The following is a 288358-nucleotide window of genomic DNA, read 5'->3' on the forward strand; positions in this document are numbered from 1 at the left end:
TTTGTCTTCTTTGAATTAGCCCTGATGTGTTTACTGGGGCCTTGATCCTCTTTCATGTCCTTAAAACCTTGAATTCTCCCCTACTCCAGTTTGTCCAACAGAGTTTTAATGTTATCTGCTATAGCTGTCAAGATAAAGCAACTCTGGTTTGCAAGTTTTTAAACCTCATTCTCCATGTTGTCAACTTTATTTCCCATGACATCCATCTTTTTTTGCATATCCTTCATCATTTGTTCCATAGCTCTATTCTTTGCTTCCAAAGGTGGGACTCTCTTCATTAAATTCTTGACTTCTTAAGCATTTCCAATAACATCAAAGAGTCTATCCAGATGCTGAACAAGAGTCCTCTCACCTCTGGTAGTCTTGTTTAGTTGATCAAAATCCCTCCTAATATCCTGCATCTGTTCCTTCATACTATTGGTATCCCTTTTCATCACACCTGAGTTTCTAATGATTCCCTTCATATACACCTGTTCATCATAGTCCTTACTCTGATTCAGGTTTTCCTCGTCCATATCCATAGTGTCTCTTTTAATATTCACCTCCTTGATGCCTATGTCATCAACCTTCCCTTAAGATAGCACTTTCTTACCTCTTAGATCCTTCTTTTTTATTAGAGGCTCATCATCAAAGGGAATGTTCATAACTCTATCAGTCTTTTTCACCTTGGTTATGGTAACAATACCAATTTTTCCTTTGGTTTTCTTCCCTATAACCTCCTCAAGTTCCTCATCAGATTTCATCTCCATCTCATAATCCACCTCCTTACTCTTCCTTTTCTTAGTAGGCAAGCTCCCAGGTGAAAGTTTTTTCCTCTTCTTGTCAACCATCTCATCTTCTTCCTCCTCTGTTTCCTCTTCATAAACCTCATCTTGATCACTCCCCTCTATATCACACTCTAGGGTTTTCTTACTAATATAGGGTCTATCCATTTTTTTCGCTTTAAGAAGATTCATGATCAACACCATCAAGCCCTCGTGGAAAGCATGACCCCCCTCAAGGTCATTCTAGATAGCTAAAATGGTATTATCTAGTGATTGCCTTAGGTAGAAAGGGAAATCAAGTTTAACCTTATGCCTAAAATGATTTAGGATAAAAGGAGTTTTGAAGTAGAGGAATTTACAGATTATATGAAGGCTTTACATAAGGAAGTTAAACATAATTTTGGAGGTCATAAATTAGGAGTATAAAGAGAAGGCTAATAGAACTAGGAAATGTAAGGATTTCATAGTAGGAGATGAAGTTATAGTCCACTTAAAGAAAAGAAGATTTCCAATGGGAACTTGTAACAAATTGAATATAAGTAAGTTTGGACATTATAAGATTCTAGGGAAGTTTGATTTTGGGAATGCTAATGAAGTTGCGTTATCAGAGGATAGATCGATATTTTATTTATATTCAACATTATAGATTTATATGAGTATCATTAGGATGAAGGTAGTTTAGATGTAGATATACATGTGAAGAAACATTATCCTAAGAAGCATTCATAAAAAATAGAAAAAGGTATTAAGGAACATAGTAGGAACAAGCATAAGAGGAAAGGGATATATGGAGTATCTAATCAAGTGGAAACATAGATCAATAAAATACTCTTCATGGCTTTCTCAAGATGAGTTAGATCTTCTAGATTTTTATTCAGCATAAAAGTGAGAGAAGTTACTTTATTATCAATTTGAGGTGTTTGATTTAGGAGCATCTTGGATTTTGAGAAATCTTACATCAACCAAAAATAGTTTGTGCTCATCAATTTTCTAGTTTGTTGATTGTTTCAGTGATCCTTTTTTTGATCGAGTCAACACTTGCAAAGTTCAAAGTATAATCAAGACCAACTTTAGTTATTATTTCTAGGGTTTCAACTCTTTTGGTTCATTATTTCTTGATTTATGATTCATTTTCTCTTGGGTAGCGTGTTCTTGCCAATTTCTTGACTGTTGGTGGATATTGATCTTGGGATGAAAATTTGCAAATATAGATCTTCGGTGGCACATTCAACAATTTTCTTGGGTAATGTAATGGCCTAATTTTGGGACCATAATGTTTCAAACATGTTATGTTATTTGTTCCTTATGATTTGGGATCAAACCTATTTCATGTAATATGTTTCTTAGTCTTGGGGAATGGTCTTAATCTTGAGGCCAACTTGCATGGTGTGATGCCTATATATCTTAATTGATGTATCTCTAGAGGAAATAATAGTGACGTATAGTTTAAATAGTTTGTAATTCGATCTAAGGTATCTACTAGAGGATTGTAAGCAAACAAGCATATATGTTGTTGACATGTAAGGGCGCCAACTCTTGAACTTATGCACATCTATTTATCTATTAATAAGTGTCAATATCACTTGGTTCTGTGTGAATTCTTTATGCTATTTTTACTCTTGTTCCATGATTATTTTTATCTCCTTGAGCTCTCTCTAATCAAGTACTATATTACATATAATGACACCTTTATAAGAAAATACTTCTTTCAAACCTTTCATAACATCTCTATAGATTTTAGTAGGCTTAATTCTAGGGAATACAAATTATTTATTAGAAAACCTATTGTAATAATCCATATCATAATTGGTGGATACAATATCTAAAGCATTTGATTTATATTCATTCAAAGTAAATTTGTATTTATTTTGAGAAAATAAATTTGTAAAACTTTCCCCCACATTCTTAAAGTTGTCTAATCCTAAATTTATCGCTCAAATATGTGCTCGAACCCCCACTCAAATTATAATTCTTACCACTTGAACCTTCCCAACCAAACCTTTCTACAACTTCAAATAAAACTTACACAATCAAGACTTACAACAATTTTTATCAATATTTATGAGGGTTATAGGGAGATCTTTACAAGGATCTATAAGTTTTAATAAACATCATAAATAGTGCAATTGATGAAGACTCAAGACCACATATTTCTTTCATTCAAAGTAATCGATGATCAAAGTCTTTAGACATGTAATATTTGGTACCAAAATTTGACAAACTATGAGAGAGGAAGGGACCAACTTCCATGACTTAAATCACACACTTACAAGTTATAGACTCTATATCCAATATAGTTAGACTATTGATCAAAGATAGGTCTAAGTTTATGATCCCTTATGTAGGGAGACCATAATTCTCTAATCTCTTGATCTCTCCTAAATACTCTATATAATTCTAAGACTCTTTAAGAAATGATTCAAAGATAATCTAAAACTTAAGTTTGAGTCAAGCAAGTGGCTCAATATATATAAGAGCTCACATTTCCTTTGTGTACATCAAACATAAAAGAGGTTTTGAATTCACCACAAGCAAATTGACACTAATTAGAAACTTTCCAAATGAGATGCCCATTATGCAATGTATATTTCACTCGGTGGACCCCAAATCTCAAGAAAAATAAAAACACAAAATACGCAAACAAACATGTGGGATCACAACATGTGGTGCACCACTTCATAGTCAAAAGTGCATATGGGGTAATCTTTTGATCATGGGATATTTAACCTTTTGTTACATTAAGGTGGCAACCTTACCTCTTTTTTACCATGGTGTGGTTCATACTAACCTTTATATATAACATGAATGAGTGACAAACCCACTCACTGGTCATTGGATCAAATTCATGCCATATTATCTTCAATGTCTTACTTTTACAACTTTCATAGAGTCCTCCTACATGAGCACTTGGATTGCCAAGATCTCGGCGATACATTATAGTGTTTATCCAAATAGGTCCTTGGGAATCATGGAGATTCTTGATTCAACCCTAAATAGTCCAATATTGATATATTGAGTTTTCTCCTTGAAGGTCATAATTATCACACATATACTAATAGATCAAATTATCATGGTATGAACCAAACGTAAGATTCTAGAGAACACCTCTATACCCTTTAAATGACACTGGTAAATCAACTAGATATTGTCCTTGGAACAAGTTTTTAATTACTTCATCCCCTTTTCTTGAAGAAGTGGTTGTTTTGGTCTTTGAATATGTGGATTAAAAAACTGAATAGGTATTTGATATTTGATTTCTATAGAAAGGATAAAAAAAGATTATTTGCTCTTTAATTGGTTCATCTTGTCCAAACATGTTGAATAAACTTTTTGATGCTAAACACTTAGTGTTGTAAGAATATTTTAGGTTTGAAACATCCTAAGTGTAAAAAAAAAAAAATCATTTTCCAAGTCAAATTTCTTTCATCCCTTTAGTCAAATGGATTAATGAATTACAGAAAAAAAAATCTTCAAATCATCTTTCTTCTTACTCTATGAACCAAAAATAAACTAGCTACAATAGGGAATAAAACTATACATTATAATTGCTCTACGTTTGGCATGTAAGTATAGTTATTAGCTCCTCGGTAATCTTCAATACTTTATTAACTTTTTTGGGTTGTGCTACTCTGGTGTTCTACAGAGATTTTCAGGTTTTTCAGATGGGTAGGGAACCTAGAAAGCAAGAGCCAAGCAATTGTAGGGTATGGAAGGCTAAGGCCTCTATCTGGCAAATTTTGCAAAAAGGTAATGTAATGACCTACTTGGAGTGACTCTATTGGTATAAACCTCACATTACAGAAGTGTTCTTCAAAAATTGGTTTGAAGATAGGGTTACTTTGCATGAGTTCGCGATGAAATTGACTGAAGAATTTATTGCTAACCTATCACCCACAACATAGATATAAGATTAGGAAGAGGAAGGATGATCTTTCCTTCTTCTACAACTTTGAGATCGTTGAATAAATTAAATACTCGATCTCTAATCAAAGTACACAAATACATTTTAACAATTTATGTTCAAAATTTATTTAAACAATTAAAAAAAATTATATTCAAATAACTAAATTTAGATATCGACATTAAAAATAATAAAATAAATAGACAAACTAAGAGACATTTATATCTTATTTTAATCATAAGATTAAAAGATTCTTATTGAACCTACCAAGAACAAATTTAGTTGAGATTGAACTCCACATAAATTTGGCACAATGATTACTCCTAAATCTTTAAATCTTCTATCTTTTATCCATAAGTGAAAATTCAAAGAAGAAAAAAAAGGAAGAAAAAATGATTACTCCTCAATCTTTAAATCTTCTATTCTTTATTCATAAGTGAGAATTTCAAAGAAAGAGAAAAAATGGTAAGAAAAAAAAAACTTTCTGATCATTCGATAACCCACTAAATTTGTCCGAGAACGGACACCTCTCATAAATCAATGGCCAATTTCTCCCAAACTCAAGATGGCAACCATATCATCATCTCCGTGCTAAATCGGGAGATCCCATACGTGCGGTAACGTCCTCTCGCCTTCTCCTGGGCAATGATAATGCCAACATGGCAGCTGATTAAGCTCTTCTCGTAGCCTTACGCATTGGTGTCCTTGCCAGCTGTGCTTGACACTTTGGAAGGCAACGGATAAAATCGTGTCTCACCGGAAGGCAAAATTTTTCCAGAAGGCGGTGAATATCTCGTGCCCGCTCCTAGTTTGCTACTTACAGAGAAATCAATTTTAGACTGCAGAGGAGAATTCCATCATCATTTTTTCTTGTTAGTGCGTTTGATATTTTTAATGGGGGGTGGCGCTTCAAAAAACTCTGGGACTTCAGGAGGAAATGAGGAAAACCTTGAGAATGCGGGAGGGCAATTATATGTGTCTCTGCAAATGGACTGCATTAATCACAACAGAGAGCTCGTCCCACACGTCTACGGATCAGTTCCCCTGATTGGCCTGTGGGATCCCTCTAAAGCTGTAAGCACGCTTGTTAATGTACCCTGCATTTTGCCTTAAATTTACTCAAGTTCATGTGCTGCTCAATCACCCTGAGCAGAACCGTTTTGGACATCAACATAATTTAAACTAGCCTTTAAATAAGTTTTGTCTGTATTCTTGCTAAATTGTTAATTATCTCTGGCAAACCTAGGCGTAGATGTTGTTTGAAGGGGGTTTTCATAAACAAGGTCGTGTGCCGCTTGGTTACCTTATAATAAAACAGTTATGGACCTCAACAAGTTCTTTATAATTTTACATTTATTTTTCTAAATTTTGAATTTCCCCTGGGCATTTTCGTTTAGAGGTCACTTTGATTGGTGGTTTCTTTTTCAAGCAAATAATCATGGGCTTACAAGCTCACAGCCAGCAAGTTGTATTCCGTATTTTATACAATGTTAATTATGTTTTGGATGCTTTTCTGCATGAACTGCGTAACGCTACTAAGCTTTTTTTGTCATGTGAAAATCTTCCATTAGAAATTTTGCTATGTTTATCTGGAGATTTGAACCTTGAGCTTTGATGCCATAAAACTTGAGAGCATCCGTTTAACAGATAGTTTTGCTGTGCATTCCTACAAAAGAACAGTCATGGACCTTCTAGGCGAGTTTTCACGTAACTGTAGTCTTAATTTTTGTAAAATGTGAATTTCCTTGCGTACTTCTCTTGAATGTCATCTAGGGGGCTATTTTCTTACAACAAAGTATCACGGGACATGCATTGCGCGTCTAGTGAGTTGGACTCTCTGTTGTACATGTTTTTAATAATGTTTTGGAAATAAACTGGGTACAAGCTGTTAAAGGCTATTTTGTCATGCAAATATATTCATCGAAATTTTATGTTGTGTCCTGCATATTTGAAGCTTGAGCTGTGATGCTATACAACTAGAGTATCAATATACTAAATAATTCTGCTATTTATTTATATATTTGAATTTTAATTCTTGCAGTCTTTCTATGTTGTAACAGCTTTGTACAATCTTCAGAGTCTTTAATTTGAAATGGAAGTTTCGTAAGTTTGTCTCCAATTTATTTTTTAACTAGTTTAACCCAACTTCAGGTGCAACTGACATCAATTATATAATATTGTTTATGGCCAAATAGATTATGCTTTCTTATTTTAATTTGATTTCTTCTTGGTTGTTTGTTGGTATGTACTGGATGGGTAATTATAGCACACGTTATTATAGCACATTTTTCACACTCTTGGCTTTTGTGCTGTGAGTAATACTGCTTGAAAGTTGAGAGCAATATTTGGTTTTTGCTTAATGGCCTAGGCAGTTGTAGTGGAGTTGATCTCTTACACTTGTGTCTTTTATGTAGGTAGAATGGTTGGCAGTATTTGCCATAAATAAAACCCTACACATGAACAGGAGAATATCACAGTCGCAAACCTTCTCAGGCATAGATTTCTGATGGCTCCATGTAGTTACCGAAATGCCATGTAATAAGTTAGCCTTAGAGTGGAACCTTTGGTTCAAATGTTGAGCAGGAATTTGGCTGTGCAAAATCCCAATGATCCGAGAGGAATTTTTTAGAAAGGGTAGATCCAGGAGTCTTCATGATTCTTTCTGGATATATAAAAGGCTCGTCCTATAGATGCCCCTGGGAGTGGCCTAACTCAACACAATTAAGATGAGAAGCATCTAATTATGAATAGAGTAAATTTGTGCAATTTTTTTAATCGTCTTATGAGCTTTTCGTAGTAATGTACTATTCAGAATTAAATATGAGTGATATAGACTGTTTCACAAATTTGTTGACTGTCTGGACAATAATAGTAAGTATTTTAATATTTATTATCTCTGTAGATCTCTGTTCCTTGGATTAGTTTCATAATTCAATTAAAGTGTTTTTTAGGTATGGATGTTGGATGTCATCGTAATTTTTTTGGAGAGTAACAAAGGCTTTTGATTGCAGTGTGTCTTGATTTGCAGTATTTTGGTTATGTTTTTGCTTATCACCATGGTGTTAAATTTATTTCTCTGCCAAGGCTTAGACAAAAATCAAGCCTAACTTTTTTATGTTGCTTACAAAATTACAACACCTGAGTTGTGAGAGTTGAGGATAGAAATATAGAAGTTGATAGGAAAGGGCTGAGTAGATTGTCTGTTTCACCTTTGGATTCTTTGACTAAATAAGGAACTCCTAAGTTTTTGAAGAGAGATCTCAGTTCTGGGTATCATTTATTGGGAATCAAGGGGAAGGTTGTTCCAAAGACAATTTTTAATGCTTGGTATGGGCACTGTTGGTTTGCACTTGTAATATTTGGGAAAATAAATTCCCTGTTGCATGCATGTGGCTGACAGACATTTTGTCCAGTAAGAACTCACATTAGTTTGTGTAGGTGTTCTGGATGAGAGTATGGTATATTTTAGAGGTGGGGAAGGACACCAAGAGCATTCGAGACTAGTTTGCATCTTCTGATTGAACATCAAGATTTTGCTAAGCTTTCTCAGTGCACATCCTGTCACGTCAGATCATGTTTCTTAATGGCCTTGTGGTTGATCCTACAATGGTTGGAAGTTAATATCACTTGCTTTGAAAATGCAGAAGACATTTGAAGTTTTGTGGGTGTAGCTGGCTATTTTTGGTGTTCTATTTATGGATCGCTTTGCAAATCCTATCACTGCTCTTTTCACACAAATTTATATGGGCTGAAAGTTTTGATGCAGCTTTTTCAAAGATAAAAGTAAAATGACATGGCTAGTTATGTTTTTGCACATGTTTATGTATTGTTAAAGGGATGTGATAGAGTGTTTATATATGAAAGCAATATGATTGCCTATGATATCCATAATATAAAATACCATGACACAATTACAAAAGTCATGGTGTGGAGCTGGAAGAAATAGTTCATGCTTAATTAGCGATGGGCACTTGTATTTTTTGGGCCAAAAGATTAACCTAACATTAGATCATCATGTTTTTTATTATTTCCACATTTAGCCAGCGTTAATTAAAGGCAAGTTGGTGGATAGAATTTTCGATTAATATGGCATTGAAATTGCATCAATTAACAGCAGAGGAGATTGAAGTATTGATATTTTACAAGTTTTCTTGCTGTTGCACCAAAAGATTGATCTTTCAATGCCCGATATGACCACTAGACTTATGGAGTCCACAGGTAGCACTTAATCCCTTGTCATGAATCCTGCGGGGAGCACCAACCATTTTGCGAACAATCTCCCCCTTAGCCTTACTCGAGGTGATTTGAACTTGTGAGCAAGCTCTGATACCACTTGTTACAAGTGTGGCTGTCGTTGCACCAAAGGATCGACCTTTCAATGCCAGATGCAACCACTAGACTTATAGAATGCATTGGAGGCGGTTAGTCCCTTGTCTCGAATTTCGAGGGGAGTGCTTTTTGAAGATTGTAGCTGCGATAGAAATCTTTATCTCTAGAAATATGGACATTATTACCGTTAATGTCACTTTCATCTGAAAAGGACACTAATGTTTAAATGTAATGACATGTGTTGAGTCATGGAAATTAGAAGGGTTGTATTTGTAATTAATATTGAGTTATGTTTTGGGAAATTGGAGAGACCTTCAGTTGGAATGTGAAGAGTCTCTCCTTAAGTTACATAAATTGCATAAAGTGACAGGCATTGTACACTTGAATATTTGTCATCAATAAAGAAGAACTTTTATTGTGTTGCTGGGTTTTTCCCTTCATTCTAGAAGGGTTTTCCCAGGGTATTTCTGATGTTTATTGTTTCAATTTTGGCTCTTTCTTATTGGTGTTTATCTTCATTGATTTCTCGGCTCTAGTTTCAATACGGTATCAAAACCTAGTTGGATAACAACAATAAAGAAAGTTTTTTTTAAGACCCCATGTTTTGCTGGCATCATGATTTATTTGCTGTGTTACCCGATCATTCTCTTGGACTTATGGTTATTGTATCATGGGTAGCTCTTTTAGTCTTGGTCATATTTTATATTGGTTTGAAACTCTTTGTTTAGGAGATGATATTTGAGATATTTTTTTCCATGTTGGAAGGGAGATGATATTTGAGATATTTGGACTTCTCATCTCTATTATATGTTGTGTTGTATTTTCTTTTACCTTTTGATCTCTTCGGGATATTGTGCTCAGGGACAAAGACTAATTGGCATATTGATGGATTTGAGAGGCTTTGCAATGATCATTTCAGAAATAGCTTTTGAAAAGGCTACCATTGCATTGGACGAATCTTCTTACTTTAGTGCTACACTCTCTGTTCTTGGTGTTCAACAGGATGTTGTCGAGTGGGACTTGGAGGATGAGTTCAAAGTCTTTGGTTGTTGTATGACAGTTCTGGTTCTATTGTTGTCAAATTCATCAGGCAGTTCTATCAACTGATCGAAGTACTTCCATTGGCATTAATGAAGGAATTCTTGTATGTCAAGTAACATGGCACAAATATAAGGAAATGTGTATGTTTGTTGGGTTTTGAAGAACGACGTCAATGTAACGCTAGTTTCATCATGGTCAATTTCAGTACCTATTTTGAAGATAAGATTGCCACATCATCTTGGGCTATTGGACTTTTTGTTCCCTTTGAAAACTTGGTTTTGCCATTTTGTACCTTGGTATATATCGCATTCTCTCTAGTTTTTTTTGGTAACGGTTCTTTTCTCTCACCATCGGGGTATCTTTCATCTTTGTCGATAACTGTTATTTTCATATTGAGCATCTGAGCATCATGGATTAAGAGGCTTAGGACAAAGAGACTTGTATTGCTCTATTTGAAATGGATGTTGACTCTCATTTTTGTGCATTTGACTCCAATATCAATACTTGGTACTAGATCCTGTGAAGTCAAAGGACTCACTTCTTTGCATTTCCAATATTCAAGAAGTTGTTCGTAGATAAGATATTTTGCAACCGGAGCACCTTAAAAATGATCGCTAACTTGAACTAGAGGCCTCGCATCTTTTATTGTGTTGGTTCATATGTTTTGTGCTATAATTATTGCTTCAACTGTTGTTTATGCTTCGTATCGATATTGGGAGGTATGCGTTTGTATTTTCTTTTGGACTAATCTCATTTTGTTTGCTTTCAATTTTATTGTGGAGCAATAATTCCTCTAGGTCGGGCATCTCATAATAGTAGGAGCATATTTCATCTGGTAAAAGAAAAGATTGTAGGTGTGGACCAAACTAAAGGATATTATTTTTGTCGAAAACTGGACTTTTATTTGTAGACTTTTGTCATTCTTGGCCTGTGTTTGTTTATCTTTAGACTTTATTCTTGTATATTTCGCTATGTCCTCTACTACAACTTGAGTCAAGATTATTGGTTTTTTTAATGTTAGAGGTTTAGATTAAATATTGAATTAGTGATGGAATGTGTGCGTTGGTAGTCGGTCTTTTCCCGTGCTCTAGTTTTGTCTTGTGTTCAAGCTCTAGTTTTGTCTTGTGTTCAAGCTCTCAAGTGTATTGAGAGTCAAAGAAAAGACGAAGCGTTGTTCTTCCCCTCATCTTCTAACAACTTTTATTTTGGAGCATATAATTATCTATTGAGGAAGTTCTTGCGATGAAACACTAAAGGAAATAGGTTACTAATTGCAAGAAATATCTGTGTGCATGGCTCTATCTCTAGACAAGGATAAAAGAAGAACTGCATTCGAAGAACTTGCAGGACTATAAGAAATTGGTTTCAACACTATCTTTTTAGAGAAATGAGAAAATGCAAGTAGTGCTGCAGATGTTGCTAGTGCTTTGAGTTTGAGAGAACATTCTGGGTGGAATAATTTTGAGATAAATATTTTATTTTGGGTATTGATCGTTGTTTTAACTTTAGAATATATATGCTATCATTCAGCTGAGACTGTGGATATCATAAGAAAGTCTGTCATGCTGCATGAGATTCATTAGATTATATATTATGGAGATAACTGTAAAGGAAAGGATAGGCAATTGCAACTTTATGATGGTAAAAAAGATAGGATTGCATGAGTCCAGTGCATGTCTGAAAGTACATTCAGATTTATCTCTAGTTTGGTTTTTATTGGTTATTTGGTTGTAGGAAGCAATGAGGTGATTGTGTTAACACCATGAAGATGTTGCTTACTGAATTGAAAAAAATTGCACATGTGATTTAGAGGGAGCTTGTGTTTCAGAGGGAGATGTTCAGCCTTAGAGGGAGGTTACATTCTCTTCTTATTGTTGGGATTAAAATAATTCTTAATTAAGAGGGAGTGCTTATGTAATCCCTTTTGTTCTCATATATGCTTTTGATGTTTGTGGTTTTTGTAAAATCTAAGACTTAATGGAACTAAGTCTTGTTTTGTTATGTCTATTTCTATTCTTTTGTGAATAAATGAGATTGTAAGATCAGCTATGATAGCTCTTTCACTATATGATAGTGAACATCATGTTGAGAGAGTCCATGATGTCATTATATTGAGAGATTCCATAATGGGAGTTGGATGTCATGTTGAGAGATTCCATGACACTTCATGTTGAGAGAGCCTGTGATTGAAGGTTAAGTTGCAAGTCTTACAAATCTGTCATAGTGAATGATTCCATAATTATTAACAATAAGTAATTTTTCCAGGTTTTCATTTTGAAGTGATTCCATGAATATGAACAATTGTTATAGGTTTTTATGTTGAGTGATTCCATGAATATGAGTAATTATTACAAGTTTTCATGTGGAGTGATTCCATGAATTTTATAGGATTTATGTGATGAGATTTTATCATTGACATTTTGGTTGCAGCCTTCTGTGATTGTTCAACTAAAGATCTCTCTTTCGCTTAGGGGGTGTTGAAGATTGTAGCTGTGATAGAGATTTTTATCTCTCGAAATATGGACGTTATTACTGTTATTGTCACCTTCAGCTGAAAAGGATACTTATGTTTAAATTATAATATTAAATGTAATGACATGTGTCATCGACATGTGTTGAGGCATTTAAATTCGAAGAGTTGTATTTGTAATTGTAATAAAGTCACGTTTCGGGAAATTGGAGAGACCTCTAGTTGGAATGTGAAGAGTCTCTCCTTAAGTTATATATATCGCATCAAGCGACAGGCAATGGACACTTAAATATTTATCATCAACGAAGAAGATCTTTTGTTGTGTTGTTGGGTTTTTCCCTTCATTCTAGAAGGGTTTTCATAAGGTAATTCTTGTATTTATTGTTTCAATTTTGGCTCTTTCTTATTGCTGTTTATTTTCATTGATTTCTGGGCTCTAGTTTCAATATTGGCGACCATTTTGCCAACATGAAATGCCATTAGTAGAAGATAGGGCCTCGAGCATGTGTGATTGATGCTTTGTAGTTGAGTCTAAGAGGAAACTTATGGTATAATCAATTGACAGAGTGGTGTGAATGAGAAAAGTGTGACGATACACATTTTAAGAAATTGACCATATATGTTTTCAATGAAATATGTTTCAGAGGATGGAGTTTATGAATTGCTTTGGGTGGAAGCTTCTATAACACCCTATGCTGGATATCCTATCATAAAGTAAGATGAATGTATTTGATTAATTAAGCAGCGCAATGCCCTGAACCTATTGCATAAAGCTAACCAATGACAAAAGAAGAGAAACAAAAACAACTCATCAAAAGCTGTCTGCTAGACCAGACCAAACAAAGAAACAACTTATGAATAGCAAAACAAAGCATGTTTTTCTTCCTTTTCTTGAGCTTTGATTGAACAGTAACCATACCAATAACAAAATTCTTCATAATACCATCTGTCATTTTAGCAAGATCATTAATAGTTTTCTCCATTTTAACCAATTTGTTTGATACAATTTCATAGTATTATACATGTTCTCCCATTTTACCTCAGCTTTTACATTTCCCAAGATCAGCTTGAGGCATCTCAATGTTATTCATTCTCTTGTGAAGTCTGCTATCTCAGCATAACAGATACCCAGGGGATCATCTTTCAGATCTTTCTGCTCCTTCAGATTCTCCTTCCTAGCAATAAATTTTTCCTATCGGTTGTGGACCACTGGTCAAAAAGTTGGCTACAAGTGTTGGCACCCAATTCAAATTCACATGGACAAAAAACAGACAACATAGAATCCTCTATGTTGGCTCAGCTATTATAGCAAGCTAAAAAATTTGTTTTTCCCTCTGCAGATTAATTACAATCATACATTTTCTCATGTATTTAATGGCAAGTTGTGTATTCTTAAAGGTGCATTGGGCTTGTAATATGCCTATACCTTGCTCTATACCAGACATAAACATGAGAACCATAAGAAACAAAAGGCTTCAAGGAGAATACCTTTCAAATTGAAACAAATCTAAAAACATTGTAACTTGACATTGATACCTGACTGTGGCATCAACAATTAACTGCAACTATTTTAAGTATTTGCTTCTTTCCAAAATGATGTGACAGCGAAATTTTCAGTCAAGATGATCCACTTCAAATACAAGATCAAGAACTCATAAGGTGCTTTTAATGACGAGGAGGTATATTGCAGTCAATGCTCTAATCATTCTAGGGCATTCTCTCTCCTGTGTTTGCTGTCACTCTGCTCGGGTGATAACTCCACATGTCATTTTCCACAATGGCACTCAAGGAAATATGGATTTCGTTTGACCCTGATGGAAAGCTCTACCTATTTTGCTTATGTTAGTGTACAAGCCTATCTGACTGAGATTATAATTAGCTGACGCTTTCAACATAAAATCGGCAAATTAAGAAGAATTTAATATCCCTTGCCCAAACTGATTGATTTTAGCTCAAGGAATATTGTCAAACACTTGTATGCTGCCTTTCTCTTTTCTGATTTTTTAGTGTTTTAGATTGTTTGATATAGTTTGAATGATGCGAAGAAATTTAGAATGTTCACAAATGATATTACAATGCCTCTTACAATGAACTAATATGCAAGTGCAGTTATTTTTGGTATTTTTTTAATGCATATACATGGAAAGTATATATGGAATGCATACCTACAGCCTGTGTCACAAGGTCTCCAAGTTTGAAATTTGGCGAACCTAAAAAAAAATAAATAATTTGTATAAATTCGGCTCAAATTTGCCTTAGGTCATAGGTCATTGATTCTATTGTAGGTCGTAGGTTGTTGCGTGAGAGTAGGTCGCAGGTTGTGGTCGTGGGTTACAAATCTTTGCTTTGCCATTACTTTTAGGAAATTAGTGTCTGCTTCACGTCTGCTTTCAGCATCTCTCCACTGCCTGCAACGAATGAAATCTGTGTAGACTTGGCTTCTTTCATTCCTCTCCATCGACAATGGCGTCTGAAGAAAACTCGCATTCGCATCCTTTCCTCTCCCTCGACAGTTTGGGCATGATTATATTGTTTTAGAATGTTCAACGATTATTTAATTTTAGGTTTTTGTTCATAGTTTTGAATTTTTATAATAGTATGTTTAATGTTTTGAAAATATTTAACTTTAGATTTACTTAATAATTATAATTTTTTATTATCAAATGTTATTGTTATTGTTATTATTAATTTATTTCTGTTATTAATTTTATACTATTTATTAAATATTAAAACATGTCAATATTATTTTATACTATATAATCATAAATATCATATATTTATAATTAGATATTTCAATGCTTATATTATTTTATCGATTATTAAAATATATAATAATAAAAATAATATATATTTTTTTGAAAATTACATTAGGCAAATTTAATGTCAAATTTTTTAAATTTTTTTTGACTTGTCGAACTTCATCTGAATTTCATAGTCGTTGATCTCGAACTTGAACTCGAACCTTGTGACTTAGCCTACAACCAATTGACATTTTTACAAACAATTGGCATACAACTATTATGCTGATCATATATGCTATTAGATGGACATTGCGTCAAGCAAATGGTATGCAACATATATCTCCTTTGTTGAATTCATTCCCATGTACAATGTTGCTATGAGTTTGCCAAGACAAATGGGCTTACAGTAATGACTACAACAATGCCAAATCTGATTCTGAATTATCACTTACAATAGTAGAATTATACGCCTAAAATTACAATGCTTGTTGACTACTAATAGTTGCAAGAGGAACCTGATAATAGTGATGCCCAAGGATGGAGATGAAAGTTGCAATTAGAATCAAGCATAAACACTGTAGCATGACATTGCTCATGCGTACCGTAGCAGCGAACAATAAATGTATTCTCCAATTTAAGCACAAATAGAACTCCAAAATGAAGCTCTCTTGAATGCCAAATTCAATGGATATTTGACCACCTCAAATGGTTGCAACACTGAAGAATTGACGCTCTCCAATGGCTAACTGAAATTAGAAACCCTTAGTTTCTTCTCTCAAGTTTATATCAAATGCAATTGACAATAATCGGACGCTTCACAATGAAGCTCTTGCCTCTATTTATTCTTTTCCTTCACCCTTTTGGAAGGAAATAAAATATTATTTAATTGCACTCTCTAGAAGCTTCCCCCTTTCCAAGGCAATAATTAGTTGTACTTCTAGAAAATGCACTCTCTAGAAGCTTCCCCCTTTCCAATACAATAATTAGTTGTGCTTCTAGAAAATTAAATTAATTAAATATAAAATCACTTTTTAATTTTAATTTATTTAATTTAATCAATTTCTCCTTAGTTCTCCACTTAGCCTTCAGAGAATGTAAAGGCTAAGAACTCCACTGAGATGCTGTAAAGATGGGGACATTACAAAGAAGGGCTCTGACAACCTTCAACTACTAAAAGTGTTAAGAGAAAATATTGAATGGTTGAGGCTATCATTTGATGTTGCAAATTAGCATTACAAAGTAAATTTTAGGTGGAGGATGAAAGTTGTTGAAGCTATCTGAAGAAGTCTATAAATATACCAATACGGATTTGTAATTGCAAGTGCTTGTATTCGAAGTAACAACACATAACCCATTAGTTTGAACTAAACATTTTGACGCTTGAAAATAAAGCTCTTGCATAGCTCCACAAACCTCCAGATGGTCCCCTATCCATATTGCTAACTTATGGTAACTTGGTTAGAAGGCCAACCTCTACTGAGAAATGAGCTATCTAAGGAGGGGACATCACAATCCTCCCCTATTGGAGATTGTTTGCCTTGAGGTAATCTGCACGTGCGCATTGAACATCAATTCTTGGATCCCATACCAATCTGAGGCACAATGATCCATTAATCCATCACACTACTTTGATATAAGAGTACATGTTCTTTTTCCTCAGTCCTCTTTGGAATTGTCCATTTGTATCTCACACCTTCGAGGATTAGATCCGTTTCTTAGTTGTGCCAATGGCAATCCAGCCTTAACCTTAATTGTCACCCATAAGTAGTCTTTATGATCATGACAAATGGGATCAAACTCTTTCACATAATAGACCTAATAGATCGTTTTTTATCCCCATTTGCTTTGTCCACATGTCTTGAGTTTTTCCAACACACTTTTTCTAAAAAATCTCGACTAGCATTATGATTTCCCTTCACAAAAGAAGTGACATAAATAACCCATCAAATTAATCCACTATTATGGTTAAGCTTGTCCAAGGGAAACTCTTTGGTGGTATGATACAACATGAAATCAACAAATGGATAGAAATAGTTTAGGTAAAAGAGTTAAGGGACAAGTTGGTTTTAGACCAAAACATTCTGCTATTGATAACAATGTTACCCTTAGATTTTTGTTCAAAAATTATGGTATATTGAAGATGATGAGGCCTTTTTAAATTTTTGTAGACTTTAAAAAAGGCTATTGACACAATACCATGTGAAAAAGTTTGGGATATAATGGAGAAACTAGAAATTCCTAATGAGCACAGGGTGACAGTACATAGGTTTTATGAGCAAGTTAAATCCAGAATCAAAATGCCTCATGGGATGTCAAAATGTTTTGATAGGTGTCAAACAAGGGTGCCTACTCTTTCCAACTTTATTTGTGCTATATATTGATAAGTTAAAAGAATGGCTTAAAAAGTGTAATGGAGGAGGAGTTCAACTAGCTAAATATGTGATAAAATTACTTCTTTATGCAAATGACCTCATCCTGATTGCTAACACAACTAATAGATTACATGAATGCTTGAAGATGCTTGAAACCTTTTGCCATGAGGTTGGGATGCAAGTGAATACTAGTGAGGCCAAAGTGATGATCTTCTACTTGAAAAGAAACAAAAAGACACAAAACACTCTTCTTTTTAAAGGGAACCCTTTTATTTTTTTAATGCATGATAAACCTTTTAATAGGATCACTGACGCAAGCACGTTACACCCTCCAGCTCCACATGAAACACTTTTGACCTAGAACTATGAACTAGTTTGATGCTCTATTATAGTTGTAACGCATGATATTTTGACAACATTTGTGCAGTTGACTTAATAATACAGAGACTTTGGAGACCTATTTTGGAGTTTGCTCTTTGTATCCTCATGTTCCAATTTGATATTTCATGTTGTGATTTATAATAGTCCTACATATCATGTCTTGAGTCTGCATCTTTGAGTGAAATTGTTGCAGTTTGATAGGTTATAGGTTTTGAAGATAGAGTCTTCAGTGAAATGTGAAAAATTCTTTTTTCCTATTAGTTTAAGGTTAAAGCTGGTCTATTTTCTTTCCTGTGGAATAATTATATCAAGCTGCTTATATGCTAAAGTTGTGTTCTTCTGCACTCAGTATTGTTATTGGATACTGTTATGTTTTGTTCTTTGCTGAGTATCGCCATCATTTTGGTGTATCACCTGTTAGTTCTAAGTATTCTAGTTTATTTCTGCTAAGTGTTTTCCTTTTTGGTTCACCCCTATTTTTTTTCCTTAAAAAGTTTTAGGGTAGATTGAGTGCATTCAGGTGATTATTCAAATAGGTGCCGGCCTAGAATCCAAAGGTTTTACTTCATTTTCAGTGTCCCACATAGAAGTGATTCCAATGTTATACCAAGGTTCTAAACTTGTGCTGTTTGGTATAGGGTGCAAATTTTGGTATCTAACAATAATAATATAATTAGATCTGGTAAAGGACAATTCCATTGTCATACCTGATGATGTATAGAACTCCAATGGGGTCGATTTGATCTGCACCGTAGGCTTGTCACTGTTTGAAGCTTTTACACTTCACCATCTTCATAAGAACTGAGATTTTAATCATGCACAGCAAAATATATACACAGCACCTGATGTTTTGATAATGGACAACCTCAATGATACATAGCACCTAAGTCTTAGAATACCAATGTCCTTTCTAAGCTTCTGCTCCAACTCCTAACCAAATTTGGGCATTTGTAAATCCACGATCATCTGAAAATATGGTTCTTGGTATTCACGACCAAAGGGTACTTCAACAAAGGATGCTTGGCAACGAATGACCCACACTACCATACAAATGTGGCGTTCCTTAAATGCTTCGACCTATGCTGATAATGCATATCAAATGTCACCACTATTTTTCCGTAGGATAAATCTGGAATCTGCCATGGCATCCACTCGAACCCTACAAGAGAACCCTTATGTAAATAGACAAATATGTAATCACCAATCCTGCAGTCTGCTTTCCATATTGAATCAAAATTTTTACATATAAGCTCTAGTGGCAAATCCTGAATGAATCCACCTCATTAAGAAGATTGGGTTTTCATCCAACATTTGCGTTTCCAAGGGGTTTTGTCCCCAGAAATAGATGTCATTGTCACACTAGCACTGCGGGAGAAACAGTATGAGATAATCACATAACATCTAATCACATAACATTTTAATAGTTCTATGAGGCTCGTTATAAAGTCTTCTTAACTCATTGGTGAACCTCTGCTTCTCAACGTGATAAAAAACTCACTTTACTTTTATAATGTCAGTTTACTTTATAGTGATATGTTATAATGTAAAGTAACTTTAATAATATAAACCCCATTGATTACCATTTCATTCTCTTTATTTCTCCACCAATATGAATGCTGTGACCTGAATATCATTCCTTATTTTCTTCTAGTTAGCCTCCCGGGATGTGGGCAAATAGGCTAAATCATATGCTTGCATAAACAAGAAGAAGTTTAATATTAACGTATTTCGAAACATTTCTATCAGACTATCCACAATAGAGCTGCTGCTGAATAGAAAATTGTGAACGCTGGTTGATAGAAAGTGAAAATATCTATCAGCAATAACACCAATGACAACATAGTTTAGGGTATTCCATCTCTAAGTTAGTTTCAGTATTCACTGGTTAATGGAACACGATTCATGGCAGCTGTGGGAACATCCCACTTGCGTAGATGCAGAATAAGGAGAGCTATTTGTCTGGTACTTAAGCTATTGGTAAAACACATTGCAGCAATTCTTGAAATGCTAACGCTAGCTCAGGACTCTTCACCAAAGTCTTTTTGCTTATGATTATGGAGAAGTCTATCATTGATATAATAATCTTTTGCTTATGGACATAAGAGTAAAATAGCTTGAACTTTATAGTATGCACTTATTTTGGTGGTCTTTTGTCATCTTGGTTGCCTCATTTTGGGTTATCTGCCCCCACGTCTTGCTACTTGGGCAGGGTTTGTGTGCTTGTACCTGTAACAATCTCTTAATTAATATAATATTTTCTTGTTATAGAAAAAGTGTGTTTGGGGAATCACTTTTTCATGATTATTTATATTTATATAGTTTTTTTCTTCTTTTTTTGTTCTCTTATAAGTTATTCCTTGTATAGTACTGACCTGTTCGATTTGTGGCAACTTATGAATTTTCATGTCTATATTTTACTAAATTTATTACTACTCAATATGCATGTTTCTACCTTCTGAGCAATGCTTCTAACGAGGGAATTGATTGATTTGGTCTTTGGTGTTTTGCCTAATAGCTAGCTATGGAGAGGGAAGCAACATCTAAATGGGAAATCAGTTTTGTGGTTCCTCCAAATCATGGTAATAAAATTGCAGTTGGTATTTTGCAATATATTATATAACAAAGATGAGAGTAAATTCTACACTTAAATTTGAGGAAACTCACATAAAAAAGTGCATCTGACATGTCTGTCTGTGAGCATAGTAGTGGTGCTAAAACTTTCTTGGTATTATTTATTTATTTAGTGTAATTAAAATACTGTGTTTGGTGCAATGAATTTTATTGTGTGCTAGAGAATATTGAAAGCCACAAGGTACTGGTTAGTTTTATATTGAATCTAAAAGATTGTGAAAATAATTCCATTCAAAAGAAGTAAATAAAAGTTAAAGGTTTTGAACCGGCGTTGTTTTATCTTTGAGTAAGAGAATGCTAGCTTCATTTCTTTTACATTATATTCTTCACGTGATAGCCATTTATTACTGTTGAAATAATAGCATTTCTTAAAGAGTGCTTTGATAATATTTGTATGAACATAACAGTTCACAATAATTCTATGTATCTAGTTGTAATGTTGTAGATCATGATCTGTTTTGCACTTCTTTTTACTTATACATTAGTTATGGAAAATAAAGTGAGAATATTGTAATGTATCTTCATTTCTTTTAGCCAGCGTTGTTTTATCTTTGAGTAAGAGAATGCTAGCTTCATTTCTTTTATATTATATTCTTCACGTGATAGCCGTTTATTACTGTTGAAATAATAGCATTTCTTAAAGAGTGCTTTGATAATATTTCTATGAACATAACAGTTCACAATAATTCTATGTATCTAGTTGTAATGTTGTAGATCATGATCTGTTTTGCACTTCTTTTTACTTATACATTAGTTATGGAAAATAAAGTGAGAATATTGTAATGTTTTAATCCTACAGATACTGATTATCTGTTTAGTGTTTATTTTGTAGAAACCTTAGAATTTAAGTTTCTACTCAAGCCAAAACATACTGGCATTCCATGCATCATTGAAGAGGGTTCAAATCGTCTCCTTACTGGAGGAGCACTTCAAGGTGATGCTCGATCGGCATCATTCCGATTCACAGAAAGAGATGAGACGTTAGAGTACCGTGTGTACATCAATGCAGACCGAGTTTCTCCAGTTGATCTTGCGGCTAGTTGGAGAGCTTACCAGGAAAACCGACAACCTTCTATTGTGCGTGGTATACCAGATGTGAGCATAAATCCCATTGATACGACATGCTTGGAGGTACAGTTTGTCTATTACTTGCATTTAGAAGGATGGAAGTCATTAAATGGAATTCCTATTTTTTTAAAACTTTAGGAAGGGTACGATATTGTTGGCATCATGTGCATCATTATCTTAGCCATTAGTTTCAAAGCAGACTTGAGGGGGTTGAGTGGTGTGCATGACTGTCTTAATACTTTTAGCTGCTGGTCATAGGTTTGAGTATTTTTTTTTTTTCAGAAATAGCACTTCATTTTTGGACAGGGACATGGCCAGAGGCTATCCCAGAATATATATGTGTTGTTGATTGCTTTAAATTTGCTTGTTATAGCATGATTTTGGTTGCCCAAAATAATGTTGTTTGAGGGTGGTAATAATGCAAAGCGTGAGTCTTCTTTTGCTAAATTGCATGTGTCTGGATCTTGATTTGACTTGATGAGCCTCAGGATTTTAAAACATTTCCAAAACTTCATCAGTGATTATTTTGTCTCTATACAGTCCTCTATATTTCTCTTTCAATTTCAATTACTGTTATGGAGTTTATTATTAATGCTATTCTGTCTAGCTGGCTAGATATTAAATGGATATGTTTAAGAAATGTTATAACGCACACATTTTATGATAGTACTATTGAGAAGTTATTCCTTGGAATCCACTTCCAATATTTAAATTTCATATTCTCTCTGTTCTTATTTTTACATGATATCTATGCTTACATTAGATTTTCAATGTTGTTTCACAAACTATAATTTACATTCATCCACTCTATTGAGCACTGTTGTGAATCTCACCTACAGAGATAGTGACCGACTAATATGTGTATTAATATATGCTGAGAATAAGCACTTGATAGTAAAGAATATTGAAGAATCATAAATCAAATTGTTATAAATGTTCTCTTTTGCTGGTTTGAAAATAATCATTACCAGAAAATATTTCTAGGACCCTTAATGTTAATTAGAAGTTACATTATAAGAGAGAATTAGTTATCACAAATCAATGGTTGGCGATTTGAAAAAACAATTGTTAGTATGATTTAGTTATTGGACATGATCAAAACCATATAGCACTGTTTTCACCCAATTAATGTTGGCTTTGGTGTACAACGTGAAGTCAGAATTGTGCCATCAGACAAGATGTAGGGAATTTAAAAAATGAAAGAAGTGATAGCATGTTGTAGGGCGCAATAAAACAATAATGTAATTAAAGATGGTTAGTAATGGGTTTGGGTAGTTAGGTAGTGAAGGGATGTGGCCGTTGGTCTCCCTAACCAACCGACCACTATTTAAAAACATTGAAACATGAATGATGTACTTGTTTTTTGATAATAAATAAAAGAATACCATTTTCCCTTGCAATTATTTGGTATGCTTATGATTGGTAATGGTTTCTTGTGTTTGTGTTGAAATCATTGGATTCATAATGAATGCATTGTAACCATTCTACATTTTGGCGCCCTTGTTGGGGAACAAACCTGGGTCACCTGCGTGAGAAATGGGAATACTAAACACTACTACAACGATTGTGAAAAGGAAAGACACACAAAAAATGGCTTCCCAAGAATGGTCTTCTGTGACGTATGTCAAGTATTGCGACATTCAATTAAGGACTGCCCCTATAATTTGAAGGCATAGAATGTTCAGGCTTTCTTTGCCCAAGGAGAACAATCTACACCACCCTCCACTCTCCCACGGAACACAGACATGGATGCATTTCCCAGAGGATACCGAAACAACTAGAGGGGAAGAGCCACAAAAGAAGAAACTAAGGCACATGGTGGCGTAGGAGTCTATTCAAACATAGAGTACATGCCAAGAAGACGAAAGCTTAGATGGAAAAGGGGCAAGTAGAGGAGTATCATTGTCTTCTTCAGACTCCAATAAAGAAGAATTTTGGCTAAGTCACATTAAGGACACACCCAAATACGTCACATTTGTGCCAACAAAAGATGGACCATTACCCAAAGTCATACCCTAGTATGCTGAGATTACATACAGAGAGGCGCAGGAGTGAGAGAAGATGACACTACGCTGATTGGTCGTACAGAGTGTAAGAGAGAAGACGATTGTACACAAAAGGCATGGAAGAGAAAGACTATATGGAGGTGGAAGTCTGTATGTAACTAGTGGAAAGCAGTACATTGGATAAGGAAGAGGGAATGCAAGGCACCAAAGATAGCACAAGAGACAGGAGTAGACAACTAATTCCTCAGTGGAGTGCAAAACGAATTTCCCTTCCAATAGTAGTAAACTTGGTTCTACCATATCAATTGGCTCACATAGATGATAGATCTTCGATGCCACAAGAAGGCTGCACATAGTGTGGGACCATAGATGATAGATCTTCGATGCCACAAGAAGGCTGCACATAGTGTGGGACTAGAAACACCAAAAGGTGGAGAAGTGGCTCAACCTATTGCATTGTTGGTGCAATCTATAGGAAAGAAAGAAGTACAGAGTGGGAAGCACATGGCAGGAATTGGAACCGAAGTAGAGGCAACACAAGTCGAGGACACAGTGTTGGAGGATGCAGATAGATTACTGGGAAAGTTTGAAATGATATCCCCACCTTCACCAACCCCCTTGGAGATGGTAATTGAAGACAAAATGGAAGCACAAAGTGAGCACTTGGAGCCAGTGGAAACGGGAATGAAGACACTCTCATTAGAGCAAAAAGCTGAAGGACTCCTCAAGGACTTGCAGGGGATGGAACAAACCACTAAGTAGATCATAAAATAGGCTAAGGGGCAAACTCTGGACGCCATAGTCGGAGTAGCAGAGTTCCTTATGACATTTATGAAGAAATATTGCCATATATTGGAGCTCACTCATGTAGAGTGAAGTTAGGAAAGGAGAGGCAGTTGAAATATGGAAGGCCAGACATACCATACCTGTAATGATGGAGCAACCACCCCTCATATAGTCACTTGCTCAGATGGAGGAGGCATTTAGGGGGATATTTCTAGAACTTCAATAGGAAAGGGAGTTGACAAGAAGAATAGGATATGGAGAAAGCAGCTCAAAGAAAGAAATTGACATTAGAAGAAAAGGACAGGATGGAAGCCTTGTGACTGCTACAAGAAGTTCGACCTAAGCAGATGGTGGTGGAATGCGATCTATGACTCTTCTAGCAATGTGCATCTAGTTCAGGGATATCCTCCCACCCTACATCTTGAAGTCTAGTTTTATGTACTTGTTTTTTGATAATAAATAAATGTATATTATTTTCCCTTGCAATTATTTGGTATGCTTATAATTGGTAATGGTTTCTTGTGTTTGTATTGAGATCATTGGATTTATATTAAACACATGTTATGCCTATGCCTTTGCCATGTTAAGAACAATCACAACTCTAAATATTATTCAGGCGGTTGGATAAAAGATTATAACATTGTGTTGTGGCTTTTAACTCTGGTGGAGGAAACAAATATATTAAGAGATCAGTGGAGATACATTAAAGATTATTACTCGACAGTGACCAAGATGTAGTTAAAATAAAATTAAAACAAACATAACGAGGCAGCACATTTTTGCAAAGGCAGCTGAGGTATAAGAGATATAAGAGAGTAGAATTCATTTGTACTTGATATCAATTAGCCATTAATTCAAGATATCAATTTAGAATATAAATTCAAAGTAGAGATTCAGAATTACACTTTGCAATAAATTTAGTTCAGGAAATCAGTCCAAGTAGCAACCATTTGTAAAACATTTAAATTATTATTCACCATTTGTAAAACATTTAAATTATTATTCACAATTGACATCAGCAATCAATCAAGAAATTCTAATCAACAATAGTTTAGCAAATACATCAAGTTATTGGTTTTGGATTGTTGGTAGTATTTGCATATTTGAAGGATGAAATTCCTTTAGGGATTCATGAGAATTGGAAGGTTGGCAAACTTCATGGTCGTACCTAGTTTGGATCCAAATCTTGGTTGAGGAAGATGAAAACCCTTTGAAGTGGGTTTAGGGTTGGAATATGATCCTTTTATGCTCTTGACATGCTAGGGACAAGTTCCTTGGTATTGTCACTAATGAGTTAGGGATGAAAACCTCTAATTGGAAGGGTTTCAAAGTATTTTCAAATAATTTATGATTTGATTGACTTCTATCATTGTGCTGTGATTTATTGCCTAGAGTATATGTCATAATTTGTAATCTTTGATAAAACTATCATCATAGTTTGAGTAATTACTATTGTTTAAAAGAATATTAAAAAAGGGGACATTACATAGCAAGGGAAACAAATCGATTTATTGAGCATTTATGATATTCTTCTTGATCTACTCTTGAAGTTTTTTTTTAAAGAATGCAAGTTTTAGAAAGGAACCAATGTTGTCAAAACTTGTTGATTTGTGAAGATTTAGCCCATTGTTCCATGGAGTTTTGATGACTTAGGATGGATGGATGTTAGATATGATTTTGAGGGATAAAAGAACTATGGCAATTTGTGGTGTAAATATAATTGAGGGCAGGGATTTGGGATGCAAGCCCCTAGGGATTTGAGTGGAAATGCAATTTCCATGGGTCTAAGAGCACCAACCCTTGTAGTCTTTGGTGGTAGTTCCTGTACTACATTGCCTGTCACAATACAAGATGAGGTTGAAGGGCGAAGCCTTTTCCACAAAGACCAAATCAAGGCATTCAATACTACAAACTTTCATGGCACATGGGATTTTTGATAAATTTTGACTATGTTTTCGTCGGTACCAAATCATCATTATTTTAATCAAATCTTCATTCTTTAGAGAACCACCGGTGAAGGTAGCTAATTTGACCATTCTAAATGATGAGAGCCGTGTAGCTAAAGACACGATATTGTCATTCGCAAACATTTTCATTCATTTTTGTTTCTATTTTTAGAAACTAGCAATTCACAAGAAATAAAAACAATAACAACTACTATAAACTTAATATTCTATTGACAAATGAAATTACTATCACGACTTAGGTTGTATGGGAGCCAATGTTGGCCCAATTTGCACAATTCATTCTCTATTAAGGTCTTCTAAAGGAAAGATGACTAATTCAATTGATATTTTTTTCTTTTAATGTTTTTTTTTTTGACATCTAGAGAGCCCCAAGTACCACTTTTTTATTTCCCTTGGGCTCAAGGAGCCTGTTGGAATTCGACCCTTGGTATCTCCAAACTATTTCCTCCTTATTTGCTTTAGTGGCATGTTGTAATCTCATTTTTGACAAGATTAAAAACTAAAATATTATTCAATTCTAGAAGTTAATAGTCAAAAGGGGGATTAAATAATCTAGTCTCTGGCAAGATTCCTAGTAGTCCCCAACTTCCATATTGATATAGAACGTAGTATAAACTTCACGCAAGTATATGGATTATTTTCCTCAAATTAAAATCTAGGAACTTATATTACTAGGATTGAAGTTAAACTTTCATATCTTATCTTTATCTTATCATATAGCCATTAACAATGTATTAGCTAAGTGCGGGAACTTAAATGATAATAGTTGTCTTTATTTAATGCACTTGCAAAATTATTATCACTTTTAAGAGCCTTGTCTTCATTAAATAATATAGTCTCCAACAAGATCCTTACTATAGTCTCCAACTTCTGTGTCGATATAGAAAATATTACACTTCTGCGCAAGTATATGAATTATTTGCCTTAAATTAAATTTCATGTACTTAATAAAAGAGCTTGTAATGTTCTCGACGACACACCTGAGAGTAAGTATCTGATGGAAACCACTCGAGGGAAAAGTGCCTGACGGAAACCACCTAAGGGAAACCACTCGAGGGAAATTACCCAAGGGAGACCGCCCGATGGAAAGTGCCTGAGGGAAACCACTTGAGGGAAACTACCCAAGGGAAACCACTTGAGGGAAAAGTGCCCGAGGGAAACCACTCGAGGGAAAGTGCCTGAGGGAGACCACCCGATGGAAAGTGCTTGAGGGAAACCACCTAAGGGAGCCACGCTGGAGGTAGCTGAGGCCGCATCGGAGGGAGTTGAGGCCGTGTTGAAAGGAGCTAAGGCTGTATCTAAGGGAGCCTGATGCCGTGCCAGAGGGAACTTGAGGCCTTGCAAGAGGAATCCGAAGGCTACGAAAAGGGAGGTGAAGGCCATGAGGAAGGAAGATATTAATGTGATATTGAACTAACTGAAGACAACTATGAATCACTTAATGGAAGATATTCACCAGATACCAAAAGTGAGCCACATACAGAGATGTGAGAAATTGTAGACGAATCTCAATATTATATTGCAGACAAAGATGACACTCAGACTTGTTAGATCCAAACAAGTAGTATAGAGGACGGAATAGGGTGCGGTTGAATCCCACTGAAACCGAAATAGCCAAGTAGGGAAGATCTTCCACTTTTGAAATGGTGAACAATCCAGAACTCCAATAGGAATTCGCATATAAAAATAAATAATCCAAATCACATACTAACAACTTCCTACATGCCACACATAAATACTGCTTTGGACAAAACTTCCGAGGGTTTACAAAGTATGCCGACACGCCAAACACCTACTGGTAATTAATAAAAATTGGACCCCATTATTAATTTATCCAATTAATTAAATAAGTGCTTGTGATATTATTTAGTTTTGAGGACCATATAATTAATTGACCTAATTAAAATATTTTATAAAAATTTGGGGACATTACAAATCCTCGCCGCCCAAAGATTGTTTGCCTTCAAGCAATTCATCATCAAACGATTTTTCCACTGCAGCTCTAGATTTCCAAACCAAGCGTGGATAATTGCATTTACTGAAGCCTTCATGTTGCATCATGATCACGTACACACACTTGGATGTAGGCGAGAAAAGTAAATGTCCCTCAAGCTTTTGTTGCGCTACTTTGATATAAACATGGCCATGCTCAGAGTCATTAAGGGTACCATTGTGATGTCTCGATGATCAAATCCATAGCCTTCATATGATCATGCTCATAAATTTCTTTAGGAATCTCATAACTCAAGTACAACTTGTAGTTTCCATAAGGATTTCCCTCACACAAAAAAGTGGCAATCATGCATGCCTTATGCCCAACAAAAGGGTAAACTCCATATTCAACCAACTATAAAGATTGCTCTTGCAATAATCCTTGATCAAGTCTGTATCACCAGGAAGTTGAACAACTATTGGTAGACCCTGCTCATTCAGAGGGCCATTGACAGAACCCACATTTCTATTAGGATGATCATCGGGTGTTGGTTTGATGATATTTGTGCAAGTATCTTCCTCCAGAATCCATTCATTCATCTTCGCCTTGGGTACCAAATAGATTTTGTCTTTGTAGTAGATGATGTCATTGACTACCTAGTATCAATCATCGTGAATGTCAACATCCATCAGTTTGCATGCAAAAGTGTTCTTGGAGTATTTGACCAACAAATGTGCCTTCCAATCAATTGAAAACTGAGATAGAGACCATATGGCATCGTTGGGTGCCATATTGTGTTCTCCCAACAGGCTGATAGAAGCACCAACTTTGATACCACTGTAATGTTCCCGATGACACACCTGAGAGTAAGTACCTGATGGAAACCACCCGAGGGAAAGCACCTGAGGGAAATTACCTGAGGGAGATTACTCAATTGAAAGTGCTCGAGGGGAATCACCTAAGGGAGCCATGTTGGAGGTAGCCAAGGCTGTTTCGGAGGGAGCTTGATGCCGTACCAGAGGGAACCTGAGGTCATGTGAAAGGAATCTGAAGGCTGCGGAAAGGGAGGCAAAGGCCATGGGGAAGGAAGATATTAATGTGAGATTCAATTAATTGAAGACAACTATGAATCACTTAATGACAAATATTCACTAGATACCAAAAGTAAGCCACATATAGAGATGTGAGAAATTGTAGACGAATCTCAATATTATATTGTAGACAAAGCTGGCACTCAGACTTGTTAGATCCAAACAAATAGTATAGGGGACGAAATAGGGTGGGCTTGAATCCCACCAAAACCAAAATAGCCAAGTAGGGAAGATCTTCTAGTTTCAAAATGGCGAACAATCCAAAACTCCAATAGGCATTCGCAAATACAAATAAATAATCCAAATCACATACTAGCAACTTAGTACATGCCGCACATAAATACCCCTTAGGAAAAAAATTTTGAGGGTTTACAATGTATGTCGACATGCCAAACACCTACGGGTAATTAATAAAAAATGGGCCCCATTATTAATCAAACCATTTAATTAAATAAGTGTTTGTGATATTATTTAATTTTTAGTACCATTTAATTAATTAACCTAATTAAAATATTTTATTAAAAATTGGGGACATTACGGAGCTTGATATTTGAAGGATTAAGTCAAAATTTCATATTGTTGTCAATTATGTATACACTTCCTATGGGAAATTAAATGATAATAATTGTCTTCATTTAATGAACTTGTAATTATATTTATCACCCGTGAAAGTCTTGTTATGAGAAACCCCTCCAAAATATTTCATTGCCTCAAAATACATGTGTGAAAATGTTTAAATGAATATTGGCGCCTTTTAATCTCCTCTATTAGGACCTAACTCTAAGTTTACCTAAAATTTTCTATTAAGATATAGATTATGTTTAAGCATGCAGATTGTTAGCTTGTATATGCAATTAAAGCTTGCAACTAGGTTAGTTATCATTATGAAAGATAAATAAATATATGTAATTCTAAAATGTTATAAACAAAATCCTTAACATCATTGTAATTAATATGATATACGAGTGAGTTTATCTTAATATATTTCCCAATTATCCATCCATATTATGAAGTACGGGGGATTATACAAGGTGTCTCTAGCCTATCCATCAAGCCCGAGAGCATAGAATGACATTTTCTATTTGATTCCAACCCCACTTGGGGTTACTCTAATAGATCCGTATGCTACTTACATTCCTTATATGTATGATGCAGGAGCATTGAGCTTGGATTTTGGTGGAGTTATGCTTTTCATGGTTAGGGATGTGTTGGAGACACATTGGGGAACCGTTCCTCATGATTGCATAGAGATTGGATGGATTGAGTTGAAGTTTGAGCTGTTTGTACGTTGCTACTGGAACTGTATTTTTCTAGTTTTTGGGGGCTTGTTGCAGGCTGTATAACTAATTTTGCGCAATGAATAAGAGGCTGCACACTTTAGGGATTGAAGAGGGCCTAGAGAACTATCTGTAGTTAAAGGCGCAAGTTCTAATTCTTCATAAGTTGGGAGATATGGCAATTCTCTCGGAGTATTGATTTTTGACAGTGTGCTCGACAGTTTTCTGTGCTTGACCTTCGGGATGGATGCGCAGATATCCTTGATGATTCAGCCTTTCCGCATTAAAGAGGTTGTAGAGGACCTAATGTTCTACCCTCAGTTTGAAGCGCGAGTTCTAATTCAATCGGAGCTAGGAGATATTGTGATTTTTCTCAAGTATTGATTTCTAGACAGTTAATTTCTGTTGGAGGCCGACTTGTGGCTCTTCAAGTATTTAATGTTAGTTTTTAGCATTTTGGGCTGACTTGTGGCTTAGATTGGTATAAGTAGGGATTGTGGTGAAGTCTTTAGTCATTTCAAGGAGGGAGTAATTCATTCACTCATTCGGAGCGCGAAGTGTGGAGAGTAGCTGAAGAGCGAGTTTTCCTGAGTCTGTGGACAGAGTGCCGAATGTGAGGTAGTTTACAGCAGGATTGTGATGAAGTTATGAGTGTGTGGACAGAGCGGTGAATGTGAGGCAGTTTACACTTGGATCTTGGATAAAGTTGGAGCAAAGCTAGGGCTGCAGCCTGAAAACAAGGAGATTGCTTGGTGGGCTTGCGAGCACAAGTTGAGATTTCCTTGGTGGTTTCTTCTAGATTGTTGTTATAGATCTAGGCTAGCTGAGATAGGTTTGGATTGGATCTTGAGGGATCTTGTAGAACTGATTTTGTAATTGCTTTGTATTTGGCTGTAACTGGGAAGGCCTTACAACCCGACACATTGCATGTAATTAGTTATATCTATGAATAAATTATTGTAATTTGGCAAATCTTGCACTGTTATTGTGTTTCCGCTGTGTGGTTATTTACTAGGGGCTAGGACATCTCCTTTGGGGATTCTCCTACCCTGCACTGCGTTAGATGGTATCAAAGCGAAGGTTGTTCCTGAGTGTGTAGACAGATCACTGGAGTTGTGACAGTTTGCACCAGGACTTGGGTTGGAGAAGTAGATCTGAGAAGATCTTGATTTGGGGGTGTATTGTTCTTTCTGGAGTCGTAGATCTCTTGGTTTCAAGGTGGCAGATCGTGGTTTTGACTTGCAATTGCAGAGGGCTTGCAAATGGATCTATGGTTGCGAAGATGGAAGACTGATCTTATTGATGCATGATCGTAGAGTGTTTGTGGATTGCAAATCCGTGGTCTTGGACTTGTGATTTGGTTCCTAATTGTTCATGCCAGGTGGTAGGTTGCGATTTGACTTGCAAACAATTTAGTTTTGTCACAAGGAGTGTGGGAAGGATTTGTTGCAAAGGGTTTGCAAAGATCTTGGAAGCTGGCTCTGAGAGGATTGGACCTTGAGATGATTACAAATCTCCATGATGTGCTGGAAAGGAAGTTTTCTAAGATGTCTACTCGGGTTGAAGCTAGTTTGGCTGATCGAGCTAAGAAGGTGGTTGCTCAGTTTGAAACTAGTTCGGCTGATCGAGATAAGGACAAGATGAGGAAGGAATTTCGTAGATGTTTGTGGAGCTGGAGTATACCTATCCGGAAGAGAGTTGTTTGGCCAGTTAAGAGACTTGTTTGTGAGAGAAGATGGCATGACAAGGTTGAGATGGAAGAGGTTGGTTTTGTTGATCGGCTTGTGAAGTCTGATATAGAACCTGCAAAGCAGCTGAAGGTTGTTGCTGAAGATATTCCTAACCTTGTTGATGTTGGGATAGGGATTGGTTTTCATGATCATTCAGTTGGATTTGACATGGAAATTGTAGAGCACTTTGTCATGGATGATCCGATTGCTATTGGTGATGAGTTGTGTATTGCAAAGCATCTTGTTGTGAACAATGAGATGGTTGGTGTTGTGAGTTTGGCATGTGTTGATGGAGATCTACATATTGCTACTGATGTGAAGTTTGTTGCTGCTGGTGTGGATTCACCAGTTGCTGATGTGGATGAGGGTTTTCTGATGAAGCATTATGTTCAGTTTGTTCTTGGGTGTGAGCATGCTAGTTCGGTTGCTGATATATATTTGATTCTGATGTTTCAGTGGATAAAGCATAGATGGTTGATATTCAGATTTTTCTATTGACTTTGATGAAGTGGAAGCCTTTGGTAAAGATGAAGTTGGTTGCAAATCTTTCTTTGGCCATTAAAGTATGGGATATACTTTTCTATTTACCTGGGGAGTCTGATGTAGGAGCATCGAGCTTGGATTTTGGTGGAGTTATGCTTTTCATGGTTAGGGATGTGTTGGAGACACATTGGGGAACCTTTCCTCATGATTGCATAGAGATTGGATGGATTGAGTTGAAGTTTGAGCTATTTGTACCTTGCTGCTAGAACTGTATTTTTCTAGTTTCTGGGTGCTTGTTGCAGGCTGAATAACTAATTTTGCACAATGAATGAGAGGTTGTGCACTTTAGGGATTGAAGAGGGCCTAGAGTACTATCTGTGGTTAAAGGCACAAGTTCTAATTCTTCATAAGTTGGGAGATATGGCAATTCTCTCGGAGTATCGATTTTTGGCAGTTTGCGCGACAGTTTTTTGTGCTTGACTTTCGAGATGGATGCGCAGATATCCTTGATGATTCAGCCTTTGTGCATTAAAGGGGTTGTAGAAGACCTAAAGTTCTACCCTCAGTTCGAAGTATGAGTTCTAATTCAATCGAAGCTAGGAGATATCGCGATTTTTCTCGGGTATTGATCGTTTACCGCATAGATTAATGGATTAATGCACACAGACAATGAACAAGAACAGCAACAGCAATACTTCGTTTATTATTCGCATATGCCAAGAGATTACATACAGAGCATAAGATGCTTTACAATGATCCCAAACGGGGTATAAATACTTCCTGCCGAACCTTCCCGAAGGGGTCTATTGGTTACATAACAATACTAATCTACCCGTCGGCTACAAAATCTTTACCGACAAGATGAACCCGTCGGCTACACAGTCTCTACCGACAACATCATCCCCCCCAAAAGAAAAGTCGTCTCCTGGTGACTTCAAAACTAACAAAAACAGGACACCACAAAATACAATAGAGAAAGAATATACACTAGAGAGAAGTCTGTGATCCTGAAGAATGATGCTGCTGACGCAATTCATAGATTTGCTCTGTCTGGATGCTCAAATCCTTCTGAATCCGTGTGTTAGCCTCTACGGCTTCCTTCAGGAGAAGCGCTGCATCCATAGCCTGAGTCTTTGCTAACTGTAATTCCTGCTCAGCCGCTTCCTTATCCCGTAACAATGCTGAATGCTTAGCTGCCCACACTGCTTGTTGGCTGGCCAAATCTGCATTTACCTTTTCTCTAGCCTCCTTCTTTGCTGCCAGAGACCTCTCTGCTGCAACTCTGTTTGCTGCCCTGTCCGCCTTGGCATGCCTACGAGCATAGTAGACTTCTTTGTATAATCCTACTATCTCGTGCACCAGCTTCTCCATGGAAGTGTTGCACGGTGCTAATTTCGGCTCGGTGGCCTAATCTGCCAACATCTTTGGTGTCTCAACTGCTAGCCATCCCCTGTCCTCAAAACATGAACGGAATCGTTGCAGACAAATCCCCCTGATATAAGCCTGAACCAAATGCCACTCTCTTCGTCGAGTCATAGCCTACAATGCCACATTGTGTCCCTTCTGCAACGCAACCTGCATAGCCCTGAGGTAATCTCTGCATCTGTCCTCATCTGACCCATAATCCTCCTTCGGCACATCGTCCATGGTCCACTCCCCATCACTATTTGTCTCTGCTACCGCTGCGGTAACCATGTCCATGATTGGTGCCGCCGCCGCCTCCTTCCTGGGCACACCCTCCGATTGTGGAACTGCCACCTCTTGTGGCTCTGATATAGCTGCTGGTCTTGGAGGGACTCCTCCATGACTCGAGGACTGAATGGACAGTCCGACCTCTGCAGGAATGAGCCGGAACTGCTACCTCAGAAATTCGCTCGCTCTATCTATCACTTCCATTCTCTCGAGCTGCTCTGACTGTGCTTTCGTCAACAAGGAAGATGAAATAGTAACCACAGCATCTGAACCAACGACATCCAAATGAACTTGGGGTTCAGGCAACTCTATCAACTTTGGCTCTGCTGGTGCAACAGGGTCTAGTGTACAATTTTGGGAAGGTATGCCCTCGGGTGAAACATTTGCTGCGGCCGTCGGAAAAGCAATCTTTGTGGTGGCCGCTGATGCAACAGCGCCAAATGTTTACCGCATAGATTAATGGATTATTGCACACAGACAATGAACAAGAATAGCAACAACAGTACTTCGTTTATTATTCGCATATGCCAAGAGATTACATACAGAGCATAAGATGCTTTACAATGATCCTAGACAGGGTATAAATACTTCTCGCTGAACCTTCTCGAAGGGGTCCGTCGGCTATATAACAATACTAATCTACTTGTCGGCTACAAAATCTTTACCAACAACATGAACCCATCGGCTACATAGTCTCTACCGACAACATCGATTTTTGGACAGTTCATTTCTGTTGGTGGCCGACTTGTGGCTCTTCAAGTTTTTAACGTTAGTTTATAGAATTTTGGGCCGACTTGTGGCTTAGATTGGTATAAGTAGGGGTTGTGGTGAAGTCTTTAGTCATTTCAAGGAGGGAGTAATTCATTCATTCATTCGGAGGAGGGAGTGTGGAGAGTAGCTGAAGAGCGAGTTTTCTTGAGTTTGTGGATGGAGCGTTGAATGTGAGGCAGTTTATAGCAGGATTGTGATGAAGTTGTGAGTGTGTGGACAGAGCGGTGAATGTGAGGTAGTTTACACTTGGATCTTGGATAAAGCTGGAGTAGAGCTAGGGGTGCGGCTGGAAAACAAGGAGATTGCTTGGTGGGCTTGCGAGCACAAGTTGAGATTTCCTTGGTGGTTTCTTCCAGATTGTTGTTATAGATCCGGGCTAGCTGGGATAGGTTTGGATTAGATCTTGAGGGATCTTGTAGAACTGATTTTGTAATTGCTTTGTATTTGGCCATAACTGGGAAGGCCTTACAGCTTGGCACATTGCATGTAATCAGTTATATCTATGAATAAATTATTGTAATTTGGTATTAGATCTTGCATTGTTATTGTGTTTCCACTATGTGGTCATTTGCTGGGGGCTAGGACATCTCCTTTGGGGATTCTTCTGCCCTGCGTTGGGTCAATATACCACTTCCTCCTATCATAATGGTAAGGTATAATGGTTGTAGGTCTTAAAGAAATCTTCATCATTATGCATGCCTACTCCATTACTAACTATGCATAAGAGGCAATGGAATATCTGTATATATTAATAGTCTTGAGACTTGTCGAGACTCACCTTGGCCCAAACTTGGAGACAGGCTTAGATTCGATTGGGTCTTGAGTGAGACTTGTTGAGTCTTAAGGCCTGCCAAACTTGTAGAGTATGATTAAGTCTGGATGCTCAAACTTGGTGAAAACAGATTTTTTCTGTTTGAGTTTCAAGATTTTAATTTTGTTTGGGTTTATGATTCTAGAATATACTTGAAATGTAAAATTTAACTTCTTGTCTTTGCCTTCGAGCTAGTGTCATTCTCTTCAATCTAGTAGAATATACATATGGAATATAACATTTAAGTATAGGTCACATTTCAATATGTTTTTTTCCCTTTGTAATACTTTTGAGTTATATTTCATGTGCATATTGTTAGGATTTTTGAGAGTTGTTTCAGACCTATAGGAGTCACAATCCAAATTCTAGGTTTTAGAAGATCTCATAACTTTTCAAACTTTTCAAAATTGAATAATCAACAAACTCGTATCAGTATTCTCTTGCTCTCTCTATCTGACTCTCTTTGTTTGCCTTGAACTCTAGACCTCTCTCCCTATTACTCTTCCTCTATCCCCTCTCGTTTACCCCCCTTTATCATTCTCTCTCCTCTCTCCTCTAGCAGCTAAACTTATCCTTCCAGACATCTTTCTCACCCTCAATCTTGTTTTGGTATTCCTTAAAACCCTCGTCAAACTATGTCTAATCAATTGAAAGGTCAGAAACATATCATGATCATAAAATTCTACATAATACATATTCATTGTTGCAAATCTTTGCATATTTATAGTTAAGAACTTATTCTTGATGCCATATCATCCAAGACCTAAATAGATGCCTTCATAGGAAGGGTTTGTGCTCCTTTGAGTGGTTGAGCCGTGGACTTGTAGTTTTTGTTTTGATATTTGTTTGAACCATTTGATGCCATTGATTCCATATTCCATGAGTTTTGTATATATTTCAGAATATTTATCTACAAGGACTGCTATTTTGAGCTATAATTCTTGTTTTTATTTCACACTTATGTGACTAATCTAAACTTGTGTATGTGATCATTTAGCTTCTATTTGATGATGTTGTTGTGTGTTTAAGGTTTACTTAATCAAGGGTGTATGAAACAAGTTTTAAATCCTTAAAAACCTCTACATTTTTTTTTGTGTTTTTGTACTTTTCCATTTCTTGCTGAGTTTTTCCCATGTCTCAAGTTCCGAGTTGGGCAGCTGTGTCCAGGTTGTGGAACTATGTCAAATGAAGAAATAACAAATTACCAATTCATCAATGTAATAAATTATACTTCATACCACAATATTAGACCAATGAATAAATTGCCTTTTTCTTATGAGTTTCTAAGTTCTGGTAATCCCAAGTCTGATCAAATGCTCACTGTTTTTCTTCATTGCCCCAACTTGGATTAATATAGACTGATTGGATTGAAGGAAGAATTGATTACTGGTCTGTTTTCTTGATTCCTATTTGATGTTTGATGAATGATTGCATGATTTCCTCTAATTTGATGATTTGATATATTAGTGAACGATGATTGAATAAATGGGAATTCATATACTTAATATTTCCAAGTGATGATATAAGTCCCTTGAATTGTTGGACTGATACTTCATAGGCGAAAGGATCACCATCTTTCAGGAGAGTTCAGTCACCACTTTTCATTTTTACCTTTAAGAATAATATATTATTCCCCCAAAGTGATCTCCCTTCCATACTCCTCACATGAAACCTTCCCTCTTTTATGTCTTCCAGTGTGAGGGAGAAGTCACACCTCTTCATCACATCTACCAATTGGCTAGAGTGACAACCTTTTACAATTAAAACCCTTAGAAAGAGACAACCTTCCATCATTTCTGCCCTTTGAGAGGGTCAAAATCCTTCATAATTACAACCCTTTAGAAGCGTCAGAGCCCTTCATAGCTACTCATTCTTGTCCTTTGAGGGAGTCGTATTTTTTCATAATTACAACCCTTTGAAAGAGTCACAACTCTTCAAATGAGTCATAACCTTTCATCATTGCTGCCCTTTGGATGAGTCACAACCTTTCATAATTATATCCTTTTGAAAAGAGCCATAACCCTTCATAATTGCTACCCTTTGAAAGAGTCACAACCTTTAACAATTACAACCTTTTGAAAGAGTCACATTCCTTTGAAAGAGTCCCAACTCTTCATAACTTTTGTCTTTTGAAGTAGTCACTTCCTTATTTTCTTCACTATTTATTCTTTCTCGATTCACATTTTTACTGTTTTCTTCCATCCTATTCTCCTTTCAAATGAACTTCTCTTTCTCCTTTTATATGTTATATTTGAGGGAGTGTAATGTCCCTCACTTGGCTCAACTATTGAACTGGCAATATGCATGAATCTTATCTTCCTTTCTGCTAATTCTTTGTCTATGTTATGAATATTCAGATATATATGTGCCCCTTCCGTTCTTGTTGCCAGTAATTTGAATATACAATTTAACACCAATTCCTTGCAAAGATAGTTATTTTGAAAATATATATGATGAACCAAAGAAATACTGAATTTAACATTTATTTGATGAAATGTGAAGATACGATTGAAGGAAGTATCAAATTGGACAATTGACACTGAAATTCCACCATGTAATTTTATTAAACTTCTAGAAAAACTGAAATTTACAAATGCAACTAATGGCACCTGATTTTTATAGCATATGCACTCTTCTCTTGAACTGATTGCTGCTCAATTCAATGGTAATGGCAGCCTTTGGCAAATCACTGGCTCCAAAACACCAAATCGCAGACTTATAATGTATACCAAGACCCTCAAACAGAAAACACAGACCTGCCATAACAGTTCACAATGCCAAGAGATATGGAATGCAGGCATTGTCCTGTGCATTTCCAACCCTTAATAATTCACAGCCTTCTGAATATGAATCACAGGCACTAGAGAAATAACATCCCTCCTCCAAGATTGATATCACAACTTTGGCAATGACTGTAGACGTTAGCAATACCCAAATGTGGCCTCCAGATGAAAAACAACAATCTGAAATATGCCCAGAACGATCCTCCAATATGCAGATGCAGGCTGGTGTAGAAGACTCTAATGGATCTTCTCACAAATGCAAGCAATAACCTTCAACATCACAAATCTCCTTAGACACAATTAGAAAAGTAGGAGAAATTAGCAAATAGTTTTACCTCAGCAACTATTTGCAAAGAAAATTCAGAATTAAATCTCAGTTTTGAATCTAAAATACTTCAGCTGTAGATCCATTGGAACAACTCAGAATTCAGACCCTTATACTTCAGCAAAGGCATAAAAATCAGAACCTCAGGAAAAGCCACAAAGGAAACAAAAACAAATAAATATCCAAGCGTGCTTTTCTCAACAAATGGGCTTGTATTAATAACCTCCATATGCCCTTTTTGTTGCCAAAATGTAACTTCACTCAAGAAGCTTCACCACACAACATTCATTAGAAGCTTCCATTAGATTCTTTCACTTGATTTGGCTTAACTAATTAATAAATGACTCTTTCCAATGATAACTTAACCCTCAACTTAAATGAAATTATAAAGTTAAATTATAACTTTATAATAAGCCATTTAATAATTTAATAATAATTTGGCCTCTAAAAATATAATAACTCCCAAAATATTCACCATTTAAATATGCCCTTTGAAATAGGAGTCATACTTATTTTTTCTCCATGTGACCAACTGCACTTTCCAAAAATAGAAAGGGCCCATCTCAATCAACACCCCACTTACCACAAATAGTATATACACAAAACTTAGCCCAAATGAAGTCCAATCTGAGCCAAAAGAAGACCAACCTGTAGCTTACTGAATTGTGGAAAAGACAAGAGCCTCCCAAGCCAAACCACTGCCTCAAAAGACCCTCTGTCCACAATAATTAGCCTATGAGGATCACAATAATAGACTAATCGCTGAAACTCCGATGCTAGCAAAAATGGGGACATTACAGGCAGTCACAACTTTTTGTCTCATACCTTTTAGCTTCTCACACATTTTGACTTACCCCGCTTATGCATTTGGTGGAAACTTGATGGAGCTCTCAACAAAGGCATTTTTTTGTTGGAAACTTGAAATTACAAAGTTAGGGCTCTTGCCACTGTGATCTACATGATATACCCTGTCTTGCTCATTAGCTTTTTAATTGAGAAGAAGACTTTAAATCTACATTTGCAAGCATATAAAATTACAATTCATACAGCTTCCATCCCAACAATAGGAATTTGTGTATGCACTAGAACTTTACTTTATAGCTTCATTTAAAGGAAATAAAATTATCTCTTAGTACCTTTTGAACTGGATGCACAACAGAAAAGTTATCTTTTTTAGGAATTTTCGAGACTATTCAACTTTAATATTTTCAGTCTTCTCTGATGATTGCAAGTAAACAATTTATAGTTAAAGTGTCTATCATTTTCAATATCATGCTTAATAAAATCAGGGCACTTGATTTTTTCGATAATCTTTCTGTGTTTGGTTTATGTTTGCAGAATGCTTCTGCAGCAACCCTAGAACTTGACTTGGAACACTATGAGGTCCCACCTCCTGCCTTGTGTGCTAATTCAGGTGCATACTATGCAGCAAATACAACTGAGAATCCAAGATCATTGCGTAATGGAGGGAACTTTTCAGGCTCTTGTAATGCGAACAATACTAAATCTTTTGTGAGCAAGGTACTCAATATTAAAGTGGCAGACAGTTCAATGCTATCTGAAGTATGCTTCTATATTATAGACAATTGTTATATTTATATATTGCAAAGTAATGATCATGAAATTCTTTGTTTTTTTAAGCATATGTCACTTCTACTTGATTTTGCATGTTAGACTTAATCTTCTTAACTGAGCAGTTTCCTCTTAGGAAGTCTTCAAGTAATTGTTTGTCTTCCTGAGATATATAAGCTACAGTAGACATGGTTTTCCCACTGTCAATGAGGATGAATCAGAATTCCTTTTGGAATAGACTTTGTAAGAATTTTCGCATCTAATATAGAATCTTTGTATAGCAGACATGATAAATATCTAAGTTGTTTGTTGGACATACAAATGAAGAGTTGAATGCGATGTAGTTGAGGGGAATTCCAGATTTTATATAAATTGTGCACAAGGATAAGAGAGAAGGAACAATCTTGTACTGTTGAAGATGGTCATTAAATGATAATATTTGCTGAGAGATGCAGGGAATTAAGAGGGTTAAAATGTGAAGGAATTAACTACATGCAAGAGTTGTGAAGAGGAGACTTTAAGCTGAAGTTCATGAGTTCTTAGATGCCTTAATCATTTTTTCCAGCAAATTTCCCAATTAAATTGATTGATGGCATGAAAGCTTCTATTGCTGAAGGCTTATACATGATGATCTAGCAAGTTGCATACAATCCTATTGATAAATTATTTTCTAATTAAGATAAGGTCCATTTTAAAAAAGTTTGGTAGTTGCAGGAGGTATCTGCGTACTTGTGATTGCATCAGCATTGCTGCTGCATTATCTAATCCTTTAATATGATGAGGCTGCGAAGAGTCTTTATTTTAGTACGATCTTTCATGTGAAGAACCAAATCTTTTGAAGATATGAAGAGTCTTCAACATTGGCTAGTGAAGAGACCATGCATAGATATTGAAGAGTCAAAACAATGAAAGGTCAAGACAATGAAGGGGTCTTCATTTTGTAACAACAAGATAATGAAGGTGAAAGCAATTTCATATATCCTTCAGGAGGAGCTCATGTGAAAACATATTGACATCATGTGCTTCTGATATTGCTGCAGTTTGAGCCTTGTATTTGAGCATATTGTATTTCAGACTTATGATTATTCAATAAAAAGTGATTTTGTTTTGTGGCTGGGTTTCTCCCCTCAAGTTGAAGGGTTTTCCCAAGAAAATTTGTTGTTTCCTAGTGTTCATTATTGCTTCTATTCTGATGTTATTGTTGTTTTTTATTTCTGGGCAAAACATTAACATGCTATCAGAGAAGGTTAAGGCAACATCAGGATCAAAGTCACAGCAGTAGTAGTTACTCAAGAGAGTGGTTCTTGTTTTTGTTGTTTAGTTAGAGATGCATCTATTGTTGCATGGATATCTATGTAGTTTCTTGTATAGGGTCTTTCTTTCTGCATACTTCCAATGGTTTCACCAATATACATACTCTGGTCTTAACAGTGTACTTGCATTTTGTTCCCTTCTTTATGTAAAGGAGGTGGCCTCGATCTGAAAGGAAGTGCAAATAATTTGACTTCATAGTCTCTATACCTTCTTTGATTATATGCAAATCAGCTTGAGTAGATTCATCTTTACCCTTTTTTGCTTTACTGTCAAGTTGTCCTTTCCAAAGATGATCTTCAATTAGCTTGTGCATGTCATCAGAATGTGTTAAGGCTGCTTATCTTCATTGACCTTCAATTGGTTCTCCAGTTTGTGTGACTTAATGACATTAGATTCATATGTTGAAATAACTGATTTACCTTGATGACATTAGATTCATATGTTGAAATAACTGATTTACCTTGAGAGATTTGGGTCTCATAGAAAACTTCTTCTATGATATCTTCTTTGCAATTTTGCTGATTTAGAACCAAGGCAACATTAGAATGAGATGTAGAATCATGATATCATCATTTTGACCAATCTTTTCATGTGGAGAAGGTGGGGCAACAATAACATGAGTCATGAAATTACCAAAAGAAGTCATTATCTTTCCAGAATTATCAAGCATGATTTCTAATTCACCCACAAAGAGGTTCATGCAACCATTACATGATGCAAATTCATCACATTGGCAACTATCCTCTTCATTGCTGGACAAAACTTCCTTATCTTTAGGAATATCATCAATAGCAGATGTACATGGAGAATTAACTTCATCCTTAGGATAAACTTCCTTGTTCAAATGATCATTTAGAAGCAAACTTGCATTGGCAGCTTGTGCTTCCTCTTCAAATGATGACAAGAGAGATTTGGAAGTAGATGGAATATCTTTTAATACCTTTTTACCCATGCATTGGTGATTAGGCTTCCAATCCTTATTGCGAGAGAAGCACGAAGTTTTCCTCAATTCTTTCTTGCTCACTTTCAGAATTTTGTCACTGAAGAAATCTTTTTCAATTTCCCTTTTTTTCTCATTATCCATGAAAAGTTTAAATATATCACATTGAATGTATATCATGTTGATCAGATTGTAAGTTGTAGGTGACAACCAATTCTTGTTTATTAACAGCCAATAGGAAAGTTGTGAGAGGCTGGGAAATGACATCATATTCATCAGTAATTCTAGTCATAATGAATCTAATGGAAACATGAATAGATTGGTCGTGATCTGATACCAAAAAGAAAATGCCAAAACATATGAAAAATAAGATCATCTCAATTGTAGTCAATCATGACAACCAAAGAACCAAATCTCGGAATTGGCAAGGTCGTCTCGAATTGTAAGTTGGCTATGAATTGGCAAAGTGAAAAAACCTTTGAAATTTAGAAATTTTAATGATTTAAAACTTATTTTATGCACCCTTTATTGAATATATTTTTAACACTATAACATCATCAAATAGAAGCTAACATACATGAACAAGGAACATAAATGATAAATGATCATAAATCCATCACATGCGTAAAATGTAAATTGTAGACGAAATAAATAGAAATCATAGGATCATAATGATTCATGACATAGATATATAGAATTATAAATGTTGTCAAATCATAAATGTATGTACGATGAAAATCCATATAACCAATGACATCAAATCATAAATGTATGTAAGATGAAGATCTATGAAACACATGTCTATCTATAAACAAAAGGAAAAAAAAAGTCTATTTGCTCATGTTGTAGCTCAAACCTCATCATCATCCTCAATGAAGGTGTCTAATGTAGGTCCTAGAGGACTGATGAGCCATAGCCCCCACATGTGTGATGGATGTTTACAATACAAGGTAAATAGATAGTTATTGCATTAAGAGAGTAGAATGTAACACAAAACAAGATAGTACTTTGGTCATATAAGAAGAGTATACCATCACGAGTACAATGATGATTCATAATTCCATTCAGACGATTTACATATATCTCCCAAAGGAGTGACTCAACCGTCACGCAACCTTTTAGACACTAACTAATCCTATTGGCTATAGTATAATTTTTACCGACAACAATGGAGTCATGAACAACATTAGTAGAGCTTGTGTTTGTGCGTGTGCGTGTGTGTCTGCTAGTGCTTTAATGTGCTCTAGCCTCCTCTGCCAGAGCCAGAGCCTCAGCCTCTCTATCTACCTGGTCAACCCACTCACGGTCTTTTGTAGTAAAGATTGCATCGGTAGCCTTAATGAGCCACTTTGATTTTGGATCAATCTCCTCTAGAATGATTGGAGAGAAGTTAGCAACCATAATCTGTCTAGTCCTAAGAGGGACGTTGTAATGAACAAAGACAAGATCATTCAACCTCTGCAGATACAAGCTATTTCACCTCTTAGAGTGGATATGCTCAAACATGGACCAAGTGTGCTCACATTTGGTAGTGTTGCTAGGATGACTCAAAATATGGAGGGTAATCTTTTGAAGGTTTGGGGTTAAGGGCCCACACATTTTCCACCACCTATCTAAAATAAGGCAAAAGAAAAACAATTAGTCTCATTTACAAGTACAACTTGAAGGCTAAATTACAAAATCAAAAATTAAAATGCATAAGCCATAAATTTAATAATTAACTTTAAGAATATATTATTTTTACCTAGTTGTAATGATGTCCGAGCATCACTGGCTATCCTTCTAGAGAAAATTGCCCCTTCCTTATTGTTGATTTGTCTAGCTCAATAGTTGTAGTTGAGGCGCTACCATCACTACTCATCGTTTGCACCACTGTAGATAGGCCAGTTAGAACCTCCTCATTTGCCTTGAAGTCAAGACGAAAATGAAATGCTGGATTTAGGTAATAAGTTGTTGCATGGATGGGCTTGTGGAGCTGCTTCTGCCATCTCCTATCAATGATCTCCCAAATGGGGACATACTTCTCCTGTACTGCTGCATACTGGGATCTAATGGCCTCCTTGGCCCTATGCCCTCATATATGTAGCCCATAGAGGGCTTCTCCCCATCAACACTTTGTAGGAGAGATACAAGGGATGAAAGGGAGGCTTGGAAGAACCCTCTCCAACACAACCTGTGGATGTGGATGTGGATGTGGAAGCATGGGAGCTAATGGAACTTAACTATTCAAGTTGCCTCTTCTTATTTAACTTCCCTTGTTCATATGTCTCTAATGCCACATAATAAAACATTTTTCCTCAACATTTTTTTTCGGTGCACACGATAAAATCATGTTCAGGGATGCCAACAATATGGTATTTGAATCTATAGATGCCACCGGAATTTATGTCTTTACAAATGATACATTTTGTTTGATATTTTGTTCTTCCAGGAAACTCTAAGGTATATTTCCAAGTCTCATCCTTTCTAAGCATTTCGGAAAATGAAAGTTAAGACTGTTGCATTTAAAAAGATAAATTTAAAATTTAAACTAATAAAAAACAACAAACCCTACATATTTGAGAAAATTGTAAATACATGTTTGCAAATTTGTTCTAAAAACATTGTGAGTTTGTAAGATTACACTTCGCAATTTAGTAAAAAAATTCAAGATGTACAAATTTTTTTTAAAAAAAAGAAGAAGAAGAAAAACACACAAACATACAAAAAAAAAATCAACGCTTACTTCTTGCAAATGAGTTAAGAAGTGTTGCTATTGACTTCTTAATGCTCCCAATGCAAACTTATGGCCTCCCCAAATTAAAATTTGTGATCTCCTTGATGCTCTTCTCTCTTGCTGGTTGCAAACCTATGGTTTCTCTTTTCTCTTGCTCTTTCTTGGACACCGTTTGGTGCTCCTGCTAGGTTTATTTCCCTCTGTTGTAATCTTCCAGTTCCTTAGACCCTTTGTTGGTCGCTTGTTGGACATTAATATCATTATCTTACCTTATCTTATCTCTCTCACTTTTCCTCTCTTTTTGTCATACTCAACAAATAGAAGGCTTGTTAGGGTTATAAGTAAGAAAAATGTTAAAAAAACTAAAAAAAATTGTATTTTTTCATGTTTTTAACTTGCCCAAATGGGATGCCACACGACCGATTCCTGGTATTTTTTGTGATTTTTGGAGAAATCACCTGAATCGTGGTGATTCATGGCTAGAAATCAGTGATCCGATTCACTGGCTCATGAAAAATAGACCAACGTGTTTCGAATTGCGAAATGGCCAGAATCGCGGCAATTCTAGGATCTTTGATGACAACGCATGAACTCACTTATGCCAGCAACTCTAAATTCATAACTCTTTTACTAAAAGGACTGCTGATTTCTCCCAATCCATCAGAACTTTCAATGATTACTTGAAAAACCTCTTTCATTTTATCATCTTTGTAACAAGTTTCACCAGCTGTAATTCGTATGGTTTCACTTAGGCAATTAGAAACAACTAGTCTTACCTCCCAAAGAGTTCACTGTTGGAGCTATTACTATTCAGATCAGCTAAGAGGGTGATTGTTGTTAGGATTAGAAAGACTAATAACAGTTGCATGCAGATATAACCAATAATACAAGAATAAAGCACATGACTCTGATTAGACTTCACATAGCAACAACTGTTTCACTTGTTGCAAACATTCTGCCACTTCTTCCAATGAGCTGAGAAGAATATCTTTTGACTGCGATCAATGCCCCAAGTCTTCTCTTTCAATATACACCCTTTTGCCGAAATCCTTATCACCTCCTGAAGTACATGGACCATCCTATTCATCCGTTTTTGATTTCTTTTTGAAGATTGAGCCAAACCATCCCAGATGCTCACGCAAATACTCCAAGCGATCCCTGCACTCACTATAACTTTGTTGCAAATGTTCATATATACTTCATCCTGTCTTTGACATGTATGCTTCAATTCCATCAATTCTTCTTCAAAGCTCTCCATCTTTCTAGTTAGTACAATAAATTAAAACCAATTAGGTCTGAATTTTTTCAACAAGCTGGCAGGAAAACCAGCTCTGATACCATTGTAAGCAACCTGCTTGTTCTACACCAATTTGTGTGCTTTTTACTCAATATAATTTTGTAGACTTGCAAGCTATTTACTGATTTCTGCTTTATTTCCAATATGCAGATGTATGTTGTGTATTATACTAACAACTAATTAGAACTAAACATACAAACGTTTTCAATGCATATATATGATTATATCCATAATGATAACAACATAAATGGAACAAGATTCAGATTTACAACAATAGTCAGAGCTGAAATTGAATGCCAATGTATAATTTGCAAATCACTTAGTGCAGATTACATATGCCTTTCTGTTTGCTACTCAAATAGACTTAATAGGAAACACATACTATAAGAAATTCCCAAAATACAATTACAGACCTGGTCTGCTGTGCAAAATCTTCCTTTCAAATCTGCTACAGCTCTTTCTGTTGAGTACAACACATTTATAACAATTCCTAAGTCTGTATGGCAACTCTGCAGCCCCCTACAGCTGGTTTGGCTGAGTCTTAAGGACTTTCAGACCTGTACAGCTTCCCAGTAAATGTCTAACAGTGAGTACAACACTATATTGATGATTACAGATCTGTACGACCCTTAATAATGGCTTATAGTTTGCTGCAGTACAATTCTGGGCTTCTACAGGCTGGTATACCAGTCACCAATCCACCATATTGCTGAGTATATGCCCTCCAAGTGTGGAGATTGATTGCAGCAGTCGTAAAGGCATAGAAAAAATCTGATAAACTGTAACAATAGTTCCTAAAACCCTTGGAAAATGACTTCTAGACTCAAAACTCCAGTCCGGCTTCTTGGCATTTGCAAATACTCATAATACAAATTGTATAATAATACCTTGAAGCTCCAAAAAAGAATCTCCAAACTATATCTTTCAATGGCGTCAAGATTGATAGCAAAGAGGGTTTGTGTCCTCCCAGTCCAAGAGAGAAATCTCCACCAGTTCACAATTTCATTAATATCCAAGCATGCTGAAACAGGGCATTTCCATCTCTTTTAAAGCATTTTCTAAGAGTTTTTTTCTCTCACTTTGACAATGTGGGGTAAAATCACTTTTCTGTTCTGGCCTTTCATATATTTTTGGGTTTTTTTCCCTTTTTTGCCCCTATTTTCTTGTGGCTACTTTTTGGCCCCTATTCTATTGTGATTACTTTTCTTTAATATTTCCATGCTATATAAATTTTTTTTCCTTCACTTAAGTCCCCACTAACTTTTATGTATGCTTCCAATGTTTGTAGAATAAAGGGGGCTATTTAATTACATATTTCCCATAACTATAGACTATGCATCAATGAAGTTATATAATTAAATTTAACTTTATAAAATAACTTTATTTAACATATAATAACATATACTGATGATAAATAGATGAACTTATTGATATTATATTATTAAACAATATTTCATCAACACCTCTGCAAATGGATATCCTGTTATGCCATAATGGCTTACTTTAAATATTAAGTGTCCCTAAAGTGTCTCAGATCACCTCAGAGTGAACTGCAACTAAATCTGCCCAGGCCAAATGGTCCTCTAAGTCTTTTCGTGTCCTAGTCAGCCTACGGGACTAAGGGAAAATAGGTCAATGATAAACTCATACAGCTTGTAATAGAAAAGGGGACATTACACAAAGAGCGCCCCACCTTTCCCTTGGTCACTTGATATTTGGTAATGATCCATTGAGTATGTGCTTCACATTATTTTCACTTAAAAGTTGGCTCAAACATATTGGGTGCGCTCTTTAATCCTTTTTGTTGCTAAAAGTAAGAACCCCAACAAGTTATAATTTCACCAGTGTTATATCCCTTGCATTTCTACTCTTAACACTTTTCAGATTTGTGCCATATGAATTTTGTCAAACAGCTGGGTGTGCAAAGTATGAATTGAAATTTATGAGTTCTCGTGCCACAAACACAATACAAAATGCAAGTACCTTGCATGGAAACTTTGTCAAACACTTGTATGACTATAGTAATATGATACATTCACTTGCAAGATGAAGGCATACACTCAAAAGCTTAGCACTTAGGCATAACTCCACCAAATGATAAATCTTATACTTGAGCATTTTAACAAAAACTTGGCATGCAACATGGATACAAGCAATTAATCAAACAATTTCCATGCAATTTATCTTTTCTTATTAAACATGAATTTCCAAACATAGATGCAACCAATAAAATCTGAAATATATTGCCGCATAAAAGAGGGACCTGGTAATGGAACACAGCCCACATGCTATGCCAAATTCTCCACTATTCTGATTACAGTTAACACTTCTAGTCATATATAATATGAAAATGGTCGGTTGTGATTGACCTTTGTTGGTGTTGTTGATGGGTCTGTCTTTGTCTTGTCGGTTCCTGACCTCTGCATGCCTTATTGATGGGTTTCTTTGCATTGTTTGGGATCTATACGTTGCTTGGGAATAAGCTTCTTTGTGCTGGCTTGGGTGTATGTTTGGTTACAATTTGAAGATGTTTGATGTTGGAGATGCATACCCATCACAAAACCCAATGTAAAACCAACCTCTAACCTACCAGAGGCTCTACGACCAGATTTCTAAGCTGGAAATGGACAATCAACAACTCAGAGAACAAATAATCTCATTGATTGAGACTATCTCAGAACTCAAAATTACCACAAGTTCAAATGCTTCTCAGATTAAAGGATTTTTTGATACTTTCACCTCCGAGATTGCAGGTTTGAAAACCCATCTTGAATCCATTATCAAGCAACTTGATGGGCTAGATACCATTAAAGAACGGCAATCAGAAATTGCGGCTAAACATTCTTCTTTGATTTCTGAAACCAAACAGAAAGTGAAATCGTGGGCCTCTCTCTGCAATAGCACAATTGTTACTACGCCTATAGCAAGTTTGGATAAGATGGTTTAGGGGGAGATAGAGGATGAGCGGGTGAGACGTGCTCGTGAGCTTAACCTATAGGTCCGAGGTCTCCCTCCCACTTTCAACCCTCTATCTGTTGGACACTCTTTCCTTATCGATCAGCTTGGTATCTCTGACATTTTACTAGATAAATGCTGGATTGGCCAAAGAGACACCCTCTTCATTCGGTTTCTCAATTTTTCTCACAGGTTTCGTTCTTATAGAGCAAAGAGGAAGTTGTTCTCTCTTCCCTCTAAGATTTTTCTTGATGAAGATCTCATGAAGGCATAGGTTGCAAAGTTGAAACATGATAGGGGTCTCGTGGTAGAGGCTAGATGGGCTGGGAAATGGGTAATTATCGAGAATCTTAGAGCAGTCATTCGTTGATTCCCCCCTTAGTGGATGGGAAGCGAGATAGGCCCCAAGACCAAATAACGGTCTCGCTAGCAATCGGACAAGAGGGAGCCCTCCACTTGTTCTCTTCCTGTTAACTACTAGAATGGTAATGGCATGTTATGGTCATTGCCTGGTCTCTTCCATGATGTGGTGGGGTCCGTTGATATCCTGGTCATCACTGAGACTCGTGAGAGCCCCGTGCGTCCTCTTTTGGGATATGCAGCTTATAAGTGGTTATCAATTTGTAGAGAGGAGGTTTGTGCTTCCGGTGGGGTCTGCGGTTCTAGAGGTGTGGCTTTCTTAATTAGAGGTGATATTTTTAGTTCTACCTCTATAGTTCACTCGGACATGTATGCTAGATTCCTATGGGTCCGAATTGGTTGTAGGAATCGTCGTGAGAGATATTTTCATTGCTATGTGTTATTTCCTGCCTACTTCTCCTTATGCCATTCATGGTATTGAGGACGGGGACCCATTTGTTGAGCTTTACAAAAGTCTCTTAGTTTGCAGCTTTGGGGGACATCATTCTCGAGGATTTCAATGCACAAACCAGAGAGCTTCAAACTCCTATATATGACCGCTGTTCTGATTTGACTTACACATCAGAGATAGATCCGACTTGTGTGGGACTTCAACGGACTTTTGGTGATGTTCATGGGCCAATATCTTGTTATGGTCACCATCCACTTTAGCTTTGTGAGTCTTTGGGTCTGGTGATTTTGAATGGTCTTGCATGCTTTTCGGGGTCCGAGTTCTTTACTTGCTGGCCTCACTGTGGGGGCGCGAGCATTGTGGACTATGCCCTCACCTTTTCTTCCTTCATTCCCTCCATTCACAACTTCACCATCTCACGCCTTCCCTTAGCTGATCATGCTCTTAGTATTGCTCTTCGCTTTCCCCCCCACTTGTTGCCTTCTCTCTCTTCTCTCCAGCCTCCTCATCTCTTGCCTGTTGCTACTTGTCCCTCTGCTAGTTTATGCTTCATTGATGGTGATAGTGAGCTTTTTTCCTCCCATCTAAGGAGACTTCTTAACCTTGCTTGTTTTAGCAACTCTTGTGAGGCCTCCTCCATGTTTGATTTACTTGCTGCTGCCATTTGGGAGTTTGCTCTCCTCTCCATCCCTGACCACTCTTTGCTCTTCCTTAGAACCATACGTTGTAACACTTTCCCTATGAACCAATGATTTGATGTTGATTGCAAATCCTTTCATTGCTCTGTGTGTTCTACTTTTGAGGCCCATTCCCCCGCGTATGCTTGCCTGCATTCCTCTTACCTCCATTCTCTTTGCTCTAAGAAACGGTCCTTTGTTGCGTCTTAGTGTAAGTCCTAATGCTCCACACTTATCTGCAATCCCCATCTCTTCTGGTGCACCCTGTTCCCTCGTTGCCCCCCCCGCCCTGCCACCCTCCACCCTTGACTTTCGTTTGCTAACCTCTCACACCGTTGCTCTTTATGAAATTCTTGGCCAACCATCTATCCACCTCACTCTGCCCCCTTTCTGCTACCTGTTCACCCCCTCCAACATTTATGAGGCCATTAGATCCATGATATGTAGTAGAGCGGTTGATGAGGAGGGGTTCCAGGCCGAGCTTTTCAAGTTTGATGCCTTTGTCCTTGGTTCCTACCTTCCTATACTCTTTAATAGAGTGGCTTGTATTGGTTTCCCTGATCCTTGATCAAGGCACTTGATTTATCCGATTCATAAGACTGGGCCTGTCTTGGATTCTGTCAACTATAGGATCATCATGATCGGGCACGCATTTGCCAAACCAAACTTTACGACACAAATCTGAATGCTATGTTATCGAGAGAGCTTGGTAGGTGAGATTACAGAGTTAGAGGGTAGGCCAGTTTTTAGGCTAACTACCAGACCATGGATCACATTTTCATACTACGGGCTATTATTGAGGAGGCTAGACATTGATTGGTGAAAGTTTACAGCTATTTTGTAGATTTTCACAAGGCTTTTGATTCCATTCGTAGGGTGGCTCAGGATGGCTCTATTCCAGAGACTTCAGGAGATTGGGATTTTTGAGATGCTGGTAATTGCTATTATGAGGTTGTACAAAATTGTGGTGGGTAGATTCAAGATCTTTGAGGGATTTTCACATACAATCCAAAGCACTACTGGGGTGAAGCAAGGCTTCCCTCTCTCCTCTACTCTATTTGGTTTGTATATTGATGAACTTGAGGACTTCCTTACGATCTCCTTGCTTCCTAGTGATGGGTGTTACTTACATCAAGCCTTGATCTCCATCCTCTTTTTTGCAGATAATGTGGTTCTTTGATCTTCTTCTCTGGAGGGTCTGCAGAGACTCCTCCATGGTTTGGCTTCCTTTTGTAACTAGTGTCAGCTTGTGGTCAATTTGGGTAAGACTCGGGTTATGGTATTTAATTACTTAAAGACATCTCACCTTCATTTCTTCTTTCACAAACAAGAGATTGAGATTACTTCATATATGTACTTCGGAGTGAAGTTTTCTGGACCCCACTTTAGTATGGGACCGACCATTGAGTCCAGAGTCAGTAAGGGCATGGGATCGCTTGCTATGCTTGAGTGAGAGTGCTTCAGACATCATTTTCAGGACACTCCGTCCAAGCTATCCCTCCTTGATTCCTTGGTGCGACCGACTATTTTTTATAGTTCCATGGTTTGGGGGCCTTCTCTTCTGGTCTAGGATTGGGCCTTGATTGAGCGCGTGCAGACTCTGCTTCCGAGATGTATCATTAGATGCCACAAGCTCAGCCCTTATAGCATTATACTAGTCAAGTTTGATGCTCATCCCTTCAGACTTGCAGCCATATTCGACTTGATCTAGTTCCTTCATTGCCTTTGTAGGTTTGTAGATTTGACTGGTGACCAATCTAGATACTCCTATCTGGCCTACTGCTCCTCTATTACGACTGCAAGCTCTGATACTAGCACTAGAACTTGTTGCTAGTATGCTCAAGCAACCTATTTCCTGAGCTTGATTGGGATTGATATTGCTTGCCTCCCTCCATATTAGTTCTCGTTGGATGCCCCTGTTCACCTCCTCCCCCCATGTCAAGAGTTGCATGAACATGTCAGACTTGATATCTACTGACAATACATTACTACTACTCGGAGTAATCCTCCTGGAGGTTTATGTCCGATGATGGCCTTCTATGTTGAGCATTTTTTGGAGATTCGTGATGGGGTTATTATTGTTCGTCCTAGCTACCTATCTCGACATTGATGTCATGCCCTATGTATCTCTCCGGGCTCCTTTAGAGTTGGTTCTCACTGTCTTCAGGCATGGATTGACTATCATATGGATAGAGATGATTGAATCTGTCAGATGTTTACTTTAGCTGAGGTCGAGATAGAGACTCACTTTATTTTCCGTTGCCCTATATTTTATGAGATTAGAGGGGGATTTCATTGCCTATTTTGTGAATGTTTCTCTCTTTCAGCATTCTTCAGTTACATTGGTCAGCGGTGTCTTGCACTTTACCTTCAGGAAGCCACCCTGCTTTGTGATAGTACTTTACAATGACTACTTCCTCACCATCATACTTTGGATCAGTTCATTACTACCTTTTTCTTACACTTGTCTCCGCCACGAGGTGTGAAAAGGCCGTTTACTACTACCACCGTTGGTCACTCCAGGTTTGTGAGACCTAACAATAGTTTCTCTCAACAACGACACTCCTCCAACAACTCTCAAAGATTTTTGCAACCGTCATTTGCAGTTATATCCTTCTATGACCAAATTTTTATGCCAACAAACGGTTCATAGTCCTTTCCTTGGCATTTCTCTTTTCTTCTTGTTTCTTGCTTGCTTTTCTCGGACACCATTTGGTGCTCTCGCTTCTCTCTGGTATCTTGTTGTAAGCTCTCAGTCCCATAGACCCTTTTGTGGTCTTTTCTTGGACATTAATAATGTTATCTTATCTTGCTAGCGAGTTCAACCCAAATACCTCATGCCAATGTTTGTAAACCCCACATGCCTAGTATTGCCTACATGGCTGCCTTCAAAATTCCACAATACAAAATTGAAAGGCTGCAATCTGCAATTATGTCTCCACTTGCAATTTAAATCTGCAGATAACTATCCAAGACTAATAAAACATCTACTAGAAACCTTAAATTTACGCAGAACAATGACTTCAGGATGAAGCTACCTCCCACTTGCACAATATCATTGGATCTTTCACCAATTCAAATTGATGATAACTAGAAGAATTCACAATCCTCTAGGTAAATGTTGAAACCCTTGGAAGCTCTAAAATTTTCAGAATAACACAAGCAAAAATCATCAATCACATAATACAAATTGATTTCCCCTGTTCATCTTTTATAATTCTTTTATAACAAAATCAATCCATGAGGCTTCATGAATAAAATATTAAAATCCATTAATTCCTTAAAGGCATTTGCTTCGATGCAAAGTTGACTTTATAATAAATTAATTAACTCCTTCAACTTTGGTGCCAACTCTCATAATACAATTAATGACCATTAATGATGCCTTTTTAATGTCCCATGTGGACTTAGGGAAATAATAAGTAAATAGGCCCTCTCATTATGACATTTATTTAGTGCCTTATAAAGTCAATTGGCCCCACTTAAAATTTTTATACCATAACTTTGTAATAATTGATTATTAATAAAGAATTGTTTAGTAATAACTAATACCTTGAACTTGAGCAAATAAACCTCTTCCACTTAATTAAATTAATGAAGTCTACTAATACCAAGTCTAAGTGCATTGCCAAAACTAGCAACATGGGCATAATTAACTTTTATAAACAATAAGTCCTTCAAGCTGATCCAACTGATGATTGAGTGAATCACCATGCATACCAAGAGTCCCGGTGCCCTTGCTGGATATAGAAACTCCTCAACAATGACTTTTTATAAATAGTAAGTTTCTAAATAACTTCTGTAGTCAAAGATATTGAATCTCAACATTGCCACCAATTTGTTTAGGTGTCCTGCTAAAGATAGACACCCTAACTTTCCTGAAATAGACACTTACTATCAAATTAATCCAAATGAAAAGCAATTTTAAACATCTTAGACCTTTGGAGTGGGAACTTGCCTTTGGTTTTCTGATTGAGACCCTCTACCCAACTGACTTAGGTTATGAGCAGTGAAACACGAGGGCTCGGCCCCCGCTCCCAAACCTCGAAGTACTTGTCCTTGAGACATCCCTGCATTGGGTACTTGGAGTACTCAAGTACCTCCATCTCCACCATTCTACAACCATGCCGCCCTTGGGATGGGTACTTGAATTTCTATTTGAATTTTTATTTTTGAATGTTATTATTGTTTATGTACTATGTTACTATATTTAATGTTCAATGGTTGTAGTTCATGTTGCAATTTTTTTATGTTCAAGTATTTTATTTTGGTATGTTGAAACATCATATCATAACTAGCATTTCAAGTTCTATATGTATACCATACAACACCCCTCCCTGACCCGTCCTCTAGCCATCTTCCCGCCATCCCGAAAATGAGGCCCATTGTCCCCGTGTCCCAGAAGCTTGTCCCACTGTCCCACTGTACCCTAGTACTAGTGTTACATTGCTTATGAGGGCCACTGATATGCTAATCAAAACCACCAACCTTGGTGAGCTGAAAAGGGGACATTCAATTAACTTTTTATGGATTTATCCAAGTGCTTTCATTCTGAGACTCGGCCATTTGAACTAATTCATTCAAGATTTCACTTTCACTCCTCAATCGCTTTAGGCATACTTCAAACTTATTTTTGCCACCTAGGAGTGCTCTATACAATTCTCTCCCATGGTAGACTGCCTTGAAGTTTGCTCCTTGGATTATTATTCTTAGCCACCTTTTTTATGCGAGTAACTGACAATATAACCCATAGAATCAGAAAACCTTGCTTAAAGACATTGACATTGTTGTCCTGCATTTTGTCACCACAAAATGTAGGTAACAATATGAAACTTTTTCAAATTAGTTTCGCATTTCTCTAAGTTTATTTCATTATTTAATTGGTTAGTATTGATCAACCAATTGGTACCAATTGATACAATGAATCTTTTTATTGAAGGCCTTCGTCAAGTCTTTTTTGTTTTTCTTTTTGTTGAGCCTTTGCTTGATTTGTAAAGCCTTCAAAGTCCGTTTTTTGCTTTTGAGTTTGTGTTTGTTTGTTTTTGGTCTTTTTAATTTGCTCATGTTATGCCTTTCGATTTTCCTTTCGATTCGGTCTAACCTAGAGGTCAATCGGAATTGTTAGTAAAAAGATATGGTCATTTTAGTGCCTCAAAAGTGAACATTTTAGGTGCAACAACACGAATTAAAAAAATGATGTTATATTTTCATTTTGACATTCACTTTTTGAAAATATAACATTTTATTCACTTTTTGTTATGTTTTAAAATTACTTTTCATTTAAATTTATAACTTAAAGTGACTATAGTGCACTTTATGTTATAATTTTAAGTTCAGTTACTTTTTAATTTTTCACTTAAAGTGACTATAGAACTATATAGTTACTTTTTAAATTTTTGATTTTTAAATCAAATACTTATATAAATGTCACTTTAACTTAATGTTTATGACTTATATTGATTAATATAATGCATAAATTTTATTTTTGACCCATATTGATGACATTTTTATAAAATTAAGTGAAATACATAACTTAAATGCCTCAAAGTGAACTTTTTATGTGCAAATGCACATAAAAATCTATAAAAAGTGCAAACTTTTTCATGCTATTGCACCTAAAAATTCACTTTAAGGATACTTTTCATGCCATTACATCAAATGCTTGTAAAAGTGGACCTTTTTGATGCAATGACATGAAAAGTTGAGTTTTTATGCTTGTGCATGAACAAGGTGAGATATGTTTATAAAATATGTAAGTGACTTCAAAAAGTGAGATTTTGGAGACTTGCACATTTTAAAATATGTAATGGGCTTCAAAAAGTGAGATTATATCTCAAGACATATTTTAAAACATGCATTGGACTCAAAAAGGTCCTCTTTTGCCTTCCAACATGTTTTAAAATATGTAATGAACATAAAAATGTCCTATTATGTGAAGAAAACATGTTCTTGCTCCAAAAACCTCCCATTTTGATCATAACTTTTGATTTTCTCTATAGATTTGAATGAAATCAGTTGCATTCATCATGTTTTGGAGAGGTGATCATTTTGCCCTCATCAAAAATCAAGTTATTGCACCCAAAAACGTGTTTGAAACTCCCAAGCTAGGACACGTTGTTTGTATAAAACTCCATAAATCTTCAAAGTTTGATCACATTTGTCAGCCGACTGGATGGTCCCGGCGGTGTTTCTGTAGCCGACAGAATGATTGTCGTCGGTGTTTTATTTTGTAGCCGGACTGGATGGTTTCGGTGGTGTTTCGGTATTTTGTAGCCGACGGTCCAGGCAGTGTTTTGTATTTTGTAGCCGATGGTCCGGTGGTGTTTCTGTATTCTGTAGCCGACGATCCGACGGTGTTTCTGTATTCTGTAGCCGACGGTCCGGCGGTGTTTTGTATTCTGTAGCTGATGGTCCGACGGTGTTTCGGTATTCTGTAGCCGACGGTCCGGGCGGTGTTTTGTATTCTGTAGCCGACGGTCCGGCGGTGTTTCTGTATTCTGTAGCCGATGGTCCGGCGGTGTTCTGTATTCTGTAGCCGATGGTCCGGCGGTGTTTCGGTATTCTGTAGCCGACGGTCCGGTGGTGTTTTGTATTCTGTAGCCGACGGTTCAGCGGTAAATAATTTGTAGCAGATAGAATAATTGTGGCCGACGAACTCCTTCGGGAAGGTTCGGCGGTAGTATTTATATCCCGTTTGGGATCATTGTAAATAATCATCCATCTACTATTGCGAATATAATTCTGCTGTTCATTTTCTATTGTTTGTATGCGTTGATTTCTTTACCTGTACGGTAAACAACATTTTTGTATGGAATCAAATCGTTTTGGCCCTATTTGCTGATTACATCACATAGTGATCACCATTTTTGTGTTTAAACATCAAATCGTTTTGTTTGAAAGATCACATTTTTTTGCTTGGAGAAACACGTTTTTGCTTAAAATGCCCGGAAAATTGGGGTTTTAATCCACTTTTATGCGTTTTGAAGTCACTTTTTTGCATTTTGATCCATGTATATGCATTTGGGGAAGTCGTTTTTGCATTCACAATTCAAAAATGACTTTAAAACATGCATTTTTTAGTCACGTTTTTGCAAAAACGGCCCAGATTTTTGAATAAAAAAGTCATATTTTTGTTCAAAAAACTCAAAAAATTGCATTTTCAGCTCATACATTTGATCAAAAGGGATTGTTTTTGAGTTTTAAGTGCATGATATTGTTTTTGGAGACCATTTATTTGACACTTTCATGTCAAATCCAACCATTGAATGTCCATTACATGCAAGTGCGGAAAAAGTCAAAAGGTTGTTTGAAAATCCGGATTTAAGGGAGAATTGGTCTTAAGACTATAAAACTTGCTATTTTAGCTCTTTCTCCTTCATTTTTGGCACATATTCTTCATGTAAGTGGACCTCTTCTTTCTTGCATTTTAATACATGTTTATCCTTGCCAATTTTATGCATGAAATTGTTGAAAGGATGCCATTTGTAAGAATCTTTGTCTTAGAATGTGCATTTTTCCTTTAAATATGAATTTCTCCTTCATTTTGATGTTTTTGGTTCTTCCCCAAGTTCCAAATTCGAATTTCATCTTTGGAGTGCATTGCATCTTGGCATATTTTGAGCTGTTTTGATAAATATGTTTTTCTTTTATTTTGGTTTTGTGTGCTTGTTGTCGTTTTTTCTCCATTTTGGAGAAGTTGCAAATTTTTTCCCAAAAACTTGTTTTTCCTTCACTACATGCGAAAGCATTAGCATTTCATTTCACATTCCGTTTCCATGTCATTACACCTCACAGCTCATCCGACAAACGTGATTACATGTTTTTCACCTCATTCGCCATTCACACATGCATGTAATCCCATTTTCCACTTCCGTTTTCATCCATCTCATCTTTCATTTCCATTCGCACGACACGATTACATGAAATGTCTTACGTGTAATTGCATCTAAAAAGTTCAATTTTGACTAAAAGTCACTTTTTGAAAAGTCAAAAAGATGTCATTTTCTCCTCTTCATATACGCATTCGCACTTCCATGAGCAAATACATGTTTCTGTATCTTTCCATGCTTTTCATCTTAGCCTTCATCTGCATATGCATTTAAAGTGTATCTTTCACTCACACTTGCATCTCATTTCATCCTCCACCTTCCGTTACATGTTACATTTACATATAATCTATTTTTCGTGCAGTGACATCTTGAAAGCCCAAGTCACTTTTTGAAAATCGGCAATCTCCATTTACACGCATTCCCATGCGCCAAACACTTTACTTCAGAAAAAAAAGAAAAATAAAAAGGAGTTAAAGGTGCTGATGGAAGGTTGTTTCGAGTGTACATCCGAACATCGTCAAGAAGGTTTTCAGAGTGTCAAAGACTCCAGTTTGTGCTGATCTACAAAAGAGAATTCACGACAACTTGAGCCAGAAAAGATGGATCACATCAAGTTTCCACATGATAATGGACAATTCATCAAAGAGAGCTAGAGGTTGTCAAAAGACGCAACACTATGGTTATCAACGTGAATGTAGCAGTACAAGGTACAGGAACTCCCAATCTTGTTATCATCTAGGATTGCATCGTCAAGTACAAGGCCTTTCAAAATTGTTCTTTTCTCTTCCGTCTTCTTTCTTCTTCTTTCATGTTTGTAGTTGGAGAAGATGCATTACATGAAAAAGTGTAATTGCATGTAATGCGAGTTACATGTGTATGTAAAAGATGTAATGTGAGTTGCACGTGCAATTGCATGTAAACCTATATTTTCTCTTGTAGTTAGACTTGGTCAAAGTTGGTTGAGTTGCTCCCACTTTTTCCTCCCCCTTTTTCTCAACTTCTTTGCCTATATAAAGGAGTGCCCCCTCATTGTAAAAATTATCTTTTGTTGTATGCAAAAAAGCTCTGCCACATTTGTACAAGCATAACTTTGATTGTGTAGTATGAATTTGGGAGAAAAGTGAATAAAAGAAGCTATTGGATTTGAAGCTTTGACTGGAAGCAATTGTGATAGAACAAATTAGAAGCTTTGACTATAATTTGTGCCTATTGTCTTGATTTATGTTATTATTGTGTGTTCAATAAAAGAGCATAGAAAAGAGTTAAGAAACAATTGAATCCCGAGCTTTGACCAGGAACGATTGTGAAAATCCATAGCTAGAAGCTTTGTCTGTAGCTTGTATTTTCATCTTGATTCGCAAAATAGTTAGATTGTTGTTGCTTTTAGGAGTCTTTGTGCCCTAATTGTAAACATTTTACCACATAGAAGTACAACAGGACTTAGAGCCAAATTGGTACATTTTGGCTAGCCTTTGAGTTAGTTAAAATTTATTGGTATCACTGTTTCCAGCTCGTGATAGAAGTGTAATTAGAGATTCAACTTGCCTATTATTTGCCTTATGAATAAGTGGATCATTTCTTGAAAGTTAAGAAGAAAGGATAATAGTAACACCCAGTTTATAAATCTCTCAATTTCTTGCTTACCTTGAGTTGATCCAAGGAATAGTGAGAAGGGGGAGCCTTCCCTTTAAGGTAGGAGAGACTCTGTCTCACACGCTATGGTTGGTCATCCTATTTTGCAACTGAATTTTTACCCAAACCTGTCGGTTGCAAAATATCCACCCAACAGACATCATGATACTGAGCTTTTATATGCAACATTGAGATGGATTCAGCAATATCCACAAACAAAACTTCAATATGACAAGTTTTGTAGGGTTGCAGCACCGCATAGATCTCAATCTAAGAAGCACTAGAAAATAATGTAAGATGGTAAGACATGGGGTTACTCTAAGAGGGACAGATCATATTAACAACAGCTCCGAAACTTCTAAGCGTGATAATAACATAAACACTATAGTTATGCATTGCTGCTTAGGATCTATTAAGTTTTCTGGTAGTAAGAAAATCATCCTAGATTAAATATATGTTTACCTGCTAAAAACATTGTCACATGTTGTCATTTGTTATGTCTGAAAAGAAAATAAAATGTTACAATAATTATCTTTAATATATCTCAACTATGTTTCAAAGTGTCCATGAAACAGTATTTTATCATATTTTGCCTTCTCCGTGGAAGTTTTGTTTCATCAAAAACAATAAAATTTATGAAACAAGTATTCTGTGCATGTACATTTATAGCTTTCCAAAATCTATATAGGAATTTTAGGGTAAGAGTAAAAATAACTGTGCTTGTATTAAATGCTTTAACTTGTTACAGGGATCAGAGGTTCTACCACCAGATTTTGAGGAGACACAGGCAGTTTCAGGTGTGGAGTCCAAATCTGTCGGTACCCATTCAAGCCTTCACAAGCAGGAGACTCCTCGAGGATTTTATGTGGATAGAGGGGTGAGTAGCTTCCCAAGGCTTAACCGTTGTGGAAGTAGTCTTAAGGTTGGTTTCTGAACATTGTATTTAGATATTGGCCATGTAATATCCAAATTCTAAATGTATTATGTTTTATTGAAACTCTAAATGTATTATGTTTTGCAGATTTTCTTTTGTAGATTCCATAAAATTCATGATTTCAAGTCTATAGACAGAAATTTCCCCAGTATATGCTCATAGGAGATTTAATTGCATAAAATTATGTTCCCTTTTGAGATTTAACCATATTAACCTAATGCTTTCTTTGTCTTTAATATTTAGAAATCCTTTCCAGCAGCATCGGGAGCTGTTGCAGCAGCAGCCGTTGCAGATCACATGCATGGACCAAAGGAGGATGGCCAATTGGCTATTGTCTTGGTATTATTTTATTCTCAACTGTAAAAAAAAATTTTCTGGGATAAGAAAAATGTTGTTCTCTCTTGCCAAAGAATTTCACAGGAGGATTTGAATCTACTTGCTACATAATTTTGATTTTACTGTCTTATTGATGCTATTACAAAATTTTTGGCCCTGGATTATATTAATATTTGTTTCATAACTAAAATACTCATGAAAGCAATTCATATGATTCCGCTCAATATTTTTTTCTTTTTCTTTTTGAAAGTTGCAGATTGTTTGATTCCCCTTTGTTAATTGAGCAAATTTTGTGATGTATATGATTGCATGAAATATGAATACAATCTTTCCGCTTCTTAACATTAGATACAATTACAGAGCCATGCTACAAAATGGGAACTCTGAAATATCAACTCAGAGTAGTAGGCACAATTATTTGATTGAGTGGGAAATTCTTAGCAGAATGCTGTGATCTGAGGTTGAAAGTATAAGGCTTCTTTATTAACCACAACAATAATTTCCTCTGGAAGAAAATTGAGAGAGTTTTTAAAGATTTTGATCAGATAATTTGCAGAGACTGGATTTATTAGGGGCACCAAAATATTTTTTAAGATAGTAAATATTCTTGCACATGGTAAAGTGACTGCGTACCTCTGAACTTAAAATATTACTTTGAGATCTTGCTATCTCTATAAAGATATTCTAAGTTTGTGTAAGGATTTCACTCTCCATATCTATGTACTTTGTAAACATTATTTTTGGCACACATGTTTATTTCTCTAGGTTGGCCTACCTGCACGAGGAAAGACGTTCACTGCAGCAAAGCTTACCAGATACCTTCGATGGCTAGGCCATGATACAAAGCACTTCAATGTTGGAAAGGTACATCGTACATGTATATTAATTTAATACAAGTTGATTGTTTCATTCTGATGCAATTCATTGGTTTTTTTGGGAAAATTTAATTACTTCCAGTATTTCATATTGGAATGATACTTCTTATATGTTTCTGTAATGTTTTTGGACAGTATCGTCGCCTTAAAGTTGGATTAAATCAGGTAATTTGTCCATTCCCATCAAACAATTTGTTTTGGTAAATACTTGTGCACCTTATAATCATTCTAATCTCTCTTTATGCTGTTTCCGTACTTGGTTTAAAACAAGCATTGACCATATTTGATTAACTGTTTCACAAACATTGATGAAGCTTAAATCAATGTACAACAATGCTACTATCAACAAAAATCCTCTACCTTATAGATTGGGATAAAATAAATATAAGAGAAAATCATAACTCTTTAATTTGAATAAGTTTTCGTATGGAATTTTTTTCATTAATTTTGATTTTTCTTTTCAGATTTCATATGGAAAGTTCATTGGCTTACCATGTTATACGTTTCCCTGTACAAAGAAAATTATTCTTTAACTTTGCCGCCCCAGAATGTAGAAGTGAAAATTGATAGCAACCCGGCTCATTTAGATGATGCTTGAACATCATGAGAAATTTGCAAATACTTTTCACATCCTATTGTATGAAAATCGCATGCAAGGTTTGTAATTACATTAATGAACCTGGAGTTTTCTAGTAAAAGAAGCTTAGAAGCTAGAGATTTCAAATAGTTCTTAGTACTTCATTCTCTGATCTGTTAAAATCAGTATATGAAACTTAAATAGGTCAGACACACATTTCAAGGAATACAATGTCATGTGCTATATAATCCTTTCCTTTTTCATTATTTAAATTTGACATGGAACCTGACAACAGACAATAACTCCTTTATGTAAAATATTTATTTGAAAATCTTCTTTATTAATGTTATATGCTCCATTTCATTGTTAATTATCTGAGTTTGACCCGGAAGCTACAGGTAGATGGTAATCCTCTATAGAAATAAATTAATTTCAATCTCTTCTTTCATTCTTTTGAAACTCTGTGTTGGCATCCTCACTAGTTGGATTTGGAAACTTTAGTCTGCAGAATTTTTTCGACCTGACAACCAAGAAGGTGTAGATGCACGAAATGAGGTACTTAATATGTTTTCTTATTTTCATTTTGTGGCACTGTAGTGGAAACTAAGCCTTCTTTCTGTTGTGTTACTATATATTGTCTTAAATTGCATGTTGTTCATTATGAGAATTTAAGGGAGCTACCAATCCATTTTGAAATAGATGTCATGAGAATGGCTGATTTTGCAATGTCAACCCTTCAAAACACAATTTATATTTCCGACTAGTGACTAGAGAAGATTCTTGTGGCTGAACTTACTATTCCTAGCATTATATATCAGGTGGCAGCATTAGCAATGGAAGATATGATTGCTTGGATGCAAGAAGGTGGTCAGGTACCTATGTTACAATATTGTAAAAAGTCATTATGAATGATCTTTATATCTGTGATTTCAAATATTTGTTGTTCATAGGTGGGCATTCTTGATGCAACAAATAGCACCAGAAAGCGCCGCAACATGCTCATGAAAATAGCAGAAGGACGGTGCAAGGTATTTACAGAAATGATAAGGGTACTTTTTAATAGCTTTATATAGGATGTCATGTGTCGATGACATCAATACAACGGCTAACTGCAAACAGGAAACATTATCTAACAACAAATTCAGAGAGTTGAATTAACTGTAGTGATTAGTTATCTTTGCTATATGACTGTTCAACAATTATTTCAGCAACATGCTAAAATATGTTAGGATTGAATGAATTGTTGGAAAAATTATTTTTATCATATTATGCCTGACAAGTTGACATTTCTGATAAGAATTTTTTAGAATTCTAGTTTAGTTTATTTTTTCAATTTTTTACATTTGTTACTTAGTGACCTTACTTGTAACCTCTCTAAATCCATTGATTTCCTAGTTCCACTTCATTTGTCTTCAACTAATTGTTTATTTTTTCTGCATCGACCTTTCATTTTAATTTTTTTTTTGCAAAAGGCTAGAAGCCTAATTTTTATATTAATAAGTATTTAGCCAATAGGCTATTTATGTGAACAGTGAGGATTGCCCACTGGAATTTAATGTCTGATGCGGACAAAAGAAAAAATGGTGACCAAAAAGGATGAAAAAATTGGATTTTTTCGGCCACTGGGTTTTGCTTGTTGAGCTGGTTCAGCACAAGGTGTAGAAAGGTTCACAACACAGAATGTACACAGCAGTATAGCATGGATTCAATTACACCAACATAACATTCATTACTAGTACCAAAATACCAAAGTGGCGAGGAGATGTTATTACTTTATTGATTACCAAAAAACATGAGTACATCATCCATATTCAAAAGTTCTTATATAATGGTTGGTTGGTTGGGAAAACCAATAGTTGCATCCCCTCACTTCCTAACTACCTCTACTCAACAAGGCTTAACCAGTTCTAATTACAACATTACTTTGTTATGTACTACATTTATCCCCCTAGAAAAGAAGTCGTCTTCCAAACGACTACCCAACAAAAGAAAAAGAAAATCAAACTTCAAGAAGGTTGTGAAGACGTCCCTAGACTCGGGTCTCCATGGAGGCGTAGAAGATCTCATTCAGCTGCCTTATGTTTGGCACGAACTCCCTGCTATACACACAATGCATCCATCTTTTTCGCCTCTGCTGTAGTGAATTTCTCTTCCAGGGCAGCTTTCTCTATCCTTCATTTTTCTTCTAGGACAGCTCTTTCTACCTTCCACTTTTCTTCCAGAGCATCTTTTTCTACCCCCCATTCCCTTGCTGATAATCCTGCCAATTCCTTTTCCTGCTAAAGTTCCAAGTATGCCCTCTAAAATGCTACTTCTATTTTTGCAAGTGTGCGTATGAGAGGTGGTTGTTCCTTGGCTAGAGGTATGGTGTATCAGGTAGTCCACTCTACAACTATTTTCTCCTGCTTGTACCCACCTTGCTGCAGTAACCCCCAATCTGTATGGCAGTCCCTCTTCATGGATGCTACCAAGGATACAACTTCTCTAAGCATGGCCTCAAGGTTCTGACTCTTAGCTTGTTTTATAATCTCCTTAGTAGTATGTTCCATAACTTGTAACTTTTGGAGAAATCTTTCTGCTTTGTCTTTCAATGAGATTGTTTTGGAAGGTTCAACTTTCTCATTTTGCATTTTTGTTTTGTTCTCCCCTTCTACCTCCAAGGGGGTGGAGAGGGTGGAGGTACCATCCCAACTTCAAGAAGTCTATCTGCCTCTTCTCCAACTTCTTCAAGAAGTCTATTTGCCTCTTCTAGTACTGTGCCCTCCATCGGTGTATCGTCCCCTAGTGTGTCTTGATGTTCAGTTCTGGGTTCTTCCCTGTGCTTCTCATGTTCTGCAGCTATTTTTCTTGCGGGCTGTACCACTAAGGCAATAGGGTGTGCTACTTCTATACCTTGTGCCTACATTTTTTTTGATACCTGAGATTTATCACCTTAGTATGAGTCCGTTGATCAGTAGGAACCAAGTTGGCCACTCCTAGCAAGGAAAGTCATGTTGCACCCCATTGAGGAACCTTTTGCTCTCAATTGCCTTCTTCCTCTGTACTATGGGTCTCCTCCTTTGTATGACTGTCCTCCATGGTACATACATCTGTATGGATGCCTTCCTTTGTACTAGTGGTGGTGCATCCTTCCTTTGTACTAAGCGTATTACGGATGCCTTCATACTAGGGGTATGTATGCCTTCCTCCATACTAGTGGTGGTACGTCCCTTGCCCTGCTGCTTACTTGTATGAGCCTCTTGTGTACTCTCAACTTTAGCACTCCAAATATCAGCTTGGTAAATTTGGATGTACTCAAGTACCTCACTTGGCAATGGTCCCTTGACTATTGGTAGAAAAGTGATATCTCCAGGCATGCTCTTCAAGTGGCTTAGATGGATTTCTTTCTCCTAGGAATCTAAAGATGTGTCTGTACTAGTCTCATCCTCTGAATTGTCCTCTCCAATCTCCTCCTAACTTGAACCATGCTACTTGTTTTACCTGTGCGCCTATCTGTCTTGATTTCTTTTTTCGTGGTTCTCCTCCACCTGACCTTGCTACGAAGGTGTCCATGTGAACCCAATATGCCATCGCTAGGTAGGGTTCCACTTTGTTCGTTGGAACTAGTGGCCCTCTACACTCAGTGGCCACCTGAGTACAAATTGTTTTCAAAAATAAGGCTATGGTATGGTGTGGCATGTAGACTGCCTTATGCTTCAACTCCATGAATTCTTGTAGACTGCACGGTGTGGCATGTAGACCGCCTCTCTGAGAGAAACTGCACCCAGTTATACACTTGTCCCCTCTTCAATCCATCAATCATAGGTAACATCCATAGAGCAATATCTGATGTGCGACTTCCAACTGTAAGTTTTCTTTTAACCAAGTCTACAATGCAGCGCCATTCTTAATTAGCTATGAAAATTTTCTTTAGGCCCTAACTATTCTTCTTGTTGAAAATGCTCTCCCATTTCAGTTTTGTCAGGTCATTTCTACACATTAACCCTAGCCACTTCTTTTTTTCCTCCATTGTCATTAGGGTTTTTGTTAGTTCCTATCCTCGATTAGGAATACCGAACACCTTATTGATTTCCTTAGCCAAGTAGGGGATTGTTAGAGTTTGATGCGAATATCGAATTACAAATTTATGAGCTTTCTTATCATAATTAGTCACCATGCTCCTTAGTATAGATTCAAACTCCTTCAAATTAAAACTGGGGATAAAAATGATTTTGTCTACCTGGGCTTTGCCTAGCGCTTCTTTCAGTGGATGGTTGTCTTTTGCATTTTTCCACTAGTTGTGACATTCACTTCCCGCTGCACTTTCGAAAGTTTAGCAACTATGGTCTTTTCTTCAGTTTTGCCTTTGTTACTGGACATCTTTGTCACCTTCCTAGCCTGTAGGACTAGCTTTTTCTTTGAATCAATAATCATTCCTCTTCTCGGATTTCCAACATTTATCTTTACCATCTCGTGATTGTTTGGGGATGCCTTATCTGCACTTCTTCCTTTATCTCTTAACACGTCCAATTCGTTTCATTTTTGCAACCACTTGTATCTCACCTTGCCCCTTCCTTGCACTCCTTCTAGTTTTTCGTATGCTGTATGGTGGAAATTTCTTGGTGTCGAGTACGGTACTACTCTGTACACTAGTGCTGATTTGTCTTTGTATGTGTACTGTCCTTTGTGTTGAAGATGGTAGCTACGATAGAGATCTTTATCTTTGGAAAAATTGACGTTATTACCATTATTGTCACCTTCAATTGAAAAGGATAGTTATGTTTAAATTGTAATATTAATGTAATGACATGTGTCATTTGACATGCACTGAGGCATGGAAATTCAAAGAGTTGTAATTCTAATAGTAATAAAGAGTCACATTTTGGGAAATTGGAGTGACCTTCGGTTGGAATGTGAAGAGTCTCTCCTTAAGTTAGATATATTGCATTGAGCGATAGGCTTTGTACTCTTGAACTTTTATGATCAATAAAATGATATTTTTGTTGTGTGGCTGGGTTTTTTAACCTTCATTTTAGAAGGGTTTTCCCAGGGTAATTTTGGTGTTCATTGTTTTATTTTTGGGCTCAAAACTTTAACACTTTGTGCGTGTACAATTGCTTGAATTTGTATGAAAAACCCTCCTTTCCTCTGTACGGTTCTTCAACTTCTTCATACTTGTATGCCGAAACCAACTTGTATGGCCCTTGGCAGCACTCGTACGGTAGCCCTTGTATCTTTGTTTTCTCGTATGCTTTGGTCTCGTATGCTCCTTATCCCGTCTCCTCTCTTACTGTCTCCAACTCATACGCTAGGTTGGCTTCATACACTTCTTGTTCTGTCCCCTCTCCTAATATCTCCAACTCATACGCTTCCCTTCCGTATGCCAGGCTGCCTCCAAACTACTCTCCCACCATCATCTTGGACTCGTATGCCATCCCTCTTGGAATCTATGCTTTGTACACCATTCTTCTCCCGAACTCCAACCACACATGATACGTCTTGGGCGTTTTCTCTCTTTCACACATAAGGTGACTTTTGGGTTGCATTTGTTGTTTAATTTTCTCATTCCGTCCTTGGTCCTCCCCTCCATTACTTTTTTATATTTTTCGGTAATTTCTTTTTCCTATCATTTTTCTTTTATGTCTATAGGGTAAATAGAACTTGACTCCCTTCTTTATTTATAAATCTTCAATTTTGATCCATGAATGAGGTCTTTTAGGGGCTTATTGTCTAAGGTAGACAACCTTAGTACCCCATTATCTTTTATTTTTAGGACCGCATATGGCCCAAGCCATCTTACTCTAAACTTGGCTGGCTTTATTTTATTTTTCCCATTGTACTTAAGTATTAATTGTCTAGGTACAAAATTCATCTTTTTTAGATGGTTATCATGCCAAAATTTTCTCCTCCTTTGTGCTACTTCAATCATCCATTGAGCTAGTGTCCTTTTTTCATCCCATTTTATCAGTGTATTGAGTCTTTCCCTTAAACTCTCCACATCCTCCAACCTGTGTTCAACTACTATTCTTAGGCTATGTATTGCATATTTCATTGGCATTACTACTTATCGTCTGTGCATCTAGTGAAAGGGGGTTTTCCTAGTGGTGGCCTTCTAGGTAGTCCTGTATGCCCATACGACTACTAGAAGTCTTTCCTCCCAATCTCCTTTTGTCTTGTACAAAATTGTCACCAAATATTTTATTTGTAGGTTCTGCTTGACCATTTGCCCTTGGATAGTACGGATTGGAAAAAGAATGGAAAATTTTGTACTCACTTGTCATTGTTCTGATTACCTGATTAAGAAAGTGCACCTCTCTGTCACTTGTTAATTGCAGTAGTATACTGAATCTTGTTACTATTTGCTCATAGAGAAATTTAGTTTTATTGAGAGCTATGGTGTCTAGGAGTGCTCGTACTTTTTCCCAACTTTGTAGGATATTCCATTACCACCACTATGGATTAGCATCCATGGTTATTGCTAGTAGGCAAAGGCCCTACAAAGTCCAGCCCCCGCTGTTTACATAATTCTTGTGGCTGTGACAGGAACAACATGAAATCTCTTTTTAGGGGTTTGTCTCTCCTTTGGCACGTATTACAACTCAAGACCCATTCAGAAGCATCTGCATATAGTGTGGGCCACCATAGTCTAACCAATAATACTTTTCGAGCTACAGCATCATGTCCCATATAGCCTCTTGCCAACCCTTCATAGGATTCTCTCAAAACTAAAAAATTTCTTCCTCCATGACGCAACTCCTTAATACCTTGTTTGGCCCCATCCTATACAACAGTCGCAATCAACTAGAACGCCCTTCTCTTGAGTGCAATTTTTCTCGTCTTCGCCGCTGGCATTTCCCTTGAAAAGGTAGCAGTTGACAGGTACTGCTTGATCCCTTCGTACCACTGAGGTAGTACGACAATTTGAAATAAATGGGCATCAGGGAAGTCCTCGTTCACTCGACTTCTAGAGGCTTCCCCTGACTTGATTGTTGACAGCTGGTTTGCTATTACGACTTTTCCCTAACAGAACTATGATTTTGAAAATAAATTCTTGCAGAAGGATTAGCCACCTACTCACTCTTCCTTGAATCATAGGCTTGTTCACTGTACACAAGTGCTTGATGATCAACAAAAATGTTAAAGGAGTAGCTAATAAGTAATGTCTAATTTTTTGCATTGCATAGACTATACCCAAAGTTTCCCTTTCGGTGGTGCTATAATTTTGCTTTGCCTTTGATAGCAACCTACTTGCAAAGTATACTGGATGGTCCAATCCTTCCTTCCCAGTTTGTGCCAAGGTGGCGCCTATTGCATAATTAGACGCATCCATATGGATGTGGAATTCTTTGTTCCAGTCAGGGTATTTGATTACATATTACTCCCTCCTGCCGGGCTATATTCTTGGGTTCTTGGCCCAGTAATATCTCCTTCCCCTTGTGATTCTTCTATTTGGTTGGAGCTTTGTTCTTACCAATGCTCTGTGTGTGGGGGTTTTAGGATTCTTACACCCTTCCTTGTTGGTGTTTCCAAAATAGCCAAGTTGGCTATACCTTCTATTGTGTTTTCAATCAGCCTTTCCTCTATTTTGCACTTTGAGGTTGGCTCACCAATCCCCTTTAGTGGCGACATCTTTCCTCTTGTTGGTGGAGACGCAAAATTCGTAGTGTAGCTTCCCCTTCAGTTTCTTCTTCTAGCCCTCGCCTGGGATATTTATTTGGAAGTAGGGGCATGAATTGTTTTAGTGTTTGGTTATCTTCCTTAGATTGCTACGCCCCTCAATTCTTGTGTACTTCTTTCGATGAATTGTTGGAGCACTTGTTGTCTTCTCTGCTTTCTTTTTGTTTCATCTCTTTCTTCCTCCATGCGTACCCAATTTCTTGCCAATGGTCGAGGAATTTGTCAAAAGGGTCATACACCACTGGTGGTACTGAAAGCTCATCACATACCGTGCTATTTGGAACCGCTCTCTCTTGTGCTTCCCTTTGCACGTATTGGTTGATTGAAACTTCCCTAGATCTCATGTCGCCTAATCTTCTCTTGTTATTTCCTACTCTTCTCTGTCACTATTTGTTACTTATATACATTGTAGGAAGGGTCTTCCCATTACTCCATCCTCCCCAGTTGACGACCTCTAGGTTTGGACTTATTAATTAATGATGCCAAAATGTAGAATGGTTCACAACACAAAATGTATATCAGTTACACCAAGATAACATTCATTACTAGTACCATAATACCAAAGTGACGAGGAAATGTTATCACTTTATTGATTACCAAAAAACATGAGTACATCATCCATATTCCAATTTTATTATATAATGGTTGGATGGTTGGGAAAACCAACAGATGCATCCCCTCGCTTCCTAACTACCCCAACCCAACAAGGCTTAATTAGTTCTAATTACAACATTACTTTTTTACATACTACACAAGGGCCATGGACTGTATGCACTTGTTGCACTTGTAGAAGCCACTCAGTGAACCATTGCAATTGGTTTTCATGGCAGTTGTGTTGATTGTTGTTTCAAAGGATTTTAGTGTGTCTATTCCATTGTAGGAGTTTGAACCTGTGACCAAGAGGTGGGATTTTAAGTCGCAGCCCATGGCGGCCTATTTGTTGATCTCGTGTAGCTCGAAATGCTCGGGTATTGAGGGTTCTTCCATTGCCTATCGCTCCAAATTGTTTGATAGACATTATGTGCGACCACCGCTTCATTGGCACTTTTCTGACACGTCTCCTCAAGCACAAGCACAAAAATTTGAGCAGACAATCTCAGGTAGAATGTTTGGAACAATAGTTGCCACGAATGAGCTTTTAACAGGGGTGAATTGTTCTTGCAGATGATATATGTGAGAACATTTGATGGGGAAGAGAACACTTTTATGGTACTAGGAGGTACAAGATATACAAGGTTAACAAAGGAATTATGACTTAAAAAGACAATTGTTGGTAGATCCAAAAACTTTTAAAGAAAGGTGCTGGTTAGGCAGAGGTGTGCTGTAGATTTCTCAGGGAGGAGGAAGTGGCTGTTGGAGTAAGGGAATTTCCATTATAAACATTTAAAGACCAATTGATTTAGAATTTGAAATCCTTTGAAGGAAGCCCTAATAAACATTGAACACCAAAGAAATCTATCCAGAGGAGACAAAAACAATATGGGTGTGTTTTATTATCATTGACATCACTTGGAAATATTTACAAAAGAGGGGTTTCTTAGAATTGGAAACGTGCATCCTAATCCTCTTCAATTGGGTCTAACTGAAACTTAGACATTAAGTCCTTGACCTTGCGAATCGCTTCATTCAATTCTTGCCCACTATAGGCTATGAATTTCTACCCTTGTACTAGTCAATTTAGAAATACATTTAGGTGATAAATATTGAAACATGTTCTCCATTATCCTTTTCTATACAAGGCCCATCTGAATAACCCCTTCAGTATTACGTAGTACATTAGACATATTGAGCACAACTTTTAGGCAGTTTAAGCTCTTTGTCATCTTTAGAATACCCTATAAATATTTTCTCCATACTAAAGTCAAATGAAATAAATTTTCAGATCTACGTTGGGCATTATCAATTACAACTTTTAATTAACAACAGAGTGATCAAATTCGCTTGTTTCAAGTAATCATCTTTTTTCGTACCCTTTGTTGCTACTTTTCAAGAGAACATTCTTATAGACACTAGAACAAACTGAAGATCCCTGAGTCCTGCACACCCACATCTTTGAAATGGATTTCTAACCTTTCAACAAGGTACAAGTCAATAAACTAACACTTCTTAAATTGGCCACAATGCATGGGTTCGAATGACATTCTGAATTGAAATGTGAAAACATATGCCATCACCCTATTTTTCAAGTTGTTAAAATGGCTTAGCTTCACTTTAGTAATTCAATCAATTGCTTTAGAAAAACATGATGAAATTTATATATAGAGAAATATAAAACACATTACAAGAAGGCAATAAATAGGTAAACAAGCTCAAATCATCGTTATATTATAGTATCATGTAATGTCCCCATTTTTGTCAGTATCAAAGTTTCAGGGATTAGCCTATTGTTGTGATCCTCATAGGCTAATTATTGTGGCTAGAGGGTTTTTTGAGGTAGTGTCTTCGCTTGAAAGGGTCTTATCTTCTCCACAATTTAGTAAGCTACAGGTTGGTCTTCATTTGGCTCAGATTGGACTTCATTTGAGCTTAGTTTTGTGTACTTCCTATTTGTGGTAAGTTGGTGTTGATTGAGATGGATTCTTTCTATTTTTGGAAAGTGCATTTGATCACATGGACAAATAATAGGTATGACTCCTATTTTAGACGACATATTTAAATGATGAGTATTTTGGGAGTTATTATATTTTTAGTGGCCAAATTATTATTAAATAATTAAATGACTTATTATAAAGTTATAATTTAACTTTATAATTTCACTTAAGTTGAAGGTTGAGTTATTAATGGAAAGTGTCATTTATTAATTAGTTACGCCAAGTCAAGTGAGAGAATCCAATGGAAGCTTCTAATTAATGTTGTGTGGTGAAGCTTCCTGAGTGAAGTTACATTTTCGGAACAAAAGGGACTTTGGAGGTTATAAATACAAGCCCATTTGTTGAGAAAAGCATGCGTGAATATTTATTTGCTTTTGTTGCCTTTGTGGTTTTTTTGAATTCTGATTTTGTGTGCCCTTGCTGAAGTATAAGTGTTATTCTGAGAATTACTCTTGCAAATTCTGCTGAAGTATACAATTTGTCAATTCTCTTACTATTCAACTGTGTCTAAGGAGAATTTGTTGGTGTGATTTATCTTTTGATTATCTCTTGTGAGGGTTTTTGAGTTGTGAGTGTCCATCCGTTGCTGATGTATAATGGTTTGGATTTGAGATTGTGACATCTCTTTATTGTGTTCATCTGCAGCTAGGAGAAGCGTTTGTTAGCTAAGAATTTTGGGATCATTTCTGAGAAATCTAGAACAACGTTTATATATTACTGACCTGTGTATGCTGGCTAGAGCTTACTGCGCATTCTTGAAGGCTGCCATACTCTCTTATAGCAGCAACTGGTGTTATTTTTCATGCCTGCGATCACTTTTGACAGGTCAGCAAACACCAATTAGGGCCTATGTTTATCTTCAGACATGCTGCAATTGTATTGGGAGAACTTGCATTGACTTTTGTGACTTGCGTTGCAAGTTGGGAGCCCATGTTGTGCTGAAGTGGGGCTGCGTTCAACATCTAGATGTTTGCAATTTGATTTTTGAAACTCCACTATCCTATGTGAGGCTCATGTAGCAGACACTGGAGGTCATATTTTGATTTAGAATTTAATTGGATGCTCTATAATAGTATCTATGTTTTCAATTGATATAAATAAATGAATTTGCAGTTTATTTCTGTGCAAAGACACTGAATGGGGAAATTGTTCTTTGTTCATTACTAAATTAGTATCATAATTCAGCTAGTAGAACTTTTGCAAATGAGTTGGAACTAGATTAACAAGATTGCTACTTGGGAATTTGTAGTTGTGGATTAGTTCAGCCTATAGCAATTTAAATCATATGCTAGTATTGGAGAATGCTTGCCAAGTGTTTGACAAAATACTAGATTGTTGCTTAATGAAAGAAATTGATGTTTTGTTTAAGCTATAACCAAACATGGTTATTACATCTCAATTACAATTCCAATTCTATTGGATGTCCACTACTAATAAATGACACCATCTAAACCAACATCCTTGTAGTATAAATATAAAGATAAAAACAAATACATTTCATATTCATGATCAATTAGAAGCTTTTTAGATTAAATTACAAATAGTTTGTCAGATCTACATTTCCATTTCATTACCTCAAGGGAAAATAAAATATCCAAAAATCAATGAACAAGATGGGCATTCCCCTTGGTTAGCATGATCAAAAAAGCTTATTTGTTCCAATTTTTCATTGAATAAGAACATAGGGAGTGCATATAGTTCTCAAAATAAAGCCTATACATGTGAGCAACAAATCATTCTTAAACTCCACTTGTAAATCCATTGCAATTATCGACACAAGTTCACGTACAAAGAGGTTGATTATAAGAGAAAAATGAATTCCCAAAAAATGAGAAAAGTGAACACAGCCATATCTGAGAAAATCTCCACGTGGAGGTAGAAATATTGAGAGCAGTACCTCAACAAATATTGCAGACTCCATTTTGTTTTCACTTGAACATTTTTTTCCCTTTACTATAATTCCTTCACATAAAGATGGTCACAAATGTGCAATATGAATAGAGGAAGTTGGATCGCACACATAGTGGAAATTGCATGGACATTTGGCAGCAGCTAACGCTTTACTAGCAATGATTAAAATTATATTATTATTAAATCTAGATATAGGTTTTGTTTGAGCTAATTTGATTTATAATTCACCCTTAAACTCTCTATATATTCTTAGAAATACAAGTAAAAAATGAGTTAATTTGATTTATAATTTGCCCTTAATCTCTCTATATAATTTTTGAATGATGGACTATTGTTTGTGCTTTTTAATTTTTATAAAATAATTTAACACACTCAGATTATTTTACATTATTTGAGTTTAAAACATAAAATTCAATTTGAAATATAGAATTCAAATGTAAAATATCTAGGCAAGAGCCTACAACACAGTGGTAAATTGTGAGCCTCTTATGTGGGAGGTCTTGGGTTCAAATCTGCTCGAGCTTAAAACATACTAATAATTGATGTCAACAAATAATAATAAATAATAAATGATGTAACCTTTGGCCTATTACCTATAAAAAAATGTAAAATATCCAATCTAATTTAAATAATAGAATTGAAAATAAAATATTAAATATATTTAATGTAAAATGAAAAATATAAAAAACTATTTTTTTTATAGAATGTAAAAGTCTACATTTAACTTTTTAGATTTAACACTTCATTTTATAATCTGTATTTTATATTAAACTTATATTTTACATTGAATTAGTATTCTTTTTCCTTTTGAGTATTCTATATTTTAAAAATCTATAATGACCTATAAATTAATTTAAAATAACTACATAATTGCTTAAATATAAAAGAGTTTATGGATTATTGAATTTTTAATATTTTATAATAATAGATTCAAATCTTAATTTAAAACTTAGTTTTTACATGATTCTCATGAGTTCGAGTATGTTTTATTAACTTTCTAAAATTTATTACAATGAATTATAGACAAATTTAAAAGTCCTAGTAAAGTCTTTATAAGGTTTAGTAAAATAAAATATCATTTAGGTTCATTTCATTATATTTACTTTTATAATTTAATTGTTTTCTTATATTGTAAAAAAGCCAAGTATTTAATGAAGGACTGAAAGAGACTTACGTAGAATATTTGGAGGTCATATTATGACTTGGATTAGAAGACCAACCATAGATGAGAAATTCATTAAGATTTAGATGAAGTTAAGGATACTAGTATTAGTATATAGATGAAGTTACAAATAATCCTATATAGGAAGAACGTTACTTAAGGTTAGGAATAAGAATTAAATGAGATCTTTGTTCTAAAATAAAGGTTAGGTTAAGGTTGGGTGTTATTATGAGATCTCAGTTAAGTTTAAAGTTAGTGTTAGGATTTAGTTTGAGATTCCTTTAGTAGGATGAAACTTGTGGTTAGTGTTGCAGTTGAATTAGAATTGGAATTAATATTATGGTTAATGGTGGTTGTATCAGGATTAGAATGTAATTTAACTTCAAAGCTATCATAGTTCCACAATCCATATGAATGTTGCAAAGTTTTTGGATTTGATAGTGCGAGGAACTTTTTATCACCAATGCTTTGGATCGCACTATATGATTCGTTGCCAGAATGAAAGAGATAACAAGGAGTAGAAAATATTATCAAATGTATATATCTTACTATCGACATAACCATTACACCTGTTTTGGGTGCAAGTGCTAGTGCATGAATAGTACAAAAGAAAGATTTGCAATGAGAACCATGTGAGAGCCTCAAGAAGATGTACCTATAGAATCTGCCAGAAATATATACATGACTATGCATTGACCCAACTAAAGGTAAAGAAAACCAAAATGAAGGTCCTAAAATTTTACGTGGACATTCCTCCTCTTGCTACATAGACACAAAGAACTATAATTCTCAATTTCATTAGATAAGCTAGATGTAGGGTAAAGGTGGGGTCTATTTTAATGAATTGTTTTGAGATGTAATTTGGACTGAAATACCCTAAGAGTGTCAATCCGAGACTCGTAAGCTGATGAGAGATATAGTGGCTATCTGCTCAAGGGATGAAGATAATAGGCCAAGTGATTATGGATGCAAACTAAATCTCATACTAAGAAATCATATCAAATGCTTTTTAACTAACGAACTGAAATGCACAATCCAAAAGATAAAAGAACTCCCACTTTCAAAATAAAATCTACCATCACACTTTGACCCTAATCTAATCAATTACCAAAATATCTTTACATTAAACAACAAATTATCTATAGTGATAATCACATTAATAATCATGCTAACTAAATTAAATATCAATATTAAAACTCACTCTTTGATTGCATGGGTACCTCCCCCACTGCCTCGGACTTGCAAAAGTTTGTACCGGTTTGAAGTTTGGGTTTGGTTGGAACTTGGTTCGACTAGGGTTCCATTTTTTGCCTGCTAGGAACCAGGCCAAAGAAATTGAACCCAGTTCGAACCACATGCTTTTTAGGCCCCGTGGACGGCAAATAAGTATTTTTTTTTGCAAAATTTATTAAGTTGTTGGCATTCACAACCCTAAAAGGTTGTTTCGAAATGCTTTTGATGGCCTCTCATTGTCATTTTTTGAAGAATTTGATGCCAACAGCATTGTTGCTACTGCTGATCCCATTGGCCTTAGCTCTATTGTTGAGTCAACTAGTGCTAGAGAAAAAAATGAAGGAGGAGAAGAAGATAAAGATTGAAGAACTTATAATACTAATAGATTTTTATTCCATTAGTTGAACAATGAATGTGAAACAATGATACTTGAGCTTGATGCTACAATTTATTTTTAATGATTTGAATCTTTGATGTTGAATTATATGATGGTATGAGCACTATGACTATATGATGGTAAGATCATTATGATTACAAGTTTATGGTGGTTTTGTTTGTCGTCGATAGAAATTGTGTATCGGCTGACGGGTCCCTTCGGAAAGGAAATTGTGTATCGGCCGACGGGTCCCTTCGGTAGAAGTATTGTTATGTAGCCGACGGGTAAAACAGTTTGTAACGGGTATGATGTACTTGGCCGACGGATACCTTCGGGAAGGTTCGTCGGAAAGTATTTATAACCCCTTCGGGAAGCATTGTAATCATCATGATCATTATCATATGAGAAAAACCATGATGTACTATTGATATATGCGAATAATAATAATAGTTCTGCTATTGTTGTTCGGTGCTCGTGTCTATTTCCTGTGTGCGTTGCTTAATTAATCCATACAGTAAACATTTGGTGCCGTTGCCCGATGGATCTGGCACGCAGGCAGGCGGAGATGAATTAAATGCCGAATCAGTTGAACAAAGACAAGAGTAAGCTAAAGGAAAAAGATGACATACGCGTTGCGCAGGCAAATTTAATTTTGGCTCAGCAGATAGAGCGTCGAAGGAGGTTTCAGAAGATTTCCGACGGAAGCAAGAGTGCGGAAGGATTGTTGAAGGAGACTCGACAACGACTTGATTTGGTGGAAGAAGCGAGGGAGGAGTTTCTGAACCTGCATACGCCACGGGAAGAGAATCCTGACGGAAGCAGATCGACTCGCACGGCTCGGAGTGCAGAAGGAGCACGAGTGTGGAGTGACCTCTTCGTCCGAGATATACTTCCAGAACGGATAGCTACGGTTGACAAACCCTCTTCTTCACCAAACAGCGCGGAAGCAGAAAACTGCGCGGGTGTTGAAAACAGTGCGGAAGCAGAAAACAGCGCGGGTGTCCAGAACAGTGCGGGTGCACAAAACAGCGCGGGTGTCCAGAACAGCGCGGGTGTTCAGAATAGCGCGGGTGCTCAAAACAGCGCGGGAGTGCAAAATAGCGCAGGTACACAACAAAACCCTCGACATACAGTAATAATGGCAGGTTCGAAGGAAAAATTGCCTAAATTTGATGGTGATGAAGCAGCTTATCCCATTCGACATTGTAAAACATGTGAAACGATCTGGAGGGCGCATGGCATAACAGATACAAACGAATGGATCCGAAAATTTCCCGCAACCCTACGGGGTGTTGCCATTGATTGGTTTACTGATGCCGATCCACAGAAATTAAATAGTTGGGATAACATTAAGGAGTTCATCGCAGAATTTCAACTTTTGCGTGATGACAATGAGATTGTCACAGAGATATTCAATACCAAGCAAAAGAAGAATGAAACTGTACGGGTCTTTGCCAGGAGGTTGAAGGACTTAATCAGTAAGATGGAGAATAAGCCCGCTGACGGGTTACAGAAAAGATGGTTCATTGAAGGCCTTCACCCGAAGCTGCGGAAGAAGATGAAGATCGTGCCGCCATCCACATACAATGAAGCTTACAACTGAGCAATGAACCTCGAAAGTGACCAGAAGACAAAGAAGAAGAAGAAGACCAGTTCATCCGATTCAGATGACGATGCATCCTCTGGAAATGATAGCAGCGATGACGAAGGAAGCAACAAGAAGGTTCGTGCCCTTCAGAAAGACATGATTCGGATGATGAACGAATTCAAGAACATGAACAAGGAACCTAAGGGCAATGATCTATGGTGCACGGAATGTAAGAAAGAAGGCCATACGAAGGGATCCTGCCCGAAAGAGCAATTTTGCGAGATTTGCCAGATTATGGGACACTCAGTAAAGGAATGCCCTTTCAATTTGAAAACAAGAACACTGCAGCAAGTGTTCCTGACACAGGAGGCCTCCCCGTCCGGAGGGAACGGGAACACCAGTACGAAAGGTGCCACATCGGGTGGATACAGAAACAACCGGCACGGTCAAAATAACAACAATACCAACAACAACAATAATAGCGGAAGGAGTCGAATTCAGTATGATGCGAATGGTCGACCGATAGTTCAATGCCGCGCATGCAATCTGTGGGGTCATTTCGCCCGAGAGTGTACAATAGCGAACACACCAAAGTTGTTATGCAGATGGTGTGGACCTGGTGATCATGAAGATGCTAGGTGTCCAAAGTCGGCAGTAAACTTGATCATTGTCGGGACGAACGAAGAAGAGGTTTTGGCCATCACACGGAAGCAAGCAAAAGTGTACCCCGACCCAGCGGAAGAAAAGAAGAGACTGGAAGAAGCATGGGTAGAGATCCAGAAAGCAACACAGGCAGAAACGGCACACCTGAAGGACACGCCGAGTACTTCCGTATGGAACTGCGCAGAACAGAACATTGTCCGGCAAATTTTGCAAGCCGAGATACTTGTTAGGATAAGTGATCTGTTGCTCACTATGCCACAGCTCCGATCGGCACTCACAAACATTGTTCCCGTTGCTCAACTACCAGGAGAACATGGAACGAAGCAAGAAAGTGGAGCAAGTACAGTGCACAAAAAGGAGAAGGAAAGTGGCGCAAGTGTAGAAGATCCGATGTTGTTAGCCCTCTCATCCGGACGCCATCCAACAGTCGTCGAAATGGGAATTCTCGGGACTGTATTGACGGAAACAATTGTGGACGGAGGGTCCGGTGTCAATGTGTTGCCTGAAGACACTTGGAAAAAGTTGGGACAGCCGACATTATGGCCGCCTACATTCCAGCTGCTAACGGACGATCAACATGGAATCAAGCCATTGGGAGTCCTGACAGCACAACCAGTGATGATTGGAACACAACCGTTCCTGTTGGACTTTGTCGTGATCCCACTGAAGCGGAGAGGATATGATGCCATTCTGGGCCGGGGGTGGCTGATACAAGCCAAGGTAAAGCACGATTGGAAGAAAAATACTTTATCACTCGAAAGCAAAGGCCGGAAGTATGTCATCGATCTACACACTCAGATGGTTGGAGAAGAAGCTCTATCGTCAGATTCCGAAGGAGAAGATGATGAGAGGAGGCAGAGTATGGAACCCAATCAGGAGGGAGTCCTACGATTGGAAGGAGATGACGATCTGGATTCAGTAAATGGTCTTTACCACTGGCAGATAAAGGATTACGAGCTCTTTCCAAGTTGTAATATGCTAAGGATTGACGAAGGTAAGAAAGAAGGAAATGAATGTCCGAAGGCACATAGAGAAGCCGAAGAAAGAAACGCGGGTATGACTGAAGCTGAAGAACAGAACATACAGTACGAACCCAAGAGAAGGAAAGATTCTATTGTACGACTGCGCCGGAAGAAAGTATTACGTCGAACCACAAATATAGCAGAAAGGTACCGGCAGCCACGAAGACACACGATACCGTCTGCACAGGCAACAAAGAGGAAGGGCTCAATAAAAGTTGTAGCAGTACAGAGTGAAAGTGTTATTGACGGACAGAAGGGGCAGTTGACGGAGTCCATGGTACGGGGCTTCGGGAACAAACTGGGCGATATGGAGATGACACAAAACAAGTGTAGCAGGTTTCCACTCGGACAGTGGGTATTGTACGACGATCAGAATGAGATCAAACCAGGCAAGTTCAAAATTAAATGGGTCGGGCCATACCAGATGCGGGAAGTGAGCAATAACGGAGCAATAAAACAGTGGATGCTAGACCGAAAGGAAGTATTCGATGTAGTGAAGAGGTCGAAGTTGAATGTCTGCAATGAAAGAAGTAACACACCCCCGTGGACGAATAACTGAGAGAAGACTGTAAGTACTGTATATATGTAAATATTGTAGATAATTGTTCCAGAAGTGAGATTTTCAAAAAAAAAAAAAAAAAAAAAGGGCGTTGTACGGTTTTTTGCAATGCACCGTACGGTTTTCCAGCCGTATGGATTTCCATAAGAAGAGTACGGTTTTGTTGAGGTGTGGTACGGTTTTAAATGCACTGTACGGTTTTCTTTAAGTAAAGTACGGCTTTAAAAAGCATCGTACGGGATTTTGAGACATGGTACGATTTTTTACACCGTACGGATTTCTTCAAGTGTAGTACGGTTTTAAAAAAAACACTGTACGGTTTCTTAGTACGGGATTTTGAGACATGGTACGGTTTTTTACCCTGTACGGATTTCTTCAAGTGTAGTACGGTTCTAAAAAGCATCGTACGGTATCTTATTTATCACCGTACGGTTTCTCCTTGCCTGTGGTGTACGGACTTCAAGAAGAGGGGAATTGAAGGCAATGTATGGATTTTTCTTGGAGACTTGAGCAATACAGATTTTAATAGGCAATGTACGGATTTTGAAACAATAATACGACATACTGTACGGATTCTGCATTTTTCACAGGCGGGCAACAACCACCGTACGGATTTGAGGAGGGAAATTTTGATACGAACTTGTGAGGTACGGCTTTGTTAGCTGCCCCAGGACCCAGCGAGGGCGCTGCCCCTCGACCCCGCCGGGGGCGTTGCCCCTTGGACCCCCAGTCGTTGCGGATATCAGTCGTGGGAGTCTAACCAGTTGAGAAGAATTGAAGTTGCTGCAGGCATGGACCTTCTGTGTACCAGAGGCACTGGGAGCAGGTGTTGGCTGTGAGGCTGTCTTGGTGGATGCGTAGAGAGCTCGGGAGGAGCTGATCATCCAGTTGGAGGCAGTGCAGCGACACTTGGCTCAGGGTACCGAGGAGTTGGAAGCAGAGAAAGCAGCACAGGTGGCTATCAAGGTCAACTTGAAGAGTCAGCATTGTGTTAACAAAGGCTATAGATGCAACGGAATGAACGTGAAAGTAATATGGCAGATCAATATTGTTGTATTAGTTGTTTGAGTTTTGTTTTGTAGTCGTCAGGAGACGACTTTTCTTTTTTGGGGGGAATGATGTCGTCGATAGAAATTGTGTATCGGCCAACGGGTCCCTTCGGAAAGGAAATTGTGTATCGGCCGACGGGTCCCTTCGGTAGAAGTATTGTTATGTAGCCGACGGGTAAAATAGTTTGTAACGGGTATAATGTACTTGGCCGACGGATACCTTCGGGAAGGTTCGTCGGAAAGTATTTATAACCTCTTCGGGAAGCATTGTAATCATCATGATCATTATCATATGAGAAAAAGCATGATGTACTATTGATATATGCGAATAATAATAATAGTTCTGCTATTGCTGTTCGGTGCTCGTGTCTATTTCCTGTGTGCGTTGCTTAATTAATCTATACAGTAAACATTGTTATTTAAATGTGTTTATGCTACTATGCTACATTCTTATTTTAACTCATACTTCATAAATATGTATATATACATATATTTTTGTATAAATTTTATATGTTTTGTACTAATGAACTCAAATGAACCCAAACCGATTTCCAAAACATTGACAAACTTGCGAACCGGTTCTCGAACTTCGAACTTGGAACCAAACCCGAACCGGTAACTTAGCTTAAATATAAACACTGAAAATCAATCTTTAAAGATTAGGATGGACTGTATTTGCTACTGGAAGTTCAGTTGTGACAGTAAGTCTTTACTGTGACAATTGATGAATAAGATAATATGGGCGATAGGAAGTCCTGACACAAAAAACAGAGAATAATGAATTGCGACAGGAGGTTGAGAAGACTGTGGCAGAGAAACAGTATATACTGGCAGCAAATGAATTGATCAGATTTGAATGGGATCTAGGGAGTGAAGGTCAATTGAATTCATAAATCAGTTTCTTCCTCTCATGGACATAACGCAGATCATATTCTTAATGTCCATCCGTTGTCTACATCCATTCAAATGAAGTCTCTATTAAGCCAGAGCAATTAAATCAAATTAAATAAAAGGAATCATACAATCCACAAAGACAAATAAAATCACACAGATTATACAAATAAACAAACTCACCAAGATCTCCAAGAGGGGGCCCTGCTTCCGGTTCTTGTGGTGAGAGAAGAACTAATACATGCTTACTATAGCAGATCCAATTCCAAATAATGCACTAACGGCCTCCGGTTCTCGTGGTGAGAGAAGAACTAATACACGTTTACTCTAGCAGATCCAATTCCAAATAATGGACTAACGCACAGAGAATGATTTAGAAACAAAGTTTATAATATATTAATATAAAACTTAATGTCTTACAATCATGCACAAGTTTATATAGTTTTGAAAGTACCCAAAATAGAGTGTGGATCAGACAATTATGGCTGCAGGCCATTATCCTAAAATTATACCTGTTTGTTTTGGCCGCTGGCATAAGATTTAAACTATAAAACAGACAATACCAAAGTTTGTCTTCAACATACTATATACTCAAAAATAGCCTCAACAAACTGATAATAATCAAAACAAGGCTGCGGTTCTTCAGCATGGAATCCATTTGTGCCATGAGCTTTCTTGTTTATTCCGCAGTTATTGTAGCAGATTCAAATTCAAAATATGTCATTTTCAGAACAATTGATAACTTTGGGAATTATTCTCCCATCTTTTAAAGTACTAAATATCCTATTTCACTACCAATAAATTGGCAAAAAGGGACCTCATGATAAGAAAATGAAGGGAAACATGGGAAAAAGACTAATGAAAATAAGACAATTAAGATTCATCACTAGAAAGCAATCCAAAATTTCTGATAGAAAACAAAACTCAACCCTCACAATAGTATTGGCCACCCGAGGGATTGATTCAACATGATACAAAAGACTGTCTTACTGAAAAGCTAGCAATCCACACGAGCTAAGACCAAAGAGTAGTAATAGAACAAAGAGCATTAAGAGATGTGAGAGCTCTCTTCTTCTTTTGCACTCACCACCCTTTGCTTGTCTTTTGGTGGGCAAGATGGGCCAGCAGTAATCCTCAGGGTTCTGTAGCACTTTCATCTAACTAGAGCACAATGGAAGGCCTAACTTGTGGCTTGTGAACTAACAGACAATAGTTGTCCACACATGCCACTTCAATTTAGATGTGAGTAGGGTTCATGTATGGTGGGGAGAGTGGAGATATTCACTCTTTGCTTCTTGAAGCAAGTCCAAGGAGTCTAGAGGAGGGTAATTATTCTAAGAGTCCTCCTAGAACATAGCTTTCAAACCATTGCGAACAACCCATTACAGGTGCAAAAGAAAAAAATTGCCTACATTCCATTATAAAATTCCTCATTTATGAACCTGGAGGAGGATTAGCTACTCTGAAAATTCGCAGGCCAAGAAAAATCTTGCTCCACTGAAAGTTTGGGAGAACAAACTGTATCCCAAGAAATAAGTGGATTTCCTGCGTGTTATACTTATTTTCTTTTCAAAACAAGTTTTACAGACTTGAATCATGTTCAGATACAATTCCTTGGGACTTTCAAGACTGACATTATATAATTTGGACTTGTTGCTGAAACTGAGTTTATCATCAGAAGGTCGCATGCTAAAGACAACCATGAGTCTTTCCATGAAGCTATTCTATTGTAGATTGATTTGGCAATCCCTAACCAGAATGAGCCCCTATTTTTCTCAATAGGAAGAGGAATTCCCAAGTACTTATGAGGCAACTTACTTAAAAACCTGAGAACCTTGATAATCTATTAGAAAGAGGAAAGCAATTTTGAGCAATTTTTTTAGATTTAGCTGCAATAAATCTTTTTCCTCATAATGAAATAGTATTGGTTCAGCACACCTTTAATATACTTGCTTCTCTCATTGTATCCTCTCCAAATAGGAAAGTCATCTGCAAAAAGAAAATGGGTGACCAAGACTTCAGTCTGAGGAATTAAAACTCCCTTCCAATTTTGACTACCTTGTGTTGTGAGGTTCTCACACCATCGCCCCAAAATTTTTTGGGGACCCCCCTTTTTTTTTAATCGCCTCGGCAATAGCTTTTGAAGTGGTCCAAAAGATTTTTTTGAGTTTTGAAAATTTTGAGCCTTGGACGCCTTCTGGCCAAGTGTGGGAGAGACTTAGCTTATTTTCACCCGGCTTCGCTTGATTTTCTAGAGTAACCAATTTCATCCTTAGGCTGAACAAATTTTAAAGAGCAATATTTGGCAAGATAAAATTGTAAATTTGTACTTAGACATTTTCTTTTGAAAATCCGGATATAACTGTGTAAATTTGAATAATCTTTCAAAAGATAATTTTTTGTTAGACTTAACTTTTGGAAAATCTCAAATTTCGCTTTGGTGAAGATTTTAATTTTGTAGAAATTAGGCTAAATTGCAAAACTCGATTTTGGCTCTAGAGGCAATTTTATTTTATTTTTGTCAAAACATTTCTAATTGGCATAAAAAAATCGATTTGGGTAAAAAATTGCAAAAAAAAATAAAATTGGCTTTAATAGATTAAAATTGCCTTAGAAGCTTTTTTTGCCTTTAATGAAATTGGTAATTTAATATTGAAAAATGACTTTTGGTTAGCCAAAATCCAATTTTAATGATGTGTTAATTACTAAATCCTCATTAAATGGAAATATTTAACATCTCCAAGGCACCATTTAATTTTCTTTTTGCAATTCGGAGCTAATTGGCAATTTAAAAGTGCAATTTTCCTTTTGGCAAAATTAATTTTTGAGCTAAGTATTTGATTGTGGGCCTTAATTTTGTTTTTTTTCTCCTCCAGGACCAAGTCAGCCGGTTTAGAGGGAGTGGGAAGTTGGGTATAAGAGGAGACCTCTCTCCCATTTCTTCCTCACATTTCATTTTTCCTCTCCATGCTTAGGCGAATTTTATTGAGGAGCAGATTTTTGGTGTTTGGCGAGTTTGTTTCAAGGCAGATTTCCTCCATTCCTTGGCAATTTTCCTCTTGGGACAGAATTCTCATTATTAGAAGACTTTGCAAAGGGCAGATTTCTTCCATTGTTTGGCGATTTCTGCTAGAGCAGATCTGATTTATGTGCCATGGGCGATTTGTGTGAAGGTCTGATTTTCTCCATTTAAGGACTGCACTTTTTATATCAGACTTAGGCGATTTTTGTTGGGAGAGAGGGTACATGAAGACAGTCTGATTTTTTCTTTGTGGACAAGTGGTGGATGGCTTTAGATGTTTGAATTCCTGATTTGCAAGTGGATTTGAAGTTCTTGAGGTCTAGTCCTAATTCCGAAAAGTCGTTGTAAGATTATTGGTTAAGGTGAATTTTCATAATTTAGAGTTGCAAGGGGTCCTTAAGCTGACATCCTTCTTTCATTCTAGTCTAAGAATTGCTTCCCTTGGTTCTACTTGCCTTTTGGTCCACCACTCTACCATCTTGTAATAGGGTGACGAGTATGGAGGATGTTAGTGCAAGTAAGAATCCCAAGCGGACAAACACTAAGAAAGACAAAGAGGATATGATGCCCAAAACACCCTTCTTCTTGAAAATGAAGAGAATAATATCGGTATAGTGGACATGATACGGATGAAGGAAAGACTAAAGGAAGGACAATCCCCCTTGGCAAAGAGGATATACAGAAGCGGAATTGTACATGCAGTAGCTTTTCCTCCTACATTGCTGTGTCTGGAATTGATTATGGAATGTGCATCCAAATTTGAGCTAAACAGTAAATCCATCACTTTTGATGAAAGGAATAGAGTGTTGGCCAACATTGGCGAACAAGCAATCGAAGAAACATTCAACATTCCCCAGTACAAGGGCATGATGGTTGTGATGATGGATCAGGCAACCAAATCATTTCAAGATAACCAAGAGGCCTATTTCACACATCTAAAGAAAAATTGGATTCAGGAGGGAAAGAAAGGTGTTAGCAGATCATCAAGGTTCACAATGGCAGATTTCAAACCAGAATATGGTGATCTTGTTCTTCTTCTTAGCCAGATCATGGGCTTAGCTCAAGGGATGCAATTTGAAAGATGGATGTATTTCTTCATTGATGAGATTGAAAAGGGGAAAAGAAGTTTTTATTGGGCTATGATCATAAGCGAGAACTTAGAATTGCAACTCAGAACCGTACAAAACCAAAGGCAATTCTACATGGGCTCCTATCTGTTCTACCTAATTGCTAGATTGTACAAGAGTCCGGGACTTAAGGCCTTAGGAGAAGTTCGTAGTGGGCCGGGGCAATATTTGGTACATGAATGCTATCCGCAGCTCCATTTGCCTAACAACAAGGATTACAAGATATTTTGTGATGCCTTCGCCATGAAGACAGTAAGGGTATTACAAGGGACACCTGCTAAGAGACTTTCATCGGAAGTAGAAGCAAGAATTAGAAAGTATGGGAGTTGGTTCATCCAATTTCCACAGTTTACATACATTAGAATGGTAGGAAGTACAGTTTGTCCCAAGAGGCTTCCAAGGTACCCACCTGACAAGGTAGTTTTAATGGAATTGGCTAGGCAACTTGAGCACTATGATAGAATAATGAGAAACGGAGGAAAAACAAGCATTACATTCTCAATCATAATTGGCAATGATAGTTGCCCAAACCGGGCCTCCTTTGAGGCTATGGAAAAGGAATTGGAATGGTATCATCTAGGATGGTATAGAGAAAGGCAAGGATTTGATCCTAATGGTCTTATTAAGGTATCTCATGAAAATGAATTCAAGCATGTTCCCATCATAGAAGACTTTTCGGCCAATGCCAAAGATGACTTTCATGTGAGAAAGCTAGCTTTCTCAAGGCTTTTGGTGAACATGATGAGGGCTATCAGATGGAGAGGCCTTGATATTCTGGATCAACTGGAGGATGATGGAAATGTGCTAAGAGAAGATTATGATATAGTAGTGGGAACAGAGCTGAATCCAGTGGATTGGGATGATCATTAGGATCCTTCCTTAGAGGCAGTCACAAGGGCACTAGATTTACATACTGAGTTGTGGTATAACAAAAGACTAAGGAAGCTACAAAGGCAAAGGATCCCCCTTACCTATGAGATGATGATGCCAAAAGAGAGACAAGTAGAATCAATCGGGCAGGGGAATGAAGGAAATAGCCGGCAACAGGAAATGGTTAGGAACGGCAACAAGAAAGTTTTGGAGGTAGAGAAAGGCAAAGAACATCCTAAGCCTCCAACCAAGAGAGAGCATGCAACGCCATCAAGAGAGTATAATTGAGGCTAGAAGTCAAGAGGTCAATTCAAGTGATAAAGGAGTCGTGGTGGAGGTAAGCTCTGATTCGGAATCAGGTGGCTATAGTGAGAGCACCGAGTACTCCCCTCTCTCAGAGAACCAACAAGGAAATGATTCGACAGAAACTAGTAGAGAAGAAGATGGGCCGATTGACATTGAGGCAACAAGTCAGGCACCTGAGGTCATTGGTGATGCTTTGTTAGTCGAACCGAACCCAAATTTGGGGAGATGCATTGCACCACTATGGTTAAGGCAAATGCTTATGCTGAGAGGCAAGGTGGTAATTGCCCATACAGTTGAGGACATCCAAGGGTTAATGGAAAAAGGTGATAGTGAGAACCAAAAACAAATGGCAAAAACGGTGGCAAGGGTAATCAGGACCGACAGCGATGGTCACCGAAAGGTTTAGATTGCTATTCCAACCGTCAACAAGGTAGTGGATGAGATTGCGGCCTAGGAATATGAGATAGTGGAACATAACTTGGGAAGGAATACGGATGATATGGAGTGTGAGGAGGTCCAGGAAGGTATAGCATCAATCAGAGAAAGGTTGAGGAAGCAAATGAAAGAATAGTAAAGTTGGAGGCTGAGAACAGATATTGGAGAGATTGTCAGCCCATCCAATAGCTGCACTAGGCAGCCCTTCCTCAAGATAGTGGGAGCAATTCAGAAGAGATATCAGCTCAGCTACATGAAGTCAGGGATTGGATCCATGATACAATCCAAGATGGGCGAAATTTCTTGCCTTCTTTCATCTCGACATTCCAGTCATTAGTGGCTGTTAGAGACAAGATCAAATTATTCGAAGAAGGTGGAAAGATTTCCTTCCCATCAAAGATTTGGCTATTCTTAGGCTTCAAGCGTTCATTGGGCTACTAGGGGCATATTTGCAAAGGGCTAGGTTGGTTGATGAGAGAGGATTGAGTATAGTTGAATCTTGGTTTGTTGCATTGACTACCAGATTTAGAAAACTTGAAGAAATACATAATGAGATTGCACGGCACAACCCAAGCGTCGACACTTCTATTTCAACCATGATGAGTGACATTGGGGTGGCACTTGATTTTGAGGATATCAATGAGACAGATTTTGGATCGGGGTTGGATGAGTTAGGAAAGGTTGTTATCAAGAAGAAGCATTTGGGCACCCTTTCCTCTCTCAGTGCTTTTATTGGATTTGCGAAGGAATATGAGGACCATGAAAGGATACTACAAGTAGAAAGCAACGTGGCGAAGTCAACAAAACTCAAGGCGAAGCACACACTTTGTCCTCCTATGGAAGAAGTTAATGAAAGGTTAGCTAAGTTCATGGCCTTAGCTAAGAAAATGAAAGAAAAGGGAAGAGTTATATTAGAAGATCATTTGATGTAAGCCCAAGTGGCAATTTCTCTTTCTTCTAGAATAGGACAAGTGTCTATTTCTAATTGGCCACCATTTTGGTGCCTTCTCATTGGTTGCCACTTTTAGACTTTTTTCATTGGTCCATTGACGAGGTGTTGTCTTCTCATTGGCCGATGGGGTGGCAACCCTAATTAGGGTTTTTAGGATCCAATCTGGATCGTTGATCTTGTTTTGATCTCCACCGTCCATTGTATTCGTGGCCCCTATATAAGGCCATTTTCTCACATTTGTAAAGTGTTGGAGAAATTATTGCTAAAATAATACCAAAATTGCTCTCTTCTTCATTGTTGTGACTTGCATAGTGATTAAGAACATTGGGTGTTATTGCATGTTTTCTACTTCCACATAGTTAGATTTCCTTTCAAGTTGTTGAAGCAAATTTTATTTGAAGTTGTTTAAGCAAGAGTAAAGTAGATGAATAGTTGTATGGTAGCATTGGTAAATGTTTGATAGGGATCAATACTAGACCACTAGCATCCTAGCAGCTGGTTGGGAAGCTTTGTGTGGCAAACTAGTTTATTATTCCTTTGAATCATTGCACCTGTGAAAGTGAGGCCGTTGGTCAGCTCTCATTAGGTTTGATCCCCGTCCATTTGCTAACCTTCCATTCATAGTAGTAGGAGTAGAATAGTGAGTAGTTGGGTAGTCGAAGCTTAGAGAAGGAAGTTAGAGAAGTAAGATAAGGATCAGAACATACCCATTCACCCTCCACAACCATCGCTTTCCCATCAACATCATCATTGGCAGACACATCTTCCATCATCACCACGATCAACATTATCTGCCTCTACACATTTCACAAACCGAACCACCATCACCTTCATCCCACCAAAGTCCAAGTCATCCTCAACAATTTGCGTAAGGCCGCCTACGTGATTACCAGCGAATCACATCGATAAAATTGAGTGAGTATCCACAAGTGTAAGGAACATTGGAGTTATTCTCATATCCCGTGAGCAATAACTTTTCAAGAGAGGAATTGTATGTTTGATACTCTGTATCGGATATCCAATTATTAATATGTTATGTAAGTGATACAAAACTCGCATCAACACCTTGTAGTGTTGATATAGCTCTATTAAGAGCCTACACCAAAATAATAATAAAATATGTCGAGAGATAGGGTCTCCTTTTCAAACTCCTTGTGTAGTAGAGAGGAAAGCACATGATGCTATTGTCCAACAATGAGAATTTTGCACCTAAGATGCATGATAAAATATATTTGCACCCTTTATTTGAAAAGCCAAATTTACAAAGAACTAAATCTAGGAATTTTTGATTAATTCTATCATATGCTTTCATCCTTATAATTATAGTTTCTAATTTGTGCTGAGAAATGGAGTGATAATCTATTAGAAAGAGGAAAGCAATTTGAACATTTTTTTAGATTTAGCTGCATTAATATTTTTCCTCATAATAAAACAATATAAACCAAGTCAACACACCTTTAATATACTTTGCTCCTCTCATTTTATCCTCTCCAAAGAGGAGAGTCATCTGCAAAAAGAAAATGGGTGATCAGTTTGTGGAATTAAAACTCCCTTCCAATTTTGACTACCATGTAGTGTTTATATAGCTCTATTAAGAGCCTCCACCAAAATAATAAAAAGATATTTGGAAACAAAGGGTCTCCTTTTCAAACGCCTTGTGTAGTAGAGAAGAAACCACATGGTGCTATTGTCTAACAATGAGAATTTTTCACCTAAGATGCAAGATAAAATATATTTGCACCATTTAATTGAAAAACCAAATTTACAAAGGACTAAATCTAGGAATTTCTCATTAACTCTATCATATGCTTGAATCCTTTCTGGCTTTATAATTATAGTTTCTTATTTGTGTTGAGAAATGGAGTGAAGAACTTCATGTGCAACAAGAGCACCTTTAGTAGTTTCCTTCCCCAATACAAAACTACCTTGCTTCCGACAAATGAACTTGGGAAATATGTCTGGCTAGTCTTATTGAGATAGCCGAGTTGAAATCTTGTAAGTTGTGTTGCAAACTGAAATTGGTTTGAAAACTACAAAAGAGGGCAAAGAGGAGACCTTTGGGATAAGAGTCGAGTAAGAAACATTGAACTGTTTAAGCATGTTACTATCTATTAGAGTTTTAGGTGACTCTACAACACTCCCAGGATCAAATGAAAGACCAAGATAACTTCCACAAGAGATTGGGAAGACAATTGCATTAAGATGCAAGAATGCTTTATTGATAATGAACATCAATAGATTACATGGACATGATTTATTTAGTCCAATGGATTTATTGAAATGTATATAATAGGCCTCCCTTTATAGGAATCCAATAAGAGACAATGATAAGGAGAAGATAACCTATCACCTACACGAGGCAGAATCACATGTCTGCAAAGGTGCATCATCCTCCATTAAGAAAAGAAGTATGTGCACTAAAGGTTGATTGAGATAACATCTTATCACCACCTAGAGTAGAATTCTCTTGGACCATGTGCTTAATTGAGTTGCAAACTCCTAGGTGTCTCAATGACAAACTACTATGCAATGCATTATCCAAAGGAATCTTAAGTAGAGTGTAATTAGTAAACACTTAAGTACACCAATGTTGTCAGGAAAATTGGTAGTTAGAGAATTGGCATAATTGAGTAAGTTACTTAGGTGCGATGGTTTGCCTCGCCGCCCCTCAAACACTATATGTATGACTTTCTTCAAAAGAAAAGGCATGTTGTACATTGCAAATGTAACCTTGTGTTCGACGAGTAATGAACATATGAGTTGCTTTTGAGTTCTCTACATTTTCTGTATTGAATACCTTGTTCTATGCAAGAGTTCTTGCTACTTACGAGGGTAAACATTTGGTGTTGTTGCAGAGTGAACCTAGGAGCAATGAAGGGAATAAAACTCGATGGTTAAATGGGAATACCGGTTCTTGAAAATATCACAACCAATGAGGATGGAGAGACAAAGTTTTTTGAAGGCGAACATGCTCTAATGTAGAACTTCCACATTTGGTTTCAAGCCACTATTGAAACATTTGTACAGAGAGAAGCCATACGCGCAGAATTTCCTGAGGACATCGTTTGGGATGCCTTGGACATGAGCCCTACGAAAAATAGGCTCTTGCATCAATTTCCCCATCTATGCACGCAAGCATTTCTCACATAGACGAGGCAAAGGGAAGAAACTGAGAGGGAACAATGTCGGCAACAGATCTAGATCTAGAGGAATGTGATGAGGCCCGACAGAGGACCAACCCATGAGCTCTAAGCCTTAAGAGTGGCAAGGAAAAGAACACTTTAAATTTGGAATGGTCATACAGTCGATCCATGTGTATGGAGAGATAAAAAAAAGAAAGTGTTGGGTTTACTACTTATGATAGTTGTTTAAATTAATGCCCAATGTACTAAATAAAAATAGTATTAAAAGGAGAAAATAGATGATCTACAAGCCGCACACGAAGCCTTGATTCTCGTGCTATAAGTTGAATGGAGACGAAGGTTAGGACAACTCACCAAGGGATAGAGTGGTTGTCCAAAGGGGGCATCAGAGGTGTCAGAGAGGGTAACCACGGGGGTGCTATAGGAGGCGTAGGAACCACCAAAGGTGGAGGTCACGGTTTGCCAGAACACCGATGAGTGAGAAGCAGTGAGGAATTGCTTGAAGAGACATGGCAAAGGCTGAACTTGATTGAAGATACGTGAGAACAATTCATAAACTTATCTCGCACACTATGAAGGGAGGAAACACAAGATGAAGGAGAAGAGGTGAGTGAGCCCAATATGTCAAGGCAAGAAAAAGTGTCAGAGGGATAGAACAACATAGTGGTCAAAGCAACCCATCAGGGTCTAATCCTATTAATGCGAAGACACAATAAATTGGTACACAATCAACTGGTCCACATCCAATGACCATAAGAACCATTTCCCAGAAACAAAAACTAACAAAATTTATTTGAGATGGGAAGGAAGATCCTATCAGACACTGTCGAACGTGTGAAACAATATGGACAGCCATGGAAAAGGATGAATGGTTACAACAATGAAAGGCTATTCTGCAAGGAGATGTTGTGGATTGGTACTCAGACATGAATAAAAGTAAAATAATTTCATGGGATGATCTTAGAAAAGAGTTCCAGCCAGAGTTTAGAATACTTCAAGACGAAAAGGAAGTAGTAGCAGAGATCTATAGTTCAAAGTAGGGAAAGAAAGAGATTGTACAAGCCTATAACCGAAGGCTCAAAAAATTACTGGGGAGACAGGCCACTTGGTGGACAAACTAAAGAATAGATGGTTTGTTGAAGGATTGAAAACCTCCCTATGAAGGAAAATGAAGATAGTACCGCCAACATTGTATTGCAATGCCTATGGCCAAGCTATGAACCCAAGCCGTGAAACTAGAGAGTGAAGGGAAAACATCAAAGAAAACAAAGAATGGAGCAAATCTTCGTTAGGAAGTGACGACTCATCTAGAGAGGTGAGCAGTAGTGAAAGTGAGGATGGACCAAATAAAAACGTTCAGGCACTCCAAAAGGACATGGAGAGAATGTTGAAGGAGTTCAAAACGACGAAGGGGAGCGTAGGTCACAGTGACGAAGGCGAGATGTGGCACACATAATGCAAGGAGAACAAGCACACAAAGGGGTCATGCCTGGAAAAGTTAATTTGCGACATCTTCCAGGTGATGGGATATTCCACCACAGAATGCCCATACAACATGAAGACCCACAATTAGCAAGTGCTCTTTACTCAAGAGAAACCGTCTACCTCTGGACAGCCAACCAGAACCAACAAAACAACAATGCACATGAGGCAGATACCGTAAGAACTGTTGCGGAGGTAGAGGAAGGAATGAGAATTAAGCCAAATATAGTATGATTCGAAGGGTTGTCCAATGATTTAGTGTCGAGCATGTAACCAATGGGGCCACTTTGCGAGAGACTATACAAAGTGTGACACATCCCATAAGTTGTGTCGATGGTGCGGTCTCAAAGACCATGAAGACGAAAATTGTCTAAAGCTAGGCATGAATCTACTCAATATTGAGGAAGAGAAAGTATGTGTTGTCACTCAAAATCCAGGCGAAACAAGCTGTGTACCTGGATCCTGTATAGAAAAGAAAAGGGTATGCGAAGCTAAAGAAGAAATCAAGAAGGCCATGAAGGGAAAGAATGATACACATGTGGCAGCGAGTACCTCTAAGTAGACAAAGGCCGAAAATAACATATTTTGGCAATTGTTACAAATAGAGGTGCTAGTCAAAATCCAAGACCTTCTCCAGACTATGCCTCAACTAAAGACGACATTATTGAATACCTTCACCACACAACTGAGCATGACTCCTCTATCTAGCCTTGTACAACAAACCTATGTTCCAGGTGGGTCGGTAATGGCTCCCATGCTACTAAGGCTAAACAATGGATGACGCCCAACTGTAGTTGAAATGGGGATTCCAGGAACTATTTTGACAGATACCATAGTTGCTGGTAGGTTAGGGATAAATGTCATGTAGGAGGAGAAATGGGAAAAGCTTGAGAAGTCTAACTTGTGGGCCACCAACCTTCAACCTACTTGGTACAGATTAGCAGGAAATAAAACCCCTCAGGAAGCTCATGGTTCAACAAATAATCATTGGGACACAACCATTTGTATTGGACTTTGTCATGATCCCACTTAAGAAGGGGTATGACACCATTATCAGCAGGGGATAATGGTGTCATACCATAAGGTAAACGACATGTAGTAGAGAATAAAGTAATATTGTACTTAGTGCTTATTAAAACTTGAGCGGGTTGGGTAGTTAGGAGGTGAGGGAATGCGCCGGTTGGTTTTCCAAACCAACCTACCCTTCTGTAAGTACTTGGATTATTCTCATTGTACTCATTATGGTTTTGATATGAATAAAGTAGATCATTTCCTCACCAATTGGTATTGTGGTATTAAGGTACATTCTATGTTTGGCTTTGTATACATGTCTTTATTATTCTGTGAATTTGAGTAGTATTTTCATTCTACTTTTTTGGTGCCATTGCAGGGAACAAACCTGGGTCACCCACATGATAGGCAGGAATACTCACCACTATACTACAATGACGAAACTAAAGCAAGTGGTTGTGGTTGAAGAGCAGCAGGAGGCATTGGTTAGCAGTTAGGAAGAGGACGAGGATGGGGAAGAGAGTTTCGAAGAGGATGCGAGCGATACAGAGTCATCTTCCTCAGACTCCCAGGAGGTGGAAATCCGCCTAAGGTACCTATAGGGAACTTTGCGGGAAGTTGCCTTCTTACCACCCGTCGAGGGGCCACTTCCAACAGGAATATCAGAATCTTCAGAGATTTACCATGAACAATGTTGGGGTTTTAAAACTACCAGGCAACAAAAAACCTGATACTAGGATGCATAGGACAAAACTCAGCTTAAGGGTTAGCTACTTCCCATCTTCAACTGAGGATTCTTCAGATTTGGACCCAACATTAACAAAACCACAAGGATTCTCTACCCTTCAAGCTTTGTAGGGCTTAGGTAGGTGCACCTTAGGGATTGGAATGACTGAGTACTTGATATTTTCTATAACACTTCACTCACGGATATTCTTTTCTTCAAAAATCAATCCCTTATAGCAGAAATGGTCATAATTCTTCTTGAATTTGCAAATAGTTCTTGATCACAGCAGCTAACTATGACAAACAAAAAACTATTCCAAATAAGTGTTGACCAACAGTTTTATCTTCAAACAGTAAAGTAAAAGTTGATTTGAATTTAATTTTATGCTTCATGCAACTCCATGATTTCTTCAAGATGCAACTGAATAAATCATTAGTGCCCTATCCATTGGTATTTAGAGTCTACCCAACAAACTTTGACCGAATTAATTGCCTTACAATCAATTATATCAACAACTAACCCTAAATTCTATTCTTATGAATATCCTTCTTATATGACTGGGAATCCTACCAATTTATTGAAGCATTTACTTAATTCCTTGACTTAAAAGCAACAAGAAATTGATATACAACCTATCCTAGTTGCATTAATTTGCATAAACCTTGCTCATACAATCCCAACATAGCCAACACATTACAATGGAGACAAAATTTAGAGAAAATAGATATGGTAGAATATTCCTTTTGTGTTAGTTCTCCTTGAAAATCATAAAATACTGATGTAAAATCATAAATACTTCAAGACATGACAACTTATCATTCAATGTTCATCTGTATTCTCAGATTTACAGATGAATACATCACAAAATTTCACAAAGACTGATTGGACCGAATGCAAATAGCATAACACTAAAAATTATATGGATTTTGGACCTCAACTCCACATCTTGGAAATTTTTTTATAGGAAGGATTGCAACAAGCTTAAGATGGGAGGACACTTGTCAAAACTCAATTGGAAAGCAAATACAAAGATATTTTTCATTCAGTCACTTGATCAAAATTATGGATTGCAGTTGCGAAATTGGTAGGTGGCATTGTTATGTGCTAGTTATGTTGGGATTGTATGAGCAAGGTTTATGCAATTTAATGCAACTAGGATAGGTTGTATATCATTTGTTGTTGCTTTTAAGTCAAGGAATTAATTAAATGCTTACATAAATTGGTAGGATTCCTAGTCATTTAATAAGGATATTCACAAGAATGGGGTTTAGGGTTGATTGGTGATATCATTGATTGTAAGGCAATTAATTAGGTGAAAGTTTGTTGGGTAGACTCTGAATACCAATGGATAAGGCACTGATCATTTATTCAATTGCATATTGAAGAAATCATGGGTTTGCATGAAGCATAAAATTAAAATCAAATCAACTTTTACTTTATTGTTTGAAGATAAAACTACTGGTCAAAACTTATTTGTAATAGTTTTTTGTCTGTCATAGTTAGCTGCTGTAATCAAGAACTATTTGCAAATTCAAGAAGAATTGTGACCATTTCTGCTATAAGGGATTGATTTTTGAAGAAAAGAATATCCGTGAGTGAAGTGTAATAGAAAATATCAAGTACCCAGTCCTTCCAATCCCTAAGGTGCACCCGCCTAAGCTCTGTAGAGCTTGAAGAGTAGAGAATCCCTGTGGTTCTGTTAATGTTGGGTCCATATCTTAAGAATTCTTAGTTAAAGATGGGAAGTAGCTAACCCTTAGGCTGAGTTTTGTCCTCTGCATCCTGTTATCAAGTTTTTTGTTGCTTGGTAGTTTTAAAACCCCAACAAAATGGTGACTCTACTGGGGATAGAAGGTGTAGCTCAAGTGGACATATTAGGCCATGAAGCTAAAGAAGAATTGGACTTAATGAACTGGATTTTTCTTCCAGTTTCTATTGCTTGTGCGTCATTCTCCACTTTCTCAAGCTCCTTAGCTAAATCTTCTTTCTCCTTCTTTGCTTTCTCTAAATCTAGGTCTAGTTGAGACATGACTTGACTTGTATATTTGCTAGGAATGGCTTGAGGTTCATTTATTCAGATTTCTACAACCTTTTGCTTACCCTTGTTAGGGTGTTTCACAATCAGATCTATAAGTTCTGGTTCAACAGGTTTGTAGGATTGTTCTTGGGCTAAGACAGGTCCTTTTTCCTTAAAGAGATTTTCTTGCTCTCAGACTTTAGATCTTAAATCTTCAACATCTCCAAATACATTTGAATGTACTTTGGACAAATTCTCTTCTAATTTTTTATTCTGCTCCTTGAGAGTAGCCATTCTTCTAAGAAAATTATCTCTTTCAATAAGAGTATTCATCATTATTTGCTCTTTCTCCTTTTCCAAGAGAATGCGTTTGGCTTCTTCTTCAACAACCCTTCTAAGTATTTCTACTTTAGAAAACAGATCATCATGATTTGTAGTTGTTGCTTCAGATTCTACAAAATCATCCAAATCTATTAAATTTCTCTCAATATAAGGGACTTGCTCAAGATTTGGTCTGTTAGACTGAATACTTCTGGGCTTGAGACACTGGTTCATCTCTTCTACAACATTGGTTCTGAAAATAGTATCTCCTACAGATGATACCATTTTATCTTGATGAAACCGTGCTTCATGATAAGGCGTTGTGAAAACATTACTTAAGAGCCTAGTGGTTTAAGATTCAGAACTGTGAGATGAAATCTCTTTCTTAGGTAAGAGCTAGTATTGTGGGCTATTTCTAGGTTTCCAAGTATGATTGGATTCCCATTTCTTTTTAGGCTAATTTTTTCTACCACCCTTTGGTAAATTTGTATACAATGGGATGTTTGGGTTTTCTTTCACATAATCTCTCATATTCTTCCTCTTGTCAGCCATATTTCACTTTTCTAATATAAGCACTAGCATCAAAACCCAGACCGAGTTGCCACCTACTAGGGGAAAATATCTTTATTTGGCTAAACGACAAGAAACTTTTACGAGGGAAACTTTTCTTGAAACATATTTGACAAAAGGGAACCCAACCCTAATACTTTTATATTGTATACTTTTTAGAAAACAACTCTATTCAATAAGGCATGTTACAAATCCATTCTACTTCACAGCTTCCATGGTACTGGACTTTCAGATTATCTCACGGTTTGTCACTCAGCAACAACCAATACCCAAGCACGAACTTACAAAATAACAGGATTATGAGAGCAGATATAGAATTACAACAGAGATTTTGGAACTTCAGAGTAGTTTTCTTTCATCGACTCCCCAGTAGAGTCGCCATTTTGTTGGGGTTTTAAAACTACTAGGTAACAAAAAACCTGATACCAGGATGCAGAGGACAAAAGTCATTCTAAGGGTTAGCTACTTCCCATCTTCAATTGAGGATTTTGGACTCTAAGGTGCACCTACCTAAGCCCTGCAGAGCTTGAAGAGTAGAGAATCCCTATAGTTTTGTTAATGTTGGGTCCAAATTTGAAGAATCCTCAGTTGAAGATGGGAAGTGGCTAACCCTTAGGCTAAATTTGGTCCTCTGCATCTTGGTATCAAGTTTTTTGTTCCCTGGTAGTTTTAAAACCCCAACAAACAGATCCTGACTAGTGGTCTCAAAGGAGTTGCTCCAACATTGGGGGAAGTAAAACATAACTCAGTGATGCATATGGATGTTCCCGAGCAAACCCAGGAGAGGGTCGTAGAAGAGGTTTGTAACAGGCAACAACTTCTGCAATGGGGGGCTTCCAGATTATCCCTCCGGAAGGTGGCACAACTAATCCCCCCAAAACAACACAATCATACTAAAGTGATAGACTTGAGATGCCAGACAAAGTGTGGGCATAAGGTGAGGTTGCAAACACCTTTAGGCCCAGAAGTAGTCCACCTAGTTGCTCTCGTAGTTTAGTCGGCAAGGGTAGTGGACAACTAGCAAGGAAATATTCACACTATGGAGAGTATGGCCGATATGGCGAAAAATTGTCTTGGAGGAGGCTGACATGTTACTTGAGGAAAAAGGGATGCTGTTTTCCCCTCTACCAGTAGTTAATAAGGATCCAGTAGAGATACAAAGTGAGAGAGTGGAGCTCTCTGATACTTTCTCATTTGTAGCCAAGGCAAAATCATTTCTCACTGAGTTGCACGCCATGGATCATTCTACCAGGCAGCTTATGCAATAGGCTAGGTCTTAGAATATAGAAGTTGTCATAATAGCAACAGAAGCTTTGGCTGCATTTATCCAGACGGGCTGCTATATAGATTGGGAACTATTACAGCAGAGTGGATACTCTTTGGAGGACATGGCCGCTACATGGGCAAAAAGATCCATCATGCCTTGTGGTTAGGACCACCTACGTCTCATGGAGACCATTGCAACTATGGAAGTTGCCTTTCGGGGGACATTCTTGGAACTCTAGCATGGAAAAAGCTTGGCCACGGAATGGGAGCTGGAAAGGCAAACTCTTCAAGGTCAATGGAAGGCAGAGAAGGTTGCCATGGATGAGGCTTGGAGAATAGAGAAAACTGACTTGGAAAACAAGATCACCACAATAGAGACAAAGAAGGTGGATGCCTTAAGGGTAGTAATAGGGTGTTTAGGCAAAACAAAAGACAACTAAACATGACCTGCAACGACTCTAGGGAGCTTCGAGTACAGGGATGTCTTCGCAACCCTCTTCTTAAAACCAAGTTTTTTTGTTTCAATGTGTTAGCAGTCGTTTGGAAGACAACTCCTTTTTTTTGCGGGGGGGGCTAGATATAGTAGAGAATAAAGTAATATTGTGCTTAGCACTTGTTAAAGCTTGAGCGGCTTGGGTAGTTAGGAGGAAAGGGAATGCGTGCGTTGGTTTTCCCAACCAACCGACCCTTCTATAAGTACTTGGATTATTGTCATTGTACTCATGATGGTTTTGATATGAATAAAGTAAATCATTTCCTCGCCAATTGTTATTGTGGTATTAAGGTACATTCTATGTTTGACTCTGTATACATGTCTTTATTATTCTGTGAATTTGAGTAGTATTTCCATTCTACACACAATTGGAAAAAGAATACATTGTTGATGGAAAGTGGTGGAGGAAAGTTCATTATCGATGTCCGCACACAAATGGTGAGTGAGGAGATTGCCTCATCTTCTGAGTTTGAGTTAGACAGAGAGCATGGCAGGATAGATGAAGAGAGAAATCAAATGGAGCCTAATGATGAGGGTGTATTGGAACTGGAAGAATGCTTAGAGGATGATAGAAGTCCAACAAACAAACTCTTCTATTGGTAGATGGAGGATTACGAACTTTTTCATAGTTACATGCTGAGGGTGGAGGAATTCAACCAATGTGTTGAGAAGGAGGTGTTTCCACTAGAGTTTGGAGAATATAAAGAAGGTGAAGCTTGGGTAAATGAAAGTCCCGCTCACAAATTTGATGTCGAAAGGCCATTTAAGTACAAGGAACCATCTGTACAGGTTACTAATGTCGGTGACACAGAGAACCCACACAACATATTGATCGGTGATGATTGTGATCCTGTATTGAAAGCGACAGCATTTAAAATCTTCACCAAATAGAAAGATGTGTTCATTTGGACTTATAAGAATTTGAAGGGCCTATTGCTAGAGATGTGGGTACATCGCATACCTCTGGTACTAGGAGCTATACATGTGCAAAAAAGATTGTACAAAATGAATGAAAATCATGTTGTCAAGGATGATGAGGAGATCCAACATATGCTCGAGACAAGGATCATATTCAAGGTCTAGACAAGTAAATGGGTTTCACCCATTGTAATATCATTAAAAAAGGAACCTTTGTTGATTTCTGGTACTTGAATGCAGTCACTATCAAAGATCCCTTCCCGATCTCATTAATAGACACAATATTGGAAGAGGTTGCCGAGCACGAAATGTATTTATTTATGGACGATATTTCTGGTTATAACTAGATATTGATTGCAGATGAAGACAAATTGAAAACTACATTCGTGGTAGAAGACAGAATCTACGTGTATAACCAGATGCCCTTCGGATTGTGCAACGCGCTAGCTACCTTCCAAAGAATAATTCTCCAAATCTTTGACAAAATGTCAGTAAGGAACTTTTGACCATTTTTGGATAATTGGTCTATTTTTAGTGGGTAAGATACATACTTAGCAACACTAGGGGAGTGTATGGAAAGGTGTCGATGGGTCAGGTTAGCACTTAACCTGAAGAAGTGCAGATTCATGGTCCCTCAAGGCAAGTTGTTGGGGCACATCATGTGTAAGACGAGACTAAAGATTGATTTGGATACGATACGTGTGATAGTTGAAATGGAGACTCTAAGTGATTTGAGTGGAGTTAAATCCTTCCTTGGGATTTTCAACTATTACAGACGATTCGTCAAGAATATCGCTTAAGTGTCCTTTCCTCTTGATAGACTGAGAAGAAAAGGGGTACCCTATGTCTGGGGTACAGAGCAGGAGACTTCTTTTAAGGAGTTGAAGACCCAATTGCTAGGAGCACCGATCTTGGCATATCCGAACTAGGATAAAAAAAATTCATGTGTATGTGGATGCATCCAATTTTTCAATAGGTGCAACTCTTGCACAAAAAGTTAATCATGACCAATACCATCCTATCTATTTTGCAAGCAGGTTGTTGTCCAGGGCTGAGAAGAATTACAACAAAACATAGCAAGAAGCCCTAGGAATGGTATACGTGGTACAAAAGTTCAGTCACTATTTGTTGGCCATGCCGTTCACATTTTACGTGGACCACTAGGTATTGATGTACTTGGTGAACAAACCTATTATATAAGGCAGGGTAAGCATCAAATGAAATCTCAAATAAAGCATGGATAATTGATAGTGGATCTTCTAAACTTATAACAGGATACAAATAAGCACTAGACTCTATTTCAGAAAAGGTCAATGGCGAAGTAACCATTGGTGATAATTTAACACATTCTATCAAAGGAATTGGAAATTGCACCTTGAAACTAAAATCTGGAAATTCTCTTCTTCTCAAAGGTGTACTCTTCGTACTAGGAATAAAAAGAAATCTAATCTCAATTACAACACTTGAAGATGATGGGCATAATGTTGCATTCATGGACGAAAAAGTAATAACTTGGGCAAAGAACTCCTCAATTAAGAAAGCAAAGTTGATTGTTCAAAGAAAAGGATATTTGTATGAATTGAATTTAGAATCTAGTTGACCTATTCAAGCCTTAATTCATGAAGTTGCAGACGTAAATGAAATATGGCACAAAAGATTAGGGCATCTAATTTTCAAAACCTTATCAACTATGTAGAAGATGGTTATTGGTTTACCTAATGGTTGCTAATGCTACATGATTTTACTTTCACCATTGTTGTAAGGCCGAGGAAAAGCCATGTTATTGCGAACCAACTCTCTCGAATCAAGTCAGAAGAGCCACTAGAAGGTATCAATGATGACTTTCCTGATGCACATCTATTTCGTACTGCCATCCTTTTAGTGTGGTACAAAAGTATTTGGGAATATATGTCGAGTTCAAATTTCCAAGGAAAATGTCACTAGGAGAGCGGTGAAAGCTTGTGTTGTGAAGGAGAACATTCCAATTGAACAATGGACTCCTATGCAAAATGGTCCCAACCCAGGTATCGTGAAGGTGCGTAATGGAAGAGGAAGTGCACATTGTCTTGCGAGAAGCACATGAAGGTCCAATAGCGGGACATATGGGACTAGACACAATGGCTCGAAAAGTCCTCCTAGTAGGACTATGGTGGCCCACACTATACAATGATGTTGGGGAATAGGTGACAGGTATGACACTTGCCATTGTGCGGGCAAACCACCAAAATGAGATTTTATGCCGCTTAACCCCTCACAAGGCTAAGAACTGTTTGAGCAATGGGGCTTTGACTTTGTTGGACCTCTAAAGTTGAGCAAAACTCAGAGATGTTGGTATCTGGTGGTACCAACGAAGTATCTTACCAGATGGGTGGAAGCACAGGCATTACTAGACAATTCGGTCATAAGTACACCATAATTTATTTATGAGTAGATCATCACATGGTATGGCATCCCTATCCAGTTGACTAGTGATAGGGGAGGTCACTTTGTCAATCATGTAATCTGACTGCTAACAACTGAGTTTAAAATCTTTCACTCCCTCTCGATTTTATGGTCTTGAGCCTACGTATAGCAATTGAGAATAGACTTGGTGATATGGAAAGATTTTGGGAAAGGTTATATAGATTGAACAAGTTGGATGAGCAAAGACTAATGGCACAGTGGACAACAAAAGTGGCACAAACTCGCCATAAAGCATGGCATGATAAACATTTGAAGCAGACGAGGTTTTAACTAGGACAATTAGTGCTCAAGTACAATGACTGCAATGAGATTAAACTTGGTAAGTTCAAAGTGAAATGGTCAGGATCATACAAAATAAGGGAAGTTGGTGCTAATGGGTCGATCGAGTTGTGGACTCTCGATAGACGTGAGACCCAGTTAATGGTTCAAAGTTGAAGATTTACCATGAGAGGCACTAGGACCCGAGAAGACTTAATGACTTAGACTTAGGAAAAATTTAGAAAAATAGAGAAATAATAAAGAAGTTAGGGGTGTGTGCGACTTACTCAAGTGTTGTACCACCACATCAAAACTATGTGACGAATGAAAGAGAGGCAACTGTGTTGTACAACAATACAGGTGGGATATGGAACAAGAGTGTTCGTACGGTGATCAACAATGATTTTGAAAAACATAAGAGACAAGGGAACCATATGACTTGTTCGGGGTGAGCAACATGAGGACAATTACAACATTGTACGACACCAAGCAAAGTGAGTTCCATCATATGACATCAAGGTGAGCGGTGTTGGCAGATTGTTGCTATATAAAGTGCCAAACTCAAGAAAGAAACCACTATGCGACAAACCCAATAATTTTGTTCAGACTCAAAGCGATCCGGGTGTCATATAAAGAGGCGATTGTGTAATCACCATATGTGAGAAATCAATTACATATCAAGAGTGTGACGAGGAAAGTAGACACAAACATCGTACGACAATAGTTGATTAGAGAAGAGTGCAACGAAGTCTCTATACCATGTAGACATGTCTTGTCGTGGAAATCAAAGCGTCACCATGTGGCATAAATACCATATGGAGACATTCAACACTTGCATTGGAGTCAGAGAGAAGGGCAGTAAGATCAGCGTGAAGGGCATTTGCAAAGACATGACTGCAGGAAAGCAAGGCCATCGGAAACTAGGCAGGGTACACCATACTGTAGAGCTGAAAGAAGGAATAGGCGATAGAAGGGAAATCAAAGGCATAGTTGTTGTGGAGTAAGAAAGAAGCAATTATAGAGAAGAACGCAGTTGGAAAAGAAAGGACGTGGACAAAAAGAACACACTTGAGAAATGAAAGCTATATAGAGGTCTTGAAGGCCATAGGCATAAAACGATGTGTTTTTGCAGTATGGGGCTTGGCAAGGCATGTAAGGACATATTGGCTAAAGGCATATGCGGGCACGACGCAACCCTAACTATTTTTGGCAAAGCCAACAAGGTAAAATAATTATGCAATTGGCTAAAAAGAGGAGTTGGAAAGCATAGTTGCAGGTAGGTGATTCAAGTAAGAAAAGTATGAATCCGAACAAGCATGCCCAAACTCTAGTCTCAGGGGTGAGAGTTGCAAGAGGAATGGAAATGAAAATAAGGCCTAGAATACAAGGACAATGGATGGCATTGACAAGTTCATAGAGAGTTTGTCACAACCTAGACCATCATGTTCGAAGGCCTGAACGGTTTGGACTACAGAAGATGATGGTTGGTAGGATACTCCAAATAATCTATTCATCAAAGATCATTTATGGAGAGAGTAGGTGCAATGGGTTATTCAAATGCCCATCTTTTGTATCAAGGATTTTGAAGGACCATTGGGGGTGATGGTTGAATCCTTTGACATATTTTCAAAGCAAAGCATCGTAACCTACATGAACCAATTAGTGATGGTTTCCTTCATAGTGCCAGAATTTTAAAGGGTGTTTGGGTTCCCAACAAAGGGGGTCAAGGTTGATTTGAAGCCCCAGAAAATGGCCCAGGAGATGCATCTCCACCCCTCTAAGACATGTGTCGGAGATGGAGACACATCTATGAGGCTTTATATGTGTCTTTGTCTTCGAGACTTTGCGTGTACCTAGAGATCTCAAAAATGGTGGGGAATTCATCTCGAAGTCTCTTGCCATACCCCATCTTCCCCCATGTTTTATGGCGTCTTGTGCATATCTCCGAGTGAGGAAGGCATGTTAGAAACAAATATTTTTTTTTACCAATAAGTTTTACCATTGGAAGCCTAGATGTTGTCAAGCTCTAGTTGACTTAATCTGTGAATTGTAGGTACAGACCATGGTTGGGGGATTGAATTTTTCTTTTATAAATTATCTTTCTCCCTTGTAATCATTTTCCCCTGCTCTGATTGTTTGGGGTTTTAGTTTTACTGTTTATGAGTTGCTACTTTTGTAGATATTTGTCTGCATATCAGCAATTCAGCATCAAACTAACTAATTTTGAATTTCAATACATAAATGAGTCTGAAGTCATTTGTGTAGCAAAATATTGAATTTTTTTCTCTAATAGAAAATTGTGTTGAATGTGTGCGTTCTTAGTGAATTTCAGTTATATCCGGCCATATCCATATTGTGGGCTGTAATAAATGGCCATATCCATATCCAACATCATATTTGTATCTGTATTAGCATTGGTGTCTTTGTGTCCATGCAACTTTGATACATATACATATACATATATATATACAGAGAGAGAGAGAGAGAGAGAGAGAGAGAGAGAGAGAGAGATTTCTATAATGAGGGCTGGTCTTGTATGAGTGTTTTTCAACTTAGGCCTTATTGTTGAAGACCATGGCTTCACAGCCGCAGTGGTTAATAAAACCTATTAGGTTATTGTTTCACCTTTCTGCGAGAATCTTGGTGACAACGGCTTACTTTTTGCTAGGAACTACTGCTTCAATTAATTAAATAATTACTTGAGTTATATGTGAGATAGAATTATTTGATTGTTTCTTATATTGTATCTCTATTTGTAATACTCTATTGAGTACTTGACTGTGGGTATTGTTCATAAAAAAAATCCAGCAGTGGACGCCTATTCATGTCAGCAGAAGATATTTTGAATGCTATAGTACAAGCTTGTAAACTGGATAAGTTAATAAAGCCTATTAGGTTACAGTAGCACTTTTCTATGGAGATCTTGACAACACTGTACTGAGAACTGTATCGTCAGGTTAATAATACTGTAAATACATGTATCTTATCAATAGTATTAAAAAACTGTATCGAGAACTTGAATGTGGCTGATGCTTATTCTTAAATACTAACCAATTCCAACGTTTTTGTACAAGACTGTTAATTGATAGGTTAGTTTTGTTTTTGTTGTATTTTATTAGTACAGAATGTTAAATTCTACCTAGGCTTTATGAGTGCTTTTTACATGCATAACCTGACTACAACATTAATGTCTCATCATTTATTATCTTGTGTTAAATGATCATAATTATCTGTGTATTGTAAGATGTAAATGGTATGGTGTGATTTGCACAAGTATTTCCTCTTCTTCTTGTTTTCTTGTGAATGGATTGATAAAGCTGCTTTAGTGGGCAAGAGATGTTGTCAATGATAATCATCCTTTTACATTTGACTATCCAGATTATATTTTTGGAGACAATCTGCAATGATGAAGCTATTCTTGAGCGTAACATTCTTCTAAAAATCCAACAAAGTCCGGACTATGCAAATGTGTAAGTTAGCACCACATATTTTGTGGCTGCTTTTCTAGAGCTTTACAGTGAGTTATGCTGCATTGAAATCTGCTTTATCCGCATCTTCTTCCCTTGTCAGTGGATTACTATAATTTTGAAATTTCGTAATGCGTTCCTTGCAGGACAGATTTTGAAGCAGGTGTACAAGATTTTAAAACCCGGCTAGCTAATTACGAGAAGGTCTACTACTGAACACTTCAATTCAGAAGGTTTTTTTAAAAGTCTTAATCTCATTATGTTGCTAGTACCTGCCAAAATTCTCAAAGATGTATTTCTTTCCCTCTGAATATCAGGTTTATGAACCAGTTGAAGAGGGCTCTTACATAAAAATGATTGATATGGTCAGCGGCCAAGGAGGACAGATACAGGTACATGCACTTCTTAGCCTCATAGATCTCATTATAGATCTTAAATTCTTTATATTGATTGCAACTTGCAACAATTAATAGGACAATACTGATACATAAGAAGTCAGATAAATGAGTGAGTGCCATATAGAGCTGTGGTTTTGTTTCAAGGTATTCTACTTTGATAGGAAGAAAAGTAGGTGCTATACCTACCAAGAATGGGATGAGCCATATGGTGTTTAGCATCAAATTATCCTGGTCCCAAGGTTACAGAGTTCACTGAGTCTTAAGGTGAAGGCAGACCAAATGTGGTGTGCACATCTCCAGGCCAAAAAATGGCACTAGTTCTACCATATTTAGCATCAAAATTTCTTGGTGCCATAGTTACAGGACTTGTTGAATCTAGAGCATTCTCATGATGAACGAGGCCTGCGGACTTGTTCATGAATCTCAGGGAGTTTTTGACAAACTTACTGAGTCCGGAAAACTTGTCAGGATTCATGAGTCGTAATGGTCAAGCTTAGCTGGCCAATATTCCCAAAAATTCTTCCTGAGAAAATAAGTAACCAACTATTTTAGGACACTCAAGGGGGCTCTTTCTTGAACTAATATCTGTTTCATTCTCATCCAGTTAGGGATTAATATTGCTTTGTTGCCTCGATGATCTCATTTTCTTAAGGATTTGATGCTTGAATCAAAGTAATAAAATGCGCTATGCAATTTCTATAGCTTCAAAAGCATTGCTTTGGCCTCAGTGACAGGGAACCCTCGACACTGCCCCGTATTGCCACAGGGAGTGCTTTAGCAGCACTAAACTAAAGTCCTGTGAGGGGTGAGGGCTGCCACGCTAATTCTACCGACAAAAAGATAAAAAATGTTCCGGGCTGCAAATGATGGAAAAATAATGTTTTTTCCCTTCGGTTGGCTGGAAATGAAAAACACTTTTAACCAGATTTCATGCAATTTTTAATTTCTCAAGTTTGTAATTGAATTATAATCATAACCAAAGGTACTAGTTGATACAAAGCTGTTACTGTGATAATCAAAGTTGTTTATAACTTTATATGATACTATGTGACATTCTAATCTTAATTCATTCTTCTAGGCTGCACAGTGCATACACATACATGCACACATATGCACATGCACACACACACATGCACGTGCGCACACACACACACATGCATATGAATACACATAATATACATATACATATACAAAATTTTTACCATGTTTGTGTACCAATGGACCCAAAACCCCATTTCAAATTTTTTTAGTAACAGCAAACTGGGTTCTGAAGCCCAAATCTGAACCCAACTTTGAACTGGCAACTTAGGCAGCAACAATATGGAGGACATATTTGAGACACGAATGTAGGACAGCATTGAGCTAGTGATGCTCGGCTGAGGGATATGGATCGTCTTAGACTCAACCATAGTTCGTGATTCCATGTTTCCATGTTTTTGATATCATGGGTATTCGGAAATCTATGAGTTTGTGTATATAAAAATCTTGTTTCCCAAAGCTCAAATTTTCTTTTGCGCTTCATTTGTTATATTTAAATTTGTATATATTATTTAAGTAGCTTGTAATTGATTTGTTTTTTTTGTCATTAAAGTTGATTTACCAAAGAGCACATAAAAAACATGTAATTCCTTCAAAATTATCTTGTTTTCATGGTTGTACAGTTTTTTGACTATGGCTCTAAGTTTGAGTCTAAGTCCAAAATCAGTCTGCCAAGTCTATCTCAAGTCTGAATTTGGAAACCATGCTTGGTATAAATTGTACCTGGAGTACAGAAGGAAGGAGTTTGTAAATCCTTCAAAGATCTTGTATCAGTTATCCAACTTGATGAAGATAATTGCTGCCAATAATTATTTACTGGACATAAAACTTATGTTATCAGTATGTGGGCCCTTCTCTTATTTAAGACATTCACTTTTGATGATAATAGAATGATTGTGTTGAGACATGCTGGATTCTAACAAAATCTATAAGATCTGGTTATAAAATATACATCGCCAAGTTTGTTACAAACAAATGTAATGTAGTTTGATAACTTGGGAGATTTGTATGTAACTTGACTAAAATATATTAAACAAGGCCATATTCCTACAACATGGTCAACTATTTCCATGCCCGTTGCACTTCCAGTCACATGAAACAAAATACTATGATATGAAGTTTCTTGCATTAACTTTTAGAATCGTGATATTATGTTCCATACAAAAGTCAAGTGTGAAACAAAATTGTATTGTATCATGCTTTGTGTTTGAATAGTATGGTGAATGGTTGTTAGGTGAGTTGTAGAAGTTACAATGGTAAGGTTGAAGCAGAATACTGTGATATTATTTATACATCTTGCATTACTCTTAAGTTAGAAACACATACAAGATGATCTAGTTGTGCTAGGGGTTCGCTCAATTGGCAAGAGCTTCTTGTTATGAAGCACAAGGTCACGAGGTCTGGTTCCCCACCCTCCCCCCCCCACCAGCTCCAATTTTATGTGGTACCAAAGGACATGTCGCGCCATCATCACCGGCCACGTTAAAAATTTACCTGAGGCGCTGCAGTTTATAGGGGGTGCTATACCAATTCATTTAGTCCAAACAAAAAAAGATGATCTAGTGGAGCATTCAAATCACTGCCATTCAATATTTGCGGTGAAAAATTTGCCCATGCAAAATACACAAACATTATTATCTTTGAAAGCACAAGATCTAAAACAACAGTTGACTTGCATGGGAATGCTATTAAAATAATAATGTAATGTTTGGTTTTTGAATGTGAAAAACACAAACATTATTAAGAAAACATAGGTAAATAGCTATTATTTTTTAAAGCATAAGGTCTAAAACAAATGTTGACTTGCATGGGAATGCTAGTAAAATTACAATGCGATGTTTCTAATCGTCATCTTTAGTGAGTTTATTTTATTAGATAGTTTCTATTTTCATGTTTAGTTAATGATTGTTTCATTTAGAAACATTGTCGCGCACTTTTCTATTTAAAGAGACTGCATCTCCATTGTTTAATACCAAACTATCAAGTTTTATAACATATTAACTATCAGTGCAAATCTGGGTTTAACTTTGTTACGAATCTAACCTAGATAACCTATAGGTCTGATGGTACAGACCGTACCTAGCTCTTCTATTTATATATGCTAATGAATGGCATTCAATTTAATTTATATTATCTCTAAAGGTGCCTGCGATCTGTAGGTAATTACCTTAGTTTGTTCTTGACTAAACTTAGTTAGACATAACTAATTTTTGCACTAAGATTGCCGGCTTAGGGATGACTAATTTATTAGTTATATGCCAAGGGTTATGTCCCTTGAGGGACATACCCTCTAGAAGAATATATATGCAGGTTCAGAATGTGGTTTGGAGGACACACAGATACATAACAGTCTGATCTTCCAAGCATTCTCTTCCCACGGATACATAGCAGCGATTATACAATCACACAAGTTTGAACATAGAGAACTGGACCTGCAGTTATCATAAATAATATCTGTCTTAATAGATCTGAACATACAAATTGTTATAAGGATCATTCTCAGCAACTCTAAGTTTAGTTCAAGGCTCACGAATTTGCAGAACTGTACATGGTATTGAAGCTAAGTTATCAGATCTAGGGCTCTGCAAATTTTCAGTAATCAGACTTTTTATATATTCAGTAGTTGTCTTCCATTTCCAATGGCATATACAATCAGGCCTGAGGACAGATTCGATGGGAAGGAACACTTTGAAGCATGGAAATTCAGAATCTTGATCATTCTTGAAGAAAACAATGTTAAACAGTTTGTTGATGGAGCATCCAAACAGCCACCAGTTGAACCTCACAAATCCATATGGACCAATGGAAATAGAAAATCCATTCAAATCATCTTGGATGGAGTTAAGAATGATATCGTACTTATGCTTACGAAACACCAAACTGCCTACGATATGATGATTGCATTTGAAGTAAATAATGCAACTAGAGTCCTTGCACTAAAAAAACAACTAAATCACATCCAGATAAAGAAAGGAGAATCAATAAACTCATATTTCCTAAGAGTTTCTGGCATTAGAGACGAATTATCAAGCATAGGAACCATCATTAATGACACCCAACTAACGCTCATGGCCATGGATGGATTGCCAGAATCATGGGAAACATTCGCACAAGGAATAAGTGCTAGAGATCAGCTTCCGGACTTTAATAGACTCAAGAATGATTGTCTTCAGGAAGAGTCAAGAAAACTAAAGGAGGAGGAAAACCAAAAGTAGAAGATGAAGAATCTCACATTCTTAATGCCAACTCTTATAAAGGCAAGAAAAAACACTTCAAGAAGAAAAAGGGAAATCAGAAGAATGGAAAGCCCAAGAAAGATTTTTCTAAAATAAAGTGTTTCAAATGTGAAAAATTTGGACACCATAGATCTAATTGTCCGGAGAATTCCAAACAACAGGCAAATTGTACAAATGTTATTAGAGAAGAAGAAACTTATGACTGTGAGAACCGTGTTTTGTATTCCTCTCTATCAAATGAAATCTCAAATAAGGCATGGGTAATTGATAGTGGATCTTCCAGAGATATAACGGGATACAAAGAAACTCTAGATTCCTTATCAGAGAAAGTTAATGGTGAAGTTACTATTGGTGATAACTTTGCACACTTAGTTGAAGGAATTGGTACCTGCACTTTGAAACTAAAGACAAGAAATACTCTTCTTCTTAAAGATGTACTCTATGTACCGGGGATTAAAAGAAACCTAATCTCAATTACAACATTAGAAGATGATGGACACAATGTTGCATTCATGGATGGAAAAGTATTAACTTTGGGCCATAAAAACAGTTGAAGCAGCTCAAGATTTTGCTGCACCTTCAGGATCAATCAGAGAAAGTAAAAGAGCTAAAAGATTCTCTAGTTATACAACAAATATGATTGATTTATCCAAAACAAAGCCAACCAATCCTTCTGATGCTATTAAACATCCAACCTGGAAAGAAGCTATGACAGAAGAATATCAATCAATTATGAAAAATGATGTTTGGGAAATAGTTCCAAAACCGAAAGGAAAATCCATTGTTTCTTCCAAATGGATATTCAAGATAAAGCATGCTGCTGATGGGAGTATTGAGAAATATAAAGCCAGATTTGTAGCTAGAGGTTTTTCTCAGAAAGAAGGGATTGATTATGAAGAAACCTTTGCTCCTGTTGCCAGATATACTATCGTTCGAATTGTCTTAGCAATTGCCGCATCTAAGGGATGGAAGGTACATCAGATGGATGTAAAGACAACATTTCTCAATGGAAAGATTTCAGGAGAAGTCTATTTGGAGCAACCAAAAGGATTTGAAACCCATGATCCTAACGCCTTTGTTTGCAGACTCAAGAAAGCTCTTTATGTGCTTAAACAGGCTCCCAGGGCCTGGTATGAAAGGATTGATAAATATCTCACCGGCTTAGGATTCTCTAAGAATGAAGCCTACCAAACTTATATTAGAAAAAGAGATAAAGATGGTATGGTATTATTGATATTGTATGTTGATGATTTATTAATCACAGGTGATGATCATCTTATAGATCAGTGCATGAAAGATCTAACCAAAGAATTTGAGATGAAAGACTTGGATCTTCTCCATTACTTCCTAGGATTGGAAGTACGACAAAATGTTGATAGTATCATACTGAATCAAGGAAAGTACACTTCAGATATCTTGAAGAAATTTGTAATGTGGAATTGCAAGTCTATGTCTTCTCCAATGGAGACCAATTTGCATAAACTTAAAGAAGTAGCTGCAGAATCATCTCCAATAGATTCTACTCTCTACATGCAGATGATTGGGTCCCTGATGTACCTAGAAAATACAAGACCTGATATTTGCTATGCTGTTCATGCCTTAAGTCGGTTTATGTGTGAACCTAAGGAGATTCACCTAGTTGCTGTTAAACACATTATGAGATACTTACAAGGCACTCTTAATTATGGACTCAAATATGAGAAAGTTGCTTTAGATTTGCATGGATTCACTGATTCAGATTGGGGTGGAAGTGTTAAAGACAGGAAAAGCATTTTAGGACACTGTTTCAGTTTAGGATCAGCTATGATTTCATGGATATGTAGAAAGCAGTCTTCAGTAGCTCAGAGCTCCACAGAAGCTCAATACATTGCAGTAGCGATGGCCTTTTGAGAAGCAGTATGGTTGAGGAAGTTATTGGTGGGGTTATTTGGGCAAGCCATGAATCCTACAATTATTCATTGTGATAATTAGAGTTCCATCAAGCTCTCAGTGAATCCAATTTTCCATGACAGATCCAAGCATATGGAAATTCCTTACCATTGTGTAAGAGATATGGTAGATAGGAATTCTGTTAAATTGGAATACATTTGTATTGTAGATCGGACAACAGACATACTCACCAAACCTCTATCTAGAGTAAAGATAGAACATTTCAGAAAGAGACTTGGTATGTTTGAGTTGTAATTCATTTGTACTCTTTTGATTATTAATAAAATAATAAATTTTATTTTGTTAAGCTATTGACTGTTATGGGCTCCACCATGTGTAATCATTATTTAAGAGGTGACAATCTCTGAAATAATGAATACTTGTGCAAAAGGCATTATGAGAGGTGACGATCTCTTAGATAATGTACTATACAATAGATTTTACTGTAAAATCTAGTTGAGTTTTAGATCGTCTTGTGACATTGACATTGCTATGTTCATGGGTTACAAATTGGATAAAGGAAGTTTTTTCTAGGTTTATCTTGTATTTTGGTAGATCTTAAACTCACGATCTTGTTGTGATATAGAAATACCAGTTTCTATGAGTCACAACATGTGTCTTATCACTAGTAGCAGTGATATGTCATATCACAGTTTTAGTAATATGACTTTGTATCATGTGTTCTATGATACCACATAATAAGAAGAGACAGACAGATATAGAGTATTAATTCTTGCTTAAACATCTGTATTGATGTTGCTAGATATGATATCTCTCTGTAGGATTATCAGGTTAATAGGGAGTGTTACGAATCTAACCTAGATAACCTATAGGTCTGATGGTACATACCGTACCTGGCTCTTCTATTTATATATTCCAATGAATGGGATTCAATTTAATTTATATTATCTCTAAAGGTGCCGGCGATCTGTAGGTAATTACTTTAGTTTGTTCTTGACTAAACTTAGTTAGACATAAGTAATTTTTGCACTAAGATCGCCGGCTTAGGGATGACTAATTTATTAGTTATATGCCAAGGGTTATGTCCCTTGAGGGACATACCCTCTAGAAGAATATATATGCGGGCTGAGAATGTAGTTTGGAGGACACACAGATACATAACAGTCTGATCTTCCAAGCATTCTCCTTCCCACGGATACATAGCAGCGATTATACAATCACACAAGTTTGAACATAGAGAACTGGACCTGCAGTTATCATAAATAATATCTGCCTTAATAGATCTGAACATACAAATTGTTATAAGGATCATTCTTAGCAACTCTAAGTTTAGTTCAAGGCTCACAAATTTGCAGAACTGTACAAACTCCCTCATGGGATGCCCAGGGGTAGGTGGGTTGCATGTGCTGTTTTTTGCTTAATGTATTTTCTTGTTTTACAGTGTGATGAAGTTTGGCTATTTTCTGGTGTGTTTTACCATGTGAAGTTTGGTGTTTAGTCATATGAAGGTGTCTCTGATGGGTTTTTTTGTTTGTCAGAATCATGACTTGTTTTTTTTGTAGTGTGAGGGCTTTTTTCCACAAAAAAATCATGATGGTTGGTTTTTCTATTTTGTCCACAAAAAATCATGGTGGTGGGTTTTCTGAAAAAATTCCACAAAAATTATGGTGGTGGATTTTTATGATTTTCTTCCAGTAAAAATATAGTGATGGGTTTTCTAATTTTTTGTCCAAAAAAATATTGTGGCTTTTTCGTAATTTTTTCCCTTGTAAATTTTTTGACAGGTCTTTCATAATTTTTTCCTTAAAAATTTTGGGAGGGTTTTATAATTTTTATCCATAGAAAAATTATTATGGGTTTTGTGTCATCTTTTGCCTCAAAAATTATTAGTATCAGCTAGTCAATGATGTTTTGAGCATCTTCTTTTGATAGATATTTTCCTCAAAAAGTCGTGGTTGATTTTTTCAATCTTGTTCTCAAAAAACCATGACAGGTGTTACTGATTGTTGGGTGGATAGTTTGCAACTGACAATTTTAAGGATCAATTGCAAAATAGTGGTTTTAGCCACAGCATGTGAGAGACAGTCTCTCCTAATTAAGGGAAGGCTCCTGCTATCTATTGTAACTGAAAAAAACTAATACTAAGCTAAAACTTAAGATTGTGTACACTAGGCTGATTGACAGGGCATTACATTCATTGTATCCTCTTTCTTCAGAATAGGCATTCTTCTTTTGTCATATTGTCTTCTTTCAGAATATGCAATTCTTTCTTACAACAATATTTTGAAAATAATTTAGCAAAGAAAAAACAAGAAGTTCATGAAAGCCCAAAGTCTTTCAATGTCTCCTTTCATGAATTCAAGAATAAGGGTGAAACTCACATTTAGCTCAAAGTCTCTAGTGTGTACTTCACCTTACATTCACAAGCATTGAAAATAAAAGCAGCACAAAGTCTGCAAGTTACCTCCTTACTTGGGCATTCCACAAGTGTTTCAAATTTGGTAATAAGCCCAAAGTTTGCAAGACCGAATCTGAAACCAAAGCATAACTCTGAATGCGATAGGTAGCTCAAAGTCTACAAGATTGAATTCAAATTTCTCTTGAATGAAAGTACATAGCTCACAATCCATTGCAAAAAATGTTGTCAACTTGGATTTAGTAATTTACACAAAATCTCAAAACAATCTGCCTCTTTTATTCAAATCAATCCAATTTATGTGTAAAGCTCAAAGCTTTAGACTGCATATACGAATTGTTAAAGTCTTCTTGCATTGCCAAAAGATAAAAAACAGAAGGAGCGCCTCTCTGAGGGGCTGAGAGAAAAAGGCGGGAGAAGTCCAACTATCTCTTTCCACATCTCAATATGACTTTTCCCAAATTGCAATCCTAATGTAACTTGGGGTGTAATTTGTTTACATGTAATTACAAGTTACAACTTTGCAGATGATATGATCACCTGCAACTACATTTTTTAATTTTACTTGTAATTTATCAAAAAGAAGAGTACAAGTGCATAATTGAAACTAAGAAGTGCGTGGAGAGACGGCATTCTTTGTATCATCTTTTCTGTCTTTATGCTGCTATAGGATGCTCTATGATTGAGATACTCAAGTTTGGTGTAAGCATCTTGAATCAGAATAGGAACTTGCATCTTGGATTGTTCTAGCTTTCATTGGAAAAACATCTTTCCATCTCTGTTTTGAAAGCATTCTATTGCCTGTGATGAAGCGACGAACAATTTATTGCCCTTGGACAATATCCTCTTTCATTGCTTTAGATATATCCTTGTGATATTTGTGTCCTTCAACCTTGTAGTCTAGACTCTATAATGTCCCCTCCTCAGGCAGGATAGTTGGCAAATGAGGTTGGTCTATCAGTTACTTCCCTTAGGCCAACAGATGGTGTAGGGGAGCCTTTCAGGCGCTTGTTGAAACAAATCAGGGCTTTGAGAGCCAGTTTGTCCAGTTTTGGGTAGTCTCCTATATTTTAGGAGGAATTCCTATTTTTCAGGGATGGACTAGGAGTTGATAGGGACACACTAGGGGACGTCCAGGATCAGATTGGAGAATTCTGGCATAGTTCCTATTATTCAAAAGAGTTACGAAATTTTAGGAATGGACTGTCAGTTAACAGTGGTTAGACAAGATCAGTGGACAAGGGGCATCAGATGTAATTCAGATCAGGGTTGAGATGAGCGAGCTATGAATAATTTGGAAACAATTTAATCATTTGCTAAGTTGGAGATTAATAAAGTAATAATAATAAGTGATTATTATAATCTGTTTATACTATAGCAATAATTTATAATTATATGGTGGTGGCCCAGCCCTCTACGTGCATAATTTCATATTATAACTTATAATTGGGACTTTTTAGCGATGGTAAATAATCCCTCATGAAGTTCGAATCCCTAGATGGGAGATTAAATAAAATTAAACTTTATTTTATGACAGTTTAAAAGTGGGAGAGACCCCTGATCTCATTCAAATTAGCTTGGAGGGAAAGCTAATTGAATGAAAAGAGCATTCTGGAGGCAAACTCATTCATTCACAGGAAAAAATACAAATTGATGCAATTGTGTGGGAGCCTTGAGGAATGAGTTTCAGCATGTCTATTCTTTCTGAGAATGAAATCTCTCAGATAGACAATTGCTGGTAGGTGTGAGATATCACTCAAAGGTGATTTTACAGAAGGGCCTCAATACGGATCAGTTTTGGAGAAGAAAAACTTGTTTTCAGCAAATAACAGGAAAGATATTCAATAGAAAATGTTAGAGTTGACCCAGAATTGCAGAACATATTGCTAGCAGCCGTACCATCCTATACAGATCAGTTAGTGTTAACGGCTTCTGGGCATGAGACTTCTTGAAAAGTCTTCGACAGAACCCGCATTTCCTTTATTTGCTATTGCAGATCAGGTATTAGCTGGGATTAGACTGGCCAAGTACCAGCTTGGACACGGGTGGTCAAGGTGTCCGGATATTACTAAAACAAGTATTACAGGCACCTCCAAATCAGACTTGATATATATATATTTCTGTCCATTATTTGAAGTCAATATGGAGGAATTCCTGGTACAGACTATTTACATCTGGAAATATTAAAATAATCCATTTTCCCAAAAAAATCAGAAAGTCGGCATCTAGTTTTGAGGATTAGTTATTTCTTATTGCATTTGTTGTGTTTTTATATTGCAATTCAATATTCATCAAAAAACCAAAAAAGACCAAAAACTTAAAAAACGCAAAACATTCAGAAAAGATCAATGTTTCTGCCAATATGGCAGACTTTACTGCCATGTATGGAACTTATCTACCATATCTAGTTTACAATATTATTACAGAATTAATACTACTAAAGGAAATAATGCACACAAATGGCAAAATATGTCTTTATTGATTGTACCAAAGAGTTTACAACTTTACATTACCAACACCAATGATGTCCAAAATTACCATATCCTTTCCCATTCTCTAAGATCCCTACATATAGGGCTTGGGTTGGTTACGAGAGCCAACTGTCGCCATCCTCAGTAGATGACTTTTCTTAACAACTAGTTAAAGCATTTTATCTTATGCAATTACCATCTACATTATCACTCGAAGTCATCTTCCAGATGACAATATCAACAATACACTTATGAAGAAGAGTGAGATGACGTCCTTGAAGTGGTGGATGCTTACAGCCGTGCCAATTGTTGTCTGAGAAGCCTCACATCCCCTTCAACCGCCATTTGTTTAGTGTGTGCACCTTGTACAAGCCATAGTGCATCCATTCTATCTTTTTCTACTGCTACCAATTGTTCTGCATGCATAGTTGTCTCTTGTGCGAGCTTAGATAATTATTGACACACAATAGATGGCACAATATCTCCAAAGACATTCACAACAACAAAACATACAACTTGGAGTCATTACCCATACTGATAAGTGATGCTAGTAGTTGACAATTATGGCATTTACTATTACCAACCAATATCAAGGTAGAAGACAACCAGATTGATCTACTATTAGTGTCATAAAAAAAGCAATCATATGTGATTAAAGGTGAAGTAGTAATAACAATATTCCATACAAAGATCGATATCTTCAAAAAATCATTAAGTCTTCAGTACAAGCTTAAGAGCTTTTTGGGGACGACCGTGTTCATAAGCACTATTGATTATTGGCGAATCTGAACAAAAAATATCATGTCTGCTGAGCCTGGAGTCCATCTGGACAATAATTTTTATCTGAAAATAACAGAGAAAAAAATGAAAGTCTCGGGGCTTTATATTCTGATACAGGCATGGCGAATGTTGGAAACTCAAAAGACTTTTAGCCTGGAAATGTGGGAAGACAACTGGAGGCGTCTATATACAAGGAAGATGAATTTATACATTAACAAAATGAATATATATATATGCACTGGCCATTGGAGCATATATGACAACAATGTCCACATTGGCAACAACTACTGCAGAGGTAATAGTCATGTTCAGTTTGCATTGACGACACTCCCTGCAACCATAGTCAGTAAAAGAACAAAAGTTTGAACAAAAATATTTCACACAGTAAATCATATAGTTTTGGTGACGGCTCTATTATTATAAGGGCTTGATGGATTTGAAATTCCAAATATGAATATGAACATGGACTTCAATCAAATTACTTCAAATGAAACTCATATCCTGATATATGCAAGACGAGAACCATTAAACCTGTGCGTGTAAGGGTAATTATTCTGCAGATGTTATGGTCAAGGAATGGTGTCATAATTTCTCATGGAATGATACATGCGATTTATTGGCATAGGAGGTAGTGTTGAAGTCATAGAGTTTGGGATGTCGTTAATTAGACAGGTGCAAATGTTTCATATTTTTTGGCAATAAAAGTTGCATCCAAAGGAACCACTCGCATGAAGTAGAGAGATTCAGATATAATAGAATTATTATTGCTGAAGAAAGGGAAACAGGTGATTATTATTGAAAAGAGGCAACAACTTAGAGGGTTGTTAAAATTAATAATATTTAACCGTGAAATACCATATTGCTTGATGAAGTACAAATTATTGGTGTTATAAATAAAATTATTATTTGAAAATAATAAGTCATCAAATGTAATGAAGTGGTGTTATTAAAAGAAGAGACGTGTTTTTATTTTTTGAAAAGGCATACCCATATATGGGTTAAGGTATCAAGGATAAATCATTTATTGGAAATAAAAAAAGGCAGAAGAAGACACATTCGTTATAAAACATTCGACATTCATATATTTATTTGTCTAGAGGAATAAGGAGCAGAAAATGACTTTGTAATATATTCTAATATCTTATTTCAATGATTATTTAAAGCATGTTGCTTTTTGATTATTTAAATGGCATGGAGAATTAAATTGTAGTTGATTGGTCCTTTATAATCATTTATTTATTTATTTTGTAAACAATTTATATCAAATAAGCGGACGAGGTCATCTATGGCATTTTAAACTCGATCATCGCAGATATTGTAAAAATTTAATTGTTTCCCAATCTGTGTCCAATCTTTGTCCCCAACCTTAGGATTTAAAGCGCAATCTGGACTAGTTTAGAATTGCATATATATATTTGATCTGTCACGTCTTGATTATTAAAGTGTTTATAGTTTATGTGCATATTATTAAATAGTTTATAGTTTATGTGCATAGAACATTATAAAGTTGTATGTTATAATCTTCATTGTAGTTGACTTTGTTGCTTGAATAAGCTAAAGCACTGGTCTTTTTATCATTGAAGCATTAGATTTATATTTGAAGTTAGAAAATCTATAACTTACATCTTACAAACCTCAAATCCATTGTTAAAAACCTTATACAAAACATTCATTTCAAACTATGACATAACTCCATATTAGTCGAGTTGAAAGACCTTGCCATCCGGAGAACTCTAAAGCTAAAATTTGCTATAGAAAAGCCTTGAACTAGGCAGCCAGTGTTTGAGGTGAAGGTCTACCCACTAGGGTGTAGTAGAGCCTAAAGTGCAGGGAAATCAAGGTGATTCTTGTTTGTTGGCCAGAATTGACTGTGGAATCCTATTGGAGAAGTGACAAGCTCTTGGATTTCCAATCTGTGGTTTGGGAACCAACAAGCCGTGTACCTAGGTTCTTAATGCTGGTTCAAATTCAGTTAGATCGAAAAATGGGCGTGAGCACAATTTTGCCTAATTCTGGTTGATCCGTCCCTTGCCACAAATTCTTGCAGCTCCTTTGAAAGTAATGCTTGCTATAGAGACCTTTACTATCCTCCCTTTTCTCTTCTTGGTTTTACATGTTGTTGCCATTGTCTCCTTTGATTTTGTCTTTGTCCCTCATCCTGTGTTTTTGTAGTTCACTAGAAGAGAGTCCCTTTTAGGTTTTTGAAACATCCCCTAATTATGTTATAAATTCACTCAAAAATTTTGTTGCACCAATTTTAAAATATTTTCAATGCAGCTTTGAGTGGGCCTGTGTCCATGCAATTTTCCTATATTGGTGTGCCATATAGCCTTGCTCTTGCGTCATACGACCTCTAGTCTTCTTCCCTCCTAGATGTCCTTTACTCTCTCCCTTCTGTGCGACATGCATGACTTGTCCATACAGTGACACTGTTTTATGTGGACTAGTGATCTTGTGCATACTATTTGTAGATGTATGGTTGGCTTGGTTTCTCTTTTCGTATGCATCCATACGAGTTCTAACTATCCTTCTACTTTGAACTTATGTTTGGTTCCCCTCCATCTGAAATGTTGCAAACGTTATTCCTCTTGATCATGACTTTATTGCCCCCTCCTAATTTTTGGCTATCTTTTGTGATTTTTCACTGCCTTAGTTCTTTTATTCTTTTCTTCAAGAAAGTTCATATCCTTTTGCTTGTGCCTCCTTGTTTTCTTTAGGAATCTTTGTTCGTGTTCATGCTTCTGTTTCCTCCCTCTCTTCTTGGTTGCTAACCTTTATTTCCAAAGCATATTTCGATATACAAGAGCTTGGGAATGTCTGATAGCATTTGTTTTCACAACAAATTCCCAAGTACTCCAAGTCAAAGATTTTGTCCACTAGAGGAGTTGACCCCACACCTTTGTAACCACCATCAACGTACCTCCCACATACTTCTGATTCCAGGTGACTTCCCCTTCAAGTATTGCTGTCTCCGCTAGGTTGGAGATTACTCGCCATAGCGCATTTTCTCTTCTTTTATATGGTGTTTTTCTCCATCCATGTCACACTTCTCAACTACTTTATTGACGTAGCCATCTTCCTCGTAAATGAATAAGTCATCTATTTTAACTACCATCTTAAGGGGGTGTCCACTAGGTCAATTTCTTTAGTATTCTCCTTCATTAGGTTCTCTTCTGATGGATGCTCTCCTCGTTTTGCCTTTTCTTCCTCACCGATATCATAGGCCATAATCCTTCCTTGCTTCCCTCATGTGGTGCTTTTAGTTTCCAGTATTTTTTGATCCTCATCCATAGAGCTGGGGAACCAAACAAGGTGTTTGTTGGATGCTTATGAATCCTTGGGATTGCTACTCCCTCTAACCTTTTCTTGACCATTCATTCTTTTGGGTCCATGATGGGTTTATTCCAGTCCTTGTTCCATTTGTAAGGTTCCTTTGTGATGGCTAGGTCTTCGATTTCTTTGTCCTGATAGGGCATCTAGTCTCCTATGGTAGCATATCCCAACATATTGATCTCTTCTATATTTATTGATAAATGTTTAGTTTGGACCTATTTACTAATTCTTTAATTGGTCTATTATTGAGCATTTGCAATTTTACTACCTTGTCTACCGATTTCACCGATTTTATATGGTCCAAGCCACGAATTTTGAACTAACTTATATTAATTTCGTTACGACCATTATACTTCACAACCAACTACCCTTGTTGGAAATTCATTTTCTGATCATGTTTGTTGTGCTAGAATTTCCTCCTGTGTTATGCCACTTTTGTCGCCCACTTAGTTGTCATTTGCCTCTTTTCTAGTTTGGTGAGATTATTGAGTCGCTCTTTCAAGCTGTCCTTCTCGCCTCATATATTCTTCACTACCACCCTAAGGTTTGGTACCATGAACTTGACTAGTACAACTGCTTCCTGTCCATAAATCATCTAAAATGGTGTATGTCCCATAGTTGCCTTGTATGATGTTTAGTAGGCCTAAACTATTGCATGTAGCCTTTTTTTCCAATCATCGTCCTTTACCCCAAAACTCTTATATAGGACGGATATTAAAATTTTATTGGTTGATTTGGCTTGCCCATTCACACATGGGCAGTACAGGCTAGATAGGTTATGACATGCAAAATTTGTGTCATGCTGGTACAAGAATTTGGCCGTTCTCACAGTTGTGTTGTCTGGGAGTGCCCTTTCCTTGGCTTACTTCGTGAGGTATTCCTTGGAAACCACAACATATTGACAATGCCTAGTTGTATTTTCCCTTAGAGGTCCTACAAAATCTAGTCCCTACCTTTTAAATAGTTCTTGAGCTTGTGACGGAAATAAAGGCATGAAATCTCTTTTCAATGGTTTACCTATTCTTTGGCATGTGTCATAGCGTGCCACACATTGTTTTGCTTCTATATATAGCATTGGCTACCGTAGTCCAACAAAGAACGCTTTCCTGGCTTTGGCATATGGTCTCATGTGCCCTACTGCTAGTCCTTCGTGAGAATCCTGTAGTACACTAGGGATCTCTTCTTTCATTAACGTCTGCGATGCACATGGTAGGGCCCCATTTTGTAGAGTGGTCCTTGGATGTAATGTCCAGATGGCGAACTTTGCTTGAAGGTGATCTTGGCTCAAAGGGGATCCTTGTACGGAGGTAATCTCAACCCAAAGGGGACCTCTGTCCAGAGGTAACCTCGATTCGAAGGCAATCTTGGCTCAAAGGGGATATTGACCCAAAGGGGATATCAACCCAAAGGCAATGATTTCCCGAGGGAAATCGTGACTATCTTGGCCCAAAGGCAATCTCGGCCCAAAGGGGATCTCGTTCCGAAAGGGATCTATGTCCGGAGGCAATCTCGATCCGAAGGCAATCTTGACCCAAAGGGGATCTCGTCCTGAAGGGGATCTCTCTCCAAAGGCAATCTCGATCCGAAGGCAATCTCAGCTCGAAGGGGATCTCATTCCGAAGGTGATGACTTCCCGAAGGAAATCTTGGCTATCTCAGCTTGAAGGGGATCTCGACGATATCGGCCCAAAGGGGATCTCTTTTTGGAGGCAATCTTGGTTTGAAGGGAATCTTGACTCGAAGGGATCTCAACCTGAAGGCAATGACTTCCCAAAGGGGATCTCGACTCGAAGGCAATTTCTCTGATACCACTGTAATGTTCCTATGCCCATCAACCTTACATACGTGGTTAAAGAATGTATATAGTTCCCTACATGCGGCAAATCAACTGGAATTTTCCTTATTCGTACGGTAGCCAAGACCAATGAGTGGTGTACGGTGATAGCAAGTTATCTGTACAGTGAAGTTGGAATGGTATTGTATAGTAGAAAGATTTAGACCATGCGGGTGGAGTGTAAGTTCGTATGGTGGAGGTGTTGGAAATGTAGTATAGACTGGGTGACTGTGGGGGGGGGGGGGGGGGGGTGAATTAGGAACCAATAAAACATACTTTAATTCACCACATAATCTGATCTAATTGCATGCATGAAAGACTGAAAGCAATAAAAAATTCATAACACTTGACACAATATTTGGTAAGGGGAAGAGAAGCGTACGGTGGGGATTCCTGGTAGTTGTATAGTATGTGGAGTTGCAGCCGTATAGTAGGTGGAGATGAGTCAAGCCGTATGGTATGGTCGCATATTGTGTTGTTTGCAGTAAGGTCATGGAATTTGCAGAGAGCTGTATGGTATGTGGGGATTGAGCTACAAACTAGATGCCAGCAGAAAATATTCACCAATATGCCAATTAATGCCAATAGGAGTGTGTATCAATCTAATTCCAGGTGTGTATATATATATATACACACACAAACAAAGATGGTGCGCATGTTTGCTAGATACGAGCAAGTAATACAGAGATGAAATAGGGTGAGGGTTGAATCTCACTGAAATTGGAAAGCCAAGCAGGGAAGATCTTTCAGTTTCGAAATGGTGAATAACAAAGAATCCCAACGGGAATTCGCAATACAAAGGATAATAAACCAAATCGCATACCTACTGTTACTTGCATGCCGTACTTAAATACCCTTTGGAGGAACTTCTCGAGGGTTTACAAATATAGTCGACGGCCAAACCTACAGAAACAATAAAATAAAAATGGGTCCAGGATATAGTAAATAAATCAGCCCATGAACAAAGGTTTGATTAATTAATTATTTTATGATGGGAACATTATAGTTCTTCCATCCCAAAATTTGCTTGTCCTTGAGCAAATGCAATCCGGATGCTGCACAATGTGTTTACCTTCCCAAGTCGTGTCGTCCAAAGATAAGTGTTTCCAGCGTGCTAAGTATTCTCTCAGCGTACGGTTTCGCAGAGTTTTTTGACATACATCAATGATCTCGGCCAGTTCCAAGATGAGCTTCCCTTCTTTATTGAGTGGTGGAAGATCTGTAGTTACTGCAATGTTTTGCGCTACGACTTTCTTTAGGCAAGAGACATGGAAGACGTTATGGATGTGGCTCCCTTCTAGAAGTTCTAGTTTGTAGGCAACTTCACCGATGCTGTGAGCTACACGATAGGGACCATAAATACTTGGCTTCAATTTTTCTTTTCCTTTTGCCTTTAATGAGGATTGCCTGTATAGCTAGAGTCTAAGATAGACCAAATCTCCTACTTCGAAACTTATCTCAATTTGATGTTTGTCAGTGTACATCTTTTGTTGATTCTGTGTTCTTTGTAAGTTCTCTTTCAAAAATCTCAGAATGTTTTGTCCTTCCTAAAGCCAATCCCTCGCCTTTGGTGCATGGCTATCACCCAACACCATGTTGATAAATGAAAGGGATTCATATCCATACAGTGCTTTGAAGGGGGTCATCTCAATGGACATGTGATAAGTGGTATTGTAATAGTATTCTCCTAGATGCATCCATTTGATCCATGCTCGTTGTTGTGCTGAAACGTAGTATTGAAGGTAGCATTGTACATACAAAGGTAGCCTTGTAGATACAATCTCTGTCTGTCTGTTTGTCTGAAGGTGGTAGCTAGTACTTGGCGACAATTCTATTCTTGCCAACTAAAACACTTTTGTCCAGAAAATACTGATAAATTGCCCATCTCTGTCACTAACAATGTTTCGAGGTAACTTGTGCAGATGAAAAACTTCTCTGAAAAATAAATCTGCCACCTACACGGCTTGAAAGTTTGAGGGGATGGCGAAGAAGTGTGCATACTTCGTCATTCTGTCCACCATCACAAAGATACAATTTTTTCTGTTTATTTTAGGGAGTCCAGTGATGATGTCCATAGAGATGCTTTCCCACTTCCATTCTAGTATAGGCAAGGGTTGTAGTAACTCGATAGGTAAAGTGTGTTTAGATTTGTTTTTTAATAGATTGCACATTTCCGTACATACTGCAATATATCTCCTTTAAGTCCCTTCCATGAAAACTTCTCCTTGAGCTGTCTATAGGTTTTGAGAAACCCTGGGTGTTTGGCCAAGAGTGAGTCATTTATTTCTTTCAGGATTTTCTGCTTCAGTTGGGATTCAAATTCGATCCTTATAGTAAATGATGTCATTGACCACCTTGTATCGGTCATCCTGAGTATTGCTGTCCATTAGCTTACATGCAAATGTGTTTTTGGAATATTCCACCAATAAGTGTGCTTTCCAGCCGGCTGAGATCTGAGATACTAAACAGATGGCAAGTTTTCTTGATAGGGCATTTGCAACCACATTGTTCTTCCCCTTCACATATTCACTGTCAAAATCGAAAGCCTGAATCTTACTTACCCATTTTTGTTGACTTTCATTTAGATCCCATTGCTTTAGAAAATATTTCAAACTATTATGATCGGTATGAACAACAAACTTGGCGCCTACTAGATATTGCCAAAATTTGGTTAGTGCATGCACAATGGCCAACATCTCTTTATCATAAATGGAATATAGATGCTCCGCTTTTGTAAGCTTTTGACTCTCATAGGCTATAGTGTGTCTATCTTGTATTAATACCGCACCAATTCCCTCTGCAGATGCATCACACTCTAGAATGAATGGTTGTGTGAAATCAAGTGAGGCAAGAACTGAACAAGTGCTCATTGCTTCTTTTAACTTATCAAAAGTGTGTTGCTCTATTTCATTCCACTAGAAGGAACTTTTCGTAGTTAGATTTGTTAATGGTGCACTGAGCTGAGAGAAACTGTTTGCAAACCTCCGGTAGTAAGTGCACAGACCTAAGAACCCTCGCAACTTAGAGATTAATTTTGGTGGTGGCTAATCCAAGATAGCTTTAATCTTCTCTTGGTGGACATGTACTTCATATTTACTGACAATGTGCCCTAGGTATAACATTTTTGTCATTCCGAATTTACACTTGGATGCATGGTGAACAAGGATTGGGCCTTCATGATCTCTAGGACTTCATTCAAGTGTTTCAGGTGTTGTTCCCAAGTTTTACTGTAAATAAGGATATTATCAAAGAATACCAGCAAGTACTTACGCAGTTGTTTGTTGAAGATACGATTCATGCAAGACTAAAAAGTAGTTGGTGCATTCGTTAATCCAAATGTCATGACCAGGAACTCATAATGTTGGTAGTGACAATGGAAAGCTATCTTTTCCATGTCTTCTTCCTGCATGCGGATCTGATGGTATCTAGAACGAAGATCTATTTTAGAAAAATAAATCGCACCATGCAGCTCATCCAACAATTTATCGATCCTGGGAATAGGGTATCTGATTTTTATTGTCTTCTTATTCAGTGCATGGTAGTCCACAGACGTGCATCATCCCATCCTTCTTTTTAACCAAAACCATTGATGATGCAAAAGGGCTAGAGTTGGGATGGATCCATCCTTTCTTGAGCAGCTCCTGAATTGTCTTCTCGATCTCATATTTGAATTTCTTGGGATGACAGTATGGCATGGTGATAATTGGTTTTGCGCCAACTTCCAACTCGATGGTATGTTCAAACTTGCGATGGAGGGTATGCCGAGAGGAATGTCTATAAAAACTTTATCATAGGTTCTCAAAATCTTTTGAAGATCATCATCCCGGTTGGGGGTCTGTTGTCCATTTGTAGATTTTGCCGAAATGAAACAATGTGTAGCCCATGCAATGTCATCATACTGAAAAATTGCCTCCATCCGTCGTGCTAAAACTTCCTTCGGTCTCTCATTGGCCATTCACGAAGAATAACCTTCTTCCCATCAACAACAAAAGTGGAGTCCATTCGTTTGAAGCTCAGAGTGTATTCATCAAGTGTCTCCATCCATTGTATGGTCAAAATAACCTTCGTATCATCTAGGTCCACTATAAAGAAATCCTCCATCATAGTGTGCTTAGCCATGGTGATACTCAATAGGGGAACAAGGTGTGTACAGGGAAAATGTGTCCCTCCGACGACCTTGACGTGGAGTCTTGCGTGCATCTTAGTAGGTAGACCTTTTCGTTTCACCAAGGATGAGTTTATGAAGTTTAGAGTGGCTCCGCTATCGAGCATCACCATGACCCTTTGTCCTTGAAGGGTTCCCCGTACACGAAATACCATACATTTCAGGTTATCCGCTAAGGCGATGCTTCCTCCGTACCGTACCAATGCTGCAATTCTCTTCGTACAATTCATATTAACCATTTTGTGTCCTCATGGGGATGGTTGTCTTTTGTGTGTAGATCCTCATGATCATTCTCATCATTGACTATGACTTCAATATAGTGTATTTTTCCTTTACCGAGGCATTTGTGCCCAGGTTCCCACAGTCCCTTGCAATTGAAGCATAATTTCTTCCTTTGCAGCTCCTGTTTGGTAGCTTTGTCCAATGAAGGCTTCTTCAGTAGAAGTTTGTTATCTTTGTCCTTTGGAAATATTGGCAGTTTGGAGTGGGAGTAACCTCGAGAGGATGATGTCAATGATGATGCCATGCTCTGCGCCTTTTTTATAGCCTTTGAAAGGGTGGCAGGATTGAAACCTTTTACTCAACCCTTGAGTGCTTCTGTCAGTCCGTCTATGAAGAGCACTATTCCTCTCCTTTCAGAAATGTTCGTGACCAAAACAAAGAGTTTCTAAAATTCTATGATGTATTGGTCGATCGATCCAGTTTGCTTCAGTTGTGCCAATTTTTTGAAATTAATTTTCGGATCTTTACCATCAAATTGATCTATCAATCTTTTAGCGAATCCCGCATAAGTATTTATTTGGTCATGCCCTAGTATGATGGTGCCATGATGCCACCATTCATGCGCCACTCCCTCCAAGTGTAGTGCTACAAATTTGATTGCTTCTTCTTCTGGCATTGGAATAAGTTGGAAGTAAGTAGCAGCCTTCATTACCCATGCTTGAGAATATATGGACCCAAATTCATCAAATGGTGACAGATTTACCTTACTCAACTTTCTTCTTCAATCATCGTTAAAATATCCTTTGCTTTCCGCCTCCGGAATATCTCATTCTCAGTTCTGCCTAATCTTTGTAGGATATATCTTTCTCCAAATTTGCATTCTTCTAGTCTTCTCTCTATTGTCCTTGAACTTCCTCAAAGGTTGTATTCTTTCCTCCGAGTGGTACCTTCATCCATGGAAGGTCGAGAGCATGTTGGATGAGGGTTTGCCTTACTCGATACTGAGTGCGTGCTATAACCATTTTGTTCACTGGATATTTTATTATCTGCCTGAGAGTTTCTTCCATAAGTCGCTGAATATCATTGATCTACACCTGATTCCACAAAAGATCTCTTAGTAGTGCCATGAGTTCGGTAATAGCGGGCTCTTGTTCTGCCATTTTGTCAACTAAATGGGATCGTCTTCTCTTCCAGCTATAAACTCTCATTCACTGTCTATAGGGTGACATGATGGTTAGCTCCGATACCACTATAATATCCATTTCCTTTCTGATTGGGTCAAAACCTCTGACATGTTCTTCTATGAAAATATCTATCGAGTATTCAGGTAAATTGTGCAGAATGGGGAGGCCATATGGTAGAATTGGAAGCCGTCTGGTGATTGATGTGTTTGTACGGTAGTTGTGGAGGTTGTACGGTAGCAAGATTAGTGTATAGAGGGTCTGTATGTTTGTAGCTAGGTTGTGGAATTTGTAGAGAGTTGTACGATATGTGTAGATTGAGCTACAAAACTAGATTGCAAAACAAAATATTCACCAAGATGCCAATTAATGCCAAAGTGTTTTGAAATCTAATTCCAGGTATATATATGTATATGCAAACAAAGATGGTGTGAGGATTTGCTAGATCCGAGCAACTAATACAGAGATAGAATAGGGTGAAGGTTGAATCCCATTGAAACTGGGAAGCCAAGTAAGGAAGATCTTTCACTTCCAAAATGGTGAATAGGAGAGAATCCCAATGGTTATTGGTAGTACAAAGAGTAATAAACCAAATCACATACCTACCACTACTTACACGCCATGCTTAAACACCCTTCGGAGGAACTTCCCGAGGGTTTACAAATATAGTTGATGACTAAACCTACAGAGACAATAAAAATAAAAATGGGTCCGAGATATACTAAATCAATTAGTTCATGAACAAAGGTTTGATTAATTAATTATTTTATGAAGGCAACATTACACAATAGTGGTCTTCTCCTACCAAGTGGAATGTGGGAGGCCACAGTGTAGGTTTGCCCAGGGCTTGCCATGTCTCCTCGGAGAATACGTTGACTCTCGATCCACTATCCATAGTGGTATTTGTAAGTTTGTGTCCCATGATTTCTATTTCCAGAATGGTGGGAGTCCTTCCCATTCCCATGATTAATACTGTTGGGTTTCGACATTGGTTGTTTCTTTGGCAAGGCTTTTTGATTGCTTTCTTTCTCCCATGGCTTGTTTCCTCCATGGCTAGTGGCATATTATTTTGTCCCTAAATTTCTATCGTTAGTTGAGGCAGTGTATCTAGTAAGTCGGCCACCCTTATTGGAATTGTAGCTTGCGACATCTATTTTATTATATTGTTTTTTGATGCGAAGCTTTGTTCTTCCTCCAATGCTATTTGCGCCTCCTTCAGTCTGTGAGGTCTGGGTACAAAGTGTTCCTCACTTGCATTCTTGATACAACCATTATTTCTTCTTCAAGCTTTGTTACTTCCATCATGCTTACCGCCTTTCCCTTGGGATAGTCGACATCCTCATGATTTCCCGGTCCACATCATTAGCATAACTTGTTCTTGCCACTTTGCTGATTTTGGCATTCATGTGCATAGTCTCTCTAGTCGTTACATCTTCTGCATTGCATCATTAGGGTGACCCTATGCGTTGTACTGGATGCGGCTTTGTGGTGTGTTGTTTCTTTCACTTCTCTTATTCCGATAGCCTTCTAGGGAGGCATCGAAGTTCATACTTCTTGGAGGTGTGGTGGGTGGGGCGGTCTATTCTATTGTAAAAAGTAGCATGTCCGACAAGCTGATATATGTCACAGAATGAATTTTTTGGACAGTTATTCTTTGTTTACCCTTCATTTTGGCATTCTGTACATGACAATTCCCTGTGTTCTTTAATTTGTTTTTCTTCTGTCATCTTCTTCATTATCCGCCTTATGTCTTTACTGAGTGCTTGGATTGTCCTTGATTCTCCTTCACTTTCTTCGTCACTGTTGCAATCAGTTAGTTTCTTTTTACTACTTGTGGTTTTACCCTCACTCTTGATGTCCATGGCTTGATCGCATGCATCCTTATAAGTGCATGGAGGTACCACCTTCATCTTCCTTCGAATGGAGTGGTTTAGCCCTTCTATGAACCACCTTTTTTTAAATTCATTTGCCAACTTATTCTCCAATTTCCCTATTAGTTCTTTCAATTTCTTGTGATAGACTCAGACACTCTCATTCTTCCCTTGTTGTGTGTTACATATTTTTGCCACCACTTCATCATCATCCCTTAGCAATAAATTCCACCTCAAAAGCTTTCTTTAAATCTATCCATGTTGGTTTTTGCATGGCTGGCAAATTAATGTATCAATCGATTGCTATGCCTCACAATGTGGCTGGAAAGGGTTTTAGCCTATAGTCCTCATCTCCTTGCCCTATGGTACCCAAATAGTTATGCATGTTTTACAATGTCAGTTGGGTCTCGTCCGCTAAATTTTGGTAGTATTTTTTTGTCTGGTGTACTCGCCATCCTTCCTCCCGTGTTCTTATTCTAGTAGTTTACTCCCTAGAGGTTCCCTCCTTGTCTGCCAGGCCAATCTGCAAAGGTATTATTGGGTTGTGCGATTTCTCCTCTATCGCCTTCTAATGTATTTTGGTGGAATTAGTACTCCTTCCTACCTAGGATCTCCAACTTTGTTTTCCCTATGGTTGCCTCATCAGAGATAACTAATCCTCTACCATGCTCTCAAACAAATCCGCTACTTCTCCTTTTAAGATTCTCTCTTCGTTTGTGCTATGGGAGTGGTGAGAGTGCTTTGTCTCTCTTGATTCACTTCCAAAACTATCTTTATTTTGACCGTGTCTTGTGGTGCAAGTCATCGGTTCCTCCCTGATTGCATTTTTGCCTAACAATCTTTCTTGTTGATATTTGTTATAGGTGGTATAATTCTATTGGTACTCTTGAGCAAGATTTCTCAATCTTCGACACCTTTGCTCTTGTTGGTGTATCAACAAGAAACGCCTTGCCTTCTTCTTACTATCCTCCAAATATGCTTCCTCTTGGCGTCTCCTATCTTTATCGGGAACGAGGGGCATTAATTGTTGAACTAGGCATTCCTTCTGTGGTTCTTTGTATCTCTCGACTCCTCCACCAAAGATTCATTTTACAGTTGCTTGTGTATGTATTTACTATTTACACTTAAGTTTACTTAGGTTAATGCATTATTTTATTATTTTATTTTGTGAGATACTTAGGAGTTTGCGCACTATTTTGAGTTGTCATGTTGACAACACAGAGGTACACAACTCTATTTTAGCACATGGTGTCTACAACACTGATTTGCGTGTTACACCCTTGTAGGCTTATCCTCACATCATCACACTTACTTCCATGCTTAATGGAGGATAACCCATATCTGGTGGACATGTGCCTGGTTGTATGACTTATCATGTAGCTGATTCCGAGGCATCTAGATATATCTCAGAGGCCTTTATATACAGGCACTCCAAGTGTACTCTTATAACACATATTGAATGAATATATCGACATTCTGATCTTACTCTTTCTTTCTAGTCTACAGTTGTGCTTGTGTTTGAGTTCTTAGTTCCTGCGTGAAAGACAAATTCTTACATGGTATTAGAGCTTAGAGGTTTTCTCATCACATAGCCGTTCAAGACCATTGTTGCTTTAGCACCTCAGCCTGAATCCAGAGTACTGCAAAAATTGGGAGCGTCTAGAGCCAGATCTGACCTTGCCATTGCATCCGTGTTGGTAAACAGATTTGTTCTTTCAAATTCTAACTCTTAAATGCCCAACTCTTAAATGAACAATATTTGGTCACAAACAGTTGGAAAGCACTTGTGGATGAATTGGCTTCCCTCTGAATTGGTAGGTACAGCTCCCTAAAATGGATTTGCAATGAATTATGTTTTCTTCTTAAATTACTTTTGGGGGTATGTTCTTAATCTAAGAATAGAAGAGGTATAACCAAGCTAGACCTAAATAGAATCTAACTCAAGTGGAGAGAAGTTTTCTCAATACCAAAACGGTTTAATGCGCTCACACATCTTATGAATTCATAAAACTTATCTAAATAATAGTTAATACTGTATTAAGCGAATTTGAATCTGAACTGTGATTAATAAATTGAAAACATTGAAGGGATTTCTCTTTGAATGAACAATAACAACACCTATTACATTCATTCGTTGCCTTCAAACAGGGGAGCTCAAACTCTGTTTTTCCCTCGTCTTGATTCAAACAATAGAGAAAACGTAAATGAAATATATCAGCAACTGGAACAAAAAATGATTGAGATAAAATACCATTCAATTGTCTCTGCAACAAAAAGTACTTCACACCAAAAATTTGCCGACCTTTCATTAATCTTTCAATTTCATACATAGAGTTTTGAGATGACCGTTACAATGGAAGCTTAATCGGTTCATCTTCTGAAAATGACAAATGGCAAGGTGCTAGTTTGTCGTATTACAAAATTACAAAAGAAAATGAAAGGGGGCATAATATGAATCATTTAGACTTCTTCCCCTTTTCTGTTTTCGCCCTGTATGCCTTAGCAGCAACTATTATTGGAATTAGCTCTTCATGTCTGGGTATGTGGATATTGGTATACCTTAAGAGCCATTTAGAATGCTCTCTAGCCAATTCCTTCATAGCATTGGACTGATTTGGTAGTTCCTCTTTGGCCATGTGTATACATCCACTGAGTGCTTGTAATTCAGTGATCCTGTCTTGACTATGGAAGTTTATATCTGACAAACTATCCAGGAATCTGGAAAAGTTCTCCTTCATTACAGTGACTCCAATAAGTGCTTTTCCTTGGCCACTAGTTTGAGAGTCTGTATGTAATCCTCTCATAAGTTCAAATCCTCTGTCCTGTGTCTTCTTCACCTTTTCCTCTGTTTCTCTGAGCCCTTTTTTTGTAGACTGGATCATCTCAATTTTAAGTTGCATGCTTTGAAGCCACTCAAACAAAGGCTCATCTCCCTTTGGTAAGATTTTAGCTTCCACCGCTTCTTTGGCTTTCATTTGGATGATCATCTTCAAGAGGGAGATACAATCTTTGCATTTCACCCTTTCTCCTACCAGAGTATTGCTATTTGATATAATGTTATCTTTTTCTGTTTCCAATCTTAAGATAACATTACCAATCTGCTCCACGATTGTGATTCCTTCCGATTTGAGTTTCTCGATCCATTCTTTACCAATCTGGCCATAATGCCTATCTTCTTGGAGTTGGGAAATGAGGGCTTGCACTTTAGCTGTGGTAGGAGTCTAGGGCACAGACATACCAGAGATAGTTGCTAGCAGAGTGACTAGTTGCTTGATAAATTTGTTCAATTCTTCTATCTCGGCTTTCATCTTGATCTTTGATAACTTAAGACTTTCTAATTGTCCTCCTATTACTTCATTACTTGACCTCCACAAGCCAACTTTTGTGTCATGTTTGGCCTGTCCAAGATCGATTGAATGCAGAGTGAAATCATCAAGCGTCATGTCCTCGATTCTCCCTCCTTTGTTTGGCTTGGCTATTTCCATTGTCAAGTGCCCTATTTCTGGATCTTGCCCAAGTATTGACAATGTCTTTTGCTTCTTTACTTTTTTCAATGCAGTCCCGGAATGAACTGCGAGAGATATAGTATCTTTTGTAGAAATACTTTCATCCTTTCTCTTTCTCTTCCTTTCCAAAGTATCTTCCAACCAAGAATCTATTCCTATCACTTTGGAAGCCGTTCCGAGTGATTCAATACTGAACATCTTTTTCTTAACTGGAGTCATTGTTACAGCAGTTGAAGAGAAAGGATTTTTGAATCTTTAGAGATGAACCTGGAAGAAGTTTGGCCCTTCTCCACTTCTGAAGTTTTCTTCGCTGCCTCATCTGACTCAGTAGATTCACTGCTGCTACTCTTTCCATCCCCTAAGTCCACTATCTGTATAGGGGAACCACTTGGCCTCAGAAGTGAAGCACCTACTGATGGAACAGGTCTATGATGAGGAGATGAGATTGGAGTAGTGTGAGGAGATGGAATTGGAGTAGTATGAGGGGAAGGGACCAGAGTGGAGGCACTATCCTTTGGTTCTTCCGTCTTTTTCTCTTCAATGCCAGTCTGGTTTCCTATGACTGGTAAGGAACCATCATGACAGGTCTTAGCTATAGGGACATTCTTGTTCGGAGGTTGATCACCTCCTCATGAAGGTTGAGCTGCCCCTTGAGTGGATGCTATGGTCACACCTACTGTAGCACTCTGAGATGAAGTAGGCGTTGCAGCAGTTGGAGAAGCTTGAGTGGCTACATCCTTGCTCCGACTCTTCCTGGTTGTCCACTCAACCCATTTCCTCGTTCTCTTGATGATCCTAGCCGTCATGATATCAAGATTCTCTTCCACATCTACATATGGCCTAGAACTGATAGGAATCCCCCTCAACTTAGTCAAATAGGTATTGCTATACATATTTTGATTGTCATCCTCCAATCCTACAACATTAAGATCAATATTGTATGTGCTTACTTGTTCCACCGTGAGCCTAGTGAAAGCACGATCTTGGCTCTCCAACTCATCCTTGCAATCAGCCCAATAATCTTCTGCAGTGGTGACATGCTTGATCACACTCCCAATTTGTAGCACCTCTCTTACATATCCATTTGGATCGAACATAGGTCTCACAACCTCATATTCTTCCAACTTATACTTAGTCTCGAATGCCTCGAGCATATTTTTGGCATCAAACCAAGACTCACAACTGTAAGTTCCAACCTTCATAGGGGATTCATACCCTTTCTTCTTCAAGCTGGCGCTCAGCACATTCACCTGGATCACTTGTCTTACAATCTCTATCAGCACAATCAAATCACTTGGGTATCTAGGCAGCTTCAAAGGAAATCCATCGAAAGCTGCAAGACGCAAATACGAAAAGGATGAGAACTGAATAAAGTAGCTACCAAACTAATTGATGGCCACCATTGCTTCTGGGCTGAACCTCCTCTCCAGGCATCCTTGGAGTTCCCTGCAAATCCTCATTGTAAACGAGTCATTAACTCTGACATATTCTACATAGCTATTCTGTAATTGCAAGCATGGATAAAATTCATAACTTTTCACATCATCAGGGAAGTTCTCTATTATGGGAAGGCCTGGCCACAATTGTAAAGAAGCTAACATATAAATCAGGAAAGAAGACATGTAGAAGGTATAGTAAAACTTTGTGGCACTGAGGGCTCTGGACAGATGCTCAATTATCTCATATGCCCAATCAACATAATGTGTATCTGAACAGATGATTTGTACCAAAAAGAAATACTGTTCAACAAAATTGAGGGCTTCTACTTCACCTTTCAATCGATGTAAAAGAACTAGAATGTCTACGATCTCGGGCTTGAGATCAGTGGCAAAAAGAGTCTTAGGAACCTTACTTTTAGCTCCTCGTGGCTTTTGGAACTAGGACCTCATAATTTCCTTTCGCCACACCATTTTCTTCAAAGAGAACTCGGACATGGCTCCTCCTACTGTCAACTTGGAAAATTCTTCTCGCTTTGGAACCCGGAGGCAATTTACTGTAGTTTGACTGTCAATCGAGATTAAAACTGTATGGTCAGGCAACAAAATTTATCTGGTGTCCAGATTGTAGTGATTTATACAGTCAACAATAAGCTCGGGAGCTTGAACTGCCACTGGAAATCCAGTTGCTTCCACTAGCCCGCTTCCTCGGAGTTTCTCTGTTATAGGGTGAATTGGCTCCGTCCTCAACCTCCTTTGAAAATCTTGCATGTCGAAAAAATAGAGCGAGGTGTTTGTAACATTCTGCAATGTTGACTTAATTCCATTCAGCCCATCAAAACCAGCGAATCTAGCTGCCATTTTATCTAAGATAGAGATGAATTGAAACCTTAAAATTGGAAGCAGTGCAGAGAGTAGAGCTTTTGCAAAAAGCTTTGAAAACGCTATTCAATTCAATAGCATAACAATTCAATAAAGAAAGTGGTAATTTGAAAATCTATTATGTTCATCTCTATATAGAAATCCTAATTCACCCATTAATCTGAAAGATCTGCTCCACATGAGTGACTTAAAGGATAAAATCTCTTAGATTAGTAAATGCGGGGGTTTGTAACAGATTTTTCCATGTCTTTTCACTGTTTTTGTTGACCCAACGGTAACTTTCTTTTATTACATACTTTCTCGTTTTTCACCAAGTTCCGGAGAATTAAGGAGTACTCCGTAAGGAAAAATCTGCTCAGCTAGAATTTGCTTAAAATACCTTCTCAAATGTGATTAACTTGTTTCCATTACCATTTTTATGTATCTTGTGATCAATCTATGAGCCCAACATGCTTGCAGAAGTGATTTTTCAGTAGATGCGGAGAATCGCCTTCCAGGGTTGGAAACCCGCCGAGGAGAAAACAACTTCTGTTTTTCTGCCCTTGCCTTTATTTTCACTTTACCCTTTAAGTCAATGTGCCTCCAAGCTTTAGAAAATCTAAAAAGCGCTGCGAAAGTGAAAAAGAAATCCACTTGCTTTTCTCTCTCACAAATGCCTTTATCGGAAGATTGACTTCATGGGTCGAAAGCTCGGCGTGGAGAAGTTACTTAAGAGTTTTCCGCTAGATGTGATTCTTAGCACTATAATGAATCTTGAGTGATTCCCAAGGCAGAATACTGTAATGTAGGGACGATCTATCCATAAAACAACTCATTTCCTTTTTGCTTTAGCTTGTAAACCTCATTTGTTGACCTCTATGGAAAATTGCCTTCATGGGTCGAAAACCTGCCGAGAAGGCAATGTCGGATTTTCTGCAAGCTTCATTTTCTTTATGTGCAAACTACGATAAGCCGCGAACAAGTTCATCCTAGGAAATAACTTTGTGAAAACATTATATGACCCAAGAATCTCCATCGAATTAGGTTCTAAACTACCCACAAACTCACAACAACAAGGAAAACCCACCCGGTTATGTAATGCGGGAGAAGAGAAGAGGTGAAAAACCCGATGGAGAAACTTTTCACTTGAGGGGAAAGAACTAGACTTGGACATACCCATACCAAACTAAGACACAAGATCATTTTCCACTTTGTAAAATGGGCACAGGATGAAAAGTGGGGCAACAACTGGCTCTGACTAGGGACTTGGGTTGAGCATACCCAAGCAAGGAACTCAAAATCTCTGGTTTCGCAAAGAAGATAAAAGGTGGCAACATAGCAAAACACAAACGAGGCAAAGAACAGGAAAACAAAAACAAGGGAAAAAGACTAACTAGGAAACACAAAAAGAAACTAAACCTAACTATAATACAATACAGGGGTTACTTGTTCTCAATTAGTAATTTGATAAAGCTTCAGATCCTGACCATTATAGGTCAGGGGTAGTACTTCACCATCTTCATACACCAACTTGAAAGAACTATTTTCAAATGCCTGATGAATTCTGAATGGGCCTTTCCATAAAGTATCAAACTTCTTATGCATTCCTTTCGGAGCACTTCGTTTATCCTAGAGTAGCACACTGTCTCCTACCATAAATTTCCGTGGTCTTGCTTTCTTATCAAACAGATCCTTCACTTGCATTTGATGTTGTGTAATGTGATCTACAATTTCCTCCCTTGCTTCTTCAAGTTTGCTTAGGTACATGATCCTCTTCTTTATACCATCTTTATAAACATCATCTTCAATCACTATTCTGAGTTTATTTGTGGCTAATTCCAAAGGTAAGGGGAGATTAGCTTCAGTCTCGTAAACCAATTCAAAAGGAGATATGCCAATTGCCCTTTTAGGTGTCACTCTATTTGCCCAAAGCGCTTCATGGATCTTTTTGTGCCAAGTCTTGATTATCTGAAACCAATTTCTTAACAATATTCATCAAGTTCTTGTTACTAGACTCAGCTTGACCATTTCCTTGAGGGAAATAATGTGATGAATGACCAATGGTGATCCCATACTCAAAGTAGAAATTGTTAATTTCAATTGAAGAAAAATAAGATGCATTGTCCATCACTAATTTAATGGGAATGCCGAACTTGACCAATATGTTCTCCTTTATGAATTCACATACCACTTCGGAAGTAGTTTTCTTGGTAGCTTTAGCTTCTACCCACTTAGTGAAGTAGTTAGCGACAGTTATCACGTACTAATGACCTGCACTGGATGCGGGACTAATCGGACCAATAAAATTGAGACCCCATTGTTGAAAAGGTCCTTCGATGATGACAGGTCTCAACAGCTAATTGAGGGGGTCCAGAGAAAATCTTGCACTTCTTGCATTTTGCTACCCAAGCATAGGCATCTTTAAACATTCTCGGCCAATAATAGCACTGCCTTAGTATTTTAAAAGATGTGACTGAAGATGAGAAATGTCCTCTGCAAGCTTCATCGTGAAATGTTCTCAATAGCTTTTCTTGTTGTTGTTTATCTATGCACCTAAGGAAAGTGCCATCAATGACTTTTTTGAATAATTTACCATCCCAAATAACATACTTAGCTGCTTTCAGTTTAAGATCTCTTCTTTGTTTTGCAGTTAGGTCTTCTAGACGTTCACCATATGTTAGTAGATAAGAAATATTCTCAAACCATGAATCATAGAGACCTATAGCTAACACCAGCTACTTTCCCCCCGATTTTTCTGATTTTTCAGTGATCTTACTTTCTGCAATCGCCTTGCATAGAGCATTTCCCCTTATTAGCTTGGTAGGCTTGATTTTCATATCATACTCCTATATTTTTGCTACCTATGCTCCTCTGACATTACAACCTACATCCTACTGTGTCAACACACTCTTTACTGCTACATCTGGGACAAAGACTACAGAATGTGAATGCAGGATATAGAATCGAAATTTTTTGAGGGCCTTAACTACAACAAAAGCGTGCTTTTCAATTTGCGACTATTTCAGTTCATGATTCTTCAAAGGTATGCTCATGAAAGCTATTGGGACTTGTACCCCTTCATCATTTTCTTGCATAAGTATCGTCGATAGAGTATGTTCAAAAGTGTAACAATAAATGATAAAATCCCGCTTATAATTTGGATGACATAAAAGTGGGGCATTAGCAATAGCAGTCTTTATATCCTGAAAAGCCCGCCTTCCTGCCTCATTCCATTTGAAATTTGAATTCCCTTTCATCATATCTATTATATGCTTAGTGGTTTCCGTGAAATCAGGCACAAACCTTCTGAGGAAATTCACTTGCTCGAAGAAAGATTTAACTCCTATTTTATTTGAAGGCAAGCTTAATCTTTGAATGGCTTCCACCTGTTTAGGGTGAATTCTAATGCCTTCCAGGGACACTATATGACCTAGGAGTTTTCCTTCTGTCACATAGAAAACCAATTTGTTGGGATTGAGAAAGATCCCATGCTCTTGGCATCTTTGTAAAACTTTTCTCAAATCTTCCATATGATCTTTCCTCTTTTTCGAGAATACGGTGAGGTCATCCAAGTATATAACTATGATTCAGTCCTTCAGATCAGTGAATGTCTTGCTCATACATCTTTGGAACGTAGCACCAGCATTGATAAGCCCAAAGGGCATTTTGCAATATGCAAATGTACCCCAAGGAGTGGTGAATGCCGTCTTATGCTAATCCTTCTCTTCTACTTCGACCTGGTTGTAACCTGAGAACCCATCGAGCATAGACATCATTTTAGATCTCGCCATCGTTTGTAGTAAGTAATCCATATTAGGAAGAGTGAAGTTATCTTTTAGAGATGCTTGGTTTAGGTTGTAGAAATCAACACAGATTCTTATCTCTCCATTCTTCTTTCTGTCGGGTACTATATTAGCTATCCAGGTGGAATAATGAATGGGATAGATGATCCTCACCTTTAGCATTTTATCTACCTCCCAGAAAATGGCATCCGTGACTTTAGGATTGTAATTTCTTTGTTTTTGCCGAAAAGGGTTTGCATCGGGCTTAAGTGTAATTTGATGTTTTACCTTCCCATCTCTATAGCTTTTCAAATCTTCATAACTCCAGGCAAAAACATCTCTATATTCTATGAATAAATTTTTGGTGGCTTCTTTCTCTTCAGGCGAACAACATTTTCCAATATTAATCATTTTGGGATTATGAATATCTCCAATTTTTACTCCCTCATATTCACCCATAATAGGCTCCTTTTCTGCTCTCTTTTGCTTTATGTAAGCATCATGTCTATTAAACAGTTTTTCCAAAGCTACAAAATACGGGGGAATAATATTACCTTTCAATTGAACTCCATTTTGATTCTGTTTCTTATTTACATCAGAGTTTTCATGATCACTTCCACTCGATTCATGTTCAAAGCTAGACTTATCATTTTCCAGGAACATTTGCAAACTCTTATCATCATTGAAGACTTGCCAGGATTCCACGTTGTCTAGAATAGTGGATCGACACACAATTTCGATCTGATACTTTTTGTCTTTGAAGTTTGGTTGAGGAAGTAATAGGGAGGCAGAGACTGCAAGGGAATCAGCCTTAGTGTTCATCTTCCTCGGAACTGCTTCAAAAGAGAAGGCATGTAGGCCTTCTATCTCTTCCCAAACTCTGTTTCTGTAATTCTTCAACTTGTGATTTTTTACAGAATATTGTCCTTTTACTCTGGTTTCACAATAAGCTCTGCATCACCTTGAGCTTTTAGGATCTTTATCCCTCTTTCTTTTGCTGTTATTATTCCCAGTAATAAGGCCTCATATTCTGCAGTGTTATTTGTATTCCCAAATTCTAATTTGAAAGCCATCGGTTCAGGTTCTCCTTTCGGGGATATCAATACCACACTTGCTCCAAATTCTGAAGAGGCACAACTTCCATCAAATTCAAGTGTCCATATGTCTGATGCATCTTTATTTTCATTAGAAACTTTCTCACTTTGACTTTCATCTCTCTATTCACCCGAGGCCTCTTCAGTAAACAACATGTAGTTGCCGAATTCCAACTCTTGATATAGACTCTAAGCTTTAGGATCATCTGATTTCAAGACTGTAAACTTTTCCTTTTCTTCAGGTTCTAATTTGACTTTCTTATTCCCGATAGGTATCACTGCCTGAGACCAGTCTAGCTTTATTTCCCCTCCTAAGTCTCGACAAAAACTCCTACTTAAAAGAATTCCATAACTTGTTGGAATATCAGCTACTAGAATGGTCAATAAGAGTTTCTTTTCTGGATGTGAAGCTAAGGTCACTTGAGCATCTTTAATCTGTTCGAGCAAGGGAACTTGTTTAGCATCCATAGAATAACATCTCCCATGCACTTTAGAAAGGTTGAGACCCAAGGCCTTGGCTACAGAATAAGGCATAACATTATCTGATGCACCCAAATCTATTATACAATTACTAAGTTTACATCCATCGATATACAATGAGATATAAAAAGGGTCAAGCTTTTTCCCTGGAGATGTTGCTAAGACTGTAGAATCTTCTTGATTAAACAAACTAGATGTCAAGGTTTCATCTTCTTTTTCCACAGTCACACTATGATTCAAATCTGATGTGTTTCCTTTACACCGGCCTACTAGTCTTTTTAGCTCAGAAGGGTGTGACTTCAAATAATCTATAGGGGAAATTTGAATTTTTGATTCTTCACAGAATTGAATGAAATCAAAGGGTGTTTTGTCCTTAACCATTTGTAAAGTATATGCTCCTTGATCAGTATGTACATTACTCGTCGAAGGAATGGAGTCATTTTTGTGATCGTGACTAGAGGATTGATTCTTCAACCTTTGGTCCTGAGTAAGCACTATGTATAAAATTCCATCTATGGTTGCATAACATTCACCTTTTGATTTAGAATCTGATTCGTATTCTAAGAATAAATTTCTAGAGTCACCATTTGAATAGGAATCGGGCTCTGAACAAGGAGTCGTAGTGTTTAATTCATTAGTAGACAACAACTGCATCATACGGGCAGTCTCCGGGCAACTCTTGCTATCATGATTTGTGGTCAAGTGAAAGACGCACATATTTCCCTTCTTTGGTGCTGCTTCAATTTTCAACCTGGGTTGTGGACCTGTGAGCTACAAGAATCTACCTTTGTTGTTCCTTCCTGGTGAGTTTTGATAATTCCACTAATAGGAATTATTGAATCTGGGTAACTGCTTCTTTACTGTTACCAGCTCATTTGACAATTTCTGAATCATCTCCTCAGACGATGTGGTATTACTGGAACTTCCTTTAGTTTGAAGTTCTCGCCTCCATTTTCCCACATAAATCAAATCATTCTCACATTCGATTGCTTTCTTTTGTGCATTAGCTAGATCCGTGGGATGTGCTCTCCTTAAATCATAATTGACTTCTAGAGGCATCACACTAATAAAGAAAGTTTTCAAATTACCAGGTGTGGGTCTATCGGCGGTTGGAATTCTGCTGATAATCTTATTGAACTTGGCAACAAAATCTCTCATACTCATAGTGGGTTGCTTCTTAATTGAAGTCAACTGTGTTAGTAGGGCATGTTTGTCTTCCGCAGTCCTGAATCTTGTCTCAAAAGCCATTCTGAATGTATCCCAATCGGTTATTGAGCCATCAGCTAGATGATAAAACCAGTCTACTGCACTATCCGTAAGGGTCTCTACAAACAACCTTATAGCAACATCTTCATGTCCAACCCCTAGGATATGAGTGGCTGCAAAGAAAACTTTAATGTGTTCGTCTGTGGTAACTTTTCCATAACTTGGACATCTAGACTCCAATTCAGGTGTGATTTTTTAAAAAATTGGTTAGAATTTATTGAACTTTTCAATGGTGGTGTTCTTTTCTAGTTTTGGTGCAAGGATTTTTCAAAAATTGCATTTTTTGACGACTGTACCTGTATAATCCTGCATTTTGCAACTTCAAACGCTCCGTACGAGCACGTCTAGTCACTTTTTTGAGTTCCATTTTTTTTAAAAGTGTGTTATTTTTCGTCTACTTTTTAGATCTGTAGTCAGATTCTAAGGTTGTGTGGAAAAAATTCTCACTTTCAGAACTAGGGCTTTTTTTGCATTGTAAAACTTTGATTACTTTTCAAAATTGTTGTACATCTAAGCTACAGTGCTTAGTGACAGATTTGGGCCTCAAAAGGCAGTTGTAAAAGCAAAATCAAAAAGTCCACTTTGTTCATTTATGACAAGTGGCCCATTGTACACACACTACTTATAAAGTGCCAAAAGCATCTTTTTTGGTGGGGTCTTTTGATTTAGTGAAAAGGTGGAGGGGTGTATTGTGTTCTTGTGTCTCTTTTTTGTGCTTTTTTCATTTTCTGCATCATGGGTTCATTTAAATGTCCACCTCTAACTTCACACAATTATTCTACATGGAAAGATATTGCATGGAGTAGATTAATGGAAAAAGGTTACAGTCTTTATGTTGATGGTACAATTACCAAACCTACTGATGCTAAAGAACTCATTGAATGGAAAAAACAAGACCAACAAGCTTTAGGAATTATTAGGAGTTGTGAACATAGGGATCTCTTCTTTCACATTGCCAATTGTACAGAATCCAAACTTGCATCGTACAAACTTGAATCATTGTATGGTAAGGTGGATGAAGAAAAGGGATTTCAGATTGAGGACGATCTACTTCTCTTGGATCCGAAGAACTTTGACACAATTCAGGATTACATCAACAAAGCCAATGAGTATAGGGCACTTCTTAAAGATTGTGGAAATCCCATGAAGGATAAAAAGTTGATTCATCACATCCTGAAGAGGCTACCTTCAAAGTATGCTTCCTTTGTTTCGAGTTTTAATACTCACAGGTTGACCATGGGAACTGCTTACTAGAAGCCTACATTTGATGCATTTGCAGACATGTTGATTGTTGAACAATCTCACTTGATGGATTTAGGACTACTCAAGTCATCAAAGACCAAAGCCTTGGTGGCTAGTGATGAGCACCAATCAAGTCAAGGAGGGAAAAGCAACAAGAAGAAGAAGCAGTGGAAGTAGAAATCACAATTTGAGATACAACAATCCTCCTCAGAACAAGGCAATTCTTCTTCCAACAAGAAGGGAAGTAATGAAAAGGACAGACTTTTTTGTGCATATTGCAAAAAGCCAAATCATGACAAGCATCATTGCAAGACTAAAAGAATCGATGAGTTGGAAAACCTACTTAGGAAGAACAAGATTCAAGTGCCAGGTACTTCCAAGGAATAAACTCCAACCTCTTCGTAGGGAAAAGGGCAAGCACTTATGGCAAATTCAAGATCTTCAACGGAATGGATACTTGACGCTGGTGCCTCCTACCATATGGGTTCTTCAAAGGGAGACTTTTCTTCATTGAAGCAGTCAAAGGTACCACACATCTTCGTGGGAGATGATACCAAGATGGAAGTTGAAGGAAAAGGACATGTGGAAATGGAAAATGGGGAATTCAAAGATGTTCTCTACGTTCCAAACCTTGGCTCCAATCTCCTATCAGTTTACCAAATCACTCACCTTGGAGATGGTCACAAAGTTGAGTTCCTTCCAGATTCAGTGATGGTGCACACTCTAAGAGATGATTCATTGGTTGCAGTAGGGAAAGTCAATGATGACAAGAGGCTTTATTCCTTCTCCCACTTTTTGCCTAAGTCGCCTTCTCAAGCCTTGTTAACCCACTCACATTCACAAACCACTTTATTGCATGAGCGGTTTGGTCATATTACCTTCCGCTATCTTCAACAACTTTGCTTCAAACACATGGTCAAAGGTCTACCTAACATCAACTTTTCTAAGGGTAAGTGTTCATCATGTTTAGTGGATATGCATCTCAAGGAGAAGTATGATAAAGGGAAGTCTTCTAGAGCACCAGTTGTTCTCCAGTTGGTTCACATGGTTTTAGCAGGTTCTTTTGCAGTGACTTCAGTCAACCAAGGCCGCTACATTCTTACATTCGTTGATGAATTTTCAAGATTCACTTGGGTCTACTTCTTTCATCACAAGAATGAAGTGGTTCATAAGCTTCAAGCCTTTAAGACTCATGTTGAACACAAATCAAGGAAAGCCATCAAGGTGCTACGGGTGGACAATGAGAACAGATATGTGGACAGAAGAATTAGAGACTTTTGCAGACATGAGGGGATTGATCTTCAAAATCCATCAGCATTCAATCAGCATAAGACAAATGTTGCAACATTGAGGATTAGGACTCTCAAATCCATGGAAAATTGCATGATAAAAGTCAAGTCTCTTGATCCAACACTTGAAGTTGAAGCCATTAGCAGTGCTACTCACATACTTAACAGGTCTCCTCATAATGCCTTAGATGAGAAGACTCCTTTTGAGGCATGGTGCAGCAGAAAACCAGTTATGAGTCACTTCAAAGTCTTCGGTTGTCCAGCATGGGCAAACCTATCTTCCAGGGGTTGCAAGGCATCAACACCTAGGCCTTCTACTTTCATCGGATATGAAGACAATGTGAAGGCTTACAGACTTATGGATCTAGAGACTCATGAGATTTTTGTGGAGAAGGATGTACATTTTGAGGAAAGTTCATGCAGCTTATCCTCTACTCTTCGCACTTCATACACTGTGGAAACTAATAGTGACACCAGTGATAGAGCTTCAATTGATTCAGACACATGGGGTTCTATTGACAGTTGCAGTGAGAGGTCACGTCATCAGTATAGTCCACATGCTTATATTGCCACAGTGAAAGGTCCAGGACAACATGGTACATCTTGTCTTCTAGCTCCAGCTTCAGTTGATGACTACATGACAGACATTGCAGGTTTGTTCGTGGAGTCACAAACTACAGATTTGGGAGACAACCTTGATGATTTACATCTTCTCATTGATGACGATGATCGTTTTACAGTTGTTGCGAGGGCTCACTCTGACCCTCATGTCCATTCTCTACATGATCAATCTTCACAGGTCGGCGTGATTGTGGATCCTTATGAACAACAGTTGTCGGAGGTCTCTTTATCAGTTGAGGAGATAGATGGTTCATTGCAACAGGTTCAACAGACATCCTTGCCAGATTTGCATTCATTCTTTTCAGCACAGTTGGAAGGGGCGGGCATGAACATGAGCACAGGGATACTTGAGTAGGTTTTAGGACCAGCACAAATCTTTAGGATTGTACCTTTGCCATTGTCTCTTCCAAAGGGGAGGAACATCATCTTGTACTCTTGGACCAGCTTCTTCCTCGGAGTAGCTTTCACTGATAGGCATTCTTCATTTGGGGGGGGGGGGGGGGGACTACCTTGTCTCTCTTCCTCTTCTTTCTTATGGGGGGGGACTTTTTCCTCTTATGAGGTTTTGTCTCTCTCCTTCTTCACTTTTGTATATGCTGGATGTATGTCGTGATGGGGGGGTCTTGATTACTCCATCCATCCATGCATCCCTTTTCATCTTTCTTTCTGGAGGAGGGTTTCTCCCATGAGGTTTTCCTTCTTTTGCTGCTTTATGAGAGATTGCATTTTCATTATGTACATGGGTACCTAACATGGCCTAGTAGCCAGGACCCATCTTGCATTTCATCCTAGTTTTCGTAAGCTTAAGAGCATTCCCCTAAGTTGCACTTAAGGGGGGGTGTTGGTGTAAATACTTATTTACTATTTACACTTATTTACTTAGGTTAATGCATTATTTTATTATTTTATTTTGTGAGACACTTAGGAGTTTGCGCACCATTTTGAGTTGTCATGTTGACAACACAAAAGTACGCAACTCTATTTTAGCACATGGTGTCTATAACACTGATTTATGTGTTACACCTTTGTAGACTTATCCTCACATCATCGCACTTACTTCTGTGCTTAATGGAGGATAACCCATATCTGGTGGACATGTGCCTGGTTGTATGACTTATCATGTAGCTGATTCCGAGGCATTCTAGATATATCTCAAAGGCCTTTATATACAGGCACTCCTAGTGTACTCTTATAACGCATATTGAATGAATATATCGACATTCTGATCTTACTCTTTCTTTCTAGTCTACAGTTGTGCTTGTGTTTGAGTTCTTAGTTCCTGGGTGAATTTTTCCCTAAGGCAAATTCTTACAGTTGCCTTCTTCATTCCCTTTGGATAGCTTCTCTTTGCTCCTCAACTTCTACCAACCTTCGTGCAAGCAGTCTTGGAAGACTCCTAAGGAGATTGTACACAACCTTGTTTACTATGAGTTTGGCCCGTACTGTGCTAGTGAAGAGAACCCTCTACTCTACCTCCTAGCAGACGTACTCGTCTAACATTATGTTCCACGTGTGCACAAGATTCTATGTCAATTGATCCTCCTTCATAACTCCCTCCTCCTCAATGTCACTATTAGTTATTACGGTTTGCTGGTCAAAGGGTCAACCCATTATGCTTCGATTTCCCCTCATCTTCTCAGACCTGGGGTTCGTACTTAGGCAATATCGCTAGAGACGTTTCAATCATTATGGCAGAATTTACTTCCTAGTACGGAACTTGTGTACCAAATTTTAGTTTACAATATTATCACAACATTCATACTACTAAATGGAACAATACACAAATAGCAAAATATGTCTTAATTGATTGTACCAAAGAGTTTACATTACCAATACCAATGTGTCTAGAACTACCATATCCTTTCCCATTCTCCAAGATCCCTACATATAGAGCTTGGGTTGGTTATGAGAGCCAACCGTCCCCATCCTTGATACATGACATTTTCTAACAATGACCTAAAGTATTTTATTTTACGCAATTACCATTTACAATCAAAAACCCAAAAATAAGTCAGAATAGCTGCAGAAATCACATTTAGCCAATTTCCACATCCGGGGTTGGCCATTTCAGAGTCTTCTTACAAAATAAGGCCCATGCCTTGGTTTCTTGAATTGGTAGGCTATTGTGAAAACAAGATTAAAGAGGATGGGACAAAAAGATGCAAATGTTAATTTTCAGATCTCAGAGGTTGGATTGCAAGTGTGGATGATATGAGCTTTTACTTGTTATTGGTGAAAACAAAATCGCAATATTGTATATAGAAGGGAAATACGCAAACTTGCATTTGTACTTGGGTCATGGAGTTGACATTGCAAGCTGAAATTTTGGATCTTGGAGGATAGATTATGAGTTGCAATTTGAGGAGTTGAAAGTGTTGGAAATCTATTGTTAGTGCTCATGATTGTTTTGGTTACGCGTTACTTTAACTTTTAACAACTCAATAATCTTGAATTAGTTAAAACGAAATTAGGATTTTGAATTCCTCTATATATGTGTAAAGTGCCTTGATAATTTTTGAAGTTTTATCCCTGTTTTTCTGCCTTACGAATTTTGTCAAACAATTCCCTTACAGCCTCAGTTTACTGATGTTTGTTGTTTTGCTATGATTTTTGAATGCCAATGATATTGATGAATACAAATGATTGCAAAATAACTAATTGGAAATCAAAGTGATATGCAACCTCTTTTTATTATTTTCCAAACGCAAGTACATGAAATTCTGATGTAAAATGCACACCTACAGCCAAGAGGTATTTTCACAAACACTTGGCATGCATCCTATGAATGACTATGCAATGAGATGTTTTTACAAACATTTGGCATACAAACTGAACAGCTGAATTAAGTTGATTTCCCTTCAATACTTCAATGTTTACAATGACTGAATACTTTGGTAACAAAAAGCTAAGTTGCCGATTCAGGTTCTGGTTCTGGTACAGATATGGGGTTCTGCTTCATGGGTATGGCAATTCTTGTCCCCTTGCAGATTTGGGTTTGGTTCGTATATGTATGTATGTATGTTAAAAATTTGACTTGAAAAATATAAAAAGAAGAGTGACACTCATAAATCCATAATGGCCAATAAGATTATAAATAAATTAATTGCATTACTGATATTGTTTCAAATTACATGAATTACAAATTGGCATCAACACGATAATGATTAACAAACATAGCTATGGCCTGGCTTTTACAAATCTATCAATAGTAATGTACTTAGATCTACAAATTAAAAAAACGAGTCTCTGATCTTCAAATAAATTAAAGTAGACTGCTGTTTAACTTTTGTCATAAACTAAGTGCATTACATAGTCCAATTTTGACTTGAATAATATTACCAAGCTGTTGCAAGACACTATCTAATGCTGATACAAAGAGCATGTTGATAAAAAAATCAGAAATACATACATAGATTGACTAGTTGCCTTGGGGTACTTCCTATGTGCCCATGTTCGATGTGTGTCCTTCACAGAAGGACCCACAAAGAACCCATGAAGTACCCTAAAGGAACCAGTACCAAAACTGTACCAGTACCAGGACCTGGGCCTAAATAGCAGAATCTGGTAACTGAGACAAAAAGACATATATTACTTGTCAAATGTATCCATCTACAATTGCCAAATGTAAATACCAAAAGAACCTGGAATAAGTAGCTGAGATGACATGCTTTTTGGCTTTTCTTTTTCCGGATTTGCTTTTTCGGACTGCTTTTTCGGATCTTCTTTTTCGCTTTGCTTTTTCGGACTGCTTTTTCGGATCTGCTTTTTCGGCTCTGCTTTTTCACTTTGTTTTTTGGATCCGCTGTGAAAACTAAAACCTTTCTCCTTGCCAACTGATGTCAAAAATTAGATGCACAGGCTGAACAAAAATCACTGAATATTATCTCCCAATTAATCACAAATGAATTGGTTGAATACCAATTTCTCCTTTCCCAACTAGGGTTGATATCTCACAACCAAAATTGGCACCTTAGAGTCTTCAAACCCTCAGGCAAGTATGCAAGCACTAAGGCTCTCAGCACAATAGATGAATATGCAACTCAAGATGTGTAAAATGACCCCCCAAAGGCTCCTTATAAAGATTTCACAAGCAACTCCAAGAAGCTTATAGAGGAATCCAACACTTTATTCTTTTAAGTGACATTCTGATATTTTATTATGTTAGTCACTTTAATATTAAATCAATTAAATATAAAGTTACTTTTTAATATTTCATTGTTTAGTAACCTTATAAGTAATTAATTTAATATATCTTTTCCCCCTTATTTCTTCCTTTCTAGCCTTTGGGGAAAATAAAGGCTAAAATAAAATAAGTAGTTGGTGCTTGTCAAAAAGGGTACATTACAATATGTATTATAACATTTGGTTTGTCGAGTGGATTAAAAATTGCAAGTATTTTGGGCCTCTCTGAAATTTGTTACGGTATCAGAGAAAGGTTTAGTTTCTCATGCCCATGTGAAGAAGGAAATATTTGCATTTTGAACACCTTGGATATTGTAGCATGTAAATAGCTAAGTGGTAATTTGAGTTCTGTGCAAGCATAAGAGGATTCTACATGGCTTCATCAAATCGTATTTGTGTGACACTGTTGTTGGATGTGGTGTCAGCTTTAAGTTGATCATATAAACATTATAGAAAGTTGGTGCTGCTGTTACAAGCGTATAAAGCATGATCCAGGTTTTTTTTAAAGGTGAATGTGGGAGTCGATGATTTCAATCCTCCAATTCATTGGGTGCCCATGGCAATTCCATTTGCTTGGAAATCTCTTCATACATCCATATTCTATCCAGTGACAGATTGGATTGTGCTTTTTCATTTGCCAGAAATTGATGAATCGGTATTTGACATTTATTGAGGCTCATAGTTCTGTTTCGTAAAACCTGGTTATGCATTACTAAAGGTGTATGCTGTCAGTACTTCGATCCATATGCTTTGACCAGGTTTGTCATCTTTGATCAGAGATTCTTTACTTTGACCAGTCTCTTGGCCTGCGAGCATTATGAAGAATTTGTTCAATTTGGTATTGCTGTGACATTAAATTTATGCTGCAGCAGTTTGCTCAAAATCTCCTGGTTAAGTATTTTACATTTTCTTAAGGACTAGTGTTAATAATAGGTTATATGTATTAAGAAAATGGAATCAAATATATTTGTATTCCGGTTTAATGTCTTAATAGTTCTTATAGAGATTTGTGTTTCATATTTAAATTCAGAGTCTAAAAGTTCTATAAAATCAATTGGCATTGATCAAAGTGTTGTAGTCAAGGTACATTATCAGTTGAACCCAACACCTAAATAAGTTTCATTTAGGAGTTCAGCGGTAGACTTCCATACATGGCAGATAAAGATGCAGCTATACTTGATAGAAATGGATTTTCAGGAGGACGTCAAAACAAACTCAGTTATACCAACTGCTGCAAATGAACTTGCAGGAATATCGAAGATCATAAAGCTTTGGGGACTATTGTTCTCAGCCTATCCAAAGCATATTTGCACCATGCAGATTTTGGGAAGTCAGCTAAAGAGGTTTGGCAGTCTTTAAATAAGCTCTTCAGGTTTGAAGCAGAAAATGCAATGGCTACATTGAAGCAGAGATTCGATGAATTGAAAATGGGAAAAAGGTACAAAAAATGGCAGATCATATCTGCAAGTTTCACTCTCTGCTAAATCAGCTAGGTTGGATTAATGAGAAAGTAAAAGATGACGGTGCCAAAAAAATACTTCTTAATAGTTTGCCTAAAAATAAGTCTATAGCTGTGGTTCACATTAAGAAACATAACCATTAGCCTTGAAGGAGTAATATCTACTCTAGTTCATTATGAAGACTTAGAATATGAAGAGGTCTTATTTGTACATAACAAAGCAAGAAACGAAAGTAAAAAATCCAAGCATGTTCCTTCAAAAGGAAAAATGAAATGCTTCTATTTTAATGAAATAGGACATGTAATTTTAAGTTTCAAGAAGATGGCACATGATTTACTAAATGATAAACTGTATCATCATGCTTCCTTAGTTGAAGAAATCGATTGGGAAAAGCATGCCAATGATGAAGAGATATCGTGTGTAATAATGAAGAATATGTGCTTTAGATAAATTCAAGATTAGAGGCATGAGGTGATAGAGGAAGGAGGACAATCAACATCCTCGCGTCAGTCATCTACGATGGGGCCGCTAATTAGTTCTAGTGGCATTTCATTTTCTATGTGCGTGTTTCTATTTTATTTCACATAATGGGGTGGAATATAACATCAATATTCCATCTCTAGCTACAGAGGAAATTTTCTTTGTTGTTGGAGATCAAGTGTCATGGTCATCAATGATTTCTATGTGTGGGTTATTTTCTTATGTAACACCTAGTGTAAAATATTATAATGAACAATAGCATTGGTGTGATGCAGTTCATGGATCTTGAAAGTGTTTGTGGGAGGCTCTAGAAAACCGAATGAGGTGAACAAATGAGTGGGTTCCTGTTCATGTCCAGGTTTGTGGTAAGCCTGTGTGAAAACCATGAAAGCCTGATGGAAGGTGCCTTTCATTTTGAATCAAGATCATGAGAGTTGGGCTTACTGCAGATAAAGGTTATTGCTAGTGCTCATGATTGTTTTGGTTACGAGTTGTTTTAACTTTTAACAACTCACTAATCTTGGAGTTAGTTACAACTGCATAACGACTTTGAAGTCCTTTATATATGTATTATTCCATATGGTTTGTGGAGGCAAATAAAAATTGCAAGTGATGTGAGCTGCTCTAAAATTTATTACGAAGACAAAGTACAAGTTGCAATTTCAGGTCTTGGAAAAGGGATTACAAGTTGCGATTTCACAAGTTGCGAAGACAGATTGTAAGTTGCAATTTCGAGTCTCAGATCCTACATTGCAAGTTGTAATTTCAGATCTTAGACCGCACGTTGCAAGTTGTGGCTCGAGATCGTGGACCCTATATTGTAAGTTGTAATGTTGGATTTTGGACCCTCAATTGCAAGTTGTAATTTTGCATCTTGGATCTTTCATTGCAAGTTGTAGTTTCGGGTCTTGGATTGTATATTTCAAGTTGTAATTTTGGGTTTTGGATCCTACATTGCAAGTCGCAACTTTGATCTTGGATCATACATTTCAAGTTGCAATTGTGGGTCTTGGATCCTACATTGCAAGTTGCAATTTTGGATGTTGGACCCTTCGTTGCATGTTGTAATGTCAGGTTTTTGAAGCCAGTTTACAAGTTACAAAGAAAACATACATTTACTTGTAAGGGCCATAAATAAGACCCAAGCTCACTTAAAAAGACCCACTCAACATTAAAACAAAACAAAAACATAAAATACTAAGTCATAATTTGGTTTTTGAGAAGGCTAATACAATTGCAATTAATACAAGCTTGCAATTGTAAATGTAATGATGATTACTTGTGATTAAGGTTAAAGATTCGATATTGAAGGAAAAGTTGCAATGCAACTGCTGAAACTTGAATTTGAAGAGAGATCCAACTTTTTGGACACTGAAATTTGAAAAATTAGAGGCAAAGGACTGGATTTGCTAATGGATTCCTAGGAGATGAAGAAACACCTTGCAAAACGTCTCTAGAGCCTTAAAGTGTTAAATTTTTTTTAGTTTATCCCTAATCTTCAATGAATCAAATATTAGGGACAACACTGGTCTTAGGGTTTTTTTTAATTTTTTCCTCAAAAAAATCATTTGAGGGTTTTGTCTATTTTTTAACAAAAATCCTGGTTTCTTGTAGTTGGTCTAGGAAACCATTTACACACAAGAGTTTGTCAATATTTCGTCAAAGTCAATGTTCCAGCTTCATCTCAATGTCTCTGGCTGTATGGAGCGATACCATTTTCCTCCACATCAGATTGGGTGGTTTTCAGTTATCTTGGTTATTTCCAAAAGTTCTGTAGATTCAGGGAGGGTCTTCACAACAGGCTCATGTCACAGAGCATTCTAATGAGATGGGGGCAGCCTTCTATGCATTTCTGACCAAAAGACTTGCATATTGTCTTTTGTAGGGTAGTTAGTACAATGACCATTAAGGGAGGGTATTAAAATAATAGTGTAATATTTCTATGGTCATCTTTAGTGAGTTTTGTTTTGTTATTTAGTTTCTATTTTTGTATTCAATTAACAATTGTCTCATTTGGAAGCATTGTATTGTACTTTTCTAGTTTGGAGAGGACAACCAAGGAGGAAAACAATAGAAACAATATTATTATTATTATTATTCAGCAGAGGAGGCATTTTTGGAATATTAGTATCCAATATTGAGCAAAGAAAGGAAAATCAGGAGCAACAGATAATGAAGAATGACTCATACCTATACTAGGTATACAAATTAAATGTTATGTCGAATCATACGATGAGGAGTTTAGAAGATCTAGAGCAATAAAGAATCAGATTCTAAAATTTGACATGGGAGGAGATTTTATTCAATCAGATCTGACTGTAAATTATAGCAGGCTTTCAAAAGAGACTTACGAGCAGATATATATGACTATATTGTGTTCCTTGTTTCATTTGGATTTGTGAATTTGGACAAAAGTATATGGGATCCTAGAAAGGACAATACACCACCACAAACAGATAATAGCATTGGAACTCTAAAATTTACCTATGGGAGAGTTTGCAAAGTTGTTTCTGCTCTTGACTTGTAGGAGATTTGCTGGAGTATTCATCACAAATGCTTGCATCCTAATCTGGTGTCTATAGAAGATGAGCTCTCATACCCAATGTTAGTGTCCTTTAGAGCTGTCTAAGAAGGACAAGAATATGCAACTTCAGTGCTAGTGACCTGTAAGGGAGCTTAGATTCGCAGGTTACTTATAGGAGCATTTGCCACTTGGTCTAGTGTCTTGGTAAGCTAGAATTAGGCAAATATATCTAGGAATCATTCACCTTCTGTCCAAACCATTTCCAACATCAAATTCTACGCCAAAGATGTTTTTCTATCCCAAACCTCATTTTTATTTTCAATCATAATCTAATTCTATTTTTATATCTTGTTGCATTTGACCTATTTGAGTATGGTAATCAAATAATTTACAGCCATCCGTTGTAATTATTGCTAAATTGTAGTTTATGATCAGATTTAAACTAGATTAGGTCATAGGAAGAAAGTGTGATCCTAGGATGTAGATTGTTTAATTTGTACAACATATAATAATGTAAGTTCTCAATTTTTGATCTCTCAAGTATATATGCAATATCATAGTGTTGGAGTTGGGAATTTTGTTTGGAGATGCTATCTAATTATAAACCTTGGGAAAATTTACACTTGTCTTCCTTTATTAAATTTTAAAATTCCAGATATGCAAATGATCATGGGTGGGAATACTTTTACTCATATGGTTAGCTTACCTTGAATTGATGTTTGAAGTGACGGGACTAGTGGTAAATGACTTATCATAGCTACATTATGGATATCTCTGTTTCAAGTAGATTATTAGATGGTATAAGCAAAATTGGAAGCTAAATCAAAGGCATCCTTTAAGTTTGTTCTTCTCATTCAATAACCTACATTCATGCAAAGAACTGATGGAATGAAACCTCAATTAATGGAAAAAGAAATTTGTAATTATATGAATATAATATCTTGTATTCTAGTTTTGTATGATTGCTTTGAAGATGTCCAATCCCACAAATGTTGTTGTTCATCCATGGAATTTGAAACGATTCATTATTTATTTCATTTTTTCTTTGATTTGATTAAAGAAATCATTCATGTGGCAGGTAAATAATATAAGTGGATATCTTCCTGGGCGAATAGTCTTTTTCCTGGTATGATTAACACGCCCTCATTTGTTTTATCATCAAGAATTGTTTTTTCATTCGCATTAATTCTTCTTTTGTTACTTTTTATTATTTTCTTGATCACATAAAATCTTTGAAAAGTTCAAGAACTCTTGAATATTTATTGGGTAGCACTACTAATTTACTAATGCAGATCTTACCATGTTATGAATTTGACTTAATTGAATTAGATTACCGTTGTTCAGAAATTATTATTTTAAGAACTAAATTGATTTTGGAATTATGATGCAAGCATTAAAATTTACTTAAAGAATAAATGAAATTTCAAATTGAGCAAGTAAAAAACTGTGAAATGTATGGAAAGAGAGAATCAACACAAGAATTTATCTTGGAAAAACCTAGTGTAGGAAAATTTAAACGAGAACTGTGAATCCTTATATCCAGCATCATCATGCAAGCTTAACAAGCAGTTGCTTAAGTTTTCAAGAACACAGGAGCTTTTATAGAATTTATAAGAATGCTCCACAGTCTATCTATATATATTATAAAACTTGCTAAGACTGTTGCTTCACTTTACAAGACCACTAAATGATCTCTAAAAGTTTATTTGTACAAGGAAATGAACAAATGAAACATCCACACTTAAGCTTCTATTTTGGGAAATCAATGTTTGGTTTTTGTGTAATTTGGGGGCAGTGTTTAGTCTGACAATGGCAAATTCTGTGTTTTTGTTCTTGCATAAGGGAATCCACAGGTTATGAATATACTTGCCATTTGGGACAAGATGCACAATGTGTCATTTTATACTTTTTTCGTCTGTGAGTCCCACATTATTTGGATAATCCATAAGCTTTTTGGTGCTTGTATCACATTTTATTGCTCTTTTCACCATTGGTTTGTGCAACTTTTAACATTGAATCAGTAGAAATATGCCCAGCATACTTTTTCCTGTATTAAGTTATAGACATGGATGATAACTATGGATTCCAAACCAATTGTTAGTTGTTGTTGATTTGCAATTTTATGAACAAAACAAGCCCTTCAATTATGCTGGATATATTGTAGAAAAAAATCACAAGTCCTTGGTTGATATCAAGAAGAATGCCAACAAGGTGCACTCCAAGTCGTACTCTTTTGTTGCATCTCATTGTTCATTCTATTATTAAAATTTGGAAGCCAAAACTTATGATTAAACCAGACGAGAAGTTCAAAGTGTACAAGTCCAGGAATGAACCTACATATGGGATATAGTTAAAACACTGTGTACAACAGATTATGCAATCTTTGAAGACTACTTTGTCAGGAAAGTGTTGGATCAGCTAGGTGAGCCTATGGACTGGAGATTGTTTCTGAAAGTTAAAAAGTTTTTTCAGGCATAAGAACCTTGTGCCTGAGAAACTGATTTCTGTACAAAGACACCTAATATTAGAATCTTCGGTTTGCACCTCATGTCCTATGAAAATCTATTCCATACAGTATTACATTTTTAGAGACTGTTTGACAGATGAATGAATCTGATAAGACTCACTTGAGGATCTTCAAGAAAGGTTATTTTACGCCGTCACTTTTCTTTTCAGATTTCCATGTATAAGCCAAAGGAGGCCTTAAGTTGATAATAAATTTCTTCAGGGCATATAGAATGAAGGTGGATCCACCTCAGGCCATCTAATTTTTAGTGCTTTATCTATGAAGTCAGGACATCATGCAAAATGTTTGGCTTTTTCCACCATTTGATGAAATATAGGGCCTTATCAGAAATTGTCACACATTTGAAACTGACAGTAATAAGGGAAAATGGGGCCATGGTCAAAATAATTGAGGCAAAGAAAAGGGGAGAAGACCCTATATATACATTATAGTGGGATGAAATTAATGATTCTTTCAGAATAAACACGATACTGAGTCCCTACAAACATGATCTGGAGAAAAGTCTGCTTCTCTCCCTGTTCATTAGCTCCACCTGCATCAACACTATCATCATCAGTACCATCTTCATCTGACATCACTGCTAGCACCAGCCTCAAAGAGTTTGAGGCCGGCAATCCCATTCATCAATTGTCTCCTAGAAAATATCCTGCTGTATAGTTTCCAACAAGTGGATTTAAGGCTGGCCCAAGTGGGCAAGATGAGCAGAGTAGTTTGATCCTCAAGTGAAAATTTTGGTTGGACCATTTTGTGCAAAAGAGCAATTCTTATGTCCGAGTAGTTTGATGTAGTAACCCTGTCTAGTTGTAGCTAAATCAGGCATCAATATCTTTCACATTTCAATGGTTTGACATTTTGTCAAACACTTGGCAAGCAGCCCAATTACCACTGAATATAAGATGTCTTAAATTTTTAAACACAATATCCTCCTGATGAGTCTCCTTGGGACTGTACTTAGTGTCACTGTCAGGTATCTCCTCATCACCATACCTAGATGTCACCTCAATCAAATGAACCTTGCCCTTCCCCATACGACAGTGCTTGGGCATGAGAACCATAGTTTCTTCCTCCTCAAATCTTTCGTGTCTCTGGGTCCATCCTAGGAGGTCTAGCTGACTGACCAGCCCTTAGCTGTGAGGTGTTGGCCTTCTGCGGAGGCCGTGAATCTCTGAATGGCCTTTTATCCAATGGATAAGTAGGAGTGGTGTCCAACCTTAATGTCACATCAATAGCATCCTTAAGAGTGGCCGGCTGGAAAGTGCAAACCAATCCCTTAAGCTTGTCGTGCAATCCCTCAATGAATAGCATCACACTACACTTCTAGGGCATATCAAGTACCATAACTATAATGCATTGGAACTCTTTAACATATGCCTCTACATGTCCAGTCTGTCTAAGATGCGCCAACTACCTATAGTAGAGTTTAGTGCCCTTTCGGTCAAACTGGTTAATTAGCCACTGAGTGAGCATAGGAATGAATCAAGGCGTGATCCTGGGTAGCCAAACCATAGTGCTACCAGTCATATGCAACCCCATCTAAATGCAATACGACAAACTGTATAGCCTCTCTCTCAGGCATGGGTCGTAAGAATAAATAATTGTCCAACTTGTGTACCCAACTTCGTGCACTTGGATCACTAGTGCCATCATAAGTAGCCAATGAAATCTTCCCAGTACTTCTACTAAGATCATTGTTCTGTTGTGGCCTATTGCCTCTGTCTCCTCTGAACCTAGTAGTATCCCTGCATTGTGAATAATACTAGGGAAGAGGGAAAACATCCCTAACCTCTAGGGGTAGAGCTCTCCACTCAACTGTGGCTCCCATGACGGATTCCTAGAATCCCATCTTGAGTGGATCAACTTGTGCAGGCCGCTTACTAGGTAAAAACTGTGGAAGCAAGGGTCTATCCGTAGCAGGTATATGAGGTCATTCCTGTCTTTGGGAATGAAGGGAGCTCCCAACCGATGCATGGGATCTATGACTTCTTGCAACTGACACAGATTTGCTACATCCCTGCCTGTCTCTTCGTCTATCCAAGTCCATCAGCTCCAAATTTCCCTGTAACCTCTCAAGCGTTTGGACTATTATAGGCTAAGTATTGATGAGAGTCCTCATCAATTCTCTTTCATCCTCATCAATGGTGTTCTGTCTATTTCCTCTCTGTTCATCTGCCATAGTATTTCACTGTTCAATTCCAAAACCTTGCTCAAGTTGAGCTCTCTTGCGCATGTAAAATCTGTGTATCTCAGCTCTTGGATGCATAGATTTGTAATCAAATCCACAAGCTAGCAAGATCTAGCTCTGATACCACTGAAGTATCCCGAATGGATATTTTCTCTATTGCTGCTATAATGTTTAATTATATAAATTATATTTTCTTGTAGATTTTTCTTTGATCTTATAGAGCTAGACATAAGTTGCAAGAGAATGTCATTTCTTTTTGTATTTTTCAGAATATAGGAATTACAATGAATAAATAACAGTAACTGATAAAATAGAAGTGATAGAGATCATATGCAGCAATACATACTAAACTGGAAATGATTCTAAAACCATACCAACAAAATCTGATTTATTTCAAAATCGTACCAATATAAATGTGCTTCAAACAAGGTTGATGCCAGCTGAAAATGGGATCTAGGTGAGCTACTATAAAGAATGCGAGGTTGAACCAAGGTGGCCGCCTTCCCTAAAAATCCACTGCCTGCAAAATGTGACTGCAATACTAGAAATCGATCCCCTGCCTTGATCAAATTGTATGCATAAGAACCTTCGAATCTGATCTTGTTGAGGCCTACGTCCCAACAAATCTACTCTCAGCACTAGGGTTTGTTTCCTAGGTGAGGAATGGTCTTCCAGAGCAATGGCGTCCAAAATAGGTTGACAAAATGATAAAAGATACTCACTTTTAGGTTACCATCTCCTTATATCCCCTCTGCAAGGAAAATCGAACCCTAATTGAACACTAAAGTGGATTTCATTTGAACTTTATAATATAACATTATTTCCCAAATAAAGGCATCCAAATAGAGAGAAATCATTACTTTATAAATGAAAAATAGCTCCAAGCATCAAATAAGTTCTGACAAGTGATAATCAAGTAGTATAGACTAAGCTCTTTCCAACGAGCTATCACACATAGGAAAATTGATCCAAATGGAGTCAGAAAACTCCTTATTACTCCAAAATGGCTAAACACTTAGCCTTATTTAAATTATTAAAATGCTAACTTAGGAGAATATTTAAATATATTAAAATATTTCCCAAGTAGTCAAGGAACAACCCAAACACCTTCAAAACAAGAAACTGAGTTTGTCACCTGTCTGTGATTGATACTAGACAACCTGGGCCAACTGGCAGTCTCACCCTCAAATCTAGGGATACTCCTGAAAAATAGGGAACACACCCAAATATCATGAAGGGTAATCTCATAGAACCTCAACTCTGGAAAACGTCACAATCTCCTAAAAGGTAGGAATCTCCTCCTAAAATCAAGGAATTGCCTCCTAAAATCAAGGAACTGCTCTCAACTGATCTACTACTGCCTGAAATACCAAATCCGGATAGTGAAAACCCTGATTGAGTCCCTGATCACCACTGCCAGCCTACGAGACTCCAGAATAGGCTAACTCTCATGTCACTGCTGTACAGTGCTAAAGAGGGGACATGACACTGACAAGCTTGAGTATTCTTAGAATACTCAACCAGTAACTGAGACTTCCAATCTGCTGATATCTATAAATTGAGACGACACTACTAGTGAAGGTCTCCTGGAAAGTGCATCAACAACTATATTATTCTTACCCTTGACATACTCGATATCAAAATCAGAGGCCCGAATCTTGTTGACCACTTTTGATGTCTTACATTGAGATCCTTCTGTTCTAAGAAATATTGCAAGCTTTTGTGGTCCGTCTTAACCGTGCATTTGCCACCCACCAAGTACTGTCTAAACTTGGTTAAGGCATGCATAATGGCTAGCATCTCCTTGTCATAGGTGGAATACAATCTCTAACTATTCTTGAGCTTCTAGCTCTCATAGGCTATCGAGTGCCTGTCCTACATCGGAACTGAGCCAATTTCGTTCCTCGAAGCATCACACACTAAGACAAAAGGGCAAGAGAAGTCAAGAAGTGCCAAAATAGGGCATGTGCTCATCATTGTCTTGAGCCTATCAAAGGCTACCTTTGCATTATCCATCCACCTGAATGCCCCTTTTCGTGTGAGATCGGTGAGGGGAATTGTTGTCTAGCGAACCTCCTATAATAAGAGCAAAGACCGCGGAAACCTCTCAAATCGGATACATTCCTCGGAGGCAGCCAATCTAGGATTGCTTGTATCTTTTCCTAGTGTACCTTGACCCAATCTGCACCAATCATGTGTCCAAGGTAAAGAATCTCAGTCAATCTAAACTCACATGTTGATTCCTTTGCAAACAATGAATGCTCCTCCATAATGCTAAGTACCTCATCTAGGTGTTGCAAATGCTCCTCCCAAGTTCTACTAAAAATCAGGATATCATCAAAGAACACCAACACGCTCTTGCGCAACTACTTTTTAAAAATATGGTTCATACAAGAGTCATATGTGAGCGAAATATTGGTGAGCCCAAATGGCATAACCAAAAAATCACAGTGTCCATATTGGCATCTAAAAGCTGTCTTATGCACATCTCCTCACAAACACGTGTTTGATGGTATCCAAATCGAAGATTTATCTTCGAGAAATAGACTGCCCATGTAGTTCATCTAATAATTCATCAATGCAAGGAATGGGTTACCTATTCTTAATGGTCCTCTTGTTGAGAGCATGGTAATCAATACACATGCGAAGAATACCATCCTTCTTCACCAAAACTACCAAAGAAGCAAAAGGGCTTGAGCTAGGTTTGATATGTCCCATGTCTAAGAGTTCCTTGATCTTCCTTTCTATTTCTTCTTTATAGTGCCTAGGGTGATAAGGAGTGGTAATGACGGGTTTGTTGCCCTCCTCTAACTCAATGATATGCTCAAACCCTCTATTTGGGGGAATACCAGGGGGTATGTTTTCAAAAACCCTCTTGTGCTTATCAAGCACTGGGTGAATGTGAAATATACCTAACTGGATATTTACTCGTTTTTCCCCTTTAAACTATATTTAGAACTAAACACATGCAGATGTATTGCGAGCACAATCGAAACCGGTAGAAAATCCACCAGATGTTTAACCAACTTCTTCTTGATTATAATATTCAAACTCAAACCTAGGCAAATGTAAAATGATACAACAATAAAACCAAAAGATTCTCTACTAGATAATAACTAATTCTTTCCAAAATAACATTCAAGATTCGAGCATATAACCATGTGTTACAAACTAGTAAAATAAGAACCAACAAACTCTTTAACTCCTTAAAATATATTATTGCATTATACAACAACAATACAGTAACAAGCACTAATGAATTCAATCTTAAATACAATTTAATAGTCAAATTGCAATACTAGAATAAGAACCTGTAAGCACATATGAAACACCTGAATTGATGTTTCCTAGAGAATTGGTTTGCGTCCATTGTCTGCCAGCATGAGGGGCTACGTCCTTATAGTGTTATCATTAAAGGGGTTTGCAGGTGATGCCGAGGACGTTGTACATATTTATCCTTGGGAGCCAGGTGGATCATTGTGTTTCTTTGACTCTTGTGATTTCTTGAGGTCAAGCTATCTTGGGGTGGGAAGACTGTAATGTCGCTTGGTAAGAATGATCATGAGAGTTGATGGATTTTGCTTTTCATTGGGTCCCTGTAGGTTGACACTGGTGTTTAGAGGACCTTGTTGTATAGTAATTAGGCTCTTCAATGGCCAATGGTGAATTTTGGCTCCATTTTGAGGGACTTACTATTTATAGAAAGTCAACAGATGATTCCTATGAGCTTTAAATGAGTTAGAGGAGTTGAATAGCGCTCTTAGTTTTTATTGTTGGCTTCTAATTTGGACTCCAAGAACCTTGGAGGGAGAGTTTATTTTGAATAAGTCACCTCGTCAAGTTCATTCATCATCTTTCTTCATCAGGATCACTCATGCGCTTTTAGATTTAGATTTTGATTCTTCTTAAATCATTTTCACAAGACGGGTGAATTGCGTTGTTAATAAAATATGCTAAGGTTGTTATTTTTGTCAGTATTTTATTTTGGCCACCTTAGTGTCATAGGTTTTTGGATTTGAGTTGAAAAGTTCTAAATTTTGGGCATAAGAAACAATGACCTTTTGCGTTAGAATATCATAATGTGGTTGAAAAGTTCATTTTTGTAGGCGAAGGGAATTAATAAATTATATTTATTCAAATATGTCCCTAAGAATAAGCAAAGGGCTTTTAAGTGAAAGGTGTCTTGAAGAAGTCATCTTTATTTATTACAAAAGCAATGCTTTGTGAGAAAGTAATTCATTCTCTTGCTCATGTTATTTAATGTGCACTTTGTGTGTGGAGATTGAAACAAGGGTTTCAACATTGTTGGAGAATTAGGAATTATTCACGATTTCAGCACTTTGAATTTGTGAAACACTGGGTGAATTGTGTTTTATCTTCTGAGTATTTGATCTGCATTCCTTCTGAGAATTATCATTCAATTATATCTACTGCTGCATTAGAGGTAGAAGGGTTTAATTCAGTGTGGGTATTTCTCTACAAACATACCACGAATTTGGTGTCATTTTGAAGAGCTTTACAGTGGCAGTGATCTGCATTTCATAGTTGCAATCTCATTGTTTGGACTGCATCTGGTTTGCTGGCAGTGTTTACCATTTTCTGGCTGCATATTATCATTTGTTGTAGCAGCATTTGGTTTTCTACATCTGCAATCACTTTACACATGGTGATATTACTCTTATGAAGGCAGTGGTTGTTATCCCAAAGGCAATGTTTGCAATTTAAGGCTGCGTTGATTGATGTGAACAATTTTCAGCACTCAAGTTTGATCATCTTTCTTGCCAGGTTCTTTATACAATTGATAACTGCATATTACATTTTCCATTGTAAAAATTTGCAATTGAATTGTAGCAAATGAGATGGAGTTCAAATGTTATAGTTTCTTTTACATTTCAAGTTTGTTATTTCTCTTATGTTTGAAAAAGGCCCAAAATTACATATTGCAAAACTCAATTTTTTTTTATGAAACTTCAAAACAAAAAAAAAAATATGTCATCATAGTTTCAATGTGAGCTAGCAGGTCTCTTAACAAAATCTCTAGGGATGCTCAATTGTACCTTGAGATGTCAAGAAGTCTATTTTGGTGGGGACTTGAAAAAGTTATTTTTATTTATTTTTAAATTTTTATCCTGATTTTAGTACCTAGGGCTGAATGCTTAAGGCAGATGGGCCCCACCTATGCCCTCTTTCCATTACAAACCGCTAAAAAATCCTCTCATTTTGCTACTTTGGACTTTTTATTTCGTAATAGCTAGGTGAAGAGGAGAGAAAAGAGGGACTGAAGGAGTACTATAGAGGAATGAGTTTTTGCAAATGCAAGAGGGGTGGCAAGGAACAATAAAAGGAAGAGGAAGAGGTTTCTTTACTAACTTGGAGGGAATTTTTAGCACAAGATAGGTTTCTATGACTATTTTTTCGTATGGTTCATATTTTAAAATCTGATTTGAATCATTTGATGTTGAATGTTGTTGGAAAATGAAAAATGAAGAATGAACATTGAAATTAATTTGTAAATACGCATTTGCAACCTTTGGACATTTTGTCATCACCATTCAACGTTGAGTGATTCATTTGTTTCATTAAACTAGGCTGAAGTAGGCACTTATAGAATTTATATTGTGTGTTGGAGTGTCACAATGAGCTCTCATGACATGAGTGAGGATAAGGTAGAGATTCTTAGACTAAATGTGAAAACATTGTTGTTGGTATATACTATGTAGCTGACAGGGTATGTGTCAGGATGTATGTCGTTGGTATCGGGAAGGTTCTCATTGGTATCGGGAAGGTTGTATCGGGAATGTTCTTGTCGGTATTAGGAAGGTTCTTATTATGTAGCCAACATGTTGTATGTGGCCGACGGACTGCTTCGGGAAGGTTCCTCGGGATGTATATATACATCCTCCGGGTAATCATTGTAATCATCATCATAAGTATTCTGTATGTAATGTCTTTGGCATATGCGAATAATAGGAGTTCTGTTGTTCTTATCTATTATCTGTATGCGTTGATTTCTTTACCTAGTACGGTAAACAAACATGAGGGTGAGGGGGCTGATCATGAGCCTAATTGTGTATCCCAAACTAGTTCCATGGAAAGTGAACAACTAGTACAGAGTGTTGCTCTCTGCATTGTTGGTAGAGTATGCTAAGGTTCCGTTTGATTTTAAGTTTCCTCTCAAACAATTTGCAACAAAAGCATTACTATCGGGCAAATTGGGGTTAAGTGGTGGTACAAGTGGAAATGCAACTTTCGTGGTGTAGAATGTGACAACATAGTAGAGTTAATGCACACCTTTTTACTCCAAGAAAATGTGTAGTAAGATGTGCTTTTATGGATGAAAGGCTGAACCTCAAAGACAGAGTTGGGATAGACAAGCCTTGGGGTATTTTGGATGACACTTCAGCTACACCTTTGCCTACTACTTTTTGTAATAGGACACATGTTCAATTGAGCCAATTATAGAGTTTTGGTTGTACTTTTGGAAAAATAGGAGTGATATCAGCTTCTTGAAGTGTTGTTGACCATGTGAAACAGGATAGGGGGAATCAAAAGTTGCAAAGTAAGCTTATAGCTGATCTATTCAATGTGAAGCTGAAGGATGAGATAGATAATGCAATTGGCAAGTTCTTTTATACTAGTGTAATCCCATTTCATTTAGCTTGAGCTCTTTATTTTTAAGGAGATGATGTTAATGGTAGCAAGGTGAGGACCATCATATGTGCCATTGAGTGAGACCAAATTGAGGGCCATGATCTTGGATAAGGATTCCAAAGTCAATGAGAATAAATGAATGTTGAGTGAAGGTTGGATATAACATAGTTATGGATGGGTGGACAAACATTTTTTATCATCCACTCACCAATATCATGGTTACATGTATAGAGGGCCTATATTTTCTTAAGGCAATTGATTGTATATGGCATTATGTTGATTTTGGGCTTTAGATCTTGAAGGAGGCTATTGAGGAAGTAGGGCCACAAAATGTGGTCCGAGGAGTGATAGTTGGAGCACATGTGTACAAAGATGGTAAACATATTAGGGAAGCTTATAAACATTTTTTCTTGCACTTCATCTTGTGTGCAACTGTATACCATGAAAAATGAACTCAAGAATATGGGGAAGAATGAGTGGATTAGAATAGTGGCTATTGACGCTAGAGATATACAGGTATAATTGCAACCACTGCACTTCATATGCACTCTTTAGGATCTTCTCTAAGGAGTTTTTGAAACCTCCTTGACTTACAAGCATCATCACAAGTTGTGACCATGATAGCAATATGCAATCAATGGCCATGTCAGTTATAGAATAGGGGAGGAGGGTGAAAGATATGGTGAAGAGTGGAATGATGCCAAATATATAGTCTCCACTATTGCTTCAACTTTCTAGCCCATCAGATATTGAAATGGGGATACACCTACTCTTAGAGAGGTGTATGAATGCATTGATTTCATGCTTGACTAGATGAGGGTTGTTGTATAAAAGGACCCCACATCAGCTCTCTACATAGAGCTCATTCAACCAATCAATAAGTGGAGTGGGATAAGCTCAAAACTCTATTGTACATGGCTGCCCATGCATTGAATCCTAAGTGGTACAATAATAGGCCCAGTAAAGTTACACTAGTACAGGATGCTAAGTTGAAGACAAGGTTCTTTATGTGCATTGAGAACATGTACAATCCTTTTAATGCAACCCAAACTCGCACTAAGTGGACCAAATATACCACTCTTAGGGGATATCCAGCGACTAGGATCAATATATAGAAACTATAATCTAAGAGAGCCATTTTTGTGATTGAAAAGCCATGGCCTAGAATATATAATCGCAATTGTAGCCATTTGATTGCCATCTCAGGTTTCTAATTCATCAACTGCTGAGAGGAACTAGTCTACATATAGCTTCATCCACTCTCTTAAGAGGGAAAAACTTATCTCTAGGAGAGCAGAGAATTTTGTGGTGTACATGGTGTGTTGTATCTCATTGGCCACAAGACATGTGTACAATGAGATTCGAGAAGTGTGGTGGGATGGAGAGCCATATGAGCCGTAATAGATTGATGAGGATGCTACGATTGCATATGCAGTTGGTTGGTGTTAGTTTGAGGTAGCTTGACCATGAGGAGTCTAGTAGCTCCTATGGTGAGGAGTTTTACTTATGGGGTGATCAGAGGCATCCCTTCTATACATTTTTACTTAAATTTATACCATGCTACTCATTGTAATCATGCATGATCGAATTCTCCAATTTGACATTTATATTAGTCAAATTTTATATAGTATTCAAGCATTTAGCATTTTTGTTACTGTGTACTGTTTAGTAATTGTAATTTTGCTATTTTGCTAATATGGAAAAGTTTCATTTGAAATGTAATTCTTATGCATCATTTTAGATATAGTTATTCAAATACTATATGTATATTAAGCCCCACCAACCACCATACCTAAAACCTGTCCCCTCATCCTGAAACACTCTCGTTCTTGTCATGTATGAGCATTATAGAGATTTGTGAGCAGTTCCATGGAGATTGCTGGAAAGAATTGTGTGGCTTCATGCTCATCTTCTTACGCCTTTCCAAATGGTTTATGTTGGCAAGTGTTTTGGCAGGCTATCAAGAATTTTTGTAGAGAAAATTCTGGCTCACACTTCTGAAGAATCTGATGCTTTCTCATATTCTATGATTTACTGGAAGTTGCTGAGGATTGTCTCCCGAATTTTGTGCTTACAAAGGCTTTTACAGATGAAAAAGGCAGTAAACACCTATCCATACAGAAAGATATTACACATTCATGCATGGAGTTCTTGTCCATGTCTGGTTTATATTCCAATCTCAAAATTTTGACAGATGTGTTTGCTTCTGAAATTAGTTGCTCAATTTGATATATTAGTTTAATTTTCCACAAATATACATATACACATTCTTTACACAAATGTATCATAGTCAAGGATATTTTCTGCCAAACCAGATTTACCAAAACCTCATACTTGTACCTGATCCCGTACTAGGATTGGCAACTTAAGCTTAAACCAATAAGAAAACAAAATGTGTACTCCAAAATTTGATATTGTTATGTTTATGATTAATTTCAATTTGCAGCCTTATATTTTTTGTTACATTTTATTAAATTCTCATGTTTGTGATTACTTTTAATTGTACAGTTATATAGTTTCAAGAAAAGTTTGATCTGATTAATCCTCCTCAGATTTTAGGAGGTCTAGTTGCTCCCTTTCTGCGTGCACCTTGGTTTGCATCACCCCAAAAGGGAACTCAATGGAACATGAATGCAATGGTTGTAGTACAGTTGTGGGTGCATCTATATGGCTACCCAAAGCTTTATGCATAGGTTGATACTGATGAAATTTATCTGTGAAGAGTAGTGTACTGCTTGAAGTAATGATAGGGCTTTTTGTGAGTTTTATCAACTCAGCCACAGAATAAGTCAAGTTGTATCCAGTTTGGTTGCTATTAGATTCGAGCTGGTGTGCTGATTTGAAAAAAAAAGAGAAATTTGCAGGGCATTTGAAATCACAGAAAATATCCCAGGAGTTTCCTTTTTCCATTTAAAAAAATATTAGTTCAGTTTATGATTGATTATCTCCTGTGCTCAAATCCTGGCCACATTGAATCAATGCGGTATTACGTTCATGCAAATGAATAATACCCTAACTGTTTATAAAACTGCTTAGAAATTTTATCCTCTTAGGAGAAAAATGTTAAATATTGTGGACTACACAATTGATTTTTAATGACAAGAAGCTATCTTAGACGAAGAGAATCATGCCATATCTGACATGATTCAGATAGCTTGACTTGCATATAATATTCATGTGACTAAAGGTTTACGATTTCAATTTACATAAAAAATTTCTGAAATTGCTGATGTTGAATAGATTTTTACATAGGTTTTACACATTACTACATCACAGCAATAAACATTAATTAATTTACATTCTTGTGGTGACACTTATTTAGGTGAATACACATCTTACTCCACGGCCCATATTGCTTACACGGCATGGGGAGAGTCGTGACAATGTACGAGGACGGATTGGAGGAGATACTGTCTTAAGGTTTGTGGATTACTACATTTGAAACAAAATTATTATCTTTGAGAATCTTTCATTCACCTTTTGTTATGTTTCTATAATTTTATGTTATCATTTGCAAGCAGAACCAAACTGAATTACTTGAATTTTCATTTTTTCCCTCTATATTTTGGATTTCTCTGTTTTATATGGGCAAAGCCAAAATCTGACATGATTTTAATTCCAAAAATGAACAATCCAGTTGGCTAGGGTATATGTTATTTTGAGAAGTTATATCTGTTATTTGTTAGTTGACAATAATAGAAATATATAAATATTCTGCTTCTCATTTAATCATATTTACTCACACATTAAACTTATATCAACTATAAATTAGATTTCAAGTCCTAGACTATCACCAAACATTTACAATGCCAATGAAGAGAGTTAATCGTCTAACAGCAACAAGGGAGTCAAATGACAACGTGTTTACTCTTCAAACTTCAAATTGGTTAACCTTCACACTATAGCATAGCTAAATATTTGATTAAAGAACCACAACAGCTTTAATCTGAGTCATATTTAGCATTCAAGACACTAAAATATCACTATTCTAGAAAATCTTCATACAGCAATGAATAACTTACACTATGGTGAAAGTAATATTAAACTCTGGTCAAAGAAAAAGTTGTAAAATGTATTAATGTGCAATCAGCTGTAGTGGTCAAACTGTGATGTCCCTTTCTGCTTAGCACAATAATAAATTATTTTGCTAGCCTTTTATGTCTAGAGGCTATAGTAAAATGGAATTTGCAAAGGAATAAAGTGAATAATTAAATTTAAGAGGCAAAAAGCTATAGTCGTAATTCATTTGTATTCAATTATTCACGTGTGACTTAAACATGACAAGGGGCAAACTTGGGCTTTTAGCATTTAATTCAAATATTACACACTCATCATTAAATGCTTAAGTCCATTACTTTCACCGAGTGATTATGTTAAGGAAGTGGCTACAAAACCTCTCAATAATTATTTCTTCCAAGGAGACGGACTTAGGGTTGGTTAATCTAGACAAAAACTCAAAATTCCAGGTGCAAATTTTGTCTTTCGTAATTTATGGTAATCTACATCATTTCATATTTCTGAATGTACAATATGTAATGAAGGCGTGCTTTATATGATGATCTTATTTGGAATGATAATAGCTGTGACACTGTCATAGGAATCTGATTTGTATGTGCCACCTCTGAAAGATTAAGTTCTCTTATCTTATATGCCTGTAAATCTGAAACACACTCAGTTGGGATTTTCTGAATGGATTCATAAGAATAACTATTGACATCAACCTTACTTCAATCCAGCATACACAGCAAATTATGTTAAATTTCAAACCATAATTGTAAGAATATAACAAATGAAATTAAAAACTTAGAAAACAAATAATAAAAGGATTTTATCCTGGGTAAAACCCTTCTCTTGAGGGAAACAACCCAGCCCACAAAAGATGATGCCTTCATTCGAAATTCAAATCCATTAAAAAAATTCTCTCTCCTTATTGACGTCTTTAGTCTGACAGTCAATAGCCCTGATGCAAGTGGATCACAATCAACTATTATGAATCACATTGTTTTCTCAACGATCACACAATGATTGAATGAAATACAAACAATACCAGTGTCACACAGGGACTCACAACCCCTCCCAAACCTCAAAGTACCTGTCCCATAGATGTCCCCGTATTGGGTACTTGCATACCCAAGTACCCCCACATCCGCCATTCTGCAACCATGCTGCCGCTGGGATGGGTGCTTGAATTTCTATTTGAATTTTGATTCTTGAATGTTACCATTGGGTATGTAATATGTTACTATGTTGAATGCTCAATGGTTCTAGTTCATGTTGCAATTTCTCTATATTCAAGTTTCTAATTTGGTATGTTCTATTGAAACATCATTTTATAACAAGCATTTCAAGTTCTATATGTATACTATACAAAACCCCTCCCTGCCCCATCCTCCCCTTGTCGCCGTCCCCCTACCGTCTTGAAAATGAGACCCATTTTCCCCCTGTCCCGGAAACTCGACCTGCTGTCCCAACGCACCCCAGTACTGATGTTACATTGAATAATATGAATCATCAATGTACGAACACGACACTCATATAGGTAACTACTGCAGACAAAGATAAGAGATAAGATACACGGATAATACTACTGAAGAATACAATACATGAAATTATATATCTTTCTGTTCTCACACGCAGCAGCATATGAAATCTCCACAAAAGACCAAAATATCAAAATCTCACACTTTTTGCCTCTTCCAAAATAATGGTGAGCAGCACCCAATACTGAAGAGGCATGAACAAAGGTGAACAATCAGACATTACCAAATATCATTATGGAAAACATAAAGAGAACTGACACCATAATGGATTATGCGAGTATCATAGCTAATGCAGACATTGCCAGCAATCATTGCCATGCCAGCACCCACATGGCTACATTAAGAAGAATAAAAACAAAATAAGATGATGGAAGAACCACAGTGGCTATTAATCATGATGCCTCATATGCATGATGCCACATATGCAGTGCATGAATAGAAATAAAGTAACACACAAGAGTCTTCAATTTCCTTAGCTCGATAGAGGAGAGAACATAGCATGCATAGAAGTGAGTGAAGAATGTAGAAAGAACACTGCCATGACATGTGTCTGACAAAGATGGAGATGACACCAACACATAAAACATAACAATATTGCTGAATAGAAATCATTGGCAATCATTAGAGGTAAGGATATCTTTGTCGCAGCTACCAAAATTCAACACTCCCGCTTAGCAAGAGAGAGATATTTAGTTCATCATCTCATGACAAATACACTGAGCTGCAAGAAAAAAGAATGTCAACAAAAAATCTGGTCTTAGATTATCTCAATAAAAATTGTTATTGCAGCATAACAACATTCACCATAGCTACTCCTAGAGGGTGAATAAAAGACAAACAAACATAGAACTAATTCATGGAATCTCACACGACTTCTACCATGGCTACTCTAAGAGGGTGGACCCACCATATCTACTCCAAGAGGATGGAACAAGGGCTTTCACCTCAAAGCTCTCTAGTAAAGAAGAATGCATTAACAAGGGATTTCACTTTGAACTTCTCTCAATGGAGAAGCACACATTAACAAGGTATTGCTCCTTCAACTTCTCTTTTAGAGAAGAACTCATTAACAAGGAATTGTACCTTGAACTTCTCTTACAGAGAACTCATTGACAATATGCAAAGAATTACTAAAATTGAGACTCTCTCAACAAATCATCATTCTCCACAATACCAAGCTTATCTCGCAAGTAATGATATTTTATTTCCACATATTTGCTTCTATCATGGAAAACTAGATTAACCGAATTCTTCACACAACTTTGGCTATCACAAAGAATCACTATAGGTTCCAATGGCTGCCCAAACAATCCTGCAAGAAATTTGCAAAGCCAAGTGACTTTTTTTGCAGCCACATAAGCTGCAACATATTCTACTTCAGATGTACGTTGTGCAACACAAGATTGTTTCCTTCTGCACTAGGAAATCATGGCTCAACTTAGGCTGAAACAACATCCTAAAGTGCTCTTTCTGTCAGGCATACAACCTGCCCAACCTGAATAAAAGAACCCTTGCAAGTTCAACTCCATATCCTACTATACCACAAAGGTATTTCAATGTGTTTGGCTTCATTAAGGTGAATTTGGGTTTACACATGAATTGACTTAAAGTGTTAACAACATAACATATATTACCTGAATAAAAGAACCCTTGCAAGTTCAACTCCATAGCCTACTTTACCACAAAGGTATTTCAATATGTGTTTGGCTTCATTAAGGTGAATTTGGGTTTACACATGAACTGACTTAAAGTGTTAACAACATAACATATATTAGGCCTTGTATTAACCAAATACATTAAAGAACCAATTAACTACTTGTACATAGTAGGATCAACTAAATATAAAGTGGCTGCAACCTCATGAACTTTTTCAGATTTGCTTCCGCATAGACTTACACTCTACAATACCAAATCTCTTCAAAATATTATTAGCATATTTCCCTTTACTCAATAATTTCATTTGGTCCTTGCCATAGCTCAAGCCCAAGGAAGTAGTTGAAAAGACCAAGAACTTTGATTTCAAATTTGAAAGCTAACTCTTTGCATTTCATAATGAGATCAGCATCACTAGTGAGAAACAAATCATCAACATAAAGCACTAAGATCAACCCCTTTTCATCACTCACCTTGAAATAAAAATTTGGATCACCATCATTCTTTAGGAAGCCCAAGCTCAAAATATTATGATCAATTCTCTCATACCACATGCAAGGAGCTTGTTTAAGGCCATACAATGCCTTTTTCAACTTGCACGCATGTGACTCCTTATCATGAATCACAAAGCCTTCTGGCTGCTCACTGTGTACTTCCTCTTCAATTTTGCCTTTCAAAATTGTTGTTTTCACATACATTTGATGAAGTCTCCAACCCTCATTTGCTGCAACAACTCTGATGGTACTGATAGAAGTGTAATGTGTTAAAGGAGGAATAGTCTCTTCCAAGTCTATGGCTTCCTTTTGTGGAAATCCTCTAGATATAAATCTAGCTCTATATTTTTCTACACTCCCATCAGCTTCATGTTTAATTTTGAACAACCACGTAGAAGAAAAAATAGATTTACCTTTGGGCCTAGGAACAATGTCTTACATATCATTTTTTATGATGGATTGATACTCCACCATGGCATCCTTCCACAATTGCTGACTTGAAGTGTCTTCAAAACGTGAAGGCTCAGATGCTATCATGTGACTCATCAAAGCTACATATCCGGAAAACTTACGAGATCTTTTAACCTCTCTGAAAGTGCCACAAGGTGCTGTATATTTTTCAACCTCTTCCATAGTATGCCTTGAGCAGGCTCAAAATCTTGTATATCAATTTCTGTATTAGACTCTTTGGATTTCTGGCAAGCTACATCTTCATCAAAAGAGACATCCCTCCATATTCTTTAGCCTCTTCCATAGTATATCTTGAGAAGGTTCAAAATCTTCTCTATCAATTTCCATATTGGACTTTTTGGATTTCTTGCCAACTACATCTTCGTCAAAAGAGACATCCTTGCTGATTTCAATTTTTTTTTGACCTGGAATGTAAATTTTGTATGCTTTTGATGATTCATTATAGCCAACAAAGATGTCATTCATTCCTAAAGGTTCTAACATAGTTCTTTTCTCTTTTGGAACATGAATGTAGAGAGGCCATCCAAAAATTCTAAGATGAGTAATATCTGGTTTGGTACCTAAGAATGCATCTTTTGTAGTTATGTTGTCTAGGATTTGATGAGGACTATGATTTTGAATGTATATCGCTCTCTTGCGATCTTTTGCTTATAATACTTTGATCATGGATTATAGTCTTTGTTGCTTGAACAATAGTCATGTTCTTTCTTTCAGCCACACTGTTTTGTTGGGGATTATAAGGGACACATAACTGCTTCTTAATCCTAGCTTCAAACAAAACTTTTGATATATACTAGAAACATATTCTCCCCCATTATTATGTAATGTTCCCATTATAAAATAAATCATCTATCAAACTATTGCAATGGGCCGATTGATTTTATGTATTTCGGACCCATTCTTATTTTGTTTTCGTAGTTTGTGCCGCCGTTGGCTATCTTTGTACACTCTTGGAAAGTTTTCCCCGACGGGTATTTAAGCACGGCTTAGAGGTAGTCTTTGGGCATAATTTTGGATTATTTTCTATGCAGTGCAAATTCCTATTGGAGTTTTGGATCGTCCACCATTTCGGAAGTGAAAGATCTTCCCTATTTGGCTCATCGGTTTTAGTGGGATTCAACCCTCACCTTATTTTGTTGTTGCATGTATTACTTCACTTGGATCTGGCAAATCGGAGCATCATCTTTGGTAGATATTAATTAAAGGATTATTTGTATTCAAGTCTCTATTATTGTCTGGAGTTCATCTAAATTTGTTGTTATTTTCATATGAGCAAACTTACCGTCATTGTTGTGGTTGTATCATTTCTGACACAAATACTCACTGATGATTGACCCTCCTCCAGACTTCCGTACTGCCCTTCATTTGCATTGTACAGTCTGCTAATTCCATCGTATGACCTGAAACATACCTCCACCATACGGCCTAAAACACACCTTCACCGTACAACCTTTGATCTTTGTCGTCGGTAATTATTGTGTAGCCGATGGGATGTATGTCGTTGGTAAATATTATGTAGCCGACAGGCCCTTCAGGAAGGTTCTTGTTATGTAGCCGATGGCCCTTCGGGAAGGTTCTTAGGAAAGTATTTATACACCCTGCGGGATCATTGTAATTATCATCATAAGCATAATGTAATGTCTTTGGCATATGCAAGTAATAAAAGGAGTACTGTTGTTCTTGTCTATTGTTTGTGTGCATTAATTCATTTACCCATACGGTAAACAATCTCTACCATACAGCCCTTGCTTCTTCACCGCACGACCCTCCTGTGGATACCGTACGGCCTCTCATGCGCCTTGCTCCGACACCGTACGGACTTCTTGATAGCAACTCCATACTTTCTTCACTCTCTCCACCATATGGACCCCATTTCATTGTACTTCTGATCTTTTCATTCGCATATGAGTTATTCAAGCTTCAAGCTTCATCTCCGCCAGTTATCGAGTTGTCTATACTTGGGAACATCACAATGGTATTAGAGCGCTTCGATCCTGCTAGCCTGTGAACAGTGAATGAGATTTTATAGCTAGAAGAGACAAAGAACTCATTCCGTTGATAGAATGGCTACCCAACTGGAACCAACAACTATCGAACTTGTGGCACTACTGAAAGAACTTGCAAAGAATTAGGCACAGATCATCAATACTCAATGACTCATGGAAGAGACTCTCAAGAAGTTAGCAGACAATAAAATATTCGGAGAACAAAATGGTCACAACATAGACTTGGTGTCGAGTAAAACAAACCCTCATCCAGCACACTCTCGACCTTCCATGCTGTCTTTTCAAGCAACCCACAGAGGGAAACAACCAACCTTTGAAGAGATGCAAGAACAACTCAGAGAAGACTAGAGAATGCAAATTTTGAGGAGGATATATCCTACAAAGATTACGTGGATCTAAGAATGAGATATTTGGGAGGTGGAAACCAAGGATATTTTAATGATGATCTTATAAGAAAGTTGAGTAAAGTAAATCTGTCTCCATTTGATGGATTCGGATCCATATATGCGCTAGCGTGGGTAATGAAGGCCGATACTTACTTCTAGCTGAATCTTATGCGAGAAGAAGCAATCGAATTTGCAGTGTTTCACTTGGAGGGAGTGGCGCATGAAAGGTGGCATCACGACACCATCGCATTGGGGCATTATCAAATAATTACTTACACAAAATTCATTAAGAGATTGATAGAGAGATTTGATGGTAAAGATCCAGAACTTAATTTCAAAGATTTGGCACAGCTGAGACAAACTAGATCGGTCGACTCGTACATTGCAAAATTTCAGAAGCTCTCTGTTTTGGTCACAGACATTTCTGAAAGAAGACGGATAGTGTTCTTCATGGACGGACTAACAGAAGCATTGAAAGGTTGGGTCAAAGGGTTCAATCCTGCCACTCTGTCGAAGGCTATTAAGAAGGCGCGAAGCATGGCATCATCATCGACATCATCCTCTCAAAGTTACTCACACCCCAAACCGACGAAGTTTCTGAGGAACAGATAATAAACCTTCACCTAGGAAGCCGTCATTGGATGCAGCTACCAGACAGGAACTCTGAAAGAAGAAATTATGTTTCGACTGCAAGGGACCATGGGAACCTGGCCACAAATGCCTCGAGAAAAGAAAAACACACTACATTGAGGTCTCCAATGATGAGGATGAACAGGAAAAAACGCTCACCGAAGACAACCAACATCATTATGACACCAATGTGGTTAGTCTGAACTATATGAAAAGAATTACAGCTTTGGTACAACGCGGAGGAACTATTGCCCTAGCAGGTAGCCCTAGGTGCACAATTTTTTGTGTATGGGATACCCTTCAAGGACAAAGGGTTATGGTGATGCTGAATAGCGGAGCTACTCTAAACTTCATAAACTCATCTCTGGTGAAGCGAAGACGTCTACCTACGGAGACACACATGGGATTTCAAGTCAAGGTTGTCGGAGGGACTCTTCTGACTACACACACCTTGTTCCTCAGCTAAGTATCACAATGGCGAATCACACGGTGACAGAGGATTTCTTCATAGTGGACATTGATGACATGGAAGTTATTGTAGGCATACAGTGGATGGAGACACTTGATGAATACACCTAGAGTTTCAATTGGATGGATTTCACTTTTGTTGTCGATGGGAAGAAGGTCGTTCTCCCCGAAATGGCAAATGAGGGTCTGAAGGAAGTTTCTATGCATCGGATGGAGGCCATTTTTCAGTGTGATAACATTGCGTGGGCTACACATTGTTTTGTCTCGACAGAACCTATAAAGGGGCAATGAACACCTCCACAGGATGATGATCTCCAGGATATTTTGAGTAAACATGATAAAGTTTTCATTGACATTCCTCCTAGCATACCACCTCATCAAGGGTTTAAACATACAATCAAGTTGGAAGAAGGAACCAAGCCGGTCATAACCACACTGTACCACCATCCCAAGAAGTTCAAAGATGAGATCAAAAAGACGATTTAGGAATTGCTAGAGAAAGGATGGATCTGCACCAGTTCTAGCCCTTTCGCATCATCTGTGGTATTGGTCAAAAAGAATGGGACGATGCGCATGTGTGTGGACTACTGTGCGTTGAACAAAAAAAAAGGAATAGATATCCCATCCCAATGATAGATGAGTAGCTGGATGAATTACATGGTGCAGTCTATTTTTCAAAAATAGATCTCCATTTTGGATACCATCAGATCCGCATGAGGGAAGAAGACATAGAAAAGACAGCCTTTCGTTGTCATTATGGGCATTATGAGTTTCTGGTCATGCCATTCGGATTGACAAATGCACCTACTACATTCCAATCATGCATGAATCACATTTTCAACAAACAATTGCGTAAGTACTTATTGGTATTTTTTGATGATCTTATTTATAGCAGGACATGGGAGGAGCACTTGAAGCATCTGAATGAAGTCCTGAGGATCATGGAAGATCAGTCTTTGTTTGCCAAGCAATCCAAGTGTGAATTCAGTATGACGGAAATATTGTACCTGGGGTATGTTGTCAGTAAATACGGAGTTCAAGTTCATTAGGAAAAGATTTAGGCTATCCTTGATTGGCCTGCCCCAAAATCACTCTCAGAATTGCAAGGATTTTTCAGACTATGCAGTTACTACCGGAGGTTCGTTAAAGGATTCTCTCAACTTAGTACACCCTTAACGGATCTGAGGAAGGGGTCTTTCTAGTGGAATGGAAAGGCACAACTCACTTTTGATACACTGAAAGAGGCAATGAGCACTTGTCCTGTACTTGCATTACCCGATTTCACTTGACCGTTCATTTTGGAGTGCGACGCGTTTGGAGAAGGCATTGGTGCGGTACTAATTCAAGATAGACACCTATAGCTAATGAGAGAAAGAAGCTTATGCAATCAAAACGCCTATATTCCATCTACGACAAAGAGATGTTGGCCATCGTACATGCACTAACCAAGTTTCGACAGTATTTGGTAGGTGCCATGTTTGTCGTCTGTACGGATCACAACAATTTGAGATATTTTATGGAGCAACAGGACTTGAACGAGAGGCAACAAAAATGGGTAAGCAAGGTTCAAGCTTTTGATTTTGACATTGAATATGTGAAAGGAAAGAATAATGTGGTTGCAAATGCCTTGTCCAGAAAACCCGTCATCTGCTCACTAAACTAGATATCAGCTAACTGGAAGACACATTTGTTGGTAGAATACTCCAAAAACACATTTGCTTGTGAGCTAATGGATGGCAACACCTAGGATGATAGGTATAGAGTGGTGAATGACATCATCTACTATAAGAATCGGATATTTTTAGTGCCGGAATCCAAATTGAAGCAGAAAGTCTTGAAGGAAGTACACGACTCACCCCTGACAGGACACCCGGGTTTCCTCAAAACTTACAGAAGCCTTTAGGAGAGATTTTCATGGAAAGGACTTAAAGGGGACGTCTTGCAGTATGTAAGAGAGTGTGCGGTTTGCCAGCAGAACAAGTCCTAACATACTCTACCTGTCGGGTTACTACAACCTCTGCCAATTCTAGAACATAAGTGGGAAAGTATAGTGATGGATTTCATAACAGGGCTTCCCAAGGTGAACGGAAAGGATTTTATTTTCGTGGTGGTTGATAGATTGACAAAGTACTCACATTTCTTCACCATCCCTATCGACCTTCAAGCCGCACAAGTTGTCAATCTGTTTTTTAGAAGAGTCTTTCGTCTGCATGGGTTACCCTGAAACATCGTCAATGATCGAGATGGGCGATTCATCAGTATCTTCTGGACAAAATTGTTTCAGATGGCAGGGACAGAATTATTGCCAAGTACTAGTTACCACCCATAGACAAACGGACAAATGAAGACTGTGAACAAATGGCTCGAAGGATACCTTCGGAACTACGTCTCGGCACAACGAGCATGGGTCAAATGTTTACATCTAGGGGAATATTGCTACAATACCACGTACCACATGTCCATCAGAATGGCACCATTCAAAGCTCTGTACGGGTACGAACCCCTCTCCTTCATCGATACAATTCTGGTTGATAGCTAGACACCAAGGGCGAGGGATTGGCTTCAGGAGGGGAAGAACATACTGAGATGCTTGAAGGAAAACCTATAGTAGGCACAAAATCAACAAAAGATGTGTGCCAACAGACACAAAATGGAGAGGAGCTTCAAAGTAGGGGATTTGGTCTATCTCTGGCTCCAGCCATACTGACAATCTTCATTAAAGGAAAAGGAAAAAGAAAAATTGAAGCCATGATTTTATGGCTCCTATCGTGTAGTTCGTTGCATTGGTGAAGTCGCGTACAAACTGGAACTTCCGGAGGGAAGCCGTATTCATAACATTTTCCATGTTTCATACTTGAAGAAGGCCGTAGGGCAGAACGTCACAGTAGCCACAGACCTTCCACCACTCAATGAAGAAGGAAAGCTCATATTGGAACCAGTCGAGATCATTGAAGTACATGAGAAGACTTTGCGGAACCACACAGTGAAAGAATATCTAGTGCGTTGGAAACACTTGCCATTGGACGACGTAATGTGGGAAGGCGAGCACATCCTCCAGCACTCGTCATTACATTTTCTTGAGGACAAACAAAATTTGGGATGGGAGGACTGAAATGTTCTCGTTATAAAATAAATCATTTATCAAACTATTGTAACGAGTTGTGATTTTATGTATCTCAGACCCATTCTTATTTTGTTTCCGTAGTTTGTGCCATCGACGGCTATCTTTCTACACCTTCGGAAAGTTTTCCTCGATGGGTATTTAAGCATGGCTTAGAGGTAGTCTTTAGGCATGCTTTTGGATTATTTTCTATTTACTGCAAATTCCTGTTTGAGTTCTGGATCGTCCGCCATTTCGAAAGTGAAAGATCTACCCTATTTGGCTTGTGCAGTTTTGGTGGGATTCAACCCTTACCCTATTCTGTTGTTGCATGTATTACTTCACTTAGATCTGGCAAATCGGAGCATCATCTTTGGCAGATATTAATTGAAGGATTATTTGTATTCAAATCTCTATTATTGTCTAGAGTTCATCTAAATTTGTTGTTATTTTCGTATGAGAAAACTCGCCGTCATTGTTGTGGTTGTATCACTTCTGACACAAATACTCACTGACAATTGTCCTTCCTCCAAACTTTCGTATTGCCCTTCATTTGCATTGTACGACCTACTAATTCCACTATATGGCCTAAAACATACCTCCACCGTACATCCTGAAACACACCTTCACCATACAACCTTTTATCTCTAGCATATGGCCTTCTGATTTCTACCGTACGAGAGTCACCTTGACACACCCACCATACGGCTCCTGCTTCTTCACTATACGGCCCTCCTGTGGATACTGTATGGCCTCTCCTGCACCTTGCTCCGGCACCGTACAGACTTCTTGACAGAAACTCTGTACTTTCTCCACTTTTCTCCACCGTACGAACCCCATTGCATTGTACAATTGATCTTTTCATTCGCATACGAGTTATTCAAGCTTCATCTCCACTAGTTATCTAGTCCTCTATACTTAGGAACATCATATATTAGGCTTTAGAACCTTTATCATTTTGTTAGACAAATTTTCAACAAGAGCTTTAAATTCTATAAATCTGGATAACACTTCATCAAATTCTTTAGACTTTAGAAAATAAATCCAAGGTTCACACGAGAAATCAATGAAAGTAAAATAATACCCAAAACCGCTAAGGGAAGAAACAAACATGGGACCACACACCTAGGATATCCTTTCTCTACTTTCACTACTATGAAAAGTACCTTTAATGTTTTTACTTAGAGCATACCCCTTGCAGGCACCTTCTTAATTTTGGCTCAACTTTGGATGACCAACTACTACCGTCTCCATTGAAGACAAGGTTTTGAAATTTAGGTACCAAAATCTTTTATGCCACAACTCACTTGAACTTAAGGAAGCATGAGCTAATGCTTGGATAGGATGAGGTAAAAGCTTGTAAAGGCTGTCACGATGATCTCCAACCTCATGAGATGGCTGAAAGCTAGAGTTCTTCCATGCAACAACTTTTCCTTTAGAAAAAGCAACATGATAACACTTGTCTTCCAATGTTGAAATAGCAATTAGATTTCCCTTAATGCTAGAAAAAAAAAGAACATCACCCAAATGAAGAGGAGTTCTTGCATCCAATTGAAAAGAAGTAGAACCAACAACCTTCACATAATAACATGCATAATCACCAATGATAACTTGAAGATGAGATTCTTTTTTCTTCAAATCGTAGAGGTGCTTGTAATGTCCCCATTTTTTCTAGTATCAGAGTTTTAGGGATTAACCTATTATTGTGATCCTCGTAGGCTTATTGTTGTGGATATAGGGTCTTCTAAGGTAGTGGCTTGGCTTGGGAGGGTTTTGTTTTCTCCACAATTCACTAAGCTATAGGTTGGTCTTCGTTTGGCTCAGATTGGACTTCATTTGGGTTTAGTTTTGTGTACTTACTATTTGTGGTAAGTTGGGTGTTGATTGAGATGGACCCTTTCTATTTTAAGAAATTGCATTCTGTCATATGGAGAAATAATAGGTATATCTCCTATTTCAAATGACATATTTAAATGATGGGTATTTTGGGAGTTATTATATTTTTAGTGGCCAAATAATTATTAATTTATTAAATGGCTTATTGTAAAGTTATAATTTAACTTTACAATTTCACTTGAGAGTTGAGTTATCATTGGAAAGAGTCATTTATTAATTAGTTAAGCCAAGTCAAGTGAAAGAATCTGATGAAAGCTTCTAATTAATGTTGTGTGGTGATGCATCTTGAGTGAAGTTACATTTTGGCAACAAAAAAAGCATCTGGATGTTTTAAATACAAGCCCATTTGTTGAGAAAAACACGTTTGGATATTTATTTGTTTTTGTTGCCTTTGTGGCTTTTTCTGAAGTTCTGATTTTCATTCCCTTGCTCAGGTATAAGAGTTTCGGAGCTAGGATGTGCCTTTAATCCATAGTTGAGATATTGTGAATTAAAGTTTTGAAAATTATTATTAATATCTCTTGCTGTATATACTGTGGTTGGGAGATGTTTATTGCTTGATATTTCCTAGGAGGATTTTGAATCTCTTAGTTTTGCATTTCATCTACTGCTGAGGTATAGCAGATTGGAGTTTGACTTTGATTGCATTGGATTGAGCTTTCTTCCTCATCTCATAAATCACTGATGTTGGGAGTTTGTGGCAGATGTAATACTGTGGATTGGTCAAGCTGAATTTAATTGTGCTGGGTGATTAAATCTATGTGCATTTCTCGTCTCTTTATACGTGTTTTTGTTGTTGATGGGAGGCGGCTATTGGCTGAAGAAATTACTGATTGAAGTGCCGGTTCTGATAATTCAGAGAGTGGACTGATTTGGCATTGGATACTAGATTAATATTGTTGTTTGGAAGCGCAAGTAATCAACATTCTGGGCATCTTTGAAATCTGCAAATATAATTACAGACCTGTGTTCAAAATTGTTGAGGTCTGCATTCTTGTCTTTGGGGTTTGGCATTTTCAGATTTGCTGCTCATGTAATAATGGTCTAATAATTTGCAATTGGTATGTAGTGAACATAAGGTCCAAGCAATTCATATTGAAATTATAATTTCATAATTAGTTTGAAGAATATATTTGCAATAAATTTCAGAACTAGTGTTATTCAAAATTTCAGAATTTTAACGTTCATTTGGCCTAGCAAACGATTTGCAAAGTATTTCCTTGAAATCTGAACTGGTTTGGCAAACATTATTGTTATTCAGAAATTGCTTTCATCTTTAAATTATTTGGAAGTGGGGTAAATGGTGTACCAATAGTATTTGGAATTCGTATCAGTGCTATTAAGTTGCTTGCCAAGTGTTTAATAGATTCTAGCAAATATTGGAGTTGTTGAAGTTAGTCTGGTGAGGGTTATTATAGTGCTCGCAATAACCAGTAATGTGACAAGAGACTAGTATTAATAAGCCAAGTATCACTATTAGTAGGAGCATTGCTAGAAAGTGCAGAAATAAAAGAGAACTTGATGTAGGGGCACCCTTGATTCAAGATCAATGTAATAAGGACCCATAGATATGGTCCATTGTTTGATTGTAATAAGGGGAAACATTTCCAATTGACGTACCTTGTGAGACCAACATCCTTGTTAGGCCATAAGAAGCTCACTAGGTCAATCTTGGTCAAAGGGTCATTGGAAGGGGAAAATAGGTTAGATTTGATGTTTTGGGGCATTTACTGTTTAGGTTCGCTTACTAGGAGAGTTTGGGGTCATTAGACCACTAAGAGAGACAAATTGCTCAAAAGATGTAAAATTGCTAAAAAGTTGCTTAGCAATTATAGCAAAAAGATTGTCAATTTTAATTCCTAACAGCTAACCATTTGAAAATTGGTTGAGATCAGTTGGAACTAATAGGAAATGACATTATAAGCCATTTGGGAACAATTCCCAAGGTTGTTGAAGATTTGCATAAGATTGAAATAATAAAAACTTAAATTTTTCCTAGTTTTCTACGATTGTTTGAATGTGTACTGAATTATACGGACTCTATTCACTAAATGGTGGGCATGATTTGATAGTGGTTTGAATTAATTCTTATACGTAATCGATTTGAGGTTTTGAATCAAATTCCTAAGGAAGTAATAGCTATTTTTCAGATTGTAATCAATACGCTCCAGAATTTAGGGATTGATTGATTCAATGTAAATTGGAGCACTTTTCATTGTAGGAAATTTATGGCCTTTGGTGGAAACGGAGGACCAAGTATGTATTATAATATGCAATTAGTATTGGACCAAGAAGATAAGGGGTTAAGGACTATTGGGAAGCCCAAACCAGTCACCTATATGTGACTAGTTTAGGAATTACATCAACGAGGGGTACAGGGAAGGTAATTGGTGAATTCGACAAAAACTAATGGTGGCTTTGGCGTCTAGGCACAAACACAAAAGTGCTCAAGTTGTTGGGAAGGTTTGGGGACATCATCCTTTAGCAATCGATTTAGATTACAAATCTATTAGGCTTAATTAGGTCTGTAGACATAGTCTTCTTTTTGTGTCATACATTTGGAGTCAAAACCCTAATTGGTAAATATTGTAGGGGATCCAAAAAGGTACTCAAAAGTATGTTTAGATTGGAGGGATGTTTGGGGAAGTTGGAAGTTAGAAGGACAAAACTGGATTAGAAGACCTAATTGCAAAGCAGGCCCAATCAGAGCAAGAACAATATATAGTGAGTTTGGGTGAAAGAAAATTCATAGAAAGAATAGGAAACATGGCTCATATGTGTAAAAGGATTGTTAAAGAATTCTAACTCATCCTTAGAACATTTTGGGGGGATTCAATACACCTTGGCTAGAATTGGGGTTATCCTAGAGAAGATAGAATGAAGAGGGATTAGAATTAGGAGAAGTGAACTCGATGAAGGAAAGTCTACTTGTTTGACACCAAGGGGTAGGGGAGGACATATAGGGGGCTTGAGTCTACAAGTGGCTCTTAGCACTAAGGGTTTGAGGAAAGACCATTGTGGGGTGAATTGATGTAATCTAAGAGAAAGGTTTTGAAAGGTGAAAGGGAAAGTTTAAAATCCTCTGTACCACTCTACATGGGAACCCCTCTAAATATTCACTAGACTCTTTTTTTGAGGAGAAGCAATTTCCACATTAGTAGCAACAAATTGATGTTTGAGTTTGAAGTACAATCTCTAGTAAAATAACCATATTTGTCACATCTAAAATACTGGATCCTAGAAAGATCCTCCTTTTTCTTGGAATTGGGAGCTGGCTCAAAATTCTGAACTCTGAACCTTTTAAAGTTACCTTTCTTCTCGTTCCCATTAGAAATATCAGAAACAAGTACATTATTATTTCATGATGGTTTTTACATTTGTTGCCTCTATCCTCTAGTTTGCATTCTTCCTGGATGCAACTAGCTCTTCATCTGTCAAATTTAGGAAGTACATCTCTTCCACTGATTCCTTGAATAAAGGATTCTCAAGAGTAGGGAAGTCTATTCATGGCTAACATAACCAAGTATTTGTCTACAAAGGATTCTCCAATGGCATTGAGCTGATCCTTTTATTTTGTAATCTTCATAAAGAAGGAAACAATTGATTCTCCTCTAGCGGTTTTAAGATGCAAGAATTGGCATCTCAGGGCTATTCATTTTGTTGAATTCATGCAGGTCCTTCAGAGTTTGAAACATAGCTTTGGCTGAACCAACTTTGAAATAATAGGAACCAAATGGTCCTTAATAGGATTGATGAGAATTTTCCTTGCCATAATCTTGCTCTTTCTCCATTGAGTTTTCTTGGCACTGTCAAAAGGTTCTGCTGCGTCATAGTCAAGAAGATCATTCTCTTCAAGAGTAATCAGAATTTCTAAAGTTCCATGAAGAGAAATTTGAAGAAGCTTCCAGTCTATCTTAAATTTTCAGTCCGTTCACCATTGTAAAGAGTTAAAATAAACAATTGGAAAGAGAGCAAGCAGAAATGTATAACTTAATAAATCTGGTTCTGAATCATTTCTTTAAACTTGGGTTTGATACCATGTCAAATTTCGAATCACAATTATAATAATGTAACAAATGAAATAATCCAAATTTCATACTAACAACTACCTACTTGCCGCACTTAAATACCCCTTTGGAGAAAACTCTCGAGGGTTGACAAAGAATGCTGACACTGCAAAGGACATGTATGTGGCGACGGTGACAGACACAACAATAGTGACAGATACAATGAAGACATCAGACATAGACTGGATGACGAACACGACAATGGTGATGACCATGGACATAGATTCGATGACAAACATGGTCTTAGTTACAGACACAGACATGACGATGGCCACAAACATAACTATGGAAACGGACACAAAATCAACAATGGAGATAGACTCGATGACGGTGATGGATGTGATGACATTGATGGACATGGACATAGTGACAAACACAGTGACAATGATGACAATGAACAAAATGATGGTGACAAACCCAAACTCAGTGACGACAGCAAACATAACTATGGTGATGGACACAACCACAATGACAGACATGGTGATGTACACAACCATGACGATGGACAAGGCCTCGATGATGGATCTGGCCTTGGTGATAGACATAGCCACAGTGATAGACACAACCTTGGGGAAGGACGTGACCACGACGATGGACATAGCTTCAGTGACAAGCACAAAGCCTTGATGATAGATTGAACCTCGGCAACAGACACAACTTCTAGGATGGACACACCCTCGGTTATTGATAGTGTCTTAGCAACGAGCACAACCTCAATGACGAGCGCAACCTTAGTGGTGGGGACAGTCTCAGGCACAACTTGATCTATCCATGTTGTCTTCACAAGACCCATATAAGAAACCTCTTTATTTTTTAGGTGTTCTCCCCATGTTGGTGTAGTAGAAAGATTTAGTAAATCCTCTTGGAGGAGTCCTGTAATCATGCCTTCATTCTCCTCATGTAATGCATCACCATTATCATTGTTGTCCATCTCTCACTTGTGCAAATGAGATATTAGTTTTTTTTCACAATGCTTGAAACATTACTAACCAATCTACATGCTTCTATAGATGGGACACATTCTAGATTACGAACAACCCATAACATAGATGTGATAGGTTGGGATATTTCATCCATCTCATCAATGCACAAAATCATAAGGCTCTCCATAGCAACTAGAACCTTAGTATCATGATCTTCCTCGATGGTGTCCAATAAGTGATGAAACATATCACGGACCAAATGTTGCAACTCAAGATCTAAGAGGAGGTTACCCACTTTGGCATTTGCACAATTCTCCAAGATTATAGATTTTCTTGCCAAAAGGATTACCGCTGATGTCATCTAGGCTCTAAAATTTGTCAACGATCAAATGCGAGATCTCTATCATGGTGTTATCATGATATTGTGCTCTAGGAGTCAAAATTCTCAAGACCTCACTAAGACATGCTGCAACTACTAGCCTTTTTCCCTTGTCATGGTGTCTCAAAAGCTTAGGTTGACTTAAGACATTTTTAATCAGCGAAAGGATTTTTTGTATAAATCTTGAAGGTAATTGGTTCACCTTCCGCAAACATACCCCCAATATATCTAATGGAAGATTGACACCCTCGCTAAGCTCTTTGCCAATCTTTTGTAGTGCCTTCAACCACCACTCTCCATGTCTGTTGGGCACCACAGTGTGATCCAAATTCCAAAATCTCTCAATCATCCCAGCAGGCTAGCAAGATCACCAACTTTGATAGCACTATAATGTTCTATTTCTAGAGGATGGAGGATGAATTGCAACAATGAGGTGTACTAAGGGTGAAGTTGTCGGTAATGCCTAATGGCATATGACTAGGCAATAATTAGTATCGTACGGTAACAATTCTATGCCATATAGTGGAGAGAGGGAGGGTATTGGGGAGATTGTACACTATTGTCATGCACTTGGTATGGAGGGAGTAAGCAGGGCATATGGTATAAGTCGTATAGTGGAAATATAAGGATGACCGTACGTCAGTCAAGGAGAAATGAAGATTTTCGTCTGATGATTGGGCGTGTGACATTGGAGGTGTGGGAAAAATGCTCGAAGTACAGCTAGGTGGTCGTATGGTTGGGGAGGGGCGTACGAAGGTGATGAAGGGAGGTCACATTGACTATACCATATGGTGGATGGAGAAAGACAAGGGGGCGAATGGAGTGAGGGCGTATAGTGTGTGGTAGATAGTTGATACATATAGTGTGTAGGTCATACAGTTGGTAAGCCGTATGACCAGTAATATAGTCGAGAATGTATTGATAGTATTATTGAATACAATGCACTAAATATTCACTAGAGATTGAATGCCAAAACATAGAGATAATCAATTAAATCACAACTATTCCTCCAATTCGTAATAAAGATGATGGTGCTCTGATTTGCCAGATCCAAGCCGGTAATCCAAAGAATGGAATAGGGCGAGGGTTTAATAATTTAATTCCACCGAAACTAAAATAGCCAATTAGGGAAGATCTTCCACTTCTAAAATGGTGAACAATACAAAACTCCAAGAGGAATTCGCAGTCCAAATAAATAATCCAAATCGCATACTCACACTTAGATACCCCTTTGCAAAAAACTCATGAGCATTTACTATGAATGCTGACATGGCAATAAACACTTGCAACCAAAATAAAAGATTGTCCCGAGATATACATAAATCAATCAATATTCCAAACACAAATCTTATTTATATTAATTTGGGCCCCACATTTATTAATAAAATAATAAAATAATAAATTTAATTTAATTATTACAATAAATTTGGGAACATCACAAATATCAAATTCTCACTCTTTTGTCTCTTCCCAAATGATGGTGAGCAACACCCAAGACCAAAGAGGTATGAACGAAGGTGAATGGCTAGATGTTACCAAACAGCATTTATGGCAAACATGACAAGAACTGACATCATAAAGGAATATGGGAGCGTCAAGGCAAATTGTCACACCAAGGCAAAGAACACACTTCAGAATCAGAGAAAGTGATGGCAAATCATCAATGCAAGCAAGTACTTTGCAGATGAAAATAAGAGGGCAGATTTGGGGTCATAGCAAGATTTACAGTCATAATGTACTCACGTGCACCTATAAAAAGAAGAGCAAAGTTTTTAAGGAAGCTTTTCTAGCTTGAATTTTCATATCTGGAAAACGCTCATAGATTCCTTGAAGGGTCTTTTTCCTTTTGATAAATTGATTAATTAAAAAAAAAAAAAAAAAAAAATCAGTCATAATTGTACATTCAAAAGAAAATTTGATCACTTCATGTATGAACAACTATATTATCAGAGGCTCTAGAGTTTCAGAATACACAAGGTTGTGGATTTGAATTATAGTCTGGTGTGAGTGAAGTCAGATAAAGTCTCCTTAGAATGTTTAGGTTTCAACTTTCTTTAGACACTCCATCATAGTTAGAAAAAAGAAAAACAATTTCATTAGATGTCACTGGGAGCCAACAGTCATATTTTCTATTTTTAGCTGTCATAATGTCTGAGAAGATGATCATATTCAGGGATCTACCTGACTTCCATGTAAACATGGACTGCATGATTTGAATTTTATATAATGTGACAGCTTTGAAATTATTTAGCCAAAGGAACACAAAAATGAGTTATGCATTGAAAAGAAAATGTAGTAATTTATTCTTTCCAAAGTTGTAAATACTAGTTTACTGTTAAGTTGCCTATTCTTATGAATCGTCAATGAGTTATTTCACATGATTTAATGTTTCATTAGCTATTGTTCTCAATGATATTTTACTTTTGGAAACCTAGAATTACATATTGGAAGTCATGAAATATTTCCATTCTTGGCAATGAGCCCAACAGTGTGATTCAAAAGTCAGATGTAAAATGCCTACATAGTTGTATCCAAAAATATCTACCTGAAAGTATTTGAGTCAACCTCCATTACTAATGTACATTTGACCCATAATAGAGTGGCCTTTAATTTCTTAGGGCTGTTCATTTCATGATTTTTTCATCTGGATATTTTGGCAGTGAAGCTGGAGAGTTATATGCAAAGAGATTGGCCAATTTTGTAAACAAGAGGCTAAAATCTGAGCGCACTGCTTCAGTAAGTTCCTACCATATTTTGTTGTCACCAATGTTTGCTAGTCATAGACATATTCCAGTTATTCATAGTTGGTTTTTGAGTGAGGAATTCTTACATTTCATGCTACTTCTAAAAACTATACTATTATTGAGTACCTTTTACTTCATATTTGTGATGGTGAATGACATCACATATGGATAAACCACTTGATGAACATAAATTTGCAGTTTTTTTTCTTCCTTCAGTATTATGTATGATAAAAGATGTTCAGCAATTTAGCTTTAAGAATCTTTTATTCTACTCTTGAAAAGTTATAGATGACTTCCATCATGTGATATATTTGTATAGAAGAATAAAACATCATACAATATTTTTATCAATCAGCCTGTTTCTTCTATCACTTATGCTATATGCCAAACCAAATGAAGATGTTTAACTGTAAATTACTTATAGGATGGATGTTTATGTTATAACAATTGGTATACCAAAATTATTCCTATATTTTGGTTTTATTGTCTATACAGTGAGATTTATGGACCACATAAATGGCATACTCCACAAAGCAATCCAAATTTTTGTGAGATTCCATTTGTAGCTAAATGAAGCACATTATGATGTCATAAGTTTAAAAACTGAACAAAATAATAAAATTCTTTTAACAGAAGGGATAGATACTTGCTAGGACCAAGTGTGGAGAGATTATTTATTTAAAGATTGAAAGTTTCTATTCAAATGTTTCATTATAGGGTAGAAGGTTGTAGAGATGTTATAGGGATTGAAACAGGGATTTTACAAAGGCTCAATTAATTGAGAATTTGTAAAGTTATACTAAGTTTATATCAGAATTCAGAATTTGTCTTCAATTTCAATATAATGCTGACTGATGATCAATTTGTTGCAGGTTCAAACTTCAATGACAATGGATTTGATTTTCTTCAGAATATATGTGTTAACAGTAACACTATGGTGATGTACTAAAATATTCTTCATGTTCTGTTTACACTCCTTCAGATCTGCCTTGCATTAATTGATTTCAATGCTTGACAAAATCAGGCAGAGGTATATATATATATGTATGATGAAAGGGTGTGATAGGGAATGGGCATGTCTCCAAATGGAGATGTGACCATTCACGATCATACCTGATCGGTGTTATTAAAACATAACAAATGCTAATCAATGATCATTATATACTTTACCATCGATAATAGTATCATGACCATTGTGATCACGATCAAAGCCCAATCATTCAAATCAATGATTGGTATAGATAAAATACCGCTGAGACACAATCAGAATATATATTATGATATCAGTCGTGATGCAGACATCAGTAAATATAACATCGGTAGAATTCAGATTATATGTGTGTGTGTGTGTATCAGTATGTAATCATATTGGTATACATATACATATGTATAGATTCTGATATCATCTATTACAGATATTGTCTAACTGAAGCTACATACTTTAACATTCCATCTTAGCTAGGGAAGACAAAGTATGTGTGTGTGTGTGTGTGAGAATAAGATTTCCTTGTTTGAAAAGTGATATCACCAACTTGTGATATCAGAGGATATGCTTAAGAGCATCAAGTCTCATGATATTCTTCTCAGTTATGACAATCATCAAGTCTCATGATGTCTACCATAAGAGATCATGGTATATCCATAAATATTATGTCTCTTAATATCCACCATGATAAGAGAACATAATGATCTTCTACTAACATCACGTCTCATGATATCTATCAATATGTTGTTTTAACTATCATGGTTGTCCATGAATATCAAGTCACATGATATTCATCATGATAGGTATCTAATTATTATAAAGTTGTCTCCTTATAATGTTAGAGTCAGCAATTCATAATTAAAAGATCGTCACCTTTTAATACTGTACATAGGATAGGCCCATAAATCATATAGTCAGACATATGATAAAAGAGTTTACACTTTAACATCTTTATAAATATTAATACAGTTATGAGGCTTAATCTCCGAAGCTTACATTTCAACTATACCAAGTTTCTTTTTGAAGTGATCAACTTTCACCTTTGGAAGAGGCTTGGTGAGAATGTCAGTTGTTTGATCACTCATATTAATATATTCCAACTGGATAGCTCATCTTTCCATCATGTCTCTTACATAGTGTTAAGGGATTTCTATATGCTTTGATCTATCATGAAATAACGGATTCATGGATAACTTGATGCAACTTTGATTATCGCAGTAAATAATGGTAGGCTTCAAAGGCTCACCAAATAAACTCACAAGCAATTTTTGAAGCCACATTGCTTCTCTTGCTCCCATTGCTGCTGCAATGTATTCTGCCTTGGTTGAACTCTAAGCAACTAAAGATTGCTTTGTGCAAATCCATGAGATTATAGCTGATCCTAGACTGATACAACATCCTGATGTGCTTTTTTGGTCTTTCACACTTCCAGCCCAATCAGAATCAATATATCCATGTAGTTTCAAATTGGTATTCTCATATTTAAGTTCATACCCAATGGTGCCCTGAAGATATCTCAATATATGCTTCAAAGAAACAAGATGCACTTGTTTAGGTTCACACATGAACTGGGTCAATCCATTCACAACATAGCAGATATCTGGTCGAGTGTTCATAAGGTACATTAGAAACCCATTTACCTGTCTATAAAGAGTGGGATTTATAAGTCTGCATTTGGTCCTTGCTTCTTTTGGTTTGTGCAAATTGGTTTCCATAGGTGTTGACATAGGTTGACAATCCACATTCCAAATCGTTTTAGAGTATCGATAGTGTACTTTTGATTTAGAAAGATGTTTCTTGACTTCTACCGAACTTCCAATCCAAGGAAGTAATGAAGAATCCCAAGTTCATGTCAAATTTAGAAGTCAATTCTTTCTTACACTGATTAATGAGGTGGTCTACTCCTTTAATTAGAAGGTCATCAACATAAAGGATTAAAATCAACATATCACCATTAGTTACTTTAAAATAAAGATTTGGATCAGCATCATTCTTGGAGAATCCAAGACTTAGTAGATATTTGTCAATCCTTTCATACTAGGCTCAAGGAGTCTATTTAAGTCCATATAGAATTTGCAATCTATGGTTTCTACTGCCTCAGGTCCAAAAGAGGAAAGAATATTCAACCTTAAACTATTTCCCAAGAATAACAAGCTTTTGAATCAGGATGGGATTTGGACAATGATACTTATAATCTGAACATGAATATGACTTTGGAAGATTGAGAGAATCTAATCAAGGAGTTAGAAGAGGAGAGATAGAAAAAGAAAAAAGCAAATGACTTTGGAGGATTGAGACAATTAAGGAGTTGGAAGAGGAGAGAGAAAAGGGAAGAGGAAAATAAAATACACCCCTACTAAAGGAGAGAATAGATCAACTAGCAATAGGGGGATCTTAGGAGCAAGTTCAGATAACAATGGAAGTAGCTTTATAGAAGGTGCCAATGTTTTGTGATGTCCCCAATCTTTAAATGAAATAATTTAGTTAACTAATTAATTGCTTCTAGAATTTAAATTATATAATAAAAGGACTATTAAATAATTATTTTAATTAATAAATATGGGGACCCAAATTAATTTTAAATTTTTTTTTTTTGGGGGTCCTGATTGATTTATATATATCTTAAGTCTATCTTTTATTTTGGTCATAGGTGCTTGTAATTCTGTGGGCACTTGTGCACCGTTGGAGTATTCCTCCGACAAGGTATTTATGACTGACAAGTAGGATGTTTTTCGTATACAGCTTGGATTTTATTTTGTATTGAAAATTCTAGTTGAAGTTCTTGTCTTTCATTTTGGAGGTGAAAGATCCTCCCTATTTGGTGAATGTAGTTTTCGTGGTTCACACCCACTCGTCTACCTTTGCAAATATCACTCTGATATTTCATCTGTGCGCCAGATTTGTTGATTGTTTCATATGGAGGTTATCTATACTGCTCTGATTTATATTTTCTTGGACCTTGTTCGATGCCGTTGTAATTTAGAGTACTTTCATTGTCTATAAATGTATTTGAGTTATTGGCATTGGCTATCATCTTTTCATCCAAAGTGCTATCATCTTTTGAGCATCTGTGTTTCTTGGTGGCTATCTATTTGGGCCTGTTCTTGTGCTCATTGTTGATACAACTTCTTTGAATTTATTTATTATCTATACTTGCAATCTATGTGGCAATACAATTCCCATATTGAAGGCACTCAAGGCAACATCATATTTCTGAGGTTCATTTGGAAACACTAAAAGTCAAAGTTTGGGAAACCTATCATGTCCCCTTTTTAGTGACATGCTATTTTTCAGTGAATTTGCTTATCATGGTGTCATGTCCCCTTTTCAAATAATTAAAATAATAATCTTTGCTAAGGCAAGCAGGCCCAAACAGGTGAAGTTTCTGAAAAAGGGGCTAATCTTTGGAAACCAATGGACTAATAAATGAGAAATTATTATTAAAATATGTTTTATTAACCCCTCTTGGACGTGAGTTAGGGTTATGCCCTCTTTTAAAGGATTTGGAGGCATTTTGGGCTCATTCCAGAACTTGATTTTTTCTCATTGCTTTGTTGTTCTTCAGAGGCTGCCAAACCTGTAGAGAAGGAGACCCAAGGACGGGAGTTTGCAAGTTTCCAAGAAGGCTAAGGATGGGAGTTTAAAGCCATTCCATGTGCAAGCTCATGCAAAGTTTGCCTTTGTGCTGAACAGTGCAAATTTGTGGGTTTTTGGGTGTGTTTTTTGTAAGAGTTTGGTGTTTCAGGTTGAGTATTTCATATTAGTTTGGGTTGCTGCTATATTTCGGACTTTTAGATGTTAAAATAGAGCTGAATATATGTATTGAGTCGTGGTTAAACTTCTGTGATAGATTATTAGTGTTTTGTGGTGTTTCCGGGCTATTTTGTGTTATTTTCGAGAGCCCGATGAGCATTGTTTTCGTCATCCGTTTGGGAACTGTTGTGTAAATGTTATATAGATCTGGAAATGTCATTTTGTAGGCTGTTATGTTGCCGAAATTTCTATAAAAATGTCCACTTTCAGATTTATTAATAATATGTGAAGCTGTGAAGTTTTTGGCACTATTTTGGGCATATCCAATTTGGGGTTTATTGAGAAATTGGTGGATTTTTGAAATATTGGTTGTTTGATTTTAAAAATTTGATTAGAGGCTTGAATTATCATATAAAATCAGAGAAATGGACATTTCACATGGACTCTCGTAGGCAGATGATTTTGGTAAGAGAGTCATTCTGATGATTATTTGGGGATTGGATGGTCTTATTTTCTCTTGGGGAGATGGGGTTTATCATATTTCTTTATTTTATGTGTTATGCAGGGCCAAAATATTATAATTTTGAGTTGAGTTGCACATTTATTTTATAAAGTTACTTTTTATATAAAAAGTGCATTATTAAGGGATTTCATAAGAATATTTTATGGATACTTCTAGAAGTTCTTAGAGGCTTTTTAGAAAAGTGAATAAATAGAGTGCTTGGCCTCTCATTTGGACATCTGGACATCCCAGGACTAGAGTTTACACTATTTTCTCTTTGAGCATTTGTGATGCCATTTTGGTCTGTAGATTGTCATTTGATCATTAGGAACGGAGTCTCCTAAGGATTTGCATAACTAAGGAGGTGAAATATCCTTTGAAGGGTTGCACTCTGGAAGTGGTATTCAGCTACTTCAAGTTGGGCTTATTTGGTATTTAGACATTTCCAGTAGGGTTCAATTTTTAGCCTGTGCATACATTTTTGCTCATATCTCACTGTTGGCTGGGAGTTTGATTTTTATTTTCTGGGAGAATTTTCCTTGGAGCCTGGTGATTATTTCTATGCCATTTCCGACACCTTTCAGCCCAGCATTTATTTTTGCTAGGTGCTGTACCAATACGTACATGTACGGCTGTACTTGCAGGCTGTACAGTTAGCAAATTTGAGGGCAGTTTGGTGTTGCATTTTCATCATTTCATCTTCAGCATTCAGTCTCTAGCATTCACTCAATCCAGGTTCTTTCATTTCAGTTTGTAGTTGCAAGAAATTATCAGTTGCATTCAGCCAGCAAGGGTTTGTTTGTAATGTGCCATGTTGTAATGCCTTGAGTTAAAAATCATATATCTTATGTAAAAGCATTTGGTTATCATTGAATGAATAAATTGGCACTTTTTTACATTAGCTATTTGAGTTGATTTTTTGCACAACAATTTCCTTTATTCAGTATTTTATTTTCAGCAATATATTTAGTTTGAATGCCAAGTGTTTGATGAAATTTCTCAATTTAGTATTAGTGGTTATTAGTGGCGTATTGGAAAGTGCCATTATAGTGGTATCAAAGCTAAATCCTGCAATCCTGATGGTTTAGCAATCACATGCAGCCACCTGGGGTTGGCTCTCACAGATTTTACACTCACAAGCAAACTTTGTTTGATAGGGAACAAGATTTTGACAAGCAGCCAGACACCATGGGTGATAGACAAGAGCGTAGCCCACCAAGAGACAATAGGAATGAGGATCAGGAAACAAGGGAATTTTTCAGAGCAATGGTTACAGGACAAGAGCAGATGGCTCAGGCTTTGCAAGCACTCACCACCATAGTTGAGCTCATGAACCCATAGGACAGACGTAATTAGGAACAAGATAGGGGGACACTAGAGCAAGATAATATGAGTGTAGTAGGTTCATAGGGTGCTCCTAGGCACAGGTCATGGACTACAAACAGGCCTACACATCCTACATTCCTTAGAGAGTCGACCCAGGAGGCAGTAGAGGATTATATACTAGAGGACTTTTAGGATGATTTTCGAGTTGCAGATGCAAAATGGTAGGCACTTCCTCCACATGTTTGTGAGTCACTGAATTTTGATCACTACTTGAGTCAAAGAAGAGAGCACATGAGGAGTTGTAGGCAGAATTGGAGGCCTAGAGGAGGTCAGGATAGTGAGTTGCAGCGAGTTGCTAGCAAGCTCATCTTACCATCTTTCGACGGTAGTGGACAGATGACAGCACAAGCTTGGATCCATAAGTTAGATACATTCCTAGTATTGAGGCCTATGTCAGAGACGGATGCTATCAAGTATGCCACTTTGCATTTAGAGGGCGTAGCACATGATTGGTGGTCACATGGTATGGTTACATTGCAGCATAATCAGGTGACATCTTATCAGGATTTTGTGGATAGATTGGTAGAGCACTTTGATAAGAAAGCCCTGAAGGTCTTCTTCCGTGATCTTGCACAGCTGAGACAGACAAACAGTTTGGAGGTCTACATCAGTGAGTTCCAAAGATTATTAGTGATGGTGCAGGATGTGTCCGAGAGGAGGATGGTTATACTATTCACAGAGGGGTTGTCTGAACCTCTAAAGGGGTGGATCAAGGCATTCAATCCCCCTTCATTGCAGGAGGCTATGAGGAAGGCACGGAGCATGGAGCTCACAGCACGCTCCAGTAGGTTCACCTCCAGGAGCACTTCTTCATTCAAGGAAAATAAGAAGTTTGATAAAAACAAGGGCAAAAAAGGTGACAACAAGGGTAAATCAACTGCACCGTTGGATATGGAGACACTGAATGACTTGCATAGGAAGAAGCTATGTTTTTATTGCAAAGGTCCCTGCGAAGAGATCATGATTGTCTATGAGGCTTAAGGGGAAGGCCAACAGGGTTATGTGGGCCTACTACGAGGATTCGGATTTTGATAATTTTGGACATGAGGTTGATCATAGCGATGCAGAAGCCGAGGTAGAAGCAAAAGCTCCAGAGACTAAGGAGTCCGAGTTGCACTTCCAAGAGGCATGCTTCTCTAGCATTCAGTAGGAAGGATCTTTTAGACCGTGTGGTATTCTAGCAGGGCAGAGAGTTATTACTTTGGTTGATATTGGTGCTACACAATTTCATTGATGCACGTTTTGTTGAACGTCGTGGTATTATGATTGAGTTTGAGGGACTATGAGTACAGGTTGTTGATAGTTATACTCTAAGTGTAACAGGATGGTTAGAAATTTGCCCTTACGCTTGAACAACTATGAGTTCAAGGCGGACTACCATGTTGTCAGCATGGGTGATCTAGATATTGTTCTTGGGATGGAGTGGTTGCACTCATTGGAAGAGGTCACCTTTAGATTGAAGGACATGAAGATTAAATTTGAAGTGGATGGGAAGCAATGCATTTTGAGAGCCATCAGGAATGGAGACATCCGGACTATTTCCTTCAGATGGCTGGAGAGGTTAGCTAGACATGATGACATTAAATGGGCAGCCGTATGTACTCTCATGCCTACACAGGAGGGACAGCATAAGACAGAGTATCATCTAGACATATAGCAGTTGAGAGTGAAGTATGACAGAGTCTTGAGCGACATCCCACCTGGCAAACCACCAGACAGAGGTATTGAGCACATCATTGAGTTGGAGGAGGGTGCTAAACCCGTGATGATTACACCATATAGGCATCCTACGAGGCTCAAGGATGAGATCGAGAAAACTATCAAGGAGCTTCTTGCGATGGGTCACATCAAGCCTGGCAAATCTTCTTTTGCTTCTTTGGTTGTGATGGTGAAGAAAAAGGATGGTACATTAAGGATGTGCATTGATTACAGGGTACTAAACAAAAGGACAATCAAGAACAGGTACCCCATTCCACGGACTGATGAGTTGATTGATGAACTTCACGGTGCATGTTATTTCACGAAAATTGATTTGAGATCATTGTGGGCACTTTGAGTTTGTGGTCATGCCATTTGGGCTGACCAATGCGCCAGCTACTTTTTAGTCCACCATGAACAGGGTCTTCTGTCACCAATTGAGGAAGTATGTGTTAGTCTTCTTTGATGATATTCTGATTTAGAGTCGGACTTGGCAAGAGCACATGGAGCACTTGGAGACAGTTGTGGGGATCCTATAGTTGGAGTCCTTGTATGCCAAGGAGTCCAAATGTGATTTGGGCATGACAAAGCTATTGTATTTGGGTCACATCATTAGTGTAGAGGGAGTAAGGATGGATCCTAATAAGATCCGTGCTATTGTGGATTGGCCTCCTCCAGAGAACCTGACACAGTTGAGAGGGTTTCTTGGGTTGTGTGGTTTCTATCGCAGATTTGTCAATGGGTATTCACGTCATGCAGCTCCTATGACGGATTTGCTGAAGGGAGCCTTTGTTTGGACACCTGAGGCACAAGCTTACTTTGAGAGATTCAAGGAGATCATGACTACATGCCCTATATTATCATTGCCCGACTTCTTGAAGCCATTTGAGGTTTAGTGTGATGCTTCTGGAGAGGGTATTGGTGTTGTTTTGATGCAAGACAAGCACCCCATTGCTTTTGAGAGCAGGAAGCTCCATGGGCCAGAGAGATCATTTAGTATATATGACAAGGAGATGTTGGCTATTACGCATGCATTGGCTAAATTCAGGTAGTATTTGGTGGGTGGTAAGTTTTGCATTAAAACTGACCACAATAGTTTGAGACATTTCCTTGGACAGAGAGATCTCAATGACAGGCAGCAAAAGTGGGTTAGCAAACTGCAAGCTTATGATTTTGACATCTCCTATGTGAAAGGGACTGAGAATGTGGTAGCAGATGCATTGTCACGTAGACCACATCTTAGTGCTATGATTCAGATATCATAGGATTGGAGGCACTTGATCATTCCTGAGTATGCTAGAGATTCATGGGCATCTGGGATTGTTGATGGGACAGTTGTTGATACCAGGTATACACTTGTGGATGATTTGATTATCTACAAGAATAGGATATTCTTAGTCCCAGGATCGAAGGTGAAGCGTATTGTTGTGAGAGCACATCATGATTCACCTACAGTTGGACATCCTGGATACTTCAAAACATACAGGAAATTACGAGAGCGGTTCACATGGAAGGGGCTCAAGGAAGATGTGTTGCAATATGTTAGAGAGTGCCCTGTTTGTTAGAAGAACAAACAAAAGCACACCTTTCCAGCAGAGCTCCTACAATCACTTCCCATTCCTGACAGAAAGTGGGAGTCTATATCCATGGATTTCATTACGGGCTTGCCTAAGGCCCAAGGGCGAGATTGCATCTATGTGGTGGTAGACAGGTTGATGAAGTATGCACACTTCTTTCCCATCACTACTACTTACATGGCAGTGCACATGGCTGAAGTCTTTTTCAAAGAGATTTTCAGACTACACGAGATACCCTGAAGCATAGTGAGTGACAGAGACAACAGGTTCTTGAGTCATTTTTGGCAGGAGGTGTTCCGTTTATGTGACACTAAGCTCACACCTAGCACTAGTTACCACCTGCAGATTGATGGGGAGACAGAGATAGTGAATAAGTGGGTGGAGGGGTATTTGAGGAACTGAAAGGTTGGTCAGCAAAAAGCATGGGTTAGATGGATTTATTTATGTGAGTATTGCTATAATACTACCTATCACATGTCTATTCAGATGACTCCTTTCAGAGCACTATATGGCTATAATGCACCGAGCTTTGTTGATTTGCTTATGAGTGATGTTAGAGTTCCTCGTGCTGGGGATTTGCTTCAGGAGAGAAAGGACATTGTTGATGCTCTCAGAGACAATATTGCCAGAGCACAGAATCAGCATAAGCAGCATGTAGATCAAAAGAGGACAGAGAGGAGTTTTGAGGTTGGTGACATGGTTTACCTCATGCTGCAACCTTACCGACAGTCTACTCTTAGGAAGAGGGGGTCAGAGAAGCTTAAGCCTAGATACTATGGTCCTTTTAAGATTATTAGGCAGATAGGTGAGATGGATTATGAGCTTGAGGTTCCAATAGACAACAGGGTGCACAATGTTTTCCATGTGTCACGGCTCAAGAAGGCGTTGGGTCAGCATGTTGTGCCTTTAGCAGTTCTTCCTCCATTGGATGATGAAGGGAAATTGGTTCTTGTTCCTGAGTACATCATTGACAGCAGAGAAAGACAGCTCCGTAGGAGGACTGTCAGAGAGTACTTGGTGAAGTGGATAGATTTACCTGAGGAGGATGCCACATGGGAGGGAGAAGATATTTTGCAACATCCAGCTTTGAGATTGCTTTAGGGCAAGCAATTTCAAGAGGGGCGGACTGTCATGTCCTCTTTTTAGTGACATGCTATTTTTTAGTGAATTTGCGTATCATGGACTCTCGTAGGCAGATGATTTTGGTAAGAGAGTCATTCTGATGATTATTTGGGGATTGGATGGTCTTATTTGCTCTTGGAGAGATGGGGTTTACCATATTTTTTATTTTATGTGTTATGCGGGGCCAAAATATTATAATTTTGAGTTGAGTTGCACTTTTATTTTTATAAACATACTTTTTATATAAAAAGTGCATTATTAAGGGATTTCATAAGAATATTTTATGGATACTTCTAGAAGTTCTTAGAGGCTTCTTAGAAAAGTGAATAAAGAGAGTGCTTGGCCTCTCATTTGGACATCCCATGATTGGAGTTTACACTACTTTCTCTTTGAGCATTTGTGGTGCCATCTTGCTCTGCAGATTGTCATTCGATCATTAGGAACGGAGTCTCCTAAGGATTTGCATAATTGAGGAGGTGAAATATCTTTTGAAAGGTTGCACTTTGGAAGTGGTATTCGGCTACTTCAAGTTGGGCTTATTTAGTATTTAGACATTTCTAGCAGGGATCGATTTTCAACCTGGACATACATTTTTTCTCATATCTCATTGTTGGCTGGGAGTTTGATTTTTTATTTTTTGGGAGAATTTTCCTTGGAGCCTAGCAATTATTTCTTTGCCATTTTCAGCACCTTTCAGCCCAGCATTTATTTTTGCCAGGTGTCGTACCAGTCCGTACATGTACGGTTGTACCTGTAGGCCGTACGCTCAACAAATTTGAGGGCAATTTGGAGTTGCATTTTCATCATTTCGTCTTCAGCATTCAGTCTCCAACATTCGCTCAATCTAGGTTCTTTCATTTTAGTTTGTAGTTGCAAGAAATTCTCAGTTGCATTCAGCCAGTAAGGGTTTGTTTGTAATGTGCCATTTTGTAATGCCTTGAGTTGAAAATTGTACATCTTATGTAAAAGCATTTGGTTATCATTGAATGAATAAATTGGCACTATTTTACATCAGCTATTTGAGTAGATTTGTTGCACAACAATTTCCTTTATTTAGCATTTTACTTTCAGCAATATGTTTAGTTTGCATGCCAAGTGTTTGACGAAATTTCTCAGTTCGGTATTAGTGGTTATTAGTGGCGTATTGACAAGGGCCATTACAAAACCATTATATAGAAGGCAGCACCTACACCATTCTCCTTTGACTGTACGACGTTTGATGCCTATCTCATCCTTACAATAGTGCACTCCACTTCTATATGCCATCTCAAGGCAACAACTTGTCTCAACCTCCCCATTGTACATGAACAAACATACCTGTATGTTGCACGATCTCTGTCAGCCAATCAAAATACGCACCATACTTCATCTGTATGCTCGTCACCATTCAACCCTCCAATCTCATTACTGTACAACCTTGCAAGAGGATAGTTCCATACAACATATTTCATGTACTTTCCCTCGGGTGACTTCCCTCGAGTGCTTTCCTTCGTGTTCCCTTGAGTACTTTGCTTCAGATACTTCCCTCAAGTGATTTCCTTCAAATGTTTCTTTCAAGTGCATCCCTCAGGTACTTTCCCTTGGGTCCCTTGGATGTGTTCGTTGGGTACTTTCCCTCAAGTGATTTCCCTTGGGTGCTTTCCCTCAGGCACTTTTCCTCAAATGCTTCCCTCGAGTACAATGGTAGGTGACGTGTAATGGAAAACTTAGGTTTATCATTAGCAACATTACAGTGGTATCAGAGCTAGTGATCTTGCCAACCTATTGGTATGATTGAGAATTTTGAGATTTGGATCACACTATAGCATCCACCAGTGATGGACAAAATGTTTCATTTATATAATTTATGATCATCAACAAGTCATTTCTGTTCATTAATAAATCATTCAGTATTACATATACAATATGTTGTAAGTCTTAAGTGTTGTTCATTATACTTATTCTTTAATGGTGCCATCATCTCCAATGAATCCATTCCAGACTTAATATCCTTAGATTGTTCATCAATCCTTGCAACTTCTAATACTTGATGAACCACCTTTTATTTCTCACATGAGTATCTTTGAAAAATAAATCAACTATTAGGTATGATTTATTCTCAGCAAACATTCCATTAAAACAGAGAACTACATTCCACGTATGTCTAGTAGTGTTTGTGCCCGACATCTAAACAACGGTGAATATCATCTATATAGTTTTGTCCTCAATTTTGACTTCACAAAATTGTGGCAACCTTGAGGGATTTTCTCATGGATTCATTGTGCATCCTCTTTGTTTTAACCATAGTTACACCATGTTGGGGGATAGGGGGATGATGTAATAGGGGACAAGTCTCCGGGATGGGGGGATAGAGGAGCCTTAATTTGGGGACAGTGGGGGAACGGTGGTGGGGGACAAAGAGGGGTTGTATGTACTATATGTATGGTACTTAAAATGCTAGTTATGAAAAGATGTATTGAAATATAGAATATAAAGTTGTAAAAGAGTAAATACTTGAACGTTGCATTGAACTGGAACATTGAACATCGAATATAATTAGTCAAATCAGAAAATAGTCAACACCAGGACATCCCCCCATCCTTGGTCGAGCTGGCGGAATCTAGTGACGCCGCTAGGGACGGAGTCCACAAGTTTCGGATGCATCTCTATCTCCGACACATGGGGCAAAAAGGAGGAGGGACGCATCTCCGTGTTACTATGGTTTTAATGTATTAGTAAAATGTCATAAAAACAATTCAACATCCTTAAAATGTGCTTTATGCAACTTTATTTGTGCATTATTTTTGAAAGTTTCCATCAAGTTAAATCCCCAAATGTTTGTAAAAGTTTTTCTTCTCTTACTGCAAATTCTTGATTTTTGGTAACTTTTACATCTTTTATTTGTTTTTCTTCTTGTTGCAAATAGTATCGAGTCTTATTTTTGCCGTATGATAATACCCCACGATCACTATGCTCATTTTGGGCTAACTTATGCCTCAAACGGAGTTGTCTAGCTCAAGTATAAAGGAAAAGATGAGATTTTTTAGGGTGCCAACATGTCTTGAATGGCTATCATGCTAGTGCGAGAGATTAGTACAACCCACGTGAATGGCTGGATGAGTAATAAATAGAATCTCATAGTACCAATATAGCCTATAGGAGGTTTGGTCCTTGTATGAATGGATATCATGTCAGTGCCAGAGATTAATAACCCTAAATGAATGGCTAGATGAGAATTATATAATGGCTAGAGTATTCTTATGATGTCAACATAAGCATATGTGAACCTTAAGAGATGCACTCTAGAGAAGATGGTCAAATAACTGGGGGTTTGGAAACCCAATCTAGAGACGTCTTTAAGGTTGGGGTTAAGATAGAGAATAGAATAGAATAGTGAGATATGTTATTATTATAGTACTAACAATTATTTTGTAGGTTTATTCGCAAAATAAACCCTTTCTTGGACGTGTCCACAAGGCACTTGATGATGCTGACCCTTACTGTGATATCCCCATTTGTTACCAGCATCAAAATTTCAAGGATTAGCCTAATATTGGATCCTCATAGGCTAATAAGGATGGTTAGAGGGTTTTCTAAAGATTGATTCGTCTCCAACATTCAGTGATTTATGGATTTGGCTTTCATTCAATATCTTTTGGACTACATTTGCCATACTATTTATGGTAAGGTGAATGTAATAGAGATGGAACATTTCTATTTTTAGAAAGTGTATTTGGTCACATGGGGAATTATGAGGAGAGATTCCTATTTCAGACGGCATGACAATCAGACAAGTATTTCAAGAGATATTAAAGTTCAAGTGACTTCAGTGATTTATTTAAATATTTTGATGTTATTATAAAGTTATAAAGTCAGTTTATGACAAAATGACTTAAGTGACTAAAAGACGAAATAGTCTTTTATCCCACATTGCTAAGTTATTTGTACCTCTCCTCTTTTCAAATTTATAAAGGAAGGCATTCGCATTGGGATTGGACACAATGAAATATATTATTAGACAAATGAAAAGGGTCACTTAAATGTGACTGGTTATTCTGGAGGACGAAACCTTTGGAATGTTTGAGGAGTTGGACATAGCCCCAACCTCTCAGTGAAAATTGTGTTCAAAATAGATTAGAGAAACCAGACTTTAGTCAGTTCCAGTTTTCTAAGTAAGTCTGCTGACCTTTCTAGCATTTGGAGATGTTAATTCATACTAAGGAGAACAACCATCTTTTGCATCTCACCATACGATTGGTACACTTGAATTAATCAGCTTTTAGTTGGGATTCACTAAGATGTCAAGAGTTTGAGTCATTGTTGTTTCAGTACAGGACGTTGCAAGTTCATACAACTGTTATATTGGCCATGGAATAGCATCGACGAGGTTTTATGTTCACCATCATTTGTAGACAGTATAACCGAATTGGAGATTGGGTGATACATGATCACGTGAGCAAAGAGCCTTGGCAACGATATTCAAAACCCATGCATCCCTACAGGAAGACCGGGTCAGCCATTGGTAAAAGTGTGAAAGGGATAGGAGCTTCAGACAAGGAAATTTGCAGGGAGCAAGTTCCCTCACGCACAGGGCCTAGGTTCTTTGTAGTGTTAATTTGTGTTGATCATACTGCAGATTTATACTTAATGAATGTTTCATAAATTGTTATGAGTAGTGGCTTGTTGTTATATGTACATAACCTGATTTAACGTAGGGAGGAATTATATATATATATATATATATATATATATATATATATATATATATATAGGGAGCAAGTTCCCTCACGCACAGGGCCTAGGTTCTTTGTAGTGTTAATTTGTGTTGATCATACTGCAGATTTATACTTAATGAATGTTTCATAAATTGTTATGAGTAGTGGCTTGTTGTTATATGTACATAACCTGATTTAACGTAGGGAGGAATTATATATATATATATATATATATATATATATATATATATATATATATATATATATATATTGTCTTGTGAGTTTACTGTGATTCTTTAATCTATATTGTCAACGTTCTCGCCACTAGCCTATTGATGCGAGTTTTCTATCACTTATCTAACATATTAGGATTTGAATATTCGATATGGGATATCAAACATGCAACTCCTCTCTTGAAAAGTTAATGCTCATGAAAACATAAGCAATAACTCCAATGTTCCTTACACTTGTGAATACTCACTCAGTTTCATTGATGTGATTCGTTGGTAATCATGTAGGCGGCCTTACACAAATTGTTGAGGATGACTTAGACTTTCATGGGGTGAAGGTGATGGTGGTTCAGTTTGTGAAATGTGCGGGGACAGATAATGTTGATGGTGGTGATGATGGAGGATGTGTCTTCCAAGGATGATGTTGGTGGGAAAGTGATGGTGGTGGAAGGTGAATGGATGTGTTCTAATACTTGACTTACTCCTCTAACTTCCTTCTCTAAACTTCGACTACCCAGCTACTCACTATTCTACTCCTACTCCTACGCATGGAAGGTTAGCAAATGGACGTGGATCGAATCTAATGAAGGTTAACCAGCCCCACCTCCACAGATGCAATGATTCAAAGTAAAAATAAACTAGTTTACCACACAAGGCTTCCCAACCAGCCGCTAGGATGCTAGTGGTCTAGTATTGATCCCTATCAAACATCTACTAATGCTACCATACAACTATCCATCTACTTTACTCTTGCTTAAACAACTTGAAATGTAACCAACTTTAACAACTTGAAAAGAAATCTAACTATGAGGAAATAGAAACCATGCAATAACACCCAATGTTCTTAATCACCATACAAGTCACAATAATGAAAAAGAGAGCAATTTTGGTATTATCTTAGCAACAATTTCTCCAACACTTTACAAATGAGAGCAAATGGCCTTATATATGGTCCAAAAATACAACAGACGGTGGAGATCAAAACAAGATCAACGATCCAGATTGGATCCTCAAAACCCTAATTAGAGTTGCCACCCCATCTGCCAATAACAAGACACCACCTCATCAATGCACCAATGAAAAAGGTGCAAAAAGTGACAACCAATGAGAAGGCACCAAAATGGTGGCCAATAAAAAATAGACACTTGTCCTATTGTAGAAGAAAGGGAAATTTGCCAGTTGGGCTTACATTAAATGATCTTCTAATATAACTCTTCCCTTTTCTTTCATTTTCTTAGCTAAGGCAATGAACTTAGCTAGCCTTTCATTAACTTCTTGCATAGGATGACAAGGTGTGTGCTTCGTCCCAAATTTTGCTGATTTCACCATATTGCATGCTGCGTGTACAATTCCACTTCTATATATCTTCTTTGCTAAGGGGGATTGTCCTTCCTTTAGTCTGCCCCTCATCCGTATCATGTCCACTGCACCAATATTGGTGTCATTTATTCGCTTAATTTTTGGGAAGAAGGGTGTTTTGGGCATCATATCCTCTTTGTCTTTCTTAGTGTTTGTCCACTTAGGATTCTTACTTGCACTAACATCCTCCATACTTGTCGCCCTATTACGAGATGGTAGAGTAGTGGACCAGAAGGCAAGCAGAAGCAAAGGAAGCAATCCTTAGACTAGAACGAAAGAAGGATGTCAGCTTAAGGACCCCTTTCAACTCTAAATGATTAAAATTCACCTTAACCAATAGCCAGACAACGACTTTTTGCAATTTAGGATCATACCTCAAGAACTTCAAATCCCTTCCAAATCAAAATTTTACCATGTAATTCACCTCCAAATAAAATTACCCAACCTAGGGCAAAAATCCACATATTTTGGCTCTCACAAAATTCGCCAAGCAAGAAGAGTGCAAATCTACTCTTGCAAAATCGCCAACACCTCAAGAAGGAGAAGTGAGAAGTGAGGAGGAAATGGGAGAGAGGCCTCCTCTTATACCCAACTTTCTTACTCCCCCCAACCTAGTCAACGCGGACCCTGGGAGCAAGAAAAACAATAATTAATGCAAAATTATGGCCCACAATTTAATACTTAGCTAAATATTAATTTTGCCAAAATGAAAATTGCTTTTTAAATTGCCAATTAGTTTCAATTTGCAAAAAGAAATTAAACAATGCCTTGGAGATGTTAAATGCTTCCATTTAATGAGGATTTAGTAATTAATACGTCATTAAAATCGGATTTTGGCTAACAAAAGGCATTTTTTCAATATTAAATTACCAATTTCATTAAATGGCAAAAAAGCTTTCAAGGCAATTTTAATCCATTAAAGACAATCTTTTGCAATTTTATTTAAATCGATTTTGAGAAGCAATTTTAGTTTTTTAATATAAATAAAATTATTTCTCTAAAGTTTTAAATCGATTTTGCAATTTGCTTTCATTATAACAAAAATTAATTTTCTCACCAAAAAATTTTCAAGATTTTCCAAAAAAGGTTCAAATCTAACAAAATTTCATTTTTTGAAAATTATCCAAATTTACACAATTATACTCAAATTTTCAAAAGAAATCGTCTAAGTACAAATTTATAATTTTATCCTGCCAAGTTGGAATTGACTTTGAAATTTGTTCGGCTTAAGGATAGAATTGGTGGCTCTGGAAAATCAAGTTAAAAAAAAAACTGTGTGAAAATAAGCTAAGTCTTTCCCACATTTGGCCTGAAGGTGTCCAAGGCTCAAAATTTTCAAAACTCAAAAAAAACTTATGGACAACTTCAAAAAGCTATTGCCGAGGCGATCAAGAAAAAAGGGGGTCCCCAAATTATTTTTTTCGGGTGATGTTTTGAAAACCTCACATCTGGGAACTCCATGGGTGAAATGTTCCTGAATGTTTCAAGAATACAATAACTTAGAACAAAAATCTCAGGATGGCTTAAAATGAGACATAAAATTTTTAAAAGTGAGTTTTAATCATTCATTGCATATCTTCAACATGCAAAACACCTATTAAAAAACCTATTGTGAATAAAATATAAGTCCTAAATACATATAGGTGGACTCTTAATAGGTAATAACAAATTTTTATATCACTTTAAGTGGGGAATTTGAACCCAGAAGCACATGTTATTGTAGTTTGGAAGTTTATTAATATGTTTGTTGACTTGAGTTATGTTTAAAATGCATATAGGTGAAAATTGGAACCCAAAAGCATATGTATTTTAAATTACATGTTTTTTGCATCTCAAAAACCTAGACATTTAAAAGCATATGGAGTTTTTGAAGTTAAAAGCACATGCTTTTCCATTTTATAATCACGTCATTACTTTCACTAACACTAGAAACTTTTTATGGTGGGGAATTTAAAGACAAAAGCACATGCTTTTGCATCTAAAAGATACGTCTTTACTCATAATAGAGGCATTTTAGCTAAAATGCTCATGGGTGGCAATTTTGAACCCAAAAGCATGTGTTTTAGCCATGAAAAACCCAATCTTTCCTCATTACTTCATGCATTTATGATCAAACTAGATTGGATGGTGACTTTTGAGAGAAAAACATGTGTTTTTGAGTTATAAAAACTCACTCATTTTGGCCATTTTCAGCAAAAACAGGATTTTGGAGGAAGTATCACATGATTCATCACCAAAACTCAATGATTTTTAACTCCAATAAGGTTGTTTTTGTATTATATCTCACTATTAAGATATTATCTCTTTAGTTAAATACTTTCTATAATGGTCAACTACTTGTCTATAGTCAATCTTTCAGTCTAGATAGGAATGTTTCCTATCCTGTCTTCAGTTTTGTTTCTAATTTCATCTTCAGTCTATGTTGTTTCTTTTAGAAAAGAAACAACGACCTTGTAATTCTTTATAAGGAACACATTTGTTCCTCTGTTAATCAATCAATCATCCGGAATCTGTTAATCTGCCAACTCTTGAATCTTGTAACATGGTTTCAGAGCTAATACTTGAATTTTTTTGGAAAAATTTATAATTTCTTCATGAAATTATTTGTTTAAATTTTTTCAAAATTATTTCCATAAATTTTCTCTCAAACCCGCCTAGGGTTTTCGACCTAGAGAAAATCCCAAATTCGGGTCTGTCTACAAATCTTATGCAAATCCCGTCACTGTAGACTGGGAGCAATCGTTTTAAAAAAAAATCGCATCCATTTATAAAAAAAGAAAGGCCGATTTCTCTGCTCGTGATTACCATTTGTGATTGGAGGTCTTTGTATGGTCGGCCTGCATCTGGACTTCACGGGCGGCCTTCAAACATTCACAAAAAATCTTGCATTTTTTTACTGCAAATCGTGTGTCTAAAACTCGCATCTGAAGGAGCTCGCATCGGGTAGATTCTAGTCTGCAAATCGTGTTTGCAAAACATTTGGACAACTTTCTACTCCTGCTGCAACCTCAGATTCTGCAATTTTTTTGCCTAAATCTGCCTTTTTTTTGCAGATTCGACTTTCCAATCTGACAAGTAGGGTTTTGCCTGAAACCCTAATTTTTGGGGTCGAAAAAATTTTCTGATCACATATTCTTGGTGGATTTTTCAAGATCTCAAATGGGTCATCATCAGATTTTTGTGGTTGCCATGTTTTCCATGCCTCGATTCTTGAGCCTACGGATTTGAAATCAGGCTTCAAATTCTTTCTGGGTTTTGTATCAGTTCCTATGGGTACCTATCGATTTTTTTTGGGTCAGCTAGGAATTTTCCTTGAAATTCGTGCTTGTTGAATTTCGGTCTTGAAGTTTTTACTTGAATTCTTCAAAATGGCATCTTTGACTAATGTTGATCTGAAGTTTCCAGAATTATGCACCAAACTTCTACAGCAGGATCATTGGAAACAACAGTTTGGCAGCTGTGCTTCTATAGCCTCCTCAGAGCAAGCATTTGCTGCAAAATTCTTTCAACAGAACATCAGCAACCATCAGCCTTCTCAGCGTTTCTAGCATCAACCTTCTACTCAATCCCTGGATGGCTCTACGAAGCAAAATGTACAATGTAATTACTGCCACAAGTTTGGCCATATGAAGTTCAAGTGTCGAAAATGTTTGGCTACCCAAGCAAGGCAAAATGCTTCCTAGCCAACAACACAAGTTGTCGAGCTTCCTAATTAAGGCGAAGCTGCATATTTCGCCTTCTGCATCAGTTTCTGGTTTTTTGTGGGTTTGTCGATTTTCTCCTTAAAAATCATTTCATGTTGTCTATAATATGCAAGGTTATGTGAGATTTTGGGTTTTACCGACTTTTCCACAAAAACAAAGTTTTGTAATTGCAATCTGTTCTGAGTCATAGCACTCTTCTGGTAAAGCTTCTTGGTTTCAACATTCTATAGATACAGGGAGGGTCTCAGTTATCCTAGAATGTTCTGACATCCATACGTTGACCATTATGGGAGTGTATTAAGATATTATCTCCTTAATTAAATACTTTCTATAATGGTCAACTACTTGTTCGTATTCTGTCTTTCAGTCTAGATAGGAATGTTTCCTATCCTGTCTTCAGTTTTGTTTCTAATTTCGTCTTTAGTCTTTGTTGTTGTTTCTTTTAGAAACAATGTCCTCATAATTCTTTATAAGGAACACATTTGTTCCTCTGTTAATCAATCAATCATCTGGAAATCCGTTAATCTGCCAATTCTTGAATTTTGTAACACTCACAAGGAACACTTTTGCTTCATCAAAAGTGCAGATTTGAAAGGATTTCGTTCCCAAAACAGCCCATTTAGAGCATGTTTTTGCCCAAAAACAACCCATATTTTGTCATTTTTCTTCAGGAAATCCAAACATTTTGCTTCCAAGGTGAGTTCTTGGGTTGTTTATCATTTGCAGCTTGTCTATCATTCTTTTTAAGTTGCATTTGATGCCCTAGACACCAGTTTTAATTGTCATTGTATATTGCATTTGATTTAGTCACTATGGTTGCAATTATTGTGCATTTTAATTCTCCAACTTTCTACACTTGGTAAGCTACAAATTTGGACTCAAAAATGTATTTATTTTGTAAGGATTGAGTCAATATTCAAAGTCTATTTAACTCCCATTCATACAATTCTTCTAAGTCAAAAAATCTGATTGGATTCATTTTAGATTTTGCATAAGAGATTAAAGAGACCTCCTCATTTGTTTCTTGAGGAAAAAAGGTAAGATTCTTTGTGAATTTCATAGGGAAAAGTTGTATATGCGTTCTTTCTTTTTTGTTTGCAAATCTCTTCATTTCATTTTCAGATTTGTATTTGCTTTGTATATAAATGTGCTCCTATCTTCCGTTTAAATTCTCCAAGTTGCATTTACCAGTACTTCACCTTACTTGTATGTGCAATCTAGATTAAAAACCTCGTTCTTGAAAGAAACCACCAAGGAAAACAAGCTCATTTTACAACATGCTTTTGCATCCAAAAAGCTCACTTTATTCTTGCATACACTTCGTCTATTCTTGTTATATTGCTACCATGTAATTTAAAACTCATGATGGTGGTTGCTTGCACACTTGCTTATGATAACACAATAATTTATTTTAAAAACATGTTATGCTACTCATTTCTCATGCATTTTCCACTCATAAAGCTTTCTGCCCGTATGTGCAATTGCCCTCCAAAACCTCGTTTTTGGGGTTTTTCACCATATAAGCACACATTTTGAGTTCAAAAGGATGATGTAATGGAAGTCATGTCTTATGAGGCACTTAGAATATTTTCATCGTGTTTTTGTAATTTGTAATTGACATATTACTTGTAATGGAAAAAAAAGATGTAATTGCATGTGATAGGATCACATACAAAGTTGTAACATGTAATCAGTTTGCAAGTGCATTGGCATGCAACTTTGGATAAGTGAAAGTTAGTTAGAAGTTTGTTAGGGGATAATTCAAGGCGGTCAAGTGTTTTCCCCTTCTTTCTCCACCTCTGTCCACTCTTTTCCTGTACAAAGGAGGGAGCTTATTGTAAATAAGCATCTTTTGGCAAGGGAATATAATTATGCCTGCTTGTATTGCACTCTAAGTCTTTGTGTTTGGATGTCAGATTACTTTCAATAAAAGAGGTTGATTGTTTTGAGACTTTGTGCTAATTCAAATTGTTATGTGACGACATTTTCTTGACTTAATTGTGAGTTATAATACTTTGATTCAAGAGGTATTTGGATCCAATTGTGCAGACTTTGAGTTGCTTGTTGCCTTGAGAGCCTATTTGAAATTTTGAAGACTTTTTGTTACGGGAGGACCAATTGTGATAGATAGTATTTGCTGCAATTACTTAGAGATGGAGACTTTGGGCTTCAATTGTAAGTGTTTTTATTAAATTTGAGAGTACCAAGTAAGAGACTTTGTGCCTTACTGGTTAATCTGCTTGAATCCTCATTCGAGATAGGCGCAGGAGACTTTAGGTTCCTGTTTTTGTTTAACAAAATTTAAAATAGTAAACTGCTTTCCTTGGTATTGTTCTTGTGTCAATTCCAAGACCACTGGTATTATCGTAGAAATATGGCACTTTTTGTTAAGTTAGAAAGTAGCAGTCGTATGCAAATTATTCATGAAAAAAGAGGAATTGATTAAGAGAACTCTTCCCTTTTTGTAATTTCAGTTAAGTTCTTGTTGAAGCCACCTAAGGTAAGAGGGGAGCCTCCCCTATTGCTGAGAGGAGAGATTTATTGTAGTACATTGTTGCCAAAAGTTACAATTTCATAATATGTGGTTTCAGTAACTTACAACAATTTTAGCCAACGCATGCAAAATTATAATAAGCTATTAATATTCATAGAAAACTCCTCTTCATGCTTCATAGGGCTCAATGAACAATTGTCGTGCTTCCTTTATTTGGAATTGGTTACATAGGTACTTAATTTGCATCGAGGAAAGGGAACATGAAGATATCAAAGTTTTGTTGGAAATCTTTAGTGCCCATTGACTAACATTACATTTGCTTGCCAATAATAGCCTTACATTCATCTTTGCTTATTGGGACGAGTCACTATGTCCCATTAATCCATGTTTAATCAATTTTCCTTCCTACCATGGTAAACGCCTTAATCTTCATTTGATTATCACTTTTTCAATTTTGTCTCTTAACTTCACAAAATTGATGTGAAAGGGATGGTAATATCACAATTAGTGTTCCGAATGGGGGACACAACATGTTTTGTGTTTGAAATGTGATTTGTGTTTTATTATGGGATATAGAAGGAAATGTGGGTGGGATCTTTCCCACATTTAGAGACATCTCGATACCCATTTATTATACAAGAGAGGCATCTCAATCCTCAAGATGCATCCTAGGAGGTTGAAGATACATCTACTTGCGAAATTGCTCTATAAACTTGTTATCATTCCTTTAAATACAATTTGTTTGATGATACCAATTATTCCTTAACAATTTCAAGAGAAACATACAACTTAACAACCAAAGTATTAAAACATGAACATTTTGTGGTAAAATTGTGATCTTAAGCATCCTAGCAAGATAAATGTTAACTTGGGTCCATTTTTCTTCTAAGCTACCTTAAAAATATTGCAATTGTATTTGTACATCTGTATTTTCAAAAGAATATGGCATCTTCAAACCCTTTGGAAAGTTGAATAACCATGTATAAGCTTGTAACACAAATATAATTTTGGATCTTAAGAGGGAACCTTTCTTATTCTTGGAGGGGTAGTTGGTTATTTCTCCACATTTTATTTCTTGTTTTCATGTAAAAACTGTAAAGCAAGTTCTTATCAGTTTTATTTGTTTCTGATCTCATAGATATGGACCAGCACATTGCAAAGAACAATACTTACAGCAAGCCATATTGTGGGGTTCCCCAAGGTGAAAGTTATGGACTAAAATCTCAAAAGAAACAGAGGTTTTTTCATTCAGTTGTTATAAGGAATAACCCTTGGAATTTGTTAAAAATGTTTTTCTTTGTATAAGTAATAAAAGAGCATGATGAAAGTTGGAAAGATACATGTCATTTGAAATGCCTCAATGAGTTAATGGAAATCAAGGTTGTAGCTTGTAAGTTTTTATTTGAAGCTGAAAGAATAATGTTTATGCATTTGATCCATTGAAAAGCGCAGTGACAATTCTTATAGAAGTTTTCTAGTTTAATATTTTTGTCATTAAGTAATAGCATTGGGATGTGGAAAATGGTTGGAATCATCATTCTGATGCAGATACAATGGCGTGCTCTAGATGAGATATATGCTGGAGTTTGTGATGGAATGACATACGAGGAAATAAAAAGGAACATGCCAGAGGAATATGAGTATGTTCCATTCACATTACAACTTGATTTTCTGAAAAAAGGAGAAAAATTGATTCAAATGCTTAGTAATTGTGTAAGTTTTAGAAAGACAATTGTTGAAATCTCATATTGCACTTAATTTTGAAGAATGTTAACATAGAAACTAGAAAGTTTCATTAATCTCAATAATACACAAAGGTTCTCAGTTGGTGTCACTAATTAGTCAAATTATATTCCAGACTCATAGTTTTGCCATTGTAGTTTCATTTACAAGGGTAATTATTTAGCCAGAGTAATTATTTAGTTGTTTCAAAGATAAATATCAAGATAGATTCCTTACTCTTACATTAAATTGATGAACTCAGGAATTGTTGATATAGGGTTAGCATGAGTTTATAGTTATACATATTTATTACTGTAAAATTATCAGATATTGTATCATTTATGAAGGTAATTCTGAATAGTAAACAAAAAATCCCAAGGAGAGTGTTTTGAACTTTTATTGCTTCATTATTATCACCATCAACTTACTTCCATGTAAGATAATTTTAATTTGACTCTGTTTTGCAACTCATACCTAAAGAATCAATTAACCCTTTAACTATGATTTTGGGGTTGTGCTCTCAGGGAAACACTTTCATTGTGCTAAATGGGAATTCCTATTACTTAGGCATGCAACGGTTTAAAAGATAATGCAATACTTGTATGTAATGTCCTCTATGTGGACCTTACTTTATTAATTGATATTTCTAGATTGGACTTTCTTCAACTTGTCTCATATTTTTTCTTCCATATTTATCCGTATGTCATTATTAATAGTATATTATTATTTTATTTATTTATTATTTATCTATATTTTAATTATATAGATCTTATTTTAATGGGGATATCATAGTCCTCCCCTCTCAGATTTTGCTTGTCCTCAAGCAAAAATCATTTATACATAACTTCTCTTGTAGAACCATGATACGAAGCATATAATTAGATGCAAGAAGATGTAAGGGATTTAGGGAGTATATATCATAATGCATAGTTCTCTATACATGTTACCTTATATGCACAACATACATTCCATAATAGATGTGTGACACTTTTATACATCCTAATTCTTCTCCTGTAGCATCTAATTCAAAGTAAATATGATTAGTAATTTGAGTCCAATCATGTGCTTGAGTCTAATTCTGAGTCTAATTTGACATCAAAAACTTTTTGAAAAAGTGAACAAAAAAGTGTTCTTTGACCTCATTCTCTGAATTTATGTCTGGTTTCCTATTCTAGAATCCAAAGTCACTCAAAAGTCGCCTGAATTCTGCCAGAGTTCCTTTGAAAGAATTCCCAATAAAATTTGTTCTTTGAGGCAAACTTTTGATAGAATCTGACAAGGACCAGACTTTTGAGAGAATTGAACCAAGAATTCCTAGGTCTAGGAGAGAATCTAGCAACTTAGCATATTGTTATAAATTAATTAATGATGTTACCTAATCAAATAATTATTAAATAATTGGTGTTGAATAATAGAGAATAACAATTGAATAAACTATGATAGTATTTAATCAAATAAATAAATATCAAATAAAATATTTAAACAATTGACATCAACTATCCAATCAATATACAATACATAAATAAAAAGCATTTGAATATATAAGACGAGAACTAAACATATAAATATTTATAAAAAGTAATAAATAGTTGAGGTTCAAATCACTGCTAGCCAAGTGGACCCCTCAAATTACAAAATCCCATGAAGGCACATGTCGCATAGGCCCCACTCATATAAATGAGTGGGGATGATGCAACATGAAAAAAAAGGAAGGTAAGAAAAATAAACCTAGGAACCAATTGCCACGTATGATTGGTGGACTCACTCCATAAGTAGAATAGTAAATGGGGGGATTTAAGACCAAGTCAAAGAAATGCATTTGCATTTGAAGGGTCTTAAAGGGAGGATAATCACTACTTAAGGAGAAGATAAATATAATGTAAGGACCACCGAATATGGAGCTTTAAAACCCAAAATTATAGGGAGTAACACATGTAAGGTATGTGTTGTAAAGTAAGTGTTTTATTAACTAGAAAGGTTGTCTTTATTTGTTAAAGAAGTTTATTATATGACCTTTTTTTCATATACATACATACATACATATATATATATGAACATATTCATACATGGAAATTTACAAAAGATATTTATGTGTTGACCTTATTAATAGTACAAAAAATGACTTTTAAAAAGGATGATAATTAAAGATTTGATATCATAATTGACTAATTAATTATTATAATTCTTATGGGGAAATAATTGGTCAAGTTTCATCTTGCCAGTGTGAGAGGTTAGTGCAATCCTCGTATGAATGGTTATCACGCTAGTGTGAGAAATTAGTATGACCCCATATGAATGGCTAGTTGAGTAATAAATGAAATCTCATAGTGCTAGTGCGAGAGGCTAGATCCTCATATGAATGGCCATCATGCCAGTGTGAGAGATTAGTACAACCCACGTGAATGGCTAGATGAGTAATAAATAGAATCTCATAGTACCAATATAGCCTATAGGAGGTTTGGTCCTTGTATGAATGGATATCATGTCAGTGCCAGAGATTAATAACCCTAAATGAATGGCTAGATGAGAATTATATAATGGCTAGAGTATTCCTATGATGTCAACATAAGCATATGTGAACCTTAAGAGATGCACTCTAGAGAAGATGGTCAAATAACTGGGGGTTTGGAAACCCAATCTAGAGACGTCTTTAAGGTTGGGGTTAAGATAGAGGATAGAATAGTATATTGAGATATGTTATTATCGTAGTACTAACAATTATTTTGTAGGTTTATTCGCAAAATAAACCCTTTCTTGGACTTGTCCTCAAGGCACTCAATGATGCTGACCCTTACTGTAATGTCCCCATTTGTTACCAGTATCGAAATTTCAGGGATTAGCCTATTATTGGATCCTCGTAGGCTAATAAGGACAGTTAGAGGGTTTTTTGAAGATTGATTCGTCTCCAACATTCAACGATTTATGGATTTGGCTTTCATTCAATATCCTTTGGACTACATTTTCCATACTGACTAATTATAGTAAGGCAAGTGTAATAGAGATGGAACATTTCTATTTTTAGAAAGTGTATTTGGTCACATGGGGAATTATGAGGAGAGATTCCTATTTCAGACGGCATGACAATCAAACAAGTATTTCAAGAGATATTAAAGTTCAAGTGACTTCAGTGATTTATTTAAATATTTTGATGTTATTATAAAGTTATAAAGTCAGTTTATGACAAAATGACTTAAGTGACTAAAAGACGAAATAGTCTTTTATCCCACATTGCTAAGTTATTTGTACCTCTCCTCTTTTCAAATTTATAAAGGAAGGCATTCGCATTGGGATTGGACACAATGAAATATATTATTAGACAAATGAAAAGGGTCAGTTAAATGTGACTGGTTATTCTGGAGGACGAAACCTTTGGAATGTTTGAGGAGTTGGACGTAGCCCCGACCTCTCAGTGAAAATTGTGTTCAAAATAGATTAGAGAAACCAGACTTCAATCAGTTCCAGTTTTCGAAGTAAGTCTACTGACCTTCCCAGCATTTGGAGATGTTAATTCATACTGAGGAGAAAACCATCTTTTGCATCTCACCATACGATTGGAACACCTAAATTAGTAGGCTTTTAGTTGGGATTCCCTAAGATTTCAAGAGTCTGAGTCATTGTTGTTTCAGTACAGGACGTTGGAAGTTCATTCAACTTTTATATCGGCGATGGAATAGCATCTGCGGGGTTTTATGTTCACCATCATCTGCAGACAGTATAACCGAATTGGAGATTGGGTGATACATGATCACGTGAGCAAAGAGCCTTGGCAACGATATTCAGAACCCATGCATCCCTATAGGAAGACTGGGTCAGCCATTGGTAAAAGTGTGAAAGGGATAGAAGCTTTAGACAAGGAAATTTGCAGGTCGCAAGTTCCCTCACGCACAGAGTCCAAGTTCTTTGTAGTGTTAATTTGTGTTGGTCATACTACAAATTTATACTTAAATAAATGTTTCATAAATTGTTATGAGTAGTGGCTTGTTGTTATATGTACATAATCTGATTTAATGCAGCGAGGAATTATATATATATATATGATCAGAATTGTCTTGTGAGTTTACTCTGATTCTTTAATCTATATTGTCAACATTCTTGCCACCAACCTGTTGATGCGAGTTTTGTATCACTTACATAACATATTAGGATTTGAATATTTGATATGGGATATCAAACATGCAACTCCTCTCTTGAAAAGTTAATGCTCATGAAGACATAAGCAATAACTCCAATGTTCCTTACACTTGTGAATACTCACTCAGTTTTATCGATGTGATTCACTGTTAATCACGTAGGTGGCCTTACGCAAATTGTTGAGGATGACTTGGGCTTTGGTGGGTTGAAGGTGATGGTGGTTCAGTTTGTGAAATGTGCAGGGGCAGATAATGTTGATGGTGGTGATGATGGAGGATGTGTCTACCAAGGATGATGTTGGTGGGAAAGTGGTGGTGGTGGAAGGTGAATGGATGTGTTCTAATACTTGACTTACTCCTGTAACTTCCTTCTCTAAACTTTGACTACCTAGCTACTCACTATTCTACTCCTACTCCTACACATGGAAGGTTAGCAAATAGACGGGGATCGAATCTAATGAAGGTTAACTAGCAGCCTCACCTCGATAGATGCAATGATTCAAAGTAAAAATAATTTACCACACAAGGCTTCCCAACCAACCCTTAGGATGCTAGTGGTCTAGTATTGATCCCTATCAAACATCTACTGATGCTACCATACAACTATCCATGTACTTTATTCTTGCTTAAACAACTTGAAATGCAACCAACTTTAACAACTTGAAAAGAAATCTAACTATGTGGAAGTAGAAACCATGCAATAACACCTAATGTTCTTAATCACCATACAAGTCACAATAATGAAAAAGAGAGCAATTTTGGTATTATCTTAGCAACAATTTCTCCAACACTTTACAAATGAGAGAAAATGGTCTTATATATGGTCCAAAAATACAACGGACGGTGGAGATCAAAACAAGATCAACGATCCAGATTGGATCCTCAAAACCCTAATTAGGGTTGCCACCCCATATGCCAATGAGAAGACGCCACCTCATCAATGGACCAATGAAAAAGGTGCAAAAAGTGGCAACCAATGAGAAGGCACCAAAATGGTGGCCAATCAGAAATAGACACTTGTCCTATTCTAGAAGAAAGGAAAAATTGCCAGTTGGGCTTACATTAAATGATCTTCTAATAAATGCGTGTACAATTTCGCTTCTATATATCTTCTTTGCCAAGGGGGATTGTCCTTCCTTTAGTCTGTCCTTCATCCCTATCATGTCCACTGCACCGATATTGGTATCGTCTATTTGCTTCATTTTCGAGAAGAGGGGTGTTTTAGGCATCATATCCTCTTTGTCTTTCTTAGTGTTTGTCTACTTAGGATTGTTACTTGCACTAACATCCTCCATACTCATTGCCCTATTACGGGATGGTAGAGTGGTAGACTAGAAGGCAAGTAGAACCAAGGGAAGCAATCCTTTGACTAGAACGAAAGAAGGATGTCAACTTAAGAACCCCTTTCAACTCTAAATGATTAAAATTCACCTTAACCAATAGCTGGACAGCGACTTTTTGGAATTTAGGATCAGACCTCAAGAACTTCAAATCCCTTCCAAATCAGAATTTTACCATGTAATTCACCTCCAAATAAAATTCGCCTTCCAAAAAATTCGGCTCCCACAAAGTCGGCTTCCACAAAATTCGCCAAGCAAGAAGAGTGCAAATCTACTCTTGCAAAATCACCAACACCTCGAGAAGGAGAAGTGAGAAGTGAGGAGGAAATGGGAGAGAGGCCTCCTCTTATACCCAACTTTCTTACTCCCCCCAACCTAGCTGACTTGGACCCTAGGAGCAAGAAAAACAATAATCAATGCAAAATTATGGCCCACAATTTAATGCTTAGCTAAATATTAATTTTGCGAAAATGAAAATTGCTTTTTTAAATTGCCAATTAGTTTCAATTTGCAAAAAGAAATTAAACAATGCCTTGGAGATGTTAAATGCTTCCATTTAATGAGGATTTAGTAATTAATACGTCATTAAAATTGGATTTTGGCTAATCAAAAGGCATTTTTTCAATATTAAATTACCAATTTCATTAAATGGCAAAAAGGTTTCAAGGCAATTTTAATCCATTAAAGACAATCTTTTGCAATTTGATTTAAATCAATTTTGCGAAGCAATTTTAGTTTTTTAATAGAAATAAAATTATTTATCTAAAGTTTTAAATCGATTTTGCAATTTTCTTTCATCATAACAAAAATTAATTTTCTCACCAAAAAAATTTCAAGATTTTCCAAAAAAAGTTCAAATCTAACAAAATTTTATTTTTTGAAAATTATCCATATTTACACAATTATACCCAAATTTACAATTTTATCTTTCCAAGTTGGAATTGACTTTGAAATTTGTTCCGCCTAAGGATAGAATTGGTGGCTCTAGAAAATTAAGTTAAAAAAAAAAAAACCAGGTGAAAATAAGCTAAGTCTCTCCCACATTTGGCCTAAAGGTGTCCAAGGCTCAAAATTTTCAAAACTCAAAAAAACCTTATGGACAACTTCAAAAAGCTATTGCCGAGGCGATCAAGAAAAAAGGGGGTCCCCAAAAATCTTTTTTGGGGTGATGGTGTGAAAACCTCAACATCTGGCGACTCCACGGGTAAAATGTTCCTGGACGTTTCAAGAATACAATAACTTAGAACAAAAATCCCAGGATGGCTTTCCCGAAATCCTACTTAAGGACAAGCACTCAACAAGGGCAAAAACTCTCAAGTTGAACCTGAGCATCCTAACCATATGTTACTCACGTGTGTGCAAATGATTTATTCCCTGCTCGACAAGATCTTGATAATTTCTTAGATTCATCAAACTTAGCCATTATAATATCCTTACTTCAAAAGCAACTTGGATAGAGCCTCGCTGCCAGTCAGGCATCCATGGCCCTGACGGAGTTATCACTGTGGCACCACAATCACGATTCTACCTTTAGTAATTATTTTTATAGCACCGATAGAGATGATTGCAAACCCTTGAACCAAATTTTATCTTTATTTTCACTTTGATACTGCTTTTTCTCTTTTCTCATGATATTTTCTCTTTTTTTTTCTTTTCTTTTCTTTTCTTTTTTTTTAATCTTTTGTTTGCTTTGCAGGCAATGAAGCTTGCAGAGGGTTTGGAAGACCACATTGGCACTGAAGCAGGTGTATGATTTTTACTAAGTCCAACTTCACTTCAAGACAATCAAGAACTCAGAGCAATTAAGTGTGAGTAGAATGTTGTAACCATACCAGAGATAACTCAAGAACCTCTATCGAGTTAAACCCAAATTTAGTACAAGTCCTACCGTAGACCAACAACTAAACACGTATTTTAATCTCCGAACCTCGCCAAATGTACTCAAGAAATGAACAAGACAGACTTCGTTTTGTCACCAAAAATGTAAAATGTACACCCCTCACCTACGAGTGAGAACATGGACCCCCCTTCGCACTTGCAAAGGCCCAAAACCAAAACTGCTATTCTCCAACTAAAGGAAGCTAAAAGATTTCAAGTCAAATGAGTTGATGCAAACTAAACTCGAACTTCCTCACAACACCTAAACTAAACAACTAAAAGAAAACTACTCTAAACAACTGAAAGGTAAACTCTAATCTACCCAACTAAAAGGGAAACTACTCTAAACCCTTGGGCTAAATGGTCCAAAACAAACTCTACTCTAAAGGATTGAAAGCAAACTAAACTATTAACCGAAAGAAAACCTACTCTAACTATGTACAAAGGGCTCTGAACAGAGTCCTAGGCTTGGAAATAATGCTTGAGGAATTTCCCATTGACAGGCAATGGGGCATCCTCGCTAGTAAGTGTCTTAAGTCTAAACACATTATCTCCAATGATCTCGGATATCTGGAAAGGACCCTTCCGAAGTTTATCAAATTTATTGTGTTGTCCTTTCTTTTCATGGGCTTTGTCCCAATATAAGACCAAGTCAGAGATCCTGAAGGCCTTATTTTGCGCTCTTCTATCGAACCAACATTTCACTACCCCTTGGTGTTTTGTAAATTTCTCTAGGATTTCATCTCTTTTCTCATCTAACTGCATCAATTGAGCCAACCTAACTTGGACTCTATCTTTGTTCTCATCATAGTATTCCTGTATGAACCTCAAAGTTGGAGTTTTCAATTGAATCGGGAATACAAGATCTTGTCCATAAACCAAATGATAATGTGTGATTCCTATGGACTCTGTCACTCTAGTTCTATCCGTCCACAAGGCGTATCTCAATTGTGTGTGCCAATCTTTTGGGTTCCTATCTAAGAGTTTTCCAATCACGATCAAAAGGTTCTTATTTGTAGATTCTACTAGGCCATTACCCTAGGGATAGTATCCTGATGAAAATTTTAAAATAATCCCATGGTCAAATGCCCATGTATGAAATTTTAAAGAAGTAAAAGCAGAACCATTATCACATACAAAAGAAGAAGGACAACCAAACCTGGTGGTGATTTTTTCTTCTAAGAACTTAATGACAATCTCAGTAGTGCAATTCTTGAAAGCTTGGGCTTTTGACCATTGAGTACAGTAGTCAGTTGTGGTTAGAATATACCTGTGTTGTGCTGAGGAAGGTTGATTGATGGGACCAATGAAGTCAAGTCCCCACATCGCGAAAGGTCTCACCTCAATGATTGGCCACAAAAGCATTGCTGGGTTTCTCTGTCTCTTTGCCACAGTTTGGCAAACATGACAAGTCTTCACATGCTCGTGTCTTTGAAAAAAGTTGGCCAGTAATATCTGGCTCTTAGTATCCAATGTGTTATGGCCAAATCTGATCCATGTCCTATTCCCCATTTATCATGAAAATGTTCCAATATGTTCCTTGCTTCTTCCTTTCCAACACATCGCAAATATACCCCTTCATGATTCTGCTTGTACAACACTACTCCTTGTAGCATATATCTTTTGCTCTTGAATCTTAGTGCTCGCTTTTGCATTGGGTTCAAATGTGAAGGACATCGGTGATTTAAAAGATAGTTGATTATGTCCTGAGACCATTCATCGGGATGTACCTCTTTCAATTCATAAACCTGTTGTACAAGCCCAAGTCCCTCTGATGCCATGTTCTGTGCCAATTGTTGTCTTCTAACCAATTTCATCGGTTGGATCTCTATGTCATATTCTTGAATAGTGGCGACCCACTTGCCTCTTCTTTCTCCAAGCTCGCTTTGTATTAATAGTGTTTTCACTGCTATGTCAGGCACAATTGCATGTACTTTGCTTCTCAAGATATAATGCCTAAATTTCTTTACCGCTTTCACCAAGGCATAGGTTTGTTTCTCCACATTTGGGTAGTTCAACTCAGCCTCCCTAAAAGGTGCACTCATGAATGCAATTAGATGCTCTTCACCTTCCTTATTCTTCTGTGTTATAATGGCCGCACATGCGTGATCAGAGGCGAAAGAATATATCTTGAATGGCCTCTCATAATTCGGGCTTTCTAGGACTGGTGCATTGATAATAGCATGTTTTATCTCCTCAAATGCCCTTTTCGCTGCTGGAGTCCAATCTACTTTTCACCCTTCTTTAACATGTCATTCATTGGTTTCACAATCTCAACAAATGCAGATATAAACTTCCTTACGAAGTTGATCTTTCCAACGAACGTTTTGAACTCTTTCTTGCTACTTGGCACGCCAAGTTTGGAAATTGCTTCCACCCTCTCTGGATCTATCATTATACTCTTCTCTGAAATCACATGTCCCAGAAGCTTCCCTTCGGTAACACCAAACATGCATTTCTTCCGATTCAAAGAGATTCCAAACCTTCTACATCTTGTGAAAACTTTCCTCAAGTCCATTATGTGATCCTCTCCGTTCTTTGAAGATATTGCTATGTCATCCATGTAAATGATAATGCATTTATCTTTTAAGTCCTTAAAGGCATAGTCCATAGCTCTTTGAAATGTTGTGCCTGCATTGATCAAGCCAAAAGGCATCCTTCTGTATGCAAATGTTCCCCACTTCATGGTGAAAGTCGTCTTCAATCTATCTTCCTCTTCGACTATCACTTGATTGTATCCCGAGTATCCATCCATAAATGACATCATTTTAGCTCCGTTCACAATTTGCAAAACCTTGTCCAGTGATGGCAATGGGTAATTGTCCTTTTCTAATGCTCTATTCAGGTTTTTGAAATCCACACACAACCTTATCTCTCCATTCTTCTTCTTGACTGGGACAAGATTGGCGACCCGCATTGAGTGTCTCATTGGGAAGATGATTCGCGCATCGAGCAACTTCTTCACTTCTTGATATATCAATGTTTCTAACAAAGGGTTGACTGGCCTTTGTCGCTGCCTGAATGGCTTACTCCCTTCCTTTAGTGGAATTGTGTGTGTAATGATGGTAGGATTATGTCTTCAAATCTTCATATCCCCAAGCAATCACGTCAGGGAATTCCATCATCAAATTCAATATATCTGCTTTCTCCTTGGGTGTACAAACTTTCCCAATGTGGACAATCTTGGGACAATCCTTTGTTCCCAAATTAATTTTTTCACATGCATCGCCTCCTGTAGGTTGATACTGCGTTTTGTGGAATTGGTCCATGTCAAATATTCTTTCCAATTCAATCATTCCCTTTGGAATAGTGTTGGTCTTTAGGCTCATCACTCCTGTGTCAATCTCCACTTCTTCATCCACTTCACCATCTATGATTTGTGCTATGAAGACATCTAAATTGGTCAAGAATTTGAGAATATGCCTATCATCTTCGAACACCTGGAAATTCTTGACATTGTCTGGTACTGATGGAACCGATGCCAACTCAACCCTAAACTTCTTCAAGCCATCCAACTTAATTGGTGCTAGTGAGTTTGCACTTTGTGCGAGGGCATTTGCCACTTGATTGTTTGCCCTATAGCTGAACTTGATGTTGAAGGCATCAAAGCTTTCTATCAAATCCCAGACTCGGTTTCTATAACTCTTCAACCTCTTGTCACGGCAAGCGAACTTCTGCTTTATTTGTTCAATTATTAGATATGAGTCCCCAAGTACATGAAGTATTTTGGCACCTTTCTTAATAGCACACAACAAGCCTAGAATCAATGCTTCATATTTTTCCATATTGTTGGTGCATGGGAATTGCAATCTGTGTGCCTCCAAATATGTTGCCCCTGTTGGGCTGACTAACTTGAATCCAGCTCCGGCTCCTTACTTGGTTTTGGAGCCATCAAACCTTAGAGCCCATATTCCATTGCTTTCTTGATACTTCTCCTTTTGTAAATTCTTCAACTCATCTGTTTCATCATCTTCTTTTATTTCTGCATTGGGTGGTGTAATTTGGTTTTTCATTTCACCCATCATGCTACTTTCTACCTCGTCAACTTGTTGAATCTCAACCTTTTGTTTGCCATGTTGATCCTCTCGTTTTAAAGCCCCTAGGATTCTCTTTTCAATTTGTTCCAAGGCCATTGTACACAAGGAGCAAGATAACTCCGAGTGGAATGCATTGTGAATTCTGCACCAGTTGGGTAATAATAAATCTCTTACTGGCGTTCGGTTACCCAACTCCATCCCTTGTTGCACAGTTCTGGTCACGAAATTCTTGAAGTTCTCAAACATGCCTTCACCCTCGTCAGATGAAGCATCTGGATCTAACTCAATCAGGATCTCGGTGGAATCCTTTCCTTCGCTTATGATGTTCATAGTCAACACTTTTGCCTTCTTGGGTCTGTAGGTGCTTATATTTGTTTCAACAAACAATATTTCGTTTGGTTCCTCATTTTCCATGATTGTCAATCTCAACCTCGAGGTGCTTTCGATTTTGATTTGATTGGCTAGTCCTTTCCATGGGAGCCACATGTGAGAGAAGTTCGTTGCCATATATCCATTCAATCTTCTAGCCCAATCTCTACCTAGGATCAATCCATAGGTATCAGCCACATCTACCACGGAAATGTCTACCATGTGTTCCATTCTTGGATCAAATGCCAATTGCATGTGTATGTTGTGTAGCTTGCCCACTACCGACACTTCTATCTTATCCAGTTGAGTAACCTTTCTATTGGAGCCCAAAGGCGTGATTCCCAATCTTCTGCAAATGTTCAAAGGCATGACGTTACTTGATGCTCCTAAATCTATCAAGCAATTGTGAAGCAACTTTCCGAACATCCTTACTGATAGCAAAAATGGGGCTGGCTCATCCTTGTTAATACACTACGAGTGTCTTATGTACTTGCTTTGGCTTCACTCCGAAATCTATTGGTTGAGCAACCTCTTCTTTCTTCACCTTTTCTTCATTGTTTATTGGGTCTTGATTCCTTTGAATTTGTTGCTTCGTTGTCGTTGATCCTTGAGCCACGTAAACCCCACTAGTTATTGGGATCTCCTATCATATTAAATCTAATTCTGATTTATATATGATGAAATTAGTGATATGTCATAGAGGATCATTGGTACTTCTTGTTAGAGTCGCCAATGGATTCAATCCTCCAAGATCACCTACAAAACAAAAGAAGATGCCTTAAACAAGAGAGAAGTGCAAAATATTGTTTGATTATTGTAAAATAGATTGGATTGATATAGGATACTAATTCTCAAACATTTGCATATGCTACTTTGCTTATAAAGGCAAGGCTGATAGATGGGATTAAACAAGACTGTGACACCTGTCTTAATCCTATCACACGAGACAACTAACTTGATAATTATTAGATAACCTAGGACTAGAGAAAGAAATGCTAAAGATAAGATTTAATTAACAACTAACACCTTCTACAAAGATTTGTAGGACTTGAGTAAATATGTTAATAGGACCTACTAGTGAATTTTAGTCAAGTAAAATATTTTATTCACTGTAATACCCTTAGGGATTTCATTTCAAATTTTTACTTCTTCCAAGTGGGATATTTTGTCAAACAGTTAGTTAGCAAGGAGTTCATGATTTTCAGATTGTGGTAAGATCATGTTTGCAGGATTAAAGAAATTTTGACTCTCATACTGCTCTCACAAATGAACCATCAATACTTTAAAGAGTCTGAGATTTGAATACTAAACTGCTGATTACATAAGCAAACTATTTTCGAAGTCGGGCCCAATCCAAAGTAATATTTAACATTGAAAGGCAATATGTAATTTCTAAATTGATTTGCTAGAATCCGATCTAGCTATTAGCAATTAACATTCTCTACATACGTAGAAACATGTCTATACACCAACATGTCCTCCTCAAGATCTCTACATATATGCCGTCATTATGAAATCGATTAAGATGAGAAACACAGAAATTTATTAGTGCAGATCATTTGGTGTTCGATCTCTATATTGTACATATTCAGATTTATATTCAAAGCATTATCATATCAAGAAGACTTATCTTGTGGAGCACCATTACAACCTGCAAGAAAAAGAAATAGCAGACATAAACATACCATTCAAGAGTCAAAGAATTAAAAGAATATTTACAGTTCGAATCTGAAATAAATCTAATCATTTTAACAGACACAAGTCAACATTCATGAGCATAAAATTTTATATCTTTTACTGTAAGAAGATATTTTGGAATAAACATTTGCACACAAGAATCACAGGAATCATAAGGACACGCCCAATAATAAAAGCAGTACAGAAGCTATGAGATAGTGATAACTCTTAATATTGTACCGCAATAGGATACATCAAGATGTGTTAACAATGAATATCATCGTGACATAATTAGGTATAAACCTAAAGACAGTATTACAGTAAAGATTAGTGTTACATAATTAGGCACCTGATGGGTCATTGAATGTAAAATGATGTACAGCTGACATAAGACGAAACAACTCAATTAATTAATCCATTTGGGTAACCAAGTCAGCTCACGTGACCAAACTAATATTTGAACTCCAAAGATAAGAAAGCACATTTGGACCTCTAACGATTCTGGCATGTCTGTGTGCTATGACATTGATTTTAAACATTCTGTGGCTCCTGTATTTGGAAAATGAGTACAATTCAAATGTTTGTAGTTCGAGTTGTATTTTATGTAAAATTTTGCAAAAGACATTTGATGATTCTTGCTTGAAGTATGCTCTTTGTTTTTGATGATAGCCAAATTAATTTTTTCACTCCAGAGATAAGAAAGCACATTTGGACCTCTTAACAGTTCTTACATGTCTGTTAGCTATGATATCCATTCTAAGCATACAGTGGCTCCTATGTTTGGAAAACTGGAGTACAATTCCAATAATTGTAACTATAGTTCTATTTATGTAGAATTTTGCAAAAGAAATTTGAAGATTGTTTCTTAAAGTTATACTCTTGTTTATGATGATTGATGCTTACATACAATACTATTGCGAGGAAAAACTATTAGAATATTTGATTAATGTTCTAAATATATCAAACCCTAAATCTGCAATGGAATTGACTCTTCATATGAACTAATATAGAGTTTTTGTAATGCAGAGCACGGAAAAAAGACAAGTTGAGGTATCGGTATCCTCGTGGCGAGTCATATCTTGATGTCATTCAAAGGTTACATTTAATTCATTTTTACTTTCCATTTCATTACTAGTGTTAATTGCTTCTCACTGTAAAGTTGGTAAAAAATGTAGCACTAGAGCTACTAATATTCTTCATCCATTTATTTGATATGAATTTTTGGCCCAACCAGGGGATCTTAATTCTTTTCCCTAATAATAAAATCTGAAAAATTAGAAGGAAAGAAAAATCATTTAGGATCCTGTGGCATGACCTGGGCTGACCTCAAGAAAGTCAATTATAAGCAACCACCAGAGGGCAAAATAATCTGTACATTTCATTTTTGAGCATATGAAATTTTGAAAAAAGGTGAGTGGATGCATTCTATTTTGTTATAGGTTAGAACCTGTCACTGTTGAGCTTGAGCGACAACGTGCACCCGTGGTGGTTATTGCCCATCAGGTGATTATAAAGTTACAAATTATATTATGTTGCAAACATGTCATGCAAACTTTTCCTTAAGTTTTTAAAAAATAGGAAAAGAAAAAGAAAAAGAAAATTGAATTCAGTTTTTCTGTTATCTAAATTTTATATGTCAACGTTGCCCATTGTAAGTGTGTCTTTTTTGCTATCTAGGCTATCTTGCGTGCCTTGTATGCATATTTTGCAGATAGACCTTTGGAAGAAGTTCCACATATTGAGGTATGTGAACTTTCTTTATGTATTTTTTCACGTGATTGCCCCTTTCTTAGATCATTTCTTCATTCTTCATTCTTATTTGTCTTCTCATCCCCAGATCCCATTACACACCATAATTGAGATTCAAATGGGAGTGACCGGTCTCCAAGAGAAGAGATATAAGTTGATGGATTAGTACATGCATATCAATGGTTTTTCACATTCTAATCTTTAAAATTGTGCATGAAATTCTAGTGATGTCCACAATGAACTATCATTTATTGTTATAGCATTTTCTTTGTATAAAGAATTATGATGTATGTTCCTACAGAATGGAATTATTCAATTTCATGTTTATCATGGGAAAGTTATATTACAAGTCAATATTATGATATGGTTGTTGTAAGAAAAGGCTAATGGGGTGTTGGCACATATCAAAACATGTGTACACTCTTATTCATAAATCAGGGAGGAAGTTACATTGGTTATAATTTATATTGTTTAACCCTTTTGTATATAATTTATTATGTCCATGTCTAAAATTCATGCTAATATACTGTAAGTTGAGACAACCCAAGATTGTATTGATCTAGTCATAACAATTGCAATGTACTTTTGATTAACACAATAATGAAGATCGATGTTCTTGGTAGTAACCAATGGATGAATGTAGTGGAGTTCCAATGTTTTGGGTCCGCTTATATGTGAGCTCTTTGTTAGCTTTGTGACACTAATTATGGATTGTTGAGTTAGTGTGACTAGATCCATCTTTTACAGGGTGTTACTATTGCAATTGAATTTCTTGGTCAACTTGTTCTTCGTCAACTACAAAAAAAAGGAAAAAGAAACAGTCAATTATGTCCTTGAGATTTTGGCCTTGAATTGTTGATGACATAGGGTAGCATTTTCAATCTCATTAGATGACCATACTTTATTTTTATAACCATCCTTATGTTTAATGTTAGTGGAATGATCAAGCACCTCCAATACCATCTTATTTGGATTTTCTAGGTAGTTAATTGAAGCATTACCTCTCAATTTGTTGTTCTAAGTGGTGAAATCAACTTGAAAAGGATTTATTTGTCATTCACACACCTTAAATCTAGAAGATTGATACCCTAGAGTTGCTAAGTTGTTGACATTATATATTTTAGTTTGTATGGTTAATATTGAAGCATTGCCAACCATGTTGGATCTATAATGAAGCAATGACTCCATTGCATTTATATATGAAAGCTGGAATCAATTAAACGACACACTAGCTTTTGTGTTTAAGAGACACTAGATCAAATCACAAACCCACACTAACCTCATTTGCTAAAAAAATGCCAAACACCATATTGAGAAAGATTATTCTGGCATTTTATGCTGCTTTCCTTTCATTGAGGAAAGGAAGACAACCATTCACAAGATGACAAAGAATGACCAAGTGAGAACAATTTGCAAACTATTAAGTGTTATGACATTTTGCGATCCTTAGACATGCACACCCGGGCCCATGCATGCATTGATGCACATACACACATGCATGCATGGGTGCATGCACACACCCACACAAACACACATGCACATGTGTAGACACACAATGCAACAACTACTTGTTGCTTAGAGTTGGCTATTATCTTTGTTGTTTAATCTTTAGTGTGAATGTTTCTATCCTACTATTTTGTGAAAAAAATAGATTGTTAGAATTTTACCAGATTGTGGCTAAAAGAAATTACATTGGTATTAAAGAAAATTGTCTAGTTAAGTTGAGGGTGTAATTTAGTCAAGTCAACGAGACTTGTGAGCTTAAGAAAGGTAAAGGAAAAAGTTGGAAGCAACATAAGTTAGAAAGGAATTTTAAGATAGGATACAAAAGTAAGAGAAACATATATATCAAGGAGATGAACTTCTTTGTTTCATCCATTAATAGGAGCAAACTAATTATGTGTCCATCTTGATGGCGTAACAAATGCAACAGATGATTGTCAATTCGAATTTTGCTAGATCCAAATAAAAATTCAAAGCTAAAGAGAGCTATTCAAATAACAATTGTCATGAAAACCACACAACAATATTAGGCGAGTCAATACATAGACATTTTCCACCTACCTTTTTGCCTAGCATGGAGGGATCATCCACGAGGGGCAGAAATTAGCAATATGTGTCATCAACACTTTGAATGGATGAATATACAAGTCTTAATCATAACATCAAAATCAATCTTCTTTTGCAAACTACTATTATTTTATTTAATGGAGTGGACCAATAATAAAATGAAGGCCTATATTGAAACTCCATATAGATTTGCAGCAAAAATTGTGTAAGTTGATTTTTCCTGATCTTGATGCTTTGGGGAATTATTGCTACATGTGCTTGGGTCCAAAAGTTGTACATTGCTACTTTTTCTTTGTGTAGGTAGAATTTTTTAGAGAGGAAAGTTTAGCTTCCCTTATACTTGTCGATGGTGCCCCTTCACCTAGGGTCACCACTCTTCCAAACTAACCCCAATATATGTATATCTAATATGATTAATTTTATATCTCATATAATTAATTATATATATTAATTACTTTTATAATTATATGAATGAATTGGCTCATAAATTTATAAGGCCAATAGGCCTATAACATATTTATGCTATCTATGTCGGCCTAAAGGAATCCAACCATGACTACAATAACAATAAAGCTCCCATCTAGCTAGGGAGGAATCCTTCACAATATATGAGTTATGCAGTGATGTGTGCTATGGCTACTCCCATGAATGGAAAATGCAAATGAACACAAATGGTCATCATGAAATCACTCGTGATGTTGGCATCTCATCATGACAATCACCACGGCTATTCCTAGAGGGTGAATCAACTCAAATGCAAAATCTTGGAGTCTCTCACATGAGGTCCGCCATAGCTACTCCATAAGAGTGGACCTAGAATGGTTTCTCCCAAAGGGTGGAACAAGGGCTTTCACCTCAAGCTTCTCTCACAAAGAAGAATGCATTAATAAGGGCTTGCACCTAAAACTTCTCCCTCATGGAGAAGAATGCATTGACAGGGTGTTCACCTTAAACAGAGAATGCTACATTATAGTACATCTCTAGAATTCACTAATGTTGAGACTCCCTCATATCTTATCAAGGGCTTCATCCTCCACAATTCCAATTTTTTCTCAAAAATGTACAAACTATACTCTAGCAAGGGGCTTGGTGAGAATTTTGGCCATCTAACCTCTAGTGCTAATATACCACAATTGAATAGCATTCATTTGCACCATATCTATAATATAGTTGTATTTGATCTATGCATGCTTTGACTTATCATGTAATCTCAGGGTTTGGGTCTACATCACTCTTGGTGAATCCCAAGCTCACCAAGTATACACCTATTTAGCAACATCATGACCTAGGTGTTAGCATAAAGTTCTTCCAACATACATACATGGGAGCCCATCTCATGAATCATAGTCCTTTGATTGCTATACTTTTCCAAAGAGGAAATTGATCATCATATCTCATTGATGCAACTTTCATCTCATGATAGAATTGGAGAAGTTGTGGTTCAAAAGTAAGTATACCTAATTACTAAAGAAACCCTCTCGAAATTGTCTTCTGACTCTAAATCAATATGACCAAGATCCTTGGATGTCAACTAAAGCAGATCCTCTAGTTGCTCCCTAAAATAGAAGCATACCCTTCTCACATGGTCCCAATCATGGAAGATATCTTACTCCAAGAGACTCTTAACATCTAGCATGATCCACATATAGTTAAAATTGTTATATCCATGACCACCTAGGATCTAGTATCATAAGATTGAGGCCTCTTGTTTCAACTTTTCTTTATTATCCTAGATCCTACCACCATCTACACAAGTGTATTGCAATCTCTTCAGATCAATAATGGTTGATCACTAGATGAAGAAGGTAGCAAGATGACTGATCTTGGTCTCATCAACAAAACATGCCAAGCAATATTCAACAATAAAGTCATTTTGGTCCAATGAAGAAAGTAAGAGGTTGTAGGGAAAAAAAATCCTAAACAAGCTTTTGTAAACAAAAATGTCACTACCATTGGGAATGTGTGACTTACCAAGGCAACAACACTAATCTCCAACTTGCATAAGGTGGATACCCCAGACAAGTAACATGCCTTTATAATGACATGAATGCAGGACAAGAGTTTTGCAAACACACTTAGCACTTACATTATATATGACTAACTGTCAAATACTATAGTCAATTCAATTCTTCATTTGTGGCACCCTGACAACATATATCTCTTCACTACCTTAATGATATCATGATCAATATATAGAAAGGTACAAAAATAAATGCATGTTGATCAATGAATGGAAGTTCTTTCCAATCACATGATCAAGTTGAGAGAGGTTATACTTCTAACATAATGGGCCAAATTATGTTGTCCATTGCAATTACCATGAAACCCCCATAAATGCACAGGTAACGATATTGAATATGAAGCAATAAAGCCTTGAATCACTATTGCAAATAATCTCCTTGCAACAATGTGCACATTTGATTTTATAGTTTCTTGAACTATGGACCTTTAGCATGTTTGGAAACTGGCCAAAATAATGCAAACCACCAACTAATATACTAGTTGGTCAAATAATGATGTGTATATAAAGAAAATATTAGTCCAAAGCTTAATGTAAGAAACTAACTGGTTAAAAAAAAAGAGAGAGATTGCACGAACTTTGAACCTTCTAAATTGATGCATCCAACAATGCCAATACTAATTTGTTGCTAAATTTGGACTAGAAGATCAATACAAGGACAAGGTGGAAAGGTAAACATTTTGTATTATCTCCTCTATAATCACTTTTTCATACCTCAAAGAAAGTAAAGCATTAGAAATACATCATGATAACCTATTGTTACAAGTGATTTGAGCAATGATTTGTGACAACCATATGCACATTATTTGAATCTTTTCTAGTACTAGCGAATGTCATGTTTTACCTCTTTATGTCTAAAAATGCAAGCAATATCCACAAATATCTTCTCCTAATAAGTGATATATCATAGCTAATCTTGAGTACATCATAATTTTTTTTGGATAACAAATGCTTTGCGAGGTTCTCATTGCTTCTCTCCAGCATTCAAGAAACTCATTTTTGTCACACAAAACATCTAAGACTTCAATTACTAGGTGTAGACTGTAACAGACCTCCACAGCCCTCTTTGAATCTTTTCTATATATTTTATTTGTCTCAAGCTTTAAAAATGTGTGTCAACAAAAAAAACACAAAGCTTCCTCATACTACAATCCTTACATCATGTAAACTATGCCCATTTAGGCTAGATTTAATGTGTTCTTGTCATACAGTGTTGCAATCATTTTTCTTCCTTAGCCACCGCAAGTTTTGGATGTCACTAACTCCATCTTACTATCTTCAATATTGTTTAAAACCACCAGGGTTCAATTTGATTTTAAAAATTGTGCATGTGTCATATGTGTTGTGATTTAAACTTTTGATTGTGAAATTCCATATTTTGAATATTTGTCAATGATGATCACAACTAAGCAAGAGATTAAGGGCCTTGTATTGTGTCTACTAATGATGGCTCCACATTGGGAGTCTTGGAGCAAGATGAATCAATGTGGCACCATTAAAAATGATTCAAAGTTGCATAATCTCCTTGTCGATTTTATATGTATTGCCATAGATATCCAAGGAGCACTTTGTTACTTACCACGATGACATTTATCAATACTTGAACAATGATGAAAGTTTCAATAGGTTGCAATAATATGAATATCACCAAATTATGGTTGTTAGGAGTAAATTGTGATCTCTAATAAGTATATGATGTTTGTGACTAGCCCACAATCTCAATATTATGGCAACAATGTATATATCATCAATAGGTTCTCTTTGCGAAGGTATTATATCTCCTATGGAAATTACATTTTCACGATTCATGTGTCAATACAAATTGCTTTATCAAAGAGTTCTCTTTCCACCAATGTAATTGTTAGAGGCATTCGAAATCGTCTTAATGTTAGCAAACTCATTTATCTATGAATTCATGGCAAAGAAAACAATCTTGTAAGCTCATTTCCAAATGGAAAGTAAAGGAGATATCTACTTGTTTGTCACTTTGAAAAATGTTTCAAAAAATATTATACTACATTAACCAATCATCATGGTTGGGAACCTTGAGGATATTATCCATTGACATGCTTGCAACGGTAGATGAGCATTAGATATTAACATGTCTATTGATTGGAATACAGTTGCAGCTTCCATTTGATTTGATTACTTTGGTTGTTAATCAACTACACATCTAGAAACAATTTGGGAAATGCATTTTTGGATTTGAACCCTTGACTTGTGTAAATAGTCTTTGGAATTTCTTCAATGATCACAACCTCTAAGAGGTCACAAACAAAAAGATTATTTGAACACTAACTATATGAATTATTTACCAATGCACATGCTCACAAATGTATCCATGTTGATACTATGTTTTTGTGTGTGTAAGATTTCCAAGAGAGGAAGATTTAATCTTCCTTTATACCTATCACCACTCTTCCAAGTGATGGTGAAACTCTTCTATTAGGGATGAAGTGACTATTAATGAGAAATAGGCAACCAAATCCTCTAGTTTTTTGTAACCATTATCATCTCTCTAATTAACTTGCTACCAGACAGTGATTATACACCACCACCGTCATTAGGTGTATCTTAAGTGAAGAAAAAGAGTGGGTCCTGAGAACAAGGCTCGACAACAAGGCTTGATAAGGTTCCAAATAGAATAGACCTCACAATGTGTAGGAGAAAACCTTGTTAGAAAATTCTCTCACCTAAATGAGGATAAAATGTACTTTCTACTAGATGAGGAAAAATTTACTTTCCCTTGGAGAATAATGTGACAATAGATGTTGAAGATGGTCCAACTCTATCAAACAAGATTCCTCCCTTATGGAAGAATGTTGATCACAGAATTATGCAAATTGTCTCCCCTTTTGTGAAAGGAATATGAGAAACAAAAACAAAAAAAACAAAAAATTAAAATGATTCCATCAAATGTTAATATTTTTTTTCACACAAATGCCAAATTGTAAAAAAGAACAAGATGATCTTAAGACACCCTCATAACATTTGAATAGGATGATGCAACTCCATAATATATAACATCAAATAGAATTTGAATATGCTCAATAGTTTTCTTCAAGCCTGCAAGATGTGATTTGTCAAACAATCCCGCAATGTCTATTTGGTACTCACCAAGTAGTTGTACCTAGAATATGATTGATAGATTGCTACACTAAAGCAAAAGAAATTCTAGAAGAAGCAACTCTGAAGTCAGAAGTGGCAGAAGGTACTAAAAGAGTGTGCACTGTTGTAGATGATACATCAAAAGTCTTTGTATCATTCTAGGAACATAACTGCAAGACAAAGATTCAAGGTCAATATACAACTCTTGGATGATGATCTAAGTAGTGAAAAGGGACTTTATGTGTTTAATGTGATGTAGAGAATCCTTAGAAATTGTAAGACATATTAGTGAACAAACCTTGTCATTTTGGTTAAACCACTCTTTTATTTTCCTTGAGAATGGGTTCAAGGATATAGGGGAACAAATCTTGTTCAAGGCTTCAAAAAGATAGATGTTGTCCTTGAACGTAGAAAGATGTGCTAGCAGAATTGATAGGATCATCTATGTGGCATATTTAGTAGAATTTCATGTTGGAATTGAAAAAGAAATCCAATCCTTTCTAAATAATGTTGTAAGTGAGATTTATCAAGATTTTGTTGTTGTTTTACGTCGTGCTAAATGTACCAAGCATAATGTTCCAAGAGAAAAATATTTTGTTTAGAAGGCAAAGCATGCATCTTAGACTTGTAGACACCCTAAATTTGACCATGCAAATTTATTGAACTTGGACTTGTAATCATTCTTCTAAAGCTTGATAGTTAATTTAATCACATTTAATTAATTACTACAATCCTTTTAATAATCAATTTAATAATTAAATACAATTATGATTATTCTTCTGAAGTTCAATTAAATAAACTTAACCTTAGCCTAATAATCTACTTCCTATAAATCATGATTAGGAGTTAATATTTTAATTAATTGACTACTCCCTTGATTCCTAATTTCATTAAAATTTCCTCTAATTTTTAATTCCTCTCTTCCATGCATGTGGTTGTTCTAGTTTTTTATTTATCTCTTAAAATATGTGACATAAAAAATATACTTGTCACTTTTCTTTACTTCAAACTTGCCATGTAATCAAATGCACATATTCAAAGGACCATAACAAACTTGACGAAACAACTTTACTTTTTGAAATACAACAAACATTGATAACATGACATAACATATCACTCTTGCATTGAAACATGCAAAAGTGTCATGGGTGACATATTGACACAAGGGAAATGACAAGAAGAATGACTTCACCAGCAAGGAGGTACTAGCAAAGAATAAACAACCATGAGATAATCCACCACAATGGACCTATGAGAGAGGGGTAACACGTGAAAATGACTGAATACTAACCCATGACTACATTATCTCACAACACCACATAAGAATAGGATTATGAAACATCATTCTCCAATCTACACCTAGCACACATCTAATAACAGTGACACAATGCCTAGGAGCAAATATTACTGAAATAATTGACAACACTAACAATTTATGAGATGAATAGGACAAGAGCATCTTGATCCCACAATAATGGGTTACACTTTTTGTCAAACTTTACACTAAAATCAACATTTTGTACCACATCTTCACTTTCTAAACCATCAAGAACTTAAAGACTATGCAACTGCTAATTTGTGAGATTTTTCAGGTAGAATTTAAATATATTTTAAAAATAGATATAAATTGTGCATATCTAAACAAAACTTTCAATTTTTATTCTTTTATAATAATTATCATTTTTTAGAATTGGTATGTCATCATGTATAACCCATATCCATCTTCCTCAATGCTCTCTAGGTTGGGGTCTTTGTTAGGCACTACTTTATTCCTAGTTGTAGGTGATTTGGGTTTTAAGTGGAATGGTGTTTATTGTGCATTCTTCCTAGAGACCTCATACTAAGTTTGATAAAGTCATAAATGAGGGGTCCCCCCGCCACCCACCCCACAAAGAAAGGGAAAGAAAAGCCTTTCTCTACTATTGGTGGGAACAAATGTCAACCTCCTACTTATTCCAATACCTCCTCTATAGTTAATTCCTCTACGAATGTTGAGACCAATTTATATATTTGTTGGTTTGTGACCTTCACTTCTAGTTGTTCATTGTTGAGTGATGAATTCTCAGAGATCCTTAGTTTCTAGTAACACTGATCTAATCCCTTTTCTAAAGGGGTTTTTTGTTATTTCTTCTTCTAAAGACTAATATTTGGTGTTGGGGAACAATGGGGTTAGAAAAACAATATCCCTTAGCCAAACTTTAGAAAGTCTTCTTTGACCCTCTTACTTAACCATTTAATGTGCATTCATTTTAGTTTCTTCTCTCCAAAATTCCCCTTCATTTTTGGGAGAATTATTTTTATGAGGCCATCAATAATTTTACTAACCATTTCTTAAAGGTGGATGATGCTATGACTACTATGGGCATCTCTACCTTTCCTTGCATTTTGGTAGACATGGATATCTCCACATGCCTTTCTAGATGTGCCCTGCAGGGTTAGTGATGGACCATGAACTCAATAAATTTGTTGTGAGTGTCTCCCCTTTTGATGTCAATGAAACATCAATTTTGGCTATCTAAATACAAATTTTTCTCTTTCACTTCGTAAAGGTGTTATCACATGGTGGAAGGATGCTAATGATAATCATTTCATCGTCTTGACCTTTGATTCTTTCTCTAATGACTATTCATAGGTTGATGATGACTCCCCTTAGGGTAATGTTGCTACTGGTAATTTCTCCTTCTTAGACCTACTAGACTCAACTCCATCTCTTTTTTTTATTGTGGCTTCTAGTCTTTGGCTAAATGGAGCCTCCTCCAACTATGGCACTTGATCTTCTCCAACATTTGGCTAATGATGTATAGCGTTGTGAGCATTATGGTCCTTGTGTTGACAATTTCACAAAGAAGGTTCCACCTTGTCCTCCCCCATGTGGTGAGGACCCTAGTGGTAGTATAGTTGTTAGCTGGAGAATGAAAAATCACTCATTAGTCTCTCTTTCTGATTCCCACGATGTGGGTGAGTTATCTACCCACTCTTGATATATTACTAGTTGTTCTATTAGTCCTATCAATGGTTTGTTTTCTTTCCCTATTGTAAATGAAATTTTGGTACATGGATTTTACATCCTTGGGTTGCAATTTTGTAAGGATCAATGCCATTCTTTTGTTGTTGAATTATATCAAAAATACTTTTTAATATAAAGAATAAAAGTGTAATTTAAAAATATAGACTTTCCACATCAATATATATTGTATGGATATTTTTCATTCCATAAATATTTTTAGTTAATTTGTGAAGTCAAAGTAAATGTAATTGAGACAAAGATGTATGTCATCTCTCATAACCTATTTTCTATGTATTTGAATTAACTTTTCCTTTCTATTTTGAAACGAGGATACTAAAACCTAGGGAAAATATATTTTCTACAATTTTTTTTTTATTTTCTATTTTTCCATGTGTGAAATGATGAACTTAATTTTTATAATATATTCAAAATTATATTTTTTTGGAAAGTCCATAATGAATGCTACATACTTGAAAAATAACTTCTAAATGAACTTTTTCCTCCAAAAAGGTAAAGTAAAAGTGGCTTTAGGTCGTATATTGATAGGTGCAAAAGAGGCTTTTTCAAAGGTACAATTTAACACTATAGGGATTATATTCAATAGGGTTTAATAGAAGAGATATTTATCTAGCTCTCTTGAATTGATTCCTTCAATTGGGAACTCTCAAGGCTTAAATAAAAAAATGGGATGGACCAAGCTTGTAATCAATGATTATGGGATCACCCAAGAACCACTCAAAAATGCCAAGGACAATCCTCAAAAACAAAAGATGACCTACTCAAGAGGTTTCCTAACTAGGAGACATTACTCTTATCCCACTTCATCAATCATTAATGGTTGAGGTTTGACTGAACTCTTACCCCAAGGATGACAAGAGTTAGAGTAGAGGATCCATCTGCAACCTTTGACAATATAATTGCAATAGGAGTACAAGGGTAGGCCTTGAACCTTATATCTTATGCTATTGGTTATTAAGGGTAGGCCTTTGAGATTCCCCTAATGAAAAATGGGTAGTAGGAGTAGATCTACAACCTTTCTCTGATATAATAGGTCACAAAGTCATCTCATGACTACCTCAAGTTTCCCAAAAAAATATAACCATCAAGATTCAACCCCAAAAGATGAAGCTTGACAAACATGGTAATTACAAAATCTAGAAGAGGAAGTCTCAAGGAATTAGGGATCAACATTAAATCCCTTAACTAATTTGCAAATAGGGCAGCTTGGTTAAGGGAAAGCCCATAGTCTCAATGCCTAATGTTTGGTAATTTCAACAATGCAAGAATAGAAACCATAGTTTTCCAACTAGGGATTGGGATGAGACAACTAAAAATATTTTGTAAATATGAATTTCACTCTTTGATGATTTTGGTTCAAATCTAATGCCTAATGCTTTCATGGACTCTATGAAAATTCAAAGAGTGCAAGCTCAATCATTGAAGTTTGGAACACTTAGAGTTCGATTTTATGGTTTTATCAAAAAAATAGAGTTGAAGAAGGATTTGATGTTGTAACTAAATGATTTATTTTAAGTTGACACACAATTTTCCTAAATTCATTAATATTGGTATATTCATTTTCTAAAAATTGTGTTCATGAAATGGCCTAATAAACATTAACATTGCAATATGGTAGGACTCAAGTATCATCAATTGCACCTTTGAAGCATAAGATTGAAATTAAACATGTAAAGTAAATATAAGATAGGGTAGATTCCAAGGAGCCAACTCAACTCTTAAACCTTAAAACCTTGATAAAATAATAATAGTTATCATACCACCCAACCACATGAAGCCAAAGAGGTGAGCTTCCTAATGCTAGGAGGTGTGATAAGATCCAAGCACACACATTGGGAAGATGACTTAACTCATGTCAATTATGGAGTAAATATTCATAATAAAAATCATATAAAATAATACTTCCATAATAATTAGCTTGTCTATATATTCATCTTTAAGAGTGTATTCATGGAGTGCCATGAATAGTAATGTTGCTTCTTCATAGTTGTTTTGGTTATTTAAGAATTTTGAAGTCTTAATTGTTTGTGATTATGTTTTTTTTTAACAATTAAACAATTCATTCTTGAACTCTTGATTGTTGATCCACACCGTGAGGTAATCCATCCTTTCAACAAACCAAGATTTTAGTAATCATATAACAATTGAAACCTCTAAACTCTTAGATTTAGCTCAAGTATTGAAAGCAACCATGAAATAATCATAACTCCCACTAAAAAGGGCATAAAAAAATAATGCACAACTATAATTTTTAGATAAATATCAAACATGTTTTCAATGGATATTCTTTAATATTTCATGAGCTACACATGATTTTTTATTTTTTTTTTCAAAAATTGTAAATCACATGAAATAATCAACTTTTTCAATTTTGAACAAGCATAAAAAATATTAATCAACAACATTTCAACATTATAAAAATGGGTATAATTTTTAAACAAATTAAATTACAATCCTCAAATCCATGACAAATATTCAATTGTTTATTTTTTCAAATGCATTAAAAAACTAAAAGTTAATAAAAAACTCATTAAAATAGCTTGAAAATTTGTCAAGCTTTTATTTTTTCATTTTTTAAAAATATATTCTTTGATTCTAATATTTCCAACAAAATACTTTTCACATAAAATCAAATTTCAAGTATTTCTCAAAAATGTGGACATTATACTAGTGTTTGGGAAAGTTAATTCAAAATTAAACAAGATAAATCATATGACAAATAAAATCATGAAATAGAAGACATTGAGAGGTTTTATCCTTGACTAATTCATTTGAAACCTTTTAAATGAAAAAACATCAGTCAAAGGAGGAGAAATGACAAATTTGCCCTATTTTAGTAAAAATTTGAGACAAAAAGAACCTTAAACACACCTCACAAATGTTCAAATGCATACTCAAACACAATCTCCTACATATTCCTATCTAAATGCTTCAAACCAAATCATATTTCATTGACCATTCTATTCCATATCAAATTTTGAAAAATGAGAGTAGTGGATTTTGGAGAGCAAATTTCTTTAAAAAGAAAAAAGAAAAAATCATTTCTCCTTTCTAGCTCTATAATTTCTAATAAACTTTATTTCTAAATAAAATAATGTTATTTAATTTTATTAAATGAAATAAACCTATTAGACCCCCATTTTTTAAAAATGACATATGACATTAAATCTATGATTTAAGTCCATGTAAGCATAAGACTTTGTTTATAATTACAAAAATGACAAGTATTAATGAAACATTAAATCGTTTGATAGAGTTATGATATTACTCCGTGACATTTTTCCATCTTTTCTTAAGCATAATCAATCATCAAAGGTGCTCTAGACATATGATTAATCAATATATTAATATGATCCTTTTTATTATTTCACTGAAGTTTTTCTATTATTTGAATGACATCTATACTATTTTCTATATGTGAAGACCAACAACTTCATATTTTACTATCACAATTTAATATTTTTCCCTCCAAATTAATACGACTCTTCAATTCTTACGAGTCTCTATAAATATATGTATTTGGAGGTTTATTGATACAATTGTAATACACAAGTTGAAGCTATAGTTGTGATGTAAAGAAAAGCATTCAAAAATAATAAGAGATTTCCTTGATCACTATGGATGTGGGAAAATGTTTTTTCGAACAACTATAAACACTTATGTGTTGTAATTCTTCTTGTTGTTCTATTATTTTAGTTTTGCACTTTCAAATTGTCTTCATAGTGGTATCAGACCATGGCAGAGTTGTTGGGCATGATTTCAGTAGTTAAAATTTCAGAGTCATGGAAAACTTGAAGGCACAAAAATTCTCTAAACAAAATTTGAGTTTATGGAAAGTACAAATGCTATCATTGTTGATTAAGCAAGATTTTGCACTTGCACATGGGAGAAAAACAAAGAAGCTCTCTTCAATGAAAGGTGAAGATTGGGAAACTCGATGAAAAGAAGCAACAATTTTTCTCTCCCTATCTCAAAATATTTGGTTCAATGTATTGAAAAAAAATACAACAAAAGTCATTTAGGACAAGCTCAAAGCCATTTATGAAATGACATTAGCAAAAAATAAAATTTTTATCATGAAGAAGCTCTATAAGCTCAAGATGAAGGAAGGAACTGTTATGTCCAATTACATCAATGAATTGAATACATTGTTATGTCAAGCCAATTTAGTTGGCATGCCTCAAGATGATGAGAAAAAAATTATTCTCTTATTATGTTCTTTACCAAATAGTTGGGATGGTGTGGTGATAGTGGTGACAAAGGTAAGCCCTTTGGTTTTTGGCAAGAAAATGGTGATTTATGATGATGTGGTAGCCACTCTTCTTAGTGAGGATATGAGGATAAATAATCAAGAATCACCATTTGATGAATCTTTAAGTATCAAGAATAGAGGAAGGATCTACAATAGAGGGATAAATAATCATCATAGAATATCCAAATCAGCAACGCAATCGAAGTCAAAGGTGAGAAAATGTGATTGTTGGTTTTTTGGCAAAGTTTGTCATGTTAGGAAAGATGCTAGAAACTATCAACAACTAAGACTACTTTAGCCTCTTGGGTATTGGATTCTAATGCTTCATTTCATACCTCCCCATGTAGGAAATACTTCACAAACTATCAAGAAGGTAAGTTTGGAGAGGTATATTTAGGAGATGATAAAGCATGTGAAATCATTGGTAGAGGTGATATTTTGTTGTCATTAAGAAGGAGGTGGTGAATTGTTGTTGAAATATGTGCATCATATTCCCAAATTAAAATGAAATCTAATTTTAGTAAGTCATCTCTAAACACAAGGTTTTCTTACTACTCTAACTAGCACATGAAAAGTTACAAAAGGTTCCATGGTAGTTGCAAAAGGAGACAAAGTTGGTAGTTTATACATTATAGAAAATATTGGTGAAGTGGAGGTGACTATGATAGTTGTGGACAACAACTTTGAACTATGTTATTAAAGGCTTAGTAACATGAGCAAAAAAGGTGTTGCTGTTATGCATAAGAAGGAACCATTATTGAGGCTAAAATCTATTGGTTTGTAACTTTTCCAACATTGTCTTTATGGAAAATAGAAGTGGATCAGCTTCTTGAAGTCTATACATGACAAGAAGAGCACACCGTTAGCGTTGGTCTACTTTGATGTATTTGGAACCACTGTGGTAGCCTCCATTGGAAAAGAAAATTATTTGGTTACATTTCTTGATCATTGCATAAGAAAAGTTTGCATATTTATGCTTCACAAAAAGTCTGATGTACTCAACATGTTTAAGATTTTTAAAGAATTAGTTGAAAATTAGATTGGTCGTAAGATCAAATTTTTGCAAATTGATAATGGTGGTGAGTTTTGTTATTAGAATTTGATTCTTTTTGTGAAGATAATGGAATCCATAGAATTAAGATTATTCTAGTCACTTCTCAGGAAAATGGAGCAGTTGAGAGGATGAATCAAATAATCCTTGAGAAAGCTCGATGTATGCTTTCTAATGCCAATGTGGGAAAAGAGTCTTGGGCAGAGGCATGTAATACAACAATTTACTTCATCAATTGAAGTCCCTCATCTCAGTTTCATTTTGGTACACTGCGAGGAAGAATGGTAGGGTAAGAGAGTTTCACATTCTTGTGTCTGATATTTGGATGTGAAGCATATGTTCATGTCCCAAAAGAAAAGAAGCCAAAATTTGATCCGTAATCTCAAAGAGGTATATTTGTGGGTTATTGAGAAGACCAATTTGATTACTGAATTGGGGATCTGGTTGAAAAGAAATTCATAAGGAGAAAAGACAGTCTTCAATGAAAAGAATTTTTCAGCACTCAACATAGAAGAAAAATCAGTGAGTAAATTTTTTCCCTTCTACATGTTTGATAATAACATTAGCATTGGTAAAAATTTGCAGAATACTTTTTCTCTAAATGTTTTTTCATCTACTTTAGTTTTAGTTCCAATCCCTATATTTTTTTCATCCAATGAATATATGTGGAGTCATTCCAATAATAATGGTGAAGAGAGTTTTGATCAGTGATACTATTTTAGGCTCAAATACAAATCAAAACTGAGATAACAAATCTATGTTTGAACATTGAGATACAAAACTATTTCAAATAGAGCATGATCAACAACCCACAGTGATGCTATGGGCATTGATAGTCCTAATCCACAATCCACCCATGTCTCTACTTGCCATTGGCATCTACATAATCCCATGGATATTAACTCACACTTCACCACAAATCAGAATACCAATGAGGTGTTGCACATATGCATGCCAAGAAAATAGAGAACAGTCACACAATATTCATTGCACTTCTTCAATGGGTAGTAACCATGAATTATATATAAAGAATCCTCAAGAAATAGATAAGGGACATGTTGATGACATTATGCAAGTAGGAAAAAATAATCAGGGATTAAGAATCTTTCAATCTTTATACTTTTCTCTCAAACTTGGTTAAACTTGATTCATTTCATTAGTAAAAATTGTCCTACTCCATCTATATGCAAAGTTATTTCTTTCCTTGAAACAAATGCAACCCTAACACCTCCATTCTCAGTCTCCATACATATTGTTGTGGTTTCACAATGTACACCCCATTTCAAGGAGACATGGGGACCCCTTAGTAATTTTTTCATTTTCCCAAACCCCTAGTATAGGTTCTGGTGTAGAAGCATCCTAGGTTACATTGCTATCTTGCATGTTTTCAGTTTTTATCTTGCTACTAAAATTGTGTTCTGCTGAAGCTATATTTTCTAGTTTCTAGGTGTGTGTTGTAGACTATGTAACTAATTTTTCATAATTAATGAATGGTTGTGCACTTCAAGGATTAAAGAGGGCCTAGATTAATATCTATGATCCAAGGTACAAGTTCTAACTCTTTATGAGTTGGGAGATATGGAAATTCTCCTAGAACATTGATTTTTGGTAGTTCTACGCAATAATTTTCTGTGCTCAACTTTCGAAATAGATGCACACTTTTCCTTTATGAATCAGACTTTGTGCACTTAAGGGGTTGTAGATGACCTAAATATATACCCACAGTTTGAATTATGAGTTGTAACTCAATTAGAGCTAGGAGATATCACAATTTTTCTTGGACATCAATTTTTGGACAGTTAATTGCTAATGTTGGCCAACTTGTGTATTTAATGTTAGGTTTATTTTCATTTAATATTTGCTAAGAGCTGACTTGATGTTAGATTAAATAATTAATTAATTATTAATTATTTATTCTATTACTTAAGCTTACTTAGGTTAATGCATGTAGTTGAGGTTAGTTGTTGACAACACGGGAGTTTGTTCCCTTTAGCATACTTATCTTTTCCACCTCTTGTGGATGTGTGCTTAGTTGTCAACCTTATCTCCTACCTCATTCTAGCTTGTTCTACAAGCTTCCATGAGGCTTTTTTTATTCGGTCTCTCACTCATTGTAAATTCATCCTATTTTCACATAGCAATTCTAATTTTCTATTGTGAAATATTCTCTTCTGCAAAATTTGCTTCAAGCTCTTTGCTCCCTAGGTTTCTCTTCAGCAAGCTATTTGCATTATAGGTGATCTTAGCACATTATCGGAGTTGGATTGTCAACTCCTACACTTGTGGCTTCTCCATGTTCTAGAATGATCTATAAGCCATTTTGGCTAGTATAAATAGAGTGTTGAGGCTAGGAGCTAGGGCAGTTAAAAGTTAAGAGGCAATTTTGAAGAGGATTGCAGAGCAAAACTGGAAAGTACAAATTTGTTGTTGCATCTTGGATTTGAATGTATTCATATTTGGCTATAACCCAGAAGGCCTTATAGTTGGGCATGTATATTGAATATTTGATGAATCAATAAAAGTATTTTACTCATCTTTCTCCTTTGGTTGTTGTTCTCTATCTTTGCTTTCATTCTGTTAACTCTTGCAGCGTGGTTTTGAGAGCTGGGTGTTCCATTGGCCCTAGTTTTTTCCTATTATTCCTTGCATTAGGTGGTATCAGAGCTTGAGATTCATCCTTGTGGAGATTGGATCATGTAGAACCCTAATTTGGATTTGGTTGTAGGGTTGCAGATCTACAGATTTGGCCTATAACTTGCAGAGGGTTACAATCTTGCAAGAACCTGATTTCTAAAGATAGTTTGTGGTAGAGGAAATGTTGATAATGCTATATTAGATCAATTGAGATAAATTACAGCTAGATTAGATGCTATGGAGACAACCCAGAGGAGAGGAGTGCATCTTGATGATGTAAGTGATGATGAAGTAGCAACACCAAACCTAAATCTAGAACTTGAAGAAGATCAAGATGAGGAAAGATTGTTGCGAGTATTACCTAGGGAAAATTCAAAGCCTACTATAGAAGTTGTTCCTTATGATGGAAAGTTGGATACCAATGTTGTGTTAGATTGGATCTTAGATATGGAGAAGTTCTTTGAGTATGAAAACACTCCTGATAATAAGAAGGTGAAGATTGCAACTACTAGAATGAAAGGTCATGCTTGACTATGATGGGAGCATTTGCAAATTGATATAAAAAGGAGAGGAAAGTAGAAGATCAGAACTTGGGTGAAGATGGTGAACAAGGTAAAGAAAAAATTCCTTCCTACTAATTACCAAGTTATCTTGTTGAGAAAAATGCAAAATTTGAAACAAAAGGACATGACTATGAAAGAGTATACCAAGGAATTCTATAGATTAGACATCAAATCTATACATGTGGATGATGATGTTGAGAAAATTGCAAGGTACATAAATGGACTAAGATCAAGAATTCAAGATGAAATAAGTTTTGTGAAATTGGAAAGTGTAGAAGAAGCATATCAATATGCCTTGAAAGCTAAGGAGATCTTAGCAAAGAAGCATGAACAAAGACAAAGAGGTAGAGGTGGTAGATTCTAGCGAGACAGAGGTAGATCTTATGATGAAGGTGGCAAATCTGAAAGTTTTGTGTAGGATAAAAGAAAATCTAAATGGAAGAATGATGACAAAGACAAGACCAGTGGAAAGGTGGTAGCTCATACCAAGGAGGTACTATCTTATTGAGGAAGAGGTAATTCTTATCCTAGAGGTGATTTTTTTGGTAATTGTTTCAAATGTGGTAAAGAAGGGCATAGATCCTTTGAATGTAGATCTTCTAAAAGTGGGTAGAATAATAGAGATTTTGTGATTCAAGAAGACATTGAGAGTTCACCAAGTGAACCTAAGGCTAGAGAAAATTTGATGGTGAGAAGAACCTTATGTAATAAGGGAAGCAATGAGGAACCTGTCCTTAGAAGAAGTCTTTTCAACACCATATGTAAGATGAATGGAAAATGCTACAAGGTTATCATTGATACTTGAAGTTCAACAAATTTGGCATCAAAAGAGCTGGTTACAAAGTTGTAGTTGTAGAGGCTGAAGCATCCCAAACCCTATCATGTTTCATGGATCAAAGATGAGCATAAGATATTGGTAAGTGAATAATGTTTTGTGAAGCTTAAGATTGGACATTACTTTGATGAAGTGTTGTGTGATATTATGCCCATGGATTTTTGTCATATTTTGTTGGGTAGAAATTGGCAATATGAAAGATATGTTGTGCATGATAGAAGATTGAATCAATATACTCTTTGGGTAAATGGGAAGAAACAAACATTGCTGCCTTTGATTGAAAACCTAGATGAGGTTAGTTGTACTACAATAAAAGTTTGCATGGTTAATGGAAAGAAATTTGAAAAGGAAGTAAAGAAGAATCAAGTTTGTTTTGCTATAGTTCCTAGAGGACCAAGTGTTGGTATTATGACCAAGTAGTAGAAGTTGGTCATGACAAAGTAACAACAGAAATTGCAAAATTGCTAAATGAATATAAAAAAATTGTTGCTGATGATATTTCTAATGGTTTACCTCTAGTAAGAAGCATAAGTCATTGTATGGATCTGATTCCTAGAGCTAGTTTTCCAAAAAAAATACCATATAGATTGACACTTACAAAGAATGAGGAGCTTAACAAAAAAGTGCATGAGTTGTTGCAGAAAGGTTTGATCAGAGAAAGTTTGAGTCCATGTGTTGTACCTATTGTATTAGCACCTAAAAAGAATGGAGAATTTGTACTGATTCAAAAGCAATTAACAAAATCATAGTCAAATATAGATTTCCTATGCTGAGGATGGATGACATAATGGATTGTTTGAGTGGAGCAAAGTATTTTACCAAGATTGATTTGAAGAGTGGCTATGATTAGATCAGAATCAGAGAAGGTGATGAATTGAAGACTGCTTTCAAGACAAAAGATGGTTTGTATGTGTAAGAAACAATAAAAGAGATGCTCCTCTCTCCTTCTTATCTACACATCACTTTGATGTTATTGTATTGAGCTATTTTTCTCCACCACTCTCTCTCTCTCTCTCTCTCTCTCTCTCTCTCTCTCTCTCTAGGCATTTTCCTTCATTCATAATACTCACAAGGGGTTTTCTTTGCTTTCCCCTTATAAATCCTTGTTTCCATTGTTGAACTATCTTGGTGTATGCTCTTGGATTTTGCTTATTGAGATTTTGTTTTCATTCCTTGATCTGATACCATGTAAGAAATGATAAAATAGAGCAAGGAATGAAAAAAATCCAAGTAAGTTCAGTGTGAAACAATGTTACCATGAGATAATAAAAATCCAAGAGCATACACCAAGATAGTTCAACAATTGAGACAAGGATTTATAAGGGGAAAGCAAAGAAAACCCCTTGTGAGTATTATGAATGAAGGAAAATGCCTAGAAAAGAGAGAGAGAGAGAGTGGTGGAGTAAAATAGCTCAATATAATAACATCAAAGTGATGTGTAGAGAAGAAGGAGAGAGGAGCATCTCTTTTAAAGAGATGAGAAAGGAGTTGCATGTGTTCGCATATGTAACTCCCATTTCAATGAATGCCACATTCATAATAGGTGTGCGCAAAGTGTCAAGATCCTGTTAAGGAGGATAAGCTAAATTCCTTAATAAAGGAATTATAAAAATGAGTTGTCGTCACATGTAGAATAAAGGACAAATAATGACATGTCCTCCACATGTGTACAATAGGAAAAACTACATTTAGGGATCTTTGGAATATTCCAATTAAATACATCCAAGTGAAGATCAATGTTTCTAACACCCCCCCTTAATCTTTAGTTGGCGAGCTTACATCAAAGGGTTGTAAACCCAAATTTTTACAATGAAATTGAAATTTCTCTTTAGAAAGTGGGTTTGTCAAAATATCAGCCACTTGATGTTCACCCTTACAACAAATGAGAGTAATTTTCTTGTCTTCAACTTGTTCTCGAATGAAGTGATGTTGAAGTGAAATATGTTTGGTTCTTGCATGAAAAATTGGATTCTTTGCCAAGGCAATAACACTTTGATTGTCACAATTTACAGGGGTAGGTGCTTGTTGAGGTAGATGCAAATCTTCAAGAAGTCTTCTAAGCTATAATACTTCCTTAGCTACATTGGTACAACCTTTGTATTCACCTTTAGTTGAGAAAAGGGAAATAGAGTGTTCTTTTTAACTTTTCCAAGAAATTGCACCTGAACCAACAAAGAAACAATAGCCACAAGTGGATTTCCCATCATTGGGATCTCCACCTAGATTGGAATCAGTATAGCCATGTAAAATAAATTCAGACTTGGCATCATAAAATAATCCCATATTAATAATTCCTTTAATGTACCTTAAGATTCTTTCGGCAACTTTAAAATGAGTTTGCTGAGGTTTAGACATAAATCTAGAAACTAAACCAACACTATAAGCAATATCAAGTCTAGTAAGAGTTAAATAATTTAAACTTCCTACCAATTGTCTATACAAAGTTTCATCAACAAAATCAGTATTCATATCAACCATTAATTTATTTCCTAATTCACATGGAATTGAAACATGGTTAGAATCATTCATCTTAAATACCTAAATCAGTCATCTAAAATTTCTGTTTAAGTAGAAACTTAATATCAGAAATTAAAGCATCCGAACTAGAAGTGAGAATTAGATCATCCACATAAACAATAACAATGATAATATCATCTTCAGTATGTTTAATGTACAAATTAGGATCATTCTTACTTCTAGAAAAGCCTTGAGAAATAAAGAATGAATTAATTTTAGAATACCATTCTCTAGGTGATTGTTTAAGACCATAAATAGATTTTTTAAATTTGCAAACTAGATTTTCACTACCTTTCTTAACAAATCCAAGAGGTTGATCCAAATAGATTTCTTCATGTAAATCACCGTTTAAGAAGGCAATTTTAACATCCATTTGATGAATGGGCCAATTCATTTTAGATGCTAAAGCAAGAACTAATTTGATAGTAGGCATTTTAGCAACAAGAGAAAAAGTTTCATTATAGTCTAATCCTTCAATTTGTGAAAAACCTCTGGCAACTAATCTAGCCTTAAATTTACTAATTTCATTATTAGCATTCAATTTTGTTTTGTATAACCATTTACATGAAACTATATTCTTTCCATGAGGTAAATTGACTAAGTCCCAAGTTTGATTAGCAATTAAAGAGTCATATTCCTCTTGCTTGGCCTTTTGCCAATGAGGTTGAGAGTTAGCTTGATCAAAAGACTTAGGATAATTAGAATTCATAATAGTAGTCATCAAAGCATAATTACAATAATTAATCCATCTATCTTTAATTCCACCAAATCTAGAAATGTAATCATCATTTTCATTGACTAAGTTTTGAGCCCATTTAGGTTTACACTTAGTTGTAATGGAATCATCACTAGAGGAAGAATCATTATCAATAAAAGCATCATTAGTAGTTACTTGAATATCATTACTAGTACAAGCAGAAATAATAGGTGGTGCTTGAGTTGTAGGGTTAAGAGGAGGAGTAGGGTTAAGAGAAGGAGTTTGGTCCTCCACTAGCACAATTTTAGTGCCATTGAATTCTGCATCATGTGTAGTAGAGTAGTCATGAACACCATTTTCTGCAATGCAAACATCTCTAGCAACTTGAACTTTGTTAGTAGTAGAATCATAAACACGATAACCCTTAGTGTTTTCGTCATAACCAAGAAAAATATAAGGAGAAGACTTAGCATCTAATTTATGCCTTTTCTATTTAGGAGTATGAACATAAGCACCAGATCCAAAAATTTGCAAATGATGTAAATCAAGTTTCCTACCAAACCAAGCCTCTTCTAGAGTAATATCCTTGAGAGCTTTGGTAGGAGTCCTATTAAGAATATAAGTTGCACAAAACATGGCTTCAGCCCAAAATTTATAATGCAGATTCTTAGCATGCAACATGCATCTAGCCATTTCTACAATGGTCTGATGCTTTCTTTTTGCCACACCATTTTGCTATGGTGTATAAGGAATAGTAAGCTCGTGTTTAATTCCACATGATTTCAAATAAGAGTGAAAAGCATTATTCACATATTCCTTTCCATTATCAAATCTGAGAATTTTAAGTTTAAAATCAGATTGCCTTTCAACATATAACTGAAATTCAATGAATATATCAAGAACTTGATCCTTGCCATGCAAAAAATAGATCCAAGTTCATCTAGAAAAATCATCAACAAAGGTAAGTGCATATCGAGAACCTTGGATGGAGATATTCTCCATGGGGCCCAAAAGGTCACTATGGACAAGGTGCAACTTATGAGTTGCCTGCCATGATTTACCACTTGGAAAGGGCTCCCTATGCATCTTGCCACTCATACAACTAGTACAAGAAATCTTAGAAGGAATAATGTGAGGCAAGCCATCAACCATATTGCTTTTTTGCATTAAATTAATATAATCCTAATTTAAATGGCCAAGTATTTCATGCCATATATTGAAATCAATGGAAGTATGTAAAGAATATCCTGAACTAGCAAATTCATGGAATTTAAATAAGTTGTCATTATCCATTTTAGCATGAGAAATCACTTGTTTAGTTTGAGGATCTATCACATAACACGTATCTTTATAAAATTCAACTTTATAGTCCTGACATAACTTTGAAACATTTTGCAAATTAGTTTTTAGATCAGGTACACACAATACACATGCAATTTACCATTAGGAATAGTGACATCACCTAAACCTTCAACTTTACAAGTTTAATTATTAGCCAACTGAATAGGAATGCTAGCAATATCAGGTTGTAGAGAATCAAAAATTTCCTTATGAGAAGTTACATGTTGTGATGCACCACTGTCAACAATCCACTCTAAAGGTCTACAAAAATTAAAGCTACAAGTAAAAGCACGACAAGAATTAGAACTAGTAGAGTTACCTTTTTAATGATTTGATTTTTTATTATGATTACTGTTGTTCATAAGTTTTTTATCATTTTTCTTTTTAAAACAGTTATTGACAATATGACCATCTTTGCCACAATAAGAACAATGAGGTTTGGAATTTGAATGGTTCCTTTGATTATTATTATTACAATTGTTATTATGATGATTGTTATGGTTATTGTTATTATTATTATATTTGGCATGAGATTTATTATTAGAATTATTATTATAGTGTTTGTTATTATGATTATTATTATTATTTGAACGAAAATTATTATTATTTGAATTCTAAGACATAAAGGCATGTTCAGTTGATTTAAGAGTACCAAACTGAATTAGCTTAGCTTCTTCCTATCTTAATAAATTTTGAAAAATAACATAAGTTAACTGGGCAGTTAATGAAGGAATGCAAGCTATGCATGAATATTAGTTATAAACTATTGAAATTGTCTAGGAAGACACTTTTTAAGAATAATATGAATTAGGAAAATGTCATCTAATTGAACACCTAAGCAACAAGTTGACTTTTAATAGAATCAAATTTTAACAAAAATTCATCTATAGTCTTAAAATCTCTATACCTGAGATCTTCAAGTTGATCCTACAACTGCATTTTACGGGATTCATCTGCATCATACTTGGTTTGCAAAATTGACCAAGCATCATGAGCTTTAGAAAAATGTGCAATTAAAACATATAAATATGGAATAATGAAAATACCAATTAAACGTAAAGCTTCTTCATTTTTAAGTTTTCAAGTATCTTTTTCATCTTGGGTAGCTGCTGAACCAGGTTCAACAGAAGGATTAGTGGCTATCTCAAACAAGTGTTTAAAATGAAAAATGAATGAAAAATGTGTTTTCCACGAGTGGTAATTAGAGGTATTAAGTTTTATTTCTAGAATTAAGGTTGACATCTTTATGAAAAAAAGGGTCCCCCTTAATAGAAATATTACTTATACGTTAACTTGAATTAAAACAAAATGTGTAGATGGAACTAAGAATAAGTTTTTGAAAAAAAATGATACAACCCTGCAAAGAAATGTTAACACAATGGTTAATCTGAAACAAAAAATAATAATGCAGAGGCGTTTTAGAATAAGTAAATGATATAGCCTGAAGAAAAAAAATGAATGATGAAATGATTATAGCACAAAACGAATGACAGACAGACGAATCCAAATCTCTATATTTAGGATTCCTAATGACGTAAAATGATAAAAAAAAAAGGTATAAGGGGTCAAGATTTTGAAGTTATAAATTAATTTTATAACTTCATTATAGTACCACTAAATTTTTTTATAAATAATAAGCATTACTCCAAAGAAAACTATATAAAGAATTAATAATGAAAGCGATATAACTTAATGTGTTACCTTGAAATTATTTAAAGATTCGAAAAAAAATTAAATTGATGAAGATAGGAGAGGAAAAAAAAAAAGGTTTGAATAAATTCAAGTGAAACAAAAAAAACTAAATTAGAGAAATGATTAAAAAATAATGTGAAAAGGCTATTAAAAGATGGATGAATAAAAATTCATAAGCGATAAAAAAAAAATGAGAAAAGCATTTCAAAGTTATTAAAAAAAAAGAAAAGCTATTAAAAACTATTTAAGAGCTAATCAAAGCTATTAAAACAATGTGAAGCCCAAAACAAGAACAGGCTATTTGGAAAAAAAAAAAGGTTACTAAAATAATGAGGAAAGCATTAAAAACAATGTCGTATTCGCAGGTTCAGAGAGGAAGATCATGCTGGTTTAACACATGTGCTACAACAGTGGCACCAAAAAAGGTTAATGGCATCTCTAGTCACTTCAGGCACTCCCACTCTCTCAACAGGCATCTCCAAACAGTCACTCACACTCGCTCAACCTTCTCAAACAGATGCAAGGAGTGCAAAGCAGAAATAAAACAAGAGAAGCAAACAACTTAACACATGCAACAAAAAAAATGCGTAAAATGTAAAATGCTTGGCAAAGGGGGGTGAGAACTGAAAGCACAGATCAAGAAAAATGGTAGAGAAATGAGAAAAGAATCTAGCCGAACAAATGAAAACAATAAAATTGAAACCCTTATCTTGCCACAAAGCGAGGTTTATAAAAAGAACCTTGCAAAGAAGCATGACTATGGTGTACGACAAGAAAGAAAATGAAGGAAAGATTCTTAAAAAGAAATCAAGAAAAGATCCTGACCGATCTTGAAAAACTCAAAAGGTAAGATTCCAAATTGGAAAGAACAAGATACTAATTAAAATCTCATAGATTTTTTTTAAAAAATTTAAATTTTCAAAATAGATAATTTAAGATATACATTAAAATATATTTAAAATACAAAAAAAATAGATTAGGAAATATATTAAATTTTTAAAAAATATGAGTAGGAAATATATTAAATTTCTAAATTAAAAAAAAAAAAAATTAATCTATTGAATGTCCTGAGGTTTTTAAAATCACACTTAGGATTATTATTTCCTTAATATTATTGTAGGGAATTTTTTTTAAAATTAAATGATAATAATTAATCTATAAATTTGCACAAATTAAATACTACTATTCTACGTACATTAGAATAAATATTTAAAATATTTAAAATTAAAAATTGCACAATTTATAATAAATGAGTGCTATATAATAAATGCTTCTTGTTTTGGTAGCACACCTTCCAAAACAAGAGCAAAAAAAAATGAAATTTTTGATAGGAAAACCTTTTGGCGACAAGCCTTCCAAAGAGGGTTAGTAAAAGAAATGATAAAAGATGATAAAAGTAAATATAAAATAAAACCTACACACACAAGATGTTACGATGAGCAAACAACCACAACACAAACTTCTTCTCTCAATAATGTCTCCAAATAAGGTGTGCTCCAATGAATGGCAACCTTCAACACAAAATCTAAAACAAAGATTAGTAACCAAGCTCTGATACCATGTAAGAAACGATAAAATAGAGCAAGGAACAAAAAAAATCCAAGTAAGTTAAGTGTGAAACAATGTTTCCATGAGAAAAGCAAAATCCAAGAGCATACACCAAGATAGTTCAACAATGGAGACAAGGATTTATAAGGGGAAAGCAAAGAAAACCCCTTGTGAGTATTATGAATGAAGGCAAATACCTAGAGAAGAGAGAGAGAGAGAGAGAGTGGTGGAGCAAAATAGCTCAATATAATAACATCAAAGTGATTTGTAGAGAAGAAGGAGAGAGGAGCATCTCTTTTAAAGAGATGAGAAAGGAGTTGCATGTGTTCGCATGTGTAACTCCCATTTCTATGAATGCCACATTCATAATAGGTGTGTGCAAAGTGTCAAGATCCTATTAAGGAGGATAAGCTAAATTCCTTAATAAAGGAATTATAAAAATGAGTTGTCCTCACATGTAGAATAAAGGAAAAATAATGACATGTCCTCCACATGTGTACAATAGGAAAAACTACATTTAGGGATCCTTGGAATATCCCAATTAAATACATCCAAGTGAAGATTAATGTTTCTAACAGTATGAATGGTTGGTTATGCCTTTTGGTTTAACTAATGCACCTAGTACTTTCATGAGGTTGATGAATGAAGTTTTGAAAAGATTATTGGGTAAGTTTGTGATTGTTTATTTGAATGATATTTTGATATTTAGCAAGACTAAGGAAGAAAATCTTGAGCATATTAGATAAGTATTGCAGAGGTTGAAAGAGGAAAAGTTGAAAAAGTGTTCTTTTATGCAAGAGGAGATTGTGTATTTGGGATTTGTGATTTCATCTAATGGATTGAAGATGGATCCTAAAAATGTTAACACAATTTTGGAATGACCTACACCTGAGAATGTGGGTAGGGTAAGATCATTTCATAGTTTGGCTAGTTTTTATAGAGAGTTTATAAATAATTTCAATACTTTTTGCAATGCTATGACTGAGACGATGAGGGGACATAAAAATAAATTCAAGTGGACACATGGAGCTGATAATAGTTTTGAGACTTTGAAACAAAAGGTTGTTGAATTGCCTTCATTGGCTTTGCCTAATTTCAAAAAAGTATTTCAAATTGAAATATGATGCAAGTGGTAACACAATAGGAGCTATATTAAGTCAAGAAAGTAAGCCTATTTCTTTCTTTAGTGAAAAGTTGAATGATGCTAAAAGGAATTATTCTGTGTATGATCAAGATTTTTATGCTATTGTTCAAGCATTAAAGAAGTGGAGACATTATTTGATTCCTAAGGATTTTGTGTTATATATTGACTATAAAGCTTTACAATACTTGGGAAGTCAACATAAGTTGAATCAGAGATATATGAAGTGGTTTGAGTATTTGCAAAATTTTACATTTGTCATTAAGCACAAGATTGGACTTACTAACAAAATTTATGATACATTGAGTAGAAGATGTTCTTTGTTGACTAAAATAAAGGTTGAAGTTCTTGTTTTTGATGAAATGAAAGAGTTGTATGATGTTGATCTTGATTTTTCTGAGGTGTGGAGAGAGTGTAGAGCACCAAATATGACCAATCACATTAATAAGTATGATGAGTATTTCATTCAAGAAGGTATGTTGCTCAAAGGTATCCAGTTGTCTATTCCTAGAAGTTCTATGAGGTTGAATCTAATTAAGGAAAAACATAGTGGTGGATTGGCTTGACATTTTAGAATTACAAGACATTGAGTTTGCTAAAAGAGAAGTATTATTGGCCACAAATGTATAAGGATGTTCAAAAATTTGTAAAGAGTTGTGGAGTTTGTCAAATTGTAAAAGGAGTGAGTCAAAATACTGGTTTGTATACACCTATTACTATTCCTGAGAAACCTTGGAGTGATATTAGTATGGATTTTGCTCTTGGATTACCTAAGACAATGAAGGGGTATGATTCCATATTTGTTGTAGTGGATATATTTTCTAAGATGGCTCATTTCATACCATGTAAGAAGACATCAGATGTTGAGCATGTCGCTAAAGTTTTCTTTAAAGAGATTGTAAGATTGCATGGATTATCAAGAAGTATTATTTCTGATAGAGATAGTAAGTTTGTTGGTTATTTTTGGAGACTTTGTGAAAGAAGATGGGTACTGAATTGAAGTTTAAGTTTACATTTCATTCATAAATAGATGGATAGATAGAGGTTGTGAATAGAAATTTGGATAATTTGTTGAGATGCTTAGTTGAGAATAAGCCAAGTAATTGGGAGATGGTATTGGCACAAGCTAAATTTGCATATAATAATTCTTTGAATAGGAGTACAAGAAAGGAACCTATTGAGATTATTACTGGAATGAAGCCTAGAGGAGTATTAGATTTGAGAGATATTGCTGGTGAAGAAAAGAGGAGTGATTTAAGAGAAGACTTTGCTGATTTTATGAAATCTTTGCATAAGGAAGTGAAGTTGTGGATAGAACAAAGTAATCAGAAGTATAAGGAGAATGTTGATTAGTTTAGAAGACATCATGATTTTCAAGTTGGTGATGAGGTGATGGTTCATTTGAAGAAAGGAAGATTTCCTATTGGAGCATATAGTAAGATAAAGATAAAGAAGTTTGGACCTTGTAAAATCTTGAAGAAGTTTGACAATGGAAATGCTTATGAAGTTGCATTACCTGATGACATAGATATATCTCCTATATTCAATATTGTTGATTTGTATAAGTATCATGAGTTAGATGATGAAGCTGTTGTATTAGAGGACTATCCTAAGAAGTAGATTGAAGAAGTTGAACAAATATTGGATTAGAGAATTGGTAAGAGCACAAGAGAAAAATATTATTATGAATATCTAGTGAAGTGGAAGAACAGACCTATGAAAGATGCTTCATGGATTTCTCAATCTAAGTTGGATTTAGCTTAGGTTGTAACATCTCAATTATTCAAGAGAATCATTTATTCCAACCCTAGTTTTCTAATGCAGAAGCATCCTAGGTTGCACTACTATCCTGTATGTTTTCAATTTTTATCTTGCTACTAAAACTATGTTCTGTTGAATCTATATTTTCAAGTTTCTGGGTGCTTGTTGCAGACTATGTAACTAATTTTAGATAATGATTTAATGGTTGCACACTTCAAATATTAAAGAGGCCCTAGATTAATATCTATGATCCAAGGTGCAAGTTCTAACTCCTTATAAGTTGGGTGATATGGTGATTCTCCCAGAACATCGATTTCTAGGAGTTCTACATGACAATTTTCTGTGCTCAAATTTCATAATGGATGCACTCTTTTCCTTGATGAATTAAACATTTTTCACTTAAGGGGTTGTACAGGACCTAAATATCTACCCACAATTCAAAGCGCAAGATCTAATTTAATCAAATCTAGGAGATATGACAATTTTTCTTGGACATTGATTTTAGGATAGTTAATTGCTGATGTTGGCATACTTGTGTAGTTAATGTAAGGTTTATTTTCATTTAATATTTGTTGAGAGCTTACTTGTGGCTTCTCCATTTTCTAGAATGATCTGTAATCCATTTTGGCTATTATAAATAGAGTGTTTAGGCTAAGAGCTAGGGTCGTTAAGAGTTAAGAGGCAGTTTTGAAAAGGATTGTAGAGTAGAACTGGAAAGTGCAAAATTGTTGTTGGATCTTGGATTTGAATATATTTTTATTTGTACATAATCAAGAAGACCTTATAGCTAGGCATATATGTTGAATATTTTATGAATCAATAAAAGTATTTTACTCTTCTTCCTCCTTTGGTTGTTGTTCTCTATGTTTTCTTATGTTGTGTTAACTCTTGCAGGGTGGTTCAGAAAGTTGGGTGTGCCATTGGCCCTAATTTTTCCCTATCCTTCCTTGTGTTAGGTTCTGAGTCTTTTTGGGGCTCTACCTAGAGTCGAAGTCTTTCCTAGTACCCTGTCTAAAAAACCCAATTGTTAGATTTGAGAACATTGGACCAGAAAGGTGATCATGCACACCTATCATGGGTGTGCATGTGTGCTAGATGTGCATGTGTGCATGCACACCCTTTGGAGGTGCACACGTATGCAAGTACACACATCCCAAAGGTGCACATGGTCCTGAGTCTATAAATACCTAGGACCAGCCCTCCCCTTATTCATTTTCCCCAGTAGAGCATTCAAAGTGCACCTTCGCATGTATATAGGTAAGTTAAATTTTTCCCACTTGCACACAACACTTAGTTAAGGCATTATAAAGGTGTACAAATGTACACCTATCCAAGGTGCGCACCTTTCATGAAAACCTAAACTAACAAACCTAGGTAATGGTACACATAGGTGCATCATTTCAAACCCTTATAACTAGAACACAAGTAAGGGTGCATGTGCACATGCGTACACTTAACCCTACAAACCCTTCACATCCCTTAAACACACTTCACAATGTGTGCAGTAGCACATATGCACATGTGTGCACCTATGCAGGTGTGCTAATATGCACTTAATAACCTTGCAAAGGTTATTTAGTGCACCTAACACACCTATGCAAGTGCACAAGGTGCACTAAGCTACATAAATAGAGCTAGAAGGGGGATTTGATTGGTTTTGCAAGGTTTCAAGGTTTTGGGTCTGGTTTTTTAACAATTATGGTTTTGTTGGGGTTTAATTTTGACCCCTTAAGACTAATGTGTGTATGATTTATGTAGATAAAATAGCTTCCTCGTCATGCTCACTTGTAGAGAAGATGGCTCCAAAACTAGTTGTTTTCAAGTTTCAAGGGGCACCTAAGAAATCATGCTTTTAGGATGCACATTCAGAGATTAGAGATACAGAATTGGGACATATAGACTAGAAAACATTCCTAGTACTTTGCAACAAGCCTAAGGAGAGGTCCTGGATGGTATCAACACTTATCAAATCAAGCTTCATTAATGTGGCCTTGCATCCCATGTCAATGCAATCTTCAAAGCTTGTCATGGCCTTGGTAGAGAGTTGTGTCAAAAGAAAGAATTGTGAAGACTATAACAGGGGAGATAGTCCTGGACTTAAGACCGAGGAACATTGTGAAAGTTTTCCATCTTCTGAAAGTGGATCAATATGTGAAAATTACTTATCATCAAGTCAAAAGATGGTATAGAGAACATGAAAAGGAAGCTATAGAGATCATACAATAATCATTTTTTATTGATAGAACACCAGTGGCACAAACAAAAAGCACAATAGTTATGACTAGAGGATACATGAAGGATGACATCGGATATTCCATTGTGCTTCTAATGCTTTTGAGCAGAGTTACAGGTTTACTGGTAGCTGGGAACTTGAATATTTGGATGGTACATTTCATTGAGACCATCAAAAAAAATAAAATGCCAATTAATTGGGCCACAATACTAAGTGAAAACTTAGATGAGCAGTTGGTAGGAGTCAAAGTTGACCCCAAGTTTTACATTATATCATACTTGGTGTATTTGCTGGCAACAAGAACAATTGACTATCCAGGATTATATAAGAAGGGAAGCATGCAAGATGCTAATGCTTGGTCTTATGTGGTATATCCCAAACTGGTAAAGAAGAAGCTCTCAAATCATAGCAAAGAATATCGAATAGTTAATGATGCTTCCATTTTTGCAATCATCCAGTTCATTGAGGGTGATTATGCCAAGAGGATGTTAGTAGAGGCAACAACAAGGATTGTAGAGATGGGTGCCTATTACATCCAATTCAAGACATTCATCTACTTAAGGGTAGTAGGTACAATTGTGAATCTAAAGAAACTTTCAAGATATCCATTAGATAGGCTAATTTTACTATAGATTGCAAGACAACTCACATCTACATATGAGAGAGTGAGGAAACAACATAAGAAGACCTAGGTATGGCCCATCACCATAGGTCCATTTGAAGTTGAGTGGAAATAGGATATCATGACCTTTGACGTAGAATGATATTAATATCCCTTGGCAGATCACAACTCTTCTCATCTATTTTTTGATAATAGTGGTAGAGTTCAAATTTTGGTAGGAAAATAACTTGTTCATGAAGATGCAGTAGAAGATCATTGGATGAACATGATAGATGAATATGACATCTAAATTAGGGATTATTGTAGGATGACTCTATATCTGGCAAGAAGCGCCTTGAAGATAAAGATACCACTAAAGGTTATCCAACAAGACACTCAAGAGGTCTTAGATCCCTTATACAATCATGAAAAGATATTTGATAGACCAATTATGAATGCAAAGGTTGACAAGGAAGAGAATACAGATATCAATCATAGGGAAAGACATATAATCCAATTGGCAAAGGACTGGATCAAAAAGCTGTACAAGCTTGACCCAGTTCCTTAGACTATGATCTTTTAGGCCACAACATGTCCAGTCAAGGGTAAAGGGGAGAATATAAGAATATCAAATTTTCCTCCATAATTTCTAGTTAGGTCAGAAATAGTAGGTAAGCATAATAGGGAAGTTGGTTAATTCAAAGCTAACAAAGGGAAGAATAAGAGGAAAAGAACTTCTCCAATGCAAGTTGAGGAACCTCAACCTCAAGAGGTAGCTAAAGTAGTCGAGAACCAAGAGTCCCAAAATGAAGAAGCAGCTCAAATTTAGGATATTCTACAAGTGCCTCCATAGAACGGGAATAGGAACAAGCCCCAAAATAGGAAGCACAAGAGGTATCCCTACCTACACAAGAGGAACAAGCCTCTCCTTCACCCATTAAGAAAGCTAGAGTTGGACCTATTGTCATAAGGACTAGGAAACAAAAGATACAAAGAAAGGTTATACCTATTCCTCTAGTCTAAGAAACAATCCCTAAAGAGGATGAAGAGGATGAAGAAGATGAAGAAGACAATCTCTCGTTGAGTCAAAGGACATACTTTGCAAAGGCTTCCTAGGAAGAGAAGAGGAGAAGCTCCACCATCATGCTACCATCTATTCCTAGGAACCTATTCAGGTTATAACTTTAGAGGATGAGTAGTAATAGTGGATAGATGAGCAAGAGGGGCAAGGAATAGATATTTTCAACATATCTGATTTTGACATTATGCTAGTAGGGACTAAAATGGTGGGTGATAAAATATGAGATACACCTATGAACCAACCTTTGGGAGAGGATTGGAATCAAATGTCACCTCTACCATAAGGATCTCTGAGTACCTCACCACCACCATTTCAAGATTTTTCATTTTTGGACAAAGGATCAACCACTCCCCTCCCTCCTGTCACTGAAGAAGAGAGAGTAGTGCATGAAGAAGAGCTTGAATAGAGACTAACCAATGAAGTATCTGAGGAAGGAAAAATACCTAAAGAACCCCAAAAAAATTCTCAAGATATAGATGCAAGGAATTTTGATACTATAGACACCAAATTTGGATCTCTCATAGAAGGAGAAGACTCTGGGAAGGAGTGATAAGGGAAAAGGGCCTGTAGGGTAGTCCTCCTCTTCAGCCAAATATATGTCTCCTATGGGTATTATGCTAGCCTTGTTGAAGAGGGAAGTTATGGTTTGACAAAAGTGACAGTTGAACCTAAATAAAGAGGAGAGTATAGATGTGCTAGTAGAAGCCATCAAGAGGCCTAAGCCACTTAGAGGTGATGCACAATAATTGGCCTTCACAATGAAAATAGAGATTAGGACCTACTTGCTCACATAGTCATTCCTCCTCCACATGCTAAGACCAAAGAATTGAATCCTAAGGACTATTAGATTACAAAAGTCCTATCAAGAAAGCCCATAGTAGATAAAACTAAAGTAATGATTGCTACAGGCGTCAGGAAGGTGTTTAGGCATTTTGATGATAATGAGAATGAATTGATAAAGCTACACAACGAAAATGAGCTACTAAGAGGATATTTGCATGGAATTGTAGGTCCATTGGATCAAGACCACCCAGAGGTTACTCTTGTTGTGGTAGTAGAAAGGAGAGACAAGGGGAGTGTTCAAGTTGATTCATTTTTGGAAGCATGTTAGCAATGGCATGACAATTTTGAGAAGAAAGATGTAGATATAAAATAGGCTAATTTGAACTTGTTACATAATGTTCATTCTAATGTGGAGAAAATGGTATCTATAGTAGACCAGATTTTGGGCTTATGGATGAGGTACATACTTGGGGAAAAGACCTTCAGGCACTCCAAACAATAAAAGGTCAAAGATATCGTACACTCACAAAAGTGTATACAATAGATGAGATTGATAAACTTGAGGACTGGATAAAGAAGATAGCTATTAAAAATAAGGTCATGGAAGAACTTTGTGAAGATATTTAGAAGTTAAAAGGCTAGTTTCAAGAGAAAATTTTGGATGCAGATATGTATTATGATGTTATTTTTCTTGATATTTTTGAAGATGAGTCAAAGATGAAGCTATTAGTCTCAAATTGGTTTTGACATTTGAGTGTCAACACACTTAACCAACTCTCAAGTTAATGCTAAGTATAATATAGAAGCCAAGCTACAATGTGTGTTGAGCCAAAGAATTCAATAGGTGTCGAGTGAACTTCAAGTGCCAAGAAAAGTTCAAGTGCTGAGCAAAGTATAGATTCCAAGTGAAACATAATAGCTATAAGAGCCAAGTGAGCCAATTTTCCTTTATGTGTTGAGCATCATCAATTAGTATTTGTCAAGTAATACATAATCAACATATGAGTTTGTGCCTTCACAAACTCAGATGTAAACCATTTTTGGAGCCAACATGGGATAAATCTCGAAGGACCTTGAAGATAAGATTGAATCTCTTGCATTACCTATGTAATCAACATGCAAAAAATAAGAAAAATGCATAAGACATGCAAACAATAGGAAAATTGCAAGAAATGAGTGGAAAATGAAGATTTAATATTGATCATAGATTCATACCTAACCCTTGTACACTTGAAAAGTGTCACTTTAAACCCTTCTATCCAAACAATTCCATGAGTTCAAAATGCTTGGATGTCGGCTTAGAGCTCCCTATCCACAGAGTGCAAGAGAGTGTATTTCAAGTTCAAGGGCTCTCAGATGAGCCTTAGAGATACTCTTCTTGCTAGTAAACCATGCAATGGGAGGTTCCAAAGACAAGATGCAAGAATGCAAATGTCCCAAGCAGTTCCTCAAGGATGCAATGCAAATAAAAATTAAGCTAGAATGAGATGCAAAGTGGAGCTATGCTAAAACATGTATGAGAGTGTTTCAATCCAAATATTAAGCTATGTCAGATAGATTATTGGAAAATAGAAGCTAAACTAACATGCAACATGAATCTAAACTAAAATTCTATGGTATGAGAGAATGTAGACAAGAAATAGAAGTTCCCCACAAAGCTCCAAAGAAACCTATTAGAAAACCTGCAGCATAACAATATTCAAATGATGGATTCATTGAGGGGGAAAGCTCTCTCCATTTTAAAGATGTATGGACGGTGGAGATCAAGATGAAGATGGTGGATGATCAACGGTTGAATTCGAAAAGAGAAGTGATCCATGTGCACACACAAGTCAACCAATAGAATATAAGTTGACTTGTCATATAAGACAAAAGTCACAAAGCCTTTTCTTTTAATTGTAAAATAGAAAAAAGACTTTATGTGTACACTTTAAGTGGGTTAGAAGAATGGGGTGTTTTATTTAATTAAAAGGGGACATGTTCTTTTAATCAAATAATGAACTTAGGATAGCATAGTCAAACTATAGGTTATAATCAAATAAATTGATTATTAGCAATTTGGTTTAGGTAAATGATTAAATTAATTTAGCCAAAATGTTGAAAAGGGGGCTAATAGTCTAGATGACCATTTTTAGGTGATTACATTTACCCCTCTTTGACTAATGCGTGATCGATCTGGGAACACATTATGTCAAAGAAAATAGAAAGCCAAGTAGGCGGTGATAGATATAGATATTTGATTTTGAAGAATGAAATGTAGAAAAAGATAGCAAGTCCTAAATGTACAGCCTGATAGTGGTAGCACTGAACACTAGGAAAAGATGATGTCAGAATTCAAGAAGAATGCTAACACCTAGAAAAGTGGATAGAGTGAGAGCAAGTGAGAAGATCAAAAAAATGCTCCTAAGAAATAGATAGCTATAGCAATTAGTGATAAAGTATTTCTGCCCCCTCAGGATCGAAATTGAAATGAGGTAAGGGGATGCAGAAACTAGCTAGACATGAGACAATTAGAATATAGAAATGTCCAAGATGACAGATATATGATTAGAACCCAAGAATGACTATAAGAAATTGATAAAATGCCCCAGTTTGACTAGAGTTGACCTTGTAGGATATAGCATAAAATTAGGTCAAATCTAGTAGAAAGATGATTTAGATGTGAAAAGGTGACTAGAAGTAGATATGAAGCATAGAAATGATGAAGACATGAAGGAATGAAGATGCCCTAGCGATAATTCAAAGATTAGACCTCAAAAGGTCAACTAACTGCTCAAAAGAAAGTAGAATTTTAAAAGACAATTTTGACCATCAAGATGAACTCGAATTTGGATTTCGATCCCAAAAATAAATCTAGGACGTTGAAATTATTTAAGAGGTCAAAAATTTATATAATGTGATGATAAGATAGAAAAGAGATGAAGCGAAAGATTAAGAAGGTGAAAAGACATGAACAAGAAGAAACTAAAGAAATATATGAAAGGAGTTAGCCGATATGTCTATGAAAAGATGAAGAGAGAGCTCTCTCCATATGCAAGAATGAAAGACTAAGCTAGAAAATGAACCTAAAATGCAAGCTAATATGAAAAGTGGTTTACCAGCAAGAAGCACATAACATTTAGACTCTTAATTTCATCATTGAGCATTTATTAGGGACATCATGAGATCATACAACCATCACTAGTATAACTATGAGGATATGAATATGATCGATATTAGATAGGTATGTGAAAATCCAATCTAAGCATTAGAGACATGTAAGTCAAGATAACTACACGATTAGATTCCCTAAGTTTAATTTAGCAAGATTACACCTGTATCAAGGCATAAGCGCCAAGATAAACCCTGAGTGAGGTCTTGGAAAATAGTCAAGGATGATACATTTGTAAGTCAACATGTTGAATAGGACCAGCATAAATGCTTACAACACTATAGACAAACAAAGTATACCCACAAGAAGAAATCAAGAAAACATGCCCCATGCCCCCAGTCTTCTAGTCAATGACATCCTCGAAAGACTATTAGGGAGGGAACATGTGGCAAAGAAATCATCATAGATAGCACACAAAGTAGATAAAGATCAGCATAGCTCAGTCATTTAAGTGTTAAAGTGCATGTGTGCAAGTCACTTGGCCATTTCTTCAAGACTTGATTCTGATAGTGAGAAATATTGTGACATCGGAGACTGTAGGTAAACTATCTGAAAAGTGTTGAAAAACACTTGATGTCAAGGTGGAGGAAGTGTTGAGAAACATTGTTTTGTGAGTTGTCAAAGAAACCCTAATGCACAAGAATACCTCAATAGGCTAAGTAGCTATGCCCCTAAGACAAGGACAAGAAACAATTCCAAGCCAAGAAATGTGTAGCGAAGTAGGTGATTGAGACTGATAGACATAGGTGCAAGGGTTTCAAGTAGCACCTACTTCCAGGTTTTCACCACTTGACAGATTTTTTCAGGACTTTTTTCAATTTTTTGTATTTTTGAATTTTTGAATTTTTTTGGTGATACATCAAAGTGCCTATTGCTAGGTTTTCACTAAGATGATCATTTTTTCAGGACTTTTTCTGATTTTTAGGATTTTTTCAGGATCATATATGATTTTTTTTGGAAATTTTTAGAAAGTTTTAGAGATCACTAGTTCTCAAGCAAGATCACATCATTTTCTCCCAATGTCTAGCAAGGTATAGGACATGATGGAGAAATAAGCCGATAGATAAGCAAAGATGCATAAGAAAGGAATGTGAAGCAAGTGAAAGTGATCCTCAAGGACTGACTCCTCAAGAGTACCCAAGATAGGGAAAGATGTGAAATAGTCATATGAAGCATGTTTTGGATAAGAAATGGAAGAAATGAGCAAGATAGCATGTAGGATAAGCAGTGAAGCCAACAAGTGAGATAGCATGAAGTGTGTAGTCCAAAGAGTAGCCATGTCAAGAGACCTATGAGAACCATGTTTCATTTATTATGATCAAGACCAAGGGGTCAACTAGATAGTATAGCAATGGGATAGAGCAATAAGAATAAAGCTCAAGATAGAGGTTATGAGTGAATGGGAGAGCACAATAGAAATTTTGGTGGATAAGATAGCCAATATGCAAAGATAGCTCTACATTGTCAAGATCAAAGAGAGAAGAGGGGATAGATAGATGATGGAAGAATTATGCATGATGCCTATTTGCCAGGTTTTCATCATGGTACTTGTCTAAGGTTCCACAAGAAGTAGTTTTCACCATAGGATAAATTTCTTTCTCTTTACTTTTGCTACCAAGGTGCCACAAGATGCGGTTTTCACTAAGGCACATTTTCATTTTTTTTTATTTTTTCTATTTTTTCTTCTTCTTCTTCTTTTTTTTTTTTTGAATTTTTAGAAAGAGCTGAAGCTGTTTGAATGTAGATAATGCTCCTATAGAAAAGATAAGTCATGATAAGCCAAGACCATAGAAAGGTATGCTCAAAGATGTTGATAGGGTGATGAAAGAGAAATGGTAGTAGGAAGAGTATATGGAGGATAATAGTTCATGTATAGAAAGTAAGTGTAAGCTTTAGAGGATTTCATGAGGGTAGTTGAAATATTGGACAAGATCAACATTGACACACACCTTGAAGGGTATTGGAATGATGGAGGAATCATGGATGAAGTAACTTGAGGTTTAGATGTATGAGGTGGTAGAAGAGATTTGGAAAAAAGTGGAGTGGAAGGCTTTGGAATATTTTTAGAAAGATTTTTGAAAGAAGATGGAATGGAAGCCTTTGGAAGCTTGAATGTCAACTTTGAAGTATTTTCAATATTCAAGTCTTTTAAAAGAGACTTGGGAATCCATATAGCTTTAGATTTTCCTTCGGATACTTCAAAGCACATTTCTTCAATAATGGGTTTAGGAACCCATATTTTCTTTGGTTTAGCTTTTTTAATAGTGGACCTTTGCGGTCTCTTTTGTGCATTCTCCTTCTTAGCATTCACATGTTGATTAGATGGGACATAGTGATCTTTCTTTTTCAATGGATTCTTATGTTTATTCTCACTTCCAAAGGACTTGGGATTTATGGATGAATAAGGCTGATATGACTGGTTTAGGTGGATAGATGGGTGATAATTCATCAAGGATGGGCATCTTTGTTGATCTTGAGGTATGACGAGAGAGCTAGGAGTGGAAAATGTAGGAGATGACGGAACATAAGGTCCCAATATAGATGGAAGGTTTGAAGGCTTTAGCTTTGATGGATAAGGACCAAGGATAGACTTAGGAGATGCAAATGGATAGTGAAAAGGGACATCAACATCTTTCGAGTGAGCAACGTGGTCGAAGCCATCAATAGACTCATGAGTAGCTTTGATAGGAGCAACATTTTTAATAGGAGCACTTGAAGCTTGAATAAAATTTTGAAGTGGATATGGAGAAGTAGAACATGAGGGGATGCTTTGATCTTGAAAAGTAGCTTTAGATAGCATATGAAGAGAACTTTTCTCATAATTTTCAGTAAGCTCAAGGGACATAATGGAAGTGGTATCTTCATCATACTTAGGAGGTGGACAAGATATAGGATATGGAGGGGAAAAATCTTGAAAGAGATGAAAGGGTGCTTGATCTTGATCTTTCTTGACATTTATAGCTTTTTCCTTTTGAGAGTCCTTTGACATGGAACCACTTCTAAGGACAAGGGAGAATGAAGAGTGAATGGAGTAGTGCATGGATTAGGCATAGTAGTGCATGAAGGTTGAGGATATTTAGGATTAGTAGCATGGAAAAGGTTTGCAGCCAGGTGAAGGTTAGCTTGAGTTTCTTTTAGAGGTAGCCCTTGAGGGTACGCATATTGCATATGGGAAGCACCAAGTTTTTTATTTGAAGGAGGCATGTTGGAAAGCTTTGAAATGTTGGGAGATGCACGAGTGTTGGAAGAAGTGGAGGTATCAAGAAAACCATCACTAGACATAGGTTCATTAATATGATCTTTCTCAAGAAAAGTATCCTCAGCACATGAGTCACTAGAGGTTCCAAGATCAACAATCTCATCATCAATGAGATCTTGGATTTTATGTTTAAGCTCTATACAATCAAAAGTAGCATGGTCATTAGATTGATGATAAGCACAATAAGTATCCAAGAAAGGATTTCCATAGGAGCTATACTTAGGCAACATGATGAGCTTAGTTTCAAGAAGTGTTTGCAAAATGTCATCATAAGAATGTTCCAAAGGAGTAAAAATTCTATCAAAATTATGTCTAGAGTCCTTTTTTTGTTTCTCATGTGAATATAATGCATTCATTTCTTCATCATTTTCTTGGTCAAAGATAGGTTTATCATGATATTTTGGCCTAGGCTCAAAGGAGGTATCACTTGCTTTCTCTCTAAGGAGGTCTTTAGATCTAGAAGATGAAGATATTTGATGTCTTGAAGTAGAGCATGTAGACCTAGAAGAAGAGGATGACCTCAAAGAAGGTGACTCACATGCATATAAAGACCTTAAGGAAGATTCATGTAATGATTCAATCTTCTCCTCTAACCTTTTCTCAAGTTTAGACTTCATTTCCATCATGCTCTTAGAGAGATGAAGGTAAGAAAGATCATTTGTCTCTTCTAGTTCTTTGTATTGCGCATATAGATCTTGAAACTCTTTAGTGACATGGAGGATATCATGATCATCTAGATTTTGTTGAAGTTTGGTAGCACAAGGTTTAGATCCCATAGTTTTAGATGCAAAGCCAAGCATAAAAGAGCCTAGAAGATAACTTGATTTTGAAACTATAGGAGGTAGAGTGTTCACTTGCCAAGATAGTAGAGAGATATTAAAGTGACTTGTCAAACAATATGCCCAAGAAACTTACGACATGAATGACTCAAGTCAATAGCTAGGCAAGATGCCCAAATAGCCAAATAGATAGAGCAAGCGGGGTGACAAGTGAACAACTTTCCCAACCTAAGAGTGTAGTCAAGAAATCAAGGTAACCATTTCAGCAAAAGGATGACTAGCAAGTGGACATAGACCATGAAGACAAAGAGACCAAGAGCGCTAAGACCAAAGAGCCACTTTAAGCATGTTTAAGCACTAGAGACATAACAAATCATAGCACCTTTGGTTGTTTCTCAAGTGAATAGAATGCATTCATTTCTAGAGTCCTATTAGAAGTCTTTGAAATTTGTAAAAGGATAACAAAACCCCATTATGTGTATGTAGGAGAGGATATCTATGGGTGAAATATAGCGAAGTGTAGAAGGGTAAAAGACTTAGTGAAGAATAGAGCAGCATAGAAGAATTCAGTTGTTGAAAGAATATAGTATCAAAACCTCGTAGAGTGACATATCAGATCAAGCAAGGATTAGATCAATCAGAGCAAAACAAGGATCTAGAATTAGCAATTGAAGATTGTAAAGTTATTAGGTCAAATACTTTCTAATACTCTCTAGCAATTGTATTAGATATGGAAATCCTATGGACTTAGGTTGTCCTAGCATCCATTTGTAAATCCTTTAATAGGGTGGCATTCCAAGTGAATGTACAAAAGTCCTTTAACTGGGCCTACTTTTAGAAGGGTAGTGAAATCCTTTAACTAGGTCACTTTTTATAGGGTGTAAAGTCTTTAATAGGATAGGCCTTTCATAGGGTAGACCATTGGAAGTAGTCAAATATTGTAACCTTGAATAGTTGCACATTGTTGCAGTGATATTTTGTGGGTTTCATCCCCACCCCAATTTTACCTTCTCATTTTGGAGGGTTTTTGGGTTACCAAAATTGTGTGTTATCTATTTTCATGCATGTCTTTACTTTCAAGTTTATCAAATAAATTAGATGCATGTGAATGGTTTTAGTTAAAAGGACTTGAAAAGGTTAAAGTTAGTTACTTCTAATTCACCCCCTACCCCCCTCTCAGAAGTAAATCTTCCCACTTTTTAATTCCAACAATTGGTATTAGAGCCAAGTTTTCACAAGGAGGAGCCTCACAACTTGGAGAAAAGATCTAAAAATGGAAGTCTATAAACATGGGAAGATCATAGAGAATTAGGAAATTGACATACAACTTACTTTACATGCTTTGGTAGAAGCTAGAGGAGAACTAAGGAAATCCTTAAAAAGAAGAAAAGAGATTGCCATAGTTGAGAATGACACATAGTACAAGGAGATCAACACCTCAAATCTATTTTCAAATGGAGATTCGAAAGAGTCTAATGTAGCCATAGCAGACCTGATGGAGAAAAATAGATCTCAAGCTGAAGAAATTAAAACACTCAAGCTTGAACAAGAATCACAAGACATGATGCTTTGTGAGGTAACTGAATAGAAGAAAAGATCCATTGAAGACAAGGATATGCAGGAAGAATACAAGAGAAATCTTGCCAACAGATTAGAAGAAAATTCAATTAAACTTCCAAGAATCTCAAACATGTAGATAAACACTCTAAGTTAGATGATGAATGTGCATCATGAACTAAATGTCAATGACATTGAGATCTCTACACTGAAGATGCAAAATGAACAACTGCAAAATGATTTGAAAAGAGAGAAGGAGATTGCAGAAAGCTTCAACATACCCAATGAGGCCATCAAGTACTTTGAGTAGCTACTAAAATGATCAAGGGCTAGCAATGATACTTCAGGACTTGGTTACACCAGCACTGAACAACGAGAGTCTTCCAAGACTACAGAAGAAAGAAGTAACAAAGGTAAGAACACTAAACCTACCTGTCATTTCTATGGTAAAAAGGGACATACCTCTAATGTATGTAGGAGCAAGAATGCCCATCAACATGACAAGCCTAAGAATGCAAGTTATTGTCATAAGTGCAAAAAGTAAGGACATCAAGCACATAACTACAGGACTAGAACTATTAGAACACCAAAATTTGAAGGTCACTGCTACAATTGCAAGAAGTATGGACATAGAGCCTTTGAGTGTAGATCAAAACCTATGTGGACACCAAATCAGGTAGCAAGGGAAGGTAACCATGGTCATCACTACAATTGGGACTACAACACCAAATATAGCTATCATTACTGTCAATAATATGGACACATTCCTAAAAATTGCATAAGGACACGTTTTAGAGGGAAATATAACAAATGGTTGAGCCAAACCACATGTTTTAGTTTCTTGAAGACTAGTCATATTAGCAGGAATTTCCCAACAAAGTCAAAGGCACTGTTGGTGCTCAAAATTGCAGCCCTGATTTTGAGCACTGTTGAGAATTTAAGCCCTATGAAAGATTTTTGATGCCTATGTACCTGATTGCCATTCTGAAGCCTAAAAGGTGTTCAATGTTTCTAACACCCTATATTCAACCTGTCTAAGTGTTACATGTAGTTAAATCATCATTCTAAGTCATTTGGAGAAGTCCCATTTTAAGCTTGTGTCAAATCTGCAATTTTATCCCAAGTGTCAAACAACAACAGGAGGTTGTGTTTGTCATCGAATAACTTGCACACAAAAATGTGTTAGGACTCACTGCTTTGGGAGTGTCTAGTATCCATACCAATGAATCTATGTTTTATATTTTGAGTTTTTTCGAGTCCATTTGACTAGGTTTCGAACCTCTCAAAGTTGGTTAGTTGCCTTTATTGTAAATTTGCAAATTGTGCATATTTTCAAGTAGCCCTGTTTGACATATCATAACTTTTGACCAGTTGACCCAAATGAGAAAATTCCTATTGCATCATATTCCAAGGGTTAGAGACTAGCTACGCTCTAGATTTGAAGTCATGAAAAATCCGTTTGATCAATTTTCAAATGCAATTCCAATTGCAATTTATAGCTTTTCACTAGTAATCAAAGATGCAGATTATTCAAGTGCCCTATTCGTGATGTTGTATCTTTTGATCCGAGATTGGTAGGACCAAATGGTTTGTTCTCTTGCATTCTACTCTAAAAATACTCCAAGTGTGCTAGTTTATAAACCCTGACGAATTCGTCTGCATACTTTACCAGGGTCATTCCATTTGCTAAAAACATCTTTCTGCTATTGTCCCCTGTCTTGCAATTCTGAGTAGCCAACTTTGTGTCTTCGCCAAACGTGCCCCGTGATTCATCATGAACATAAATCATATAATCATATTCTCCTCATGATAGAGTACCAATTCCCCTATTTCCAGATCCTTAAACATCCTTTTGCCCAGTTTTCAGAGATCAAACCAAACACACTTTGTGGTTTTTTGACATGTTATTCTGCAGGCAGTTTGAAGTGGGCAACTTTGGGGGTCAATATCTTTTGACCTTGTAGGCCTATTGAACATGTCAAAGAGAAAAGAGATCCTGAGTTTCAGAGCTTAGTCAGTTGATCGGGTCAGTTTTTAAAGGTAGTCAACGGACCTCCTGACATGAAAATTAATGGTTTGCAAATCAATGGTAAAGCGACTCTTAACGATCAATCTGTGGTCAAAATTGATTCCACTTAGTTTTAGGTGGTGAATGAATCAGTTTCCCAGTTCAGTTATTCGAAGACTTATTGAACTTATGTGAAATCACAAAGGGGAAAGATAATAGAGCTTTTATTTGTAAGTAACTTCATGTATGTGGTGGGACAATACACAATTTTTTAACAGCTCACTAGAAATTTTTGAAAACTATTGTTAATAAACTTTTTTCAAATTCATGCACAAGACTCATCCTAGAATGAAAGACATGGCTTGTGAAAGGAAATCTATGAGTAGGAAACCGGCTTAAAAGGAAAAGACATGTCAAAATGGCAGATCATGCCATGTAAGGAGAATCCCCATGTTTTAAAGCCAAGAGCAATGAAAGGATAAATAGCCTCACAACATGAAAGCACTTCCACTTCTATGAATAATGAACAGAGAGATGACGCATTGTCATTGATGAATGGGGATTTCCAAAGTTAACCCACATTCAAATGCTTGCATATGAGAGCCACCACAAAAGGGGATTAGGCTAGTTATGCCCTTATGGGTGATAAAAATAAAAAAATGCAAAGAACAAAGAATCCATGCGCATTGAAGAAAATGCCAAATAAAGAGGGCATAAAGAAAAGGCAAGTTAGAACCTTAAATAAGCCACCTACAGTCAATGGAGACGGATACAACAGAGACAACGTTTTAAAAGGTAAAACCTCACGCCAGCAGAAGAAGTTGCTAGTAATGAAAGAGCAAACCCACACCGAAAGAACAAAAAGAGGATTTTGCTTGAAGAGAAAGGACAAGCCAATGCAAATGGGAGGTTCATGCCAAATAGAGGCAGAGTATCCAATGTTGACCCAATGCCAAGGAAATGAGAAAATAAGATGCAATTTTTAAAAGAGAATGTAGCAAATGGGGTAGTAGGAACAGAGCACGTTAAAGGAGTAGTTTGCACGCAAGCAAGAGAGACTAACCCACACTGATAAACAAAAAACCTGTCAACAAAAAAAAGACCATTGCCTACGGGCAAGGAATGCCTATATCAAAGCTCAACATGCAGTCGAAAGGGAGTCCACGCATTAGAAGAACCTCCCATGGCAAACAAAATTCAACACCGATAGCAAAGTAAAAGGAAATCCATGTACGAAAGAAGGCTGACGTTTTGAGATGGAGTCACCATGAGAGGATAAAGCCACACCTAGAAAAGAAAGGTCAGTGCCAAGCTAATTTAGAAGAACCCACGCCTCTTGACAGGCAACCCACATAGACCAATGCAAAACACAGGCAAAGAAAATGTAGCGCCAAAGTAGCCAAGACGGCATGTTGATCACAACAAAAATCTCCACAATAGAATACCACGCTAAAAGAAGAGAATAGGAGCATGCGCTAAATTAGGAGTAGATAGGCATTAAAAAGCGTAACCTCACAAGTTCTCACGAACACTGATAAAGACCATGCATTAAAATGAACGCCCATAGCAATGGACAATCCATGCTAAAAAGAAGATTCATGTTTCAGAGACCCAACACAGTCATACAAAAAGCCATGGCTTATAAAAAGAGGCTCAACATTTAAAGAAAAGAGCGAACCTACTACATTTAAAAGGAACAGTTGCATTAAAAGAGCAAGCCAAAAATAATAAAAAGAAAAGTGGATTCAAGTCAATGAACTCCATGCCCAAAGGTAAAGATAGTGGCAGTTTCAAATCAAGCCATAGGTCCAAAGGCAAAACTCGCAGTCAACGCATTGGAAGCGTTACCATAGAACAAGGCAGCTCGTGAGCATAGGGAAAAACACTTAAAATCATTTTGTCCCATATTCATTATGTGGAAAACCTTTAAGTAGTTTAAATGGAAGAGCACTCCAACATTATAATGTCTTAAGAGACGTGTGTTTTATAAGCCGCAAATCATAATGTGGACCTTAACTGATGACATCAGCTACATAATGACTATTAAATTTTGAATGACCTCGTCAATACATTGATGTGGAGATGGGAGCTTGCGATTGTGACACATGGCCTCATCCAATGGCGTGCACATTCTTGCATTTCGAAGGTGCTCACGAGATAAATATTGCGAGAATGCAAATTTTTTGCCACGTGGCAGCATGGGTCCCAGGTGTAGTGATGTGGCATGGACATGCAAGTTCAGGCGAGTGCACAGGATCGCGCCACGTGGCAAGATTGGATGGCATGCGCATTCTCGCAAAATGAAGATGCAAGGTGGTTGAAAAATGTAGCAAAGCAAAATTGTGATACGTGGTGCGGGTCTCGTAGCGCTGACGTGGTAGATGGGTAGAGGGTTCAATGAATCAGATAATGCCACATGGTAAAAAGGTTGGTCAACTGAAGGTTGACCCCAGATTCAAAGGCAATAGAAATTAAAGAATAAAAAATAATAAATTATTATTATTATTTTTATTAAAAAAAATGCACGATTCAGTCATCCAAGAGGTATTTTTTCTAAAGTTTTGACTTTAGAGTTTTAAAATTTTTTCAAATTTAAAAAATCAAATGTGTAGACATGAGTTTCTAGTAGAGGACTATTTTTCAAACAGACTTTTAGTGGGTTTCTGAGAGGCCAGATGAAATGTCCCTTTATTGATTTTATATGATATTTCCAACCTCTAATCAGATCTTTAAGATCAAACAACCAATATTTCAAAGATCCACCAATTTCTCAATAAACCCCAAATCAGGTATGCCAGAAATAGTGCCAAAAGCTTCACAGCTTCACCTATTATTAATAAATTTGAAAGTGGAAATTTTTACAGAAATTTGAGCAGCATAATAGTCTATAAAATGACATTTCCAGATCTGTATAACATGCACACAATAGCTCCCAAATGGAGGACAAAAACAATGCTCATCGGGCTCCCGAAAATAGCACAAAATAGCCCAGAATCACCACAAAAACTTAATAATCTATCATAGAAGTATAATCATATCCAAATACATATATTCAGATCTATTTTAATATTTAAAAGTCTGATATACAGCAGCAACCCAAACTGATATGAAATACTCAATTGGAAACACCAAACTCTTACAAAATATACACCCGAAAACCCACAAATCTGCACTGTTCAGCACAAAGGCAAACTCTGCATGAGCATGCATGTGGAATGGCTTCAAAATCCCATCCTTAGCCTTCTTGAAAACCTACAAAATCCCATTCTTGGGTCTCCCTGAAAACCTGCAAACTCCCGTTCTTGGGTATCCTTCTCCACAGGTTTGGCAGCCTCTGAAGAATAACAAAGGAATGAGCAAAAATCAAGTTTTGGAATGAGCCCAAAATGCCTTCAAACCCCTTAAGAGAGGGCATAACCCTAACTCACGTCCAAGAGGGGTTAATAAAACATATTTTAATAATAATTTTCATTTATTAGTCCATTTGCTTCCAAAGATTATCCCCTTTTGCTGAAACTTCATCTTTTTGGGCCTGCCTGCCTTAGCAAATATTATTATTTTTAATTATTTGAAAAGGGGACATGACAAGTCCTCCCCTCCCAAATATTGCTTTTCCTTAAGAAATGGCTAAACAATAAACCAATAAATCCACCTAGATCCCAAATGTAGTCATGAACTATACTACTGCCAATTAACACAGGCTCCTGCAATATCCTCTGCAATATGACCAAGAGGAATCCATAATCAAACTGACAATTACAGCTCAACCAAACTTCAAAATCACCACTTCCATAGTCAGAAACCCATGAGACACAAACTCTTAGAACATCAAAACTCAAGTAAAGTGGACAAATCAAACTACCAAGATAGTAAATACCATCAACGCATCCCATTGGCCTATACAGAATGTACAATCCAACTCTGCAACAATGGTGAACGCTCTCGAATGAAACTGTACTAAGTATGGAGAATCCACACATTGTACAACTCCTACAGTCAACACAACTCTGCAAATCACCAACCACTATCTCATAACCATAACTCCCATGCACTGCTAATGGTGAAAAGACATTACAAGATAAAGAGTAAGAAATGGAACCCAAACCAAATTTGCCATGAACAAGTGATATAGACCACTGTGACTGACTACTAGCTAAGCTAGGAGATGTCATAGCCAAAGGAGTAGAATCAGTAACAACAACTACTGAAGCATCACTCCCAAACTCCTGCTCTAAGTCATGTATTATCAAGCTGTCAACTGCAAAACCTATCACCATGTCATGCCCATCACAACTCTCATCCCGAGGCGTACCTCATAGTGTAATGCCGATAGAATGCGCCAATCTCAATCAGTGGCTCAGACTGTAATCCAGATGAAACTAACTACAATTGATCATTAACCATGTTTGAACTGACTACTACCTCCAAAGATATCACCAAGGGAGTAGTATTACTAACAGGAACCATGCCAACTACCGACTCACCAACATCACACATGATCTTTGATACATCTCTAGTCTTCGTGCCATCAGTACTAGAGGCCACCACCATGTTAGGCATACAAAAATCTGCTACAACACCCAACTCAACTGAACCTGACTCTAGTGGGAATGAACCTGATATGCCAATGTTAGTATCAAGGATGGATGCATCCCCATCTCCACTGTCTCTGACAATCTTGGCCATGGACATCCTTGGATCACCAGACACCACATCTTGTGACTGTATAGAATCAGGTAAAGACTGTAGCCACTCTAACTCCATGGTCACCTTAGCCAAATGAAATTGTGACTCCTTGAAAGCCAACTCTGTACTCTCAAGAATCTCAGAAGTCACCTCAAGTTGCTCAGTAAGCTCACTCACCTCATCTTCCTTGGCCAACAATGCATCATATGTTGTACGGCCCCACTCCATAAGATAATCTGTGTTGGCTACCAACTGCATATAATCCTGTCTCAGAATCTGAATAGCCTCCCATAAAGAGTGGAACTCTGTTAAGGAAAGATAACTGCCTCCCTACTCATCACTAGTAGGAGAACCCCATCCATAAACTGCTAACAATTGACGAGCAGCATCGAAATGTTGGCAAGTGATAGCAATGTCTCGCTCACTAACTCTCAACTGATTAGGCACATGATGGCACTGGCTTGACTGTCTCCTACAAACCTCCTTTGATGCACTGTCTAAAGGAGTATCCTCAAAGTTACTAGTCTCTAGATTATTACCATCCCTATACTGTGAATCAACTCTAAAGCTCATATCAACAAATGGGGTATCAAAAACTGTAGCACTGCTATCCAACTCCGTTGTACCAAAAGAAACTGCCAAGGAAACTCAGTCTCCAAAACTGCCCACTACATCCTCCTGGATGTCAACAATGACAATATGACCTTGGGACTCATCTATACACACTACCAAATATGAAAGATCATCAACACATTCCAGCAAAAATGGTCGATTAGATATATGAACAAAGCCCAACACCAGTGTATAAAAACTAATACCAACATTGGACAAGCTGCTATCACAAGAAAAGACAACACCATGCAATCTGCTAATCAAATCCATGATAGGACCCAAACAATCACTGCTACCAAAAAGTGTTAAAGATTTCCAGTCAACTAAATCCCAAACGCCAATATAACAATCTCGAGTCCATATTCGTAAACTAGAATCAGCTAGTAACTCAAGAAAACTCCTCGCCTGAGTAATATGACCAATACTAACTAACTCCACATACCTGTCATGATGAGATAATGTAGTCACAATACTATCTTCAGTCACCTTCAGCTGGTAGGATAAATCATGTGAAGTACTACTAGCCTCAACCTCATGTGACGAAGCATCTAACTGTGCCTGATACTCTCTCTTAGAAAAGTCATGAATGCTCAATGTTTGCTCATCTCTACCAGGTATCTCACCATCATGCACAAAAAAATCCTCATAATCATCATCCTTGAGGTCAAATCTATCTATCACTCTTTGACTAAAATCATCAAATGTAGTTACTTGATCATGACCTTGAGTAGTCATTCCATGATACCACCAATCATAGGTTGCATCTTCCAAGTGTAGACTTGCAATTTGAACAGCATCACTCTCCTTCATGGGGTTAAGTGTGAAGAAGGTTTGTAATTTTTGTAGCCATGCTCTAGCTGAAATTTTATTTGTTCCATCAAAAGTAGGTGCTATAAACTTGCTTATTTTATTTTTTAGCTCTCTTCCACTTATGTCATGGTCCCTTCTGTACTCTTTCTTGGGCATCAAAGTGTTCATCATATCCACATATTCTCTAAAAGGAACTAAACTATGAAAGTCATCATCTAAACCATTGTAAGTAGCTCTTAATGCAATCAAGTTACCTGTAACCTCTTCCATGGGATTAAGGGCTGGATTTGGCACTGGTGGCTCATCTGCATGCAGAAAAATAGTTTTTGTTGATTGAGAGGGTGTGAGTTTCAGATTTCTTGACTCCTCTGAAGTGCTCCCTTTCTCATTAATAGATGCAACTCCTTGCAATTTTTCTGTCAATATTTGCAAAGCCTCTCTAGTTTCTGCCAAACTATCCACTATTTGCTTCTGAGTATTTTGGATGTCTTGGAAGAATTTCTTTGCCATCTTATCTAGATTAGCCATACTTTTTCCTTCCTTGGATTTTATACTTTTACTTTCAACTGGAGGTTTGATCAAAATTTCTTTATTCTTTTCTCGCTGTAAATATCTCTTTTCTCTTTCACTTAGTTTCATGCAACAATAAATTTTGACATGCAGCTGATTAGAAGCAACATGCAACCACCAAATTCACCAAGAACTAACATGCAAATGATTAGAAGTAGAATGCAACCATAAATTTTGACATCTAGCTGATTGGAAGCAACATGCAACCATAAATTATGACATGCAAGATTTGGATAGTTATCAAAATTGACATGCAAGATCTGGGTAGTTGTCAAAACTGACATGCAAGATCTGGGTAGTTGTCAAAACTGACATGCAAACTTCTACAAACCCTCAGGCTGGAAAGATCATGGCTCTGATACCACTAAAATGTCCCTTTACTGATTTTATATGATATTTCCAACCTCTAATCAGATCTTTAAGATCAAACAACCAATATTTTAAAGATCCACCAATTTCTCAATAAACCCCAAATCGGGTATGCCAGAAATAGTGCCAAAAGCTTCACAGCTTCACCTATTATTAATAATTTTGAAAGTGGAAATTTTACAAAAATTTGAGCAGCATAATATCCTATAAAATTAAATTTCTAGATCTATATAACATGCACACAATAGCTCCCAAACGGAGGACAAAAACAATGCTCATCGGGCTCCCGAAAATAGCACAAAATAGCTCAAAATCACCACAAAAACTTAATAATCTATCACAGAAGTATAATCATATCCAAATACATATATTCAGCTCTATTTTAATATTTAAAAGTATGATATATAGCAGCAACCCAAACTGATATGAAATACTCAACTGAAAACACCAAACTCTTACAAAATATACACCCGAAAACCCACAAATCTGCACTGTTCAGCACAAAGGAAAACTCTGCATGAGCATGCACATGGAATGGCTTCAAAATCCCATCCTTAGCCTTCCTAAAAACTTGAAAACTCCCATTCTTGGGTCTCCCTGGAAACTTGCAAACTCCTGTTCTTGGGTCTCCTTCTCCACAGGTTTGGCAGCCTCTGA

At 36.6% G+C, this 288358-nt stretch overlaps 1 protein-coding gene across 4 annotated transcripts; it reads left to right on the plus strand.

The window, feature by feature from the left end:
• Positions 1-5484: 5484 nt before the first annotated feature.
• LOC149549661 (6-phosphofructo-2-kinase/fructose-2,6-bisphosphatase-like) lies at positions 5485-235408 on the plus strand. 4 transcript variants are annotated; one of them, XR_016354132.1, is made up of 23 exons: positions 5485-5739; positions 20515-20578; positions 21463-21761; positions 40692-40874; positions 61845-62018; positions 62274-62369; positions 63132-63230; positions 63377-63406; positions 64320-64373; positions 64637-64690; positions 64769-64846; positions 109279-109370; positions 109514-109571; positions 109685-109759; positions 159503-159550; positions 173107-173204; positions 194458-194533; positions 219184-219246; positions 219613-219685; positions 234225-234293; positions 234638-234701; positions 234876-234941; positions 235036-235408. XR_016354132.1 is itself a non-coding variant. In XM_089792961.1 (23 exons), exons 1-23 carry the CDS (start codon positions 5560-5562, stop codon positions 235111-235113), a joined length of 2190 nt encoding a protein of 729 aa, XP_089649087.1. In that variant the 5' UTR covers positions 5485-5559; the 3' UTR covers positions 235114-235408. The 4 variants fall into 4 exon arrangements, 2 of the variants coding, with proteins under 2 accessions (XP_089649087.1, XP_089649088.1); XR_016354133.1 differs by having other exon boundaries at positions 61845-61973; XM_089792961.1 differs by having other exon boundaries at positions 219594-219685.
• Positions 235409-288358: the final 52950 nt, after the last annotated feature.

Source organism: Cupressus sempervirens, chromosome 7 (assembly GCF_028749045.1).
Source record: "Cupressus sempervirens isolate cs-2001-9-10 chromosome 7, ASM2874904v1, whole genome shotgun sequence".
Lineage (NCBI taxonomy): Eukaryota > Viridiplantae > Streptophyta > Pinopsida > Cupressales > Cupressaceae > Cupressus > Cupressus sempervirens.

Coding starts and splice junctions, on each gene's coding strand:
- LOC149549661 (XM_089792961.1), top strand. CDS start 5,560: ATGGGGGGTGGCGCTTCAAAAAACTCTGGGACTTCAGGAGGAAATGAG. Junction 62,019..62,273: donor GTTGTGGAAGTAGTCTTAAG/GTTGGTTTCTGA, acceptor TTTAATATTTAG/AAATCCTTTCCAGCAGCATC. Junction 219,247..219,593: donor ATATTGTGGGGTTCCCCAAG/GTGAAAGTTATG, acceptor ATTCTGATGCAG/ATACAATGGCGTGCTCTAGA.